This window comes from Astyanax mexicanus, chromosome 3, assembly GCF_023375975.1.
Source record: "Astyanax mexicanus isolate ESR-SI-001 chromosome 3, AstMex3_surface, whole genome shotgun sequence".
Lineage (NCBI taxonomy): Eukaryota > Metazoa > Chordata > Actinopteri > Characiformes > Acestrorhamphidae > Astyanax > Astyanax mexicanus.
Genome location: NC_064410.1, coordinates 40,881,741 through 41,136,532, shown reverse-complemented (window position 1 = coordinate 41,136,532; position 254,792 = coordinate 40,881,741). Strand labels below are relative to the sequence as shown.

The 254,792-nt window shown below is 38.6% G+C and overlaps 1 protein-coding gene and 1 long non-coding RNA gene across 6 annotated transcripts; both read right to left on the bottom strand.

Moving 5' to 3' along the window:
- Nucleotides 1-47,757: 47,757 nt before the first annotated feature.
- Nucleotides 47,758-181,245, bottom strand: phf14 (PHD finger protein 14). 5 transcript variants are annotated; one of them, XM_022683139.2, is made up of 18 exons: nt 181,191-181,245; nt 176,981-177,097; nt 172,521-173,227; nt 168,901-169,042; nt 152,502-152,661; nt 151,640-151,751; nt 148,766-148,903; nt 140,803-140,949; nt 139,188-139,458; nt 137,553-137,659; nt 131,758-131,853; nt 121,288-121,394; nt 121,008-121,139; nt 117,221-117,383; nt 107,311-107,367; nt 107,018-107,139; nt 81,274-81,391; nt 47,758-49,800 (listed from the first exon to the last, which is right to left on the bottom strand). In XM_022683139.2, the coding sequence occupies exons 1-18, from the start codon at nt 181,228-181,230 to the stop codon at nt 49,720-49,722; spliced, it is 2,817 nt and encodes a 938-aa protein (XP_022538860.2). In that variant the 5' UTR covers nt 181,231-181,245; the 3' UTR covers nt 47,758-49,719. The 5 variants fall into 5 exon arrangements, with proteins under 5 accessions (XP_022538860.2, XP_022538862.2, XP_022538864.2 ...); XM_022683141.2 differs by having other exon boundaries at nt 117,233-117,383; XM_022683143.2 differs by lacking the exon at nt 181,191-181,245 and adding an exon at nt 180,403-180,483.
- A 12,834-nt stretch (nt 181,246-194,079) lies between these two features.
- LOC125799236 (uncharacterized) lies at nt 194,080-195,052 on the bottom strand. Its single transcript, XR_007438068.1, has 2 exons — nt 194,776-195,052; nt 194,080-194,293 (listed from the first exon to the last, which is right to left on the bottom strand). It is a non-coding gene; the product is annotated as an uncharacterized LOC125799236 (long non-coding RNA).
- Between the last annotated feature and the right edge of the window lie 59,740 nt (nt 195,053-254,792).

The following is a 254,792-nucleotide window of genomic DNA, read 5'->3' as shown; positions in this document are numbered from 1 at the left end:
CACTGCCCCCCAGTGGCTGAAGAGATGTATGACTTTAGGAATGTTTTGTCACCTGTGTACAAAATTTTGTTTTCCTTTGTTCTGCTGTATATTTAATTGTGCTACTTTTCATTTCTTTTCTTTTCTTTTTTTTTGCATGATTTTCCACCAGAAAAAAGTGAGAATACTCTGTCCTATTCTCACATGCTGCATTATGATTGTATCCGAATGTTGTACATTATCTTTCTGTCCTCTTGAATATATTGACATTTACTTTCTAATCAAAAATAAATAAACTAATAAATAATTGAATTCATGTTATGTTAATCAATCATGGCACTTTATTGAAGGTTCATGATGTCATTCCGTATTCCCCAATAACTTGGGATGCTCACTGGCCATTCCGTAATTAAACACCACTGAATGTTAAAGGCCAGCAGATCTGCTCAGGTGACTCACTGTGTAAGAAGCAGGTCTTTGTCTTAGTTCTTAGTTTAGGAGAGTCCTGTAATCTTGCAAATGAGAGTTTAATCTGTTTCAGTACTTTTTTTTCCTTTTCTTTAAATATAGCAATACTGGATTAGTGGATTAGCAACAAAAGGCAGGATGGAAAATGCTAGCTTGTTTAAAACTCACTGTTCGTCTCGTCAGCAACTGACGTGATGAGTGTAAAAACAAGCAATGACCTGTCTGCTGTACTCTCTAGGATGTCTATACAATGTTGTCAGTATATTTTACAGGCTTTGCAGACTGAATGTCATTAATACATACACACATACACTGATCAGCCATAACATTAACACCACCTTCTTGTTTGTACACTTGCTCACCATATAGGACAACTTTGAACTTCCAAGTCATGTGATGAGAACTAGTATCATGTCCCATGACTTTTACCACAGGTATGCGCATTCCCAATCCGTCTGTGCCATGATGTGTGGCATGTCAGTGTATACTTATTATAAATGTAGTTCTTCTGTTTCTCAGCATAATTTATGATCCTCCATTGACTGTGTTCTTTATATCATAATTGTCTAATGAATAACAAGTCTTCATTTTTGTTGATTTTAAGTTTCCTACATAATTTGAACACAGAAACTGTACCTTTCACTGTGTCAGTTACACTATAAATAGATTCTCCAAAATGACCTGGAAATTTCTTTTTTTTACATTGACTTCCATTGAAAGTTAAGCAGGTTTTATCTTTCTCCTGTAAAGTTACTGTTATAGAGAACTTGTTTTTTATTGTACACTGGCAATATGATCAGAACCCCACAGGAGCACCACAGAGCATGTATTATTTAAAATGGACATTGAGTGTTAAAACAAGGTGTTTCTACTTATGATTATGGCTGATCAGTGAACTTCACAACAGGGCAGTCTAATGTACTTCACACTTTTTTTTTTCTTTTAACTTTTTGGGGAACATTTTCTCAGTGCATGTTAATGTGAAATCCTACCTGTTTAGAAAAACAAACACAGGATTCAGAACAGTACTGGTCAACATTACTAGTGGCCTCATGGTGCTAAATCGTGGTCAGCCCACATGAAAGTACGGAAGTGTTGCGGAACACGTTTGCTTTCTCTGCGAGTTGTTAGTGTCTGAACGAATTGAAGAAAAAAAATATTAAAGAAGATCTTTTGTCGTTTCTGAATGTCTTTCATTATCAAGCTTCACAGTTATGAATGCATATGTTTGTGAATTCTTTGCAATGTGTAATGCTTAATCATATCTGCTTCCTTTTGATATGTTTTAGGATATTGAAAATGTGTGTTACAAATGCTCAAAAGTGAACTAATTAATAAAGAAATATCTTTCATCCTCGAGGCTTGTTCTTTCATGGTGATCTTTCAGTCTGAACTATTAATTGTATTGTTTATCCATGTGTCTGCTAGTATCTTACATGTTGGTTTTGGTTAATTTATTTGTTTTATTTCTTAGGATCAAGAATATGTAAAATAATTCATTTTTAAATGAGCATTATGTGAGAATTTATACAAATATGACTTGAGTTACTCAGTTTTTGTTCAGTTCAGTACAGTTTTTAAGGGTGGCGTTCTGCCTGTAGTTACATGATGCAGTTAGCACCATGCCGAGTCTGCAGTGGCAATGATGGATCAGCGTTTTTTTTTTTTTTTTTTTTCACAGGTAAAATAAGCATCAGAATGATTTTACAGCTGATATTTTAAACAAATGCTACATAATGCTGCTTTAAAGTTTTAGCAACCCAGCACTAGACAAGCATATGATGTTTTAGCAACCCATAACTGGACAAGCATATGAGTGTATATCAGAATTTTTAACATGCATTGTCTGTATGCTACTTTTTTCAATGCATTGTGCAGGTTATATAGTGCACGGTTTCTAATAGGGAGCTATTCTTATTCCTAATATATAAAGGGTCATGTTAAGCGTTTAAGGGTGAGTTCCTTTGTTTTGGGACTCTCTGCAGTGCTGCTGAAGAGCACTAGAGGCCCTCATCGGACCACATAATCACTGCTGACCTGACCTATTCTGTATACCTAGGGCTTAATAATTATTAAAATTTTATAGTTAAATGTGAGGTGATGAAATGTAAAACTGTTGAAAATAATTCCAGTAGCGTAACATTACAACACTGATGTTTAGTTCCTACGTGCAGACTTTCCAGGGGGGACTAATTAAGCGACACACACACCCTCAGAGCTAGACCCTCGCGCGCACAGAGGCTACAGAGAGAAAGAGAGTGTTAGCTTGCTGTTGCTAATGATACTGTTCAGAGCTGTACGGTGTGAAACAAAAGAGAGTTTTTCCTCAACCCTTTAACCCGACCAGGGGAAGAAGGAAGAAGATACGATTCAGCGTGTAATAGTGGGTGTCAGTTTAATGAATTACCTGATAGAAAGTTGGAAAAAGTCGGATTATTTTTTTACATATAGGTTGCTCAAACAGTGGGATTTGTAAAAGTTATTTCGTAAAAACAGTGGTTCAGTGCAGACCCATGACATCTTAAAGAACCACCCGAATGCTTTCATAAGGCTCTCAACAGAATTTTTTTTCTTAAGTCAGAGAACTAGAACATGTATTTCCTTGAGTAAGTGTACAGGTAAATAAATATACATATAAATATAATATAAATAACCTCTGAGAATAAGTCACGTATTCATGCACACTATTTTACGCACGCTATGCGCTTTTACGCACGGAATGCGCTTTTACGCACGGCGCACGTTTTTACGCACGCTATGCGCTTTTACGCACTGCACGCGTTTTTACGCACGGAATGCGCTTTTTGACGCATGCACATTTTTTGTATGTATTTAAATATTTAACTGCTTTTTAAACCACATTAAATAACTGTCTGTTCTTTTTAATTGTACACAGTCGGGTGTTTTAACTTTTCTGAATCACTGTGAAATAGGATGAAAGTTCCATGCTTACTATGTTTTCTTACATGAGAGAAAGTTGCATTTAAATAAGATACATACGTTGTATATATACAAACTTTATCAATATTATACTATTTTACAGTGCCTCTCAAGTTAAAACACACAACTATGTACAATTAAACAGAACAGACAGTTTGTAGTGTGATTTAAAAAAGGTATGGCTTTCCTGTTTCTTCTCTAATAACATAGAGCAACAACACAACTTCTGATCTGTATAATAGGAAGTGATTCACAGTGTGGTAAACTAACTAGCTAGTTGGTAACTAGTTCAGCTGCTGTTACTTTATTTAAGTTTGAATCTTGTTTGGGTTTTGTGAGTCTTGCACGGTCTCGTCGTATTCACCTCTGTCTGAAATGGAAAAATCACTCAAGCAAACTTCACACAAAACTTGACCAGACTTAGCTTGCACTGGTTTTAGCCAGGGGTAGATAGTTTCCAGTCTTCGTTGTAGCTACATGTCGTTTTTTTGCTGTACAGGTCCTGCTTTCCTCCATATCTCGTGCTGCATGTCGGTGCTGTTCTGACCTGATTTGCATTGGTTTGTGTTGGTGGGCGCGGCCCTAACCTGCGTCCACGTTTCTGTTTGATTGACATGATCAAACAGCTCGCCCTGCCCTCTGATGACAGCCCTCACTGCTTTCCCCACACATCCATTTAATAAACACCAGATAATAAAACACGCAAAGCTGGAGTCTGACTGTCAATAACAATGCAACCCTACACGGCGCTCGTTTTTACGCACGCTATGCTCAGATCTGGAGATGCTTACATTACTTATGTAGAGGGAGTGTACAACCCCCAGGTTTTTACAGTATAACCAGCTGTAAGTAGTTATAAGTAGTTGCTAGGAAATACACTCTAACTTTGAGGGTTACAGAAGTAAGAATCTATTTTAATAATAACCTGATATAGAAGTAGTAAAACTGGTTTAGACAAAATGTATCTTCTCTGTTTTAATTAATAACAAAGCAGCAGCCTTAAGCAATGATTATTCAAGGGTTCGTTGGTAAAAAAAAAAATATATATATATATTTGATCTGAGAAGAAGTTAAGTGTTTCTTTATAGCCTTTGGGATTTTAGCCTGAGCTCTAATGCAACGCGTGTGTTTTTATGCACACTATGTGCTTTAACGCACGGCGGGCGCTTTTATGCACGGCGCGCGTTTTTACGCACGGAATGCGCTTTTACGCACGGCACGCGCTTTTATGCACGGTACGCGTTTTTACGCACAAAACACGCATTTACGCACGGAATGCGCTTTTCCGCACGGCTTTTACAGATCTGGGGAGGCTTACATAACTTACATAGAGGGAGAGTACAACAACCCTCCCATGTTTTTCAGTATAACCAGCTGTAAGTCATTTCCCTCTTTGGAAAAGTGGCCCTTAATGGGTGCAGTAGAGAAGATTTAACAGTTTTTAAGGAAAATGTGCAGCAGTGTAGTGTGAAAGAGAAGTGATTTGTATATGTAGTCAAAAGGACACTTGGAGATGCCCAAAGGTACACTTGAAGATCTCCAAAAGGACACTTAGAGATGCCAAAAAGGACAATTGGAGATTTCCAAAAGAACAATTGGACATAACCAAATAGACACTTCGAGATGCCCAAAAGGACACTTAAAGATGCCCAAAATGACACTTGGAGATCTCCAAAAGGACACTTGGAGATGCCAAAAAGGACACTTAGAGATGCCCAAAAGGACACTTGGAAATCTCCAAAAGGACACTTGGAGATGCCCAAAAAGGACACTTGGAGATGCCAAAAATGACACTTAGAGATGCCCAAAATGACACCTGGAGATCTCCAAACGGACACTTGAAGATGCCCAAAATGACACTTGGAGATCTCCAAAAGGACACTTGGAGATGCCCAAAAGGACACTTGAAGATGCAAAAAAGGACACTTGGAGATGCCCAAAATGACACCTGGAGATCTCCAAACGGACACTTGAAGATGCCCAAAATGACACTTGGAGATCTCCAAAAGGACACTTGGAGATGCCCAAAAGGACACTTGAAGATGCAAAAAAGGACACTTGGAGATGCCCAAAATGACACCTGGAGATCTCCAAACGGACACTTGAAGATGCCCAAAATGACACTTGGAGATCTCCAAAAGGACACTTGGAGATGCCCAAAAGGACACTTGAAGATGCCAAAAAGGACACTTGGAGATGTTCAAAAGGGCACTTGGATATGCCCAAAAGGACACTTGGAGATCTCCAAAAGGACATTTGAAGATGCCCAAAATGACACTTGGAAATCTCCAAAAGGACACTTGGAGATCTCCAAACGGACACTTTGAGATGCCCAAAATGACACCTGGATATCTCCAAAATGACACTTGGAGATCTCCAAAAGGACATTTGAAGATGCCCAAAAGGACACTTGGAGATGCCCAAAATCACACCTGGAGATCTCCAAAAGGATACTTGGAGATGCCCAAAAGAACACTTGGAGATGCCCAAAATGATACTTGGAGATGCCCAAAATGATACTTGGAGATGCCCAAAATGACACTTGGAAATCTCCAAAAGGACACTTGGAGATCTCCAAACGGACACTTTGAGATGCCCAAAATGACACTTTGAGATCTCCAAAAGGACACTTGGAGATCTCCAAACGGACACTTTAAGATGCCCAAAAGGACACCTGAAGATCTCCAAAAGGACACTTGGAGATGCCCAAAATGACACCTGGAGATCTCCAAAAGGACACTTGGAGATGCCAAAAAAGACACTTAGAGATGCCCAAAATGACACCTGGAGATGCCAAAAGGACACTTGGAAATCTCCAAAAGGACACTTGGAGATGCCCAAAAATGACACTTGGAGATGCCCAAAAGGACACTTTGAGATGCCCAAAATGACACCTGGAGATCTCCAAAAGGACACTTGGAGATGCCCAAAAGGACACTTGGAGATGCCCAAAACGGCACTTGGAAATGCCCAAAAGGACACTTTGAGATCTCCAAACGGACACTTTGAGATGCCCAAAATGACACCTGGATATCTCCAAAATGACACTTGGAGATCTCCAAAAGGACATTTGAAGATGCCCAAAAGGACACTTGGAGATCTCCAAAAGGACACTTGGAGATGCCTAAAATGATACCTGGAGATCTCCAAAAGGACACTTGGAGATGCCAAAAATTACACCTGGAGATCTCCAAAAGCACACTTGGAGATGCCCAAAAGGACACTTGAAGATGCCAAAAAGGACACTTGGAGATGCCCAAAATGACACCTGGAGATCTCCAAACGGACACTTGAAGATGCCCAAAATGACACTTGGAGATCTCCAAAAGGACACTTGGAGATGCCCAAAAGGACACTTGAAGATGCCAAAAAGGACACTTGGAGATGCCCAAAATGACACCTGGAGATCTCCAAACGGACACTTGAAGATGCCCAAAATGACACTTGGAGATCTCCAAAAGGACACTTGGAGATGCCCAAAAGGACACTTGAAGATGCCAAAATGACACTTGGAGATCTCCAAAAGGACACTTGGAGATGCCCAAAAGGACACTTGAAGATGCCAAAAAGGACACTTGGAGATGTGCAAAAGGACACTTGGAGATGCCCAAAATGACACCTGGAGATCTCCAAAAGAACACTTGGGGATGCCAAAAAGAACACTTGGAGATGCCAAAAAGAACACTTGGAGATGCCAAAAAGAACACTTGGAAATTGGAGATCTCCAATAATAAGTAGTTATAAGTAGTTGCTAGGAAATACACTCTAACTTTGAGGGTTACAGAAGTAAGAATCTATTTTAATAATAACCTGATATAGAAGTAGTTTTAATTAATAACAAAGCAGCAGCCTTAAGCAATGATTATTCAAGTTCGTTAGTAAAAAAAAAAAAAAAAGATCTGAGAAGAAGTTAAGTGTTTCTTTATAGCCTTTGGAATTTTAGCCTGAGCTCTAATGCAACGCGTGTGTTTTTATGCACACTATGTCCTTTGGAGATCTCCAAAAGGACAATTGGAGATCTTCAATTGGAAACGCCTAAAAGGACACTTGGACATCACCAAATGGACACTTGGAGATGCCCAAAAGGACACACTTGGAGATGCCAAAAAGGACACTTGAAGATCTCCAATAGGACAGCTGCAGCATTTTCACAATGCTGCCAGGTGTAGGGCATTTCCAACACGCTTTTATTGAAGTCAAGAGTACAGTCATTCCAGTGCCATTGTCTGTCTGAAACCCTCAACTAAAACTAACCAAAAAAAGGGTGGTTGAAAAGCTGTACTGCTCAGACACTGATAACCTTCCACATGCTGCCACTCTCTGCCTGCCATGAAAATAATCAAAATAATTCAAGGATTCAAGGAGATTTTATTGTCATTCACATCACATGTGGTACATGAGGTGGAACGAAATTGTGATCTCACGATCCAGTTTTACACCCAAAGAGCTGTTATTAATAGATATATAGATAAAAAAAAGAATACAATAAAAGAAATAGAATATACAAAATAGATAGATAAATATCCCAAAGAATAAAAAAAATAAATAGAGAGTAGAAAGGTTCAGCAACATGAAGTCCAGAGTGCAAGTGTGCTATAGCAGCATGATAATGTGAATTAGAGCAGTGGAGATAAAGTGTCTCAGTGCAAGTAAAGTGACCATGTTGGTAAACAGTAAACAGTAATTTGTCCTTGGTGTCAGTGCAGTGTGTTTGTTAAGTGGACTTTAAGAGTCTTACAGCTTCCGGAATGAAGCTGTTTCTGAGTCTTGTTGTTTTGCACTTAATGCTCCGCAGCCTCCGGCCTGAGGGGAGTGGGACAAAAAGTGCGTGTGCTGGATGGGTGGGATCCTTCCTGATGCAGGTGGCCCTTTTCCTGCACCTGGAGGTGTAAATGTCCGTGGTGCTGGGGAAGCTAACTCCAACAATCCTCTGTGCAGCCTTCACCACCCTCTGCAGTGCTTTCCTGTCTGCAGCAGAGCAGCTTCCATGCCACACATTGATGCTGGAGCACACGACGCTCTCCACCACACATCTGTAGAAGGGGGTGAGGACTGCGCTCCCAAGTCCAGCTCGTCTCAGCCTCCTGAGGAAGTAGAGCCGTTGATGTGCCTTCCTGACCAGAGTGGAAGTGTTGTTGCTCCAGGTGAGGTTGCTGGTCAGGTGCACACCCAAGTACCTGTAGCTGTCAACCACTTCCACCGCAGATCCTCCAATGTGCAGGGGGAGGTGGGCATGCTTGCCCCTTCTGAAGTCCACAATCATCTCCTTTGTCTTTTTTACATTGATGCAGAGGTTGTTTTCTCTGCACCAATCCTCCAGGTGTTCCACCTCCTGCCTGTAGCTGGACTCATCTCTGTTCGTGATGCATCCAACCACTGCCGTGTCGTCCGCAAACTTCACAATATGACAGCCTGGATGGAGAGGTGAGCAGTCATATGTGAGCAGTGTGAACAGGAGGGGGCTCAGCACACAGCCCTGAGGGGAGCCAGTGCTGAGGATTATGGAGGGGGAGGAGATGTTGTGAATCCTCACAGACTGCGGCCTGTTGGTCAGGAAGTCTAGGACCCAGTTGCACAGGGAAGAGCTCAGTCCAAGTGAGGAGAGTTTGGTTATCAGTGTCTGAGGAATCATAGTGTTGAAAGCAGATGTGTCCACAAAGAGCATCCGAACGTAGGAATCCTTCTGTTCCAGGTGGGTGAGGGCAGTGTGGACCACGGAGGAAATGGCATCCTCTGTGGATCGGTTCTTCCTGTATGCATACTGGTGTGGATCCACAGTGATGTTGATGGTGGCTTTGATGTGGGTCTGAACCAGTCTTTCAAAGCACTTTGTGACTATCGGAGTGAGGGCTACTGGCCGGTAGTCATTCAGACCTGTCACTGTGGAGCTCTTGGGGACCGGGATGATGGTGGCGGTCTTCAGGCAAGTGGGGACAGCTGCCTGGATGAGGGACGCGTTGAAAATGTCGGCCAGGACGTCCGAGAGCTGGTCTGCGCAGTCTTTTAGCACCGGGGGTGCTTTCCGGGGGTTAATCCTCCTCAGCATCCTCCTTACTTCTGCTGGTGTCACGCTGAGGGGCTCCTCTCCTAGTGAGTGTGGGAGTCTGGTGCTGGGGGGTGTGTCAGGGTTCTCAAAGCGGGCGTAGAACGTGTTGAGAGCCTCAGGCAGGGATGGGTCTTTGGAGCTTTGTGCAACGTTAGATTTGTAATCCATAACATACTAACTCAACTTTAAACTAGTATATCAAATTAATCACAAAATGATACTTAGAGATCCACAAAAGGACACCTATAGATTCCACAGTGTATAGTGATATTGCACGTGGGCTAAGGGTACATAAATAAATAGCCAATAAATGGTAATATATTGCACACAGTGATGGTGACAGTCAACAGCCTATGCTATACATATAGTATACACAAAACACAGTTACATTTACGTATTTATAAAGTCATAGATGTTATTTGTTTTATAATCTATAGAATTTATTAATTAGTTTAATTGGCCGCGCTCTCTGACAACGTAGGATGACTCCACCCCTCCCTCTCTCTCTCTGCTCAGTGTTACTAGACACCACAAGTATGTATTGCTGCAGACTGGAGCACCTCCAAAAAAAAAATAAAAAACTGGCCTACATTTGGGCAGTTTCTGTTTACAATTGTATGAATTTGATTGTTTTAATACAAATACCAAGCAAATTTATATATATATTTATTACAGCTTGGCAAATCACAATTATGGCAGTTGAGGTTTGTACAAGTAGTTTAATGGTCTAAGATATATTTTCTCCAGGCTGCAGCTATACCCTTCTCAGACACCACGGATAACAGCACACTTGGAGTTAGTTAGATAAACTAGTTAGTTTTTCGTGCTGAAGTCAGTGGAGCTGTAGCTGCATGTCGGCGCCAGTTTAAAAGCTGTGTTGCTTCGGTTCGAAGAGGAGAGACAGACTGTAAACAGCCCGGCACAGTAGTGGTGTGAGTACTTCTCTCCGTCTGCACATTCACACGCTCACCTGCTGCCTAGGTGTGTGTTACTTTTTGTGGTAAAACGAAGCTGGCAGTTGTGCTTTATTTTGTGTTAAATTTAATGATGAATGGACCAGTACAAATGTTCCAGAATTTCCTGGAATAAAATACTGGACTGTTAAAATGAAGTTGCGTTGTAGAGACGTGAGGTTTTTGTTTGGTGGGTGCTATAGCTAACAGTGAAGCTAACTAACAGCTAGCTAGTGCGTGAGGAAACTAATGACCCCCTTCCTCAAAAATAGGCTTTAAAACCACCTGTAACACTGGCCACACGTTGTTTATGCTCTTCATAATCTTGACTAGTGAGTCTACTTTGTCACTTTAAAACTAAACCTTAGCAAGTAAAATGATTTCATATCAAGGCAATAAATCTTATTTGTTTTCTGATATTATTTTTTGTTGTACTCAGCTGTAAATGTAAGACTAGTTTGTTAATTTTAGGAATAATGATCTAAATCAGTCTTAATTAGCATTTTCACATTATTTTTCCCCTTTATGGCATAGATTTTATATTTTTAAAGAAAGTTCTGTATTTGTACCCCGCTTTTTGGGGTGTAATATCAGTCATTTGTGTAGGTCAGTCACACAGTTTGAGAACTACTGCTTTTACTGTGTTTTCTACCATGCATGATGTTAGGACAACAAATTATTATTTTTTTGGTATAATATATAATGTGTGTTGTATAATATTTTTCTAAGTGCCACATTGCTTTGGTTTCTGGAAGGATTGTTCCACCTGGAAATCAAATGTCAACATTTTTTTGCTTAATATAAGCACGTCTTAATTTACACGTATTATGTTTAGTTTTTGCCAATGGATTTTTGGAAGCGCGGTGTTAAACATACACTAAACACTTGGATACACTTGGATAAACTGCTTTTATAGACATTTAGTTTTTTTCACACTGAATAAAAAAAAAATAAAAAACTGGCCTACATTTGGGCAGTTTCTGTTTACAATTGTATGAATTTGATTGTTTTAATACAAATACCAAGCAAATTTATATATATATTTATTACAGCTTGGCAAATCACAATTATGGCAGTTGAGGTTTGTACAAGTAGTTTAATGGTCTAAGATATATTTTCTCCTAAACATGTATTAAGTAAGATGCAGTTTAACTTTATTGTCATTATTCTGCTTCAGGTTTTCACAGTACAGTGAAACAAAGTAAGGCTAGATTTTAAATTGTAGTACATATGCAGTCCAGTGATATAATTTGGCGATTGTGTTTAAGTGGTAATATGAGTTCAGTGTGGTGAGGTATAGTGTTTGGAGAAAGACAAGGTTGTGGTTGTTGTAACCAGCATCATATCATATAAACACATAATAAGAGAGAATGCATCCATCCATTTTCCTGCCCTCTTTCAGATGTATGACTTTATTCTTTTTTCTTAAGTCTGTAAACCCTATACTCATAACATATTCAGACCAAAACGTATCAGACAATATATATATATATATATATATATATATATATATATATATATATATATAGAGGTGTGCCAAAAAATCGATTCACATAAGAATCTTGATTCTCATTTACTACGATTCAGAATCGATTTAAAATGTCCCAAAATCGATTCTGAGGGGCGGGTTTTGGACTGATTTTGGGCTGGGTATTTTTGTTGGACCTGGCAACCCGCTTGTCCCTTCAAACCGAGGTCTTCCAGACCCACACAGAGCGTAGTAGGTGTTTGAGAATCACCGGTAAGATGGCAGAACAAGCACTATATTACCTTAGATTAACGTGTAGTTTTAATGTTTTATGGCAGAATGCTTCATAACAAGCATAAAAAAGATCGCTAGTAGTTAGTTTCAGTAACTGTTAGCTAGCTAACAAGCTAACTTTCCAGTTCCACCTTAAATAACGCTACAGGTGGCTGCGGGCTGCAGCATTTAAGGCGGAACGGAAAAATAACAATAAGCTAATCAGAGCTCATTTCAGCTCCTCATCACAGAGGAATTAAGGAATGGACAATATGAATTAATTTCTCCACCTCCTGCCCCCTTTCTGAAGAAATACAACGACCTTAAATTAACTAGTTAATCAGCAGCTGCTCCTGAACTTTAGCGCTCCACTGCTATCATCACATCAGCCCAGCAGCGTCACCTACACACCACCGCTAGTAGCCTGGTAATAAAGCAGTGTTATTTATTATTTATTTATTGTTCATTAACGTCATTGTGATATCCCAGTGATTCCTCTGTCACTGAGGACCCACATTCCTGCACATTTTATTGTTTTTGTAACACATTACCTGCTCCAGGACCAGTGTATATTATGGAGGGTTTTTTTTTCAATAAGATTCATAAGCCAGAAGCAGAAATTTTTATAATTCAAATCGTTTTGAATCAAAAATCGATTTTGAATCGAATCGTGGCCCCCAAAATCGGAATCGAATCGAATCGTGAGATAGTAATCGATTCCCACCCCTATATATATATATATATATATATATATATATATATATATATATATATATATATATTTTTTTTTTTTTTAAAGATGTTTGTTTAAAATATGTCATTTTAAAACACAATGGCATGGTAAACTAGTCTAATTTGGAGTTTACACCAGCATTGGACACACATGTGGTTGTTATGGTTTTGAATTTCGGTAAGATTTGGAAAGCAGTCAATGTATTGTACTGTAACTTGTCCACAAGATGGCAGTCTGGCTCCAGCAGCAACATCATGGAAATAATGTTTATTAATGTGTGAGAGTGTGTGTTTTTTACCTTCCTTTTCTTTGTTTAAGCGCATTAACGGAACAAAAGAAGAACATGGCTTTACATATGCTCGTACTTTCTACTGTAAATGGCAGAAACCTTTGGATTGCATTAATGAATATTATAATTTTGTCCAAACAGAGTGGAGACATGGAATTATTCGCTCAGATTGAAAGGAATAATGTTCACTAAACATGGTACATGTAAACACTGAAATAATGCTGTATTGATTTAAAAAGTTTGTACTGACTGGAATATTAAATGGGGATAAATGCTGAAGGCACAAAGGCTCACATTTCTCCATTTTGTTGCTGGGTGTTTTTGAAAAGATACTCAATTTGGCTCTGTTTCAATTCAGGCTAATCGGCTTTGAGGAAAAATACATTCCTCTAATCTGAACCTCCCTGCAGTTCTCACTGAAGTGCAGACAAAAAGGTAAAACTGTCTTTTAAAAATCACATCAGGAGGCAGAAAGCTGCATGTAATCCTGTGTGTTGTGTCCCTCTTACGCGTGTTGGTATTGTCCTATTCAATGCCAATTTCCAAGCATATTAATCCTCTTAAGGAACAAGTTGCTTTGCTGATCCCTTGTACCACTATTAGGCTGCTTCAGGAGCAGCACAATGAGTGATGATGGTGCTAATTTAGGTGTTTGTTCTCATCATATTCCTGCCTCATTGTGGAAGAAAGCTCAGATTTTTTATGGGTACAAATAAGCTGCGTTCCAAAGCCCAGGCTGCAGCCGAGGAAGGCAGGGTCCTCAGTAAGACTGCCAATCTCAGTAGCAAATTAGTTACACAGATGGAACAGTTTTACAAGACTTTGTGGTGATGTTTTTAATGGGCGAATGTCATGTGGCGACATTGTGTCTGTATGTGCACAGTGTATTGTGGGTAACCAAGGGTCATGAGGGATATATCAGTTGCAACCTTGAAATTATTGTTGGATGTATAGGAAGGTTATTTAAATTTGAAACTGCCTTCTATGAAATAGCAACCAAGAAATGCAACCTACCTCAGACATGAGTGGTCAGTGGTTCTTTGGAGCGTAACTTTGCTTAGTAATTTTAGAGGAAATCTTTAGGATGATACTTAAAGGTCTCATTCCATCGTTGTTTTTTTTTTTCTCATTCATTTTAAAATGTCTAGTTGTGGTCTCTAGAATAAATGAATGCCATGTTTTTTGTAAAAAAGAAGTGCTCCGTTGATCTGGTATAACGCTGTTTTAGTCCAGTGGTGGAGTGGGTGGGGGAATGATAGGATTTTGGCCCTTGCTAATGCATATTCACACATGCAAATATATTGTCTCTGGTTGGCTAACAACACTGTGACATCAGGTGGCACGGACAAGATGGACAACAGTTATAAAGTAAAAAAAAATACATTTTTACACTAATAACAGCTATGTCATATGTTACATTACAACATGTACAATGCCCTGCTAAGTGCAGTTTAGCCACTGACCTAGATCCTTCAGAGATCCTATGTAAACCTAGTTGCTTACACACAGAGGTGGGTAGTCCAGAAAGTAAAAATCCACCCCAGCAGAACCAACCAGGCAGTTGGAACATAACCTCTGGGGAATTTTTACTTTTAACTAGTGTAAACAAAACTGTTCTAAAAAAAATACACCCACCTATCTCATTTGTACTTTGCTGGTGGTGTTCCTTAGACAAATTCTAACCATATGTTTATTAGCTTTGAGTTACTGGGCAAAGCATACAGCAGTGATGTGTTATTTGCACAAATAACACAGGAATGAACTGCCATGCTGTTTCTAGTGCCGTTAGCGCTTATCTGATGGGACGTGCCTGGCTGCCTTGCCTCAGCTCTGCCTGTGGGTGGCCGCGAGCCAGAGTGGGTGAGGCCTTGAATACTAATTCACAAGTTGACATAGAGATGGTGCTTTTCCTGATCGACTCGTTTTTCTGAATGTTTTATTTTACCACCTACTGCAGACAATAGAGGTTGAGGAAGAGTTTCATGTGCAGCATGCATATACAACTCAGAGAGACCTATTGTGTTTCACAAAGAGGTTCTAAACCTAATCTCTGCTCATTGTATCTGTGTCCGGTCGACTGTCAGAAAGAATACGGTACTTTTGATGTAGTTCAAAAAGAGGCTGAAACACGCGATTCAAAACACTAAACCACTATTGTAAATGTTATATCAGTGTATTTTAAGTGAGATGGGTGTCTTCTGTTTTCTGTGGAGTTTTAGGTGATGTTTCATGTCAATACTAGCGTCATAGCAAGCCTTTGCAAGGCCGTCAATTCCTGAAGTTGATACTGTTTAATAATAAGCGTCTTGCTCAGGATACTCTAGCCGTTTTGAGTGGGCATCTCTGACAGATTCAGTTTGAGCCTATCTGCGCCTCTCACCGTCCCACGGGCCTGTTGTCACGCCTGGCCACACTGATGTCCCGTCAGCGTCTCACGGACGTGGATCAGCCTCCCGGCTCCTGCGGGACGGCCCATTGTTCCACCCTCTTTTCAGGCGGCTGCCTTGAATGGTACAATGATCAAGCAAAATAATCAACTGGCCTTTGTTTCAGGCAGCCTCTTCAATGGGAGAAAATAAACTTATGGTAATGAAGGCTTATCGTGGACAGTTCAGATGTGAGTGTGATGGGCTGTGCCTGCCAGTCAGCCTGCGGCACCCAGCAGCAGATTCACCCCTTACAGTCAGGTGCCAGTTGTCTGAGCTCCAGCAGATCCTAATGCTCAGGGCTTTACCCCCACCACCACCAGCACCACCACCATCTCCCAGCCCACTGCTTAAGAGAGGGGGAACATTTGCTCAGCGTTGCAGAGCTGTTGCTGTAACGTTAGCTGAGGGTGGAGAGGAAGTGAGAGAGAGGGCGCCATTGTCTCCATTTTGTGAGAAAGTGTTTCATGCGCTGAATGGCTGTGATGGCTTTCATTGTGCTGCTTTTATCAGCCCGCCAGCCGAGACGCTCGACGAGGAGAGTGTGTACCGGCCTCTGACTGCCTCCACATGTGTGATGAATCAGTTCAGCTGTGGCAGTTCTGCCAGCAAATACAGTTAGCCTTTTAAAATGACAGGCTGTGATTTAAGCCACTCAGGACATTTTAAGACATTTTGAAGGCAAGGATAATAATAATATTACTAATAATAATTATTACTACTGCTTCTGCTGCTGCTGCTAGTAATCATAACAGTAAATGCTACTTATAATAACAGAACTACACTGTAATCGTAAATCATAACACCTAAAATATATATTAAAAACAAATTGACTTAAGAAAAAAATAATTTATAGTAGTTATTGCAAAAAAAAAAAAAAAAAACACAGTATAAATTGAACATCTGGAAGTCTTTATTTTTCTATTAAACTGTGTATAAATAATTAATTTGTTTTCTCTATTTTTCACGTGCTGCCATACTGCTAGAGGCGCTACCGAGCACTGCATAGCAAAAGCACTGCCAAAGAAACATATTGGTATAGTTCGCCTGCTAACGCACAGGAGTGACGGTAGCTCAGCTCTGTGGATTCAAATGCTTGTCTCGCTCTGTCCTACCAGAAGAAATATTGTGATATGAGAACAGCACTTTATCTGAGGAGCTCCTGCTGCTGTTCCTCACTGTATAAGTGTATGAGTGTTTTTGTCCCAGTAAAATAGAAAAAACAACAGCAAACGACCAAAGCTTTCAAAATTAAAGCTTTTCTTATTCAGAAAAAGAGTGAATGGAATTAAATTATACAGTAGTTCCACATCTCAAAAAATAGTTCCTCTCATCCCCCAGATGAGCCCAGAATCTGTCCTGGGTACAGAATCATTTATTCAGCACAAATGATAAAACTCCTTAAAATATTGGATATGAGGTGCTAAAAAACTTCAAGAGCAGTAACTATACCCCTGTTTAAATATATGTATACTGTAGTTTAAAGAATGGTTTTAATGCACACTGAAGTAATTTAATTTTTTAACTGGAGAGCAAGGGAATTTTGACTGATTTTAATACTGTTGTGCTTCTAATGGCTTGCATAATAGCATATTGTGATTTGATATTAAACATGTGAACATGTGAGAAATATATCATTGAATATTTACATTTTAACTATTTTAGATCCATTTCTAGTGTTTATGGAACTATTTTAAATATTTAGTTTTGTAAAGGAAGTTGTGTTAAAGTTGTTGTGTATCTATTTTTAAGGTCTATTGTTTACATTCTTTAGCTGTTTTTTGCTGATAATGAAGTCTGATTCCTTCATATATTGTGTAATATTTTATGGAACCCAATACTATTCAAAACCTTTTATTTAATGCCTGTTTGATATTATATGTACTCCTAACAGTAGAGTAAGTCACAAACCTATATTAAAGTCATGCAAATAAATAATAAACTAATAAAAATACACTGATCTGCCTTAAAACCATCAGAAGAACCTTGAAAAATATTGTGATATACATTTTTGGTCATACCACACAGCACTAAGACAGGCATGAGATGATCTTCTTATAAACTTATTTTTTAATAACTACATTTTGTAAGATGCATAAAATTGTCTGTCATAGACCCTGATTACACCTGATCACTTCATATGAATGAACTTTTTCTGGAACTCTGGATCACATTTTAAACAGTGTATAACACTTCTGTTTGTAGAAGGCCTTTGGTTACTATTGAGATGTAATCATAATCTATATGTAAATAAATAATGAAGACACAATTCAGGATTACCAGTATTGACACAAGGCTTTAAAGAGGCTGCAGTTGGCAGTCCTAGTGGACCAATAAATGTCTTTTTTTTCTTATATCTCGTATTTCATTATATGCTATTTCAGTCACCATTGATTTCATGAATATGTTTTAAATATTTCTTAAATCTGGCATTTTTTCTATACATTTTAAATCACTGTGTCTATGCACTTACTAAATTCAATAAAGTGCAAAACATTACAGACAAGATGGACTATAACCTCTTGCAGACCAATTATTAATTTTACTTTAATTACTTTAATCTGAACATGGGTCCCTAAACCTTTGCATATAACTCTATACCGATATACAAAATAAAAAATAAAGAGACCACTTCAGTTTCTGAATCAGTTATAACAATATTGTCATTTAGAGCATTTTATACAGAGCTTTAGGACCTTAAATAACGCAAAGAAAACAAGTTCATATTCATAAAGTTTTAAGTGTTCAGAAATCAATATTTGGTGAAATAGCCCTGGTTTTATAGTCACAGTTTTTATGCATCTTTGCATGTTCTCCTCCACCAGTTTTACACACTGCTTTTGGATAACTTTATTCCACTCCTGGGGCAAAAAATGGTTGATGGTTTGTGATTATCCATCTTCCTCTTGATTATATTCCAGAGGTTTTTTAATTTGGTAAAATCAAAGAAACTCATATTTTTTAGGGGTCTCTTTATTTCAGAGCTGTATGTTGATATATCCAAATATTGCAATACTCCATTTTGCCACTAGATAGCAGTGTTGTGCTCTGTGGTTAGATCCCACTGTTTTTATTGGACAAAGAGTAAACTTTTTTCTTTTATTCAGATTTTTATAAATGTACGGTAATAGTGTGTTTTTCTAATATGTAATGTATTCTAGCAATATATCGCCTTGCTTACTGTATCGCAATAGGTTGTGATGTACTGAACTGTAACACCTGCATACCTCGGATACATATCATATTGTCATGTTGTTGCCAATACACAGCCACAGTGTATATATACATACATAAAAAGAGGATTAAGAGTCTTACTTTACTAATATTTACCCTATTATTGCTCCTAAAATATGGTTATAGGTTTGTCTGCATTGTTTAATAAGTGTTAGAGTAGGCCATAGCCATTTTTAAGATGCTAAGAATACAAATATATATATTTTGTATTTATGAATAGATGAATACCAAAAGTCTTTATCAAATCATAGTGATCCTGTTGCGTTTATTTAATATATGCATCCAGGAATAATCTGTATTATCTGGATTAGGGTCTAATACATAAAGTCTAAAGCTTAATGCAGGATTATGCTTCAATACTGAATGTACTGTGTGTGTGTCTGTCTGTGTTTGTGTGTGTGTGTGTATGTGTGTGTGTTGTAGGTATGGTAGGTATGCTATTTCTCTCTAAATTCCATTAGTGGCTGTTTTTTTTAGGTGTAGTAAGCCTTGATACACAGCTCTCCACTATCTGCTGCTACACCCCAAGTGCGCTAATGTGCTGTCCAGGTTCGTGTTTAAGCAGCTGCACTCTGGCTGACCTTTGTGAACGTGAAATAGAGAAAGAGGTTCTGAACCTGAAAGAGGAGCTCATTTAAATGAGCTGGCACAAGTGGAGATTACGCTGCTGGGTGTGTGTCCAACACGCTCTCTCTCCCAGCCGCAGAGCGGGAATCGGCCGAAGATAAAGATGAGAAAACTCAGGGAAATTACAGCGCACCTTCAGCGCTATCACCAAAGGCAGGCCTGCTCAGGTGAGAGATAGATGTGTGGCTAGGCAGAGAGAGAGAAAGAGAGAGCGAGAGGACCACAGTCAGTCAGCCACTCTCAGCCGTATCTGTCTGAAGCAGCATACAATAGTTAAACACAAGCCTTTAAACGATGGCTCTTACATCCCGGCCTTGTACATTCTGACAGGCCAGAGATATGGACTGCAGGTCTACAGCGTGTATCTGTGGATTGTATCTCTGGATTCATAACAAACTCAATTATTCTGAACATGTATAAAGCATGTCCATTACATACAGGTATTGTATGTAGTGTTTATATGTTACAGAAAAAAAAAAAAAAAACCTTCATTATAGTCAAATGTACGGATCAGCCAATCCAGTGTCTTGCTGGTTTTCCATTGAAATAGTCTTTTCTCTTTAAAGCACCACTTAAAGATAGGGCTTTTAAAGGCTATTTAGAGCCTTTAGGCTCTGTAAGATGTCCACAGCCCGTGCTCTAATAGCACTGGTGCTTTAGAAGCGATGGTTACAGGGCTGACACATAAACTAATAGGCCTCAGCATTTATTAGGACACACACACACACACGTGACATAAATGCTTTATGCAAGACTAAATACAGTTCGTCTGATATTCAAATCGCTCTTGTCAAATCTAAAAATATCATTAAACGTAACTTACTGAAATGGCACACATGCACATTGATATATTTATGCACGTCACCGCTATCACCAACTGGTACTGGCCGATGACGGCAGCTCTAAGAGCACGCATACAGGTAAAAAGCATGAAATCTGATCTCACAAATCTGTTCACGTTCATATCCATGAATCAGATATGTATACAGTGTAGAACTACATTTGAAAGTGACTTAAATATTTTAAAAGACTGGATTTGACATGTTCACAAAGACTAAAAAAAAAAACAGATTTTAGTCACTTCAGCCTTGTAATGTTAACAGACATCTCAAGTTGCAAAAATTAATTTCCCCCAATCCCCTGCCAAAAAAACAACACATTAATATTAATATAATAACATTAACTTACCTCAACATACCTTTTGCAATCATTTAGTCCCCTGTGGGCAATGCTAAAATCACTATTACAAACTGTACAGAGAGCAAGACTATGATTGTTTTTCACTTTTACCAGACATGGATATACTTTAGAGTAGTCCGAGGTGAAATGAGTTTTGATGGGAGCCATGATGCTCCTGAACGCATCATGGCTCCCATCAAAACTCATTTCACAATGGGATACACTGGGTCCACATCATTACATGAACATCAAATAATAAATAAAAAATTTAATCAAGCTACTTTGAATGATTTCTATTGTTCCTGTGTGTGACCGTGACAATATACATATCTTATAAGATCATATTTTGTATTGCAAAATTCTAGTATCTCTATACTTGCTGCTTTTCACTTTTTCACTTAATATGAATCATTTGGCAGTTGTGGTCAAGTTTTATGATGAAATGTCACTGGGAATTGTCTATAATGATTATAAATGAGATTTTTATATTTAATGGCTTTCTAGAATCAAATTACTATAGAATTTCATTTTACATTGTAAATGAATTTTTAAATCAACCTTACATGCAACTTTTATGTTAAACACAATTTTAACAAACTTGTATTTTAGTTGTATTTTAGTTAATAAAAAGTGTAAAATATGAAAATCTTAACAGGATTCTGACAGAAGCAAATGTGTCTCTACTGAGATTCTCTCTGGCAGCTTCTAAATGTAAAGATTTACAATCTCCATTATCCACATTAAAACAGTAATACAATTAATGTAATTCTGAAATGAAAATTAAATTAAAAACTCTCTAAAAACATAATTTTTGTGATAAAGTTTTATTCAATTATACAATCTGTGGGGGTTTCAGTGGTTGTTTTGTATATAAACCTTATGAAGCACCTTATGAACATTTGATATTTTTATCAGACTGCATTTGTCCCTAAGTTTGCATTTGTCCCTAAGTTAACATGACTTGACTTTCTTTCGATAATTTATAATTCTGGCATTTCCTTTGCCTTGTTATTTTAATCATAATTTTTTACAATTAATTAAATTTCAGTCTGTATATAAAAGCTTGTCCAGCCTGGCAGGGCTGGCAGGCAAGGGCAGGTAACTTGGCTCAACATTGTTAGAAAACCCATCTTCTGACTCTCAGCAGCTGCACCTGGATCAGTGGAGAGCTGCTCAATGGCTGCTGTCACATTCCTACTAATTCCGTGATGAATCGGAGCAATTGTGGCTTTTACGGCCATTGGAATGAGCTCTGCGCTGAGGTCGGACGGGAGGGGGCCGCCGACCGCTCATAAACAAGACTCCCAGTGACAGATCGGCCAATTCACCCAAACGCAGCAGCACCATTACCGCCTCTTGTAAAACCACAGATGACCTTTAAATATGTGGCATGCTGGAGATATGGCTGCCATCTGCAGAAAAGTATTATAAATTCAGCAGGTCTCTTTAAAGAGGACTGCTTTATCTTTAACTGCACTGATTCAAGAACTTCACTTGCTTAGAGGACAATGGTGTAACTGTGGAGGATGCTTGTTTTTCTTTTTTTTTTTTTTTATAAACACTGACACACATTATTAGACATTGTCGTACTTTCCATGTGCTCAATTACTTTCTAAATATGACCCAATACCACCTTTATTTTCCAATACTAGTACGGATATCGAAACCATAAGGGTTGGACAATACCCATAATATAGGTGTATGTAAAAATAAGTGTGAAAAAATGAGTTTATTTGATTTTGGACAATGTAAATCCAAGATCTGTCACGTTTTGTCTGTTCAACTTTAATCTGTTTAATTAGTTTAAATACATTAGGCGTGGGTGATATGGAAATAATATCACAATATACATTTTTTTTTTTTGCCGATAAAACAAAACATTGAATAAAAAAACCCCAAAAAATTTGGAATACACTACTGCCATAAAATTAATATTACATTTACTGCATGTGTCGATATTATTGCATATGATATGATATGGCACATCCCTAACTCTGATTTTCACCTCTAGTCTCTAGTAGATATTTAATGAAAGATGAGAACTGTGTGAATTTTCCTTTTTCTACAAACAGTAAGAAAAAAAAAAGTTGTACCCCAATAGCCCATATAACATAACACTATGAATAATTTTTTTTTCTTACTTTTTTCTTTATATTTTTGCGATATTATTGTGTACAATATGATATGGTGCATCCCTAATATACATCCATACCTGCATTTATGGCCTTCCAAAAAAAAAAACAATTTAGGGGTAGTATTGAATTATTTAATAATTAATGATAAGTATAAAACTATATTAAAAAAAAAAGTTGACATCAAAAAAAATATTTTTATCATGATTTGGTACAAAAGCAGTCTCCATTAAATTATATAAGGAAAGTAAAGTAACATTTCAGCACCTTTGCATTATGTTAAAGGGGTCTTCTACTTATGACAGACTGCACAAACTAGCAAACATTGCAAGCTTGCTACCAAAGCAAAGGCACTAAAGGTTACCTTTTCTGTAGTTTGGTTAGGCTGTTCCCCACTCTTGACAGACAAATGAATCATGTGGTTTCGGGCATGTTTCCGCATCTTGTTATAGTTTATTGTGCATCTTTTGAGTACCATTTTTGGATTGTTTCTCCACTTTTCATTTATTACTAAATTGATGGTTTTTTTTCCTTTATTCTTAGTTTTTGTAATAATTGTGTTTTATGCTGGGAAAGGCAGCATGTCCGTGATTGGCTAACGACCAAGGAGTGTGGCTATTGCAGACCAATGCACAACTAAATATTTGAATACTTTTAGGTTCTATTGTCTCAGTACTCCCTATGGCCAGTCCATACCTGCCTGTAAATATTGGAGCATTGCTGTGAGAATTTGATTGCATTTAGTGATGAGCATTACCAGCATGTCCACCTGAACATTATGCCCACCTCCCTGACTCAAAACCGAAGTATTGATTGGAGCACCATCATTCCAGATAACCCAGTTCCACTGCTCCACCCCTGATTTTCTGCTGTTGTCAATCCAACACTACTCCCCGTTGATGATAAATAAGCCATTTCTATTGTAGCTGTCAGTTCCACACCTTTATGATCTTTAAAAGCAGCTGATATTTATAATGCATCAGTTCTAAAGAAAGAACTGCAGCCCCCCACTGCCATCTCAGTATGAGTGTGAACACAGTGAAATGAGACCAGCTTTAGAATCCCCCCCCCCTCACTACCACATTTCTGTCCTCTGATAACGCTTCAGCCGATCCCATAAAGTCAAACACAAAGAGACACAGAAGCAGCACCTCTGTCTCCCCACATCAGCAAACTGGCAAATCACACTGACAGAGCCGTGAATGAGCACGGTGAGCCAATTACAGCCGGCGAGGCTGCAGAGCCACCCGAGACAGGGGAACCGGGCGAAAAAAACTTATGGCAGCTCCCTTCGTAACTCTCTCACTTTCCCTTTCGCTCTGTTTCAGGCGCGTGCACGCAGCCGGTTCATTTAGGATAACAATGTTAGCCCTGTGGGCTGTGTGAAGTGTTTATGTGGAGGAGGGTGCACTTATAGCAGCCTCAATTTCCCAGTGACTGTATCACCAGGACAAATAGTGACACTTCAGTGGAATTTGGGGAAAGGGGACGCATTTTCGTCTCCTGAATCGAATAACAGAGATGAGGTGGGATTTCCTGCTCTCTTCCTCGGCGCGACACAGAGAACCAGAGTTCAGTTCAGTCCCAAAGTGAAATTTTATGGAAATCCAAGCGCTGTTGTGGAACTTACGACGGCAGGATTTATAGAAAGTACAGTTATAGTGTGACTGTACCATAGCGAGGCTGTGGATGCAACTGGATTTAAACCCAAAACTTCATTAAAAAAAAGGATCAGAGAATTTTAGCACTGGCACATTCGTCTGGCTTTTAGAGACACGGCTTTAAACCGCAACACCGAAAGTAAACTCAGACAGCGCCAAAAGTCATTACATTTGTGCAGACATTTAAAAGAAAAGGAGGAAAGGGGTACATTTAGTGCCCTTGCTGTAATCATCATTCATTTTTGCTTTGATTTTACAGAGCTGATTTGGCAGATCTTAATGTCTAAAAAAATAGTTGCATATCATCACTCTCTATACCAGGGGTGTCCAAACTTTTTTTGTTGGGGGCCAGAAAGAGAAATATATTTGAAGTCACGGGCTACAGACTCTATTTTATATATACAGACTCCACTTTAAATAATACATTTTCCAGATTACTTTCATTTACACACCATTTTACTTGACTTACTATCTTTATCTTTATCTTTGACAGTGTTGTGTAAACTGATATTTTTCAAATTGATGTTTCATTACATGATGTCTCTTAATATTAAACTCCTTAATTACGGCAACTTTTAGACTCTTTGGCCCGTTTTTCTGCACTACAACTGCGCACCCTCTCTGCTTTTAGACTCTTTGGCCCGTTTTTCTGCACTAAAACTGCACACCCTCTCCGCTTTTAGACCATTATAAAAACCTGCTTAACAACGGGCCAAATTTCATTCTATTTCTTAAATACCTCGCGAGCCGTTCCAATAAAGGAAACAGGCTGCAAATGGCCTGCGGGCCGTAGTTTGGACACCCCTGCTCAATACAGTATGTACTGTATATCAGTATGCATAATTTATAAATGATAACGAGCTCAAAATTAGCCCAATGAAGTTTCAAAGTACATCATACAAACATGCCCGGGCTGTGAGTGAGCTACCCTGTCATGTGGGAGACTGGTGTTCAAATTAAGGTCTGGGTGACTATACTGCACTACACCAATGTCTTAAATACTGAATGTAGCATAGATTAGGCCAAAATATGTCTATTATCTGGGCTCTCTGTTTTATTAGAGCTTACCTGATCTGGTAAGCATATGGATCCATAAGCTATTCAGATCGCCCAGTTTATTTACTGAGGCTATGAGTTACAGATCAGAATGAAGGAAAGTAGACAGGAAAGTTTCAGTTTGATGCACAAGTTGATGCAAAGTTTCTGATGCACAAGTGAGTGTGTTTATATGGTGAAGATGTATGTTGTGTATGGACTAACTAACATGTTTTCTATCAATCCAAAAATGGGATCTACACAGTTTTTGATTCAGACAAATATGTAGTATATCTTTGTTTGTATTTGCTTTAAACACGTCTGTTTATTAATATGAATAGCATGTTTATAATTACATCTGCACTAAGTGAATTCTGATAATTTTCTCTGAATTAGCTACTTTAGTGTTCTAGCCTCTGTACTCCTCTCTTGAGTGGATGTGTCTCAATACGAGGGTCTTCATCTGCAGTCACTTGGACAATTGAATGGAATAAAATGTAACTAAAATGAATTTGCTAATCTTTTGCCAACTTCAATTGTATTTAACATTTTTACTAATACACACACATGATTTGAGGAAAGGTGTGAGGGCTGAATTTGTGGTGACACTAAGCAGAATCTGTGTTGTCAGGGTGTTGGATACTGCATGACTGGTTTGGCATTAACACCGGATATTTCATTAAGGCTGTGATAAAGAGCTGAGCAGCTCCTATTTCAGTATGACACAAATAATATAATGTGAAGAGATGAACAGTCCTACCTTAATTTTATTTTCATTAAATGTATTTGATCTGCAGTTTCTGCAGACTTTTCTAAGAACCTAACAAACAGAAATATTAAGATGATGCTGCATTTCATGAAACAGTACAATATCAACATTCAACACCAAAAAAACTAACTATACTATATGTACTAATGTATTTGGACACCTGTCATTTGTTCTTTCTTTTTAAGTTAAGTGTATTACAATTATTTTGTCCAAATAAAAATTAAGACATAACAACATTACCAACAAATTTACTCCCCAAAAATCCCCAACACATCCAATAACTCCCCAACACATCCAAAAACTCCCCAACTCATCCCTAAACACCTCAACTCTTCCCAAAACTCCCCAACACATCCCAAACTCCCCAACTCATCCCAAAACTCCCTAACTCATTCCAGAACTCCCCAACGCATTCCAGAACTCCCCAACGCATTCCAGAACTCCCCAACGCATTCCAGAACTCCCCAACGCATTCCAGAACTCCCGAACTCATTCCAGAACTCCCGAACTCATCCCAAAACCCCCCAACTCATCCCAAAACTCCCCAACTCATTCAAAAACTCCCCAACTCATTCCAAAAAGTCCCCAACTCATCCCAAACCTCCCCAACTCACCCCTAACCTCCCTAACACATCCAAAACTCCCTATCTCATCCCAAAACACCCCAACTCATCCCTAAACTCCCCAAACTCCCCAACACATCCCCAAACTCCCCAACTCATTCCAGAACTCCCCAACTCATCCCAAAACTCCCCAACTCATTCCAAACCTCCCCAACTCATTCCAAACCTCCCCAACTCATCCCAAACCTCCCCAACTCATCCCAAACCTCCCCAACTCATCCTAAAACTCCCCAACTCATCGCAGAACTCCCCAACTCATCTCAAAAATCCCCAACTTATTCCAAACCCCCCAACTAATCACAAACTTTCCGAATTCATTCCAAATACCAAAACTCCCCAACTCATCCCAAAAGTATTGAATGCAGCACCATAATTCCAGAAAACAGGGTTTCACTTCTCCACAGCACAATGCTGGGGACTTTGTCTCTCTAGCCCAGGTCTTGAATTGGGTTTATGTTCATTCGCTCAAGAGAGTCCCATTCCGTTGGGAATACGTCTTTACATGTGCTAGACAAGCTGTGTATACTTGCACATCGGTGTCAGCACACACACATACAATCTTCATAATTCATCCCAAAACTCCCAAACCTCCCCAACTCATCCCAAACCTCCCCAACTCATCCCAAACCTCCCCAACTCACCCCTAACCTCCCTAACACATCCAAAACTCCCTATCTCATCCCAAAACACCCCAACTCATCCCTAAACTCCCCAACTCATCCCAAACCTCCCCAACTCACCCCTAACCTCCCTAACACATCCAAAACTCCCTATCTCATTCCAAACCTCCCCAACTCATTCCAAACCTCCCCAACTCATTCCAAACCTCCCCAACTCATCCCAAACCTCCCCAACTCATCTCAAAAATCCCCAACTTATTCCAACCCCCCCAACTAATCACAAACTTTCCGAATTCATTCCAAATACCCAAACTCCCCAACTCATCCCAAAAGTATTGAATGCAGCACCATAATTCCAGAAAACAGGGTTTCACTTCTCCACAGCTCAATGCTGGGGACTTTGTCTCTCTAGCCCAGGTCTTGAATTGGGTTTATGTTCATTCGCTCAAGAGAGTCCCATTCCGTTGGGAATACGTCTTTACATGTGCTAGACAAGCTGTGTATACTTGCACATCGGTGTCAGCACACACACATACAATCTTCATAATTCATCCCAAAACTACCAAACTCCCCAACTCATCCCAAAACTACCAAACTCCACAACTCATCCTAAAACTCTCCAACAAATCCAAAACTCCCCAACTCTTCCCCAAACTTCCCAACTCATCCCAAAACTCCCCGACTAATCCCAAACTTTCCAAATTCATTCCAAATGCCCAAACTCCCCAACACATCCCAAAAGTATTGGATGCAGCACCGTAATTTCAGAAAACAGCAACCACGTAAAAAACTTCATGAAAATAAAAGCACTGACAATAGAATAGGACTCAGCCTAAAGTCACAATGGTGGCTGTGGAGCATTAGAACTACTCCTGGAGTAGACCTGGATCTGGACCTTCATCCAGAACCCTTGGGTTTGAGTTATCCCAAAGATTTGTAACCTGATTTAAACTAAGAATCTCTGTATTAATACCCTTGAGTTCAGATGAACTGTAGTCAAGCAGGTTTCTGTGAACATGTAAAAAACATTATTACTTGAACAAATAATGATTTAGGCAGAAATCAAAGGAAATCTCAGAATAAGAAAAGAAACAGCTGTGTGCAGAAAAGTACGAAGTAGCTGGATAATGCAGCTTCTCACCAGGTCACTGTGGGTGAACTAATTGAACTGCAGTATAAATCTACAGCTCATTCATAGCTCAACAGGAGCCATTTTGTAACACTGCAGGTATAAGGCAAAATGTTCATGCTTGAAAGTTGAAAAACAGACCATCAGCTGACTGCCACTGATAAAGCTGACCATATAATAAAGAATACAGCATAGTTTTTTTTAGTTACAGTGACTTTCTAATCTTTTTTATTGTTTTGCAAATATAATTTAATTTTTAATGGTACTGAATATATTATTCATGATAAAAAAGGAGTAATTAATTAGTCTTTAATTTGTGTGAAGGTATACATTTGTACAATGTTCTGTAGGGGTTATTTCAAGGCACTCCAAATAATCTGTGTGTATAGTAGAGCTAGAATGCCATTTATAATTGTATTTATCTATCCATAATTTAAGCAGCAGGTGAAAGTCTTTCAAATCCAATCTTTTCTTTATATATAATAAAATGTCTCATTATTTAGTTTAGGGACTTAAGGATGATCTCTGATCACATTTCAGGTCAAACACATACCGCTCATACCGCTCATACCGCGACAGACCCTGGATGTTGGATTTGTTGCTGATAACAGTCTGGATGGTCTCCTTTATTTTTAGTTCAGAGTACAGGACATGTGCAATGCGCCAATGGTGCAATAGTCCATACGAGATGCCTCTAAGCCCAGAGGTGTCAACGTTACTTCTGAACATGTTTCACACCACAATAGAGATTATTTTTGGCATTATCAGCCCTAAATTGCCATCTCAACTTGTGCAAGGATAAAACTTTTTTTTTTTTTTTTTTTTTTTGATTTCTTAGGAAATCTGCCACTGATGAACAGCCAATGAACCACCACTTTGTGATTGGCTAGTAAGTGCAGTAAGGCTGCTCCTGATGAAGAAACGTCTACTTTTATAAAACACAAACTTGACGCCATTGACTGATCAAATGAATGGTCTGATATTTACTAACTGGCAGTGAAATGGATTTGGATTTTGTCCACTTTGTGAGGCTATTTCTGAGACTCTGGGCAACAAGGGCCCCCTTCCCCTCAGGAGTCAATCAGAGGCTCTATTTTTAGTGGAATCTACACAGCAGTGTACTAAGCGGCAGATGGTAGTTGGAAGGGAGCAGGGTGCAATTCACAGTAAACAGATTCTTTATCCTTGGCAGGTCATGGGGAGCACTAGAACGCAATGGCCATTTAATAATGGAACACCCCAGCCAGTGTAGTTTGTAGAAGCTTGGGAAAAGGAGGCAATTTGCAGATACACATTTATAAATACACAGATTTGTACACTTCATGGCAAAAAGTTCAGTATATGTTTGTGAAGGATTTTTAAGGTAAAGTTTAGTTATCTGTGAAGAATGTAATTCACACAAAAAAATTGAACTTCTTCTATTTAACCCTGTCAGATCTGGCATTGGGAATGTACAGCCAGTACACTTGATAAGAAGGCTGCAGGAAGTCAAACCATGTGGAAATTAAAGAATGTACCTGTTGTAATTGATGCATACATTCTATACGTCACTTTTCCTAGCATGTCATATTAAATCATTATAATGTGGTGATGAAGGGACCAATAGAAATGGTCCAAAATGAAACATCTTCATATTATTCTACTGTAAATGTAGAACTAATAGCTGTAGAAAACAAGGATAGCACAGCATCTTGCAAAAGTGAACATGCTGTTTTGCCGACTGGTTATGTCACGAATGACCCAGGCAGGGAGACGAGGAGGCGGACACAGGTGCAGGTAGGGTGAAATCAATAAATAATAATTTAATAAATAAATAACAAGTAACAAAGAAACAAGAAACAAGTAAACACTTAAATACTGAACAGGGAGATAAATACAAGGAACAAGGGAGTGAACCAAATAAATGAAACTAGATAAACAAATAACCAATAACCAAAACAAACCAGTAAGACTAGAGAACATAAACTAAGCAAAACAAGGAGTACTAATGATAAACAAACAGGGAGTAAATAAACAAAGAAACAAACGAGGTAAGAACACAAAGAAACTAGAAACTACCAAGAATAACCAAGAAGATAAACAAAACTAAACAGGGCAGGGATATACATATACAAGGGAAAACAAACAAGAAGCTAAACTAGACAGGGAAAACTAAACTAGACAAGGATAAATAAACTAAGCAGGGAACTAAAGGGAACAAGAAACAAGAAGATGAAAACAAGGAACTAGGGCTAGGGCTAAGGCTTGAAATAACAAAGAGACACGGAGAGACAAACAACAGGGGTTAGTGCAAAGACCGACAGAGACAAAGTGGTAGACCAGGGCTATTATAGCAACACAAACACACTAGGATTGGAAACACCTGGGGAAGGGGCGGAGCTACAAATGAGACACAGGTGGAAAAGTACTGAGACGGAAGACACAGGGGAGCACAGGTCACGTGGGGAATGCACACAAAGACACGAGACAGGGCCAAGACATGACAGAAGCCTCCCCCTAAACGCGCAGCTCCCGAGGCGCGGAAAAACGAACCCCGGGGGCTGGCGGCAGGGAGAGGCCAGGGAAAACAGGAGTCGAGACCGGGGACTGAAACGGAGACAGGACAGAGGACAGAGACTGGACGGGAGACTGAACGGGAGACGGAGACTGGACGGGGAACTGGACAGGAGACGGAGACTGGACGGGGAACTGGACAGGAGACGGAGACTGGATGGGGAACGGAGACTGGACAGGGAACTGGACGGTGGACGGAGACTGGACAGAACACTGGACAGGGGACGGAGATTGAACAGGAGACTGGACGGGACTGGACATGGGAACAGGGACGAGGACATTAACAGGGACAGAAACGAACACTGTAACTGGGACGGGAACAGAGACAGAGACAGACACGGGTACAGGGACGTAAACAGAGACAGGGACCAAGACAGGGAGAGACATGGGGACCAGAAACACAGGTGGGTGCCCAGGACTGGCAAATGTCTGAGGGGAAGTCCAAGGAGCCAGCCTGGGCACAGTACTGGGGACAAAGTCAGGGGACCTCGGTGCCTGCCTGGGTACATGGGACCTGGGGCCAAACAAAGTTCTGGGAGCAGGAACCGGTGGGGTAGTGACTCTGGCAGCGGGAGCTGGTGCTGGCGGCGCGGCGACACTGGCAGCGGGAGCTGGTGCTGGCGGCGCGACGACTCTGGCAGCGGGAGCTGGTGCTGGCGGCGCGGCGACTCTGGCAGCGGGAGCTGGTGCTGGCGGCGCGGCGACTCTGGCAGCGGGAGCTGGTGCTGGCGGCGCGGCGACTCTGGCAGCGGGAGCTGGTGCTGGCGGCACGGCGACTCTGGCAGCGGGAGCTGGCACGGAGACTTGGGCAGCTGGCTCTGGCACGGAGACTTGGGCAGCTGGCTCTGGCACGGAGACTTGAACTGCTGGAGCAGACACTGAGACTAGAACAGCTGGAGCAGACTTGAAGGCTTGAACAGCTGGAGCAGACTTGAAGGCTTGAACAGCTGGAGCAGACTTGAAGGCTTGAACAGCTGGAGCAGACTTGAAGGCTTGAACAGCTGGAGCAGACTTGAAGGCTTGAACAGCTGGAGCAGACTTGAAGGCTTGAACAGCTGGAGCAGACTTGAAGGCTTGAGCATTTTCAGCAGACACGGAGGCTTGAGCATTTTCAGCAGACACGGAGGCTTCAGCAGCTTCAGCAGACACGGAGGCTTGAACAGCTTCAGCAGACACGGAGGCTTGAGCAGCTTCAGCAGAGACGGAGGCTTGAGCAGCTTCAGCAGAGACGGAGGCTTGAGCAGCTTCTGCAGAGACGGAGGCTGGAGCAGCTTCTGCAGAGACGGAGGCTGGAGCAGCTTCTGCAGACACGGCAGGAATCCGTGGGCGTGGCTCAGCAGCCGAAGACACCTCGGAGATGGGCGTGGCCGCCGAGAGAATTTCGGAGCTGGGTGTGTGCAGATCCAGCGGAGCAGCAGCAGGGCTTGAGACTGCGGTAGAAACGAAAACCCGGACTGGATCTGCAGCCTCGCCGGTAAAGTCCACTGCAAGCAGCGCGGGGCAGCCGGTAGAAACCGGAGCGGAAAAAGTCTCCATAACAGTCCCAGTGCACGGCTGGGTTGCCGCGGAGATAGTCCTAGAGAGAGGCTGGATCGCAGCGGCGGAATCCAGCTCTGCAGCCGCCATGAAAACCAGCTCCTCAGCCTGAGGTGCTGGCGCTGCAGCTGTGGGGCTTGAGAGTGCGGTTGCCGCAAAATCCCGGACTGGATTCGTACTCTCTCCGGCTGAGTCAAGCGCGGGGAAAGTCTCTGCTCGCGGCTGGCTCGCTGGGTAGGAGGTCCTGTAGCGCGGCTCGGCTGCTACCGCAGAAATCACGGGGCACGGTTCGGCAGCTACCGCGAGGAACACGGGGCGAGGTTCGGCTGCTACCGCGGGGATCTCGGGGCGCGGTTTCACAGCCGTCACAGAAGTCACGGAGCGTGGCTTAGCCGCTGAAGACGCTAGCTTGAGAGGCGCCGGGGATGCTAGCGCCTTAGCCACTGGAGAAGCTAGCTCTGGAAGCGCCAGTGAGGACAGAGTCTTGGCCGCGGGAGGAGCTAGCTTTGGAGGCGCTGGGGAAGCTAACGCCTTAGCCACCGGGGAAGCTAGCTCTGGAACCGCCGGTGAGGAGCGCACCTTGGCTGCAGGGGAACAGACGGGAGTCGGGACGGCCTCTGGAGCTGTGCGGCCGAGAGCCGGGTAGAGCACCGCCCCTGGGGGAAACGGTAACGGAGCACGGACTGGTGCAGGGTAGAGCTCCTCTTCGTCCTCGGAGCTACTGGGAGCGCACCCGAGAAAGTCCCACGGATCCCGCTCCTTTAGCCTCGGGTACACGGAGGCACCGAGGCTAACCGCACCAGCCCTTAGCGCCCCCCCAAGAAAATCCTCCCCGGAAAAGGGGTCTTCTTCCGGCTGGCGGGACCCCTTAGAACGCCTACCCCGAGGCCTGCGGCGTCCTTGAGGCCTCGAGGTGTCCTGCGCCGGGGTCCCGCAAGGAGCACGGCGAATCGCCATTCTGGTGCCAGTCCACGCAGAACCTGCTGTGTCCATGTTGTGGTCGGTCTTTCTGTCACGAATGACCCAGGCAGGGAGACGAGGAGGCGGACACAGGTGCAGGTAGGGTGAAATCAATAAATAATAATTTAATAAATAAATAACAAGTAACAAAGAAACAAGAAACAAGTAAACACTTAAATACTGAACAGGGAGATAAATACAAGGAACAAGGGAGTGAACCAAATAAATGAAACTAGATAAACAAATAACCAATAACCAAAACAAACCAGTAAGACTAGAGAACATAAACTAAGCAAAACAAGGAGTACTAATGATAAACAAACAGGGAGTAAATAAACAAAGAAACAAACGAGGTAAGAACACAAAGAAACTAGAAACTACCAAGAATAACCAAGAAGATAAACAAAACTAAACAGGGCAGGGATATACATATACAAGGGAAAACAAACAAGAAGCTAAACTAGACAGGGAAAACTAAACTAGACAAGGATAAATAAACTAAGCAGGGAACTAAAGGGAACAAGAAACAAGAAGATGAAAACAAGGAACTAGGGCTAGGGCTAAGGCTTGAAATAACAAAGAGACACGGAGAGACAAACAACAGGGGTTAGTGCAAAGACCGACAGAGACAAAGTGGTAGACCAGGGCTATTATAGCAACACAAACACACTAGGATTGGAAACACCTGGGGAAGGGGCGGAGCTACAAATGAGACACAGGTGGAAAAGTACTGAGACGGAAGACACAGGGGAGCACAGGTCACGTGGGGAATGCACACAAAGACACGAGACAGGGCCAAGACATGACAGGTTATTAGGGGTGGGCGATATGGCTCTAAAATAATATCACGATATTTCAGGGTATTTTTGTGATAACGATATACTTGGCAATATAAGAAAACTAAAATAATTCATTCATTTCAGGAGTATAGTATAATAGTATAACAGTATAATCATAATGTGGCAAAATAAAATATATAGCATAAAATAATATAATTCAGTAAATAATATTGCAGAATATTTAGTGCATGCATATAAACTGTAAACTAAAACAATTATACAATAAATAAACCTAAAGCCTCACGGTAAATAATAGACTACTTTTAAGACAGAACAGCCCTATTATCACGATTTGGATTTTTAATATCACAATATTTCTGTGTCATGATATATTGTATACGATATAATATTCCCCACCCCTACTGGTTATAGCATGGTGTAGTTCTGCACATCCCCATGGTTTACTGACAAAATATTCAATTTTCCATCTTATTTCTGTCACATTTGCTTTTCCATCTCAGGGCCTATTTCCTAATAGTATATAGTATATATAATTGTCCTCCAGACATATTGTAAGAAAGGAAGGTTAACACTTAATGAATAATATGATTAACAGCCTTGGTTGGAACAGAGATGTTCTGTTCATTACATGGAGTAGCTGAGTTTTACATAAACTACACTTTTATTTTTAACACATACACTTTTTGCACAAACATATATTTTTGTATCCAGTGGAAAAAAAGTTGCTTTATATTTTTATACAGTGGCTTGCAAAAGTATTCATACCCCTTAAACGTTTTTTTTTCACATTTTGTCACCTTCCAACCACGAAATGTATTTATGTATTTTATGTATTTATTGAGATTTTAAGAGATAAACCAACACAAAATAGCACATAACTGTGAAGTGAAATGAAAATGATACATTGTTTTTTTCAAAACTTTTATTAAAAAAAATAAATGAAAAGTACTCTGAACCCCCTAAATAAAATCCAGTGCACTCAATTGGCTTCAGAAGTCGCTGAATAAGTGAACAGAGTGCAGCTGTGTGTAATTTAAGAAGGTTGTAAGAAAATTGATCCAGGATCAGTTAAGGGTTATTGAATTCTATTAGACAGCTTATGAAAGGTGACCTTAGACTTAGTACTTTTACTCCGAGATGCTTGATAAATTAGGGCCCTTTGCTTCTAGTGATTCTTCTTTTGCATCCGTCAAAAAACCACTTTAACCTTTTAACTGTTAGTCACTTTTATTCACTGTACCTCTTGGAAGAAGGTGTTGATTATAACCCAACCTGAGTTTGCCATCTTTAACAATCAGCAGAGATATGTTAATTATTTTACAATTTACTAGCGATCAATATGCTTTTCAGTAGTTTGGCCTTTTAGTTCTCATCCATAAATTACGCCACACAATTTAAATGTTTTTTTTAAAGTTTATTGGTAAAAATGTACAATTTATTTTTATTATTGCCTTAAATACCAAAAAATGTAAACTTTAAAAACATTTTTTTTCCCTTTGATATGGATGAAAAGGGGTTAAGACACATATTTAAAAGTGCTCACCAATGAATCTTGAAACAACGCATAAACATCACCTGAACTGAAGTTCTGTACATAAATGCTTACAGAAAAGAACAACTAGATAAGAAATAATTTCTTTATGTCTGAGTGAAATAAAGCAAGAGAGAGAGAGGAACAGAGGGGGGCATTATAGAGAGATGGAGGAATGGGTAGGAATTAAGCCGTGCTGGAAGTGCAGCACGATGCAAAACACATTAAACTCTGGCATTTGCAACTCATTGGGAACACAGAATGATGGCATCTCTGCACAAAGTAAGTGCCTCTTAGCCTAAACTTAAGCAGCAGCAAAGGGCAGCTTAATGAACCCTGGTGATATTTGTGTCAGTCTGCTGGTGAGATGGTATTTCTGAAATCTCGTATCACATGGTATTTGCAGTTCAAACTGTAAAGATGAAGATTTAACTGTGAAAATGCATTAGAATTCCAGCCATAGGCTGCTAGTGCAGAGGTTGTGTGTATGGCATTATACACTTTTTGTTTTTGCGTGCAGTATTTTCTTACATTAATAAAATATTGTTAAGATTTAGCATAAAGTTCACATTAAAATATTTAATATGATTAGAATGGCATCTGTGAAGGGGTGGGATGAATTAGACAGCAAGTAAACTGTCAGTTCCTGGTGCTGGAAGCAGAAAAACTGGGCAAACATGAATCTGAGTAAATGGGAGAACGACAACTAAAGGTCTTGTCAGGCAAAGTGAAGAAAGTCACCATTTTTACATTTTTTTTTTTATATATATTTATTATTAATATATATTTTTTGGTATTAATTGTGTACACACCAACAAGAACTGTCAGATTTGCATCATATTAAAAAGTGAATAACAGAACAAATATAACTTAAAGAGCTCTGTACACAGTTGTAGAACATAAACACTTACTAAAAAATAACTAACAAAAATATTTTTTTATTAATAAAAAATCCACAAATCAAAAAGGGAGCAAGTACGTTAAATATGATTATTTCTAATACTATTGTCTTAAAATAAATAGACCCTGCAAACATATAAAAAAGTACTGCAACACCTGCTCATTCATTGCTTCTTCCAAAATCAAGGGCATCTCCCGATACGATACGATCATAATATATTTCCCATAATAAAGATAATATGATATATCACAATAATGTGATTCTTTGTTACTCTATATGTAACAAGACAATTTTCTACAAAACTCCCCTTCACAGCATCTGTGTTTACTGTAGAGGATAAAATACTCCTAAATGATCAAATACCAGGAATTACAGATTTATTGGTGTCAGCTTCACAAAAAGATTTCTTCACAGCAGGTTAACCCTATTCTTCTGATTAGAGTAATGAAGCAGTAATTTAGTCTAAGTCTAATTAGGTTTAGAGCTATATTTCAAAATATGTATCAATATATTTGTCACCATGTATCAGTAATGTATTGAAAAGGAAAACAATGCAATATATTGCGATATTGCTATTTTGTCCCACACCTTGCATCAAGAGTTTATCTTGTTTTTGTTGAAGTTACTGTTTAGTCTGTCCAGAAAAGACTTCCTACTAATTTTTTGGAGCACTGCTGTGAGGATTTGATTGTATTTGATGACAAAAAAACTAGAGAGGCCAGGATGTTGGATGATCACTCCACAGCATAATGCTGGGAGGATTTACGCTGCTCTAGGCCACACCTCATTATCATCTGCTACAGAGGGCCCTGAGTTATTAACAGTGCAGCAGTTAATGCATTGAACAATGAATGCATTGAACATTTGGACATATTGAGTTGTTATATATAGTTAAGTGCATCAGAATGATTATTTTTTTAGTTTTACACCTGTAAATGATCTAGTACATTTGTTGATCAGCCAACCAAAGAAGGTTGTGTCTAACATTACTATGGGATTAAAGGCACATTTAGATAACCATGAAATAGAACAGAAGTAATGCATGGTTTTCAAAAATGTAATCAAATAAAACTCTGAAACTTGACATGCAAAAATGTTCATCCCTTTTATTAATACTTGATAGAGCCACATTTTGCTTCAATTACAGCTGCAAGTCTTTCAAGTTTGTTTTTTTTTTTTACTAGCTTTGTGCCTCTAGAGACTGAGGTTTTTGCCCATTCTTCTTTGTAAAATAGCAAAAGCTTAGCCAAGTTGGAAGGAGAGCAGTTTTCATGTCTTGCCACAGAAGCTCAATGGAATTCTGGTCAAGACTTTGACTGGGCTATATCCTAACACATGAATAATGAATATTCACATAACATATAAACCATTCCACTGTAGCTCTGGCTGTATGTTTAGGGTCATTGTTTTGCTGGAAGGTCAATTCCCTTCCCAGTCTCAAGTCTTTTGCAGACTCCAACAGGTTTTCTTCCAGGATTGACCTGTTTTAAATTCATCCATTTTTCCATCTCTTCCCATTAACTCTGACCAGCTTCCTTGTCCCTGCTCAAGAAAAGCATCCCACAGCATGATGCTGCCACCACCATGTTTTACTTTGGGGATGGTGTGTTCAAGAGGGACGATCAGTCTTACTTTTCGATCACACATTGCGCTTTGCAATTTAGGCCAAAATAGAAATTTGGTTTCATCTGACCATAGCACTTTCTCCCAAATGCTTGGTGTGTCCCCTACATGGCTTGTTGCATTGTTCTTTTAACAATGGTTTTCTTCTTGTCACTTTTCCGTAGTCCCAAGTCCGGATTTGTGGAGTGCATGACTAGTAGTTGTCCTGTGGACATATTTTTCCACCTGAGCTGTGGACTAAATTTCAATCAAATACATTTAAATCTCTATCAGGACAGGATTAGTTTTTTAGGGGGACATATGTTAAAAATATTTCACACTTTTTTTTTTTTTCTCTCTGTCACATGACATCACTTTGTCACGTGAGGAATTGGGAATTGGTTCAGTAGAATCAATCAGTGGTTTGTGGAAACGTGCCCAAAGTGTAGTTATAGTGCATGGCAGTGTACAAATAGCTATTTTATTAAGCGTGATGTGACGAAACTCAGAGATTTGCACCTGGACAGGACTAAAATTCCGGAGGACCACGGAGTTCAGCGAGAAACTGTAGGTAATTCAGCCTGTAATTTTCTCAATGGATGTCTGATAAAAACACATACATGGTCATTCTAGACAGGAATAAAATCAGAGAGGAGCCCCCCATAAAAGAGAAAATTGTAAAGTGACAAAATGTAAAAAAAAAAAAAAAAAAAAAGGGGGTAGTTTTGCAAGCCACTGTATCACTACTTCAGTGACTATATACTTTCATTGATTGTTAGCAACATTAGCATTATTGGCTGAACTCTTCCTTCAAACTGTTAGTGTGAAATTCACAGCTCACAGATACCTCTGTGTATCCCAAGCAAGAGTATTTCATCTATTCTACTGAAGCCTTCAGGGCTTTTCATTCTGTGATGCAGGATTACGCAGCAGTTTCTATTTTGTTTAAAAAGGCAGTAATGATTTGTCAGTGATGTTGTCTTTTCCCATAAATTCCTTAAGCTGACTTCAACAGTAATGCATTTGAAATCAGTCATCTCCGGGGGGCTGCTCAGCGCTCTCCTGAGCCAGAACGACTTCTAGGAGGCTGTGTTGTGTCCATCTGAATTACACCGTCCATAAAATTGTAATAGGGAGACAATCAGTAGCTTATATCAGTAAGGCCTTGCAGGCTATTTACCTTTTTATGTGGGTGTAAATTTTACAGGTTCCAAAGACAGTGAAAACCAAGCTACTTTATAGTAAAGACTGCAGAGGAAATAGAGAGTGCTTCAGGGTCTTATACAAATGGAGAGAGAGAGAGAAGAGAAGAGCGGGATAAAGAGAAAAAAAAGAGAGAGAGAGAGAGAAGAAAGTGAAAAAAGAAAAAAAAAAATAGATAAAGGAAGAAAGGTGACAGGGAGAGAGAAGGGGGGGGGGACTGAGAAGGGCAATGGAGGTGAAAGAGTGCAAACACCAGGTTCCCAGTGTTTAATCCACTTACGGCATGAGTGCTTTGGGACAAACATGACCAACAAATTAGAGAAGAAACCAGAAGGTTGCTGTTTCAGTCCGCTGTTTAAGTCTGCTGTTTAAGTCACAATTATTTTTGTCATGCTCTCTATTTGTTGTTCCTATTGCTGAGGGTTATGATCCAGTGCATGTTTTATTGCATCTTGGCAGCTAAACATTTAGGGTCCTAGACTGTTAATTTCTTTAAAATATGTTGTTCATTTGTTAGTATTTTACTCACTTTACTCACTGGTTGGTAAAAGGGGAGGTTACTGATGGGGTGACAGCCCACCACTCCAGTCCAGTGGGTGTTAGTTGTATACCCTATGCAGTACTGGATGTGTTAAACTGTTTTAAAGGGGCACTAAACTCCCTAATTTTGTCTGAATCCACCCTCAGCTCAAATAAAAAAATGCTAAATAATGGGAGGGGTAGTTTGGGAGGGGCACTGGGTGATGTATGGGTTTAGAGTCAGGGCAGGAGGGAAAGCTGATTGTGCTGAGCAGAGGGGTGGTATTATTGATTGTCTGATCTGCATATTGTGATCATCACATTTTAGCTATTAATGGAAAAAAATATGGTTTATGGTTTGTTGGCTCTTTAAGTATTGACAGAGATTTTCAGAAGTCACATAAGACTAAGATCAAGTCAGCTATGCCTTTTTAGGCTAATGTTTTTGGCCAGCTGGGTGGCTTAAAGGCTTAGCATTGGGTTCTTGGGTTCAAGTTCCTGTAATAACTGATTTATTGTTTCTTTTAAAATCAAGGGCTTTAAAAAAGACTGTGCACACTTTCCTGCGTTTGTTAGAGTAAATGTTAGAGTAACTCTCCTGTCCTGGTATAGTGTTCCTTTAGGATTTTTGGAGTCTTCCCAGCCAACATATTCAAGTGGGGCTTATGACTGGACCATAAGCTAGTTGGGTTCCAGGTTGGAAAGGCTTTTTCTTTTCTTTTTTTTGGTTTTAGGGCTGCAACTAATGACTATTGTAGTAGTTATCTATTCTGTTTATTATTTTTCGATAAGTCACAATTATTTTTGTCATGCTCTCTATTTGTTATTCCTATTGCTGAGGGTTATGATCCAGTGCATGTTTTATTGCATCTTGGCAGCTAAACATTTAGGGTCCTAGACTGTTCATTTCTTTAAAATATGTTGTTCATTTGTTAGTATTTTACTCACTTTATTATTAATATACAGCTCTGGAAAAAAATGGGCGACAACTACAATTTCTGAATCAGTTTCTCTGATTTTGCTATCTATAGGTATATGTTTAAGTAAAATGAACATTGTTGTTTTTATTCTTTAAACTACAGACAAAATTTCACCCAAATTCCAAATAAAAATATTGTAATTTAGAGCATTTATTTGCAGAAAATGATAACTGGCTGACATAACAGAAAGAATGCAAAGAAAACAAGTTCATATTCATAAAGTTTTAAGAGTTCAGAAAATAATATTTGGTGGAAAAACCCTGGTTTTTAATCACAGTTTTCATGCATTTTAGCATGTTCTCCTTCACCAGTCTTACACACTGCTTTTGGATAACTTTATGCAAGTCATTCAAAAAGTATGCAAAAATTCAAGCAGTTCAGTTTGGTTTGATGGCTTGTGATCATTCATCTTCCTCTTGATTATATTCCAGAGGTTTTCAATTTGGTAAAATCAAAGACACTCATCATTTTTAAGCGTTCTCATTTTTTTCCAGAGCTGTATATTTTAACATGGTTGATAAAAGGCCTTCAGTGCAAATCGTTCAAAAGGTAAATGTACTATGTTGTAAATGTCTGTGGCAACATTAGATATTAGACTAATTTAAACCTCTCAAGGGTGGATTTTTAGACAAACTTTGGACTGGGTATTTTACTAGACCTGGCAACCCTATGGTGGAGCTGCTGCTTATAATAAACTTGCTCTCTTCTTTTCTCTGTTGCTCTAAAGACAGCAGAAGCCACTGAATATGGGATTTAAACTCAGAGAAAGTTTAAATGTATGGTGAGCTGATGTACAGTGAGTATGGCTGTTGTTCATTATCTGGTGTGTTTTAGACATTTTTAGAGACACTGAGAGCGAGCTGCGTGTGTGCTCCCCATCATTTCTCCACAGCACCTCGTGTAGTGTTCTCCGTCACAATGTTCATCTTTGTGGATTATGTCGACAAATCTTTAAAAGCTTAGTTTGCACACATATTGTTGCCTAGTTGGGCTTCTCAAATGAGCCCAATACGTTTTTAAGTGCCAGTTTTTATAATTATTTAAATTCTGGATCTGGTTTCTCCCACATGTTCTCTCACATGTTGTTGTGGTATCACTATACAGGCTTTAGACTGTTCTGTATATGTGTGACCTATAGGACAGTCAAAAAAAAGGGGGCTGTGTCCCAAATCAACATAACTTTCCTGAAATAAAAAATGGAAAGATGCTGATTGTTGTCATATTATTTTTTTTAATCATTAGGGAGAAGTTTCATGTCAACTCTCAAGTCAACTCCAGCGCCCATCTCTGTGTATTTAACAAGCAAAACACATTTTTAAATGATACTGATATTTGTAATTAAAATAATAATAATGTATTATTCGAAGTAGTGTACTTTTTCGTGAGCTGCTCTTGGTTAAAAGGCGATACTCTTCTACAGCCAGAGAGTATTAAATATCTCACACTGTCAGCTTTGGCACAGAACCTATAAAACGTCCTCATCTTTTATATTCCGAAATGCAAGTCATTAGCACGTCCAACTCCAAAGTGTCAGGGACCCTTTTAGGACCCCTACTCTTAATGAGTGTGTGCGGTGAGGTGTTGAGAGGCAGAGATTAGCACCCTGTGAACACTGCCTCCGAACAGAGTACACTCTGAGTGCATTAAGGACTGGAAAATGACTGTCACAACACAGCAGAGCTGGAAAAGGTCATCCAAGTAGCTCTCAGGAACTGAAGAGATGTTATTTTAAGCATTATTCACAGCAATTAAAACCGAGAAAGAGAGAGAGAGAGAAAGAGAGAAAGAGAGAAAGAGAGAAAGAGAGAGAGAGAGAGAGAGAGAGAGAGAGAGAGAGAGAGAGAGAGAGAGAGAGAGAGAAAAAGAGAAAAAGAGAACACAGTATCAGTTCCAATTGAAATGTCACTTTATCTCCTAAGTGAATCCTCACTGTTTTACTGGTTCTGTCATCTCAGACATGGAGGAACGTTAGTCACTGATGGAAGAGAAACAACATGGCCCAGACAGGAGCTCTCAGAGTAAAGATCAGTCTATATGTATCGGGATAAGATTAGTCTAAGTAAAAGGCTCCTAAGCACAAAATACATTATTAGTTTTGTAGTTGCTTTTTTTTTGTTCTTTGATTTTTTAAACTTTCAGTTTAACTTTTCAAGAAAGTTCCTTTAACCTAAAAGAAAGATTTATGCTTTAAACGCTGTGAAATTCCTTACAGCACTTTCATTTTAAGTCATGAAGATCGTAAGAGACACATAGTGAACATCCTGAGGGCATCACAGGACAGTGTGAGAATGTGTGATCATGTGATCTTACTAACATAATGTGGAAGTGCTGGGTTAGTGCCGGAGATAAAACTTGCTCTTTTAACCCTCCTTTTATGTTCATTCGTCAGGAACAGCAATGGTGTTCTGGAGGTAATTTAAACCGGTGGATGTTTAACCATCCAGAAGATGTCTAAAACCCCCAAAAAAATCCTTACAAACAGACTAAATATTTTTTACTAACTCTGTTACTAATTATTCTATCATTATTTAGTGCAATGGTGTTCTTACCTCTAACAGGTAATGCTTCAATTAGAATAATTTACTCATTTTTCATTAAAAATACATGTTAAAACTTTTTATTACTTTTAAAAGACCAACATATAAAACAATAGTTATATATATATATATATATATATATATATATATATATATATATATAATTTTATTTCTTATTTTTCCCCATTTTCTCCCAATTTAGATATCAAATTGTCCCACCCCTTTTGTGACCCTTGGAGGATGCGGACGAGCACACGCCTCCTCCGACACGTGTGAAGTCAGTCACCCCTTTTTTCGAGCTGCTGCTGATTAATCATTGCCTGAGCAGCCAGTATGCTCGGAGGAAAGCACAGCAGCTAGGTTCCGATTCATCCGCTCAGACGCCTCGTGCCGCCCAGTGCCACCTTAAGTGTGATGGGGATACCCACCCCAGAGGGAGCAGAGCCAATTTTGCTCCCTCTAAGCACCGGCAGCTGATGGCAAAGCTGCATGAGCGGGGGTTCGAACCTGCGACCTCCCGCTCATAGTGGCAGCGCATTAGACTGCTGGACCACTCGGCTGAACCATTTTCATATTTAATGTTGAATAAACTAATTAAGGCAAGCAGAAGAAGTTTTATACTGTATACTATACTATGTTTTATACTATACTATTTTTCCTAGATCTTCAAACTTTAAAACAGGTCAAATTGGAACCCGGAACATAACAGGAAGGTTAAAAGTGTATTTTGATTCTTAAGATCTGATCTAAACAGTTTAACAATTCATCAACATGTTTTAATTTTATGTTCAAAACTGTTCCAAATGTGCTTTAGCATACCTCAAGCGACTCTGTTTGTGCACAGAAAAGGCTTCTTCTACATTACCCTCCCATACAGCCTCTACTTCTGCAAAGTGCGCTGAATAGCTGAACGATGCACAGGGACACCATCTGCAGCAAGATGATGTTTTAGGTCTTGGGAGCTGGTCTGTGACTGATCTCACCAGACTTCTCCTCTGATTATCTGAGATTAAACTGACAGCTGAAATCTCTTGAGATAGCTTTTTCTATCCTTTTTGTAACAGGTAGAGAAACTGGTGAACTGGTAGATGTACAGGCTGCATGAATGATCTCCTCTTTCTAGCATTTTTACACTGCTGTTATTTTAACTGACGAAAGTAACACAGTGTGGACATAACAGTGCAGGGAAGTGCTTGTCTTCACCTTTTATCCCAAACTTTCCATTACATAATCTAAAGCTTAAAGTTCAGGCAGGTCTGTGGTAATCTACAACAATTTACAGCTCAGAATCCCAGAAGTCCTGAAAGAAGACAAAAACAGAAAAACAATACATAGAAAAAAGTAGACAGGTTTTAAATGAAGTTTCAAAATGTTAAATATTAAAAACATTTTTCTATGTTTTGTGATTAATACTTTAAAACTACAAATGTAAAAGAACCATGCCTTAACAACCAACTTGCAGCTACAGACATTTATTTGAGTGATGTCATAAAAAGATTGTAATAAAGTTGACATTATGAACCTTAATATAGTAGCAAAGCATTCATTTCAATGTAAAGGTGTAGTGGTCTAGAAACCTGTATGTTGGCACTACACTTTGGAAATGTCGACCCCATAGACATTTAGTTGTGCAGTCTCTAAGAATCAGAACGGGAAGAAGAGAGCATGGCTTAAGAGAAGAGCTTTGAATTGTAGCTAAAGTGATCTGGACTATGCTGGCTAACGCAGTCATGCTACATGTGCTAATGGGAACTACAATCTGTCCCAATGGAGGAGCAGACGTGTCATATCTAATTACTACCTCAGCAGGGACGAGAATGTAAAAAATATGCGTCAGAAATTTAAAGTTAGACTCTATATTGACTCAGTTTAGCTCAGTTTACGAATGTGATTGTACATTGAGCAGTTTGTTTAATTAAAAACAAGTAACTGTAAACGTTACTCATGGCCGTTCCTAGCAGCTAGCTAGCGTTAGCTATTTAGCTGTTTATTTTCAGTCTTCACAAACTTTGCTTAACACCAGTGAGGGCAGGTCATAACTGAGATCAAGATCAGGCTGCAGATCTAGATATCTTATATTATCTAGTATATTATTGGGATCTGTAAAGTTGTATCTCTAACTCTAGGGTGTGTATTTTCAGAGCAGTGGCCTTTTTCCAGTATAACAGACTTGGCTTCGGCTAACACAGCTAGTGATAGATAAAGTTATCCAGTTAACTGCAGAAAAAGTTATATAAAAAAGGTTCAGTGTCCTCAGCTTGGCAACCCGAGTGAGCTTCATGTCTGTGGAGGAGTGGGTGGGGGAGACAACTCTCTCCAGTAAAAAAGCTACAGCAGTCCAAATTTTTTACTCATTTTGCTCTCATTTCCTACTGTTTTTTCTTTTAAAGAAGTCAATGCCAAAGTAATCTTTCTTCTAGGCCAAAGCTTTTTCAAATCTACGGTAAAAAAAAACATCTTGCAGCATACGTGTATGTTATATTTTCAGATTTAAAGAGCTATTAGATGCAGTAAACTCCTCAGATGTTTAGAACCCATCACATCTGTGAACAATTCTGACCTGACAAGCTTCTCCCAGTGACTTTGTCTCTTAATGACTAAATTATACAGACGTTGTTCTGAAATCTTGGCCCTTCCAAGGAAATCAGTACATCATTTCCTCTTCACTGTGTTGTCCAGAGTCTTTTAAAGACTTTTAATGGGAGTGTGTGTTCCTCAGACAGCTGGTTGTTGAGCACAGCTCTGTTCTCAGAGTATGGGGGTTATCATTAAGGCCTGTTTGGTATGCAGGGGGTGTGCGACAGAGGGTGGAGGGGGCTTGGTGCATCTGACCGAGCGGGCCACTCCAACATTAGCGCGCCCGCCGCTGTTATTACAGCCCTAATGACATCCTCCTCACACGGCATGCTGGGAGCCGGGCTGCAGGGGGCCCGTCTCCAACGGCTGCAGGAGCCGACGATGCCTCATCAAAGCGCATCAATCGCCAACGCCGCATCCTTCCCACTCTGGAAAAAAAAAAGAAAGAAGAGACAGAGCCCTCCAGATAATGTCTTTCATGGTTCAGTGGCCTTACAGGGATTCCCTCCTGCATGGCCTTGAAATGGGCAAATTAATAGTTGCTTTGAAACAAATTGGAATTACACCCCTCAATGCATTAATGTCAGAAGCTCAGCCACCTCCCTGACAGAGGCGGAGGCAGAGGGAGGGGGCAGTAGAGAGATAAAGATCCACCAGCTTCATGCTCATCATTCCTGTCTGATCCTCGTATCTCCAAAATACACTGACATGCTGAAAGTAACCAGATAGCAGTCTGTACCTATAGGGGGATTGCTTGGGAATGCCTACACCTGTATATGTTGTGAGGTGTTATCTTATAAGTAAGGTGCTCATGAACACTTTTTTTTTTTTGCTGCGTTCTCTCCACTGGTTTTCTGTTGCCGCCAGCATCAGATTAAAAACCCTGACGTTGGCCTACAAAGCTGAAAACAGACCAGCTCCTTCCTACTTGATGGCAATGATGGTCGAAGCCAGATCTGTACCAAGAGCTCTTAGAGCTTCCAGTACGGCTCGACTCAAAACAACATCCCTCAAAACCAACAGAAAACATAAATCCAGACTCTTCTCTGTGCTGGAGGACTGTACCTGGTGGAGGAACGAACTTCCACTGGGTGTCAGAACAGCAAAAAAGTCACTCACGGTTTTAGAGCTGTAAAATTCACTATGGGGGAAGGCAGGTAGGCATTCTCTGCTGCAGTGCTGCTAGCCAATCAGATGCAATATGCATGTATGAATATTCATGAACAAGAGCCTAAATCCTGTCTTTCTTCGAAGATCAGTCATTCAGTGATCTAAAGAAGGGCTAAATAGAAACACCTGAATACTGTTTTTTTTCCCACAAAAAACGGCTTACATTGCATTCATTCATACTAGAGACCACAACTAGACATTTTAAAATGAATTAAAAAACAATGAAATGAGACATTTACTGCTATTTTCAGTTGTAGAGCATTTTTTTTTTAGATCAATAGATTAAACATAACTGGACAAAATCTTTCACAAGGAATGTTTATTAAGAATTCCACATTTACAAATTACCTAAATACAGACTCTTGTGTAAACTCGTGTGGCAGGCAGTGTTCCAAAATTCTGCAACACAGTGAGATGAAGGCAAAGATGTCCATACACGACTACCTTTCAACCACCTGCAAAATATGATCTGTATACGTCCACGGAAAATGCTGTAGAAAATGCAAAAATAGTGTTTGCTATGGTAATCTGAGTGTTATATTATTTATTAATTACTCTCAGGAGGTTCGGCCAAATCGTTTCAGCCCAGATAAATGCTTTTTAGAATCCACTGAAATGTACATAGATGCCTCGCTCTGTGTGGTGTGCACATGCAGATGGGCAAAAAAGAAGAAAAACAAAATGATATATATAAAAAAAAAGTTAAACAAACAATGCAAAACAGAGCTTTACTTGAGAGTAATCAATATATAGCCATAGTAAATCTCTCTCTCTCTCTGTACAGAAAGAAACGTCTGAAAGATACTGCTGTAGAAATACTGGTGACGCAACGTAAGTATGATAATATATCACACAGGATATTCACATTCAGGCTGGGAGGACTATGGGACGTTTAGTGTATGAAAATAACCTGAAGAAAAGGGCTTCACTGGACCGGACTAGACTGGACTCACAGCACAGTGTAAGGTAGACAGGTCTCGTGTGTGTAGAGCAGGTATTATTCCAGGATGTCGAGGAAGGAAAAGGTCGTTGTACTTCCAGCCGTCGCTGACGACACCAGTCTGGAGCCACTTTCCCTTCAGACTGATCTTTATAATTCATGACTCATCTCACACAGGTTCACAGATGATAACTGTAATAAATGGCATTGACTAAAAAAAAAGTATGCCAGTGCAATCACCTTTACTGTTTCAGTCTTACCTTGAGGTTTAGTGTGTGAGGTACATTACAATAACTGAGTGTATATGGTCACTTGCGAAAATTTGAACACCCCTGTTTAAATTACTTGTAAATGATTTATAAACCTAAGTTTAAAAAAATCATTTTTGTGCATTTGTTACTACTCCTGTTTGTATTTATTTGCTGAATTTAGCATATGAAAAAAAGCCATACATAAAAAATACTGTCTTGAAAAAAAAAAAAAGAATTCTTGAATTTTTTGTAATTTTTCACTTTATAAAGTGAGTCTGGCAGTTTTTTTTTATATTGTTACACAAAGTCCTTAAAATGGCCCAATAGAACTGCTACAAAATTACTTGATTTAAATGACTAAAATCATTTTACACTGACCATTTAAACTTTTCTTTTTTCTGCTCTAGTAAAGTTATTATTTTAAAGATATGAGTTTTTTTCTAGTCAGTGATGAGACCCGGTCTGTTTTTTTTCCCCCCAACATATCTTTGTGGCACAAACCCTTGTATCACCATGTTTGTCTTTTCACTTTTTGACATAATTTGAATCAAACAATCTAAAATTTGTTCTTTACAGTGTCATAATGAACGCTCAATTGAAAAGCTCAAAACATATTTGAAATAAACTCCTTCTACAATGAGTTCCACTAAAAATATTTTTTTTGTATGCTAAAAAAATGAACAAAAATGTGCTAAATTCAGCAAATAATCAACTTAAACAATTATTTAAATGTGCTTACAAATACATGAATAATATAGTAATAGTTTGACCAGGCATGCCCAAACATTTGCATCAGACTGAACTGAATCTGCTACACATACAAGAACAGAATCACTTAAAAAAAGAAACATATAAAACATGACCAAACAATATCTTGTGGCTGAACAATTAAATTTCTCTGACAAAGCAGTTAAACGTCTCTGGCAATGAATCAACGAGGGGCAAAGAAAAAAAAGAGTGGCACTGCTGGTTGAATACATAACACTGGGAAAGTCTGAACTCTGTGATTCAGGAGAAATTGGAGGTGACAGCACTGACAGTGTGACCTGAACACTGATGTTGAGAGTGAGGTAATTCAGTGTGGAAACTCCTGCTCCTGCACTCCTGTCTCCTCCTTCACAGACTCCTCTTCCACCTCGCGTGCCTCTTCTTCCTCCTGAAACAGAGAAGGAGAGAAATTTAGAGGAAAAAAAGGAGCAAAATAACTTCCTTGTAGTTCATTGTAAAGAGTCTGAATGCAGAAACATTCTAAGGCTCAATTTTTACGCCTTTATGTCCATTACAAACTATGTAACCATTACTGCCCACATGCTTCTATGCTTCCTTTACATAGAAAAAAAAAAAAAATTGCCAATTGTTTCTTTTTCTAGATTTTTTTTTATTTTTGTCTTGTCCTTATGGTTGTGTTTTACTTAGAATATTAGCTACATGTTAAGATATTTTGGAAAAGGCTGAGCAAACTGGATACACAGGCCAGACACACGATGCTGTGTAAATCTCAGGGACCAACTTTTTAATAGATTTCCTGTCAAAATGACCAATATGTGCATGTTTCAGTAATTATTTTAGGATCAGGATAGAAGTTATAATAAAATAAACTTATAGCACCTTAATCTAATGCATTGTTCCATTTACCTCCGAAATCAGATATGGAGCTAACAATTCTCATACATTCAGGTTGTTTGCATTCTAGTTAAATATTCAGATAATTGTACATTAATTTAACACATTAATTTAACACAGTTTGCTAAACAGACTTTAGACAGAGTTTAACACAACTGCTTATGTTCCACTTTTCCATTTTGGAGGAAATGATAGTTTTGCACATTCAAACTCGATGAAAGCATGTTAGAAATTGGGCATTGCTGTGGGTATGACTAATTTAATGACCCAAAGATTGATAGAAGTGATGATAAACTGTATAAAACTACAGATTTAACTACTGTTGCTGTGTGGAGCAGCCATTTTGGACTCTAGGACACTTGTGAGGCTCTACTGACTTTTGGTACACATAAATTCCAGGATCCCATTTAAATGTAACAGCAAAATATAAGATGTTTGTGTCCACCCTTTTATAATTTATATCTAGGCATGCACATTGATATCTGGAATACAGCGGTAATGGTCAATACCTTTTATTTATTTGTTTTTTAAATATCAGCATTGGAATTTTTTTCAAACCGATATTTGCAGATTTATTTATTGTATGCCATTAGAGGACCAAGCAACACTTTTTTTTTTTTTTTTTTTTTAAGTTTTAGTTTTACCTAGTTTAGTTTTACTTAGTGCCGAGTCTCTCTGTAAGTTGTAAATGTGTTTATCGGCATTGGCAGATATATTCATATGTAATATCAGATATTGGCATCTGCCCTGAATTCCCACATCAGTGTATCACTAATTATAACACATTCCATTCTTTTCAGGAGAGTTATGAAAAACTCAGCCATGAGAGAGCATTTCCTCTTATTTTTTTATCTTTTCACTGCCCAAGTCATCTGAAACACATTTAATTATGAGGTCTGGACCTCATATGAAGCTGGAGGGTGGTCAGTTCAATGTTCTGAGAATACCAGCAGCTTCTTCTTTGATTTGATCATATGTTTTCCTTTTTTGTCTATTTCCTTTTTCTCAGTAGGAGCTTCTTGATCAGCTCCACATCCTTTCAGACCCACAGAGTTAGCACAGTCATCTACTCATAATGGAAGCATGGACAGAAATGCGTGTGGATGTTTTCTGATGTGAGAAATGAAGTGAGAGTGGAGCGTGAGTTTCTCTTTTCTCTATAAGGTGCTATATATGTGGTAAAGGGGCGAGTTTGTGGTAGACCAGTTGTTAGACTCTTATTTTGTATGCATGTTTTAATTGTTTATTTATACATTTAATTACCATATTTTTTCAGACTATAAGACGCACCTAAAAATCCTTTATTTTTTCAATGTTTTTTTAATAGAGAGTTATAAGGAAGTTTCAGTGAAGTTTCTTCAGCGCTAAGGCTGAGTGCAGCAGAATTAGCATTAGCCACTAATCGCAGGGCTAACTCTTTAGCCGTTCAGAGGTGAGTATTTCAGACTGTAGTCTGTGTGTTTACCATGTTAAAACAAGCTACGTTAGACAAATCGCTAGCTGATAGTGCCCTGGGTTACCGGCATTTACTCGCGCTAACTGGGGCTGGCTAGCACTGCTAACTGGGGCTGGCTAGCACTGCTAACTGGGGCTGGCTAGCACTGCTAACTGGGGCTGGTTAGCACTGCTAACTGGGGCTGGCTAGCACTTGCTCACCTTTGGACAAAATACTGGAATTCTAAGCTTACTGAAAATTAAAGGAACCGCTTTACTATACGTTTTTACAAGATAAATCTGTGGATTAATAGACAGCATTCATTTATTTAGTTATTTATGTTTAAGAATTTAAGTTTTGGTCACCTGCCCAGTGGTGAGACCTGCTGAATTAAAAGGTGACACCCTTGTTCACTTTAATAGGCATTCTTATTAGTGTATGAATACAGACCAGAAAATAGACATTCATTAATACATGGTTATTGCACCATTTTATAAATCAAATTTAATGCTTTTTAAGAACTTTTTAGAACTTTAATAAATATAATTTAAGACCCAAAAATGTAGTCATAATTCTTTTAATTCTGTCCTCGGTAACATTAGTTAACTTTCTGTTAACGTTAGTATGCTAGCTAAAGTATGTGAGCTATCTTGATGCTAATGTTAGCTAGCATTCTGCTAACCTTAGTTCTATCCTTGTAACATTAGCCATCTCGCTTTAGCTAGCTAAATTTAGTATGTTGGCTAGCTCGCCGCTAAACTTAGCATGTTAGCTAGCTTGCCGCTAAAGTTAATTTGTTAGCTAACTCCCATTAATGTCAGCTAGCTCTCCATTAATCTTAGTTGTCTCCCCGGATTAGACGTTTACGATAGGCCACACAAATTAAAACAATTTCAGACCTTAATTACTCAGATTTTAACTTAAGACATTTCAAGACTTTTTAAGGACCCGCAGGAACCCTGTAATAGTGCGCCCTTTGGTTGTAAATTAAATATATGAAGAATGGTCTCCGACAAATGCACAAACTAGATTTTTTTTTCTGTATTATCATACATTATTGTGTAAATGTTAATCAGGGTTCTGCTCTGAATACAGGTAATTCAGAGCTAGTATGTACAAAATGTTCAAGCAGAAACAACAAAGAGGTAGCAGCATGCCGGAGTCACTTAAAGCTCCCGCAGATTTAGAGAAGGACACAAATAGAAAACGATGGCCATCTCAGCAGTTAAATGAGTCTGACAGATGCAATTATCCCCCTTCCTGAGGTTAATACACACATCTACACCCAGCCATGTGTGATTACCTATTCCTAACCACACACTGCCCTCACACCACCCCAGATCCACACACACACCCACCTCAATCTCAGCCTCAGGAAACCTCAGCCCCTCTTATGATTCTGTGGATCACACTCCACATTGCCAGCTGTCACAGACCTTGATTTATTTACCTTAATAGGTTTAAAGCATGTGGATGTACTATTCTCTGTGACTGATGTCACTCACTCTCGTTCACACACACACACACACACATGCGCGCACACACCTCGTTAGGAGTTGCGTTAACATTGCTCTCACAAAATCTTCAATGCTAAAAGGTTCAAGAAGTATTCTAGAGTAAATAACGAAACAAAAGTCAAAAACAATGAATAAAAGAAGAACAATATAGTATGTAATGTAAATAGTGACAACATTCTAGAGCACAAATGAAGAAAATATTTTAGAATAATATGAATAGAACACAGTGTTAATGGACAGTAGAACAGTGTCAACAGACAGTACATTCTAGAAAGGTGACAATTGGGGAAAGAACATTCTAAAACTGTTTTTATAAGCTAAGAACATTTTAGAAGTGTCTGCAGGCTGAACATTCTAGAATTGGGATTTGGGGGGATTCTAGAATAGTGTATAAATATGTATTTTTATAAGCTTAGTACATTTTACAACATTGTGTATGAGTGAAGGACATTTTAGAACAGTTTTATGAGCTAAGGATATTTTAAAACTGCGCATGAACGCTAAACATTCTACAATTAGAGAGGGGGGGAGGGGGGTTTAGGACCGCTTTTATGAGCTAAGTGCATTTTAGAACAGTTTTTTTGAAGACTGAACATTTCTAGAACAGTGTGAATAGGGGGGTTATTCTAGAACAGTTTTATGAGGTAAGGATATTTTAGAACACTGTATGAAAGCTGAACATTCTAGAACAGTGTGAATTAGATGGGGGCATTCTATGACAGTTTTTACGAACTAGTGCATTTTAGAGTCAGTATGTATGAGTAAAGGACATTCAGGATGTAAGAAGGCTGAACATTCTAGAACTGTCTGAATTGGGGGGATTCTAGGAGAGTTTTATGAGCTAAGGACATTTTAGAATAGTGTGTATGAAAGCTGAACATTCTAGAACAGTGTGAATTAGAGGGGGGCATTCTAGGACAGCTGTTATGAACTACTAATACATTTTAGAACTGTGTTTTAGGACTGAACATTCTAGAACAGTGTGAATTTGGGGGGATTCTATAACAGTTTCTATGAGCTAAGGGCATTTTAGAATAGTGTTCATGAAGGCTGAACATTCTAAGACTGTGAATTGGGGGGGGGTTCTAGGACAGTTTTATGAGCTGAGGACATTTTAGAATAGTGTTCATCAAGGCTGATTTTAGGGCATACTAGGACAACTTTTGTGATCTATGTACATTTTAGATCAGAGTAAAAGTGCAGGACATTCTAGAACAGTGTGCATGAGAGAATGTCTTCCTAGAACAATGTTAATAGGGTATGACATTCTAGAATGGTGTGAATGAAGGCTGTAAGAGAACAGGGCATTCCAAAAGTGTGTATGAGGGCCATACATTCTAGAACAGTGTGTGCAAGGGCAGAACATGCTAGAACAGAGAAAATTAATTAAGAATAGACATGGAAGAAGATTATGAAGGAATGTGACATTTGAGAAATTAGTGAATGGAAGGCTATTCTAAATACAGTTATGTATTTTTAATGTTCTAATTAAGTAAATTAGTATTTTGATTCCTCTTTAGTGTCTTCTTGCCACTGTTGCCATTGGTTTGCCAGTGTAAATCTGCATTGTGACCAAATTTGTTATTAATATAAATAAATTAAATTGAAATAAATGTTGAAACTGAATTTGACCAGTTGTTTAAACTCCCAACAGTCACACACATGTATGACACAGCAACCAAATATTGAGGTGTGTTTTCAATCTGAATTTGTGGTTTTGAGGTAAGAGCTGTATAATGTAATTTTTTCCCAAAATGTGAACTACAGTAGTTCCTATAATCTGCAGAGGCAGCTTTTGCTGCATCCAGCAGCGCCTCAGTCTGGACTCTCTTTGTCCGGAGGGAACTTTTGATGTACAGTCTAGTCCTTATGAAAAATGTGGTACTTTTTCCTGAACTCTGGATACTTTGTTGCCGCTGGCCCTTGGGGGGATATAAATCTCAAAGAGGGGCGACACCTCATGAACCCCGGCGCTGGATCTGCCGGTGCCATCCACCAAATCTCTCTGACAAGCCTGCCAATTTTCCAATTACTTGTGGTGCCATACGTTATCACCAGGCCAGTCAGCGCTTAAATGAAAAACAAGATGGTGGGGTGGGGCCGCCGCATGCTAAGTGCCTTAGTTAGGCTAACTGCCCCACTTTTTTCCCCTTTGACACTTTTTTTTTTGGCTTTGATTTATAGCGTGTCCCTGGGGAAGGGATGACACCGGTGCTCCTGGACACTCAGGGACTGATTTGTGGGTCCTGCTGTGCACCCCCTCCTCTGCCTCCATCACCCACCCTACCCAAGTTTCCTCCGGGGGACAGCAGAGGACTCGTTTCGGCTCATGAGTTACAGCTGAGACTCAGTTGCTGTTGGCAGCGTTTACGCACTAGCCAGAAATCCCATTCAATGCAGCAAAGCTGTGCAGGAGTGAGGGGGAGTGAAACGGCAGTGAAGAGAGTGAGAGAAAACAGTGTTTAAGCTTCAGCTCCTTCTGTATTTTGGTTAGTTTGACTATAAGAACAGATGCATGAAGACAAATAAAACTAAAAAATGTGGGTGCGTAAGAAAAAAAAAAACATCTTGGTTCATCAGTTCAGCAATCACTGGTTACTGTATAGAAACATGGCACAGTTCTACCCTTCCAAAGATAAAAATAAATATACAGCTCTGGAAAAAATTAAGAGACCACTTCAGTTTTTGAATAAGTTTCTATTTATTTTGCTATTTATAGGTAAATGATTGAGTAAAATGAACATTGCTGTTTTATTCTATAAACTACGGAAACATTTCCCCCAAATTCCAAATAAAAATAGTCATTTAGAGCATTTATTTGCAGAAAATGAGAGGCTGAAAGTTTTCATGCATCTTGGCATGTTCTTCTCCACCAGTCTTACACACTGCTTTTGCATAACTTTGTCACTCCTGGTGCACAAATTTCATGGTTGTGATCATCCATCTTCCCTTTTGATTATATTCTAGAGGTTTTCAATTTGCTAAAATCAAAGAAATATCTAATTTTTAAGTGGTCTTTTATTTTTTCCAGATCTGTATAGAGTACATATTACAGAACAGTTTCAAATAGAGCCAGGTCCATAAACATTTTGACAGTGAAATTAGATCCATAAACCACCTCAATGGATCTGAAATATGCCAATCTAGACGTGAGTGATGTGTAAACTGTTATCACAGGGGACAGACTGGGAACGCTGCACCTGTATACTGGAAGACAGGTTGAACACTGGTCACTGTATTCATGGCAAGGCAATAGGAAATATCAAGTGTAAGTAAGGCCTGATAGTGGGTACCAGATGGATGGGACATTCCATTTCCACAGTGGCCTTTTACCAGTCCTCAATCCAGAGTATACTTCATGTACTGTTAAAATACCATAGAAGACATTACCACCCACAGTAGACAGTGCAGTGGGTGGTAATGATTGTGACCAACAGCGTCTGGCTACAATTTTCTATGAACAACAGACAATTGACTCTGACAGAAATCATTTCTAAGTTTTGCCATACATTTACTGCAGTCCTCATTGTTTGTTTTTTGTGGCTAATACTGTTATTCTTCCCCACAGAAGAACCACTTACCAGTGGTTTACGTCTCAAGGTTACCTTGCTGCATTTTAATTCACAAAGTCATCTCTCTTTTTTTTTTTTTTATCAACCAAGTAAATAATTCTATATTTTAACTTGTTGCTAAGCTTAACAGTGCATTCTTTCTTTTAAGTTAAAAAAGGAAGCAAACTCCTATTTAGATTTCTTTAATAAGTTTAATTTATCGCATAATGATGGCCTCCTTCTCTTGCATCATCACTTTGAACCTGCTTATTAAAAGTTCATTTGAACAGCCACCGAATGCAAAATAATCTTCTTAATTTATCATGAAATAATGAAGAAATTAGACACTCCTGCCTATGAAACTGCTTATCAGAAAACCGTCCAATTTTCTTTTAATTCTGTGAAAATGGAGGAACTTAAAATATCTGTAATTATTAATTAATTATTGCAACATTTCCGTGAAACGCCACAAATTAAAGCTGAAAATCTACACTTCAGTTATGCACTGATCTTTAAATTACGAATCCACAGGGATAGTGTACAAACACGCAGTTACTCTCCAAGTACTAACAGAGCTGATGTTCCTTTAATTAAAAACGTAACCTAAACTAAATCTACAAACTTTCTCTAACTTTACTACACAAGATGATGGGCAATTCTGCACAAAATGGTCCAGTTTAGCTGGAAAAGCAGAATATTTAGTGAAAGTATTTCATCATTCTATACCTTCACTTTAAAATCTCTTTTCATAGAAATTGAGCATACTCTTTTTTTTTTTTTTTTCTTCTTCTTTTTTTGCTGACAGGGTGACATTTTCTCCGCTGCGCAGAGCCAGCTCGAGGACACTGGCCCTCTGCGGGCCCCATCCAGCTGACAGGCAGCGGCTTTGTGGGATATCTCCATCCCTCTCCTGTGGGAAAGAGCAGAGGACTGACTGCATCCTGCCACTCACATACTACACACACACCGTGCACACAGCAGCCAGCCCTGTGGCAACTGCTTACACATGTATGATAATGAAATGCCACATTTTTTATTCTAATTGCTTCTTAGAGGAGAGGGTGAGAATGAAGTGTGAGTGTGAATGTGTATGAATAAAGGGTGAGAGAAAGAGAGGAATTGAGAGAGGGTGTTAGTGAGTGAAAGAGTGAGAGGAAGAGTGTGTGAGTGAAGGAAAGAGAGAAATTGAGAGTATGTGTTTGTGTGTGGGGGGGAGAGTGAGTAAGAGGAAGAGAGAAATTGAAAGAGAATGAGTTAGTGAGAGGAAGAGAGGAATTGAGAGAGAGTGTGTGAGTAAGTAAGTGAGAAAAAGAAAGGAAGTGTGTGAGAGGGAGAGAGAGTGAGAGTCAGTGTGAGAGAGAAATAGAGGAATTGAGAGAGAGAGAGAGTGAGTTTCGGAATAAGTGAGTAAGAGAGAATGAGAGGAAGAGTGTGTGAGTGAGAGAAAGAAAGAGAGGAATTGAGAGTGAATAAGTAAGTGTTCTCTTTAAACTGAGTTTAACAGCACCTCTTGCTGCCAAATATGTGGGAACATGCCACCGCCTGCAGGACAGTGAGTAACTCTCCATTAAACCACAATTCATTATTATACTTGTCTATTCTAACTACTCTAATTATGCTAACTATTATTATTGTAATTAGCATTGTTATTATTACTATTGTTACTATTATTGTCATTACTACTATTGTTATTATTATTGTTATTATTGTCATTGATTCTTTTTAGTGATGTTTCTGTTAATATTTTCAGTTTTTGACATTTGTATGCTTTGGCAACATTGTTTTGAAAAACAGTAATGCCAATAAAGCCAAGTTAAATTAAAATTGAATTGAATAAGTGAGAGAGAGAGAGAGAGAGAGAGAGAGAGAGAGAGAGAGAGAGAGAGAGAGAATGAGTGAGAGTGTGTGTGTAAATGAGTGAGTGAAAGAGAGAGTGTGGGAGTGAGAAAGAGAGGAATTGGGAGGGAGAGAGAAAGAGAGAGTTAGAGAATGAGTAAGAGTGTGTGTAAAAGAGTAAGAGAGGAAGAATGTGTGAGTAAGAGAAAGAGAGCAATTGAGAGAGAGAGAGAGTGAGGGACAATTAGAGGAAGAGTGTGAGTGAGAGAAAGAGGAATTGGGAATGAGTCAGAGTGTAAATGAGTGAGTGAAAGAGAGTGTGGGAGTGAGAGAAAGAGAGGGATTGAAAGAGAGTGAAAGTGTGTAAGTGAGGGAGAGAGTAATTGGAAAAGAGAATAAGAGAGAGAAAATACAAAGTGAAAAACGAATGAAAGGACAGGGAAAAGAAAGAAATAAATGAAAGAAGGACAAAATGAAGGAAGAACAAAGAAAGAAGAAAAGAAAATAATAATAAAAAGAAAAAAAAATAGGGTAGAAATGTATGTGACAGTGTTTGTGTGTGTGTGTGTGTGTGTGTGTGTGTGTGTGTGTATAATATTTGAGCTGGTGTGGAGCGTGTAGACTGAACCCTAGGTGGCAACAAAGCCTTGTGCTCTGTTAATGTTCACGAGGCAGAGAGGCAGAGACCCCTGCAGCCTGACGGAGCAGCAGCCCCTGCTTCTACTGCCATCCATCCACCCACACACACACACACACACACACACACACACACACACACACACACACACACACACACACACACACACACACACACACACACACACACGCAGTCAACTTCATAAAGTGGGATTAAAATAAAGCTGGGTAAAAAGAATTAAAATTTACAACGCTGCTTTTGCTTTAATAAGCTTTAGCATCCTTTATCGAGCTGCCACACTCCTCAAAGAATTAACAGGCTAATTAGTATGACTTATTTCCTTATCGTGTTTTCTGCTTTCATTGTATTTACTTGTGTGTGTGTGTGTGTATGCAGTGTAGGGAAAGTGTATTTTATATACTGGGGGAGGGGGGGGGGAGCAGCTTTATTGCCTCCTCCTGTTTGATAGGTGCTGCTGTGTGTGTGTAAGCCTGGCTGCGCCGCACAAGACAGATTGATGTCCTACAACGATGATGAAAACACACAGCGTGTAAGAGAGCAGGAATAACATCCGGAGAAATGAAGCAGAGTGGCGCAAGGCAACGGCCGCTTTTGGAGAAGAGCTACTGCACATGGACTGAGAGAGAGGGAGAGGAAAGGAGAGAGAGAAAACTGGAGGACTATGTAAGACGATATGATAACATCTGTATTGTAAGTAATGCACATTTGAGTTCATCCAAAATGCAGCTCCTTTAAAAGCCAACCTGCCTGCAGAAAAAAAAGGCTCCAGCTTTGGTCAAAAAACTCACCCACAGTCCTCAACCAGTCTAATTAAAATGCCAAAAAATAAAAAATCACAGACAAGCCCCTTTTTTTTTAACTGCCGCTAATGCAACATAACTGGACAGCAAAACACGCTCGGAGGAGAGCACTAACCACCAGATCAGGTACATCAGCTAACAGACACCCATGCAAGTTTGAATACTGGAAAAGTGAAAGATTTTGTTCAGGGTAAACCTGGACTTTTTTAAAATGTGAATTTCTGCCATTCCTGTCTGTTCATCATTTAATCTGAGTGGTGCCAAAATGGTGAATTTGTCACTGTCAGTATTTTAAAACACATACAGTGAGTCCAATAAGTATTTGATCCCTTGCTGATTTTCTTTGTTTGCCCACTAATAAAGACACTATCCTTCTGCACTTTTAATGGTAGATATATTCTAACATGGAGAGACAGAATATCAAGACAAAAATCCAGAATATAATTTTAAAGAATATATTTTAATTAATTTGTATTTCAATGAGGAAAATAAGTATTTGATCCCTCTTGCCAAACACACTCAATACTTAGTGGCAAAGCCTTTGTTTGCAAGCACAGCGGTGAGACGTTTGTTGTAGTTAGCCACAAGTTTAGCACACACACCAGGGGGAATTTTGGCCCACTCTTCTTTGCAGATCCTCTCTAAATCATGAAGGTTGGTGGGCTGTCGCTTGGCAACTCTGACCTTCAGCTCCCTCCATAGATTTTCGATCGGATTGAGGTCTGGCGACTGGCTGGGCCACTCCATGACCTTAATGTGATTTTTCTTGAGCCAATCCTTTGTTGCCTTTGCTGTATGTTTAGGGTCGTTATCATGTTGGAAGACCCAACCACGGCCCATTTTCAGATCCCTGGCAGAGGGGAGGAGGTTGTCCCTCAGGATTGTGTGGTACATGGCTCCATCCATCTTCCCAGTGATGCGGTGAAGTAGCCCTGTACCCTTGGCAGAGAAACACCCCCAAAACATTATGCTTCCACCTCCATGCTTGACGGTGGGCACAGTGTTCTTGGGGTCATAGGCAGCATTTTTCTTCCTCCACACATGGCGGGTGGAGTTGAGGCCAAAAAGTTCAATTTTGGTCTCGTCTGACCACAAAACCTTCTCCCAATAACTTGGTTCATCTTTCAAATGATCATTGGCATACTTGAGGCGCGCCTCCACATGTGCTCTCTTCAGCAGGGGTACCTTTCGGGCACTGCAGGATGTGAATCCATTGTTGCGCAAAGTGTTGCCAATTGTTTCCTTGCAAACTGTGGTCCCAGCTGCCTTCAGGTCATTTGCTAACTCCTGCCGAGTGGTTGCAGGACGATTTCTGACCGTTCTCAGCATCATTGCCACCCCACGAGGCGAAATCTTCTCTGGAGCACCGGGCCGAGGTCTGTTGATTGTCATGTTATACTCTTTAAACTTTCTGATAATTGCACCAATAGTTGTTACTTTCACATCCAACACCTTACTAATCTTTTTGTAGCCCATTCCAGCTTTGTGAAGGTCAACAATTCTGACTCTGAGGTCCTGTGACAGCTCTTTGGTTTTACCCATGTTGGAGACTTGAAATCTGTGTGATCTGTCTGATTCTGTGGACAGGTGTTTTTCACACAAGTGATTAGTGAGAACAGGTGGCTTCAGGTCAGGTAACAAGTTGATTGCGAGTGTCTAACTGGTCTGTAAAAGCCAGAACTGCTAATGAATACTAAGGGATCAAATACTTATTTCACTTCATGAAATACAAATCAATTAATATATATTCCTTAGATTTATTTTCTGGATTTTCTTTTTAATATTCTGTCTCTCCATGTAAGAATACATCTACCATTAAAAGTATAGAATGATCATGTCTTTATTAGTGGGCCAACGAAGAAAATCAGCAAGGGATCAAATACTTCTTGGACTCACTGTATAGACAGGCAAACATTCAAGACTGAGCTTGAGTAGCATTGTGCTTTCGTTGTATATGATGCCGGGTTTCTTAAATACATTCTCATTTCACAGCATTATTGCATTTACTCAGATTTTAATAACTGGAGAGTAACAAGTAGTTGATCACATGATTATCTTTTTTAAGACTTTTTTTTGTTGTTTACTGAAGAAGCACAATAATCATCAATAAATGCATGGAAATCATTTCAGCAGACATCCTAATCTTATTTACTTAATTTCTTAACCTAATCTTAAACCTTCTCCTAATTCTAACGCTGTTTAGAATGAATGTCCTCAGACAGTTTATTAGTAATTCTTGAACAGATGTAGATAATCGACAGGGGTCTAAAGTGGCCTACATAAATAAAATGAATTCACTTATAAACTTGTGCTTTAGTATATGTATCAGCCTCAATTATACATGATGTTCACGGAAAAAAATATGTATATATTAGCTTGGTATCTGTGCTTTTTTTTCCCATTTATGTGGAAGCATTGCGCACATGCTTCTGTGCACTTCATATCATCATCATCCATATATGCATCAAGCTGCACTTTTGCCCTATCACTCCCCTTTAGGATAAAGGACTAAGCTCTGAGTGCAGACGTCTCCGCATGCTAAGTGGAAGACCTGTATGTGTGGAGTGCATGCACCTGAGGAAATCTAGTTCATTCATGTGGTTCAGACTAAATAAAAGAGAATAAACACAGTGTAGCTGTAAATGTTTAGCCAGCTAAAAGTGTGTGCGTGTGTGTATATGTGTGTTTCAGTGATTTAAAGCTGTTGTCAGAGTGGCGGATATGACACTAGTGCGTTTAATCATAAACACTCGGTTCATTAGGCGGCTGAGGCTGCGTTACGCGCTACATTGAACCACCTCTGGCCTCGTCATCCCTTTCTTTCCTTTTCTCTCCCTCGTAGGCCCAGCCGAAGCTAGTCACCAGAAAGCACAATTAAACTTCATGACTGTGCATATTTGCGCTTCCCATTTCCCGTTTATTACAAAGGGCATTCATTAATCTGCCTTTTTCTCCAAGAACGCATTTCCATTTTAGTGAGGCGTGACAGATACTGAGGTGAACTTACGAGAAGATGGCTAATTAAATCAGCTGTAAAATGCACAAGCCAGGCTTTTTTCCCTTTCTTTTTTAGCCAACATCTGATAAGACCTAATGCTTGGAGGGAAATATACGGTGAGGAAAAGTACTTTCTCTCCATTTCCAATTTCAGTTATTTAGACCATAATATTAAATCACAAATAAATGCGAGTGCTCAAAGTCCGTGGGTAAATTGGCTGCCTCATCGCCGCGCGCTCGCTCTTAGTCAGTGAACAGATAGCGAACTAAAAGCTAAACAACAGCGCCCATAAAAGCAGAGACATTAAACACCGCACTAATAAAGTGGCTACTACAAGATGGATTCGCAGGTGAAAACAGATGAGGCGCATCGGCGCCGCTGTGTAGTGAGTAATGGCGGGGGCGCATAATGAACCCCCAAGGCACAGTGGCAAGCACTGGTTAAGCCTAGCGGGGAGCACAAGAAAAGACTGCAAGCGTTCAGCAGAAACTTGTAGGCGGACTGGTGGTAGAGGTCTGCACTCCTGCTGGAGTCCCGCAGTATCCATCAGAATATCTTGCGGCACAAGACAGAATTTAATTGTTATTGGCGGAAGCGGGAGTTTAATCAATCCAGGCGATGCGGGAGCAGGACCACATATACATGTAGAAAATATCCGCAAATTAATAAATAGTCTGGGAAGTGACAATAACCACGCAATGATTTCAATGCGTAAAGAACAGAAGGAAAACCACTAATCAATCAGTAAATTATTCATAATAATAATGCACATGTTCATTCATTTAAATGAATTTAATTTTATATATTTCTTTTATTCCTGAATCAATAACTTAATCCAGTGTACAGGCATAAATCCACCTCTACTACAAGATTCAACACAAGCAACAAAAAAAGCAACACTTTTTAATCTACACATTTTCATAACTTTTTCATGACTTTTCTATGCCTTCACAGCAAATTTTCATGACACAGCTTTTTGTCTGTGGCTGTGTTTACATGCACATGCCCAGCCACCTGGAGGCCATGCAGTTACCTCATGTTTCTGCTCCCCCTCCCTCTTGCATTCCCACACCCCCCTCGATATATCGTGCAGCCCTAGTAATGGGTATTATCACCATTATACAATAGAAGAAGAAAAAGAAATGGTGATGTTCTGCAATTTGACTCCCCTTTGCATACAATAAATTTCCTGCAGCAGTATGAATGCAAAAGCTTACGCTAATGACTCCAGTATCTACTGTAACTGTAGATTCACCCTATTTAGAGGCAAAAATAAAAGGAATCGGAGGGTTAATCTGTTATGCTTATGTTATATCTTGCTGCATGGTGCGTGTGCAAGGGCAGTTAAATTCACATATGTGATCTTGACAGGACATAGCAAAACTAAGCTAAGCTTGAGTAAAAATGCCCTCAGTAACAAAGACCAAATTAAAAAACCCAGACCAGCCAAAAAACTCCAGATATTTGAGGCTGAAGTTAAAAACTTTTACTAACCCAAATCCAACCAAACTGGTTAAACTTGAATCCCAGAAACCCAGGCCAACTCAGAATCTAGAAACCATGGCTACCTTAGGCAAACCATTCAGAATTAACCAAATTTGAACCCATTAACCCAAGCTAACCCCAGAATCCATGTGTAGCCCTTCTGTATTCAACAGAAACCAGCCCCCTGACCCTCATTAGTGAGACCCATAAGAGATCCCCTCCCCCACAGATGTAATAAACGGAATCTGTTGTGTCTATATATGGATGTGTGTATGCAAATAAGATCTCTTAGTATGCATACATCTCTTTGTAAGTGGCTGTGATGCATTAATCATACATTTCACATCACTTCATAGTTGTCACAATCTGTCCAAAAAGTTATGATACAAAAATACAGCATTTCCACTTCCCTTTCCCTTTCGGTCAAACATTAACCTGCATCCAGCAGAATTCTTTGATCTAGAACGAAACTCTACAGAATAAATGCGTCATACTGAAACAGAAAATTAGAGCTCTCCACAGAATCATCTCAATTAGCTGGCAGTGCTGTCTGAGCGCTACGGATCCCCGCCATGTTCAATGTCACCTTTAAGGAGTGTGATAAGGTAACTCCAATTTCTTTATTAATAATGCATGCAGTACGGGGACTCGCCTCTTCCCTGCAGTCCCACTGTCATCAGTGGAGCTAATAGAACTGGAGCTCCAAACCCGTTTTTACTGGAGGATTCGATACTGTTTAGCTGAATTAAAAAAATATATATTTTGCAGTTTGCATTATAGAGGATGAGTGGTCACTTGACAATGTTGAAACTTAGTGAGGAGAAAGTTTGAGTTATTGCCTTTATCCTGAAGAAAACATCTGTATGGTTATTCTCCTATTCATTTACATATTTTATGTATATTTTCTTATAGTTTTGATACGCCAAAAAACATAGGAAAGCCATATGTAAATTGAACAGTTTAAGCCGGGCATATTCTCAATTGTGTTCCATTTTGTACCTTTAAAAATGGAAAAAAAATCCCATAAAAAACAAGAATGTGACAGATTCAGTACCCTGAGATCTGGTAATGAAGTCATGATAAGTTGATTGAAGAGCACAATGAATAGATAGGTTAGGGAAACAGACTGCAAAATTATTCTGTAGAAATATGATGAATATTATGAAGATATCTTCAGCCACAGCTGGAATTTATGCATTTTCACAGAATTAAGTTTGCAATCTGTTTCCTTATCTTATTTATTTTTTCGTTTTCAAAGTTTCCAGTGCCTCAATTTAAATGCCAGAGCCCTCAGAATTCTACCAATGAAGTGTGGAGCTGTGTTGAGCTTGTTACTGCTGTATAAAATAGTACTCTATACTATCGCTAGCATTGTAAGCCTTTTGTAAGCATTGGAAAGGTGGGGTGAAGATTTACCAAGATTTATTCACTACACCCCAAGTCCACTTTACACCAAAGTTCTCCTTTAAAACCTTAAACCTTAAGTTATCCCATTCTTTACAACACAAACTGAGCTAGGGCTTGGCCATTCTGAACTATTATATTCTTCACAAACAGGGCAAACCCATCCAGACCAGTCACCCTTTTGTTTCTAAAATGATACACTTCACCTTTAGGCCCCTACTGTGAGTGTGCGAAAAGGCTCCCAGCAGGTCAGCCCAGAGCTCTGGAGGACTGTAGGTCGTATGAAGGAACACTGCAGCACAGAGGTGAGCGTAAACTTGAATGTGAACTTTTCACCGGCTCGCTCGCGCCTCTCTGAAGCCTTTAACCTGGCTATGACGGATCTCCTTTTGGTGTACGGCCGTATGTAAGAGTCCCCCCGTTCCAGGCTTATTAAAACCCACTCAGGGCTGAGTAATGGTGCAGAGGCAGCAGCGGGGATGGCCACCGCCATCACCCCGTGCCTGTTTACTCCACAAATTGGCCCCTGAGAGGGGAGGAGGCGTCCGGCTAGCCTAGTTAAAGTGATGGAGGTGACTTCGCCACATTGATTTTCCCTCCGTCTTCTCGCTCGCTCCATCTGGCCTGCTGGCGAGCAGGGAACACCGGGGCTGCTCCCCCACAGGCCGGTCCCCAAAGGTCCCCGCTGCCCCTCTAAATCACACACTAACCTTTTGTTAACACTGTGGTCGCGAGTACAAAGCACAAAGAACACAGACCCACGTCTATCAGGCCACCGAGATGGCCCTTAGAGCCTCTGCAGCAGGCCATATTCACTTGACCTTCAAAGCTGTGAACTACAGCATTCCAGGTGAAGAATGGAGGACAACTGAGCCAGCTTTCAAGACATATGGAAGTAAAGGATGTTACAGAGTGTAGAACAAGTAATAACCTTTGGTCCGTACCTTACGACTTTATCAGTTTGGTCCAAAACAAAACAGCAGATGTTATACACCACAGTGCAGACCAAAGGATCAAAGTCTGGTTCAACTAAATCACAGCTCTGTTCGTTTGCATTCTGAAAGCACTTTTAAATGGGTTGGACTTCACTGGAAATCACTGGAAGTGTGAGGAAGTCTTCTATCACACATTAAACAATAGAAGGCTATCTTATATTGAACTGTTTTTGGGACAGTTCATGTTATTCCTGTATCTACTGTAACTGTAGATTCACCTTTATTTATAAACAAAAACATAAATAAATCTGAAGATAACTATTACACTCAATCTGTAGTATGACATGCATAAGCTCGAAGGGAGTTGATATTTGGTGGGGAGACAGAATTCAGCAAAACACATGGAGTGTCAACTTGCCAAATTAAAAACATGCAGCTGTCCATTGCATACCCTTCTACAAACCAATCTGTGCCAAGTACAGGGAGATTAACGAATTTGGGCTTTATTGTAATGAAAAAAAAAAAGAAAAAAAAAACTGACACTATGATAACTGGTTGTTCTGCAATAACCTGTATGTTATGATTTTTAAAAAATTCTGTGTTTTTCTATCAGATCTCAGGATATTAATATTCTATTAATAGCCTCTATGTGTCCAAAACTGGAGTTAAATAAATTATACTGGGCAGATATAGTGTGATTATAGAGGATGTGGTACATAAAAAGTTGCAGCATGACATCGGGCTGGAATTGTGAAAGAGTGTCTCAGGGAGCATAAGCTTCTCATTTTCATACATGGATTGTTCACCACAGAGTCCAGACCTTAACCTCATTGAGAATTTTTAGGATGTGCTGGATGGAGAAGACTTTGTGCAGTGGTCAGACTCTACCATCATCAATGCTGCTGCAAGATCTTGGTGAAAAATGTATGCAACACTGGATAGAATATAAATCTTGTGACATTGCAGAAGCTTATCGAAACAATGCCACAGTGAATGCGTGACACAATCAAAGGCGATCCAATGGTACTACAATATATTAGTGTGTGTGACCTTTTTTTTTTTTTTGATGGTAACTTTTTTTCTTGGACAGGCAGTGGAGAAAAAAAAAGTGCATCATATGCATTAAAATGAAAATTGACATTCTATTTCCATAAAAAAGGCGAAGACAAGTTGGAAAGAAAGAGCAAAGCTTGAGATCAAAAATATTATTATAAAATGCAAAGAAGATGTGACCCTCAACAACCAATGAGACCAACAAACCCATCTCCATCAGATAAGCAGAACTTAAAGCTTTCATCTTCGACATTTTTGAGGAGAAAATCAAACACCACTCTCCACAAGCATTTCTGCCCATGAGAAGATGACTCAATCCTGTGGGTTTGAAAGGCTATGAATCTGATCAACAAGCTCTTACTGAGATGAGGACACTTTATTTGATCAAATCCAATAACGAAGCTGCTGGTGTTCTCAGAGTCTCCTTCCAGTTGCTATTTCCTGCCTGAAGCACCATTGGTTTGTTTGTTTTCTCCATCCAGCTGTGTTTCCATATATTCATCACTATACACTGACATACCAAATGTCATGGGACAGGAACTAGTGTTGTATATCTCATGAATTTTGCTATGTACCATGGAAGCTAAAGAACGTTGCTTTGATCTGTTTTGTCACATATGTGTGACGCCTCCAGCATTAAACATGAAGATCTCTGCCAGAGTCACTTGGCCGTTTGCACGGACAGTTCCAGACAGATGCTGCCAGCCGTGATCATTAACACCTAGTGTGTGATGCACATGTAACCCTGTGGATCAAGAAATGTTAAATGCCTGCACAACTTCAGAAAAGGAATTTTTCAACCATCTGGTCTCCACTATCAATTCACCAATCTACCCCTTGCCAAGAGAATGCTAGCTAGTGATCCAACATCCCACACAAGACTACACCTCACAACTTATACAGGTGTGGGCCTTCCCAAGCTGTCCAACTAAGGTAACACCAACTAAGGTTACCACCAGTTTACCGAATGCTTTCCTACAGAATGATATTTGGCACTGTATTCCTCCCAGATTCCAGACCTCAACATCATTGAATATGTTTTGGATAACTTGAAATGGTATCAATCAGAAAACGCAGCTGGCTTAAAAAAAAAAAAAAAAAAACTGAAAAGAATGAAATCTGTTGAAATGCTAAATAGTGTTTTTCTAAACACTAAAACACTGGATATAATATTTAGCTATTGCAGCTTCTGAGTAATTTCCTCGTATTCTTTCAGCTTTTTTCTCCCCTGACGCCGAAGAAAGAACAACTCGTACTTAATGACTTAATGTACTTTTGACTGGAAGTGAAATAAATGAAGTGTGGCATTTGACTTTTGCTCAGTACTGTATATCAAAAAGCTATTTCTGTTTTTTTTTTTTTTTTAGCTTCAATACAGACTGTTCAGTCAAAAGTGAACTTTTTTTTTTCTCTCGACCCTATCAGAATGCTGAGCAAATGCCATCCCATCTGATGAGTAATGATCTCGATTTTCTCTTTCAATTTCCTCTCCGTAGTAAAGCAGCCAGAGTGAGACACTTAATTAAGTTAATTAGGCTAACTTAATTAGGCTGTTTTGCGGGTCAGTGTGCGACTGCTCTGATTGATGACGGCGCTTGTAAAGGTAATCGTCTTCAGAATTGGGCTTAACATCAAACAGCACATTAACTGCTGGCCCATAAATAATGACACAGCACTTAACGGAGTGTCCGTAGGACTTGTAAAAGCCCGACACGGTTAACGACCAAGTCAACAGGCCAATACATTTGACCAGTTAAAATGGGAAGGCTCAAGGTCAGGAAGTAGCTCCGTAAAGACAAACTGAGCTGCGCGTTGGGGTCGGCCTGTGGGGAACTCAGTAACGAGCGGCCCTGTCACACTGAAGCGCGATCACTGCGGCCGCAGACAGACCGTCAGACGTGCGACTGGAGCGCGAGTTGCGGCTGAACTCTTCCCACGCGCGCGCCGTGCTCTGGGCATTTCCGCTCGCGTGCGCGAGACCGCAGTTCAGTCAACAGTAGAGGTGGGCGATACCGGGAATTTTGGTATCGATCCGATACCAAGTAAACGCAGGGCCAGTATTGCCGATATCGATACTGATACCGATACTTTTTAATATTTAAGCTTTATAGATCCAAATGATCCAAAAACCTAGGATATAATTTCACCAAACATTGTAAGTGATAACAAAATACTTTAGTATCACAATCAACATTTTTTGTTTAGAAACAATGGAACAGTAACAAAACAAAGTTTAAATATAAAGTTAAAAAATATTAAAACATAAAATAAAAATTCTCCCCTCACTAGACATCTTTTCTAGTTCTTTGTTTCTTTGTTTCTTTTTTTAATAGAATTGTCATTTGGAAAAACAATAAAAAATAAGGAATTGTCTTCCTTTCAGTGCAATTCAAATGCAAGTTTTTCTTAAATAAACAGAGTGTAAAAATATATCACTCAACACAAATCTCCTGAGGTAGAGGCGTGTCGACTCGAGGAGAGCGCTGAGTGGGCGGGGCCAGGCTGAGCCTACCTGCGTGGCGGTTTGGCTGGCTTTGCTGAGCCATGTGACGCATGTGCAACAACAAGAGACCAGAGAGTAGACTGTGGTGAATCCTCGTGCGCAGCAGTCAGTGCGTGCGGCAGAGAAAAAAGCTTGAATATCGATATTTTTACACGAGTATTGCTCAATACCAATACCAGCGTTGGTATCGATATTATCGATATTTGGATCGATCCGCCCACCTCTAGTCAACAGCACGGATGCGGACGGAATGCTTCATCATGAGGCTGAGAGCGGAGCCGACAAGAGGGTGTAAATAAGCCTCAAACAAGCCCCTCTCCGCCACCTAACGGAGCTCTCGAATTAAAGGCCATCCGTATATTACAGCAGAACTGTCATTTTATTACCCGAATCAATTGGAAGAGGCCCTGGGGTGACAGCGCCGGGATGTGGCCTTCGTGGCTGGGGGTTTATCTAACGCGTGCAGGCAGGGGGAATACGCAGCCAGCGTAATGAACTCAACTCCAGCTAATAAAGTCTTTACTGCCAGGGCACATGTAGACAGACGCAGCACACTGACCCCATCACGGCCTGCGCACGCCTCCGCCGTCGTAAACCAAACAAAATATCGTTCCTGAAAGTCTCTGTTTTTATTCTTATATATATATATATATATTTAAGATAAGCAGGCTTAATTAAGTGATTTAAAGATATAGTGTGCATGCACTGAGAAACAAATTTAAACATCATTTCCCCTCTTCCCCTTTTTTTTAGTATTAATCAAGACGCTCAGAGGCAGAAACTCATTTGCAGTGACCTTTAAAAAGGTGTTAAAAGTGGTTAAAAAAATAAAATAAAAAAATCACTGAAAGACAGGCGACCAAGTGGCAAGTCAGTGAGACAAATCAGATCACACACTGTACATCACCGATTTCTCATCTTATCTTGTCTTGTCGTGTCTGTTCGACGACCCTGTATATTAAGCTCTGGGGAAAAAAAAATTAAGAGACCACTTTAGTTTCTGAATCAGTTTCTCTGATTTAAAGTATAATGATGTTTGAGTAAAATGAACATTGTTGTTTTATTCTATAAACTATGAACAAAATCCTCCCAAATTCCAAATAAAAATATTGTTATTTAGAGCATTTATGTACAGAAAATAAGAAATAGCTGAAATTACAAAAAAGATGCAGAGCTTTCAGACCTCAAATAATGCAAAGGTTCATAATCATAAAGTTTAAAGAGTTCTGAAGTCAATTTTTGGTGGAATAACCCTGGTTTTTAATCACTTAACCACTCAAAAAAATGAAATGATAAGTATCTTTGATGTTACCAAATTGAAAACCTCTAGAATAAAATCAAGAGGAAGATGGATGATGGATGAGCCATCAAACCAAATTGAACAGATTTTTTGCAGCAGGAGTTGCATAAAGTTATCCAAAAGCAGTGTGCAAGACTGGTGGAGAACATGCTAAGAAACGCAAGAAAACTGTAAATAAAAAACAGGGTTATTCCACCAAATATTGATTTCTGAACTTAATTCTCAGTTCTAAAAACTTTATAAATATGAATTTGTTTGCTTTGCAATGTTTGAAGTCTTGAAAGCTTTGCATCTTTTTGTTATTTCAGCCGTTTCTCATTTTCTGCCAATAAACGACAATACTCTAAATGACAATATTTTTATTTGGAATTTGTGATGGCAAATCCATAGTCATGTACTGATGAAAAAAACGGATATAATTCATACAAATCATTTAAATTCGGACTATTTGTTGTCTTCTGTACTCTATCTGCTCCCTGCTCCTTTTTTCTGCCCTCCTTAATTTCCTCCTTTGTGCAAGTTCTCCTCAGCGAGGGAAGCTATAGCTTGTTTGTGGCTAAAACAAAGGATTCTAGGATACACCTAGACTTTATAAACGAGGAGTAAATGAGAATGTAACGTGTCATTCCCCAGCCTTTCAGCTCTACTCTGTAATATATATTTTTTAATATATATTAGTCAGTGAGCTGATGAGAGTATAAGCTTCTCTCGTTTGAGAGAATGAGTCGGCTCCAGGATCATTTATTTGTTCTGCAGCCATGCAGACGGAGTTCTGCTGCTTAACGGAACTCACCTCTGATTGGTCAACCTGATTTTAACACAAATGACGCAGCAGAAGATTCTGAACAGAACAGGTTGTGTAAAAGGCATTATTATACAGTAACAGTCTTTAATTTATGTCTTTATTTAACTTATTTTAAATGTAAGTTAGTATTAAATACAAGAAAACACATATGTACATATAAGGAATTATGCAGTAGGGCTACAACGATTAGTCGATATAATCGACAATGTCGATTATAAAAATTAGTCGACTCCAAATGTTTATCGTCGACTATTCGTTCATTTGTAGCACTACACAAAGCATAGGGGACACTTACACATTTTACACTCAGCTCAGCCTACATCTCAAAACATGCCCGAACACAACAGTTTACATATTCCACACTAAATATCAGGACGTTCCACGCATTTTTGCAGTTTTAAATCCCATATTTAGCATTTTCTATCTTTTTGAAGCGATAAAGAAAGCAAGAAACAGGAGCCATAACCACAGCAAGCAGAGCTGTAGGGCATGGCGAATTAATCGCTGACTAATCGATTAATCGGAGGAAAAAACAAATAGCCAGATTAGTCGATTACCAAAATAATTATTAGTTGCAGGCCTATTATGTAGTATATAAAAACGTGTTTGTTCTCCACAATCCCCTGATCTAAACCCTGAGATGTCTAATTTGGAATGAATTACAGTGTAAATGAAAAACAGCAACTCCAGGAATTCCTTCAAGACGCTGAGAAAACTATTCCAGTTGACTCTTCTTCAGTGATGGTATAGTTACTTTGAAAAAGTAATCCGATTACTGATTACTCCTTTAAAAAGTAACTTAGTTACTTTAGGGATTACTTGATTTTAAAAGTAACTAAGTTACTTTATTAGTTACTTTCAGCAGCTGCAGACACCACCTCCCGCCGCGGCGCCGCCTTAACATCAAAACTATAACCAGTTTTGCCAATACTCCCTTTATTGGAAAATGCATTTTTAACAGCAACAATGTATCTCTATTAAGTCGAACTATTTCCTAAATAAGTTTTTTTTTAATAAAAATAAAACAATTAACTTAACATAAATATATTTTTTTATAAAAAATAAAATATGGTCTTTCTTGATTTCACTTAACATAAATACTTGTTTTTATAAAAAATATATAAAATAAAGTCTTTCTTGACCTGATATATTTAACACTGTAAAACTGAACATTGAACCTGTTGTTCTCTGCAGGGCAGCAAGGAGTGGTTTTATAAAACAGAACCGTGTATATGGTCTAGACCAGGGATCACACATTTGCAGACTGCGGTCCGGGTCCGGACCCAGACGTTGTCCAATACGGACCCATACCGGACCCAACTACTGAGAAGGATTTAATTCTGACAGTGTTCATTTAAAGCACCGGAACTTTTCTTGTCTTTACGGTATGTGCGCTCTGCGCCACAGTGAACTTCCAATCACGTGTGGTGTAAAATCTTTAAATGCTCTCCTCTGCCAATCAAATTTGTGGCAGACCGCTGCCCTGGCTAGTGAATTGGGACGCGGCCGCAAAAAAAACCCCCTTTAATAAAGAGATAGGGCGCCGAGAACTGGCGAAAAACGAAAACGGGCGGAAACTAAAGACACGCCGAGCGCGAGAGAGAGAGACAGGGGAGAAAGCGAGACGCGTGTGATTGGGGAAGAGCGGAGGGGGAATGGGTAAGGGAGCGGTGTGTGTGTGTGTGTGTGTGTGTGTGTGTGGAGGAGATGAGGTGGAGAAAGAGAGAGAGAGAGTAACGCACAGTGACTTAAATAAGTAACTTTAATCTGATTACTGGATTGGAAATAGTAACGCGTTAGATTACTCGTTACTGAAAAAAAGGGTCAGATTAGAGAGTTACTAAGTAACGCGTTACTGACATCACTGCTCTTCTCCCTCATGAAGACACTGAGATTTAAATACCAAAAGTGTGCAGATCTGTCCTTGAAGCTAAATGTGGTACTTCTAAAAATCTAAAAGTATAAAACACATTCTGGATTGTTTAAAGTATAATTCTGCATGTGTTTCTGTATAACTTTAATATAGTCTTCAAATCAAATTTAAATGTACAAAATCTTAAAATGAAAGAAAACACCTTGAATGAGAAGAGGTGTGTCTAAACTTTTGACTGGTACACGGATGCGGCGTGAAAGGGCCTTATCCAGTCAAACCTGCCCAAAATAAGAGAAGTACATAGTTTAATTTATGCCTTTTAGTACTTCTGTGTAGCACACAACTAGGAGACACTAAGTCTGAATCTGACAGTGGCTCTGTACACCTTCTAAACGTCACAATGAATGGAAAGCTAGTAATGATATAAAACGACTAAAATACAATTTTAGGGAAATACAAGCCTTAGATTCAACAGTAACACTATTTTACATCTACTTAATTCTATATATTTCAATTCAAACATTTCAACTCAAAAATCCTCTGCAGCCCCTTTTCTAATTTGTAAGAGTGCACAGTGACCAGTCAATGAAGCATGCGTGTGCCTTCGCCCCTGTGCTTTGATTGAGAGGCAGGCACAGTGTGAGAAGATGGCGTCGCAGTGCGCGAGCCCCTCTCTCATTCCTCTAAACGCTTCCCCCCTCTCATCTACAAGTCAAGGCTGGAAGGGATAACAAATCGCCTCTTCAGTTCCACATTTCACCACTGCTGCTTCTTCATTCGCCACAGCCAGAGAGCAACACATCTCTGTAATGTTGAGCCCCTCCGCACCCCCACCCTCTTCATCTGGAGGAGAAGGTGAATCACGCTAAAGCTGGCTGCATTTTAAGATGGCATTTAAAAAAAAAAACCCATCTGGACCAATCGCGGGCAAAATGGTTAACAGCGTAGCATTTGCAATACATTACAGAACTTAAAGTGCTCAAGCACAGAGCATGAGAGTGCTTTCTCTTTCTCAGTTCGGAAAAAATCGACAGATTCCACAGAAGACCTGTAGTCACGATCCATCACATTTAAAGCCTGAAAATATAACAATAATAATAATCATAATCATAATAATAAAGCACTGAACTAACACTGTTTTTGACATCAAGAAACATTGAAAGAATTCTCAAATGACAATTTATGACCCTTGTTTTCTTACTGTACAGTTCTTTATACTTTACAATTCAAAACCACCAGTAAATCTACAGGGATCTTTCGCATTTCAGGCCATTTTATTTTCACACCTACAGTTCATTTTCTCTGTTCTGAATCAGTTAATAAGTTTGTAAACTTTACAAAAAGTAGGTTACCCCTTGATTTGGTTTCACACAGGAGAAAAACATGTATCAAAATGCGTCACAGCATTTTCTCTGCAGAACATGATTGGTCGAACCTGTAGGATTGGGGCCAAAGCAACAAAGTAAATACAGAAAGAAGGTCCTGTGTTCTGGATGAATACAGAATATTTTTGTGCAAATTAGCTGTTTAACTCAGATGTGCAGAGTATACCTGATAGTTGTATCAGATTGTGGTCAGCCATAAATAAACAGCGTTTGTTTGGGATTAGGCTCAGACCGCTTCCACAAGATCGAGTACATTTACTGTTAATTTCAGAAAAAAAAAAAAAATCTCAGGAAAAATCTTAGGGAAAAAAATCTCAAGAAAAAAATCTCAGGAAAATAATCTCAGGAAAAAAATCTCGGGAAAAAAATCTCGGGAAAAAAATCTCGGGAAAAAATCTCAGGAAAAGTCTTAGGAAAATATTAGCGAAAATCTTATTATTTTTTTTTTTTAAAGTTATAGATTTGTCCATATTATAAATATGTACATATTTATATTTAAAGTGTTTATCTTTAATTATCATTAATAGTTTGTGTAATCAAAATGTTCACTTATTACAAATCACGGTTCAATAAAAAAAAAAAAAAAAAAAGGACCTCAGTTTGGTCTAAATTTTTCCTCTTTGCTCCCTCTATCATCACTTCAGGTGAAACTGACTGGACCAGTATGTGGGTAATATGTCTATTACACTCATTAGCACAAAAGGCTTTGTGCTTGAAAACGGGACAATTTGAACTGCAACATAATAAGAGGGTTAATTGTCTATATCCAAAAAAAAAAAAAAAAAAAAAAAAAAACTGAGCCCCACCACTTGATAGCAGACAAACAATGTCATTTAGCAAAATAATAAAAAAGGTAAATTTTGGTTTGTTTTAAAACCTCTTCTTGTGAAATGAATGAAATAAAGCAGAATCGCTGATGTCTGAGGTAAAAGAGTGACGGGATGCTCCTCTGGCTAATCTTTCCTTGATGTCTCCTCCACTCCCACTGAAATGTATGTGTTTGGTGAATCAAGGGGGTGTTTCAGGGCATCAGACAGTGTGCTGGAGAGGAGGAGCAGGAAAAGAGAGGAGAACTAGGATGGAAGTATTTCTACAGAGCCAGGAGGGATAGCACGCAGCAGTACCCATTAAAACTGAATAGAGAGGGCCCGTTAATGAGAGTGTGTATGTGGGCAGCAGAAAGCGAGAAAAGAGAGAGAGAGAGAGAGAAAGAGAGAGAGAGAGGGGGGGGGGGTTGTAGCATGGTTTTGCGGGCTGTGTGTAAGTGTGTGATTAAACAGGATTGTGCTGGTCTTTCAGGGTCTCTGGGGGAGTGGCTGGTCCCTCTGCAGTCTGCTAGCACGACGCGTTTAAAAAGCAAAGGCTTGTTTAATCCCCGTGGCCCTGCATGCCTCCCACTGTCTAAAGCTCCTTTCTCTGCGTCCACCTATTGCTTTTGTTCAGAGCTGCTTAGCCCTCACACTGTAGCAGCAGGTCACCAATCTGAGGCTTTCTTCTACGCCTTTGACTTACAACAGCCCTATTTACAAGCCACAAGCCACGCACATGAAAGGGGTCTACTGACTCGTACAGACTCATAATTCTTTATCATACCAATTTATAATAAAAGCAACAAGGCTTTTTGTAATAGAAAGGAGCAATACGAATGAAAGGTGCTGATAACACTTAATAATAATAGTAATAATAATAGATTCATATAGTTATAAATAGCTTGTTGACTATTATTGAGCAGTATGTTAATAATAATATAAATGCTACAGATGTACTGATTAATCTTCTATATGATATATATATATATATATATATATATATATATATATATATATATATATATATATATATATATATATATATATATATATACACACACAGCTCTGAGAGACCACTTAAAAATGATGAGTTTCTTTGATCTCACCAAGTTGAAAACCTCTGGAATATAATCAAGAGGAAGATGGATGATCACAAGCCATCAAACCAAGCTGAACTGCTTGAATTGTTGAACCAGGAGTGGCATAAAGTTATCCAAAAGCAGTGTGTAAGACTGGTGGAGGAGAGCATGCTAAGTGATAAAAATCGGGGCTATTACACCAAATACTGATTTCTAAACTCTTACAACTTCTTTCTTTCTCATTTTCTGCAAATACATGCTCTAAATGACAATATATTAATTTTAAATTTGGGAGAAATGATGTCCGTAGTTTATAGAATAAAACAACAATGTTCATTTTACTCAAACATATACCTATAAATAGCTAAATCAGAGAAACTGATTCAGAAACTGAAGTCAGGTCAGGACACAACAGTAAAGGTTGACTCCATGATTGTCTGAGCATTTTTAGGACTGTATAAACCCAGGAATGTGTATGCAGTGATTAGGAAAGATAATTATAAAAGACTGATGTGGATCTGTCCAGGCTGACGCCAGTTATCTTCACTAAGAGAAATGTCTGTTTTCTGCAAATGTCTGTATCATCATCCCTCCGAGTTAACCTTTTAATTTTAGTGCTGAACAGTCATTTCCACCGAGCAGACGGCCCACCATGCTTTTTACATTCCACTTTCTCTTTGGCAACATCAATTAACCCCCATTTTCCAGGCAGATAGAGCCTGGCAGGCTGGACTGCCCTTTTAAAGATAAATTGAAAAGCGGATACATTTATTAACTTAATTAGGTTTGGAAGCAGAAGCACACTGCCTTTGATTATAGTGTAATTCAATAAGAGAGAAAAAAATAACATTATTTAAATGCGGGTGGGCAAAGCATCGGTGACTGGACATACAAAAAATGTATTAAAATGAATAGGGAAGGAAAGGTCTGAGTGAGCAGAGAGCTTCACCTCCAGATTTGAGGAAAACAGCCCTTTGCCAGGCGCTCCTCGGCCAGCTGTTCTGAGACGAGCTCCAAGCGGCGGTGGCGTGGTAAAGCAGATAGGGGGAATTAAAGGCAGCGGCTGATTTCCCTTGTCCTCGCCGCCATCTGAACGGACTTAAAACTTCAAACATCAGGCACTCGGCTTTGATCCGTAATTAAGAGCTCCAAGGAGGCGAGACGCTCAGCGTGAGCGGGGCTCCGTCTCGAGACGGGCAGGGGTTTGTCCCCGCTGTAGAGAAATAACGCTGGGTGCAGCTTAAGCACAAGAGGACTTTTTCTCTTCTTAATAGTAAAACAGTGTACAAATAGCTGAAACTCCTACACTAAAACCAACACCACACTTGCTTTGCGGTGCTCATAAAAAAAAAAAAGATGCTTCTTTTAATTTACCTTAAGCACATTTCATTTTTCTTTTTGTTTTTATGCCTCTGCAAGCTACTCATCAGCTCATAATTAAAAAGAAAGAACTGGATTTGGTCTGAGTGTATCCCTTTATGTAAGCATTTTTAAGACTGGGTATTATATTGATTATCTTAATTAGAAAATTATATTCCTCCATGCTCGGCTGATTTTGCAGCCTGCTCATTAAAAACTGGCAGCAGCGGTGATCAGATTAGAGGCCTTCTTTGGTATGGCTTTGTTAGGAACAGGTAAAGAGACTGGGGCTTAAAACTGCTTATCCATCCGAATCTAAGTTCAAGAGATTCTTCAACGGTGTTGAACTGAACAGATGAGATGTTCAACTAATCAAAAGTCCTTTAACCCCATCCAATCTCAAACCAAAGTTCCCGAATTTAAGAAACGTTGTTCTGTCTGTAAGCTGTGTTTAATTTTGTCAGTATTTGAGCACATTTTCTGGAAGCTTATAGAGCTCTAAAAAAAAGAGAGACCACTTTAAAATGATGAGTTTCTTTGATTTTACCAAAATTAAAAATCTCCGGAATATAATCAAGAGGAAGATGGATGATCACAAGCCATCAAACCAAGCTGAACTGCTTGAATTTGTGCACCAGGAGTGAGTAGCATAAAGTTATCCAAAAGCAGTGTGTAAGACTGGTGGAGGAGAACATACCAATATGCATGAAAACTATGATTAAAAACCCTGACCCTACCTGGCATAAAGCGTATTATGAAAGTGGCAATGGAGTCTCAAACTAACTACTTGCTAACTTAACTAGCACCCGAGAACCTAATCATCCTGCCAGTACAGCTCTGCCTGAGACGGAAAATCGACCTCCAGCTGCTAAAAAAAACATGTACAGTACATTCAACCAAGAGCTATTATCATCACCACAACTGACTGAAACAGTGAATATCACAGTGTTGCTAAATAAAGAGCAACTGAAGCACCTTAATAAACTAAACAACTGGACATGCTAGACATGCCTAGAAGTGTCTTATGTTATTTTTTTTTGTTTGTATGCCATCAATTAATATTCAAGATAAAAAAGCAAAGAAGAACTTCAGGTTTTTTGTCCATAACATTAACTGTGTAATATATTACAATCTATAAGCTGGTTTGTTTAAAATGGCCAAAGTTTCTTTTTTTTCACCATTTTCTTCCAATTTACACAGCCAATTACCCAACCCACTTATTAGGACTCCCCCTATTACTAGTGATGCCCCAACACCTGGAAGGTAAAGACTAGCACATGCCTCCTCCGATACATGCGAAGTCAGCCACCACCTCTTTTCAAACTGCCCCCAGCATCACAGGACGCTTGAAGGAAAGCGCAGAGACTCGGTTCCAATAAATCAGCTCACAGACGTCTGTGCTGATCGACATCACTCTTTGGAATGATGTGGAGAGAGAGTGCCATCTACCCACCCAAAAAGAGCGAGGCCAATTGTGCTCTCTCGCGGCTCCGGTAGCCGAGTGCAAGCTAAATAAACAGGATTCGAACCAGCGATCTGGTGGCATGTTTCTAAAATTGAAATCAAGTTACAGTATGAGACCATATAACTATATGAACACCCTACCACTGCTGGACTGCAGCTTCTTGCAGTTAATGCATGAAATTTCATCTGAGTTAATCACTAATGTAAGGTAATGGCCTTGAGCTTTACAAATAGTTACGGTTCGAAGAATATTGGATAGTAATCCAAAGAGGCATGGGGAAAAAATGAGACGATTAATATGAATCATGAGGACGTTTTCAGCAAATTATCCAAGGCCTAATTATTCTAGCTTATATCTGATATACAGATTCTTTAGTGGACTCCTGATGCCCACTCTCAGCTCTGTTATAGCATGTCATACATTTCTTATGTTTGTCAGTTTCAGAGGCTTTTTTCTTAGTTAGAGTGTGATTGAAGCAAAAAAAAAAAAAAAAAACACTTTCTTAATTATTTATGTTATTATAACAAGATCTTTTCCCAAGTCATTTTAGACTGTTTCCTGTGGTTCATTCATCACACACAGCTCCTGTTCATACAGCAAATAGAGCAGCTAGTGCTTTCAACTGGTGTAGCAGCAGGGAGTTATGAGGCTTTGATGTGACAGGGACAAAATGTAGCTGGTAATATAATGTCATGTGATCGGGGCTGAAGCAGGTCCGGGAGGAAGCGCCTCCACCGCAGCCTCGGCGGCGCTCACCTTTGATGAGGAGGTGTCACACTCCTGACAGATCCAGCCGTAGCCTGTCTGCTTGGGCGACTTCTTCAGGGGAGGGTCCAAGCAGCCGAAGTGGTAACACAGCCGACACTCGTCACACCTGTGAGACGAGTAAAAGCGAAATTACCAGAGGGAATACAGCTCAATGCGGGGGAGCAGCACGTACACACACACACACTCCCATACACACACGCGCTCACACTCTCTACATGCATCCTGCCAAGAAACTGGCCTGGCCCTCATCAGGCAGATTTGATAGATGGTGACAGAGTCGTTTCCTGTCAGGTAACAGATGCTTAATAGATTCAAAACACATTGGCTCACCACCTCTCACATGGCCTTGTACAGCCATCATAAAGCATGCTGGCTTGATTGGCCTAGCTGAAATGGGTTTCAGAGCGTCTTGCCAATAAATCTTTATAGTTTTCTTTTTTTTTTCTCTTTCAGATCCAAGGAGTCAAAAAACAAAAAAAATGGAAAACTCCCCACTTATAGGTCCAACCACCATACCTTCTGGACTGGTCTGAAAGCCTAAACATAAATTGGCCTTTCCTCTAAATAATTATTATTTTCTACTGCTTTGTGCAAAATTATAAACAAATGGAGCAAGCCTGAACAGTATCTGAAAGTTGTTTCCAGGTTTTTATTGTGTGGCTCATTTCTGGTAATATCAGAGCTCTAAGTATCTAAAACTATACTAGCTATGACTGTTCCAAATGAATAACTAAGCCAATAATCTAAATATTTCTAAAGAAATAGCCAAGAAGTCTCAAAACTCTTAAACAAGGTACAAACTGTACTTTCTTGGGAAACCTTCAAACATTCAATGGTAATTTTTGCATTTTTTAAATGAACCTAGTTTTTTTTTTTTTATTACTTTTTTTTTAAAAATAATACAGGGGAAAGTTGACACCATTATGCATTGAATACTTCCACAGAGTTACACATAGAGCCCAGTTATTCCCTTCACCCATACTTTTGCAGTATAAGGTGCACTTAAAATCTTTTACATTTTTTTTTTTATCTGGTGCGCCTTATGTATGAATTTTACCAGTCAGATTGTAAGGTGAAGTAAAGCCACTCCCCTGAAGTCCAGATTTAAAAGAGTTTCAGTAAAGTTTTAGCAGTATTAGCATTAGCATTAGCCGCTAACTGCAGCTCTAGCTCTTTCGCCATTTAGATGTGAGTATATCAGACTGAAGTATCCATGTTTACCATGTTAAAACAAGCTATGTGGGACAAACTGCTAGCTGATAGCGCCCTGGCTTACCGGAACACTCAGGATTCCTTAGTCTAGTGCCGTCGGGTGGCATTTACTACTGCTAACTGTTATTTGCGCTGTTGAAAATATTGGAAATCTAAGCTTGTTGCTGTAAGAAAATGGAAGTGCTTTACTCACACAAATAAACAGTTTTCAGAAGGGGGAATCTGTGTAGATTAACATCCAGCACTCATTTGACTTCGTTTTTTGTTTACTTAGGTGCTTTCCTCAGCTTTCCCATTAGAAGGGCAACATGGTGACACCTTTGTTCCTTACTATTGTTGTTTAAAATACTTATCCAGCAAAATTATTATCCAGTGCGCCTTATGTATGAAAATAGACCAACAATTGATGTTTATTGAAAGTGTGCCTTACAGTCCAAAATATACAGTAATAAACTTTAAAAGTCACATGAAAAGTGATGTTTTTTTTCTGAAATGGGGTGATGTGGGTGTCATTCAGTTATGATGTCATACATGGCTTAGATTTGTCTCTGGCTTACAGAGGATTCCTCTAAATACTATAATTATTCAAGTCAACCCTATAATTAATGATTTCCTCTGAGTGAAATCTGACAGAGAGCAAAAGACAAAACTATGGAACGACATTTTAAACAAAACTGACAACTGAGAAGCTTTAGGCACAAAACTGAAAGAAGTGAAACCTCCATTTATCATCCCCAGGCTGTTACTGGAGAGTGCCTGGATGCCCTTCAGGCCAGCTTCCACACTCTCCCCTCTCCTTCCTGTCCATAATTAACTAATTATGTTGTAATCAATAGTGAAGATTCAGATGTGGCAATGTAAATCAGATAAAGTAGATAAGGGCTGAGGAGGTCAATAGGCCCTCTCCCCATTCATCTCCATGCAGAGTGCCACTGGGCCCTTATCAGCGAGTATGCAGGAGGAAGGGAGAGAGGGGAAAGACAGAGAAAAGGACTCCATCTTTCTTTGGCAGGTAGAAGAGGGAACTTGTCAATTAGCATGCCTCCAGAGGTGGGGTCAGGAATGGTGGGGCTAAAGGCAGCGTCGCATGACGCCAAAGCCCTTTTCAAAAACTGGCCCACATGAGATCCCAAAATGCTAATTAAAGGACAGCTCTGAAAAAAAAATAAGAGACCACTTAAAAATTATGAGTTTCTTTAATTTTACCTCATTGAAAACCTCTGGAATATAATCAAGAGGAAGATGTATGATCACAAGCCATCAAACCAAGCTGAACTGACTGAATTTTTGCACCAGGAGTGGCATAAAGTTATCCAAAAGCAGTGTGTAAGACTGGTGGAGGAGATCAAATTACAGACTGTCACTTTAAGCACTTAAAATCCAATGAAGAGAAACCACACTCTTTTAGGGGGAATGTACAAATTCCACATGTAATGTGACCAATAGCCTATTCTGATACTCTGCATTTGATTGGACTCTCTCAGAGTCTCGTTTCTGTCTCAAAATAGTGTGTTTAAATGGTACCAGTGACTGACCAGTTGAAACTTTTTTTTTTAACCCCTGAAAGTAAAGCTAGTCAACGTCAGCAATCATTGTGATCAACATGCTGAAGTCTGCAGTCTACTATTATCCTTTTTCTCCTTGTTCTGCATCACTCTGAACTGTGTTAAATACATATTTGCCATCTAAGAGCACAATGCTCAAGTGTAGCTGCACTATTACACACTATTACTATTATTATCCTCACAGTTCTAGATCAGTCTGAAATGATGGGATATGAACTTCCTATATTGTACTTTAAGATCAAATGCTCAAGTCTTACTCTTACTGTAGACTTAGGATTACAGGGAATATTACCATTAATGCCATTGTCATGAAATGCTATCTGGGTAGTTGAAGCATTACAGTAGCAACACTTAAAATGTCTGTTGATGGCTCTTAAGTATATTTGACGTCTTTTTGGCTGTTTTTTAAAATCCTGTAAAACCTTAAACCAGGGTATTTAATTTAGATTTTAATTTATATAGGTGGACCACTTTTATAACTTTAGCGTCTGCACAGTAGCTGCTATTATGTGTAGTCAAACGTTAAATAAATGTCAAAGAAAATGATTGGTTTCCAATAAAAAGAATATTTGGCAGATGTGGTGTACAGAGATCGAAAGCAATAACCCATTAATCTGTGGTAATAATTTATCTAATTACTTATTTCAGCAGTTACATGATCATTAGGAACTTTATGTTCTGTAGTAACTCATAACATGACCAGAATGTATCATCAGATATTAAGGAAACATGCTGAGTTTAAGTAATAGTAGCCATTGACAGTAGAGCTTCAGACTGTATTTTCTTAGTAGAATTCTGTGGTACGTCACGGAAATATGTGTGGTATGTAGCCTCTGTATATGCCCACTGCCATTAACCAGTCACATTTTCACAGGGTTGCCAGGTATAGACATCAGCATGCAAACAGTGTGATGCAGCCATAGAAACAGGCTACGGAACGGGTAATCACTGAGCTTCGGTAATGTTACTCTAACCATAGCTGGGTAATTTGTCACCACCACTAGCATAGTAGAGAAGGGTATATATAAATAGTATTTTTTATATGTTTGAGTAAAATTTACATTGTTGTTTTATTCTATAAACTATGGATATCCCAAATTCCATATATATATATATATATATATATATATATATATATATATATATATATATATATATATATATATATATATATATATATATATATATATACACACATATTTTTTGCAGAAAATGAGAAATGGCTAAAATAGTTAAAAAGATGCAGAGCTTTCAGACCTCAAATAATGCAAAGAAAACAAGTTCTTATTATAAAGTTTCAGAGTTCAGAAATGAATATTTGGTGGAATAACCTTGGTTTTTAATCACAGTTTTCATGCTTCTTGGCATGTTCTCCTCCACCAGTCTTACACACTGCTTTTTGATAACTTTCTTTCACTCCTGGTGCAATTTTTTTTTCCAGAGCTGTATATATATATATATATATATATATATATATATATATATAGGCCTGGACAATAATTCGATATCGGTATTTATCGCGATAAGAAATGTTTCAATAAAGGTGATATCATTTTTGTGGTATATCGATATGTATTATTTACAGAATCTGTCACGGACATGCGTTTTACTGGCGTCAGCTCGCCGCACAGCTGAACACAATCAGCTTCCGTAGCTGGACTATCTCTGTGCGTGATGACGTAATCACATAGGCACGTAGCCAGATAGGCTAGGCTAGGCTAGATTTGGCTAGGCTAGGCTAGGCTCGGGTCCGCTACGCATCTAAAATGCCTCGCGCTGGAGCCAAACGGAGCCGGGACGAGCGGATCCAAGGTTAAGGTATGCTCGGTTTGCATCTGAAATGTTCCGCGCTGGAGTGGAACGGAACGGAACGGAGCCTAGCCTAGCCTCGGGTCCGCCCACGGGTCCGCTCGGTCCGCCTCTGGTTCGCTCGGTCCGCCCACGGGTCCGCTCGGTCAGCGGTCAGTTGCGGGTCCTCTTTGTCAGCCGCGGGTCCTCTTGGCTCCCAGCGCGGGACATTTTTGATGCAAAATGAATGCCCCTGCCGCTTCCACAAGTGATTAATTGAAGTATGGAGGTCTAATTCAGTGGTGAGGATTTGGTTCGACTCTCGAAGGTCTGCTAAACTTCCGTTTGCTGCTAATTGTGCCGACCAGCAGCGGTAACGTTAAAACATCTAATCTGTTCCACCACCTCAATCAGTTCCACTACATACAATATTTTCCTTATACTGGCTGAAGCACTTTTATAGCTTATGTTGTAAGTTATTTAAGTTATTTAAAGTTTATGAATCCTTTAGGTTTGTTTATTTGACGGGGATATCATGTTCCTTTTATGTTGTATGTTAAAGAGTTGTATTTTGGCTGAAGCACTTTTGTAGCTTATATTGTAACTAAGTTATTTATAGTTGATAAAGCCTATAGGTTTGTTTATTTGACGGGGAAATCTTGTTGCTTTTATGTATATAAAGGCTTCTTGTGTTCTTTATCCTAGTTGGAACACTTTTGTTTTGATCTGTTAAATTTGTTTACAAAAGACTAAGAAGCTCTGCTTCTATCCTAATTTTAAGTTATTTTTTATTGGTAATAGTTATATTGGCTTATGTTTGACAGGGATGTCGTTTTTATTTTGCTATATGCAAATAAAATTGAGCATTGATTTATCTTGACTATTGTTTATTTCTTAAGTATTATAATGTTTTCGTGAAAGGAGGTTAAAAAGACTTAAATTAAGTAGACAGTAGTAGGTACTAGGGGTGTGCCATATCATATATCACGATATTATACTCTGAAATATTGTGCCACATCACTCATCCCTAATTATCACATCAGGGTACTAATTTTTTTGCTGTTTTAAGCAAAAGAAAAACTCACACATTTCTAATTTCCTATTAAATATCTACTAGAGACAGATTATATCTGTAAAGTGTCATTTATTTTACTTTAATACTGGATATATGGAGATATTTGGAGTGCATTATTATTATTAGTATCATGTAATTCTCAAATATTGACTTCTGTTATAAATCTGCTAAAATTATTGTTTTTTTTAAATATCTTAAAGGTGTGCAATATCATATCGTATACAATAATAAAAAAGTTTTTTGTTTTTTTGTCATATCGCCAAGAGTATCGTTATCGCGATAATACCATGAAATATTGTGATATTATTTTAGGGCCATATCGCCCACCCCTAGTAGGTACGTATTTCCATTGCAGGGATTCTTAGCAGTTTTCTGAGGCCTTCTAAGTATTTATATCGATATCGGAATTATATCGTATCGACCAAAATTAAGGAATATATCGTGATATGAATTTTGGCCATATCGTCCAGCACTATATATATATATATATATATTAAATATATTATTTTTAAATAATTATTAAATGTATATATATATATATATATATATATATATATATATATATATATATATATATATATATATATATATATATATATATATATTAAAGAGATACTCCAATTTTAAACACCCACTTATAAACACCCACTTAAAATATCTTTACAATATTTTTATATTGGTGCGCAACCAAACCAATAAAGTCAAACCAATTTAAAAAGCTATAGATTTAATTCTCACCAACACAACGGTCAGACTCTACTGGCTAGATGTCCCTCAAACTGTGAAAAACAGATACTGGAGCTCAACCCTCTCAGTCAGGAGTTCTCCATCTGTGAATTCTCCCTGGAAGCAGATCCCATTCCAATCAATTCCACAGTGCAAAACCATGATGACTGGGATCGAAACTACATCCGCGGGAAAGGCAGCGGCACAAAAGACACAAGCTGGTGATGGCAGCATGTCAAATGGCAATCAGAGCGCATTGCTGCCCTGGATATTTGAACAACATATCTAGTGAACAGTGGCAGATTATCTACACTCAGAGCAATTACAAATCACACACAAATCCAACATTTCACAACAGATTTTCACAAACAATACAGGCTGCAATGAGTCGAGATGTGCTTTAAGAGCAAGCTGCTCATAGTGTGTATCTACCAACCAATCAGGCGAGCTCCTTAAAACCACAGAGAGCAAATCAACATTTCTTTAAGGTAGGGGTGTAGAATATGAACCCAAAAAATGTGATGTGACCTCTGTCTCACTCTGCCTCCAGCTTAGTGATGTCACGTGATCACATTCTGCAGTGTAAAGAAGAGCTCCCTCTGTTGCTGCACATGGGTAATGCAATTTGATTTGGCTGTTATTTATGATGTTATTGCAGCTCAAACAATGTGTTTATCATAAAAACTAATATGGTAACAATGGAAATATGACTCATCTTTCATAATTTCATATTTTATTGGACTGAAAAAGAGAACTTTCACCTGGGATAACTTAGCTAGGTTTCTGTGCAGGGTAAGCTGTTATAATGACAGAGAATGATGGATTATAAATTGTAGCTGTTGTGTAAAACTCTTAAAGTCTTCATTTTCAATGTACTGTCAATGTAAAAAAATATTTTATTTTTATTTATTTGAGAGAATTTCTATTCTAATGTATATAGCAGATTCAATGGATGCCAAAAAGTAAAAAATGGCAAAATCAAAGGTTTTTATCCAACAGCAACAAACAACATTTTATCTACTGTACATAAAATTTAAATAGAATGATACAAATTGTGTCATTGGTTTCTTTGGAAAAATAAGTTTTGGAAAGAAGTTAAAAACATTTCAGTACATGGAAACTGTAGTTTAAATTGGTACAAAAAAAAGGGATTCTACCAGAAAATTGCAAGAAACATTGTGATGGACAAGATAGTCAAAAGCATTTTTAACTTTTAAAAAACACAACATTTAATCTTGCATCAGCTTGTGCTTTTGTACTTCTTTAAATATCTTTATCTACTTTAAAGTAGGGGTGAGCAATATGGCCCTAAAATACTTTGACGATATTTCATGGTATTTTCGTGATAACGATACTTTTGGCGATATGACAAAACAATGAATATATATATATATATATATATATATATATATATATATATATATATATATATATATAATCATTATTAATATTCCAAGACTGATTGTTACAGAACGCATTGAAAACCTGACATTTTTCCATCTGACTCAATGCACATTGTCACAACACTCAACAGACATAAATGTAATAAATTACTGTTTCTATTACTACTATTCTAAAACACAAAGGGGCAATTTCCCAGACAGGGATTAATCCTAGTCTGAGGTTTTTCCTTGAAATGAAAATATAGCCTATGACTAGGCTTAGTCCCTGTCTATGAAACTGACTCACAATAAAAGTCTCAAGATCGCAAACATCAACCAGCCCAAAGACCAGCCAGATCATCTCAAACATTTCTATTAAATGTCATCTGACATGCAGGTGCAGCAATAACACTGACAACTCACTTCCATTCTTGCTTAACTCAACTAATGTTCCATCAGCCCAAGTTCAGCTGAACCTCTCCTCGCGTAAAATATCAAGTATTTTAATCTCCCCTGCCTCAAAACACCTCATCTCTTTTCATTTATTTCTGCAGCTCATCTTAATGGCACATGCTGCTTGTGTCCTGGTACGCCGAGCTTCTCTCACTATCTAATCCACATATTTATTGTGACAGAGCAATGAGGAAACGGGTTGCCCTCAGCGACAGACTGTCAACTCGAAGCTGCTTCCATTACATGATCTCCCTCTGAAGAGAGGAGCAGGGGGAGCAGGGGGAGAAGAGGAAAGAGAGAGAAAGCAAGCTTTGCTCACACCCTACTGCAGAGCTCGATAAACGCTGCCTGTCACTCGGCGGAGGATCAGTTAATGAGCGTTAATGCGCTCTCAGATTAGATTATTCTACATAAAAAAAGAACTGTAACTAAATATATGAATATGCTAACATGGATACATTGTGAATTCACAGTAGGATAGCTTGTTTTACAGTTCTGGAAAAAAAAATTAAGAGACCACTTTAGTTTCTGAATCAGTTTTTCTGATTGTGAGATTGTATTTATAGGTATATGTTTGAGTAAAATGAATGTTGTTGTTTTATTCTATAAACTACAGACATTTCTCCCAAACTCCAAATAAAAATATTGTAATTATAGCATTTATTTGCAGAAAATGAAAAATGGCTGAAATAACAACAAAAAAAAAGGTGCAGAGGTTTCAGACCTCAAATAATGCAAAGAAAACAAGTTCATATTCATAAAGTTTTAAGAGTTCGGAAATCAATATTTGGTGGAAAAACCCAGGTTTTTAATCACAGTTTTCATGTATCTTGGCATAGTTTCCTCCACCAGTCTTACACACTGCTTTTGGAGAACTTTATGCCACTCCTGCTGCAGAAATTCAGGCAGTTCAGCTTGGTTTGATGGCTTGTGATCATCCATTTTCCTTTTGATTATATTCCAGAGGCTCTCAATTTGGTAAAGTGAAAGTAAATGGAAGGGGAAAATAAGTGTTTTAGGTTCAGATTTAAAATACCTTAACACTACAATTGCTAAAGTTTAAAGCAATATTTAAGATCAGCCAATCAGAGGGATCATAAACTGCTGCACCATACAATGTAGACCAGATCATTTGAGCACAGTGTGGGCAAATATGAAAACAAAGGTATATGGTAGGCTATAGTCTGATAATTATGTTTCAGCAGTGGGGTGACTGAATTGGGCTATTTTACCTTGCAGAACTTTGATAAACATATTAAGAAGAGGATGAATTTTTCTGTCCTCTTTAAAATGCAAAGAATAAAGTCAAATTTAATGTTTTTAAGACCTTTTTTTTTAGGCCGCAATGAATATAATTTAAGACCCAAAAATGTAGTAATATCTTCTTTGGTAGAAAATAATTGGTTGTATTGGAAATCAAAACATAACGCAGCTAACTCGCCGCTAACTTTACTATGTTATCTAGCTCGCCGCTAATGTTAGCTAGCTTACTGCTTACCTTAGTTCTCTCTCTGATAACGTAGCTAACTCGTCGCTAATGCTACTATGTTAGCTAGCTTTGCGCTAAGCTTAGTTCTCTACCCAGTAATGTATCAAGCTAACTCACCACTAACGTTACTATGTTATCTAGCTCGCGGCTAATGTTAGCTAGCTTTTCTCCCTGGTACCTTAGCTAACTTGCTGCTAACATTACTATGTTAGCTTGCACTCCACAAACCTTAGTTCTCTCTCCAGTAATGAAGCTAGATGACTCGCTGTTAATGTTAGTATGTTAGCTAGCTTACCGTTAATGTTAGCCAGCTCTCCATAAATCTTAGTTCTCTTTCCTGTAACTCACCACTAAAGTTAGCATGTGTTTTCCCACTGGCATTAAACACACCGTCTGATAATTCAATACCTACAGCAAATTTACAGGAAATGTAAGACAATTTAAGATCATAATTAACCCAATTTTAATTTAATTTAAGACCTACACAATGTTTGTGCTATAATGTGAGATATTGGTGCTGATGTACTGAAGTCGATGAGTATCTTACATTACAGCACAAATCGTAAGTGTATTAATTCTTAAATGTATCAGAGCTGTAATTAACATTCTAATCAGCAAATGACATCAGTATAAGGAATGTGCAAGAAAGAAAGAGTTTAGCATCAATCGAAAGATCGAATATCTTGTGAGCTAATTCCACGTGTAAGCTAATGCAAACAGCTGCAAACAAACACACACACACACACACACACACACACACACACACACACACACACACACACACACACACACACACTTACTTACAAACAAATACCTCACATACACACACATTCGGAGGGCGAGCAGCATATCTGCCCAGGAAAGGGGAATTTAAATCACCCTCCCGGCTGCCCTGTGAAAAGAAGACAAATGATCAGCAGTGTTTGTGTGCTGTGCTAATGAGCGCACGGCTATTGTTGCACACAGCCGCCGATTGATTTCATATGAATCCTCCACTCCAGCAAATAAAGAAGGAGCTAGAGACTCCGGCGCAGTCTGCAGGAGAAAGTTTAAGGCCGGCGTCAGCCACGGGAGGCATCCGTTTTACTACGCAATGATTAACCGTTTTACTTCTTTAATTGCTTTGCCTTAATGAACCTTTTGTAATGTTTGTTGTGTATCATGGTTTAACATCTTTGAATTAAAACACTGCTCAGTGATGCAGGCCTGGGAAAGCGCAGGGCAGATGATTATGGTTAATTGGAATTTAGAATGACAAGACATGAGCGCTGCAATAGCTTAACCTTTCCGTTTGACGCATTCTTTCCCTCCTTTCAACCTGCAGGTGTATACCATATAAGACTAAATTTGTTTCCCTAATTATAAATTATATAGCACAACAATTTTCTGTTTTTAATGCCACCCAATGGTCCCTTTAACAGAGAGAAAGATAACTGCTGCATCCAATTAAAACTGAGTGAGACGCTTTTAAAAGTACAAACATTAAAAGGGACACTCTGGACAAAACTAAAAATGCACCCACTGTTTTGTCTGGAGTAAGCACACACGTTTGTTTGGGGTCTTTGTATACATACAGCTCTGAAAAAAAGAAAGAAAAGAGAACCCACATAAAAATGATGAATTTCTTTAATTTTACCAAATTGAAAACCTCTGGAATATAATCAAGAGGAAGATGGATGATCACAAGCCATCGAACCAAGCTGAACTGCTTACATTTTTGCACCAGGAGTGGAATAAAGTTATCCAAAAGCAGTGTGCAAGAGGAGGAGAACATGTTGGAGGAGAACATGCTGGAGGAGAACATGCCAATATGCATGAAAAATGTGATAAAAAAAACAAGGGTTATTTCACCAAATAGTTTTTTTTTTATTTTGCTATCTATAGGTATGTGTTTGAGTAAAATTAACATTGATGTTGAAGAATAATCTAATAATCATCTAATAATCTACTTCATCCATGAGATTCTGTTTACAGGCACTGAAACCTAAGTAGCTACATCTTTACCATACCATACATAAGTTCTCTCCGGAGTAAAGTTACACAAAGCCCGTGATGTCCTCTTTGGGTCACCCAGGAATGAGCCCATAGTCGTTTTTCCCTCTTTTTTAGTTTTTCTGAGCAAAAGTGCTACCATCGTACCCATGATTGTCAGATCCTACGCTTCTCCTCCGGAATGACCTACGAACTCACGCAAGGACGTAGACGATGATTGGTCGGTGACTAAGGTATAGTGCTGTCAGATCTCCTAGTACGACATGAAACAAAGATAACTGCTTAAGCTGACATAGTGACATCGTGAGGGCCAAAAATGTTGTGTAGTCTGAGCTTGGCATAAGGCATCACTTGATCCAGAACGATCTCTAGAAAAGCAGTATCTGCATTAACCCCTGCATTAAGGCCTGTCCGGATTCTAGGCCACTGTGTGAATCATACGCGCTGATACTTGCTCTGGAAAGCCCAGGGTGAGACGAGATGTGTCAGTCTAATCCCTCCGTAGTATCTGTCATACGCAGGCGCCGGCCTCTATCTGTTCTGAAGACTGCCCTTACAGACCCAGCCCCGACAAGGTCCTTGATGCTATCAAAGCAATTTAGGCTCGTTTTAATCATTGGGAAAATTGAGCTGCTCCCTTTTCTCTCCTTCCCCTCTCCAGTCTCAGCCAGAATCCAATCACTCATAAGAGAGCCTATTGATTGAGCTAATCTTATTGGGATGTGAGGTGAGGGGAAAACACGATTGATTGCTTTTGTCTGCGACACATGTTGCTCTCGGCTGGCAAGGCATATCCCCTTTCATCTACTGTTTAATCTCCAGGAGAGTTCTTAGAGACCCCCCGCCACGCTCCCCTCCGCAACCCAACCCAGCCCAGCCCGCGGAGAGCCCGGAACACCGCAGAACACCCGGGGCTCCTGCACTGACAAGTCATGATGGCTCAATTTAAATGAAAGGACATTTTAGCGAGATATCATACAATTCCAGATCACGGCTGGATAAAAGTGAAGAGGATAGGTTTAAGTAAGTGGGCATTTGGACGGCGTGAGCAGAGTTATTGGGTGGTCATTGGTAATTCAATCACGTCTTCCTTTCTTAAAAGGAGCATCCGGACAATCTCCAGCATCAGGCTGATTCCTGGAATATTCAAGACTGCAGGGATACTTAGAAGGGACAGGAAAGGGCACAGCCAGCTCAGGCGCCCACCATTAATGTGAACATCAAATTTTTATTCAGAGACGGCGTACTACAGCCTCCACTTACGGCCACTTAGTTATAATGAATTGTAAGACATTTATTCCTACAGACAGAGAGACAGAGCGAGAGAGACAGACACAGGAAGAGATAGATGTAGATGGACAAAAACTTCTGTATATATATATATATATATATATATCATAAAAACTATAAAAAAATAAAATAAAATAAAAAGAATATTAACGAAAGAATACCAAATAATAATACGACTAAATGCCTTACGATTATTAACACGTCAACAGAACCGTGTGAGAAGAGCAGGGAAAATAGAGTAAAAATAGAGTTAACTAGGCTCTGGATCTGGATCTGCATGTGCAGGTGTTAAAGACCCTGTGTTTACTCACTGAAAACATTAACCAGCTTTTTTTCTGGGGCTGGAGAAGCAAAAATTACCTTTACTGCCAACAGCATTCAAGCAATGCAAGCATTAGCACTGCTGGCATGACTAGTTAGACAGACGGACAAACAAAGGAATGGTCAAAAAAAAAAAAAAACAGGCAAGAAATAGTCAAGCTTTGGATGCCTACTAAGTATCTCTGGCTTGTTGAGGAACTGTGTAAAGCAGTACCGCATTTTTTGCACTATAAGGCACATCGGATTAAAAGGCACACTTTCAACAAATGTCTATTTTCTGGTCTATTTTTATACATAAGGTGCACTGAATTATAAGGCGCATTTTAAGAGACACTATAAAGAACTTATAATTCAGCATTCCTTTAAGTGGCCATCCATGTCTTCATGATTCACTGAGATATAAATATGAAATGACATGGAGGCTAAACAACCTCAAGTCATTTCTCAACACAAGAAAGCAGTGATTTATGCTAATCTTCTAACAATGGAAAAGACCCTTCTCCATCATTAGGTAAACAATTTGGATGCTTTAGACAACTAGATCTGTGACTGCTTGGGAGCGTGAAATGAACTAATCTCATGGGGAAAGCAGAGTACGTTTTTTTTTTAAGACCACTAACAGGATACCCCTCTTGAGAGTACATCACTCAGCCCAATAACAGTGAGTATTAGGACACAGGATAACACATTTAAGTACGACTGCATGTACAGCAGCAACAGTCAGAGAGCTAAAGGAAATGCATCCGAAAGGTGCAGTTTTTAGACTAAGTTGTTTCATGTTGACAGATGCTTGTACTCGGAAATCAACAGCATTTTAAATGTGTGACTCCAAAAAGCAAAAAGTAAAGCACATTTTATTTTATTACAGAAGCCCTGCATGATGATGCATCACCAAGTTTGCCTGGAAAGATTAATGTGGCATTCAGTCCAGCCCTCGATCATTACTGATCGATAATTGATATTGTCCTCTTAAACACTAATTAGCCCATCTGTACACATGAGGATAGAGTAAAACAAGAGGCATTGTGGATGTTGCACTATAGTTCCTAAAGGTTTTCTCACCTTGTCCAACGGTACAGGAGAATATTCTGTGCTGTACCATGGCAAGGTGAGTGAGTACAAAGTACAAAATGCAAAGCTGCCAACAACTGTGACATTTTTGTTTGAGAATAAAATGTTGAATTATTCATTTCTGCTTTATTTATATGTATATACAGACCTTTGAATGATTTCACCTCAGTGAAAGGTTCCATTTAGTTGGTATTTAAAGTTTAATGCGTTAAACAACAAAGACAGTTTATCAATTTCTCTTTCTTTTTAACTAAGAATGCCATGAATTATAGAGAGCATGATTGATCCATCAACAGATTGTTAGATAGACAGCTCAGGAGAAACCTGCACAATGTGTAACATGTTACTTGAGGACATGTAGCACTAAGGCAACACAGCAAGCATCTGTTGGGTCGGGGGGTAATGGTGGGGAAGCATATTTCTGATAAGGCCCAGCTAAAAGAAAAAAAAAAAGAAAAACACCCCTTTAACACCAAAATAAAGACAGGATTATCCCAGCAATGTTTGAACACAGTAATTAAATGTTCCTTGTTTGGGGATTAATCTGCACGCCAATTCTGATTGGCCCTTTGTGGATTAATTTACAGTGAGTGAGAGCAATTTCCAGACTGACCTTAAATAATGTTCAGATGGAGGGCAAAAGTCTCTCGAACCGCGGCGGCCAGTGGCAGAGCTTAATTTAAACAGCCATTTAGTCAATAGTGCCAAGAGTTTTGGAGCAGCTACACTTCTGTAGCTTTAAAACAGAGATTACTTTCCCGGGAAGTGAGTTCCTCTGAGCGCCGTTATAATAAGAGAGAACAGCTCACTCTACAGGACCCCCTGTAGATCCTTAAAGCCCTGTAAGTCATGCCTAAGTGAGGTGGTGTCTGCGTTTACCGCCGGTAAAGGCCTCACAAGTACCCAGTTGACAATGTGATGCACAGGAAAACAGAGGACTCTTTGGACTGGGCAATTTAAACTCCATATGAAGCAGGATGTGGTGCTGCTTCTGATTCATTCCTCCCATAAGGATCATTAAATGTGACCGAAGTAGTAATGCTGTACCAAACCCTGTTGCTGATTTGTGTTAAATATCTCCTCATATCTCTTTTATCCCTGTTATAGGGTAGCATCCAGCAAGCCATGCCATTTAAAAGACACTTTGAACCAGTTGGCAGGATATTGCAGTTGCTGTGGTCTTCAGGCCTTCCCATTTCTCTCACATGCAACAGACAGCAGCAAGGAAAACCAACTGTTTATTCATGCATCCATCCATCCATCCATCCATCCGTCTGTCTATTCAACAACTTCTTGGTCAGGGTTGCAGTAGGACAACTTGGAATCATTGGAAGCATGGAAGAAATAGCCCTACTGGGAAGGAGCACCTATAAGCCTTGCAGTTTAAAAAGATGCTTTGAAAGCCGTTGTGGTCTTCAGGTCTTTCCATTTTTCTCGCATGCAACAAACATCAACTAGGAAAACCAACTGTATGGTTGTCTTGGTGTCTACCCCAAATCACTGGGTGCAAGGTAGGAATACCCCCTGGACATTTAAAGGGTGTTTTGACCCAGTCATCAAGATATTGCAATTTTGCTCCTTGCCTGCTTGCTGTAGTCTTCAGGCATGCCCATTCTTCCACATTCAACACAAATCAACCAAAAACCAAAATTAACCAAAACCAAATCAAACAAATCAACCAAAAATCAAAATCAACCAAATACCAAATCGACCAAATCAACCAAAAACCAAATCAAACAAATCAACCAAAAATCAAAATCAACCAAATACCAAATCGACCAAATCAACCAAAAACCAAATCAAACAAATCAACTAAACCAAAATCAACCAAATACCAAATCGACCAAATTAACCAAAAACCAAATTAATCAAAACCCAAATCAACCAAAAACCAAAATCAACCGAAAACCAAATCGACCAAACTAACCAAAAACCAAATTAACCAAAACCCAAATAAACCAAAAAACAAATTAACCAAAACCCAAATAAACCAAATCAACCAAAAACCAAAATCAACCAAAAAACAAATCAACCAAACTAACCAAAAAACAAATTAACCAAAAACCAAATCTCTTCCAGGTCAGGGTCACAGTAGGTCCAAAATCTACTCCAAGAGTTCCTCTGAAACAGTGTTGGCATAGTCAATTCACCTACCATAGGGGAATCCACATTACGTGGAGCATACCAACATTTTGGGGATAAATGGGGGGACCCTTCAAAATGAACACACAGAGACCCTGACTGTCAGTTAGCATCTATGTATAACATTATACTTGCTTTCCAGACCTTGCTGTCACAATATAACCATAGTCATTTGTGCCATCTTCATAACTATCTTCATAAAATAATATAGCCATCAAACATGTCTACCTCTAGGCCTCTACCTTACTGATCACAGACTACAGATTCTTCTAACACTAAAGGTATTGATGAAGGAAAGGCAAATTCATCCACTCTTTAGTACTTGGCCCACTGCCTTCGCCAAAATGGCTGAAACAAATACAGCAAATTTATCACATGGGCTAGCGCAATTACCTGGGGAGAGGCCACGTGAGACGAATCAATAGACACAAAGCGCTTGCCCATTGACCGCAGGCTGTGACAAAGTGCACCCGTGGCTTTTTGTGAATCCCCACTATACAAGGAGTGGATTATTGGCCTCTGCGCACCTCGCTTTTTTGATTTACTGTTGGGATGGGAACAGTATTATTACCGAGCTATTGTTTGACAAGGAGGACCAGTGAAGGCCAAGCGAGCAGCTGGAGATAGAGAGAGAGAGAGAGCCAAGCCCATAGTAATCCCCTTTCATTAGTTCATTACCAAAGTGCTCACTCAATCACTTGCTTAAAGTCAGTGCAGGCGGGAAAATGCCACAGGAAAGTTTCAAAAGTGCAGGGAAAAAAGAAAGTGTGCTGTGCATTTCCTTATATATTCAGCAGGGGGCCACAATGAGTTGAGCTCAGTCACTACTGCTGGGCTCTCTGCATTCTTACACATCACAGTACTGGAACAAGCATTCTAAGGGCAGCTGCTGGTTAGAGTTAGAATATCTAAATCTAGTAATGTCTAATAGAAATTTTAATAGAAATATATGCTAGTGTGTGTGAACACATTCATATACATGTATTAATTCTATATAACAGATTGTTTTATAATATAGACAATTACAAAGTCTGAAATGCAGAAGACACACATACAGCTCTGAAGAAATTAATAGACCACTTTTTAGCTTCTGATTTAAATCAGACTCTATTTATAGGTAGATGTTTGAGTAAAATGAATATTGTTGTTTTATTCTCTAAACCATGAACGATATTTCTCCCAAATTCCAAATAGAAATGTTGTCATTTAGAGCATTTATTTGCAGAAAATGAGAAATGGCTGAAATAACAAAAAAGATGCAGAGCTTTCAGACCTCAAATAATGCAAAGAAAAAAAGTTCTCCTCCACCAGTCTTACACACTGCTTTTGGATAGCAGAGGTTTTTAATTTGTTAAAATCAAAGAAACTCATAGTTTTTAATGGTCTCTTATTTCTTTCCAGAGCTGTATATGCAGTGAATGTCCAAATGTTTATGGACACCCCTTCTAATAAATGCTCATTCATCAACTGTACTACTGCTACTGCTGACCCAGAGACACAAACACACATGCGCACACAGACTTGTGTAGTCCCTTTACAGAAGTACTGCCATTACAATAGGAGCTCCCTATAGCAGATATATAAATAGACATCACCCTACTGCCAGAATGTCTAATGCCAGACATGGGATAAATTGTATTAAGCCCCCTACCATTGAGCTGTGGAGCAGTGGAACAGTGTTCTCTGGGATGATGGTGCACCATTCTAGAACTTTAGGGATGAGTTGGGAGATGAGTAGGGGGTAATGTAATTATCCAATACACTGACTGACACTGACCATAATGATGCTCTTTATGTTTCAATCAGATCCTCACAGCAATGCTTAATAATCTAGAAAGCCTCCTTTGGATGTTACAGCCTACAGTATAGTCTCTAGAGTATATACACAGCCTCGCCTGCCCAAAAAGGTCACCACCTGGACTTAAGTAAATAGTTAAGAGCCTCTCGTTAGATAATTACTGCATGGATAACTACTTTTCAGCTGGCAACAAGTTACTTAACCCTAACCGATGCAGGGAGTAGCTTCTTATTTGTTAAACATATTGTGGTTATGGAAAAGATATAAAATTATAGACATGCATCAAGCACAGAAAGCCTACTAAACTAAAGACTACTAAACTAAAAATAGCTGTTTTGCACATAGACACAACTCAAGGTTGTGTAAAAAGCTGTGTAGCCTTAAGAAAACCACTTATCATTTAGGCTAACTGGCAAAAAGCTTGGACTCTTGAGCAATGGAAGAAGGTTATGTGGTCTGATGAGTCCTGAGATTCACCCTGTTTCAGATTAATGGAGCTTAAGTAGCTTAAGTGATGCATGCCTACTGTCTACCGTACAAGCCTGTGGGAGCAAAGCCATGATCCGGGGTTGCTGCAGTTGGTCTGCAGGTTTAGGTTCAGCAACAGTATGTATGTGCTGAAAGAATGAGGTCAGCTGACTACCTGAATATACTGAATATAGACCAGGTTATTCCATCAATGGAGTTTTTTCTTCCTTGATGGACACGGCCATATTCCAAGATGACAATGCCAGGATTCACCAGGCTGTAATTGTAAAAGCGTGCATGAGACCTCCACAGAGTCCAGACCTTAACCCCATTGAGAATCTTTGGGATGTGCTGGAGAAGACTTTGCAAAGTAGTCTAAATCTCCTATTATCAATCTCTCAAGATCCTGTGGAAAAATGGATGCAACTCTGGGCAAAAATAAATGGTGTGACATTGAAGAAGCTTGTGGAAACAAAGCCACAGCAAAGCTAAAGGTGTGCGTGGCCTTTTATATATGCGGTACTGTACAAATGTTTCAGTACAAACTGACAACCATAAGCTCATGTAAAATAACTGTTTCTGTGATAAAAGACTTTGTTACAACTGCGCACATAATATTGCCAAAACACTGAACTCCTGAACAGACAGAAAGAGAGTATCCGTAGCAAACTGGGTGGAAAAGAATGGCCATTTCAGCAGAGGGCCCACGCTGATGTGGACCCTGCGAAACAGATGCAGTCTACGGCCCCCTTCCCTCACCCTTCTGCTAATTAGGAAATCCTGGACCTCTGGGCTGTCATCTACTCTGCGTACAGAGGGAGTGCGTGAACTGGAGGCATGAGAAGAGGGGGAGAAATTGCATCCAGAGCAGATAAACACACATACACACACACACTCACATACTCAAATATATTTACACACACACATACATACAACACACACTGCAGTCAGCTCGGCGGGATAAAAGACAGGGAGAAGTTGCGGTGTAATAGATTTTTAGCTGCTTGGCCACCCTTCCCACACGGTGCAGCTCCAGTGCTTGCGTTTTCTCTTTTAATGGTGGTGGGGAGCAAAAAAAAAAGGAGAAGAAGAAAAGGAAGAAGTCAGCAAAAACAAAATGCCGCCATTAAATCATCTGCCTGGATCCTGTGTCAGGGCTGTAATAGGAAAGGAGCCCATCATAGAAAAGGTTACTGCTATTTCAGAATACCCCCATCCTCCCCCCAACACAGACACCCACGCGCGGACGCACACACTGTCTTCACCAGAAACATGGCAGGACCGGCCGTGTATGCTTTGTGTACACTCACAGCAGACCCCCAGTCTGAGAACGTGGGATTGGGGTATTTAGGTCTTGGCATCGGCGTGCAGATTGGATCTGTCTGGGCTGCAGAACGCTCGGTCTTGGTGGGTCTTGGTGGGTCTTCTCTCTCTCCTCGCCGGAGTTCGAGCGGCTTGTTGCTGCTGCTGTTGTTATATAAGCACAAATGCTATTCGGCTGCTGCCAGCCACACTAGGCTTTTTGTTATGCGGTTAACCAGATTTCCCCATGAAAGCCTCTCCTCGCTCGCTCACTCATTCTCTCTCTCTCTCTGGAGTTGTAAGCTTGGCACTGAGAAGCAGGCAAGGATGAAGGGAAGGGGAGGACACATACAGGAACAGGGAGACATGATTGTCTGTGTCTGTGTGAAAAAAGAAAAAAAATGCAATAAAAAGAGAGAGAATAGGACAGAAAGACACAGAGAGAGAAGAAAGAGCAGGAAAGACAAACACAGGGCAAAATAAGGGAACAAGACTAAAGAACAATTACTAAAAGGAGCAGAGAAAGATAAAAAAAGAATTAAAAAACAAATCACTACAAGAAGAAAAAAATGACAATGTACATAGTACAATGAAAAAAATGGCAATAAAAAATGAGTGGGAAAAGGGATAAAAGAAAAAGAGGAGAGAAGGGATAAAGATAGAAAAAAAATTGAGGAGGAGTAAGAGGGAGGATAGAGAAAGTGAGAGAGAGAAGAAGGTAAGAAAAGAAGGGAGAGTACAAGAGAAAAGAAGATTGAGAAAGATAGGAGAGATTGAGAGAAAAAAAGAAAAGAGTGAAAGTGAAAAAGGGAGAGGGAAGGTGAAGAAAGAAAGAGAAAAGAAAAGAGGGGAAATAAGAGAAAAAGGGAAGAAAAGGGATAGAAAATCGAAGATAGAAATATAGAGAGTGTAAGAGAGGGCAATCATGAGAGAAAGAAAGCAAGACCAGAGAAGGTGAAGCAATAAAGAAGGAATAAAGAAAGGGATAGAGAACAGTAAGAGGGAGAATAAAGGAGAAAGAAAGGATGAGTGATAAGGGAGGGAGAGAAAGAAGGGAGAAAAAGAAGACTAGTACAGAAGAGAAAAGAAAGACAGAGGGGAGAGATTGAGGAAAAAAAAAGGAAAAGTGTTAGAAATAAGGAAGTGAATTAGAGAGGGAGAGGGAAAAATGAGAGTGAAAGAGAAGGAAGAGAGAAAAGAGAAGGGAAAGATAAGAGAAAAATGGAGAAAGGGGATAAAAATAAGGAAAAAAAGGGAAAAATAGAAGAGAGAGTAAGAGACAGAGCGGTTATGAGAGAAGAAAAGCAAGACAAGAGAAGGTGAGGGAATAAAAAAGTTCTAATGGGGAGGGAGAGAGAGAGTAAGAGAGGAGAGAAAGTAAGGTTGAGAAGAAGAGAAAGGGAAACAAAGAAAGGGAGATATAACAAAAAAGGCAAAAAACTGAAAATGAAGAAGAAAAAAGATTGCTCAGACAAAGAATTGAGAGACCAGAAGAGAGGAGTAAGAGGAAGAGAAGAGATAGAGAGAGGAAAAAAAGTGAAGGGAGTTAAATAAGGGAGAGTGCAAGAGAAATAAATTGTATTGAGACAGAAAGAAAAGGGAGAGAAAGAGGGGGGAGACTGAGAGAAAGAAGGAAAAGAGTGAAAAGTGATTTATAGAGGGAGAGGGAAAAGTGAAAGTGAAGGAGTAGAAAGAGAAAAAAGAATGCAGGAAGATAAGAGAAAAGATAAAGACAGAGTGAGAGAATGAGAAGCATCAACAGAGAGAAAAACTACAGCATCAGAAAAAGGAGAAATAAAGAGAAGAAGGAGAAAACTGAGCAGGAAAGAGAGAGGAAAAAGGAACAAAGTGTGAGTGAGAGAGGCATAAATGAAGAGAGAAGGAGCAATAGAGAAAAAGAATGAGAAAGAAAGGAGAAAGAGAAAGGAGAGAAAGAAGAGTGTGTGTGAGAGACTGAACAGGTAAAATAAACTGATCAATCTGTGTGTGTGTCTCCACCTCTCTCATTTACTTTTTCTGTTTCTCTCATTTACTTCGTACCTTTCGAGTCCAAGCTAGCAGTGCAGGGCCTGCTGGACACCCACACACACACACCAGCCCTGAAATAAATCAGCCACGACAAGGGGGCGTTGGACACAAACACACACACATACACAGACAGACACACACACACTACTACTACAAGCAAACACTCTGTGCTATTAATTAGCTCAACTGAGACTCATTTATCACAGCAGCAATAAGGTGAAAAAGTCAAGAGTTTATTAAAGCTTGCACAATGCAGAGGCCACAGCTCTGAGACCACACACATTCACACACACACACTCGCACACACACACACACACATACATATGTGTGTTTACACACGGAAACAGTACGTTTACTCACACACTGCACATGCACTCACTCACAAACAAATGCAACCTACTACTTCAGTATTTCAGTCCATCTAAGACTTGAACACATGTTCAAACTGGAGACAAAGGCATTTACAGAAATAAATACGCAAATAAATTACAGTTTTTATAAAAAAAAAATGGAGTGCAAATGGATCTTTCTTCAGATAAAAAAAATAAATAATAAAAAATAAAATAAATGAACCCTAAGTGGCGTTATGGTCCATGATTAGGCACATGAAATACAGTGGCAGCTGCTGCATACCCTGCTCGACAAACATCACCAGACTAATGGACTAATATCCGCACCCTCGCTGCATACGCGATAAGCAGAAGCTGCGTGTGCACATTCCAGTGCACCCCACTAAACACTACTACGCTCACGCTTAAGGAGCATGCATGTCTGTGGCTGGCCGATACAGATACAGGGGTGGCACGGGTGGGCTGGGGGCCTTTAGCTGAGGATGAAGATGCTGAATATGCTGGAGGTGCTGAAGGTTAAAGGGCATTAAAATCCCTAGCTAGGAAACGCTATGTACAGCTCTAGAAAAAAAAAAACTAAGAGACCACTTTTGAAAACGAAAAATTGAAGATGAAGATGGATGATCACAAGCCATCAAACCAAGCTGAACCAACTGCTTGAAATTTTTGCACCAGCAGTGGCATAAAGTTATGCAAAAGCAGTGTGTAAAACTGGTGGAGGAGAACATGCCAAGACATATCAAAACTGTGATTAAAAACCAGGGTTATTCCACCAAATATTAATTTCTGAACTCTTACAACTTTATGAATATGAACTTGTTTTATTTGCATTATTTGAGATCTGAAAGCTCTGAATCTTTTTTTGTTATTTCAGCCATTTCTCATTTTCTGCAAATAAATGCTCTAAATGACAATATTTTTATTTTAAATTTGAGAGAAATGTTGTCTGTAGTTTATAGAATAAAACGACAATGTTCATTTAACTCAAACATATACCTATAAATAGCTAAATCAGAGAAACTGATTCAGAAACTGAAGTGGTCTCTTAATTTTTATTTTTTTTTTTCTGAGAGAGGGTGTGGGTGAGGCTGATTTCCCACAAGCGTGCACAAAGTCAGCCCCAGGACCCGCCCCCCAATGGCAAACATTTCAGGGCACCATATGACACCTGTCAGCCATTCTGATAGGACACAAAGCAGCTAAGCTGTCAAAGGCGCAAAGCACCAGGGGGTGGGTGGACTGTTTTGAGGGCATGTCAGAAATCTGCTTCAGTAAGACACGGAATGGGATGAGTGTTCAAATGGCACAAGAATAAAATAAATAAACAGGTATAGAAGTTTTTTTTTTTTTTAACTGCACTGCTTTCTACACAGTTTCACCCTTTCTAACTATTGGTCATAGATATGAGACTACTATTGTTAATTGTCGCTGTCGTCAAAAAAACGTTGTATCTCTTAACTAGCAATTTTACAGGAAGGAAAAATCCTTCATTTTCATTGAAAGTCAAAGGAAAGGAAAAATCAATTTGTTTTGGCCCAATCAATCAGAAATTTTGGACGAGATCTGCAAAAAATAGAGATACAAGGTTCTTTGCTTGACATCGACTATTTTTTTTCCCCTTATCATAGAGTTACAGTGGATGCACCAACACAAGCAAACACACTACACTGAGGAACTATTGATCCAGGGTGGTTGGGGGTTTTGATCTCTACCTACATTCTACTACAACTAATTTCACACTGCACAAGCAGAGGACAGCAGGGTCCAGTTCTAAAGCATTCGTAATGCGCTTTCACAGAGGACACACTCAGCATTCAGGCCAAAAAACTAATAAATAATCACTCTGACCGCTCAATAAAACTGATTGGGTCTCGTGATTAGCAGTTAGCCGGAACTGCATGGAGTCGAGTGGCATCATAGGCTACAGGGCAATGCAGGGCCCATCTGAAAGAGACAGGGAGAGGGGTGTGTGGGTGAGGAGTGAAGGAGGCAGAATCCTGACCCTTGGGTCAAGCGACCAAGCAGGACAAAGCAGGACGAAGCAGGACAACGGCAGGAGTGACGGCTTTGGGAGAAAAACGTTCGAATAGTCCCAGGTTTAAGACAGTCAGTCAGTCCAATTTAAAGAGTCCAACTTAAAGCCGTCCCTCCGTCCACAACGGCTACCCTAAGTGTCCTCGAGATCAAATCCGCTTACAGTCCGCTTCAAATAGTGTCCACAGTCCTTTCGATTCGAACGCAAGCGTTTAAATCCAAGAGCGCAACTTTTGGAGGAAGGGAGAAAATGTTTACGTTCGTTCGCTACGTTCGTAATCCAGATCGGTCTGCGTCGCATTTCGCAGTGGACCAAAAGCGTAAAGAAAGCAAGTCCATGGCGCCGTCCGGTTTGAGCAGGAGACGGTCGAAGGTGACGGTCAGAGGTGGCCATCTGCGACTCCTGCCCGACCCCAACGACGCCTCTTGGAACGATTTAATCTGCCTCTCTCTCTCTCTCCCTTCTCTCTGTCCCTCTCTCATCTGTGGCGTTTTTAGGGGAGGGGTGGGTAGGTGGGTGGGTGGGATAGGTGGGTGCCCGGCTCTCACAACCTGTTTAACGCAAAGATAGAGCAGTCAGTCAGGGCAGCACACCTCACGCCACAGCTGAGGCTCAAACACAGCTCAGCTCAGCTCAGCTCCCTCCAGTCTGCTGAGATCAACACATCAGCAGCCTGTTGACAGCAGAGTAGAAAAAAAGGTATAATATATATATATATATAAAAAAATAAATAAAAAAAATCACTTCATGCCCTCCACAGTTATTCGCAATTATTCCCAATTAATCGCAAACATTGTACAAATCGTCAGGTCTCAGGTGAGTAAAGAGACCTACAGCAACCTTACACATGAAGGATCTACATGAAAGGAAGAGAAAAGATAAGATAATTCAATAGGACTCAATGGAATTCCATTCAGTCTTTGGGGGAGGAGCTAAAAAAAGCTAAAAGAAGACTGGAGCTCATCCAGCTCATTACAGGTAAACAGAATGAAATGAGCAAATACGTGCAGCAGCTCAATAGAGCAGGCCTACGGAAGCTGCCCTCTGCCCCCCTCTGCAGATGTGGGGCAGCATTCACATAATGAAGACTGAACTTTAATCATGGGCAGAATATGACCCTAGTGTCTCTCCCTCTCTCTCTCTCTTTTCTTTTCAGATTCTCTCTCTTCCTAAACACACACACACACACACACACACACACAACCAAACAAACCCCACTGGAGCTCTACACGCATGCTCACCCACCTAACTAGGTTCTCATTGTCGCCGGGGCCTTTGCAGGTGGTGCATTCCGTCCTGGTGTCATCAGCTTTGGGCTTTTTCTGCAGTGCAGACTGCCGCTGTCTCCGCTCCCGCGGCGCTGGTTCCTATGGAAACACAAGCCATTAGAGCTGACTGTGTGCGAATCTGTGCGGTTGGAAAAAGCTGAAGCTGCTGTGCAAACATTCCCTCACCTTTCTCTTTGCAATATTAGAGACAGATGAGAGAGACAGATAGCATTAACAAAGGGCAGAGAATGGAGAAGTGCGAGAGCTCACCTCTATCTTCTCCTCCTCGCAGATAGACACTCTCTTCCTCTTCTGGCCTCGGGTTCTCTGTTACGAGAAAATAAGAGAAAATGTTCAGAGGAAAGCAGAAAAGGACTGGTGGCAAGTTAAACAACAGCTTGACCAACCTTTCCCTTATAATTCATTTACTTTGGTATGTATGACCTTTTATTTTATTATTATTATTATTATTTTTTTTTTTTTTACCAAGATTCTGATATTTTCCAATGTCTTTGTATTTTGGGATTTGTTTAATTTATATATTATTTAGTTACAAGACCCAGACCCAATTCTGAAAAATGCTAAATTTTAAATGTAATCAGTAAAATTAGGAGCGCATTCATGATTTTTTTTTCTTAATATGATAAAGATGACATGACTTTAAAGATTAAAAGATTTTCTAGAAATGGTGTTAGAACTACTTATTTATAGCTTAATACATTTCATTAAAGTATTTTATTTTTTTATTTTTTTGGTGGGAACAGACCTGTAGAAGCAAAAATACACTTGTAGAAGGAGCTAGTCACACATTCACACACAATAAGCGTTTGCTCCATTGCTACAGGAGACAGTAAAGCTGTACAACAGGATAGCAATGGTCCAACATGCTATGTGAATACAATTTACTAATATACAATATTTATATAAATACATTTTGAGATGACCATGATGTCTAGAAGAGTGAAAGCCTACAAGACAATGCTCCAAGTTACTTAAACCTCGATTATCCCTTTCAGACAGCTTCCTCTTGCATCCACAGTTAATCCTGTTGGATGTGGTTCGTCCTTCTTGGTGATATGCTGACATTACCTTGGATACCGTGGCTCTTGATATATCACAAAGACTTGCTGTCTTGGTCACAGATGCGCCAGCAAGACGTGCACCAACAATTTGTCCTCTTTTGAACTCTGGTATGTCACCTGTAATGTTGTGTGCATTGCAATATTTTGAGCAAAAATGTGCTCTTAACCTTACTGTGCTAATTGAAGCTTCACACTCTGCTCTTACTGGTGCAATGTGCAAATAATGAAGATTGGCCTCCAGGCTGCTCCAATTTAGCCATAAAACCTCCCTGTAGCAGTGTTATTGAAAATCCCATTTTTTGGGCCAAATGGAATATTTGTGGGTTACTGATGAATAGTTTGAGAGCCATTGCCTTATTTATTATTTTTTTATTTTAACAATTTCCAATTCCCAAATTAGTCTAAATTACAAAAGTCATCACCCCCCCGCATAATGCTACCAGTGCTGGGCAAGCAAAGCACATGCTCTGAACGAGGCATATAGTTCAGCATCTGCTGCTAACACTGCACAGCTGAATACACTTGAAGGGGAACTTTAACCAGTAATTATGTTACTTTAGTTAACACAAGCCCGTGTTGGCTAGCACCATGTAGAATAATGAGGGGGTGGAATCCTACCCAGCCTCCACCTAAAGCCAGGCCAATGATGCTGTATTGTACTTCCAGTCACAGATGGCTGGGGACTGAATTCACAAGCTCCTGATGATGGGTCAGCACTTAGACAGCTGTGCCACTTGGGAATCACTACAGAAGCTTTTAATGTTTTGGGGAAACCTACAAGACATAGGTATCATTTAGATCTTACATTATGTTCATTTCCGGAGGTGGTCCGAGACGGATTTGAGCCATGTTAAAGTACAGCAAACATCCTTACAGTCCCAAATTAACCTTCAGTAACACTTTTCCTATGAGGAGATCTCTCGGGCTTTGAGTAAAGCCTGTCCCTGGCTGTAATTACTTAAGTAAACATATTCATTTGGAGAAGTCATTTGTGTTTTTGTTGTTTAATTAACCTTAGTCCCCGACGGAAATAGTCCTGGTCAGTTTATCCACTTAGCTTGCTGACAAGGGGGACTGGACATGCATTTATTTATTTATTTTTAAATAAATTTATATATATATATATATATATATATATATATATATATATAAAAAAAAATAAAAAAAGAATTCCAATATTTCTCCCCAATTTACACGGCCAATTACCCAACCCACTTATTAGTACTCCCCCTATCACCAGTGATGCCTCCTCTGACACATGTGGAGTCTAAATGTGGAAATGGGACTTGAAAAGTGGCATTGGGCAGGGTTGGAGGGTACATCTCATACAGACTGTGACGTACTGCAAAAAAAAAAAAAAAAAAAAAAAAAAAAAAAAAAAAAAAAAAAATTATATATATATATATATATATATATATATATATATATATATATATATATATATATATATATATATACTGGCTGAAGCTCTGTGGACAAGAGCTGACAGTTTTCACAACCTCCAATATAAAGGATGCAGAAAAGCATGTGGGTGGTAACAACATTTTAAAAGAAGTATTCATTTTGCACAACACTGTGCTTGGGAAGTAGAGATGGCATTCATTTTAAAATAAATATTTTTTATGGAATTACTGGGGTTTTTTTTTTCGCACTAAAGGGGCACTTAAAACCCTTACATGTTTTTAAAAATCGTCAGTGAGTCTTATCTGGTGCGCCTTGTGTATAAATTTTAGCAGTTCGGTTGTAAGTAGCAGTAAAGCCACTCTGCTGAAGTGCAGCGTTTTACAGGAGTTTCAGTAAAGTTTCCCCAGCACAGAGGCTGGAGCAGTATTAGCATTAGCCACTAATAGCAGTGAGTGAGTATATCAAACTGTAGCCTGAATTTACCGTGTTAAAACAAGCTACGTGAGACAAACCGCTAGCTAACAGCGCCGAGCATTTACTAGCAATAAGCGCTGCAAATAGAGGCTAGCGCTGTTGCTAACCACACTAAAATACTGGAAATCTAAGCTTACTGTAAGTAAATAGAAGTGTCTTAATCACCGAAATAAAAAAAAAGAAATAGTTTTCAGGAGAAAAATCTGTGTAGGTTAACAGCCAGCTATCATTTGACTTAAAGTTAAGAAATAAAGTTTTGTTTACTTAGGCAACCCCAGCAGGAAACATGGTAATGCCCTTGTTCCTTAATATAGTTGCTTAAAATTCTGCTTATAATCCGGTGCGCCTCATGTATGAAATTAGACCACAAACAATAGACATTCACTGATTGTGAGCCCTATAATACAATGAATAAACAACTAAATACTTATTTCATTTTACTACTATTTTTTGTTCACTATTCTCGTTTATCATTATTTTTTTTTTTTCTAATTCATAGCACACAGAAGATTTGGAAAGCACATTTTACACAAACAATTCACTCTCTTACTGCCTGTTGTGGAAATAAGGTCGACGTTTATTTGTGCACTACTTCCCACCAAGTGTTCAGGACTCAGAGAAATGAATAAATAAGCATAAATAAATAAATAAATGCTCAGCACTGCGCTCCAGGGCCGAGCTCGTGTTAAGAGCGGATAGAGATGGCGGCCAATTGCAAGCGGTGCAGATGTCAAACAGTGGTGTTCCTCTCTAATCCACATCTCTTGTTGAGTCCAGCTCACCCTGTGTCAAATTAAGAGGGAATCAATCCCTTTGTCTGAGGGCCAGTAAACAGGCCAACGCTGCCGTCCAGCCAGACAACAGGCCGCTCGGCATCTGGGTCACCCCGCCTCGCTAAACTGGATCACTGTGATTTCATTGTGACCAAAAGCACAAACTGAGGAGATCCAGGTTCAAGCTCATAGCTTCACCTGCCTCACTCACGCCTTTTACAGGCCTTCGCCTCTCCTCTTCTCCTCTCTTCTCCACCATTTCAGGTGCTTCCATCTCCTGTCACCACTGGTCACCTCATGCTGTTCATCTACATAACAGCTAATATGAAATAAGAAAAGAAAAGAAAAAAAAAATCAAGCAGTTTCCCAAATCAAATCAAACATCTCCATCTTAATGGGAACGGGCGTGTGACGGCGCCGAGCTGGGCCTTTTTAAAAGGGGAAGAAAAATCGACAACATATTTAAACAGATTGTGAAAACAATTCCATCTGTCGCCTTTGGCTTGCCACCACACGGCAGATGGAACACTTATCATTATAAATGCTAACTGCTTCCACGCTGCCAGTTGGCTCTTAAACCCCTCTGCCACTTCTCCCTTGATGGCAGCACCAAACAAAGGCACTCGTTTATTTCATTATTCCTCCATTACGGCAGACTCGATTAAGGTAATCTATTAAAGGCCAGGCAAAGATCAGCGGAGAGCCGCAGCAGAGAGCTCCACTCCCACCCTTAAAAGCAACAGTCGAGGTGGTGCAGCCAGGTAGGGGGTTGGCTGACGCAAACGAAATCGCAGCCCCGCTCGCCGGAGGAAATTAAGTGGAAGGCATTCGAGACGACTTGGCTAAAATCAATCTTTTAATTAAGTACATCACTGCATCTTTAACAAGCCCTGAATCAATTCTCACAGGACTAGAAAAATTAGCCGAGCATACAGAAGCCCGGCGGAGAGCGCTGCTATGTGCTGCTACCTCCCCAAAGACTAATAGCATATGTTCCTCCAAGATGATGTGAAATAATAATTATAGCGGGGTGCTGGTCATCCTCTACACCCTGTAATTATAGAAAATAAATCATCCTCCATATATGTATATAGAATAGAACTCTCTTAAGTAGATAAACATGATCCTACTGGACCATGCCTAATGCCAGGAGTTGGGGAGCAGGTGGGCCGATGATCAGCCTAAATATTGATACAGCTAAAGGCCGTGTTATACTTTTGCATGTGTTTATGCAGGTGCCAAACAGGAGTGCACATATGGAGCATGAACTTTTGCAATGCTACACACTAGGGCTGCAACGATGAATAGGTGTAACAGACAATGTAGACTATCAAAAATTGTCGACGCATTGTTACTATGTGATGTAGCGAGAGAGAGAGAGTGTACACAAGAGAAAAAAAGAGCAAGAGAGAAAGACACACATAGTGAGAGAGTGTCAAATCCTGAGCATCCTGATTCGCCTCTCCTCATGCTAAGTTGACCAATGAGGTTTCAGTGTGGCTAAGTGTACTTTGTACTCTGTCCACTCAATTACAAGTATTTCATGTAGAGGTGTCCCTTAATAATCTTGATTTTGGCTTTGTTGAAGTCACTAGTGCATTCTTTCTTGTACCAAAAACTACAAAAATATTTGTCAAGAAATAATGAGGCAACATACCACACTTTGCCAAAGATGGCTGGTAAAGCATGGAAAATTAGTTCATGTATTAAAAAAAAATAAAAAAAATAAAATAAAATACAGTACAGAATTCCTAACAGATAATTTATGTTAAACCCTTGGAAGGGAAGTTAGAAATCTACAATTATGACACCTAAATTACAGTTTCCTTAAGGTGGTGGTATACATGGAGCAAAATTCCAAATGTGTCACTATCCAAACACGTATGAACCTGACAGACAGACAGAAATAAATAAATAAATAAATAAATATTCACTGCCAACCAATGAAGTCATAAAGCTCCTGTTTTTTTTTCTATCCAAAAGAAATGGCATTTTTACTAAAATTACGACACAAAACACCTGCGCCCCAACCCTTAAAATACCATTAAGAGGAAGATAGCTTTCCCAACCAAAGAAATGCCATTATGAAATATCACTGTGACATTTCTGCCTTCATTTGATCAGGCCTTTAAGAAGGCAGGCTTTGAGTGAGCGGGGCACAGGGCACAACACTCTGTAAAATATCCTCCACGTGCCGGACGCACTCAGTGCCACCGGCTCCAGAGTAGCTGACCGGCGGGGGGTCGATTAGCTGCCTGTGATAAATGGGAAAGTGGCTGTACGAGGGCTCTCGCTGCTGCGGCGTCCTGTTAGAGGCATTAAAAATGCAAAGCAGGGCTCCTTTCAGCGCCTGCCACACTGTGGCATGCATCTGAAGATAAATGCGGCATTAAAGCACCTAACAGAGAGAGAGAGAGGGAAAGAGTGAGAGAGAGAGAGAGAGAGAGAGAGAGTAGATTGAAGATATACATCAAAAGAAAATGAGTGTTGGGCAGAAAGTGTAAGCGTGTGTAAAAGGAGTGAATAAAACTGCAATGGAGAGAAGAGGAAGAGGGATGAAATACAAATGTGGGCAGAAAAAGCAAGAGAGCTAAACAGAAAGGGAGGAAAAAGAGAGAACAGTGGTGAAAAACAAAGTGAGAACTACAAAGTAAGAATTCCAGAATGAAATAACAAAAATGAGCAAATGATGAGTAAAAATTAAAATTAACAAACAAGACAGCAAAATGAAAAAGCGAGACAAAAAGAAGATGAAGAAGAAGAGTGAGACAAGACAGACATGAAGGGACAAGACAGACAAAAGAAAGTGAAGGCAAGATAGAAAGAGTGAAATAAGTGTGTAAAATGAGACTAAGACCTATACAAACAGAACAGAAAAAGCAAAGAACAATGTGAGTGAGACAGATTAAGAGAGAAAAACAGAAACAGTGAGAGAATTAACAGTTGGAAAAAAAAGAAAGAAAGCTTGAGAGAACAAGAGACTGAAAGTGAGCAAAAGATCAAGCAATGGCAAACAGAGAGAAAATAGCACAAAAAAGTTACAAAAAAGAAAGCAAAAAAGACAGACAAAGAAAGAAAGTGAGAGAGAAAAAGAGAGAACATCTGAAACATCTGAGAGTGAGAAAGTCCAGGAAAAAAAAGAGTGCAAAGTAAGAGCCCCCTAAAAAAAAAAAAAGAGCAAAGCAGAAATAGAAATGAAGGAAAGAGACAGAGAAAGAAGAAAAAGGAGGAACACACAAAGAAAGACAAAGAAAAAGTGCAAGCTTGAGAGGGAAAAATGAAGAAAGGATTACCAAGAGAAATAGACAGCAATAAAAAGAGGGAGGGACAAAAATTAGAATAAGGACTGACTGACAGGAAAAATAAAAAAAAATGAGAAAATGACAAAAGCTCAAGTAGTGCAAGCAAGACAGAAGAAAGAATGCAGACATAAAAGAGAGAGTGCCAAACTGAATGACTGAATGCACAAAAAGAAAGAAAACGATTAGAAATTAGAGTAAGAGCAAATTTAAAATATTAAGTAAGAGACAAAACATGAATAAGAATAAAAAAATGTAATACTGGTAGAGAGAGAGAGAAAAAGAGAGAGAAAATCAAGTGAAAGAGTGCAGGACTGAGTCAGAAGTCCTCAGTTCACCTCTGGCTAGATGTCTCTCAGACACAGAACAGCACAGTGTATCTACCAGACACCTGCATTCACTAATCAGCAGCAGAAAAAAATATAGACTTCTGTATATTAATCTGGTCTTATTCTGCGTGTTTTCAGACTAAAATGAGCAGCATATTCTACAGTCATCAGTGAGGGCACGAGGCACAGATAGCCTGCACATCCCTGCTCTCTTCTCCTGCTGGAAAAAAAGGATGCTGCATTATTGACAGAGCTTAAAAAACAAAACGGATGAAAAAGACAAAACACAGAAGGCCCGAAGAGCTCATCTTTCCAGCGATAGGGATCTTTTGTCTTCCTTGAGGGAGCAGGGCTGCCGGAGTGCTATCTCAGGATCAGAGTGTGGTGGACAGTGATAAGTGAAAGCCATGGAGAGCTTGACAGACGAGCCCTATCTGCTGCCTGAGAATGGCTCGGAGAACACACACACAGACAGACACAGACACACACACACACACACGCGCGCACACATACACATACACATACACACACACACACACACACACACACACACACACAGACACACGCACACATGGCAAGCAGGCCTGCAATAGTTGGTGCACCACCCTTCAAATTTCTGTTAAAACTCAGGTGTTATTAATTGTGTACTGAAATAAAAAATCCCTTATATTAGAAATAGTATCAACATTTAGGGAACAAAAATTTGCATTATGAAGTGTTACCCTCAGGGAACAGCTTGTGAATGTATAAGTTGTGAGGTGTTATCTTGAGTGAGTGAGGATAAACACTGGCCAGCATGTCATGGCAAGGTGATGTGAATTATCTGAATTGGAGGAAGGATTAAAACTTTTTTTTAAAGATGTGCAGCCATTACTCAAATACAAATATGGCATTACCACTCACTAATGATTAACCAATATATCGGCCGGCCGATTAATCAGGCCGATTTTTGACATTTTTTAGATAATCGGCATCGAACAATCTAGGAGTACAAAAGGGCAATATTCACAGAAAGCACACAGGCAATGCTGTATCCAGCTCGGTTATACTGGCTGTTAGAGCGCCCCCTGTGTCCATTTTGTGCTGAATTCAGCAACCCCAGCCAGGAAAAGCACCCCCTCTCGGGAGCATGTTTCTAAATAAAGTTATTAAGAAGACGATGCATATGCGCTGCTGAGGGGTGGGTTGTGCTTTTCATGGTGGTGGTGCAGATTTCGACACTACTATGGTGCCGAATTCGGCACCCCACCAGGAAAAGCACCCCCTCTCAGGAGTAACTGCAGGTGACATGATTATTTTCCATTATTTCTTATGAGTCAGTGCAGCTTAGAACATTATCTTGGGTATTTCCATTTTCTAAGTAAAGTTAAAGCCAAGAAGACGTGCATGCGCACTCCCGAGAGGGGGTGCTTTCACTGACAGGGGTGCAGAATTTGGCACAACACATGCATGATTAACATGTGTTAACATGAATAACTATCCAACAGTTTAGGAAAACAAATTTTATTGGCTTTTAGATTCTGCATTACTGCGTTTCTCTTCACATCTTTCTCTATGTTTTAAACATTTCAGATGGCTGAACAGAAATCTAACTTCTGCGTGCTACTGTCTCAAGTAGCAAGTTCAGTGGTTTTGTGTAGTATTATTAGTATTATTATTATTATTGTATTTTATTAGTTAAAAAAAAAAAATATATCGGCTTTACACATCGACTAGTGCTGTCAAAATATTGCCATCGGCCATCTAAAACACAAGAATGTCCATATAAACAGACAAACAACTCTACATTCAATGCAATATGGCCCCAAACACATCCTGCAGCTGGCAAAAGTCATGGGACATGATATTAGTTTCAAGATGACAAACCTGTCAGTGTATACAGACACAGACACAGACAGACACAGACAGACAGGCAACCATAATCACCACATAGTGGCTAGTGGGGATAAAGTTATTGCACACAGCCACTTGATCTGTCAATAGAAAGTTAAATATTAGGCTTAAATAAAAAAAAGGCAGGGGTTTTGGGAAGGTCTGTCAAAATGTCTTTGCGTAAAGCAATACATTTTTACCTATTTATAATACAAATGCAATAAAAGTACCTTTCCTAAACTCTTTTTAAACAAAGTCAACATAACGGGTCATTCACTAAAATAATGGGCTTTCCTAGCTAGTAAAGCACAACTGGGCAGCACAAATGACTGAGGTCTAGCCCATATATTGCACAGTAATTTGGGCCTAGCTTTGAATAGGAAAGCACTCCTCTTTCAGCAGCACACTCACTCACTCACTCACTCTTCAGATTACTACTGCTGAACAGGTGCCACACTTTCAGGGTGCTTTCAATCAAGCTTCTTAAACAATGAAGGGCTTAGCGTTTTATCTTTACGACTTGCTTTATGAAAGCTTTCAGAGAGGAATTTGCAGGAATGCACTCTCTCAATCCACACGCAGTCGTGACCTTGAGAGGGTTAGAGTAATCTGACTGGAGTGCGGGTCAATTATCTCAGAAGCAAGGGGCAAGTAAGCAATTAGAAATCAATTAACAGCATGTTTCTCCTCAGGCGATGCACCGAGTATCGCTAGGTGTAAATGAATTAAGAAGAAAAGCTCAAAGGTGCACTCTGGAGCAGCGACACAGCTGATGAAAATATATATTCTCTTCCGCAACTTGTTCCGAGGTTCAAGCTGAGAGTAAAAAACACTTTAAAGTCCATAAAGGCAGGACAGCAGGGTACCTTCAAGTGCTTGTTATTTGTGATTTAGAAAAACACACACGCCTCATATAACCAGTGTCTAGAACCGAAGCTCATACACACCGTTCCTCTTACTTGAGGCTTTTTAGGCTCTGGCGACATCTCCTGAGGGATGAATTTGATTGGCCCCTTGATCTGCCTTCTGGACCTCTTGGTGCCATCTGGAAGTGTCTCCATGGCGATGTCCGCCTCGTCGCTGCTGGCCTGGTCGCACTCGGAGCATTGCCTGAAAAGGGCAGCGGACAGAGAACCAGGAGTCACTCGCTTCTGTTCAGTGTTATTGATTTTACAAGCTTAAAAAAAAAAAAGTCAGGATGACGAGAAGGCTTTTAAGGTCTGTGTCATTTCATGTCCTTTCATCAAAGACAAATCTGAAGAAAAAAAAAAAAAAAAAAAACTGACATCTAGTTAGGTACAACAAAAACAACTACACAAACATACAGCTCTGGAACAAATTAAGAGACCACTTCAGTTTCTGAATCAGTTTTTCTGATGATTTTGCTATTTATAGGTATATGTTTAAGTAAAATGAATTTCTCCCAAATTCCAAATAAAAATATTGTCATTTAAAGCATTTATTTGCAGAAAATGAGAAATGGTCAAAATAATGAAAAAAGGTACAGCGCCTTCAAACCTCAAATAATGTAAAAAAAAAAAAAAAAAAAAAAAAAAAAAAAAAACAAGTTCATATTCATAAAGTTTTAAGAGTTCAGAAATCTTTAATATTTGGTGGAATAACCATGCGTTTTTTTTTTTTATCACAGTTTTCATGCATCTTGACATGTTCTCTTCTCCACCAGTCTTACACACTGCTTTTGGGCAACTTTATGCCACGTCTGGTGCAAAAAATCAAGCAGTTCAGCTTGGTTTGATGGCTTGTGATCATCCATCTTCCTCTTGATTATATTGCAGAGTTTTTTAATTAGATAAAATCAAAGAAACTCATCATTTTTAAGTGGTCTCTTATTTTATTCCAGAGCTGTACGTACAAAAACAGTCAACTGCTTTGAAAATAATCAGATTCTTCTGATCATAAATGACATTGATGTAGAATGCTGTTACAGTAGTTTGTGTAAAAAGACGGACCCTCGAAATAAATGCAGACATATTTGCTTTGGAAGCTTTGAAAATTTCCATAACCATAATAAAGACAAAGTTGACTCACTATTAAACAACTGGAACACCTACATATGCTTTCATAGCATTCTATTTTAAATCCACATGCATAGGCACTACAGCTCTTTTTTTATTGTTATTTTACACTTCATTTTAAAATATCTAGTTGTGATCTCTAGTATGAATGAATGCCATGTGAGCCATGTGTTTTTCTGTGAGAAAAAAAAAAAAAAAAAAGTGCTCTGGTGATCCAGTAAAACGCTGCTTTAGTCTAATGTAGGAATGGGATGGGGGAAATTATAGGATTTCAGCTCTTGCTCATGAATTTTCATATATGCAAAAACATTGCTTCTAATTGGCTAACAGCACTGCGACACCAGGAGAAGGCAAGACGTACAACAGTTAAAAAAGTTTTAAAATAAAGACGTTTTTACACTAATAACAGTCTTTGCAATGTCATGTGTCATATTTACAACATGTGTGGTTCAGCCACTGACCTTACTGAGGAGAAAAATTAAGAGGAATATATATATATACACAGATCCTATATTTGTCCATTTTACTTGCTTAAACTTGCCTAATATATTCCACTCTCTGATAGGTGCCGTGGTAGATAAGAAAATCTGATGTTTCTCTCTTATTTTGTCAGTGGTACTAATGTTATGGCTGATCAGTGTTTATATATAAGAAGAAAGAGAGGGAGAAAGCGAGAGAAAATGTAAAAAACACAGGGAGAGAAACCTGATTCCGAGCATGTGGGTGCCGGTAATTAGACATGACTTAGCCCCCTCATAATTTTATTTTACAAATGCATTCTAATTTACATCTGGCGGTGCAGAACGGCTTCCCGCTTTCTTATTCAAGGATTAAATGAATTACGCGTATCAGCCGCAAAAGCATTGGCCTCATTCACACAAATAAACAAAACACACAAGCCTGCCCAAAACACACACACACTCACACACAGAGACAGAGAGAGAGACACACACACACACGCGATTCATTTACTGACTAACCTTACTCTCACCTTAGCAACAAATCCTTAGAAACCAGCCTCAGCCTAAAGACTAAAACAGCAAAATCATTCTGAAAACCCAGACATGACGAGCCATCAGTCTGACCACATCTGCATTCAATTAGCTTATCTAATAAATGCTAATAAAGGGCATCTGAGAGTGGAGTGCAGCACTTTTGTTCTCATTGAGAGAACTGTATACACGTGATGCCAATGAAGAAACAAAAACAAAAAAAAAAAAAAAAAAAAACACCAGCCCTGAATTTCAATTTCTACTAATTTCCACACATAATCATTATCTTAACCTGTCTATCCTGACTGTCGGTCTGTCTCTCTATCAGTCAGCTCACCATTAGAGTTGTAGTGATAACCGGTTTCACAAAATTCCTTGATATGACAATGCATGTTATTATATTGTGCAAGAGCTGGCCAATATATCGTAAATATTGATATAATCGAAACGCTTTTATAAAAGATATGAAAAATGTCAATATTGTAATATATTATTGTATGTAAACTACCATCTGTGTGATTTATTTCCTACCAGAGTCCAGAGTTCCGCACCAAGGTTTGTGTCTTTGTTACACTGAATAAATATATTTGGTCTGGTCAGTTTTGGGTTCACACTGCAGTTTAGTTACTGAGCAGACTAAAGAACTTTTCTATATTCTGTCACCATCAGATATGTGGGCTCTGTGTCTCTATACTTCATGTTAATTGATTTGTAGAATGTTGACTATGAGTTTGGCGAGTTGCTTTGCCAGGTGTTGTGTCAAATTCTAGCTCTGTCAGAATCTGACTACCATTCGTAGATATGTGCACCTTGCAGCAGAATGAGTGTGAAAGATTCTTCTCAGATTTATTTTATTTCTGTTTATTAATTAGGGTTAATCTACTGTTACTAGGGCCGCACGATTTTTCGTTTTTTTTTTTTTGGAAATTGAGCTGCGTTTTGAATTAGGCAATAGCGTGCAAGTTTTTTTTGTTTGTTTTTTTTTTTGTTCCTCGAAATGTCAAAATAAAACTGACAACTGCATTTATTTTGAAAACCGTGGGAATATTTTATTTGAAAAGACGTTTATAATTATATGTGATAGATATGTTAACTATTGGCTATTGGCTAATTCAAATCGCAGCTCCTGCGATTGAAAAATCGAGTACCTTCAAATCGTGAATTCAATTAAAAAACAATTAATCATCCAGCCCTAGCTGGGACCAAACTGAAAACTCCGGACCAAACAAGGCAGGTGTGAAAACAACCTTATAATTCCAATTATGGGCAAAGTTTTCCAGAGAAACACTGCAATTAAAGGAGAAGACAGCTAGCTTAATTTAATCATCTCACGCAACAAAAGCATGTTAAATACAACTAAGAGTGCAACTGTCTTGTGTATATTATTAAGATATATGTTAATTATATACAGGCAGAAATTTAACATTTAATATGTATAGAATGGTGTATTTGCTTATCATAGCTGTTAGCATCATGACTAACCTGCTATTCTAGGTTTCATAATGGAGGATTAGAGATACTTATAGAAATTATTCTGATATCAAAGCAAGACAACAAGACCTACTCTTGAAGAAACCAGTAAAATTCACTCAATATGATTAATTGTAACCCATAGCAGCTAGTATATAGGGGAACTGTATAATACATTATACTGTGACAATGCAATATTTTCTGAGACTGTTCTCATACAAAGAAACCATGCTCACCAGTAGCTGTTCTTTGTCTTCTTGGGCATTCTGGTAAGAGGAGGGTCCAGACAGCCCAGGTGGTAGTGCAGCTTGCAGGTGTCACACAGAAGAAGCAGATGCTGGTCTTGGTTCTTCTTGCAGATCCCACAGCTGCAAACAGCAGTATTCTATTAGTTAATGTTCAGAGTTCAAATCAGCGTACTGTACATTCTGCTGGAATTCCAGCATGCTACATGTATATGTGTATCTGGTTTAGCTGCTACTGCTAAATAAACTCAGAGCTTGGCCAGAGCCTGACCTGTACAGCACTGCAGGGAGGCTGGAGGATTTCCCAGGGCTTCCGCCTTCTTTCTTACTCGGCTTTCTCTCTTTGGGGGCTTTCAAAATGGCTGGTCCATTCAGTTTCTGTGAAAACACAATGAAAACACTTTCTGAAGCAAAAGCAGGAAAGTACATTTCTGTTAAACCAAAAAAAGAATGAAATGATATTTTGTGGAAATGGTACAAAAGTTCTAGAAATGTGCAATGATTTCAGCAGTCATGTAGCTTTTTGGAATTGGCAGAAAATGTATTTACTGAACTCCACCAGAAATTTCATTCATTCTGGCTCATTTTTAAAGTTATATTCTTCTGTAAATATATTTTCTGTCCCTAAAAAGGAAGAATGTAGACAATGTTTATTAATTTCATGAATACTTACTTAAGAGCATAGGCAAATTAACATGAAAATATTAAACACGGTCATCAGCATAGAATTACACCTTTAATGTCAAATTTTACATAAACTAGCCTCAGGCTGGGTATCGTTTTAAAATTTTCGACACCGACATGGTACCTTGAATATGATACCAATACCCAAAAAACATTTTTTTCAATGCTTTTTTATTTTAAATTGCAACCAAAAAATACAAAAAGCGATAATTATACTCACACAAAACCTATTTATTTAACAGTCAACATGAGTATTCTTATCTGAGCACGTGTTTGTGGAACTGTATTCAGAACCAAAACAACAGCATTAATTTAACTGATTAAACTATGAATATTTTCCCTAAGCACATTACTGGATAAATCAGTTCTTAAGAGATATTTCAAAAAAATATAAGCATAATTACATTCGTGTCAATCACTTAAAAATGAATTGATTAATTGATAATTGTCCCCTTATAACTGCACGAGAGACGCCATGAGTGAGAGAGAGTGAGTGAGCGAGTGAGCGAGAGAGAGATGTTTTTTACCGCACTGCACGTGCTTTTGGCGCAGTTACCGCAGTTATGTGCGTTTCATGCATATTATTGAAAACAGGCATTGATTTTTGTTCATTTATTTATTTATTTTTTTAGACCTTTCGGTACTCTGTATCCAGTGGATGCAGGCATTTTTAAATGGACCAAGTCAGCTAATAAATCCTACTTCAGTTCTGATCCTTAGTTGCCGAGTGCCCATTGGCATCTTCAAGGCTCCTTTCCCAGACATGATTCTGCTAGAAACTGCCAGAGTTCATAACTCCCTTGTACTCTGTGTATCTTACCTCCCAAAAAAATACCATAGGCTGGTTTAATATGTGGCCCAAGAACATTATTTTAACTAATATGTGTACAAACAACAGTGAAGTTGGCTTCTATCAACTAGTATCAACTTTTCACTTTCAGAAAAATGTCAGTCAGTTCTTAAAACTGACGTTTCTTAAATTCTGTTGGAAATTTCCTCCAGAGAGAGGCAGTAACGAACAGGAAGCTCTGTATAGAGAGAGAGTTGGAGTGGAAGAGCAGATCAGGGAACAGACCTGCCTGATTTTCTCTCGGAATCTCTGCTGCATCGCGGCTGTCCGGGTTAATTAGAAAAATTATCTCATAGGGTCCGGCGCTACAGCAACACAGCCTGCTTCTCTCCAGAGTGGCTCTAATCTGAGTGAGCTCAGTTCAGTGTGGCCACGCCGCCACCGGCTCTCGGTGGCTCGTGCATGACCACAGGGCTGAGAGCAGGCCAGAGAGAGCAGCCAAAAGAAACGTCCCGCACTTCAAGCTCAGTCCTCTGAGCCGCTGTGGAGATACAGCCCATCTCTCTTCACTCGCTATTTAAGCAAGATTAAAGTCAAGAAATCAGCAGCAGAGAAAAAGAAAAAAGTTGGGTGTTTTGGACGCACACACAAGCACCAGGCGGAGGGCCATCTGGCGGCTGTGCTGTGGGAGCTAGATGGGTTTTGCTACCTTATGCGCATTTTGGAGGTCGCCGTGGCCTCCAGGGAAGAGTCACATGACTGGCACATGACGGATTTATCTCCCACCATTTGGGAGAGTCCACAGTGACGCTGCGGATTCAGCACAGGACTTTCAGCATTTAGGTTTTCCTCCCTCACACCGTGAAGCTCAAACAGCACGCATTAAAATACTGAAACACAGTGCTGGGCGATATGGCCTTAGAAAAATATCATGATTAATTTGTATATATTTTTTTATCTGCTCTAGATGCTCAGTTTGCCTCTGTAATCTTTAGTTTGTGAACAAGTTTACTTGAGGTGGTTGCAAACATGTTTGGGGACCATCCTGGATAGCATACTGTTGATATACTGACAATTAGCACTGTGTACTGTTAAGAATCAAATGTAATCAAATCAAATTTAGTTATATAACACTTTTCAACTGATGAATTAGACAATATGATACGTACCACCACACGGGTGTTGCAATTTGACTTGTTGCAATTTATTGCAATATTCTAAGCAAAGGGGTAACTGTTTAATTGTTTGAATGAAATTAAGAATAAACAGCCACAGTATTATAAACATTCAATGATATTTATAAAACCTGAATAAAACAGAGGTTTACTTTTCTTTTTACGCATTTACTACAGACAGATCCAACAACATAGGACAATATTGCTATCTAGCGGGTGGGGTTATAACACAACAGACAACTGACTGTATCTTTACATGTAAACTAGTAATTAAAAATCAATAGTGTTTTTTTTTGAAAATCAATACAGTACTGATACATATATGTGTGAAAGAGAGAAACAGAAAAGTAAAGAGAAAAAGAGACTGAGAAGTAGAAAGAAGGAGAAGTAGAGAGAAAGAGAAATAGAGAAATAGGGAGAAACAGAGCGAGAAATAGAGAAAAGAAGAATTATGGAGAGAGAGAGAGAAATAGAAAAGTAAAGAGAAAGAGTGAGGGAGCAATAGAGAGAAGGAGAGGTAGAGAGAGAAATAGAGAAGGAGAGAAAGAAAGAGCAAGATGTACAGAAAAAGAGAAATAGAGAATTGGAGAGAAGAGAGTGAAATAGTGAAGTAGAGATAAAAGAGCAAGGAGTAGATAAAAAGAAAAATAGAGAAGTAGAAGTACAGAGAGAGAGAAATAGAAAAGTAAAGAGAAAGAGAGAGCAAGAAGTAGAGAGAAGTAGAGAGAGAGAGAAATAAAAAAAAGTAAAGAGAAAGAGAGAGCAAGAAGTAGAGAGGAATAGTGTAAAATAGAGAATCTGAGAGAAAGAGAGAGCAAGAAAAAGAAAAGTAGAGAGAAAAAGAGAGTGAGAAGTAGAGAAAGAAAGAGCAAGATGTAGAGAAAAAGAGAAATGGAAAGAGAGAGAGCAAGAAATAGAAAAGTAAAGAGAAAGAGAGAGTGAGAAGTAGAGAGAAGGAGAAGTAGAGAGAGAGAAATAGAAACGTAAAGAGAAAAAGAGAGCAAGAAGTAGAGAGGAAAAGTGTAAAACAGAGAATCTGAGAGAAAGAGAGCAAGAAAAAGAAAAGTAGAGAGAAAAGGAGAGTGAGAAGTAGAGAAAGAAAGAGGAAGTAGTAGAGAGAATCAGAGAGAAGGAGAAAGCAAGAAAAAGAAAAGTAGAGAGAAAGAGAGAGCAAGAAATTCCAAGTAGTTGCTAAGGCACTGACAGGCAATTTAATAACCCTTAGTGCTTTATTGTGTTTTAATCCTCGATGATTGCATAAAGTATAAAGTGCGTAATGCCTGGAGTTTCGTGAATGTACTTTGGAATCATTAAACCAGCTCAATCACTTGATAAGATTACATAGATAAAAAGGTTTTGGTAAATTTACCAGTCCTACCTAAGAATCAATGCTGGAGATAAAAATAAAAAAAACAGCTTGAGCGTCTTACTTTTACTAACTCAGCACTCCTGCATTCTGTAAATAAGGTCAGATTGAAAAAACACACATTCACACACTGTACTATGATGCTCTTAGGATGTTCTATTGGTGTCACATACAAAGCGCTAGAATGAACTTTCCACATCTTTAACTCTTTTAATTTTACATATGCCACTATGGGTTTTTTAGGGTTAAGAAAAGTTAATATGTACTGTGTATGTGGCCAAAGTTACGTAATTACAGACGCATGACAATGTGTCTAAGCCATGTGACACACTGATGAGCCTCAATCACTTCTTGGCTCCACATTCACACTACTGGCTTTTGTAGTGTGTTAAAAGAAGAACATGCCACTGCCTTGGTGACTCAATGGTGACGAGGCTGACTATGTGCTATTAGTGAGTTTCCGCTGTTTTTATTTATTCATTTATTAATATGTATTGCACATTAGATATCTCCTCTGCTGTCATGTCTTTGTAATGTGTGGTTTTGCATAGTCTTGTTGAAAACTGCATGGATGTCCCTGTAGAAGAAGTGGTCCTGAAGGCAGCATATGGTGCTCTTAATATTGATGCTATAAGAAATGGTTCTCTACGCATACTAACAGAAGATAGCTCAATAAAAAATAATTTAATGCAGAAATAATGTAAAACAACAACAACAAAAAAAAGAAGTATTTACGAGTGTTAAAAGCTTGTGTTTTATCCACAGAAGTTATGAACTAGCCTTCACACTTGGAAAGCATTTCACTTCTGCTCCACCAAACTTCTCCTTCATAAGTTGTTTCTTTGGAAAACTCCGACTCACTCTGGCCGCAATGAGTGATGTGGCCCTCTCTTGAGGACATCAATAATTTGGGGGTAATGTACAGTCGCCGGTGACTGATCGGGAATGAAAACGTAGCAGATAGATGACACAAAGGCACGAGCCACTTTGACTGATGTTGCTACTTAAACAGCGCACGTTTTCTAATTATGTGATTTATGGCCATCATTGCGGATTCACTGGCGCTCTTCCTCCAGACCTCCGCCTGCTGCCTTCCGTGCCCTTACTCCATTATTACACCATTTATCTGACCTGCTGAGAAATGTTCCAATTATTTTAATTAACCAGTCTTTTATTCACTTATCCATTTCTTCCATGTAATGGAACTGCGCAAGTGGCTGGATTTTAAATCGGGCTTTGCTATATCAACTCCAAGCAATCTGTAAAATGGGGTAATCAACACAGCACACACTTTTTTATATATGGTGCTATATACAGGAAAGTATGGGGAACATTTTAGACGTTTCTGAGATGTAGAGTTTATGCAAGACCTGCTCAAAAATGCCTTTAAAAAATAATATTGTGTTGTTTAGGTGCCTAAATCATGTGTACTACTAACATACAGTACCAGTCAAAATGTGGACACACCTTCTCATTCAACTTGTATATTTATTTATTATTATTATTTTTTATTATTTACTTAAGCCTCTTAAAAAAAATCAGATTTTGGTAAAGCAGTTGTAGAAATACTTTATGTAAGGTTCCCTTTGCAGTAATTTTATGAGACGATGAGTGTAATCAGCAAGCATCACTACACAGCTCTGGCAAAACTTAAGAGACCACTTCAGTTTCTGAATCAGTTTCTCTGATTTTGTTATTTATAGGTATAGGTTTGAGTAAAATGAACATTGTTGTTTTATTCTATAAACTACAGACAACACTTCTACCAAATTCTAAATAAAATATTGTCATTTAGAGCATTTATTTGCAGAAAATGAGAAATGTCTGAAATAACAAAAAAGATGCAGAGCTTTCAGACCTCAAATAATACAAAGAAAACAAGTTCATATTCATTCAGAAATCAATATTTGGTGGAATAACCCTTGTTTTCAATCACAGTTTTCATGCATCTTGGCATGTTTTCCTCCACCAGTCTTACACACTGCTTTTGGATAACTTTATTCCACTCCTGGTGCAAAAATTCAAGCAGTTCAGCTTGGTTTGATGGCTTGTGATCATTCATCTTCCTTTTGATTATATTTCTCAAAGGTTTTCAATTTCATCCAAGGTATGTGTATATGTATTTAACCATCATGGTACAAGTATCACTTGTACAACTCTGTGCAACTGCATGGATAATACATGGTGTAAGGTTAAATATGGTTTACAAACATGTGTGCCATAGGGGAATGCTTTCACACCAGAAAACAGATGGACACAAACCTGCATTTTTTTATACTCCCTCAGCCTCCAGTGCGTAAGCACCCAAATTGTCACAATTTGTTGGATTTGCATGGTATTTAGGGAACTGTGGTGAGTTTTGGGGTATTGCAACAGTAACTGTAGTCTTGTTTGTCCCCACCTCACCCCTCTTCTTTCTTTCTCTCTCTCTCCACTTCCATAATGTGTATACAGACACTCATATGCTAGTTTTTTTTTTTTAAATCTCTCTTCATTCTTTCTCTCTCACTGTTTGAATTTAAAACAATTGAAAATCCAAGTGAATTTAACTGAAATTTTGGCTTTTTCTGGCGTCTTATTTAAGGTCACAAAATCAAGGTGTAATTCATGAAGGATGTGTCTGTCTTTTTGGTGTGTGCATTTTGTATTATGCGTGTGTGTGTATATTTGTGTGTGGTAACATATTGAACATGCTAAACTTTACACTGTATTGCTTAATTAGCACACTATAGGCTGTATTAACTACCTCAAAGTACTTTTATACTTTACTATACTATACTATAACTTACTGTGTGATCAAATAAAAAGAGGGAGAAACATGGTTTATTCATATTTTTTTATTTTTTCGTTTTTTCTTCCTCTAATAGAGCCATTTTTTGTACCGAATTTTTAATGCAAACAAAAGTTCAATTAATATGTTACTCGAGTGCACCCAGTTCTTCAGTTGGTTTGATTTCCAGCTCTGATTTGTTATAAACTCATATTCATAATAGCTTCAAAGATGTCCAGTCTGCATCCCAACATCCTAACACTCCCTTCAAGGCATCATTTCAGCTCCTGCACTGCCGTGTACATCATAGTGATTAACAAGGTGACAGAACACAGACAACTGGTGATACTTCCTCACTGACATCTCATCTCCCTGATGTGTCCGTGCGTGTGTGTGTGTGTGTGAGCGTGCAGTGAGGCCTCACAGCTTGCCTGAAAGTAAATTCTCATTCAGCCTCTGTGCTCGTCACTTATTTGCACCTCTACACAGGTGGACTTAAGGTAACGTTGCACCACTGAATGAGTTTGGGAACTGCAACATCTTGGACCGCAAAAGCCGAGCGGATATTAAAGACAGCCGAGAAGATCATCTACACCACGCAGTGCATCCGCAAAGTATTGTGGACGACCCCACCCATCCCTCACACTGACTCTTCTCTCTGATACCATCTGGCAGAAGATACAAAAGCATCCGAGCCTCCACTACCAGACTCTGCAACAGCTTCTTCCACCAGGCAGTCAGCATTTTAACTGTCTTGGGAAGCTCACCTACTGTCCCGCGGAGCTTTTTAATTGTCCCGCGGAGCATTTTAACTGTCTCATGGAGTTCATCTACTTTCCTGCGGCGCTCAGCTAGTTCCGCAGGACAGTAGCTGAGCTCCAAAGGACAGTTAAAAAGCGCCGCGGTACAGTATTGAGTGCTAAATTTTCATTTACTTACAGTACAGGCCAAAAGTTTGGACACATCTTCTCATTCAATGCATTTTCTTTATTTTCATGACTATTTACATCGTAGATTCTCACTGAAGGCATCAAAACTATGAATGAACACGTGGAGTTTTATGTACTTAACAAAAAATGACCTGGCCTCCACAGTCACCGGAGCTGAACCCAATCCAGACGATTTGGGGTGAGCTGGAACGCAGAGTGAAGGCAAAGGGGCCAACAAGTGCTGAACATCTCTGGGAACTCCTTCAAGACTGTTGGAAAACCATTTCAGGTGACTCTACCTCTTGAAGCTCATTGAGAGAATGATGCCAAGAGTGTGCAAAGCAGTCATCAGAGCAAAGGGTTGCTATTTTGAAGAAACTATAATATATATATATATATATATATATATATATATATATATACATATATATATATATATATATATATATATATATGTATATATATATATATATATTCTTTTTTTTTTTTTCACCTTTTTTTTGTTAAGTTCATAACTCCACATGTGTTCATTCATAGTTTTGATGCCTTCAGTGAGAATCTACAATGTAAATAGTCATGAAAATAAAGAAAACGCATTGAAAAAGAGAAGATGTGTCCAAACTTTTGGCCTTTATACAGTTATATAATGTTCTAATGTTCATTTATTAACTTCTGACTAAATAATTGTAACAAAAAAAATTGAAAACTCCCTTATTCTCTCACTTACGAGTAAAAAGAAAGCTTTAAGTGTGATTAAAAAAGTGACTTGATTTATATTATGATACATATCGATATCGACCGATATGGAAAACTATACCATGATATGATTTTTCCCATATCGCCCAGACCTAACTGAGGGTTTGTCTGAAAAAACATATACTCTACCATGGCCAGCCACATTTTACAAAACACATCCATGATTGAAAATGTGTGGGATGCGATAAGATCCTTCTTGGTGCAGCTATTCCTGCAACCATTTCTTTGATAATGAATGTATGTCCATGTGTTGTTGGCAGCTCCCAGCAGCCCACTGAGTCTTGCACGTGACTCTAAATGCCATTGTTGTATAGCGCTGCTATTTAAACATAAAGAGATTGCTCAAACCTGTGCATTTCTCACTCATTAACTGACTGTCACCCATGGAGACGCACCTTGGCCATGCGGTTGCCATAGTGAGCTGCAGAGGAGGTCAGGGGCTTTTAGTTGCCAAGTCTGGTCTGAGTGCACGGCCAATGACAGGTCAATCAGTTACCACAAATGAAAGAATTTCACAAACAGCCCGGCCATTACGGCCGGGAGAATTACCCGACGCTAGCAACCCCGTGGGGTGCTGCCCACAATCTAGATTTCCCTCAATCACAACTCATTCCCATTGTGCACGCAGGCCAATCCGGGGAGTGGAATTCTCCCTTTAAAGCATGCTGAGAACTCAAACAAGAAACGACCAGGGATCTGTTAACAATGCTCTGAAAGCACACTGCCTGATCAGAATTCAGTTCAGAGGAAAAAGAGAAAGTCTTCTGCTGGAAAAATATCCTGTAAAAAGAACGCTATTGAAAGCAGCATTTGATTACAGTCTCTGTGCCACTACACTAGAGAGCATTTAGTGCAAGAGGCCTCAAACACTTATTTCACTAGTCCTGCTCATCTAAGCCACTTTACACAAATACAATAGAATAGAATAGAATAGAACAGAACAGGCAGCGTTGTGCATGAATGTTTTCACATATTTTTGACTCAACTTACAAATAACGAACATGTGAACGCTGTTCACTGTAGCACGGCTAAACGCACAGCAAAGCCAGAGCTGATTTAAAAAGAGCCTACCCACTTCCTATATCCACTGTTGTATCAGAAACTGACCAAATGCAAAATGCAAACCACTAGAGGGAGCCTGAGAGTGGGGAAAAAGGAATAGGAATAAATGGAGCTAAATTTTCAAAAGTTGAATGATGTATTTTGCAAAAAAACTAAACAAAAAAACTAAGAAAACTTACCCATATATTTAAAATGTTCTACAGTAAAAAGGTTAAGGCAGTAAAAGTGCTAGCATTTTAGTTTATGATGGTGGTTCTACATTGTATATTAATATTAAAGACGTTAATAATAAAGGGGGACATATGGAATTACAGCTCTGGACAAAATTAAGAGACCACTAGGTATTAGCATGTTCTCCTCCACCAGTCTTACACACTACTTTTGGATAACTTTATGCCTTTACTCCTGGAGCAAAAATTCAAGCAGTTCAGCTTGGTTTGATGGCTTGTGATCATCCATCTTCCTCTAGATTATATTCCAGAGGTTTTTTAATTTGGTAAAATCAAAGAAACTCATCATTTTTAAGTGATCTCTTATTTTTTTTCCAGAGCTGTATATAGTAAACAAAAGTGTTTGGCCCTAAAACAAAATCCTGGAAAAAAGCTGGAGCTTTACAGCGTGAAGGAAAAGCAAAAACCCCTGAGAAAATTGGGGTGCTGAGAAAATTAACTTCCAGGTGACTCCCCCTTATGAAGACACTGAGATTAAAATACCAAATCGGTGCAAAATCGGTCATCGGGCTCAGTATGGCTTATAAGAAGAATCTAAAATGTAAAACATATTTTTTGTTTACAAAGTATATTTTTATTGTCTTCAATATTAAATTTACAATGGACTTCATGAAAGGAAGAAAACACTTTTACTGTGAAGCTTTTCTCAGAGTCTTGTGTATTTTCTGTGCAGTGTCTAATTTATTTTTACTGTCAAATGCAATTCAGTCCATTCAAGTCATTTTCAATTTCAGCCTCTGTCTGAAAAAAATAAGCTACTGCAAATGGAGGATTTGTGGGAGGTCTGCACTGTGATCCTGACGATGCAGTAAAATAAGGAGCAGAGATGGAGTAGTGCGTAGAGATGTGTATACATGTGGGTGTGAGCAGGAGGAGGTATAAATGGATTGACAGAGCGTGTGGGGAGTAAAGATGGATAGTGCAACAGGGAGAGCAGGGTGAAAGGTGAAGAGAAAGGCAGGAAGAAGGAAAGCCGTACCTGTCCAAGGATGCCCCCCATCACGCTCCACATGGCCTGGCCCTCCGTCCTCAGCAGCCCATTGACATTCTGCAGGTCCTCCAGAGACTCGCACAGCTGTAGCAGATAAAACAGCAGCACAGCAGCAGATAAGATAAGACAAGGACAAGCTGGGCAGTTCTGTCCATTAACACACACACACACACACACACACACACACACACACACACACACACACACACACACACACAAACATGCATATAAATGTACCACTATAAAAGACAAATGCACCTGAGCAAGAAGACCATAACTCAAATTTACACACACTAAAAACAAGGATAATCAATCAAATCAGCATCACTACTGTCAACAGTTCTGATTTTAATATTACTGATTATATCAAGTGTAAATTTATGGGGTAAAAATTTAAAAACTCTAATGGCTCTAAAATCATAATCCAAACACACGTAAAAGTAATATCTGAAGGTTCCGAGTGGTCCAAGCTACATGAACGGTTCGAATCCCGTTCATGTAGCTTGCCATCAGCTAACAGAGCCCTGAGAGAGCACAACTGGCCTTGCTCTCTCTGGCTCTGGGTCTGTTTTTTAAATTCCCAGTGATGTTAGGCATTAGACGTTTTAATGGCCTTATTAGCTTGAGTTCAGCAGTGCATTACTTGCTGTGGTAGAATTAAGAGCTGTCAAAATCTCTCAAAGGGGCCAATTTCCTAAAAAAAAAAAAAATCTTAGAAACACAGTGGTGTTTTTATTAAGTAGTTGATCAGTGAATATACTAGTTTTTTTTTTTTTGCTCATATCTGGGATGCTGTAAACTTGCAGTTTCTTAGCCCTGAGGATAACTCCTGCTCTTCCTTTCCTGGGGCGGTCCTGATGAGAGCCAGTTTCATCATAACGTGTTCGATGGTCTTTGCTACTGCACTTGAGGATACTTTTAAAGTTCTTTCATTTTCATTCAGTATTTTTTTTTCTTTACTTACTTGAGCAGCAACTTTGAACTGCTACTGTACGTAAACAAGCTTGATAATAACTGGAATGTTTTATCCCATATGTGTTAGGCAATTCAGGCTGGAACATAGGGGTCAGTCTGAATAAATGGGTGTATAAGTATATTATGTATTTGAATGCTACTAATTAGATTATAATAAGGCTTAAATAATCAGTAAACATAAAAACATAACTGTTATATAAATGTCTGCTACAATCATGAACACGCCAGCTAGTGTAAAGGCAAATAATATAAAATTGCAATGTATAATTGCTAACTAAGTTAAGTAAAGCTAAGCTAAGTAAACAAAACTGTAGTAAAAAAAAAGTGTGAGTTTTTTTTAATGAGCACTGGATGTTAATCTACACAGATTTCTCTCCTAAAAATTGTTTATTTGGATAAGTAAAGCGCTTCTGTTTATTTACAGTAAGATAAGTTCTTGAATTTCTCCAGCAATAAGGCTGGAGCATTAGCATTAGCAGCTAACTGCTAGCTTTTAATGCTGCTCCAGCAGTGCTGGCTGGGATTAGGAGCAGGCTACAGGCCGATAATACTCACCTCTGAACGGAGAAATAGCGGTTAGCAGCTAATGCTAATGCTACTCCGGTGCTGGAGAACTAAACTGAGACTCCTGTATAACGCTGTACTTCAGCGGAGTGTCTTTCTTTACTGGTCCTCACAACCTGACTCGTAAAATTCATACACAAGGCGCACTGAGGATTCTTGGGAAAATTAAATAATTTTAAGTGTGCCTTATAGTGCAAAAAATATGGTAAAAAAAAAAACTCCTTTATACAAACCTTTAATTAGATCAGTCTTATTTTAAAGTGGTACTGAAAAGCTTTAGTAATTCACAAACACATTTGTGTTAGAATATTCAGTGCATAATCATAAAACATGCAGCTACAGCTTCCTCAGTCGAACAATGAATAGACTAGAGTCTAAAGGATAAACAACAAAAAAAAAGAAAACAAAAAAGCATGAGATCCCTCAAGTCCCCTTCTGCCCCCTTCTCTTAAAACAAAGAGATACAGAGCTGGAGCAAACAAAGAAGAAGTAAACAGCAGTGGCATTCTACTTCCGCAGTATACATCCTTCACACAAGCACGTGCACACACACACACACACACACACACACACAGCCACAGTCAGACACACATCGAGAGCTCCCAGTGCTCTGGCATTTGAGTGTGCGAAGGCCACTCGGAGCTCCAGACAGTAGATAAGCGTGAGGCAGGCGCGTGATAGAGAGCATGATGAGAGGGAACAGTGGAGAGGTGAAGTTATTATGGGAGTGTGAATCTAAACTACAGAGTGCTACCTCTTATCTCTGCTGTGTGTGAAGATGAGACTATGCGAAGAGTCGCTAACGCTAACATTTAAAAATCAGCTCACAGCTGACGAGAGTCTCCTCTCTCACACACGGCCAGCTCAGTGCTTACAGCTCGGCTGGGTCAAACGCCTGCGATATTCTGCTGCCATTTGGAGAAATGGATATTATTAACTTAAAGCCTAAAATCACTTCTGTCTAGACGAGGGATTTTGAAGAGACACATGCTGGAGACGACGGCTAAGCGGTCAAATTAAGGCCTGAGTTGTATCAGTTGACTGTTATAATAGGTTGATATTAAGGTTTTAGGTATGTATAGGAATTGGCAACATTTATGTAATTAAGCAGTGATTTAATAAACTATATTAAAATCCCCCTTTTTTTTTCTTGTTCTTTGTGAAATACAGTAGGTCTCTCTGAGTTGTATATGATGCTGCACACAACTCTTCCTCATTCTCTATTGTCTGCAGTAGGTGGTAAAAAAAAATGTTCAGAAAATCGAGTCGATCGGGAAAAGCACCATGTCTGCGTCAACTCGTGAATAAGTATTCATGGCCTCGTCTTCTTTGTCGCACGATCACCCACAGGCAGAGTTAAAGCCACTTAGCCAGGAGCTAACAGCGCTAGGAACAGCAGGGCAAGTTTGTTCCTGTGTTATTTGTGCAAATAACAGATCAGTGTTATTCAGAGCTAAGGAACAAATGGTTAGAATTTGTCTATGGAACACCACCAGCGAAGTACAACTGAGATAGGAAGGTGTATGTTTAAAACAGTTCTGTTTACACTAGTTAAAAGTAAAAATCCACTCCGGGTAAACCTGTGTAAACACACAGAGGTGGGTAGTCCAGGTCCAGAAAGTAAAAATCCACAGAGCCGCCCAGGCAGTTGAAACAAACTCCAGGGTGGATTTTTTACTTTCTGGACCTGAACTACCCACCTCTGTGTGTTTACACAGGTTTACATAGGATCTCCGGTGGATTTTGCATTTTACAGAGACTATTAGAGGCGATATGTTTGCATGTATGAATATTCATGAGCAAGAGCCGAAATCCCCCTCAGCATGTAGCTATAGAGCAGTGGAGTGGTCTGGAAAGATGTTGCTCTATCCAGTACTTCTTTTAATGCTCTTTTAAATTATTCTAGGAGTTTAACATTGTGACAGACTGCATTGGTTGCCTGTTTTGAGACTTAAAGTTGCGTTAAAAAGGTTAACAGTGCCAAAAAATGCATTTTACATGCTTCCTAATATGACAATGATTGATGTAAAAGCATACGCAAATAAAGTTTGATATTTCTATTTAAAACCCTGGTGTTATATGTCGTTATTGGGCGGTTTGCATCATTTGAGATGACCAGTGCTTGCCTAACACAGCTTCTGAAACAACATAGGCTATCTGTAAAGGATTTTGCCAAATTGAAAACCTCTGGAATATAATCAAGAGGAAGTTGAATGATCACAAGCCATCCTGACTGAACCGCTTGATTTTTGCACCAGACAGACACCAAGTTATCAAAAGCAGTGTGTACAACTGGTGGAGGAGAACATGCCAAGATGCATAAAAAACTGTGATTAAAAATCAGGGTTATTCCACCAAATATTGATGATTTCTGAACTCTTAAAACTTTATGAATATGAATGTTTAGTTTTTTTTCCTTTGCATTATAAAAAAAAAATAAAACAACAGTGTTCATTTTACTCAAACATACATATGTATAAATATCAAATTTAGAGAATCTAATTCAGAAACTGAAGTGTTCTCTTATTTTTTTTTTCCAGAGCTGTGTAATAATGAATATAGTCCCCCATCAGCACATCACTGCCAGACTGATATTTGCGTAGTGAGATTGTCCTGATGATTCAGACTATTGTCCTCCATGTTTGACACTTATCTCTGCTTTATGTGCACAGGAACAGTCACACTGCCTCCGAAAGCCATTTGTCACCGTCTTCTTCCGAGGCCGAGGTCGTCTTAAAGCAATTCGAGCAGTGCAATTAGCAACACACACTCCATTAATAATGCTTAATATGTGTCGCGCAGAAAGACTGAACGCAACATTAACTCCCTTCACTTCCACTCCTCTCCCTTATTCCCTTCATCACTGGGCCTCACGGAGCGCTGCTGCTACTGCCTACGTGTTGCCAGAGATCACATGCTCAGGGACAATGGAGGAACAAAGGGTGGAGGGGGCGGACTCGCTTGTATAAAAGACTTCTGATGCTAATATGTCCTTTCCGTGCTATTTTTCTCCTCAGCGGCATATTTAGATAAATAAATGGGTCGGAACTTGTGTTACTAAAGACCCTCAGAGAAAGAGAAAGCAGAGAAGAACTTAAGGGTCAGCTTTCTCTGAAGGAATAAGTTTTGAAGAAAGAAAAAGTGCTTAATCCTGACCTGAGTGATTAATGCACTTCATTCAAGTTCTTTCCATAAACCACAGAACAATTGAGATATAAAACACTTCCTATGAACCCTGTATTCATAATGCCTTATAAATGCATTTATAATATATCATATGACATGTATAATACCTTATAATGACTGTAATAAGCCTGTATAATTGCTCATTAGTACTTACAGCGACATTCATAACACATTATAAACTACAAGTATAAGGGTTTATAAAGAAACGGCGTATAATGCCTTATAATATCTGTTCATAAAAACATTGTGCAATGTAGTGTTGTAATGCACTATAACACAGATTTAGTGTACTTTGGTATAATGCATTAGTGTTTTCATATGCTTTTTTCAAACTTGAATAAAATGTTATTATGCCTCACTGTAATGTCTTATAGAGCATTATAAGTGCTCTTTATTGGCTCTAAGTGAAACGTGTTTTTAAACAAGTAAATGTTATTATGCCTCACTGTAATGTCTTATAGAGCATTATAAGTGCTCTTTATTGGCTCTAAGTGAAACGTGTTTTTAAACAAGTAAATGTTATTATGCCTCACTGTAGGCATTTGAAAACACACTTCGCTTAAAGCCAAGCCAGTAAAGAGCACTCATAATGCTCTATAAGACATTACAGTGAGGCATAATAAAATTTACTTCACGTTTAAAAAGCATATTAAAACTCACTTCACTTAAAGTCAGTAATGACTGTATATAAGGCTTTATAATGTGTTACACATTTTTATAAAAGCTTAATTTGAAAAAAAAAGCTGCATATTATAATACATTATACCAAAATATACCAAATCTGTGTAATAGTGCATTACAACACTACATTGTACAATGTTCTTATGAACAGATATTCATTATAACGGCATTATACGCCGTTTTTTTATAAACCCTTATACTTGTAGCTTATAATGTGTTATAAATGTCGCTGTAAGTACTTATGAGCAATTATACACGCTTATTACAGTAATTATAAGGTATTATGCATGTCATATAAAGCATTACGAATGCATTTATAATGCATTATAAACACAGGGTTCATAGGAAGTGTTACCAACATTTCTTATCCTCCAAACCTTATTGTACTCCACGTGCAGCTTCTCCTGTTCACTCTCCAGCTTGTCTTTCAGGTTCTTCTGCTCCGAGATGTTGTCCTGGATCTGGATCATCCTCATGTTCCGCTCTGAATACCAATGGACACATACAGATCAATATAAAGATGCTTATCTAGTTACAGAGGAAAAAAGGCACATCAGAGACAGAGAAAGAAAGAGAGAGAGAGAGAAAAAGGGAGAGCAAGAGAGAAAGCTGATGGAGGATAGGCCTCCTACTGGAGCCTAATGGAGTGTGCGCCCAAGGTTACCCCACACATCTGCTCTTAGCATCACTCATTTGGAGGGCAAGAGCCTCTCTGCAAGGCTACCTACCGAGTGGAATGCATGTCTGGCACCGATTCTCTGATTCTGCCTGCTGTTTTGCAGTAAGAGATGAGTGTTAGCGGAGAGTAAGCAGCAGATGTTGCGGGCGCAAGCTTTTCTGGATTCAAATAAGCGACGCAACAATGGTGGTTAAGAAAATGTTGAATTTCTACACAGCCGTCTGCAAGCATCATCAGCATCCATGTGCTTTAATGAGGAGATATTCCTTCCTACAACTGATGTCGTTAAGAAGCTAATAAGATCATTTCATTTCTCGACTACCAATCAAAGCTCATGGCATTTCAGAGAGGCATTGTATCAGCATTTACCAGTAATTACAGCTTCAATATATCACAATATAAGACGCACTATTAATGAACATCTACTTTCCGGTCTATTTTCATACATAAGGCATAATGGATTATAAGGCGCATTTTAAGAGACACTATAAGGAACACTACTAATTCAGCAGGTCTCACCACTAGGTGGTAGTGGCTAGGGGTTAGCGAACTAAGTTAAGTAAAGGTAAGCTAATTAAACAAAACTGTGTTAAAAAAAAAAAAAAAAAATTAAATAAAAAAAAAAACAATATTTTAAAGTCAAACAAGCTCTGGATGTTAATTTGGATTTTTTTTCTCCTGAAAACTGTTTATTTGGGTGAGTAAAGCGTTTTAGTGTATTTACAGTATGTTTAGATTACCAAGGTTCTCCAGCACTAAGGCTGGAGCATTAGCATTAGCAGCTAACCGCTCCAGTAATGCTAGCAGGGGTTAGAAGCAGGCTACAGGCCAATAATAATCCCAGCTGAACTGGGAATAGCGAGAACGGTTAGTGGGTAATGCTAATGCTGCTTCAGCAGTGCTAGCCGGGGTTAGGAGCAGGCTACAGGCCGATAATACTCCCCTCTGAACTGGAAAATAGCGAGCGCAGTTTGCGGGTAATGCTAATACTTCCCCAGTCTCGGTGCTGGAGAACTAAACTAAAACTCCTGAATAACAATGCAATTTGATGAAGTGGCTTCACCACTTCTCCTCACTACCTGATTGGTAAAATTTATCCATTAAAGGATTTCAAGTGCGCTTTATAGTGCGAAAAATATGGTATGCCTTTATCATAAGTGTTCCCCACTGTTTGTACATTACCAACCTGGTGCTTATCCGATCTACAAAAAAGCCATAACACTCTCAGTTCTTAAAACAAAACTCATTTTAAAATATACATATAGTTGTCAGATGAAGCTTAATCTGAAGCAGGTCTTAATGGTTAAGGATTAATGCAGAATGTCCCACATACCCAGGTAGTAGTTAACGAAGTCTGCAGTGAGGGCGGGCTGCTTGTGTTTGCGGCGGCCGTCTATACTGGCGCTCGTGTCAGACGTGTCCACAGGGAAGATGTCCGTGCTGATGCCCATGAGCTCCGCCTTGCGCATCAGCTTCCGAATGGCAGAGGCACTGGAGGTGAGGGGGCGGGGCAACTTCTCACGAGGAACCCACGCCTGTGGCCGAGTGTTCCGCGAGAGCTCCGCCTTCGTCCGGTACTGCTGCAACCGCGTAGTGATTCTAGCCTGTAGGTATGAAGCAAATACATGAATTAAAAACTAAATAATTAAACAAACAAATAAAAACCACAGTCATGCATCATTACAAAACACTGAGAATTTAGAATTCCTATGTACGCATTGCTATTTGCTTTTTAAATGGAGTGAATAGTTTTGATTAAAAGAAATGGTGCATAATTATAGCATGTTACATGTAATTAACTTGTAATAACACATGCAACGTACTACACATCTAACAAAACAGAGAAATCATGAGTAGCTACAGTACACATAATAGAGGTGCAAAAAATGCCCAAATGCAGTTTTACATGTCCATTTACAACCTTGTTGTTTTGTACTGTACATGATAACTGGTGGTTAGCTGGTATAGGTCACTGCAACCTTTTACCATGCTGGGTAGCATATCACAGCTTATCCTTGTGTGTAGCACTGCAACAAGAACAATTATTTATTTATTTATTTAATTATTCCTGAGCTGATATTGTTCTAGTGCTATTCTCTCCTGAGTCCTCTCTGTACAGTGACCAGTTAGCTAACTTTAGCATCTGCTCAAGCCTGCCCAGATACTCAGTAACTTCACTACTTGGCTTTGCTCTGCCCTTTTCTGAAGGGTACAGATCCCTACTACTATTAACTTTTAACTGGATTTAATTGTGAAAAGGCCTTTTTTTAATTGGTTGGATAAATATTGGTAGCACATTTTACAGTTTTGTTTACAATTTATTTATTTTTTTTTCCTTTTGAAAGAGGAGACAGCTGTTTAGATGAGTAATTTCCATGTAAAACTTTCATTATACCACCTTAATATCGTATTTTTCAAACGGCTATTTTTCAAGGCTCACTGGATAATAAGGCACATTGTAAGCTACAACAATAAAGAACAAGGGTGTCGCCATGTTTCCCTTCTAATGGGGAAGTGCCTAGGTAAACAAAACTGTAATTCTTGAAAGAAAAAATATATATTTTAAAGTCAAACCAGTGCTGGATGTTCATCTACACAGATTTCTGTTTATTTGGGTAAATAAATTGCTTTCATTTACTTACAATAAGCTTAGATTTCCAATATATTTAACAGCTCGGTAAGCAAAAGAGTTGTCTGCGGTTAGCAGTACTTAACGCTAGTAAAGTGTTCCGGTAACTCAGGGCGCTATCAGCTTTTTGGGAAAATTTGATCATTTTAAGTGCACCTTATAGTGTGAAAAATACAGTGTATTTAAAAAAAATAATGGATAATTGTACCTGTGAATAAATTATGAGATTGAGAAAGAGATTGGTGGTAAAATGACTGCAATGATTCAGTACTAAGAAACAGTAGATGGTTTAGAAGTACTTTACAGTCTCAGTTCAAACCTGGGCTTCTGGAGTTAGCTGCCTTTCTCTCTCATGCAGGGACACTTTGCAGTAAGACTGCAGGGCCAGGTAGTTCTTCCTCTTCCACTTTCTGTCAAAGCGATCAGCGTGCTGCTTGCAGTAGGCGAAGAACGGATCGGCTATGTCCTAAAACAGGAACACAAGTTGGAGATGTCAGAGATGGAGTGCAGAAACTTACATTATAGGGAATAGTGCAGACCTTGCTTTGCAATTGAACCACTTTTATGTTGAGTAAAGGTCCCTTTATGGTTATTAGGCCAAACTAGGCAAGTTTTTTAAATAATAATAAAAATAAATAAATAAATAAAAATAAATAAATGTATGTATGTTTGAGACATATGATTTGTATATTTGCTTTCATGTGCCAGCTGTTCATCATTTGCTAGATAATTAATAAGCATGAATGGACTATTTTATTAATACACAATGAAATTGCAAGCACTTTGTCCTGGTTAAACTACATGTTATTGTGAAAAGAATATTAAGTGCTTAAGTGTTTAAAAGGCATAAATACATAAAATTCAAGATTAAATATAATTTTTTTCTGCAGCTTTTGAGTCAAAAAGGAAAAGGAACACCATACCAATTTGGGCTTAAGAATTCTCATCTCTCATAACTTTCCCCAAGCTCTCAAGCTATGGTTTGTTCAAAATCATCTTAAGGAACATACGAATGATGCAAATTTTGAAGCATTATAAACGTAAAAAGCCATGGACATTATGGAAGAAGCACTGAGTAGCACTCTAAAAATTAGCATAATTAATGCCCACAAAGCAAAAAAAAAAATAAAAAGAATATGGCAAAATGTATTCAGGTAGTCATAACCACATTTTCGTAATTTAATTATAAAATGGCAGCTAGCAGGAATGATGGAGGTCAAGTTAAGGTCTGGAAAAGCAAGATATTTTCTGAGAGAACTGCTTGTAGGACTGCTAGAAAGACACACAAACTCTTTTTATTTTCAACTATATATATATATATATCTGTGATGGTGAAAAACCTGCAAAAATATGACCACTATAGAAATGTCATCCAAAGAAAATCCTTTCTGTGTCTCACTAAAACCTCAATAAGTTAAGTTTTAGATTCAGTTTAAACAATTAAGTTTTTGATACAGAGAGCAAACGTAAGTTACAAGAACATGTAAAAAAATATACAAAATGTACATGATGAAGCAATTATGCTTGGGACTTTTATTCTAAACAGGCACTAGGGACAGACGATATGGCCCTAAAATAATATCACGATATTTCACAATGACAACACAACATGACAAAACACTGAATTAAAATATTTTTTTTAAGAATACTCTACTGCATAATAATAATACTGCACTCCATATATCTCCATATATCCAGGACTGAGGTAAAATATATTATCCTGGACAAATATAATCTCTAATATAGTCTCTAGTAGATATATAATGGAAAACTAGAACATTGTAGATTTTTCTTTTGCTTTAAACAGCAAAAAGTAGTACCCTGATGTGATAATTATGGGTGGGTGACATGGCATCATATATCAGGGTATATCATCATTTACGATATTCTAAAAAGTTGGCAATATTATTCCATAAGATACAATATGGAAAACCCCTACTAAGCACTGAATAAAATATGAATGTCAGAGTTTATAACGCCTAACATGACATCTGTTTACAGATGAAGTCAAACCCCTAAACCAAAAGAGCCTATCAGTTTGCCGGTTCTCTCAGAATTGAAGAAGGGTTGATGTGCTAGTAAAACCCTTCCTTAAAGTTTGTAGCCAGCATATACAAGCACTATGAACTAATATTTTGAAACAGCAAATTTGCCTTCAGTTTAGAGTATTTTGGTCTCTCTTCATTCGTAGAGATCAGAGCCTGATCTAGTAAGACTGGAAATGACTGCTTGCCAGAGTTATATAGGTGGTCAATGAGTGAACAGAGTTTCTTTAAAGATATTAACAGCATTATTTAGTGGATGCATACAGGAAAAACGATGCATGCAGTCTTATTCTTATATTACTATTAGAGGAGTCCATGAGCAGGGGTGCCAAAAAAAATGTGCATGTCACTGTATGCAACTTGATGGACTAATCAGTTTGCAAGTCCATTCCCCTGTATTTACAAAATATTCCATAAAATTAAGCAATTAAACCTGTACAATCTAAGTAAATGCTAAATTAGTCTTTAGCAAGCTTAGACTCTAAATTACACACCCAGGCTGAGGTGAAGGGCACAGAAAAGCATGTAAAGCAGCTTTGTGGATTTAAAAGTCCAATCTCCTCGCTGTGAAATATTACGTATCCTCTCACATTTCTAGATGTTGTTCCAACATCACCATTTCTCCAGATTTCATTCTGTGTCCTCCGATCCTGGAAGGCGTGATAATACTAATGTATGGTTTCATTATTGGTGCAGATAGGCGTATCTGCTCGGAGGCAGGCTCACCTATTTTGGTGGTTGTTGGTAATGACGCTCGGAGCTGCAGCCCGGAGTCTGTGTGAGCGCAGATAACTGTGACAAATATGCCACAACAACAGGTCGGTAAATTTCCGCACGTTTTAAAGGCTGAGCGCTTTTTTTTTTTCTTTTTTTTTACTGAGAACGCAGACTCTGGAGCTGATAGAAGTGACTTCTGGGAAGTGAAAGCAGTTACGGCTCTGTTTTTCTCAGAAACAGAGTTGGAGCGAGGTACAGCTTTAGAAGAGAATGAACCTATAAGAGCCGCTTCATATCTCAGCCTTTAGACAGCAGACATTTTCTCCTCTGCAGCCCTGAATTCAACAGACACATGCACAAACACACACACACACACACACACACACAGACCTACACCTCCCCCCTCCGCTGTTGAGTCTGCTGGAAGCGCTACCGTTTCCCCGCTCCCTGTGCCTGCGGAATCGTTTAGGCTTAAGGTGTCTCGCTGGATGCTATCAGCGAGCTTACCTGTTGATACGAGGCCCTTTGCACAGTTGACTGGATTAAGTGGATTGTGGCGAGTAGGCACTTTTCCCGAGCGTTTATCAGCACAGAACGTCACCTTTACACCACAGGCCTCTCCGATATGAAGCTACATTTTCAACCATCAACCTGATGGGCTGTGACTACAGTCCATCACACCCAGACCTAACCAACATTCAACCACATTCATATCATTTCCCAATTCATTAGCAATCAAAAGTCAAAGATTGATATCTAAAAACATATCTAAATACAACATTCACAAACTATACTATACATCCGATAAATGGACTTCCTCAAACAAGCCAATCAAACCTTAATTTAGATTCTGTAACTTCATTTTCAATCTCAGTACAAATCCCAGAAAATCTCCAGTAATACAAGCAATTTTACTAAAAACTTATAATTCTACAAATCTAATCATTAATATCAGTGTAGACACATTAAAATGAGTTTTGTACACACCTCTTTCAACTCAATGCTTTTTCTTTCTTTATACATTTTTTTTCCATTGGAAGACATCCAAGCTATAAAGGAACACTTGTAATTAGTGTGTAAACTAAACGTGTTAAATCAGAATATGTAATATAGTTGGTGTTGAACAATTGTTGTTGCTTTTCCAAAATCACCATCTCAGTTGATCAGGTTTAGGTCAGAGGATTGTGGAGGACAAACACTTTCACTTGTTTACTACATAAATCCATATATGCTTCTTCCATATATAACTTATTTGTTTTAATATTAAACTACAATATATAAAATACATTAAATAAAGTAAAGAAACAGAATGAATGAGAAAATGTGTTCAAACTTTTGACGGGCACTGCATAGGTAATTCATTTATTTATTTTTTTACTTACAAATAAAATGTATAGGATCTTAATATCTGCATTTTATATTATTTATGCTAAGAGTACTGATTATAATGCTCTTAGTAAGAAAGTAAATATACTACTTATTTGCTTAAAAAGGGCTTGCATTATATGTTTCTTATGTAAAAGATGTAATAAATAAATAAATAAATAAATAAGCAAATATGCAAATATGTAATAAATAAATAAATAAGCCTAAAATATATTTACAAAACAAAGGTCACGCTGCACTGTGTTCATTTCTAAACCTACAGAAATATTGTAATATATGGTATATTTCTCAATAATTGTTATATGGCTACAGTTAGTTCCATTAATCCCTTTTTAAAAAGTCTGCATATGTCATTTGTATTCATCATGTTTATTTTGGAATATTTTAATAATAATAAAAATATATACAGCTCTGGAAAAAAATAAGAGAGCACTTCAATTTATGAATCAGTTTCTCTGATTTTGCTATTTATAGGTTTATGTTTGAGTAAAATGAACATTGTTGTTTTATTGTATAAACTACAGACAACATTTATCCCAAATTCCAAATAAAAATATTGTCATTTAGATCATTTATTTCTAGAAAATGAGAAATATGGCTAAATGGCTAAAATAACAACAAAAAGATGCAGAGCTTTCAGACCTTAAATAATGCAAAGAAAACAAGTTAATATTCATAAAGTTTTAAAAGTTCAGAAATTAATATTTGGTGGAATAACCCTGGTTTTAATCTCAGTTTTCATGCATCTTGGCATGTTCTCCTCCACCAGTCTTACACACTGCTTTTGGATAGATTCATGCCACTCCTGGTGCAAAAATTCAAGCAGTGCAGCTTGGTTTGATGGCTTGTGATCATCCATCTTCCTCTTGATTATATTCCAGAGGTTTCCATTTAGTAAAATAAAAAAAATTAAAAATTATTTACTACAGTCTTGTAAGCAAATAATTAATATTGCTTGGCCATGTCCTGGTGTGAAGGTAAAAGTTGAAAGACAAGCACACACAGGCAGAAAACTAAACTTTCCACACAGCCCTTTTCTAAATCAGTGAATGTATTAATGCACAGCTATGTGCTCGTCCTGCTTCAGCACACTTGACCGAATTCACCTATTAATTATCAGTTTAATAAGAAAATCAGCAAAACTGTGCCCCAACTTTTGCACTGAAGGGTGATAGATACAGTGTAAAACAGAGGAACACAGGCTCGCTGTAGTGCAGGAACAAGGGAAAGCAGCGGAGACACCTCTGAATTACTAACAGCAGTGTTTGCTGCAGCTGCATTTGGTGACATATTTGATCATCATTACGGTGCGTCTTTAATTTGGCAATATCAGGCCCACTTTTGGTGATGGCTGTTGGCAGGCGTAAATCTTAATGCCTCCTGTATCCCTGTGCTGGTGTGTGATTTATCCCAGCATGCCTGAGTGCCTGGGTGGCAGCAGCAGAGCGTGAACACGCCTGCATGAGGAGAGCCTCTGAAATGATGAAGGACTCAGAGCAGCTTAGGGCTGCTTTATTACACTGTGCACGCGCACACACACACGCACACACACCCACACACACACACAGGGTGGACAGCAAACACTGCTCCCACACATGGACTTTATGAGAGGAGGAGGATATAGCTCCATGATGGATCAAAAGAAAAAAATTGTGATAGATAAGATCAAAAAAAGCCAGACGAGGACATCATCGACAAGATAAGGAAATTTCCACTTTAGGGCTTTCCGGACACCAATTTTAAATTCCATCTTACAAACTTGTCAGTCCTAAACTTACCATGGCTGTTCTCATAATCTGACATGACCCTTCTTGTGTTCAAGAATCTGCTGTCTGCCTATTTGGACTGTATTAATAATACATTATATATTCCTTATTTGTTTTTTTAATGAAGGCAGCTAGGACTGGAGGATTATTTAAAAATATATTTTTAAATTAAGATTAAAATCTCGAATCAAATTGATCTTGTTTATTTCTAGTAAATAAATATTTTTCAATTATTTGTAATATTATTTATCCTACTGTGTATGTTTATGTACTGTGACAGTCTGTAACATGAAGGTGCAAAACACAGACACAGTGCAAATTGAGCAGCTTGAACAAAAAAAAAAAAAACAGTATCTTTTGTACAATTAAAAAAATGTTTCCTCATAATCGAGATTGAGAGATTCAAGTTGCATAGTTTAGTGGAAAACATGAGCTGTCTAATGATGTTACATTGGCAGACGTTTGAAAAGTTAAAGTTGGTGAGCTTCACGTGACTTAAATGAAGCTTGATGAATCTAGTGGTGAGAGTGTTGTGATAGAGAAGTGAATTAATAATACATTATATATTCCTTATTTGTTTTTTTAATGAAGGCAGCTGTGGAGCTAGGACTGGAGGATTATTAAAAAATATATTTTTAAATTAAGATTAAATTCTCGAATCAAATTGATCTTGTTTATTTCTAGTAAATAAATAGTTGATGTGAACTGGCAATTACTGAAATTGGTGAAAAAAAAGACAATGCTGCATATACCCATCAATGTAAACTGCTTTAAAAAAAAAGTGACACAAAAATATTATTAATGCAAACGATATGAAAAAGTCCTAAGAAATTGTTCCAAATAAAATATAATTTTATAAAATTCTGACATGCATCAATTTAGTAAAAAGCAGAACACAATGGAAAAACTGATTATTTTTTAAACCGAATTTTCAGCTTATAGCACTAACACTAAACAATACATTTTTTGTTTCCTTTCAAGTTTCTTATTGGGTCTCGATGGGTCTAAAGTGAACAGCATTACATTACATTACATTAGTGTGAGTTGTGGGCATCTACTACAGTTATGTGAAAAACGGACAAATTTTCAAGTATATCAACCTCAGAAGCACAGTCCCTACTCTTCAACTTTTAATGTGGAACAGAATCAAATTCACTAATGCAAACAAACTGACCATGTCAAAATAAAAGTCACTGATACAAAGAAGCAGTACCACAAGATACTTTTCGAACTATTTTTTTTTTTGAAAGTGTAAAATACTTTTAAACATAGCAGAAACACAAATTAATTTTTAATTAAAAGCTTAAATTATCAGTTTCCTGTGTTTTTTTTTTAATAATAAGGAAAATAAATACTTAATTGTTTTAGATTTTATTGCTGCTACTTTGTGGATTGTTGGTTTTAAACTGTGACAGGACATTTTCTGGGACATTTAGTTAAAAGAGTATTTTAAATAATAAGCAAATTAAAGACTTCTTTGTCTTTACTGTTATTAGCAAACATATAAAACAACCTAAAGACAAATTTAAAAGCTGATAATTACATAAGTGCAATAAACCAAATGATCAATTATTTATTTTAATAGTTGATAGATTAGGGGGCTCCAGGTGATCCAGAGGACTAAGGTGCTGCCACCATGATAAGGAGATCGCTGGTTTGAATCCTGGTTATGCAGCTTGCCATCGGCTGCCGGATGAGTAGATGGTGCTCTCTTCCCACATCACTCCTAGGGTGATGTTGATCACCACGAGGCGTCTGTGAGCTGTGATGCTACTCGGCAATGCTACATCTACAGCAGTTCAAAAAGAGGCGGTGATTGACTGACTTCACATGTGTCGGAGGAGTCACAGAAGAAGCTGCTGAGCCATTTGGAGATGTTGTGAGCCAAATTCAGCAAAACTATAATGAAGAAGGGTGTCTAACTGTCTACTACTGTGAAGAGCTTGTGGCGTAGTGGATGATTAGTGTATGTGTGAAGGGAAGCTTAGGTATTTGCTTAGGTGCTTTGTGTCAAATGTTGATGGTCAGATCATGAACGACCACAGCAGCTGAGCTGTTAGGTGGAGGAGGTTACTAGGGTTGTGTATGTAATAGAGAATAAGTGGGAAAGCAGAATATATAGGAGAAAGGAATGGAACCTATGTGTAACCCCAGATGTTAGGTGCAGATTTTTATTTATTTTTTTCATCTTCCTGTATTATGTTATTTTTCTGCAGCCCTCTAGGACCTCTGTGTGTTATATCATCATTGACTTTAGAACCACTTTCGATATAATACCCTAATACTAAGATTTACCTACTATTTGTTGCATTTCACAGTGTAGAATATCCACAGCATAGTTAAATGGCCCGAGACCATGTCACCTCACCTCTTCTGCAGCAGCCTCAGACAGAAGCCCCTCCCGCTGAGCACACGTCACATGGAAATAGGAGCGGCACATGCCTGCGTCGCAGCTGATGCACACCCCCGTCCGGGCGAACCGGGCGTCCTCACACAGACTGCACTCCTGCACAACACAACGCTCCATTAGGCCCATTCTTACACATCAGACCATGAATCCTCATGACTAGCAGCCTAGAGAGAGTTAGTGTTACATTACTACATTTAGAGACACTTCAACCTTCACTAATCTAAAGACTGTTGTTTTCAGACACTTCCCAGTGATACACTCAAAGTCCATTATGTTAATAGCATCAGATTAGGTCTAATTGAGAAGAAGTTAATCAAGGAAGTGTGCATGATGACTGTGTATTACAGGTTCAACCTGAAAATGCTTAGAACATCGTTTTAAATGTTCGCATTTTTATTGCATAACTCTCCATTACAGATAAGGTGTCCAACCAGGCTCTAAAAGCCTATTTGACCTTGTCAGCACCTAACGAAGGAGGAGGTCATCATTTCAGAAACCTGAAAATATGTCCATTACAGGAGCTCCAAATTAAAATAATAATAGTCTTTTCAGGAGCAATTTCCTTTCAAATGTAAAGAACAAACCATTAAAAGGAGACTTTGAAGTGCTTTTAAAAGTAATTTGCCTTCACTGTATGAGGGCCCTCTTCTGGCTTACTGACCCTAAAACTTACTTTCAGGTAAAGTAAATGTCAGGATGTCTCTACTGAAAGCAGGAAGCATCAGAGAGGTGGCAGTCAGGAATGGCACAATTATGAAACCTTTATAGGTTGATCAACTTTCGGATTAAGGGCACTTTTCATGTACACACTTCTGTTCTTCGTGGGTCTCGACCCCTTCTAGAAGTGGAAACACATGAATGCCACCCAGAATACCAGCTATTGTGACGTCACAGAGAAAAAAAAAGACATCAGTAATGAAAACGGCAGTTAAACTAAAGTGGAAATATGAGGAAATATCTCCTACAGGATTCTTGCAACTATAGAACAGAACCGGAAACATTAGTTTAGTGTACATTCTCCCTGAGCACTTTATCACTGATTCATGTTTATGATTTATGGTGCTACTGATTTATGTTATCATTAAGAGATGGAAGGATGAAACAGAACAGTATTAGTCACACACTTGGACACACTTTCTAATTTAATGTTTTTCTTTGTTCCTACATTGTACATGAATAATGAAGTTGCTCAAACTATAAAGGAACACATAAAGTAGCAACATAAACGTGTTAAACAAACCAAAATACCTATTTGGGGTGCTGTTACCAGGCAGTTTCTTGCTCCTTCTTTTCTGGGGCGGTCCTGATGAGTGCCAGTTTCATCATAACTTTATGTTTTTTTGCGATTGCACTTGAGGATTCTTTCAAAGTTCTTAAAATTTTCATACTGAATGACCTTCATTTCATGTTTTTTTTTTCTTTACTTAAGTTGACGAGTTTTTGCCATAATATGGATTAGACAATTACTCAGATAGAGCTATTCACTTTATAACAACTCTACCTCTTCACAACTTTACAAGTGATGCTCTCAAACACATTAAGAGGACAAGAAATTCAGCACAGCTGTTAACTGAAAACCATTGCAGGTGACTCTACCTCTTAAAGCTGATTGAGAAAATCCAGCCAAGATGAAGAATTTAAAACATAAAACATATTTGGCTTGTTTACTAATTGTCTTTGTTGTTTATTAAATATTTCCATGTTTTTTTTTTATGTATAGTTTGAATGGCTTTAGTATTAATCTACAATGCTGAATTTTTTTATAATAAAAAAACACAGAATTTGTAAGGTTTGTCCAAACTTTTGACTGGTAGCAGATTTTTCACTGAAATATAAAACTGGCTGATAATGTAGCCGTTTTATTCGCACGGCCATTAAAGCTAGTATCGATTTCCATATTCTATTTCCAGTGCTTTTTTTTTTTTTTTTACTTTATAAGTCAATCGTGCATTTTGTTGCTGTACAAATGCAAATGTTTTACTGCATTTTGGTACTTTTTTGTCTACTACATCCTTTAAAACCGGCAGCTGTCCTTTAAACTGTGTGATACTTTTCTGACAAATAAACAATAAAAAAGTTTGAATAAAACTCTCTTTACATTGATTCACTAAAGATCTTTCGTCCCCATGTTGGTATTTTAGAGATATGTTTTTCTTTGGCCAGCGACAATTTTTGTAGAATTTGTAAAACTAATAAGCTTTGGGGGGCAGCAAATTAAAGACTTTAATAAAAAAAATATATATAAATACCTAGTGGATTCCCCATTACATTTTATCTTAAAAAGACAAAAAAATGTACAAACAATTACAGAATCCCTCCATGGTGATGAGTAACCATGTTTGCATTTTTTGGGTCAATAAATAACACATTTGCTGTTCTAAAACTGAGGATATCTCCTACTAACGTGGTGGACGTCCACCTACCAAACATTAAAGTTCTCACTGCTTAAAAAAAAAAAAAAAAAAAAAAAAATCATTATTAGCCACCTTAAACTAACATAACATAATTTAAGGGTGGTTGCTATAGACAGTGATTCTGTATAAGATTCTGTATAAGATATAGTGATTCTATATCTCTTTCGGTTCCATAAAGAAACCTTGTTTTCAATCTACAATCTGCAAGAGTACACAACTTTGACCAGAATTGTTAGTCATTATTTACAAGTCAATGTTGCCTAGATGGACAGTGCTTAAAAACAAAAAAGTCAACCTGTAAAACTGCGGCGTTAAAGACAATACAGTAAAAAAATTGTGCTGGTGCACCTAAGAAAAAAAGTGAAGCACACCGGTGCAACCAGTGAAAAAGTTAGTCTAGAGTATTGCCTATACTTACTTTAGCCCCGTACTTTGTGTAGTTCATCTCTGTGAGAGTTACTGGCCGCAGTTTGTCGATGTCTCCAAACGCTACCCCAGGAACATACAGTGCACACACAACATGCACCCACCTTTAAAGAGGAAACAAAGCCAGGAGATTAGTGAACAGCACAATAGCAATACCTATGCATTAGTCTGTTAAATTTTCAATACATTAAAGAACACCTGTACAACTTATGCATTCAGTACTGCCGAAAAACCAAAGCTGAAACTAAACTGCAGCCCTGTAAAGCCAGGCTGCAGTGAGGAATCCTACACTTCACTAAGTTATGCTCAGTCACCACTTTCAGCAGCAGGAAATCCTCACTTGATGGCTCAAATAGGCTCTAACTTGACCGTTTCTTGTCACGAAATTTCAAATGCAGACTTGGGGGATGGGAATCCAAAGTCCAATATAAAGATATCCATCTCTGGCGAGCATGCGCTCCACACTTTAATTTGCTGTGTTTTTCATGCTCTACTGAAGTAGCAAATTCGGGTGCAGGCAAGCTGAGGAGCACTATAAGCGATAACGTGGCTTGAGTCTCCACGCTCCACACAATTCTCCCCCACCCCAGCCCACCCCGACCCCTCCTCCGTCTCTCTCAGGCCCGACTCGCTCGCTCTCTTGCTCCTGCCATTATCCCTCCCTCACCTTCGATCTCCCTTTTTCTTAGAGAATTCTCAACCTCCACTTATCAGTGATGATGAATAATAAACTGAGCGGCTGCAGAGCCGAACAAAATCCTCAAAGTTAAAGTAAAAATAAAACATAATTCCTGACAAACGTAAGACGATAGCCAGAGCCGAACATATTATTAAAGACACTGGAAAAAGCGTACCTTCCGGCATCCGTCTCTTTGAAGATTCCGTCCTGATTGGGGCAGAGTTCACAGCTGGGTGTGACCCCGTTCTTACAGGCATCACAGAACCACGGCTCAGTGGAGTTCTCTGATGCTGAACTCATGATTGAGTCACTCTCCCCATCAACTCCATAGCAACCTAGAGGGAAGAAAGGTCATAATTACAACAACTGTACTGTATTGTTTCACATTTATCTAAAGACTTTGACGTAAAGTTCATCTGGCAGTTGGTCTTTACATTACGCCCAAGGTTCATGATGATGGGACCAAGAAAATAGAATAAAATAAGACTTAGATAAAAAACAATTGTAAATAATTAAAATCTATATGTTGACTTTCATTAAAAGTGTTCATTTATCCTGTAAAGTTTTCCATTTTTAAGAAATGAGGTTTTGCCAGCCCTATTCAGAAGGAATTAAATTTGCAACCTACAGTATATGAATTTGCTCCCATCCAAATCAGTCATGTCCATGTTTTTTTGACTAATTCACAGTGTACCACTTAAATGTCATAGAAGGAATTACCACCCCAGTGGACAGACCAGTGGCACAAATCATGATCAGTGGTGTCAGTCCAGAATTGTCAATGGAAACAGATAAGCAACTCTGGCAGAAATCACACTTATTTAACTAATGCTAACCAAGTACATAGGATTTATCTTTGGCCAATTATGAAGCCTTTGGCTACCAGGTTCCCACAGATCCTAGCAACTTAACGGGTAAACATTTTATATTGCAGCAGCCCAAACTGTTTAAACACACCGTTGAAGCATCAATATGAAGCATTACAGCATTCCTTGGGCCTACCCAGCTTTTTAATTCAAATACACATGTTCATTGGACACAGTTATCAGCATGAAAAGTGAAAATGAGTTTACTGAAGTTTTCTCCAGGGTATGTTAGGAAAAAAACAGTAATAACAGATAGCAAATTCCTCCCAAATATAATTACAAGAACGTTGCATCACTCTGAGTCCTGCAACACTGCAGAGAGGAGAAAAATGTCAGAACAATAAAAGCCAGCAGCACTGCCTCACCCTCGTCTACCTCCACATTTCCCACCAATCAGATGTACACTTTGTGCTTTCGTCTATAGCCACGGGGCTAACGAGGCCATTTGATCAACTAGTAGCATCACGCAGGCGAGAGACTGCGAGCAGCAAGGCTGTGAAAGCCTTCTAAAATGTTGTCTTCTTAATTTTCCAGGGCTGCGAAAACAATTATTGTGCTGATCGGGTTACCATGGCACCTATTAAACTCGGCAAACGTGCTCCACGCCACCAATGAGGACAGCAATCAGCTCCTTCCCGCCATTGCAGAGATAACATTCTCCCTCCTAATTCAACAAAGCAGCCTCCAGGCAGCAAAGGGCGTGGGGGAAAGACCGGCAAATAAACTTTGAGTTCCGAACGCTTATCGGAGCAAGTTTACGGAGTACTGCAGACTCGCTGAATTTAGAGAAAAGAACTGTTTTATGTGCTCCACAGTTTCCACCAAGTACACTGAAACATCCTGAAACTGTTAAAAACCCAAGAAAGATGTTTTTATTAGAGGTATAAGAAATTATTAGTAATGTAACACACTGCAAGTTTTGCAATACTGTAGCAATTTTCATAGAGACAGTATTGAGTTTTAATTATTAGTTTAAATATAAGGATTGGTGTCAGATATTTAGTGCTTAATAGTTCTGTGTTTAAACCCTGAAGAATATATATCAGTGCTGTATTCAGTCTCCAGATTCCAATGTTATAACTGCATAAAATAAAATTTATATTATTCAGATTTTAGAAATATAAACGAGTATAATTTTATTAGTGGTGTCAATTGATGAAAAAAAAAACATAAAAATTGTGATTAATTTGCTTTAAGACTTCCTTAAGGCTTTTAATAAAGGGCATTTAAATGTGAATGAAAGAATCAGTGTTAGAAACATTTAGATTTGTATTATTGGTGCAAATCACTTAAAAAATTGTATTAATCACAACAATGTTCTGTGAGTAAATTGTGGATAAAAAAAAATGCTGGTACTGGACTGTTGTTTTGAGAATGGGACAAAAATAATGGTGTAGTGTGATTTATACTGGAAGGATAGACACATTATTGTATGTATTTTTATATCTCAGGGTAGTTTTGATGCTCTTTAAACTAGAATATTGTAATGTACTGAGTTTAACAGAGTTTTAATGGAGAAAATAAACCCGGGTGTAGCTCCATATTCCACACCTTTTAACAGATTAAAAAGAGGAAAGGTGCCATCCACTGTGTGTGTTTGTGTGTGCATGACCACGTGAGTTTGTAAAACAGAGAGAGAGGGAGAAAGAAGAGAGAGAGAGAAAGAAAGAAAAGATGAACTCTAGGTAAAATAAAAGGTAATCTACCTTCCGAATTCAACATTAAGTGTTGCTGTGTTATATCGTTAAATAACCGCTAATGCTTTAACAGGCTCTGTCAATTGTGTCTCGTATTTTGTGTAAAACAATTAACGCACTAAAGTTTCCTGGTTAACTGCATGTATTGTCACATGTATTGTGAATGCAGTTATTTTATATTATGAGTTCTATTTATTTTATTAAAACTATCACAATTTATTGCTTTGCTTACAATATCTCAATACATTGCAATATATTGACTTGTAAGCATTGTAATAATGCAAAGAAAACAAGTTCATATTCATTAGGTTTTAGGAATTCAGAAATCAATATTTGGTGCAATAACCCTGTTTTTTAATCACAGTTTTCATGCATCTTGGCATGTTCTCCTCCACCAGTCTTACCCACTGCTTTTGGATAACCTTTTGACACTCCTGGTGTAAAAATTGAAGTAGTTCAGTTTAGTTTGATGGCTTGTGATCATCCATCTTCCTCTTGATTATATTCCAGAGGTTTTCAATTTGGTAAAACCAAAGAAACTAATCGTTTTTAAGTAGGCTCTTATTTATTTTTTTGTATATGAAAAATAGCTGCATTATTATTTTTTTTCATGTAAATTGTGGTTGTGATGCACAGATATTTAGAGTTTACTGAGTTTGTAACATCTGTAATGGAAATACCAGCTCATATATGGACATAAGCTTGAGCTACGTCTGATGGTGGGGCTTCTCTGTGTGTCTCGTCTTCCCTCCACAGCATTTTCCGGTAGTGACGGGGCGACTGCATGTTGTTGTGAAAGGGCAGGTACACACCCACCCCTCCAATCTTAGCTAAAAAGAGAGGGTGGAGCCATACTACCATTGTGATGGCTCACAGTTATGGTGACACAAACCTGCTCCACTTTCAGGCCCACACACTCTACCTCATTAAGGACTCAGAGTGGTCCACAGACTACTAAGACATTGCCACTATGATCCGTTTAAATCCCAGGTCATGCTGTTTGTCATCAGCAGCCGAAGTCTGAGAGAGCACAATTGGCCTTACTCTCTCTAGGTAAAATAGGAGGGTGCGATTATCAAATTTGGGATTTGGGAAAATTAGAAGTAAATAATATATTTTAAATACAAAGAAACACAAGAAAAGCCTATTTTCTCTTTGTTCATCTCAACAGTTTCGTTACACAAGCCTACGAATCTTTCCTCAGTACATGTGAAGGGTGCACAAGCCTCTTCCCAGCACGTGTGAGGTAAACAAGAGACTGTTCGGCGGGTTTTGACCCTGCGGTGAGACGGGGGGAACGAGAAAGCATCCTCAGGGGGTTCACGCGGCTCAGCCTGACATTTATTTCCTTACAGAAAGGTATTACCGAAGCACTGCTGGCAACAGTTAGGCGCTTAGCACTGATTGGGCTTTGAACCATGGCGCTGGTGCTCCCGATGATCAGCGTGGCAGTTCAACCGACTTACTGCTGAACCATCGAGCAAATCTGCGATGTTCCTTTTGAACTGCGATACAAAGCTGGAACCGCTAAGCCACAGGGTACTGGCTAATAGCGGCTAAGCTAGAAAAAAAAGTGATGACTGCGGGATAGCTTCATAATCCCCGAAGTGAAGATTATCCTTGTCAGAAATGACGAGCCTGGCAGTTAAAGAGGGGCCGGGGGAGGGTGTTGACAAAATCAAGAGGAGCACTTTTAAGGGTATCAAGATTTAACGGGAAAAGGTTCAGAGTGGGTTGATGGAGCTCACACATTAGGTCGGTGTGTGCTTGGGTGTGACAGCACGCGATAATGGGAAAGCAAGGGGGACCAGGTAGTGACACTGCAGCGGTTTTCCAAAAGACATTATCAAAAGCTTGTAGTCTGAGCATTACATCTATCATACTCTCTATTTTGCAGCGCTGGGCAGCGAGGAACCCATGTGGCCTAAACAGTGGTTTAAGAAGCCCATGGTAAAAACTGACCACTCTGCTGTAAATGGGCTTGTTAAGCTTTTGTTGTTGGGTCAGCAAAAGTGCTGTTGTTGAATAATGAATCATTAACCGGGTATTCATTGGGTTTCATTGTGGGAAGGTTTAATACTGTACAATGTCAGTGCTTTGCTTTTATTTTTAAACGTTATTTACTTTTTTTTTTTATATAAAGAGATGCCTTAACATGAGCATGCTCCCAAGGAATGTGACTGTATTGGACCCAGTTTCCCTAAAAGCATCTTAGTACAAAGATTAGCACGATGGACATCACATTTAACACTCTACTCTCTACTAGTTATGAAGAAGTCTGGGCCATACTACAAGATTTTAGCCTTTTAACATTGATTTTGCCCTTCCGATAAATTTTCCAATTAGAAAGTTGGTAGGTGAATCAGAAGACGTGTGAGCTTCATTCAAATGAGCTCCCCCAAGCTAATCTGTGGTGCTAAGATATTTAGTTTTTAGCCATGAGTGACTTGGACTCAAGTTAATATGTGAAATTTCAATATTTAAGAGAAACTATCATAACTACAAGAAAATTTTACATGTGAACTATTGATTAAAAATAACTACTGCATATTTGAATCAATATAGTATTGTAAAACAAAATATCACAATACAATACAATATCGATATTTCTAACACCCCTATTTAACACTGAAGTAGCTTAAATGCATATAGAATGATGCCTGAGTTTAACACCAATATTTTGTCCATAGTTCATGCATATTTATTTTTCGGTGTTTAAGCCATAAATGCACAGGTAAGTTCAGCTAGGCACACAGTTTCCATATTGATTCATGAAATATTTGGGGTGTGGGAGTCCATTGCATTCAAACTAGTTTTTAGAAAATGTGCACGAATAGGAATGAAAAGAACTGAGATTATAGGCAATGATTACAATGCTTTGTTATTAAGTAATTCTTTTATGTAACAAACACTAAATGTACACAGGCTGGATAATTTGGGGGCGGGGATTAGAGAAAAGGTTTAGGAAAGCATTCATTTGCCGAAAAATCTAATTTAAAATTGTCCGAAAATAGTCCGCAGACATGTTTTATGTCTTATGACAACACTATATTTCTTCTGAAAGAAAATTACAACAACTCAGACTGAACCTCACCTAAACGAATTAACTCAAGACGTAAAGCCCCATTCTTACAGATCTAGATCTTCTCAAATCATGCAAAATTAAAGCAACAGCTCATTAAAAGGGCGCTGTTGTACTCATCATTCTGACAGCTTTCAGCCTAGATTAACCTGAGAGCGCCTGTTGGAGAGCTGTAGCATAACTGGCAAAGTCTGCAGACTGCAGAGCAGGACCACGGAGCTGAACAACAGAATGAAGTCAGGGGCGAGGGCTTGCATGAGTACAGCCAATTAGAACTGATAGACCTGCTGCCTTCCAACACAGACGTGGTGGGGGGAGCTAGTGGGGGGCGGCTGGAGGGAAAAAAGGGAGAAAGAAATTAGATGAAGTAAGGAGAGAGAACACAATTGGTAGCTGCCTTTGTTTGAATCAGCGGCACTGAATCAAAGCTCAAAAATAAGACAAAGAGGAGATCTTTCTTAAAGCCAGCGCGCTCCCTTTCTCAAAACAATGCGATAATTTCCATAACCAGCAATCCATGGAGAAAATCATTTCTTCATTATGGGGAAAGGAAAAAAAAAAAAGATAGGCCTCACAAAAACAACACACACACACACACACGCATAAAATCCAAGTCTCCATCACGGAAGATAACATTTCAATTTTACACATTTTATTTTCTGATATACTAAAACACACACACACACACACACACACACACATTACAATTTTATGCCATTTTAGCAGTAAACTCAACTTAGTTCAGTTAAAAGTTGTATTATACCACAGTTAGTTTCGACCCTGCAATGTGATTGGCTGAGAGGTGTTCTGTGAGTGCCATTATCAGCTTGTAATGCACTATAACCGAATCGTCATCATAAAACAAAGTAAATGTGTCATTACAAACTAGATTTGTTATAGGACAGGAACAGATTGACCAAAATCTCTCTTCATATCAGATTAGAATTATTAACAAAAGGAACATATTTGGACGTATTTGGATTTTGACAGTGATTTGTCTAGTCAATAATGCAATTTAGTCATGGACATTCCTGTTGAAATTAAAAAGTGTGTTTCAGCCTGATGAACTGCCCGTTATACTACACATCCACATTAAAGACCAGAGTAAAGTACCATCCAATGCAAGAAAGGATTAATTGGAATGGTGGTGTGCTGAGAAATGGCCGCACTTCAGAAGAATGGACAAATGACAGATATAGACATATTTCCATATAAATATCTTCGGAGGCATTGAGCGCTGATTTATTGTGCCTCAGTTCAGACTAATGGCAGAAGAGAAGGAGCTGAGGGAACGTGCAGCATGAGGGTTGAGAGATCAGAGAGAATGGAAAGGAATCATGTTTTTAACCTTGAGCTAGACACTTAACATGAATTAATTCAGTAATTATCCAGCTGTGTAACAGGATAATGCAGGGTATAAAGTGAGGCAGGTGCAGAGAAACGGATACAGGCACATGTTAAGCCCGTTTTGAAACACTGCCCAATTCTGCCCTCCAACATGACCAGGAAAGTTACTGCATGATCTGACTGACCACAATCTGATTAACTCGTGTCACATATATAAATCACACGTCTACAGTAAATATTTTTTTTCAATTAATGTGTAGTTGTTTTTATTGATGTTAATCAGTTCATTGCAAGTCCTGTTATACGTTTGTCTGTAATCAACTGTAAATGAGTAGTGTGTAAAATGTCTTATTTTAAAAAAGAAAGCTGATTGCTTTTGTAAAATATGATCAGTCTTATTACACAAGGCAAGTAATCAATAGAAATCCATAACCAACAATTTTACATTACCAACATCATTGATTCAAAGCAGCATTATGTGAGATTTAGTCATGTTTAATTGATACAGTTGGTCCTTTAGAGTAGGATAATTCCACATTTTTACAACACTGCTGTAAATACAAAACACACTTGGCCACCACTGTAAACAATACATAGCGTATTTTATCATACATAATCATACACATAGCGTATTTTATCATACATAAGGCACACCAGATTATGAGGCACATTTAAGGCAACAATAACAGGAACAAGGAACAATGTTGCTATGTTTCCCTTTTAATGGGAAAGCTGGGCAAAGAGCCCAAGTAAACAAAACTGTAATTCTTAAAAATTATTTCAAAGTGAGATGAGTGCTGGATGTTAATCTACACAGATTTATCTCGAAAAAAAAACCCAGTTTATTTGGGTGAGTAAAGCACTTCCGTTTACTTACAGTAAGCTTAGATTTCCAATATTTTCAACAGCGTGGTTAGCAGTAGTGCTAATGCCGATAGCGCTACACTGAGGAACCCTGAGTGTTCCGGTAAGCCAGGGCGCTATCAGCTAGCCATTCGTTCCAAGTAGCTTGTTTTAACACGGTAAACACACAGGTTACAGTCCAATATACTCATCTTCGAACGCCGAAAGCACTAGCACTGCGGTTAGCGGCTAAAGCTAATACTGCTCCAGCCTCGGTGCTGGAGAAACTTCACTGAAACTCCTGTATAACGCTGTACTTTAGCGAAGTGGCTTTACTGCTCCTTACAACCTGACTGGTAAAATTCATACATGATGATTTCTGGGAAAAACAAATTAGTGTGAAAAACACAGAAGTATAAACATTGCATTGTGCTTTGTTGTATGTCTCTTGTGATGGTGCAATGCTAGTTGCACAAAAGAAATTGTAAACTTTAGTTTGGTCATTGCTGTTTCTTTGAAAAGAAAGACATATAAATATATTTAGGCTATTTAATGTATGCAACAGCGAAAGAATGGCAAAAAAATTCAGTGCATCACTAGTTCTTATGTTACTGTGTAAACTTTTCTACTTTTCTAATATTTGTAGAGTAATTTCATTTGTTTTTTTTATACTCTTTAGGTACCAACAACACAGTACTATCAAGCAAGGAGTGTCTTTTTTTAGGCCATCCATTAAAAATAATGACGGACATTAATATTCTTTTAGTGATTGTAAAATCAGGCTATTTCTAAGAGATATAAAAAGTTAGAATATGTTAATTAAAAAGTCTCTTTGGACAAAATTTGTTATGAAATCCACATTCGGCCGAGTAACCAACCTAAATTAATTATGCACGTTTTGGGGAAATAATTAACTTTACGGTCCAGAACTCATTAAGGTCTCCCTGAAATCAATACCAGCAGCATGTTAATTGGTGTTCCAATGAGTCCAAGGACATTATGGACAATGTGATGCCTTTTATTGGGGTGCGGTTTTAATAGCCTCACTCCAGCTTTCTTTGTTTTTTATATAACTGCAAAAAAAAGACAAACAAATATCTATTTGGAGGGAGACTAAAAGAGTCATAATTAGCTTGAGTGGGCCAGATTACCTTTGTAGTCCAGACCACATAAATCACAGTTTGTGTCTAGATGCTAATCAAAAGCATTGTGTGAAGTGTGTGTGTGTTTGTTTCTGGGCCCACGGGGCAGTAGTCCTCCTCTGCCCTCTGCACATTGATGGGCCTTCTGCTCTGCTCTCTCACAGGCTTTTCTCTCAGGCTGCTGGAGAGGCTGTCTATAAGCGAAAGCCCCCAGAGACTGTAAAGCTTTGCAATCAAGCAGGGTGACACTTGCATGCACCTAAAGATGCAGCCAATCAATGCTTGCCTATTATCCCCTCTGCCACTCTTTATTTCACTCTCTCGCTTTTTGTCTCCATCCCAGGAGCAGTTCCAAACCACTGCGGTGCATTTCTTTAAGTTGCCATATAAAGCAAGGCATGTTTTGCAAAATAAGGCATAAAGGTTACTACTAACCTATGATTTGCTTTGCGCATCTTTCAAGAGACAGGCACATACATAAAAACAGGCGTAAAAAGGTGACGATACAATCCCCTGTACTGATTTCTTAGGTTTCAGTGTTTTTTTTTTTTATTTTATTTAGTTTTTTTTGTGAGAGACTAAAATACAGTAGCCATCACCTTGGGAATACTTAATTTTCTATTAGGTTCAACTGACATTGTTTGATATATTTATTGAAAAACAAAAAATACTAAATTCTATATACAGCTCTGAAAAAAATTAAGAAAAAACTTCAGCTTCTGAAACAGATTATCTGATTTAGCTATTTATAGGTATATGTTTCAGTAAAATTAACATTGTTATTTTTTTCTATAAACTACAGACAACATTTCTCCCAAATTCCAAATAAAATATTGTCATTTAGAGCATTTATTTGAAGAAAATGAGAAATGGCTCAAATAACAAAAAAGATGAAGAGCTTTCAGACCTCAAATAATGCAAAGAAAACAAGTTCATATTCAAAAAGTTTTAAGAGTTAAGAAATCAATATTTGGTGGAACAACCCTGTTTTTTAATCACAGTTTTCATGCACCTTGGCATGTTCTCCTCCACCAGTCTTACACACTGCTTTTGGATAACTTTATGCCACTCCTGGTGCAAAAATTCAAGCAGTTCAGCTTGGTTTGATGGCTTGTGATCATCTATCTTCCTCTTGATTATATTCCAGAGGTTTTCAACTTGGTAAAATCAAAGAAACTCATCATTTTTAAGTGGTCCCTTATTTTTTTGTTTGTTTGTTTTTTACTAAATATAACTGGATTGATGTTTTGAGATCCCACTTTCATTATGCATAGACGACAGCAGGAAAAACCTCCCCCATCATGTGAATGAAGTGAATGAACCCCTATGATTGCCATGATAACTAGAGTTAGAAACATGCAATAAAGCCTTTGCACAGCAGTACAATGGAACTCAAACTCAGCATTTAACCCATTAATGGGAACACACACGCAAACACAAAACGGGAAGAAAGAAAGAAAAAGAAAGAAAGAAAAAAGAACACAAACAAAAAATGGTAAGGGGTGCCCAGGGAGCAATTGGTGGTTACGTGACTAGCACAAGGCCATTAACTGTAAATGTTAAGAGGGGTGAAGACACACTGTTCTTTCACCGACCCACCTCTACCTCCTGCCATTCCTCGATTACCCCCTCTCACCACCTGCCAGTCCAGGGGATAAAACTGATGACCTTCTGGATCCAATCCAGTTTATCTTCTCTCACATTTAAATCATGGGCACATCTACACATTAGTATAGTGACTATCTAGAAATTGTAGATATAGATGACCTCCTGCCAGCCCAAGGGATCAACATGGTGCGTTCCATTTCGAATCAAAGGTCATAGTTTCCTTAGTTCTAAGTAGGATATTTAGGACAAGTCAGAATTCCTACTCACCAACCCCTGAGACCAAAATCAAATATGGTTTCCCTGCACATCAACAGTAGTAAAAACCTTACTTTTACCTATTTGTGTAATTAAATCAGGTGTACAAACAGTACTGTCTACTATCTGTTTTTCTATCTGTTTCCATGGTGTTTGAATGCAAACTATAACAAAATGCTTTGTTATCAACTTGTATCGCTAGCCATGCTAACAATGATAGCTGGTATCTGAAGGTTTAACTGGAATAAAGACTGTCCAACTCCTGTGTAACGCCATTCCCACCTCCCACATCCAAACGTAAATGGAACAAAGCCTTAAGCCCACTTCTTTAACCTCTCTTTAAAAACTGCATATCAACAGATCCATTGGTTAATCCCCTGCTACAGAAAAAAAGGTCATAATTCTCTCGCCCAAGTCTGGCTAATTGATTCATACTGTATCAGCACCATCAGAACACCAGGCACCCAATCTATGGCAAGTTAACTTAAAGGGTCACCTTTCCAGACCAGTGCACAGGGCTCAGGTGAGTGTGCATGACTCAGATGCAGCTGTGTAGGACCCCCCACACCCCCACCTAACCCTTCCAAACACTGCTCCAGGCAGAGACTGGTGGCATCATGGCACAGCTGGCACAGGAGGGTGGCAGGCAGTTGGCATGGGGAAAGGGTTTCTGGGGCAAAAACAGCTGTGCTCCTAGTCGAGACGGCTGGCAACCACCTCCACACACAACCCACAGGGTATACAAGATAGAGAGCAGGAAGAGAGGAGGGTAGAAGGGCCTGTTATCTTTTATTCATCTGCCTATAGTTATTGGTTACAGTATATTTACTTCTGTTCTCTTATTTTCTCTCTTGTCTCCAGTCCAGCTGCTTTGTCATTCATTTGCATTAAAACTAGAAAAAAGTCCTAAATATATATACATATATATATAAAAACTACCACACTGAACCCAATCCGTCCAGACAGCAAAACAAAAAAACGATGTAGAGTATTAAAAATTAAGAATGTATTGATTTTATTGTTAATAATGGGAATTAAAACAGGAAACACATCCTGCCTGGAATGCTACACTAGACAACACATAAACGACTGATGTGTTCTAAAAAAAGGCACGTGTGGGCATTAGTAAATCAGGCCCCAAGAAGCAGCAGATATTCAAATAAACGTTTGCAATCTCCTGATCAGAGTAAGTGGCAAATGTACGCTGGCTGCTTCATCATGGAAGAGGGAAACTAGACGGTGGAGTATCAGAGAAGTAGATAAGAACTGGCCTTGAGTGCTACTTCTTCCAACTGACATCCCTTAAGCCCCGCACTGTACGCCACTCAGCCTCCCTGCGGCCTCTTCTCATGGAGATTAACCAGCTCTTACAGCCCAGAAAAAGAGAGAGAGAGTGCAAGAGAGTGAGAGCATGAGAGAGCATGAGAGAGAGCAAGAGAGTGAGAGAGAGAGCAAAGAGAGTGAGAGCATGAGAGAGAGCAAGAGAGTGAGAGCAAGAGAGTGAGAGAGAGCAAGAGAGTGAGAGAGAGCAAAGAGAGTGAGAGCATGAGAGAGAGCAAGAGAGTGAGAGCAAGAGAGTGAGAGAAATCAACAGTGAGAGAGCAAGAGAGTGAGAGAAATCAACAGTGAGAGAGCAAGAGAGTGAGAGAGAGCAAGAGAGTGAGAGAGAGCAAAGAGAGTGAGAGCATGAGAGAGAGCAAGAGAGTGAGAGCAAGAGAGTGAGAGAAATCAACAGTGAGAGAGCAAGAGAGTGAGAGAAATCAACAGTGAGAGAGCAAGAGAGTGAGAGAAAGCAAGAGAGTGAGAGAGAGCAAAGAGAGAAATCAACAGTGAGAGAGAGCAAAGAGAGTGAGAGAGAGCAAAGAGAGTGAGAGAGCAAAGAGAGAGAGAGAGAGCAAGAGAGTGAGAGGGAGCAAATAGAGAGATAGAGAGCAAAGAGAGTGAGAGAGAGAGCAAGAGAGTGAGAGGGAGCAAATAGAGAGATAGAGAGCAAAGAGAGTGAGAGAGAGAGCAAGAGAGTGAGAGGGAGCAGATAGAGAGATAGAGAGCAAAGAGAGTGAGAGAGAGAGCAAGAGAGTGAGAGGGAGCAAATAGAGAGATAGAGAGCAAAGAGAGTGAGAGAGAGAGCAAGAGAGTGAGAGAGAGCAAGAGAGTGAGAGAGAGCAAGAGAGTGAGAAAGAGCAAGAGGAAAAGAGATAATGAAAACAAAAAGGGCACAAAGCAACAAAATGAAAGAAATAGAGAAAAGAATAAAAAGAAAATTAATTACAGAAGAAATACAGGAAATAACAAAAAAAGAAACTATAAAGAAGAAAACAAAACCAAAAGCAAAGAAATATATGAGAGAGAATAAAAAAAGCAATGCAAGTGAGAATATAAAATGGGAAAGGGAAAAAACAGAAGGAGCAAGAGGAAGCAAGTGCGAAAAACAGAATGCAAACAATACAGAACAAAAAAGTAAAAGGATGAACAAGAACTTGGAAAAAAATATATAAGCGAAAACAAGAAAGAACAGAGAGAGAGAAGCAAAGTAAGTGACACAGTTGGACAGACAGCAAGAAACAGACTGCATGAGAGGCAGAGAGAGTATGAGACAGTGAGACATATAGAATGAGAGAAAAAGAGAGAGATATAGCATGACAGAGAGAGAGATAGTTCTCTCAGCACAATTTATTTAACTTGCTGTAAGAGAGGCACAGACATCAAAAGTGTGTGTGTGTCACACATATAGAGGAAGGCAGAAAGAAAGTCAGGGAGCCAGAGCCACTCCATGTGTGTGTGTATGAATTAGAGTGTGTGTTGCTCCAAGGGCTGACTCTGCAACACTGCATTTGGCACATCAAAGGACCCTGACTGTTCCAAGGTCACCCCCTGATTCACTGCTACCAGGTTATGAAATAGCCTGTTTCAGTAAGCTGACTCTAAAGGGGAGGTGTGTGGTGTGTGTGTGTGTGTGTGTGTGTGTGTGTGCTCCAGGGCCATGGTCCATCTCCGTCATCACACTGCACCCTACTCCATCTCCTTGCATCACCCAGTCAGGATGGCAGAGAAAGAAGCAACTGTGAAGCACTCTAATACACCTAACCCCAGGTAACCCCCTCCATTCACAATACAGCTACATGCCCTACCACACACACTCATACACTCACTGATTGCTGGTGCACATCCACCCAGGGGTCTAACACAGACACATCCTAGGGTTTTTTAAGGTGAAAGGATTAAAGGTAGAAATCAGAAGGTAAAAAAGGATAATAATTCACATTTTCTGTGTGTTTTCTATGTGATCAATTAAGAAATTAACTCACAGCTGCATGTTCTACACAAACATGTCTGCTATAGGACTGGTTAACATACTGTCCATATTTCAAAGGTGAATCCAGTGAGTTTCACTAAGGACATTTAGGTTCTCTCTTTTTTTAAAGGTTCTTTAAAGCAGTTAAAACAGTTCCTTGTAGTGGGTGCAGTGGTCTCACAAAAAAACCTGTAAATTATGCATATTATTTTTTATGCAAATATGAATATTATTTAACATGATTTTAGCCACTGTGAGAAAAAACAACAGCAGCCATTTAAAGCATATCTATCACTGAGCTACTTTTAGCCTAGTACTCAGATAACTGCATTATGCAACTATGGTGAACCAGACAGAACATGGTATTACTCTACTGCATTAGATCAAATGGTTCTTTCACTATCAGTGATTGGTCTATATTTCTCAGCTTGCCCAGAAATGCATGCGTACAGATGTCCATTATCCTTGATAAACTAAAACAAAATTAAAGAAGTTACTACTGTGCAACTGCTTAATTCATTCAGCTGGAATCACAATATTTAAAAATTGCAATTTGCTTTAGATATAATTTATTTTTAAAAAGGCTTCAAACTACATACAGATTGCATAAAATCATCACAGTTGCAACTAAGGCAATAATCACTGTTTTTTGTTTTTTTGCTTGTACAGTAACTACAGAACCTACATAATGACCATTATCTAACTGAATAAAGGATGCTTTAATAAATACGTTCATTCATTTTGTTTTACTGGCATAAGTTTCATTAGTGCTCCCTTCTATTTTGCAAATTCTTAAAAAAAAAAAAAGAGATCATGTTGTGGTACATGCCGAGTGTCATGACGCTAGTTTTATTTTTTATTTTTTCAACATCAGCCCTACTTACAGCCCACCATCACTTCTGTCACGTTTCTGCAGAACAGATTGTATCCACTGATGTACTAATTTTCAAGCATTAATCACTTAATTACACAAAAAAGCTCCTGCTAATTGGCTCCAGATGAGAGCAGCCTTTTTTAGACTTATTGCTGGGAGTTTAGTTCTCCGTGTGCCCGGTTCCTAGAATCAGCAAGGCATCAGCAAATAAATAAGTGGGTAATAAATAAATAAAGAAATAAATAAATGACAAATGAGTAATTGGAAATTAGCGGTGTCACATTGATCCAGCAGGGCATGGCTAGCGCTAACTAGGCCTGTCTGAAAGAGAAGGCGGAGGCTAAAAGACGATTTAAAGAGTAATTGATTTTGTTTCCAACGAGTCACAGACACAATGAGCTAATAATGCAGGATGATGAAGCCTACTCTCTTGCACTGTTCATTCATTCCTCCCTCTCTCTCTCTCTCTCTCTTTTTCTTTCTCTCCCTCAATTCAATTTGCTTTATTGACATGACAAATTTGCATGTGAATTGTCAAACCTCTGCAAAGATCGAGCATACATGTATATTTTTACAAAATTGTTTTTTTTTTGTTTTTTTTTTTGTTAAAGGAGAAGTCTGGTGTGAAATTGATTTGGGTGTGATCTCCTCTGTTATGCCGGCTGAAACTTCAGTCCGAGCACAGCACACATCCCGGCAACGCCTTTTTTCATTTTTCAACATGTACTTCCGTCAACATTACATGCCCCTTACTGTACTGATCATGCCTTTAATTTAAGATGGCGGCGCCCGGAGATTTAGGTCATGCTATGGGTTGTAAACAGTGTTTTTTAATAAACTTATTGTGCACTTTCAAAGTTCTTAATGCCTCTTTGTTAATGTCAGGGCTCTCCGGATTCTACCAATGAGGTGTGGAGCTACTTTGAGCCTGGATAACGGTGTAAAAAGCGATTTATCTGCAGGAGCAAAATATGCCCCATTAAAACCCATTCTATCCTGTTTGGACAAACTGCAGGAGGTGGGATATTCAACAAAGGTTTGTATACTTTAGCATGTTTTACTACACCCAAAGTCCATTTCACACACAGTCCAGTTCTCCTATAACTCTCCTTTAATTCTTTAAATTCTAATGTTCCCGACTTGTTATCCCCTCCTAAATTTCCTCCCCTTTTCATTGCACTGTGAGAGAACATTGGACATTTTTTCCACATTTAAACAATGACTGGGTCTAAGTTTGCATCATAAAAATTGAGCACTACACTGTGGGATAAAAATGACCAGTTCACATTGGAACCAACTTAAAAACAAGTTAGTAACACTAATTAATATGCAATTAGGATGCACCTTTTGTAATTAGATTCTCCAAATCTCTACACAGCAGACAAATTGGGTCTCCAAAATATTCTAATTAAAATGAAATAAACATTAGATTTTGTGAATGTGAGAGAAGCCGATGGTACAGACATTTTTAATGATTATTATGCTCCAAGACCTGGTTTTCTGAACTTTGTTAAAGCATTTCATATATAGGTATGAATCGAGGCTATCTACACAGTGTGTGAATTTACCTTCATGCACAGTCACACCACAGTTGTCACACTGGATGATCTCGTCGGCATCCTCGCTGTTGTCTCCCAGACACACGCAGCAGATCAGGATGTGCTCCATCCTCTGAGCGCTCCATGGCTGAGTTCTCTCCAGCAGAGAGTCCTTTGTAAAGAATCACAAAACATAGAATAACTTTTTAACACTGATCTAGAACCAGCCATCCACTCTCAAACCGATGGCTCAAATACGAGCAGCGAAACTGATCTCAGATTAGGCTAAATGGACAGATTTCACCCAAAGCCAACAAAGCCACTTACAATCCCTCACCTCAGAGATTGCTAGATTAGCCCATCTTACACACTGACTCCAAGTTTCCAGATAAGTCGATTATCAGGAGAACCTAATAGTCTTTTGAAAAGTTCAATCCGATGGTAGAAAAGCCAGTGATGGCATTATCTGGCTGATCTGCTCAGCGCTCTTATGTGCAATCGGTCGGACACACTGCAAATTATACCCGTGACCTTTAAATCCCAGATCAACTTTGTTTTTTTGTCATTTTATACAATCAGAACTTTCAGACTGCAACCAGCTCCCATTTCAGTTGCCTGTAGTGACTGGACACGTCCCAAACAAACACACTGTTTTTAGCCTGAAAGTTTGGAAGAGCAAGTCCAAATAGGCATGGTTTCAAAGTTGCATTCCACACAGCGTTAGTGTGGGTAACATTTTGATTTTAAGCTGAATATACAAGGAGATTCCATTAAACACAGTAATAAAAAAAGGCACACTTTTATTTATGCTTAATTTCTGTCTATTTTTATGAATTTAAAAGGTTGTAGTTCTGCTGGTTCAAATCCCAATCATGTATCTTGCCATCAGCTGCCACAGCCCTAGGAGAGCATAATTGGCCTTACTCTCTCTGGATGGGTAAAGGGTGCTCTCTCCCCACATCACTCCAAAGGGTGATGTCGATCAGCACAAGGTATCTGTGAGCTGATGTATCAGAACCGAGTCACTGTGCTTTGTTCTGAGCATGCTGTGATGCTACTCAGCAATGCTGCATCAGCAGCAGTTCAAACTGGACAGGATCTAGGACAGTCACTGGACAGAATCTAGTTTGTGTCCCATGACTTTTGCCATGTGCACAAGTGCAGTGTGCCAAGTTAAAGCACACTGCACTGATCTGTAGGATATGCATGTGTGGTGGACCGAGAAAAGTTAAACATCCACACAACTTTGTAAATGGAATAGCCAGTGTTCAACCTCACTCACAAATTAACATCTCGCAACTTATACAGGTGTGGTCCAATTACTTTGACAACATGATCTGAAATGTAATTTAAACCACCAATCAAGTGTTTAGACCAGTGGGTTTTTAAGTCCAGGCTTGTGAACTCACTGAACTGCCCAGTTTCAGGTTTTCAGGTTTCAGGCTTAATAGTAGATATAGTTGGATCACATATCCTGAGGCATGAAATCGATTAAACTCTAAACATCTAAACCACTCTAACAGATTTTGGGATAATCCTTATCTTATTGATTTACCGAAGCTGATGACACTTTTCACGGGGCATTGCAGAACAGTATGATATTGCATGTCATGCTTGGCTACGGTTAATAATCCGCATTTTAAAACTATCAATAATAGTCTGTTTGAATGCCTGTGTCCACAACCAGTTTTGCAACACCCATGAAAGAAGGAAATAATCCCTGCTAAAAAAAAAAAATACATAAAAAAACATAGAAAAATGCTTAACAGCTTAGCACACATTAATTAACTAGACTCTGAATCTTTATGTATAGCTGCTTTAATATCATTCTAACCAAGATAAAAAGGCTAATTGTAATATGCTAAAGGAATAACAGAAAACGTACCATTTCTGTTCAGAATAAACCTAAATGAAAAAAGGTCATGTCAACAGAAGAGGATTAGGCATCTTATTATGATAATTGAACAGTCCTATCCTGTCAGGGAAAGATGCTTGGTTCAACTTACTAAATAACAAACTTGCATCCCAGCTAATTTATGTTAATTTAAATGATTGTCAATTCTCATGGGCGACTGCTAGAAAAAGACTATAAAGATATATTTTTACATTTTTATTTTGCCCTTATTTAACCAGGCACGTCATTAGGAACATACGCTTATTTACAGTAACAACCTGGCAAATCCCAAAAAATACCATAAATATTAGTGATTTCATGTTAAACATATTATGGCCTATTAAGGTGCTAGTGCTGGGCGGTATGAGCAAAATTTGCATGACAGTTTTTTTAAAAAATGATGGTGGATTCATTGTGTATTACAGTATTTTACGGTAACAACTGTTTTTTTCTGCTATGCTACAGTATGGCAGATCATGAAAGATGCATAGTTAAATTAACATTAAAACCGGTATTCCGGATAAATACCAAACACTTCTATTAGATGCTTTAACGAAACATTATGAATGTGAATTTTTAATCTGTTTTTGTAAGCATGTCATTCACTATACGCTTATGCAAAAAGGAAGCTGATTTAAAAAACAGAAACTTATATAATTTTATTTTCCTGTGTTAATCAGTTCACACATTGCACATGTTTAAACTACTTTTTGTTACTTTTTGTAAAGGCTACATGCTGCGTCTGTTTATAGGAGCTCTCAATGGCAGCATAAATGGACGCAAAAAAATGAAGAAGTAGGTATAAAATTCCATTTTCTTAAAAACATACAAAATAAGAGTTTCCCACTTCTAAAAAATTACTGGGCCAATGCTATGGAGCTGCCTTAGTTATTATTAAATGATTGCTAGTTGGTCACTACGATGCTGCTAGTTGGTTCTTATGGTGTTGCTAAATGGTTGCCCGGGTGGTTACTGAGGTGTTGCTAGGTGGCTACTAGATGATTCCTTTGGTGTTGTCCAGGTGTTGCTTAGCGATTGCTTTGGTGTTTGTGATCCGGTTATTTTTATAATAAGTCACTTGGTTGCTACTGTATTGCTAAGTTTTTGCTATATGGTTTCTTTAGTGTGGCTAGTGGTTGATATGGTATGCTAATTGATTGCTGTGGTGTTGCTAACATGTTTTCCCAGGTGTTAAGTGGTTGCTAGATGGGGTTGCATCTTTAACTTTTTTTTTTTGATCTTCAAACTTAAAGTATTTTCTTTCAATATGAAACTTCTGCTTGTCTTAATTAGTTTAATCAACATATAATATGAAAATAGTTCATCTCAAATATTTGCAACCACCCCCGGCAAAAACTTTTCAATGTTATGAAAAAAGTGTTTTATATGTTGGTCTTTTAAAAGTAATAAAGAAGGTTAAAAAAAAAAGGTTGAACATGTATTTTTTTTATGAAAAACGAGTGAATTCCCCTAATTGAACCATTACCTTTAAGGTAAGGAACATTATTGCGCTAAATATTAATTATATTGATAATAATTAGCAATGGAGTTAGTAATGAAATATTCACACTGCTTGTTAGGTTTTTTTTTAGATATCTTTTGGATAATTAAACATGCAACGGGTCAATATGACCCAGGAACACCACTGCTGGTTTAGACAAACGAACATAATAGGAGGCTAGCTGATACCTGACTGGTTAATACATGCCTGGATCTACCCCAATATTGATCAACTGTTATGTAGTCGTTCACTCACCTCATTTCCCTTTCCATGTGACGTGCTGTGGCTGTCATTGGTCTCCTCCTCATCGAAAGCTCCTGAGCTTTTGTTTGATTTGCTCTTCTTCGACTTCTTCACCACCGCTTCGCCATCACTACTGCTGTCATTATCATCATCATCGTCCCCGTCTTCATTATCATCGTCATCATCATCGTCGTCGTCGTCATCATCAATGTCATCATCATCATCACTCCCCCCATCCTCCTCTCCATCGCTCCCTCCTCCTTTATCTTTCCCAGCAGCCTTGCTTTTCTTCTTTTCTGCCGAGGGCCTCCAGTCGTTGTCGTCCTCACTGTCGTAATCGTCCATCGCGTTCAACTCGTGCTCCATGGTGGTGAAGTCCAGCATGGGTCGGTTCCGTCGAAGGTTCCACTTCTTGGGCTCTGCGGGATTTTCTTCAGCCGTGCCGCTGCCGTTGGGTTCCGGGTCTGGGGGTTTCTCACTTTTCCTGCGGCTTCTGGAGGTCCCTCCTGTTTCTTTACTGCTGGTCTCCTCTGAGGAAGGCTGCTCCTTGGTTTTCTCCTCTTCCTGGACATCTTCGTTAATTTCTTTGGTCTCGTCATCATCAACACCCTCCTCATCTGCGGAGCCGATGGCGTCCGAGTCGCTGTCAGTGCCTGCAGCGCTGTCTTTAGAGCCATCATCATCATCATCATCACTGCCATTTCCCGTGCCCTCTGACCCTAACACACACAGAGGAACAGAGAAGTTTAAAACCTACCACACACAGCCTTTTTTTATATGCAACATATCAGATTTACATGGGGAGGAAGGAGGGTTTATCTAGTATATGTGTCTCTCTGTTTTTTTTTTTTGGTTCTGAACAAAATCTGCCATATTAGTAATTTTCTTTACAGATGTTCCAGTGAGCAAAGTGGGTTGCACCTACTTTTTAGTGAACTACAGTAATAAGTATAGGTCTTATTAACCATATGCAAATGTCATGGTTGCGAATATTCTATTTTATCCTGCAAAATGTTTTGTTGGACATTTGGAGACAATGTTACTTAAATTTTCTGCAGCTCAGAGCAAGTATGTAGCATTCTCAAATTAAAACAAGAAAAACGAGCTGAAAAAATAAAAAAATTAAAATCTCCCTAAAATAAACCACATTGCACCATACGTGGCTTTTTTAAAAATTAGTATAAATGTTTTAAGGTTTCCATAAATACCTTGAGTAATTTAACCAACTGCAGCTAATAAATCCGGTGTTTGGGACCAGTTTGGCTTCGGCGCTGAGCATAATAAACAAAATACAAAGACAGCCAGCAGACAAAGCACAGTATGCGAGCATTTCTTTGCATATTACAGCACTTTATTTAATTTGGCCTGTTTGTGACTAATGGTAGGAATAAGTGTTCCTTTTTTTCTAATAAATTTTGTGATTTAGTTCTTCTGTGCCTTTTTTCTATTTATTATTGGCTCTGCAAGTGTGAGTAGGAGCACCTTGTTGATTTGAAATAGAAAGAGCTAAAAAACATACTGCATGTTGGAGCTAGATAATAATATTTTTTTTTCAAACCAAACAGATACTATGGCCCAAGAACCACAATATGAACCAAACCGTGGCCACACTGTACCGTTGCATCCCTACTAAACACATTAAATTTGATATTTATACCATTTCAACCAGCTGAAGTTAAATTATTGCATTTAATGCTTTTTGCCTGTTAATCACAAATCAGTCAGAAACATTACAGTTCTCATGTAGACTACAAATCTTACAGTATCTTCCAACATTGAAAAGAAATCCTATCCAAACAGTACTTTACATGAGACTTACTTTAACACTGGAACTGTTCGGAAAACATAAAATCATTTTAAACTATACAATTATGAGTTGTTTAGAAAAATCTGCCCATTTATAGAACCGCAATTGTTGAAACTCTATGTGAGGCTATGCTTTGATTAAGTTAATAAATCAGGTTGTAACCAGTAAAAATACAAAAGTAAACTATGCTAATCATGCTGTTTCATTTTATACTCACAAGTTTTAACAAATCTATCTAGAACAGCTATGGTTTGTAGCAGTGGAGTCATTAAAGTTAAGCAGAGGAGCAAAATTAGGGATTAGCATGCTAGCTAAGTGAGCATACCTACGCATATTTACATTCACAATTTAATTCTCCCTATGCAACATGGCTGGGTTTATACTTCTTTGGTCATGTGTCCGTGACTTTGCCTCACTCTGCAGTTTAAACCACAAAGGTGGGAAGGTGTGGGTGGGAACATAAGGTTCAGAGGACCAATCACGACTGTTTCTGTCTGTGCCGTGTAGTTATTTTGTGTGGCATGTATTTCAGGAGAAGCTACGATGTAGTCTATGAAGTAGGAGACACTGCTATAAATTCTGCTATGGTGTAGGTTCGACACAGAAGTATAAATTGGCCTTAATTTACTTTTTAGTGTAAATCTTACTATTATCTATCCTGTTTTTTTAAGAACTTGCAGACCATGTTACTCTTACTTCCTCCAAGCTGAGAAATTAGTTAAGAAAGTAGCATGCTGGTTTTCTCAGGTAGCACAAAAGTGAAATTATGAAAGTACGGTAAAGTTAGTCTCTTGACTAATTGTCAATCAATATAAGCTAAAGAAAATGTTCATATTTTACAGTTCATATGTGAAAAGTTTCATTTTCAAAGCATCTTATGTGAAAGTCAAGTTTTTAATGTATATCATGTGATAAAAAAAAAAAAAAACTGTTTACACGCTGACAACTGCCCCAAGTTATTAGATGTTGGTCATTCCAAACCATCAGAGCAAGTACATATAACACAAATCTCAGAGCCACAGGGCTCAGAGTGTGTTAGAATCTCATTATCAGCCGACTGCCTTTCCACACCTATCTGGACACAGTCCTGATGAGTTAACTTAGTGTCTGCCTCTCATCCACCACAGGCAAACGGAGCAATATTCAAACACTGCTGCCCAATGCAACAGCTGCCCCGGAAAAAGTCTGGTTTATTGACAAGGGCCAGACGCTGTCACACATGGTGATGAAAACTTCATCTCCACCTCAGCAGGAATTTATATTCGTCTACTAACAAAAACATCCTGCAGGCTGGTCCAGCAAGCTACTGCATTAACTGGTCAGATAAAAAAAAAAAAAAAAAACACCACCATACGTCTTTAACATCAATCCTACAGGAGATCTGCTATAAATAAGAGGATTAACACAAACCAGGAGGGATTACGGCCTGTTTGTTTTGATCATTAGCTTAATTTCATGAGCTATAAGTTAAATTTGCAGGGTTCGAGATAATATAAAGGGTTCCCATTCAACCGTTTAATGCTTTAGCAACTCGCTTATGGTGGGGACGTGGGTGATAAGGTTTAATAAACAGCCCAAAAAATTGTTTATAATGTAATTGTAATGCTGGGGAAAAAAATGGAAAAAAACATGTAACATCTACGATACAACAAATTTGCCTTGTACTGTGCTCCAGATGTGGTTAATATGACAATATGTCAGGTGTTAAATGTGTCTTACGAAACTTTTGCACAGTTAACCCGAACAATTGTTTGATCGTTATGGTGGCAAACAGTCATAAACACCTATCTCTGTGTATCTGCTGACTTTAACTAATTCAATTAATCATGTGGTCCACCAAGCCTTGTGTTCCCACTCACACATTCCCGCCTTTGGGTACAGGTCTGTACAGAACCCATAAGGAGGATTGTGGTTTAATACAGAACCCACTGGGGGAGATTCTGACAACAGTTCTAAGGTCTCAGGAGATTATGCAGAAGAGAAATACTTGGGTTTATGCTAAATGAAACCCAACAAAAAAAGTGAAAGCCATTCAGCTGTAGAGGACAGGATGCCTCCAAAATCTGGGTTAAGAAACACTGGTGTAGAAGTTTGGACAAGAGCTGTCTTTCACATCATAGTTTAACTTAGAACCAGCTTCTTCCCCCAAGCCGTAAGACAGTGTTCTCTCCATCCCACCACAGGCCAACTAACCCATCCTAAATATTAATTCAATAAGACAATAAGACTTACTCTGCACTTTGTTTATACTTATACTGCACCTACTAAACTGTTCCATATGCACCAATAAATAGTAATATAACATCTGTATATTCATAGTTATAAATTATGTGTGTACATTTAACAATGCAATACTGTATGCTTATGATGTAAGTTAATTTGTATAGCTTAAGTTAAGTGTATATTTTTATTTTATGTTGAATATATTGTGTTTTTTCTGCATACTAAGTGGGATCATGCACCCAAGTTTTTTCCACTTACCTATACATCTGTGCTTTTGTGATGAGACAATAAATCTGATATGATTTTGATTTGATTTATTGGCCAAATGTCTGTACAAATAAAAAGTGTCATTGTCCCTTTTCTTTCAATTCTCGACTCTGGGTATACTCTGGGTAACTCAGGCATGAGGTGTTTATTAACTTAGATAAATTCTACAGATTACCTGAGGCGTCAGCATCTCCCACTTCAAAATCACTGTCGTCCGAGCTGTCATAGTCCAGAACATCTAGGAGAGAGGCAGCCAGGGGCTTCACCTGCCTGCGTTTGGAGGTTCGATCCACTGCAGGAACGGAGCAGAGTTACTTAGTTTAGCAAATCAAGTTATCAACACAAGCACTGCAAATACATTAGCATCCTCATCACAGTGTGGAGCAGCTTCAGGTTGTGTGTATTCAATACACAGCTTTGTGCCAGTAAGCTAACTACATAATATGGTTCTATGTATCAAAATCATATTGGTATCTGCATATAACTGCAAATCACAAATGCAGAGAAGGGCAGGAGGTTTAGGATATAAAAAGCATAAGCATCAACATCTACAGATGTTGAGTATGTGCATGGAAAACAAAAAATAACTGGACTGGCATAGGTACCTTTAAATTAGTGAATATGGATTTTTTTTTTTTGCACTTTATGTGTAGCGTTGCACTAATGTAGGGTTTCTGTGACAAGAGCACTTTGTTTTCTAGCTGTTTATGAGCATGAAATACTTAATATCTGAACTGGCACAGAATTCCTATATTAGTGTAACCCTACACCTAACCAGCTAGAACACAAACCAACAATGTTCCACACACTACTAGATACTAAACTCTTCTTTGATTATGGCTGAATTTTAAATAATCCCTACTAGGGGTGGGCAATATGGCTCTAAAATAATATCACGATATTTCATGGTATTTTCAGGATAACGATACTTTTGGCGATATGACAAAATACTGAATTCGAAAAATTATTTTGAATTTTATTATTGCATGCAATATGATATGGCTAACTAAGATATTAAAAAAAAGAATTTTATCAGATTTCTAACAGAAGTCAATGATCCTATGATACTAATAATGCCTTTCAAATATCTCCATATATCCAGGATTAAAGTAAAATAAATGATACTGGACAGATATAATCTGTCTCTAGTAGATATATAATGGGAAATGAGAACAGTGTGAATTGTTCTTTTGCTAAAAACAGTAAAAAAGTAGAACTCTGATGTGATAATTAGGGGTGGGTGATATGGCATGATATTTCAGGGCATAATATCGTTCACGATATTCAAAGTTTTGGCGACATTATCACGTACGATACAATATGGCACACCCCTAATCCTTACTACCTTCATAGTGCCCTACATGTCTTCATTTAATGTTCAAATTTTAAGGCACTATTGAGCAATGTAAAATGAACATACAAAATAGATGATTTAAGAGGCGAATTAAATGTTAACAAAGGTACAAGAAGAGCTGAACAATATATCAACATTTTATTGTGATACATTTTCGTATCGTATTGACAATAAGCATATCGATAATATTATCAGTACTTAAAGAACACTTACCCAACTGTAGATTTTATGACAGTGTAAAAAATCTGATTTAATTGAATGAAGTGCAGCAAAAAATAATAAAAAATCACCTAGCACAGCAGTTCTATGTATGAAAGAGTATTTTAATAGCATCAAATGCCTATGTTGATGCATTTGCCTGCAAGTGAACATATGATAAATACTGTGTATTGTAAAAATGTCTTTCAATATTATGATATACTATACCCATATACCATATCACCCAGCTCTATTAGTGTGTGATTATGTACACCAAGGCTGGTGCTTTTGTACTGTTTGTATTAATATTAGAATTGTATTGTATCGATCAAAATTTAGAAATATATTGTGATACAGCTTTTTTTCTTTTTTCATACTGTTCAGCTCTAGGTTCACGAGTGACAATATAAGAGCTAATAAGAGTACAAGAGTAGCAAGGGACACATTCTATCATAAGTAGTACAGACCTTAACAGCATAAATTGCTAAAAGTATTTTTGAGCAAAATAGTCTTTAAAAAAACAAAAAAAACTAATTTCTCTATGAATATTATACAGCTATAAAGAGACCAATACAGTTTCTGAATCAGTTTCTCTGATTTTGCTATGCATAGGTATATGTTTAGATAAAATGAACATTGCTGTTTTATTTTAGAAACTACGGACAACATTTCTCCCAAATTCCAAATAAAAATAGTCATTTAGAGCATTTATTTGCAGAAAATAAGAAATGGCTGAAATAACAAAAGATGCAGAGCTTTCAGACCTCAAAAAATACAAAGAAAACACATTTATATTCCTAAAGTTTTTCAAGTTGGTAAAATCAAAGAAACTCATCATTTTAAGTGGTCTCTTATTTTTTCCAGAGCTGTATAGGTGTATACAGAGCTTTGCTAAATATAACATTAAATTCGTAATAAAGTCATTTTCTTCTGAAATGCAAAGACCCAAACAAATTTACAAGTAACATAACAGCAGGGTTAAATTTAGCCAATTTATAGTTACGCAGACAACTAATTATAGCTATAAATTATAATTTCATCATCACGACTTTATTTGGAAAAAATACATTTTTTTTAAGCATCCAAACTTCGGTCCAGTCTTTGTTTACAAATGTGATATCCCAAAAGCTAATACAAGCTGGAACAGACATTTGAGACCTAACTTGTAATAAAGGATACATTTTATATTGGTATTTTGAAAACCCTTCTTATAAAAGGAAACTGCTTAATAAATAACAAAAGCAAAGTCTAAAGAAGGCAGGAACCTTTCAATGGCTAGCTAGGTTAGCTAACGTTCCCTAACACAAACAGTGCACTAGTTAATTAGCTAAGCTAGCTTACTAGGTAACTTACCTTTTTAAACGGGCTAGCTAGCAAGCTTGTCAGATTGACTGTCGCTTGGGAATCATATATGTATACGATAATCGATTAAATAGCTAATGAAAATAACCAGAATATTAGGACCATCAGACACCAAGACTCATATTTATGACGTTTAAAACCAAGCTTTTTTTGTACTGGCTAGCTTAGCCACTCAAGCCCTAGCTAAGCTAACCTTATATCAGCCAGTGTAAATGTATATAGGTTCGCTAACCTAGCTAGCTAACTAAAAGCTCTCCAGTGATGAAGAATTAAGTAGTAAAATAAACAATAATCGTAGAGGAAAGACGAGACGATTGCGCAGGGTTAAACTGCAGTTAACGCAATTTTACTAACTAGTAATCTTCATGCAAACACATTGTAACAGTTACAACTCACTCATTCAAAGCTGCCCAGCTATCTAAGTTAGCCTGCTAACTAGCTAACCCTGGCTAGCAATAGCATCAATCAACCCTGGGAAAAAAACACACAGAATCACAAAGAAAATCCGGTTAAAGTGCAGCACACTTAAATATCAGCTCAGTAACCCATATATGACATTTTCTGCTGCAGAACATTAATCACAATGTAGCACATCACCTACTTTTCTAGGCTTCGGTCTCAGATAGCTAGCCCGCTCAGCGGTACAATGGGCTGCTCTCGGACTCTGTGTACTACGTACTCACTGTGTGCTGACGTAGAGCGCAGAAATCGTGCTTAGAACTGCGTAGCAACCCCCCATCCACAGATCTCAGCTTTCAATACCATAGCAACGCAGCGCTGACTACCAGCAGCCCTTATACTGTAGGGCACTAAGCACAGGCAGCGTCTTCGGTCGTGTTCCAATATGCTGCCTGGTGTGCTTTAACTTTTTTTTTTTTTTTAATCCTTTGAACCCCAGCCTATTTTGGTGTATTTTTTCTCCGTTTTTGTCCGTTTTCCTTTCACTTGTTATAGCATAGTTATGTTAGGAGCCACATGCTATTATTTTTATTTATGCCAGAAGACACTGAACTGCTCAAAAATATCATTATTCAGATGTAAATGTTTCCAGAATTTGTAAATCTTCATGGAATTGATCATCTTTTGATCAAAATTATACCCAGCGCCTGTTTTTTTTTCCACTTATTTATGAATGTACATCAATGTAATCAATTCACACAAGAGTTTTCTTGTCAGTAATATGTAATAATATGAGTGTATATTAGTTGAAATTATAAAGATTTTGATGATACTTCATTACATGGCTTATAACTGTGACAGAATAACGTTACATGAGCATCACCAGGTTTTATGGATTCATTTTTCTTGATATTCCCACCTCTGAGATGCATATTGCTAAAACCATCTGGACACTACTGGGTTTATTCAAATATTATTTGATTTCATACCTCATAAAAATATTTTAGAAGCACTAAAAGTACATATTATTGGCTAAAAAACGTTTTTAGCGGTTATAATTTAATTATCTTACTTTTATTCTTTTGATGAATCAGCGCCAGCAATAACGTCATGAGATTTACCTCAGACCCCGGAGTGAACGTAAACACGCTGATTATTTAAGACAAAAAATGGCGTTATAATAAAAGAATAAAGCATGGAAATATGAAGGTAAGCCATATTCTTTAGGTGGATTTCACAAAATATTTCTCAAAAACATTTACGTTCAGTGTGAGGTCAGTGCTATTTTTACACAAAACACGGGTTCCCTGTTTGTCACAATGTATGAATCATGCTGGTTCGTTGACGCATTTCTGAGTAATTAAGCTGTATAAACAATGCACGAGTTTTTAAACAATTTGCGTCAATGGGGTTATAAGGATTAAAGCAGAGGAGAGGGAATTACAAAGTTGTCAAAAGTGTTCACACTAATTACTTGGGTAGAATTTTAGATAATAGGGTTTTAAATACTTCTGTAGAAGTTGAAGTATTGGCTCAAGCACAAGTACTGTATGAGGAAAAAATTTCATTACCCAGCTGGCACACAGCCGACCTTCAACGTCGAAATGTGTTTGAAATATGACTAAAGTAATGTCTGTTGTTGTTTCAACGTTGAAATGTTGATTCAATGTTTATTCAACGTTGAAATGCCAGCTGGCTAGGGACAAAAACTTAAAAAGTAAAAAGTGAAAATGAAAGTAAAATGTTTTCTGAAAAGTAGTTACTCTGCTTCTGTAAGTTTCTTACTGTCAGTGTTTTACTAGTACTTTTACTAGTATTTCAGTATCTTGAAAAAATTGAATTTGTTGTTAGCTAGCAACTGCATTATTGGAGACACCGCAGTGACGCTGTTAATCATTACATTGGTTTATAAAATGATTTCCTCAGTTAGTGGAACATTTTTTTGTTAGTATTTTGTTAATATCAAGTACACTTTAGTTTTTTTTAACCAAAACATTTTTTTTTTTCAAATCCAACTTTTGTGCTGCTATTCCTGTAACACTGACACTTGTTTTACAGCTTGATAAGAATGACCAGCAAGATACCCAGCTTGCTAGTTAAAGCAGCATCATGTGATATATGTTATTTTTATGCTCATGGGCTAACCCTACAGATGAAAAGGGGAATTTGCACCTCTCATAAATCACAGGTTTTCGTGCATTTTTGGAGTTCTGATAGGTACAGAAAGTTGAATAAGCATGACAACAGAGGCAGTAGAGTAATAATACAGAAACATACAAATATGAATCTTTATGGCCCACAGGTTGCACAAGTGTTGTCGTTCCTACTTTTCCAAAGTTATATTGTGCCAAGCCTGGAGTAGCAACATGATGAAATATGTACACTATTCTCCCTATTACAGGTCAGTTGATCATTACAGTGATTGTATACAGTTATTTAAAAAAAGAACGTCATAAGCACATATTAAACATAGTGTAAATGAACTGAAAATGGGTGAATCATTCTTCTGACAGCATACTTCAAAAATTCTGCCAGCTCTGATACGGAGTTTGCTCTGAGGACTGCTTCAGTGGACCTAACGTTTCTGTTTGGTTTGATTTCTGCTTTATTTATGCCCTCATTCTTAGTGTTGACATTCAGAGTATAACACCATGGCTACCGGCCTCCCTCGTGTGCACAGCCAGCTCAAAAGCTCATAGTACAGAAGATTCAGAGTCAACAGGGTCATGTAGCATGCCTTATCTTTCACTATCTCCACACCACAATTTCAGTCAGAGTCAGATGCAGTGGAATATTCATTCCGATCCCGTCGTACACTGCAAATGTAAACTATTGATCTTCATTATTCCATTGTTTTAGAAAAGGTCATTTTTGCCTCGAGGCCGAGGTAAGTAACCGAGCTTAAAGACAACATTAGACCGTGTGTTAGGTGGCTACCTTGCCCTCATTTACATACCATGACATTTTCGACAGATTGTTTAATAGAGGAAAATTCAAGCTAAATATCATTTTGTTCAAAGGCGAACATGTTTATTGTGAAATAAACTGTAAACTAACAGGTTGACATGCAGGGAAATACGCATGTGTAACACAGAATGGCAAGAACATTTAGTGTGACTGGGGAAATTACTGTTTTGGCTTGTTTTCAGAGCAAGGTTTGTTTCTATTGTCCTCCCTTGACTTTGCAAGTTTAGCAAAACAGGAGACGATTAAAATAAATGAGCCTAGATTGATCCTGATACACGGCAGGGAAAGACTGATGGGGGAGGCGAGCGAAAGGGATGATTACGACTGTCCTTGCCCGATGACAAATGGCACTGCATTGTGCTGGAAAGCAACCGTTTTTTATCTCTTGGCATCAAAACACTTTTGGGATATCATCATAGCCATCAACGTCATCATCACTGTCACCTCTCTTTTATTGCCTGTATTTGCTGTTGTACATTATGTTGATGTTGCCTAAATATGAAATCAGTCTAGTCTCACATTATACAAGGTCAGTGTGGATAAATAACTTACTGAAGGAATCATTTTTGTTGTTAAATGATACATTTATTAATATCCTAATATTTTATGATTAATTATATAGTTTTTTTTGTGAAAATATGGCAACCAACAGTCAACATTACAGCCGTTAACAGTTATTGTGTTTTTGCCTGTACAATCCCTCATATTAGGGGTCATAAATCTCAACAATAACAGGCCAGTGTGACTACAGGCTTTTCAATGTTTTTAAGTAGGGACCTTTAGTTTCCTTGCTATGTTTTTATGTTGTGTTAGGTTTTTTATTATTTTGCTTTTTTATGTGGTTTTGCCATAATTGTCTTTTCTTACACACAACACGTGCAGTAGTTACCAGTGTGCCCCAAAACAGTCCCTTGCAAACCAACTGTCAATTAGTCTTATGTAGTTTCCACCAACCTTAGTAACATCAAATGTGTATTTGTTAGTTTCCTAATTCTCTGTGACATAAACACCCAAGTGGGGTGGCAGATGCTTTAGTTATCACAAAGCATTGATATTAAGTCAAAAAACAGTAGTAAGCATAATTAAGAATTAGCTGTCATTAAAATCATTACTTACAGAAAGGGAAAATGATGCTCTGGAAAGGGGAGACTATTCCTTTAGAGTACACATAAAAAGGGTTAAATTCTCCAAACAAGCCAGTTAAGCCTTCAACAAAATAACAGTACAAAAGTGATAATAAAATAACAGTCACATTTTATTTCCAATAAGTTAATTTCAATGGAGAACTGTCAGTCTAGGAAAAGGGTATTTACTACACAGACTAGATTTCATATTTCTTTTAGATTAATCTTAAGTAACATAATTAAACCTAGTCTATTCAGTAGGAAAAACACTACACATACCAGTTGATTTATTGTATTTCCTACATGTAGATTAATGTTAAAGAACTAAATGTTAAACAGTTGAGGGATGCATATGGAATTATGTAGTAAACAACTACAACTGGTTAGCCTCCACAATTCCCTGATCTAAACCCAACAGAGAAGCTGGAGTGAAACTGGAGCTTCACAGCGTGAAACTATTGTTCAGCACATCCAGGAACTCCTTTAAGATGCATAAAAAACTATTCCAGGTGACACTCCCTCATGAAGACACTGAGATATAAATACTAAGAGTCTGCAGATCTTCCATCAAAGTGAAATGTGGTACTTAGAAGAATCTAAAGTACAGAGTATTCTGGTTTGTTTAACACTTTTAGTTTACAAAATAATTCCACACACGTTCCTGTATAACTTTTAATGTTTTCAAAAATCATAAAAAGAAAGAAAACACAAAAGAAATGTGGTATCAGAAGATGATAATGATGATCAGATTCTATAGACGATATATTGTTTTAAAATAAAAGCTATAAATGGTGTTATTGGCTTTTTAATGTAATTTTATCCCACTGATATAATGATAATACAGTAGCACAATAATGATTTTACTCATCACTGTTACAAAACAGTGAACTTAGACATTGGAATTGGAATATTATTTAATAAAATATCTTTCAAAAATAATACATAGATAAAGTAATACCACTTTTTAAATGAAAATAAAGTTGGCATCTTGCCTCATTCACATTATTAGATTATTTTAGCTTAATAAACATAACGGATAATATCATGGTCAGCAGAATGATTGAAGTCATGTCCATATATTGTAGGATAGGTTGATTAGATTAGATTTTTTCTGACAGGCCTACCCATATGTTAATGCTGCTGTAGGACATTTGTTTGGCTAGTCACCGAGTGTGGAAACTATCAATAGACTAACTGGTAGGTTTCTGTTAGCTCTTTAAATTGAAAATGATGCCAACTGTACAGCTCAAGGTTGTCAAATAAATGTTAATTTAATATTAAATATACAGTGTATTACCAGCAAATTCTCTCCAAAATCTCTCAGTACAGTTGTAACTATTCTGTACAATAGATGCATTTAAGCTATGGCTGCCATTAATGTAAATCCCATATTGATGCCTGTGAAAACAAATGTATGTACTTTATAACGATTTTGCATATTGCTGGGCTAGGATTAAGCTAAGGACCTAATGCTCTAATAGTCTATAGCCATCGGACATTTTATCATCCCTTCTATCTGACAAGAAACTCATCTTTTTTATATAGCAAGGCCCCCCAGCAGCCAGTCCACGTTTTTGTTCAGTTCTTATTTCAAACACACCTGGTCTAGGTAATCAGGACTCCAGAGCCCAGGATAAACTGAGCATTTGTTACGCTGTACATCAACAAGGTAAGACTCAGTGCAGCAAAGTATCTCTGTCTGTGCCCAGAATACAGCCCTGTAGGCAGAGAGGGAACCAGAGCCGTGTTTGATTTAAGAGTAACGAGAAATCTAGGCTGCTTCAGGCCTTGCTGCTGCTGGAGCAGCACTGCATAGAGATGTTGAAAAACTGTCCCACCACTGAGATCTGTCAGCTTGATGAGCCAGAAGACAGAACCAATTACATTAAGAACAAGAATAACACACGGTTTAGGAAATAAAAACATTACTATAAAGATGCGCTCTACCACGGCAGCTTTAAAAAGCTCATTTGAGTAGGAATAATTGCATAGGGCATTATTTATGAATTCTAGAGTGGCATGTAACAGAATGCTTGCATTGATCTACAACCCCCCCCCCCCCCCCCGCCACATCCCCACCACCACCTTAACATTTTGCATTTAAATTGAAATATTTATCCATTCATATGGTGTAAATCATACGACACCATGTTGGGCATCGTTTATCTTCACTGCGGTTCCATTGCGTTCCTGCAAGGTTTTCTGGCTAAAGTGCAAGGTTGAAATTGAGTGAATGTGATAACAAACGCAACGCTTCTGAGCGTGAAGATGCTATCTCTGCGTCTTCCCCCAACGGGTCACAGAAAATTAATTGCCATTTTAGATATGATTATTTTCATATTGGGTCAGAATAAATCTGAACCTTTCAGACCTGTGGTGATATCACTGTGGGCATAACACGGCGAAATCTCTAGCTTGAGCTTCAACAATCAGATTGGAAGCTGAAGAACTGATAATGGTCTACAGGTCATGTATAATGACACACAGTATAGTATGTCATATATTATATAGATGTCTTACAATGCTCAGAGCAATTGTCGAAGCCCTAGATCATTGTATCTTCAATGATATGTCATGTATTATTCACTGTTTTTAATTTTTACTCAAAGAGAGGCCATTCTTTAAGCATTGAGCGTCAACTCCAATGGCTAGTTTCTTCAACCAGAACTAAGATCAAGCTAATAGTCCTGGACTAAGGATTACTGTTACTGTACTGTAAGGTTTACTCAATGGAGAATCTCAAATTTCGATTTCAGAATGGTGTGTTGTTGGGGTTTAACAATATGTGTATTCGTGCCATACCAAAATAGAGGGGTCCCAGATAATATAAGATACACACCATGGCCTCTTTTCCACTACAGGGCCGAACAGTTAAGAGCACAGAGAGCATCTGGTCTGGTGGCTTTTCCACGCTGGCACATTTTGACATGAAATACCTACAAACCGAACTTGGGCCCTGTAGACAGTGTGCTAATGTCAGTTTAGCAATGCCGAATGAGGCTGGTATTGATGTGGGATAAAGCCGGTAGCAGTTGCTAACGTTGCTGTAGGGATGTGGGACAAGGACTGTAGCCAGCATGCTAATGCTAGTGTAGTAATATGGGATATGAAGAGCCCAGTGAAAGAGGCCCATGCTACCAATAGGAGTCCTTAGATAAGACTCATACCACCACATTTGCCTACCTCTGTCAAATGATTCAGATCAGTAAGTTGCTTTGAGTAAGAGCATTAGCCAAAGGGCTTAATTATAAACATAAATGATTCCCATCTATTGGAATCGAAATTGAATCCAACAGAATTCAAAAGCCCCGACACATACCATATATAACATATCCACAAACACTCATATAGCGAGGCACGTGCAGTCAGAGACCGAACAATCCAAGTCTAAAACATTCCTCCGGACTGGGTGGCCGTGCTCGTTTTCTCAAGGTTAATAGTGTAGGTCTCTCTGCCCATCGTCTGCAGCTGCTGCGTGGAGATGAAAGCACGGCCGCGGCTCCAAGGAGCACGTTTAGGTCTGAGGCCTGCAGCTACTTCTCTTCCACACACGCACATTCTCATCCCACCGCCTGACATTTCCATGTGAGGAGATATTCAGCTTTAATCATCCGCTTCTCTTGCCTATTTCAGCCAGCCATTCTTTGAATTAGATACACTGTGTTGCCTCTTTGAAGTTCAATTTATATTTCATTTTTTTGTATGTCTCCTCATTGACCATTTACTTAAAAAATACAATATGCAAAAAAGGGCTAAAAAAGTTCTCCCATAGAGATTGTGATTGGGTTTTGAGGATTCACGTTTGAAGTAGCAGTGGTTATGGAACTCTTCTTTTTCTTCTGTTCTTCTTTGACCAGTAGGACAACACAAGCACACCATGTGAAAGCTGACCAACTTGAACAGGATCAGACAAATCACTATTGATCTGACTTAAGGTCAAGCAAATTAAAGAAACTGGGCTTGACCTTAAGAAATTGGACTTGGGTTTGAGTAAATCTGATAAATGATTTGGCTTAACATTGACCTGGTATTCATGCTTTATCAATAGACTGGAGGTGTTTTCTGGATTTTTGGACTATTCAGTTTGGTCCAAACTTAAAAAGCAGGTGTGAAATATTTGGTCTGACCAAAAGAGGTGGTCTCAGTCAAGATCAATTGAACCATACTATGGTTCCTTTGCAGTGTGAAAACACTTTTCCAGATAGGTCAAACATTTAGGCTGCAATAAATGGGCACAAAGCTTATGCTTGCAATTTCCATATTAACTGTAATCGTAGATTGTTGCTTATTTCTTAACAGTAATAAAAGGAACCTAAGGGTGAATCAATTATGGGGACTCAAAACTTGTTTGAGGCTTAAAGATTAATACTTGAGGCTTGATTGTGACTTGCACTTATGACTTTGCACGTTTTTAACCCCTAAAATCGGGATCAAAGTCCAAACGGAGGTGTGTGTGGTTGTCACATTGAATACATTTGGTCCACTTAGAATTGGCTTCACACTGCAGTTTAGTGAGTTGTCCTGACCTTAATGGGCTGCATTTCTCTCTATATTTGAGGCTGATTGGTTTGAAGAAGTTGGACATCTGGACTATGTGTTTTAAATTTGGTGAGTTACTTTTCCTAGGTACTAAACCTGACTTCATTCAGATACAAGTGTTATGACGGTCAATGAGCATAACATGATACCCTCAAATTTCTACAGCTACAGTAGACACAGGAACGGCAAGGAACATTTCGGCTTGACTTGCACAAATGGGAAGAGAATTTCGGCACAACATTGGTTCTTTTTCTTCTTCTATTGTTCTATTGTTCCTGTAATTGGTCTGAAAGTGTGAAATATCCAAAAAAGAGTTTACACAAAACAAACGATCTAAACCATCGTTTTCTTAATTCAGAACAAGACTACCTTTTTTTGGTCAGATCAAGGAGCAGTTTCTGGTCCTTTGCACATGTATTTTGATTTGAACCAAACTGAACCAAAGTCCAAGTTTAAACCAAACAAGTTATGCATGAAAACCTCCTGCTATTAGAGTTTTCACACTGGATCATTGCACCTGTTCTCCTGCCATGCAAACCACTGACAAGATGCCATGAGGATATTCCCCTTGGGCCAGTGTAACACCAGCATGCCTCCCAGGTAGCCTTTCAACTCTGCTACTTTGTATGCTTTGATGTTTCAATCATGTTCAACCAACACGACCAAGAGGATCCTGGAAGGGGGAAAAAGGTGGGGATAGCATATGTCTGACAACTTCCAATTTCTTTTAAAAACGCAAGGCTATTTATAAAAGTTCTGGCTGCTCTCCTTGGTGCAGGAGACGGAGCTTCTATTTCCCTGATGGATCGGCTGTCATATTCCGACAGTGCAGTGCTTCTTTTAGTTTATAGACGTCTCCACGCTCCTGACGCCAGAGTGCGCACCCTCGTTTTTCTCTCTTATCGCTCAGCTGCTGCTCCCTGCTTCCAGACATAAACACAAACAGTCGACTAGAGAGGAATAGCATAACATTACGGCCCAGCTTTTTAACTTTCCCTTTTAACTCGCCTCTGCCAGGTTACGACAGGCGTGAGTGTTTACGTGCAAGAGTGTGCGTGCAAGATGGACTGTCAGCCCCTACGTGAGAATTAATATGTGTCCTTTATGTTGGACTAAGTGATGCATTGATTCTTCATGTCCACCGTCGGTAAGGTGTTAAAGTTTATCAGTCGAAATGTAGTAGCTTTCTGAAGGAGTTTGTGTATGTGTGTGAGTGAGTGTGTGTGTGTGTTTGTGTGTATATGTGTGTGTGTGTGTGTGTGTAAGACGGTGTGAGACCTAGTGGACATTGTCTTCCTGGTAAATCTGGTCCCTCCTGCAGGCCTGAATGTGAGTGTGGGCTTATCAGCTCTGTCCAGAGTCTCCCCCACTCCCAGCCACCTCCATCGCCGCAGAGCAAAATAAATTGCACCCATGCAGTTAATAAGAATAAGAAATACACAGAGAGAGAGGGGAAGGAGCGAGAGAAAGAGAGAGAGAGAGAGAGAGAGAGGGAGAGAGAGAGGAATAAAACTCCACACCAAAACATCTGAGGAAAACTTCAATGTTAACAAGCAACCAGGAGTCTAGCAGACAAAACAACAAGCGTCTAGAGTCTCCTAGACAAAACATCTGGCTGTGCCTCCTTCTGGCTTTCTCTCTTCACGATGAACAATGTGATGGAAGGTCTTTTCTTCACAGCTTTCCGCGATGAACCCAGCCCCCCGTCCGCCACCTACCAAAGCAAACATTTATTTCTGTCACATTACGCTGGAAGTGTCATGGGTGTATATTGAATTCCCCGCGCCAGCGTGACTGTGTCTATGGCAGGTAATTACATATTGAATGTTCCTTTTGTTCAATCGCTTCCTGGAGGGGGAAATCCATCTCCAGCGCAGTGAGATTGTGTCAAAGAATTTCGTGTTTTCTTTAGCCTCAGACATAACAAATTGCATCAGTATCAACATGGCTGCAGCCGCACGGGCTATCAGAGTCGTGGAAAATTAAAGGAACTGTGCAATGTCGCACAGTAAACTAGTGCAAACTGGTTTCTCTTCGCTTATCGTCAGTGTTGGACACGTTATATAATACATGTTTGAATTAAGTACACTGCCCTTAGATGGAATAAATCATATGCTGCCTTTAAAGTGTAGATCTTGGTTTTAGAAGTAAGGGGACACACATTTCTGCTTACTTATATCAGCTAAATCATTGTGTTTTAGTTAAATTAAATTGGACTCTGGTTAGTTCTTACCCTTGGTGTGATTTGTTTGGGCAGGTTTTGTTTGATCCAACTATCAGGTGCACTCTAAGTTTGAGCTAACAGCTCCAGTGCCTTGAATCCCAGAAAACTAAGATATTTTGCTAACAATAGACAGATGCACTTTTTGAAAAACTTATTTTTAGGGGCTCCGAGTGGTCCAGCAGGCTAAGCGCTGCCACTATGATCAGAAGATTGCTGGTTCGAATCCTGTTCATGTAGCTTTCCATCAGCTACCGGAGCCCCGAGAGAGCACAATTGGCCTTGCTCTCTCTGGGTGGGTAGATGGCGCACTTTCCCATCATCAGTCTAAAGGTCAGCACGAGGCGTCTCTGAGCTTATGTATCAGATCCGAGTCGCTGCGCTTTTCTCTGGGTGCGCTGTGATGCTACTCGGCAATACTACATCAGATGTAGTTTGAAAAAAGAGGCGGTAGCTGACTTCACATGTATTGGAGGAGGCATGTGCTAGTCTTCACGCTCCTGGTGTTGGGGTATTACTAGTAAAAGGGGGATTTCTAATGAGAGAGCTGGGTTTTTGTCTGTATAAAAACTTATTTTAAACCAATTTTGAACATTGACAATTCCAATATCAATCCTGAATTGATATTGATATTAAAGGAGAAATTGACTGTGAAATGGACTTTGGGTGTAGTAAAAATATGTAACAAGTATGAAATAAAAAACAAGTGGAAAAATCCTCAAATGAACAAAACACCCAAATTTAAATATCAATAAACCCAAAATGTTTTTGAATGAATGATGACATATTGTTTTAAGCCACAAATCATATAACTTATCAAATGGCATGGATGGCCAGTGACTGGAAATAACTGGTCCTATAGATGGTCTGATCATGCAACGACGCAAACTTTCAAAGGTTGCAATAGAGATTCTAAAATGCTGAAACCTAAACATGTTTGAAAAATGGTTCTGCAGTGCTCCCTTAAAACGTTGTGGTGTGTTTGTGGCCCCAGATGTATGGTGAAATATTGTTTAGCAGAAATTTCAGTCCAAGACAGCCATGAAAAAAGATTGCAAACAGTTGCCATTTCGCTTGTTCTGGTGCTCCTGCTAATCTTCGTAACCTATGCATGTTAAGTTTGGATTGAAACACTACTTATTTCACATTTTATTTAAACATTTGTCAACTATTTGAATAAATACCCAACAGTAGCCAGGCGTTGATGTTTTGTCACAAGTGTACATTGTCACAAGTATTAAAAACAGCATGCTCATCCTGAATTTGGTATGTGATAGCTTTATATAGCTTTATATTTTTTTTATTAGTGGGCTGTGTGTATATAATTTTAGGCGTATATGATTTGACAAGTCAGGAATCTCACATAACGCCGTTGAGCCTTTTGACATGGCTTCATTTCACATCTCTGCCTTGGTTCACAAGTATATTTCATGTTCCAATCTTTCATTTTCTCTCAGCATTGTTGGGTTAAATACAGTTAAATTCTAGGGCACCTTTAAATGATAGCCTGTGTACTGTACATCCGTGTGCTTAAAAACTGTCTCTGAGAACAGGCTGTTCTCTTTTTCAGTATTGTTCCAGTGCTGCTGATACAGCAAAGCTATAGCACACTTCAGTACTATCCACTCTTCAGTTCTGAAGCGTTTTCTGTCAAAAAATAGCATTTCCAGTTACCATCACTACCAACCAAGCAAGACTAAACATCCCTCCTGAAGTCATATGACTGAGTAGCTATGGGTGAGTGTGTGTGAACACGTGTGTGTGTGTGTGTAGAGGGGGGGGTTATTGTTCTCAGCAGTAGGACACTCTGCCTGAGTCTGTGGGATTAGGCTTGCTAATGCTGCCGTTTGGCTGCGTGTACGTGTGACAGCCTAGCAGGCACAAGCTGAATCAGCCCCATACAAGAGCATGCAGTCTGTCTGTGCAGCAGGAGAGTTTAAACCCTGCATGTTGGCGCATGTGTGTGCGAATTTATTACATGCTACAAAACATCTGCGTCTGCCCATTCTTTCAGTGTCTGCAGCGTGTGCCCTGCCAAACGCCAGTCTTTATCATGGTCCTTCTCTACACAATGCATTCACAGTATATATTGGAATTTACTTTGGCTAAAAAGTATGGTTTCTTTATGAAAGGTCTGCATTCTAGCCAGAACAACGAGGAGAATCCCATTTCTATTCAATTTTACACAAATGTAATTTGTAGGCCATAGACGTGGCCTTCGCCATCAAACGTTCAGGTGCCGTGATTTCCTCCCACGCCCGCAGATCCTGCTTAACTCAATCCCATGATGTTAAAGTTTATATTCATTTGCGGTTTATGTTAGTGTGTGTATTGCTATATAGTAAGTGAATCAGACCCAGCAGTGCTGCTGGAGTTCTTAAACGCCTTAGTGTCACTGCTAGACTGAGAATAGTACATGGCAATAACCACTAGGGGTTTGCCATATCATATCGTATGCGATAATATCGCCAACATTTTTAAACATCGTGAACGATATTATACCCTGATCGTGGTATATCACCCAACCCTAATTATCACATCAGGGTACTACTTTTTTGCAAAAGAAAAATTTCCACATTTCTCATTTCCTATTAAATATCTACTAGAGACAGATTATAGCTGCGGTCCGATCTGAAGGGAGCTGCCTAGGTAGTCATTGCCTTCAAAGGCAGCATTTTCACCCATAAGGGATCTTATAAGGCAGCGCGTTCGGGACACGCTCTGGAGTCAGCATACGTCATCACGTCTAGCGCGCTGTGCTCGTGAGCTGTTTATAAATAACGAAAGTTAATGATCACTTACATCGGGATAAATCTCAATGCAGCGGCAGCTATTTCTCTTTTACTCATCCAAATATTACAGATATTTAAATATTCATGATTTACTTTAATTATACACTTTTCCTCACTTCATTCTCAGAGTATGATCAGTTTTATTTATGTATTTAATTTATTTTTGATTAGATGCTTCGTAGAAATGCATGAGTAATGAAACCATAATATAATAAATATTTTGTATGCTTACGTTTTCACACAATAGTACATTCATACAGAGTCAGCTAATTTATCTTTACCTTTTAGTTGCATAAAACACAAACATAACATGATTCATAAACTTTAATTTTTTTTATTTACCCATACCCACTAGTTGAGATGTGATACTACAATAAGCATAGTGACAATAAACACACAGCAAGCAAAAATAATAATGTTAAGAGAGAAAACTTTATTACATTCAAAGAAAAAAAAAACTATTCATAAAGGGAGCTAACGCTGCCTCCAGCCGGTCTGACCAGAGTTCACCTTCCCCGGCCCACGTTCATCCCTGTGGAAAAAATAAATCTGAATTAGTAACAGCGGTTTATGGAGAACACGCTCATAATTCCACTATTTACACAGTAAATCACTCAGTTACAGGTAAATCTAGTTATTCCCTCTAACAATTAAACTATTTAAGCGTTAAATCACTGAGTTACAGGTAAGTCTACAGTTATTCCCTCTAACAATTAAACTATTTACACAGTAAATCACTTTTAAAACTTTTTATACTGGACGGCCAGGGTATCTTTGTTTCCTAGCGGGGGTTTCCTCAGCGCTGCAGCCGCGTTTGGTAGTCTGTAAGTCGGCTAGATGCGTGTTAGCTTACCCGGTAAATTAGCGCGATAAGCTAACGGTAGCTTCCGCCGGTCAGGTCTTACATTAAATAAAGTACAGGCGAAAAAAACAATGGAAAACAACTTAAAACAAATATGCTAGTTTGATAAACCCACGCAGCGGTGAGTGGAAATACAGGAGGAAATTACTTACATTTGTACAGAAATTCCCTCGCAGTGCCGGCTCCGTCCGCCATGTTTTTAAATCTGAGAGCTGGAACTCTGAGCTGGTGAAATGCATCATGGGATTGCCTTCGCCGTGAAGGATACATCTCACGCTGCCTTCAGAATCGGGGTAAAATAAGGCAGCTGCCCAGGTAGGCAGCACATGCTACCTTCCGTATGGGACAGACCTTTTCTCGGGAGCGCGCCTATGCTGCCTGGAAATGCTGCCTAGTTGGGCAGCTCCCTTCAGATTGGACCGCAGCTATAATCTGTCTAGTATCATTATTTTACTTTAATATATGGAGATATCTGGAGTGCAGTTATTATTATTATTATTAGTAGTATCATTACATTCTGAATCACTGACTTCTGTTACAAATCTGCTTAAATTCTGGAATTTAGAGGTTGGAGGTGTGCAATATCATATCGTATACAATAATAAAATGTAAGTTTTGTTTTGTTGCAGTTGTGTATTTTTTATTTTTTTGTCATATCGCCAAGAGTATCGTTATAGCGATAATACCATGAAATATCGTGATATAATTTTAGGGCCATATCGATGAGAGCCAGTTTGACCTCTACTGACCACTGACAAATGACTAAAGGATGGTGTTTTACAGCAGCATTTGTCTCTGGAGCAACTCGGTAGGAATGTTTAAAGAAGTGGCCAGTGAGTGGATGCATTGTTTAAAACCTCCAGCAGCACTGCTGCTGTGTCTAATCCACTCATACCAGTGCAACACACACTAACAGCTAGCAGTGGGGACTAGCAGTGTCACTGCAGTGGTAAAAATGATCCATTACCCAAATATAACTCTCTGCTCTCTGGTGGTCTTTTGAGGTCCTAATAATCTTTATTTAAACATTTGGCTTTAAAAAAAATGACCAAAGGAACTAAGAGTAATCAGATTAAATTCTTTTTAAGTTGTATAATAGTATCCCATTAGATTTTGTTCTTAATGGTTTAAGAGCATCAGTTGTGTCATGAAGATTGGTATACAGAAGAGTTGGTATTAGAGCTGGGCGATAAATCGAGTAATTAAAATTTACAGTTAAAGACGATGTGTTTTTATAAAAATCTTTTTTTTCTGAGTTTTAATTTCCACAACCGACTAAACGTTGCTGCCTCCTGTTGTTCAGAGTGAGCATAGCCCCTCCCTGCCATGCGCACTGTTCACAATTCGTTTTTTTTTTTTTTTTTTTTGCTTGTTTCTGGTTGCATTTAACCACAAAGGAAAAATTTAAGTGAGAACTAAATAAATAAAAACTTGTTTTTAACTATTTGTTTATCATCTGTAGATTTTTAGTAGGGGATAAAAATATATTAAAAGATTTTTTTTTGGTCCATATTGCCCAGCTCTAGTTGGTATACAGAGAATAGCTCTATTTGAGTAATGTTCTAATCAACTAAGTAAAGAAAAAAATATCTTTAAGAAACGAAGGTCAGTCAATCCGAACTTGCCGAAGTGCTGTAGCAAAGATCATCAAAATCGTTATGATGAAACTGGCTCTCATCAGGACCATCCCAGGAAAGGAAGACCAAGAGTTACCTCAGTTGCACAGGAAAAATTGATTTCCAGTTACCAGCCTCAGAAACCGCAAGTAAACAGCACCCCAGATAGGAGCTACCTAATTGCTTCACAAAGTATTTTGGTTTGATTAACACTTTTAAATTTACTACATGATTCCTTATGTGTCCCTTCATAGTCTGGATGATTTCCGTATTCATTTACAATATAGAAGAAAAATACAATTTTAGAAAGGAACACATACAGCTGCTGTTCTAGCGCTGTCTCACCACATCTGATTGTATTCCAGCTGGAACTTTGCAAAGCTTGTGGAGAACCTTGCGAAACAATTCCATTTTGCTCGATTTCTCACAAATGCAATTTTCAGCAGCACACATTTACTGACGATGAAGAGCAACATGAGAGCGGGAGCGATTTCATCCCACGTCTGCAGATCCCTTTTTCCACTGAAGTCGAGGGACGTATGATGTAAAATGTTCATATTCATTTCCTCCTGATTATGTCAAGCCGATGGCAGTGATTACCCCCTACCAGCACACAAAGACACACACACTCATACTCACGCACACACACACACACTCACGGGGGCTTGTGGTTGCAATGAACATCATAAACAATTTACACGTCATTAGCTTTGTTTTGATCATATTTGTTTGACAAAGTGTCTAGCTGTGTGGCAGGCAGGCCCGTTATTTGCCACATCGAGGGGAAGCGCAGAGGGAAAACATTCTGCTGGGTTGTGGAGTGTTTGCCTGCGTGATTAATTGGCATTCATCTGTCGGCTGAAGATGTAGACGAGCTCTTCTCCGCCTGTGCTCCTTATTTCTGGGTGTGCCGCAGACAGCATGGGTGGGTTAGTAGGGTGGGTTTGTGTGTTGTCTGTGCTACATGCATGTTTTGCAGTGTTTTCAGCTCCGTGCTTCCGATACGTAACTGTGTGCACTTTCTTTAATGGTTCATTAGAGCGTCTTTAGTGCTTCATTAGTCTCTACGGCTTTGATGGTTAGCGGGTTAATTAACAGACTTTGGTTTAACTGTTTAGGGGACTGCAAATGAACAACACGCAAAAATAATAGAAGGTGAGTTTAAAGTGGTAGTATATGGAAAACTGCAGCATTTACATTCCCTGCAGATGGCACTGTATACACAATATGGACAAAAGTATCGGGACACCTGCTCATTCATTTCATTACATTACATTACATTACATTATATTTGGCAGACGCTTTTGTCCAAAGTGACTTACAATAATGACGTCCATATAGTAATAGAAGACATAGAAGTTCAAGGTAAAAAAAAACAAAACAAAAAAAAGAACATTTATTTTAAGGCCTAAAGGAGGCCAAAGCGAAAAAGTGGGATAGAGGATGAAAGGAGGGCAAGAAGAAAATTTGACTAGAAGTTAGTTAGAGGTGTTAGGAGAGTAAGAGCTCTTTAAAGAGCTCAGTCTTCAGGAGTTTTTTAAAGATAGCGAGAGATTCTCCTGCTCTGGTAGGTGAAGGTAGTTTGTTCCACCATCATTTATTTCATTCATTCATTGTTCCTTCCAAAATTAAGAGTCTTAAAAAGGGTTTATACTGCATTTGTTGGAGCAACGGTATCTACTCTCCAGGAAAGACTTTCTACTACATTATGGAACGTCATTGCTCTGTGAATTTGATTGAATTCAGTAACAAGTGCATTAGTCCGGTCAGGATGCTGAATGATCAACATCCCACCTCAACCGCAAATCATCCTAAAAGTACTGGATGGAGAGTCATCATTCCAAACTCAACCCATAGTTTACCCATGTGTTAATTGATTTGCACATGCACTGGCATGCAAAAACTCATGGAATAGAGCAGGGGTTCTTAACCTTTTTAACCTTTTAAAATTTTGCCCCCCCCCCCCCCATTGGCTGCACAAATAAAATGGTTGGGATGGTTTGGCCTGCATTGAGGCACAAATATTTTCTATGCATGGCATTGTAGGGCTCAGGAACAGGCGCAACTCGTCTTTCACGTTAAGACGGGCTCTGTATTTGTTTTTAAGATCGTGGAGAAAATCATAATTCACAGAGAAATGTTGATCCAAAGGGGAGGATTTTTTTCAGTGCCATTGAACTTAGTGCTGGGAACTCTCTTAACAGAAAAATCCAGAAATCAGGCAGAAAGCGTTCTTCGCCACAGATCCCATACTGCAGTCGTGCATCCTCTCCTTCGCTTCTCTGTGTAAATTTATATTTCAAGTACTTTTCATCATAATTTTCTGGAAGCTCGACCTTCTAAAAAAACGCTCCATTTTAATCCAGCCTGGACTTGCAGAGTCGCGGTGCTCATGTATGAACCTGAATCGAGATTGAGATCGAGGCGAATGAGTCAGTTTGAATCAGCAAAAAGATACTTTATAAAAAGCGACCGGTTTTAAAGCATGTGGTTCTCTGAATTAAGCCTGAGAATGAGTCGGTTTGATTTAGTAAAAAATCTGACCCAAATCTGATTTGCCTCAAGTTTAACTAAGAAAACGTGACCCCCCTGGAAGTATGTCACGACCCTCTGGGGGGTACCGACCCCCAGGTTAAGAACCTCCGGAATAGAGCATAGGAATGGTACCTAAGCTGAACATAAAGTGTTATGTCAGGAGATGGCTTGAGTAAAATTGAACATTTAAAAAAAAAAAACTACGGACAATATTTCTCCAAAATTTCAAATAAAATATTGTCATTTAGAGCATTTATTATTAGCAGAAAATGAGAAATAGTTAAAAGAACAAAAAGAGATGCAGAGCTTCAGACCTCAAATAATGCAAAACAAAACAAGTTCATATTCATAAAGTTTTAAGAGTTCAGAAATCAATATTTGGTGTTTTCATGCATCTTGGCATGTTCTCCTCCACCAGTCTTACACACTGCTTTTGGTTAAATTTATGCCACTCCTGGTGCTAAAATTCAAGCAGTTCAGCTTGGTTTGATGGCTTGTGATCATCCATCTTCCTCTTGATTATATTTCAGAGGTTTTCAATTTGGTAAAATCAAAGAAATTCATCATTTTTTAAGTGGTTGCTTTTTTTTCTTTTCTTCAGAGCTGTATATACAATATGCTATATCCAGTTCATATAAACTGTATTGAAAGAACTGTCCATCTATTCAAAACGTTACTGGAACCAAAAATAACTGTATTGCCAAGGAACATTTTCATTTCTGAATCTAATCAGCAACATTTCAGAATGGTAGCAAATGTTTGCTTTTGTGTACGTTTGTGTTTGTGTCAAACAGTCCACACAATACAGCTTCAAGGTAATGAGGACGTTTTATCTAAGACCACTGGCAAACCCATTTGCTGGTGGCCCCCCAGAAACGCAGATATTGATGTTTAAACCTTCTTGGAGCTTCCGCGCTGGCACCACCGCTGGCATCTCCAGCTGAGCGCTACCTCAATCAGATAGCTGGCAGAGGACTTTAAGCTGCACATTGTCAGAGTACATAAGCGGGTTTAGTCTCATTGTGTTGTGTTTGTGTGATGACAGCAGGGCCAACTGTTCCCAGGCTGTGGATGCTCAGGCTGGCGCCTGCACAAAGCTAGCCGAGGATGAAAGCTGGAGGAGCCGTGCTGGACCTGATCCTCTAGCTGAACCGTTCGCACTCCAGCCACACGCATTCACTCTGCAAAGCTACGCTAGGCTGCGCAGGAGCTTTAAGCAAAAGTCAGCTACATCTTTATGTACTTATGGGAACTTCTATGGGAAAGAATTTCAGAGGCCCAGATGTGGAAAAAGGATGGTGAACAGTTAAACTGTATGTGAACATAAATGCACCACATATCACATATTACTTACAGACAAAACAGTACAATATACACAACTTTTTCCTTTGTACTTTTTTTTTGTTTGTTTGTTTGATTTTTTTTTTTTACACCAGCAGTTATTTTCTCTGTTCTGAATCAGTTAACGTGTATTTTTGGTTTCACTTAAGGAAAACCAAGTTTTGTTGCAAGTCTAACAAAATGCAACACAACAAACCACTTGAGCATTTTATTCTCTCCACTTACTGGTCAGACTTGAGCAGGAGAAAGAAAGTAAATACAGGAAGAATATATCTCAGCACATATCTCAGTGCAATTTAGCATGGAGCAGTGGCAAAGATCGCATTTGTTAAAAGCTGTAGTAATTATCTGGATAATAAATCAGGTTAAACTGCACCTGAACAGCCTTTAGCTCAAATATGAGGAGTAGATTTGATCGTTGTGTTGGATCAACATCAAATCATATTTTCACCACAAACTTGACATAAAAAAAAATCATATTTTATCTGCTTAGCTTCATACCATTTATTAATAAACATACATCCATTCCTGCAATTCAGGTAAATCATTTACCTCTACTGAATAATGCAAACTGTCTCACAACACAGGACAGAGACATTTTGCCACTTGTGATACCAAGCATTAGCGTGATATGTCCATTTATTTTTCGTATCAAAATTCTCTACACATTCTTTATTTAGGACAGGTCCAGGCTCCAGGCAAGCCTATTTAGTACACATACTATCTTCCTTCATAGCCATGCCTTTGTAGTTTGTGCAGCATTTGGAAAATATGTTGTGTTAAAGGCAGTATAAATTACTCAAAGATTTCAATGTAAATGAAATGTACTGGCACAACCCAATCCCATGACAGACCCTGGGTTCTTATGTTTGTTCAAATGGTCCTTTTCATCTGGAATACTGATCCGGAGTACTGATTGTTCTGACCACAATACTGTACATGTTTCCACTGTGTGTGATTGCCCTTCCCAGATTCCTCCAAACCTAGAGAACATAATTAGCTCAAAATAAAGCATCCACTGCTAACCACTGACACCTGTGGTAGTAAGAGGGAACACTCTGGACATCATAAATTGTCTGGCATCACAAAATTTATTCCACTCACAGACAAAAGAAGACAAGAAATAACAAACTTGCTTGTCAGCTTTATTGTAAAAAAGATTTGACTACTTTCTGCTATTTCTGTTGCATTTAAAAGAATTTGAAAAACAAACAAACATCAATTTGTGACCTCGTCTTAGTTTCAGCTTTGGAAATTATAAATAGTAGACTTTTTTTTAAACAACTATGTATACAACATATTTTTTACACTACAAGGCGCACAGGATTATAACAGGCATTATTTTAAGTCAAACAACCAATGGATGTTACTTTACACAGATTTCTCTCCAGAAAAAGTGCTTCCATTTATCTACAGTAATTTAACTTAGGCTAGCTCGACAGAGCTACATTGAGGAACCCTGAGAGTTCTGGTATCCCAGGGCATTATCAGCTAGCGGTTCATCCCATGTGGCTTGTTTTAACACTGTAAATGGGTAGGCTGCTGTTCGATATACTCACCTGTGAACAGCAAAAGAGCTAACTAGTGCTTAGCGTGAATAGCAGCTAATGCTAATGCTGCTCCAGCAGTGCTAGCCAGGGTTAGGAGCAGGCAAGAGGCTGATAATACTCACCTCTGCATGACTAATGAGCTAGTGCTTAGCATGGTTAGCAGCTAATGCTAATACTGCTCCTGTTTCAAGTCTCGGTGCTGAAGAACTAAGCTATAATGCTGCACTTCAGTGGAGTAGCTTTACTGCTACTTTACAACCTGACTGGCAAAAATCATACATAAGGTGCACTAGATTATATAGTGAACTGATCATTATTTTTTTTTAAGCGTCCCTTATAGTGCAAAAATAAACATTTATAAACACTAATAAACATTACTATTCATTCAAACCCTAATGCAAACCAACCAGGACCCTCATATATTACACAAATATAGGTACCACTTTAAAATAAGACTACCTTTTATAAAGGGTTTATAAATGGTTTAGTTTATTAATGGTTACTAATTAGGTTGTAAATGCCTTAAAAATCATTAATAATCAGTTATAACACATAGGTAGAAATGTACGTAGACCTGTTGTTTGCCAAATAGTGAACCCACAGCCACATAACTGATTATTCATGATTTTTAAGACATTTACAACCTAATTAGTAACCATTAATAAACTAATTGTAAACCATTTATAAACTCTTTATGAAGGTAGTCTTATTTTAAAGTGGTACCCAAATAGAAAACTGATCAGGTCCCTGAGATCCTCATCATTGAAATAATATTTTCACAATATCCGGTTCTATTAAATTAACACGTAAAGGTCTTCATGTAATTAGACCTATGATAGCGCGGGCCATACCGTACATGGAGAGACGAGAGATGTGGAATGAATTCCAAAGTAAAGCCGCTATCAGCCTGCTATTAGCCGCCTCTCCAGATCAGGGTTCAAGCCTCTGTGGCCTCGAGGGTGCAGCTCTAAACGCTGGCCTGCACACGCTGCCTGCGCGTAAATTAACAAGGCAGGAGACTCGGGCAGCGTTTATGATGGCCAGCACCACCCCTGTGCAGAGAGAAACATGTGTGGGGAAAATCCTCAGAGGGCATTTGAGCACTTTCCTGTGATTTATCTCCTGCTGCCTCCTCCCACCTCCACCACCACCTCCACCACCACCATCACCATCACCCCCTTCAGCCCCCTCTCTTCCTCCCTCCCTCCCTCTCGCCCTGCACAACTTGCCTCTGAATGCCTGCAGGTGGAGAAGAGATTTCCACTGAGCGCTTGTATTTGAATAATTCCTTCCCCTAAAAAAGTCGCAGATATATTAAACTAAAATCAGCAGAGATCAGAGAAAAGGGATTATGGCTGAGTAGTAATCATAGTGACTTTCTCTGGCTGCTGCTGCGCCGGCTGCTGCTTTTCGCCCATGTGCCGTGCGTGAACTGAATCACACCTGCCCTCATGCATAGGCTCGCATACGCCGCATGTGGCTCGTGTGAAAAATGACTCGTAGCCATTTTGTCGAGGATGTAAGAAGTCATGTCCATTTTAATCACACGGACGATATTTCTGACATGTGCAAGATGGTTGTATTTAATATTTAATATTGTTGTTAAAAAAAACGTTTAATGCATAGTTTCTACATTAAGCAGTTTTTGGTTTTGAAACTGGCTTTTTCAATTTATATTAACTATAGAAGTTATAGAGAAGAAACCAAGAGATAAACTCTATAATATTACAGCCTTTTATTTATCTGGCTGGGCTGTTGTTCTTTAGCCCTTTTTGCTACTCTTTGAGTTTTGTGATATTGTTGAATTGATTGTGTTTTCTCCCTCCACTGACTTCTAAAAGAAAAAATAGCATCACTATCATTGCTGCTCTGGACCTGGCATGCTGCTAACCTGTAATATTACTCTCTCGTATCAGTCCAAATAATACCTTTACATTTAGATAAATATAAATCTGATCACTTACAACTAATAGTGTGAACAGTCATTTTAACAGATTTGATTCCGGAAACAAATCTGATTTGCTTGCCATCTGAATATAGTCTTTGATACCTATCTTGTCTCTCACCTAAAGACCTGCTGGATGGGTCCATGTGTTGTTAAACTTCATGAGAAGCTAAAGGGTATTCCTCTGTAGCGGCCGATTGCTCTATAAGTGAAACACCTGTTCAGCTCTTTCATCAAAATCTCACTCTTTGAAAGAGATGCTCCTAACTAAACAAATTTTAATAGCACTCACATTCTGATGTTAAAGCCAATTTCATATGTGACTGTAAACTGTATACACATCTGATCAGATATGAAGCCTTTTGATCATAATGAATAAGTCAAAGTCAATTTTCTGCATTTTTATCACACCTTACTCTGTGCAAGCCTTCATCATCTAGTTTTGGCGGAACCTCTGATTTTAGAAACTGAGACTACAGATCTCTTTTACCGTGATGTCAGTCAAACACTTGCAAACAAGTGGTTTATAGTGAGACCAGAGCCAATTTCTGAACATGAGCAGAGCCTAACAGGACAACAGCAGCAGCAGAAGCTGTTTAATAATTGCAGCTCTGGCCACCCTGGCCCAGAAAAGAGCCGAGCCAGTGCATGCGGAGCAGCGCGTCTCTTTTGAGGAAGGATAATGGATGCACTCAATCACAGGCCTGTCAAAAGAGCAGCTCTCCCAGGACAATAGTATGTTTGATTTCATAAACCATGGCTCTGATTGCATGAGGGAAATATTGTTTGCCGTGTTTAAGAGGGAAGTAGAAAAAAACATAATGAGTACTTTACAATCTCCTGCACTGCTCCCAATTAATTTGTTTTGATTCTTGTTGTATTCCCCAGGGTCTGCGGCTCATTAGCGATGATTAATCGGGGAGTGCTGGTGCAAGGGGACTCCATTTCGTCGGGCTCCATTTTGAGTTGGCCCGTAATCCAGACTACATAGAACTCAAGATGTTTTCTAAAGAGCAAAGAAAACCCTCAAAGTCAGACGTATCAGGATGGACAAGTGTGCTTAAATGTAGCATATTGTAGCACTGACTGTGAAGTGTACATTTTTTAAAGCAACAGTTTGGTATTTCTTGCTCCTGGGCTCCTCCTACTGTTGGTAAGTGCACCTCAAGCTTTAAGCAGTCCGTGAAGTCAATACACTTTTTGAACATACATATCTGGACACCAATATTACAGGATTTTAAGCAAATATGATTTAAATATGGGTTGTGCAGCATTACACAGTTCTTGCAAGTCTCGACCTGACTAGCTTCACTAAAGATATATTGTGCAGTTAGCAGCATGCTGAGTAATGAACAGCAACAACAGAGCATTGCAATGATTTTGAAGCTTCTATTTTAAGGTGAAAATGTTGCTTAATGTTGTGTTAAAGTGCCTGTATCATAGAAAAAAAGGCTGTATTTTGTTGTACAGCACAATCATGTGACATAATTTTAAATAATTGATATAACAGGAGTTTCATTTATTCTGTTTTATTTACCTGACAACATTACCTGACAACCCAACAATAAAGGTGCTAAAAGGCCTTCAATCGTTGGTTTCCATATTAAAGATTGAAAAAGATCGAAATTGGGTCCGACATTCAGTCAGACGTTCTTAGCCATCTTGGCAGTAAATTGTCAAATTGTAAATTGTCGTAAGTCTATATCTATTATAATCTTTTTTTTTTTTTTTTAATCACCTTCAAATTTAGTTTCAAGCTGTTACCTAAACAATCTCAAAACACACTTATAATAGAAGCCAATGGGCAGCAGATCCTATTGTTTATTATAGTGTGTATTGAGTTATTGGATTTTCAGTTCTTTAGGGAAGAGCGTCTCAGTCATTGTGTTAAATGACTGGCTAAAAACACTGCCACCTTCCCTTAAAGAACCATCCATTATTCTTTAGGCAACCAGGTGGTTTGTTTACTCCAAGAACTCCAAGAAAGCTTTTTTTTAACCCAAAACAACCCACGGTGACATACAGAATGTGTCAAACATCATTTAAAAGCTGTGTAAAGTAACTTACAGCACTGTTCTTTACTTTAACTTATGCACTTTCCAAGTCACATACACTGAACATCCTGAGAACATCTCAGGACAGTGTGTGAATGTGTGTTTTAGTTCATCTGACTTTATTAACAAAATATGGGAGTGCTGGGTTAGTGCTGGAGACGAAACAAGTTCATATAAATTCTATAATGAAATGTTTTACATTCCATTGAACAAGTTTTGAAACGATTTCTAGAACAATATTTTGAAATACAAAAGTTTGAAATCTAAAAGTTATAAATGTGTTGTTTCTTTTGTGTTACATCAGGATTTTAACCCTAATCTAGTAACAGATGTTCACTTTATTTAACAGATTAAATTTTACACTTTGTATCAATATTCTAAACTGGGTCTGGGCTCCTATGGGTTAACTTTATTTTATAAAAAAAAAAAAAAAAAAAAAAAAGGAAAAACAGTCATTATTAAGCTTAGTTTTCCAAACAGTTCGGATTAAGTTGACATCTCCTGCATCCATCTCTCTCTTTCTGTCTGTCAATTTCTCACCCTTGTCTCTCTCTTTCTCTCTATCTCTCTCTCTCTCTCTCTCTGCTCATCCTCGCCAGAAGAGGAAGCTATGGCGGCAAATGAGGAGGAAGTTATCACAAAATTGCAATATCTACAAAGCTCTCTCTGCTTACGACAGATTTGAACTCTTTAATCGCAAACATGTGCCCCCCTCCTACCTCCCACCCCCCTCCAAAACCCGCCTCAGCTCTATGAAGCAAGGCAGCCGCTGCTTACTACCAAGCATGGCACACGGAGAGAGAGAGAGAGAGAGAGAGAGAGAGAGGGAAAAAGAGAGAGAAAGGGAAAGAGGAAGGGAAGGCAGCCGAGAAAGAGAGACGGGAGGGAGAGAAACGGAGAGAAGAGGCGATTTTATTTGTTCTTTGGAGCAAACATGTGCATGGCTTTATGATGGGGAGTTAAACCGGGGAGGTTAATTGAAAAAACGAGATAAACAGAGCCCCCTGAAATGGTGAGGATGAGATTGTGCCTGGCAGCTCCTGCAGCCCATCACCAATTTGCCACTGAAGCTGCTCCAGACTGTGCTACCCAGATAAAAAAAAAAAAACATAACCCAGTTAATTGTCTTGCAGTTTCTTCCACTTAATTTCAGTTCAATTAAAAAAGGGAAGGAACTGTCTTTGGCAGTCATTAGTATGCATGCACCTCTATAGAAAGTGGCTTAAGCAGTGGGGAGCTTTAGTAGATCAGGGAGCACCCGAAGAATGCCTCATCCTCTTGCATTTTGCGGCTTTTGTTTCTCAGATTATTTCATTTCTGTTGTATCCAGTAATTGGCTGGAAGATCTTTTTCACTCAAATGAAAGTTTGGAATGCTCTGTCACTTTTCTTTGACAATATAATCAAGAAACCCAGAGGAACAAAAATGAGCTAAACAGCTACCTTCTGTGTTTATATAAAAACAAATGCAATGGGGATTTTACTTGCAGTCTGCTGATTTCAACCAGTTTAGTTTAGTGATTTCAACCAATTTTGGGAAGAAAAAGACTAATTTAGATTATTTAAATCATATTAGAGGTAAATGAGTATAGAAGGATATTGGTATATATTAATTGTATATTTTGTAATCCCATTTGGATAGGACTTATATGACAATATGACAACCCTTAAGATGTTGCAATACAGCTCCCCTCTGTTTGCCCCCAGCATTCTGAAATACAGTGTTTTTAGCCAATGCTAATGCTATCACTGTTTTTACACCATTGACAAGCTGTAAGTAGCTCCACACTTTGCATTGGTAGAATTTTGAGGAACCTAACCTTTAAAATGAGTCACTGAGAATGAAAAAAAGTACTTTTTATATACACATTCGGGTAGTTCTCTGGGAAATGAAGACTTTAAGAACTGTGAAAAGATGTGTGAGTGTGAAGAACCTTTTACATATCTAAAGGACCTTTAGTTGATGTATTGGTTATTTCCCAAATCATCCTCTTCTACTCAGTATGGGTGCACTGAATATTTGGCTAAATATTCTAAAATATTCAGCCAGAGTGTTTTTGGTGTTTATTCAAATAATATAAAAAAATAGCACTCACAAATAAAATAAAATAAAATAAAGCATTTACCATCACTTGCCACTCTTGTAATCAATTTGCTGGGTTTTTCCTCACGAGTCTTTCATTTTTCAGCTGAAAGATATAAGCAGCAAAGGACTAGAATAGTAATGTTTGCTAAGCTAACTTAGCTTTAGCATCTGTTTGTTTATCAAGAGAGTGACTGCCTTTCTCTATGTAAAATCCCTGGTTAACTAGCTATATGAGACTTGAGTAGGAGCACTCCTGAGTTAAATGTATGGCTAGAATTACACTGCTGAGGTATATTTATGGATAGTATGGCACTGCTAAGGTAGTTAATAAATTATTCAGGTAGCTACCTAGCTAAATGTGTGACTAGAATAGCACTGCTGTAGGATATTGACTGCTGGGATATTAAAACCTGTGTTCAAGTGTTGAAATTGTAGTTCTGTAATTGCTTTGTGTGTTGTTTTGTGTCTGTCTTTACAGTGACTAGACAAGCTTTGCATGTGCATTTGCACATCTTTATCAGCGTATCAGCAATGGATGCAACAAAAAGTAGCTGAATGCATTCAGTAGATGGGGTGTCCACATTTAGACACATACAGTATTGTGCAAATGTTTTAAGCACCAGTGGGAATTTCAGTATGGAATAAGTTTAATAGAGTTATTTCTAGTTCCTATCATATCAACACCAATTTTGGCAATTTGGTAAATCAGGTGAGCTGCTGATGGAACTGAACATATTCACATGCTGGTTGAGGGCATGCAGGATAAATCTGGAACTACACTTTGTTCTTCAGCTTGGCTCACAGGATATAACATACTTAGTTCAAAATGAGAATTCCTAGTTATGTTTCACTGTATATATGTTTAATTGCATCTGTTCAAATCATATGTGGTTTTTCAGGTAAAAACAATACTCATATTGCTGAGATAAATGGATTTGTGTAATTTGCTTTGGTGCCTAAAATTTTTGCACAGTACTGAATGAGACACATAGTGTACAGTATATGCTTCAATCTTTTATCCTGCCTCTTTTAATTTCTTAAGGACAGTAAAAGAAGAGTTTAAGCTTAATGAAGAGAAATAGCAGACATGGAACAGCGTTCAGGGGCTGCTGTGGGGCAGCACCACTTCATAGTTCATTTAATGGGTAATAATGTACACTTCCAGAACAGTCTACACTGATGCATTCCCCCAGTTCATCTGCAACTGCGGAAGGCAGAAGTTCACACGTTTTTTTTTCTCCCCTGGTATTTTATAGGGGATTTTAAACTAATTAGCATCCATCCATCATACTGTTTGGATGAATGCTCCACGGGCTTGGTGAGGGAGATGACCTAAATGCCATGACTGTTGCATGAATTTCAATTAGTTCAATCAACCACGGTTTTCATATTGCTGTCAATAATATGTATACTTACATGCTTATCTGTGTTTACCATGCTGTTTGTGATTCTCTTTGCGATACCCAGAGGAGCAGCCGGGAGTCTATCCTAGTGGCAGAAAGTGAAGCGTCAGCAGATTTGGGTTGTGCTTATCCTGCACAGTGTCACACCATCTGAATGCGGTCAGTACTGAACCAAATATTGCCACTTCACACATCAGCAATCCACTGGGTCAGCTCGTTTTCTGAATCGTTACAACCTGAAAGCAATAACTCGGCTGTGCGGTGACTGATATCATTACGCTGTGTGGAAATCATCTTCCTGAATCTACTCATAAGGTCATTCGGAGCACTGTGGTCACTCGCATCAGCATCTGACCCATTCCACAAACAATAGACTATGGAAGAGTGTGCTCCGGTTGGGTTACGGTCTTAAAGATCAGGTCTCAGGAACGGATTTTAGAGTAATGGCACATTTGCTTACCTAAAAAAATTAACTTTCAATAGATGCTTCTGGATAGATTTTAGCATCTCTGTATAATGTAAAAAGCTACTATAGGGAATAAAGGGCTTGATTGTATTAAAATACTGTAAAACAGTTTAATATACCATGGAAACATTGTTACAGTTTTAAAACGTTAACATCAAGTCTGCATATTTCAATTTACTATTTTGTGATTCCACAGGAAACTTAATTTCTATATACGTTACCTTCTTATTTAGCCTATTGTAGATTAGCTCCACCTAAATAAGTGTTTCAGTTTCAGTTTGTCATGGTGAGGCAGATTTCAGACACACGCAGATGCAAGTAAGAGATTTTATTATAAAAAAAGAGTATTACACAAGAGTAGTTAGGATATGCAGGGTCAGTACCGGTAAACAGGAGCCAACAGGAAATAACATATCAAAAGTGAGTAACAGTCCAGGTTTCAAAAGCAGGCAATCAGTTACGAAAGGCAGGCAAAAAAGCAGAGTCCAAGTACATGGAAAAATGGTCAGAAACGAGAGCAGGCAATAACAGATAATTCATGCTTTATAATGCAGGAAGAACCGAACAATACTCAATACAACGAGTGTGTGTGCTGAATGGTCTTAAGTACTGTGACAGTCACAGGTGAATTCAATATTCTGGTGATTTACTTCCTGGAGTGGTAACTGCTGCCAGTGTTTTACAAGAATAATTTATATTTATATATAATTACAATATTATAATATTTTTTTCTAAAAAAAACTCTAAAAGCTGAAACTCTTTTAATGTGTTTACAGTAAATTGATATATTTATTATACACTAATATACAGTAACCTTTCTGGTACCACTTTAAAATAAGACTACCTTTATAAAGGCTTTATAAATGGTTTACAACTAGTTTATTAATGGTTACTAATTAGGTTGTAAATGCCTTAAAAATCATTAATAATCAGTTATAACACATATGTAGAAAGGGCAACAATATAGATGGCTGTGGGTTCACTATTTGACAAACAACAGGTCATTGTTGCCCTTTCTACGTATGTGTTATAACTGATATATAAATGATTTTATGATGAACTAATGAACTTAATTAGTAATCATTAATAAACTAATTGTAAACCATTTATAAATCCTTTATAAAGGTAGTCTTATTTTAATGTGGTACCATCTTTCTTTACAATAGTTAATTAATTTTATAATGCTTTATTGGCAACTTTTTGACGTCAACTTCAAGACATCTTGTACAAAGTACAGATTATATTTTACTTATTTTAGTTAAAGAATTGACATTAACCTAAAACGAGCATAAATTTGGTTCTGCATAAAGGGGTTAAATGCATCCTTCTAATTCTAAACATTTCTCCTTCTGTGTCGTAAAGAATCCATCACTGGGGCCTCCACATCGGAAATCTTAACCCTTTTTCAAAGCCTTGTAACTCCAGGTTTGAGTCATGTACAATCTAACAATAAGATGCAAACAATGGTGCAGACCCTATAAATTCACTTTTACAATTCAACTTTAAAAAAGGATTTCTGAGCTGTGCCATCACGCAGACATTAATAAAAAAAATTGTGAAACATCAAATTATTAAATCAATTGTTATAAGGTTCTTTACACTTCTTTTTGGAACCAAAAGTGGTTCCTCCATGCCATTTCCCAAAGATCATGTGGCTATTTTTGTAATTTTGTAAGATTGTAATGTACGGAAAGGGTTGAATTTAATTAGGACTGTTTTGGTACATAAACCCACACTGTAAGTACTGTAAGTGTGTGTCAAGGGAAAAAGTTCAATAAAAGAAAAGAAAAAAAAAGACATGAATATATTATAGCCTTTTTTTACAGCCATTAATTTAATTAAATACCATTCAGGAACCTTTATTTTTATGATTGCTCTTCATCACAGATAATACCAAAAGCCGGAGTATTTTTTTTTTGTACCCAGGAAATGTGCATTGCAAAAAATAGCAGGATTTTAAAAGTTCAACCTAGCTAAGTACAGTAAAACTCTTGACAGTAAGTGCTTGGGTGCCAAAGGCTACATCGCTTCCCTCGCCGTCCCCAGCTCGATTTGAAAGGACACGTCATCCTCCTCTCCCGCTCCGGCGGAAAGCGTTTCGAACTTCAGAGGAAGTTGCAGTGCAGACTGAGGAGAAGCTTTAGCATTCCAAAGCTCCTCCACTAAAAAAGAAAAATAAAATCTTAATTTGAGATTTTGCGGTGCCACTTTGAAGCCTCGTGCCTCACGGACACTGAAGTGTGATTAGCTTGTTTCGGGCTTATGGCGGGCGTCCCACAGAGATATACATACATAAAGCTGAGGCCCATTAGAGGCGGCCCTGCACAAGGCTGCTGCTGCTGCTGCTGCTACTGCTGCTGCTTGGTGATTAATGCCCGGCACTTTCCCCTCCATACCTGTCAGGGGCATTACCGTTACGGATGGGGACAGGTGAAGCCAGAGGTTATCAGTCTGCAGGTGGGGGCCGTGCTGAAGGATGTCAGGGCTGGGGAGGGAGGATGACCCTGAACTCCTTAAACATGGCATCCAAACGACATGCTGTTGTACACAGATATATGAGGGAAGGAGAATTACTTCACCATGCTTTTATAATAAAGCTATAGGGACGTGTTTGAAGGTGTTGTGCTGCTAATGTACTCATAGATCTTTCTAATGGAAGGGATTTTTTGATTATCTCACACACCCATGGTTAAAGAAATACTTGCATAGGTAGTTGCACACAGAAGTCACTGTCAGTTTTATTGCGTGACACATACAGAAGCATGCAGTTGTAGAAACATTTTTTGTTTCAGATTCTGCATTAAGGGAAAATTATTGTACAGTATTTTTTGCACTATAAAGCATACCGGATTATAAGATGCACTATTAAAAAACATCTATTTTCTGGTCTATTTTCGTACATAATTCGCACCGGATAGTAAGGTGCAGGAATAGAGGTCTCGCCATGTTATTATTCTTAATTTAGCAGACCTGTAAAGCTAAGCTAAGTTAAGTAAACAAAACTGTAATTCTTAAAAAAAAATAAAAAAAAAACATTTCAGACAAGTTAGACAAGTGAAACGAGCGCTGGATATTAATCTATACAGATTTCTGCACAGATTTCCTTGCAAACTCTTTATTTGGGTGAAAAAAAGTGCTTCCGTTTACTTACAGTACGCTTAGATTTACAGATTTTCACAAAAGCTAGCTGTTAGCAGCTAATGCCACCCAACAGACCTACACTGAGGAACACTGTTCCGGTAACCCAGGGTGATATTAGTTAGCAGTTTTTCCAACGTAGCCAGCAAAAGAACTAGTGCTCAGCGCTGTTAGCGGCTAATGCTAATGCTGCTCCAGCATTGCTAGCATTGTTAGCAGCAGGCTACAGGTCGATAATACTCACCTCTATTTTTTTCCTTTTCACCTCTATCACAGTCTATGTTTATCTGTACTATAACCACACTCTGTAACATGTACATCTACACCCTGGGACTCTATTGACATTTTACTATACATCCTGAACATTTGCACTTCTGGGCACCATTGACTCTTAATGGTACATCCTGTACTTCCACATTTCTGGACACTACTCACACCTAACTTGAGTGCTATCTCCTATACTTAATTTATTCTGTATTACTGCATTACCTCATACCTCGTATCTATCTATCTATCTATCTATCTATCTATCTATCTATCTATCTATCTATCTATCTATCTATCTATCTATCTGTCTATCTATCTACATTCAGTTAATTTTTAAGTGTAAATAAGTGAAGAAAATATCTGGAAACTCATTACTTTTGCACTACTTTTTTATTTTTGATATTGTACAGGCTGAGACACATCAACATCATCATTAGACTCCGCCCTTTAATTGTATTAAACAAGGAACAGCACCCACTTTCTCAGAAGAATCTTAATATTACAAACATCTTAGCATGGTATGATGTTCACTCAATCATATAAAAATCGTCTTTGTGCTAAGCAGCTTTTAGGAAACCCATCCCATCATCAGGGTTAAAAACAATGGCCAAAACATTAGGCAGAATATATATATATTTTGTATCCCATGGCTCACAAATTCGTTTAGCTGTTTTTTACTTGTATAACTAAAACATTATTGCTTTGTCGTGGCTGGTGTTTTTGTCCTGTATGTGCTTGCTAGGTTATGTGCATATGTGGCAGAATAATACTTCAAAAGCTTTGATCCAGCCAATCACATTTCAGGTTTGGAACTAACTGAGAAGCAATGAACAGTAGTTATGCTTTAGAATGTGCAGAACTGTGTTCTTCTGACAGGATATAACTGAACTTTTCACTTTAAAAAATCAACTACACGTGTAATTTAACATTGGGTGCCCAAATTTGTGCAAAAGACTTTACTTATTCAAAACGCATTACAATGTATTTTCCGTTATTTTAAAAAGGAGACCTGATTTTCAAAAGGCATAAAATTTTAAATGACACGTCTAATGTTTAGGCAAACTCACTTACATTATTTCTATCAGCTTTAAAATGACAAAAAAGGAAATGAAACCAAACCAAGAGCTTGGGCACCCTGCAGTTATCCTCTGGGGGGTATCACAGTATTTAAATGCAGCCAGAACATTTTATCAGCCAGATATAGGTAAAAAGCTGGTGATTGGTTGAGATATGAGTGATGTGCATTTGAGTCTCTTGGTAGAACTTTCACTAAAGATTTCTCTTATTGTTTAGAGGGATTTTCATGCGTTCTTTTTTAGAAAAGGCTTTTAGGTCTGTGAAACTTTTGGTTTGTCCTGCAGGCCCTTTTCTTTGGAGGTCTATCCACACATTTCTAATAATTCTTAGATCAGAGGTATGTTTACAATCATTAGAAGCCATTTTCAATAAAACATGATGTAGAAGCTGTGCTACTGTCATGTTCTTCCCTGTTACAGGGTATCAGATATTGCTTCCTAAATTTGCTGTTATTACATTAAACCATTTCATTCTTAGTAAAATTTTCCCTGTGCGACTGGCTACAACACAACCCAAAGCATGTTTAATACATTTCTATGCTTACCAGTTGGAGAAGTGTTCTTTCCATGAAAGTGTACATCGTTTTTCTTCTAACTTACTTTTGCAAACAACCATTGCTCTGCACTAATGCAGAATTCAACCTCTTTTAACCCATCCATAGCAGTGAATACATACAAACACTAATGAATAGGGACTGTGGGTCAAACACGAGCAAAGAGGACTCTGCTAGTCGGGCCCCTGGCACTATTTACTTCTAACCTCATGTCCTTCTTCCCCTTCTTCACTCCTTTAGGCCCTATATAAAGAAGTTTTTACCTTTACCTTCTATTACTTCACTATTGTAAGTCGCTTTGAACAAAAGCGTCTGACAAATGTAGTGTTATGTAATGTAATGTAGTCATTATACATTATAGCTGTGAATATCCAAGGAGTAAAAAAATCCTGTTCCTTCAGTGTCTACAGTGCCAACCTGTATCTCAACCCGTTGCCAACCCAATAGGCCATGCTTACTCCACCGTACTGATAACTCTTCCATGATGATTATATTGTTGGTGCTTTTCTACTGCATGATATCTACACTAATTAACTCTTACTGACTCTGCTTTTTTGATTTTCCATGAAGTAGATTCAGTACTTGGTACCCCTTACCTTGTACATGCTTAGCACCTTCTCGCTCATTTATCCAAGCAAGCTAAGTAGGGTTTAAATTGGGATGTGTAAACCTTGCAGAATACTGATATGCTAGAAAAAATCATTAATCTACTCTAAAATTATGATATTGTGCTCTGTACTTTACGCAGAGACAATGTTCTCTTGGTTAACAGCCACAGGGCCTGGTCACACATATGGCAGCTGGGTAAACTTTGAACAATAATTCCTGTGATTGATCGAGATCATAGGCCACAGGCAAATGAACCCACAAAAAAATATGCTCATATCTCATAAATTCATGAAGACTCGCTCAGCTTTGTGCAACACTCACAATTTTTTTATCGCCCTAAAAAAGCCGGTACTATTTTGGGGAATGCAATGCAATGCTGAGGCATGGAGGCAGGACTGGCTGTCCAGAACAGTCACAGATAATGTTACACTGTTTTAATGTGCTGGGAACTTTTTCCTTTCTTATGAAGAAAGCTCCACTGTTATTATAGTATGTATAAACAACTACAGACATACTTATATTTTGTATACAAATAAATATAAACACATTTTTTGTTTATATATATTTTAAAATATAAAACAGAGCTCCCCCTAATGCCAACTTGTGGTACTGCACAGTGTAGTGAGACCAGATACTGGCGACAGCACTGCGGTGGAGATAGTAAGCAAGGGGAAGAGGCGCAGACTGTTTATTTGCGAATAAACAGAACTAACACACATCTTAAAGGACACACACAATCCCATAAACGTCTACAGTATACATTGTCATTCACATATAAGGGCTTAGTAGTGGGCTTGTTTATTTATTCTGTCAAACACGGCTCTGAGAGCTCTCCTCAGCCTGGTGCTACCCCTACTGCCTCCTCTGAGAGAGAGAGAGAGAGAGAGAGAGAGAGAGAGAAAGAGGGAAAGAGAGAGAGAGAATCAAACGCTCTCTGAATTGGGCCCAAATATCCAAGGTTAATTTTGTGAGAAAGCTGCAGTGCCCAGATAAGACCATCCCTGCAAATGAGTTCTGCCTGCTTGGATTACAGCTAAATTTATGCAGCTTTCCTTATCCTTTCACAAGCTCCTCTGAAGTGGCATAATTAACTTGCGCACATAAAATGTGCACATTTTCTGCTTGGTGGTAACCATTCCTCATTTTGGTGCTTTGATTTTTTTGACCCTGTTCAAAAAAAAAAAAAAAAAAAGGTTCTTTTTATTTGCCTTTTCACACAAGTTTAAAGATTTAACAGACAGATGCGGCACAGCTGATCGTTTGAAACATCTGCATTGCTGTTTTGTTTGTAAGCGTCATTACAGGCACATTTTCATGAATGGCGCAGAGTTGGAAAGGGGCTGTACCACCTGGAACTCTGACAGAATAAACCCTGTTGTCTTTGTCCTTTTCACTCTCTCTCCATTACTCTCTCTCTCTTTCTCTCTCTCTCTCACTCTCTCTCTTTTTCTCTCTCTCAAATACATACATATATGCTACACCAGATTCAATCCAGGCTTACTCTTATCCTTCACAACCAGCCTTTAAGTTCTTTATATTTTAATTGAAATAATTTTTTTCTTAGAAATGTCCCTAATAAAGCTGTTCAGAGTCTCAGTAATCCACCAATTGTTTACCCCAGTGTAACTCTACTAAAGCATGAGTAGACTGATAACTCATTAAGCTGATGAGCTATTTAACTCAATGTTACTAAACTCTAATATAGCATGAATCTACTAATAAATCAGTGCGCTGATCAGTTATTTACCTCAATGTTACTAAACTCTAATAAAGCACGCGTACACTGATAAAATCACTGTGCTAATATCAGTTATTTATCTCAATGTTACTAAACTCTAATAAAGTATGAATACACTGATAAATCACTGTGCTACTATCCGTTATTTAGCTCAGTGTTACTTTGAACTTTATTGAAGCACGAGTAAACTGATAAATCAGTGTACTAATATCAGTTATTTACCTAAGTGTTACTCTGAGCTCTACTAAATCATGAGTAGACTGATAAATCACTCTGCTGCTGATCAGTTATTTACCTCAGTGTTACTGAACTTTACTAAAGCATGAGTAGACTGATGAAGTATACTCATGACTGATAAGTAGACTGACACTTTATTTGGATGTACACTTCAAATAAAGTGTAAAACAGCTAAATTCAGTATTGAGCCCTATCTGGACAGGATTCGTTTCTCAGGGGGTCCTGGGGTGATTTTATTTTTTATTTTCAACCGGAACGACCATGTACTGTACTGTACGTCCTCTGAGAAAATCACAGGCTGAATTACCTACAGTTTTTTGCTGAACTCCTGTGGTCCTCCAGTAATTTTATTCCTGTCTGGACTTACATCTCTTAGTTTTGTCTCCTCACATTTAATAATATAGCTATTTTTCCACTGCCACGCACTGTACTTACAATTCGGGTGCACGTTTCCACTGAGATCCACGTAAAAACACAACAGCGAGTGGAAATGGAGGAGCTACTGAACTCGGTCATGTGACCGAGAAAGCCCAAAAAAAACTCACTGGTCCTCCTGTTTTTTTCAATTGCAGTCGGGATGCAAGAGTTTTATTACTGAGTAGAAGTGTGAAATATTTTTCACAAAGTCCCCCTGAAAAACGGATCCCACCCGGATAGGGCTTAAGTATTCAGGAACAGCCTATTCTGATACTGCTACATCAATGATTTGTTGTTGTTACTGTTACTACTTTACTGAGAGTTTAATCATTTTAATCATTTCATTCATTTTAAAAGGTCCACTCTTACTGTATCATACACATCACATACATTGCAGTTTTAAATTAATAGGAAGGTAAATAAAATCTATTAATCTTTCTTTCACTGAAATTTCTAATAAAAGCTCCTATTTTTTCTAATAAATGCTCCCAAAACGGCAAAATACATAAACAGTGAACAATGGAACAATGCAGTCTGTGATGGCATTGATTTAAGAGTCATGCAGGTTATCCGGCACAGTGTGTTAAACGCACAGTATAATGCTGATCTTCAAAGTGAATGTCTAAATACCGTAAGCCTCTCTTGAGGATGTGACGATGTGCTTAGCAGTTACACTCTTTTCCCAATTTATCACACTCTGGGCTGACTCTGTTTATCTGGCCTCGTTCCAAATGCCCCACAGAGAACGCTACTAGTTTTCTCTCCTTTTCTATTCCCGTTTTTCCTCCCTGCACTCACTCACCCACCCCTCTCTCCGCAGCTCCCACTCACTTACACACAGACACAGACACAGGCCAGTAACTTTCAATTCAATTCGCTGAAAAGGACCTGCGAAAACTCTTTGCACTCTTAATTCTTTCTTTTCCCGTGTCTTTCCTCTACCTGCCTCCCTGCTTTGTGCTCCATCTGTTCTCCTCAGGGCTCTCAGTGTTCCCCCACACATACTGATGGCAGAAATATCCAGTTATATCAGCTAAAAAAGCTGCAGGAATGGAACTAAAAAATGCTCCGTTCATGTAAGATTTTCACATTTTACATCATCTTAAAAGACACAGGCTGAATTGAATGTTTTTGTTTGTACCTTTTCTAACAGCTCTCCTGTTCCTGTGTTTCTTTGTCGGGTATTGTGCTTCAGTTTTATTGTTCCGGCTGTGGTTCTGGTTCCTTTATGTTTTTACAAGTTCTTTTGTCTTTTTTTAGGTTAGTAGTGATTAAACTGGAAAAAGTGCCTCCCCTAACAATAATCATAAGTGAATAATCATATCTCTTTCAGGGTCTTATTTTAGTGTTCTCTACTCCTAGGACCTGGCGTCCACATGTGTGGACATCACATTTCAGGTTGTCTAGACCACAACACTAAATGTTGCTCTACAAGGGCCTGGTGTCCTGGTGTATGAGGCCATTATACTGTCACCTAGAGGTGGCGGAAGAAGAGTTCAACACGTTACAGTTTTGATTTTGTTCACAAAATTTAAATGAACAGTAAATACAGTAAATGTTTATGTGCTTTAATTAGTTATGACTTTGTGTGCACTTTAAATGAGCCATATTGCTCAAAAAAGAAACAATTGTGTGCAAAAAAAAAATGCTGTGTTCAGGCACAAAATAAATGTTTTGCACATCATTATTAATTGCGGACTTTATTGTGTTGTATTGAAATATAAAACTAAAGTCCTCATATGTGGACATAATTTTTTTTAGAAACTACATCATGTAAAAAGATAATTCTTTGTTTTTTGCACTAATAAGGTGCCAATTAGCCCAAATAGCAAAGAGAAATATAAAATGTATGCCATGCAAGTGTCACATCCTGGTCTCGTCTCGTGTCTCTGTGTGTCTTCCCCACGTGACCTGTGCTCCCCTGTGTCTCCCGTCTCAGTACTTTTCCACCTGTTTCTCATTTGTTGCTCCGCCCCTTCCCCAGGTGTTTCTAATTATAGTGTTTCCTGTTTCTTTAAATAGCCCTCCTCTGCCACTTTGTCTCCGTCGGTCTTTTCACCTTCCTCTGTTGTCTGTCTCTCCGCGTTTCTGTGTTGCTATAGCCCTAGTTCAGTGTTTATTCATAGTTTGTTTCCCTTGCTCCCTATTCTGTGTTTTTCTGTTTATTTCTAGTTTCCTGTTTTTTTATCCATTGTTTCATTCGTCGCTCCCTAGTTCCCTGCTTAGTGTTTTGCTTCTTGTTGTTTTTGCTGTGTAAATATATTCCCTGTATATATCCCTGCCTTATTTATTTTAGTACTTATTCTGTTCCTCGTTAATTTTCTTATATATATATTCCTTGTTTATTTTTGTTATTATTATTATTATCTCTTGTTGACTTAGTTTATGTTCTCTAGTTTCACTGGGTTGTTTTGGTTTTTGGTTATTTGTTTATCTTTGTTGAGTGTTTACTTGTTTCTTGTTTCATTGTTTATTTGTTATTTATTTAATAAATTATTTATATCGCTCCTACCTGCACTTTTGTCCGCCTCCTCGTCTACCTGCCTGGGTATCCGTGACAGCAAGAGAATATATAAGCCGTAATTTGTGCACCATGCAGCATAATTTAGGGTATTTCAGTGTGTCTTTTTTATCGTAATAACGGGAAAATTACGCCTTACACAGCTCTAAACATGCAGTGATTGTTCTAATTAATCATGGATGGTTTTTTGGGTGTAACGTGCAATAAACCAAGCAGCATATCACTTGCAATTCCCTGTAAGAGCAAGGTGCACTCTTACTTTGGCGCATTGCTATTTCAGGGCAGCAGCTACTTGGATGTATCCTGCGTTTCCAAGCAGATCAAACTGACCTGCTTATTCACGCTTGTTCATTCTGTTTATTGTTGATGCAAATGTTTCCATAGCTAACAACAGGCATGTGCAATGGGTTTGTGCACTGCTTTGTGTCCATGTGTGTGTAACAAGTGGTGTTGTACACAAGTTGAGGATGTGTCTGTTGACAATTTACAGCCAAGACAGCAATCAACGTCTGTCGATTGATGTCTGCCGAGGTTGTATTCAGTCAGTGGTTCACCTGTGTTTTTAGTTGGCAAGATAGCAATATTCTATTAATTTGCCTTGAACACACTTCATTTCTAGACCACCACACCCATCAGCGTAGATATATTCACAAGCACCTTTGCATATTACACACTAAGTTTGTAAGATAATCTTAATAATGGTTTGAGAGATGTTTACACACAAAATATTAACAAAGATATGAGTACTATCCTCTTTTAAATAAGCGCACAGTTATGCAGTATTGCACAGATCATGAACTGTGAGTCGCTTCATGCATACACCAAAGTTACATAGTGCAGTTCTTGGCAATTCTTTCTATTACATAAAACATCACATTATTTTTAATAATTAACTTAAGACTACAGACTAAATAATGTTGCTTTAATTCCACTATAGTGATGCTAATTTCTTGTTTTGTCTTAAATTCAATTTATATGGTGTAATTTTCATAATTAAGGAAGCACATTAGCGACTCAAATACAAATAAGAAAACAAAAACACATAAAGCATGTAATACATATTATACCACAGTTGGTTCCGACCTTGCAATGTGCAATGTGGCTGTTTTATGAGTGCCATTATCAGCCGGTAATGCACTGTAACCAAAGCTCTCCATGTATTACTCCGCCACATACAGGTTACCTAGCAATGATGCAGCGCTTACAAACCGACCAGCACAGCTACAAATGGAACTATTTGAACTGGCGGAGGGTTAATAACCAAACAGATTGTATTTTCTGCTGTGCCAATATTACACGTTATAGCACACCCTCTCGTCTATTATTGCTTAAGTATAGTAGACCTTGGGAAAAAATCAAATAAAAAACAAAAAACAATGCAAAATATGGACCCTTAAACAAAAGATCGTTACAATTGATATAGTCCAGAGTCTTGTGTGGTATAATGAGATGTGAATTGAATTTGCGCAGCAAATCTGGACCAATCTGAGCTTCTCCTCATAGAAAATCCCTCCACTGTTTATCTTGATAGTAAACCGGCATGAATCTTAATTTAATAAGCAAAAACTAATTAGATGATTTTGAGAGAACGCTAATTCCATTCAAAGTGCGGAGAAAGATAAATTGGTTCCGCTTTATGAAGCTGCATTTGATTTTTTTCTTCAAAAGCGTTTGAGGAAACGGGGCCTTGAAACGTTGAAAGCTGTGGAGATCATCATTGTTTGTCAGTGAAGCAAACATCATTATCCACGGATGTGTTCCGCTGAGATTCCCCAGTGTGCTGTGCTTCTTTTACAAGCTGAGATGATCATATGACACCTGGACTTGGTACTGATGTGCTAGAAGTACTGAATGAGTGTCACTTTAGAAGAAAGGTTAGCTTAACAAGATGTTTGGGTCAAGTGAGTGTAAGAAGTAAGTCATTGGTGTAAGTAGTAGGAATATGGACTACATCGACAGACATTTGTCATAGAAATAAACTGTCATTTCATTTTTTTTTAATTTCATGCAGAACTCTTGTTATTTCCATTACTATCAAAACTCAACATATTTTAAACGTTACAGACTGAAGTCAGACGCACATGCTTAAAGTGAGATAAGGCTTCAAGGGACAAAAACCTTAGATACAATAAACCTAAACATCAGAGACAAATCGCTAGACAAAAGAGTAAACGTGGAGGAAATTGAATAGCACAGTGCAAACAAAGCAGTAAGGGTGAGACAAAAACATAGTCAAAACGGGTTAAAAAACAGGTCAAACAGAGAAATATAAACAGAAATAGAATGCTCAGTATGTCACTGGATAGGAGTAGTAATACTTCACAAAAAAACATACAAAAAAGACAGGCTTTTATACACACAATGATAATTACAGCTTAATACAATACTAGAATTCCGGGGATGATGAGTGTAAGAACGCGAGCTAATTGTTTGAGTCCAGACACGTGAAAGACAGATGCATGCTGGGGGTTGGAGTCCTGAGGCGTAGATTGTTCATTGACCGGAACTGAGGAGTCCGGGTTTTGGACTACACAGTCTGTATTAGGCGTGACACATATTGTAAAGTAGGGTTGTACAATCTAGACAAAAACATGAATATCCTGATATTGATGTGACTATATTTATAATTTGAAGATGAAAGATTTTGGCCAGGCTGCGCTATTTTTCCCCAGGCTAAAAAAGCACTGTGGAGCCCTACCTCACTTCGCCTCCAGCTTTGATAGGTCATGGGATCACAGTCTGCAACCAAGTGCTCCCTATGTTACTGTGTGCGGGTACTGCAGTTTCACTTTGCTGTTATCCACAGTGTTATTACAGCTTTTTATGTGTTTATCATAAAAGTATTGATTGATACATCCTTCATGTATTTAGTGTAGAAGGTCAGTTAAGCAGCCTTCAAGAGATCAGAAAATACAACCAAATAAAATGAGGTTTCTTAAGATGACTCAGCATGAGAGTTGCATTATTGGGCCTTTAAATCAGAGAGAAAATTACAGAACACAGTCTGTGCAGTCAGACACATCATGTCACAGAGAAGAAAGATCCCTGATGACCTCACAGAAAGGTTGTGTTTGCCCGCCAGTCTCAAAAAGGTTGCAAAGCTTTTTCTTTAGGGTTTCACCAAACTGCAATCAGAGTCATTCTCTCTAAAAGAAAAGTATAAAATCCTCCACAAAGTCAAAGAACAACCCAAAAACAACATCTTAACCCTCCTGCAGGTCAAATTGACCCGTTTCAAAAGTTTAACCGAGCAGAGCTAATAAAGGCAGAGCGCAAAACTGTAGACTTTTAAAATTATTTTTTACTAATGTATTGATTTTTCTAATAATTAACAGCAGTCATCAATTAGCATGGGTAAACCATGAACTGTAAGGGTCCAACATTGTCAGAACAAAAATATTAATTATACTAATTTAACTAAAGGTAATGTTTATAAAGAAGGAAAAAATAAAAAATAAGAGACCACTTAAAAATGATGAGTTTCTGTGATTTTATCAAATTGAAAACCACTGCAATGTAATCAAGAGGAAGATGAATGATCACAAGCCATCAAACCAAGCTGAACTGCTTGAATTTTTGCACCAGGAGTGGCATAAAGTTATCCAAAAGCAAGTGTGTAAGACTAGAGGAAGAGAACATGCCAGGATTCATGAAAACTGTGAGGGTTATTCCATCAAATCTCTCAAAACTCTTAAAACTGAATGAATCTGAACTTGTTTTCTTTGCATTATTTGAGCTCTGAAAGCTCTGCTTCTTTTTTTTCAGTCATTCTCATTTTCTGCAAATAAATGCTCTAAATGACAATATTTTTGTATTTTGATAGAAATGTTTCTAGAATAAAACAACTTAATGTTAATTTTACTCAAACATATACCTATACATAGCAAAATTAGAGAATATATATATGTATATATATATAGTGTCGTGGTCATATCTTTTAATCTCGAAGGCGCATAGCTGGTGTGCTGAAAGTACATTTTGCTGCTGTACGTCTGAACTCGGTGCACCATTTCCATTGTCTGAACATTGCCTTAGGTGGAACAGTGGGGATTCTCCATTTTAAATAGAGCAGATTAAATGCCATCAATTATACTGGATATCACACTGCTTTCTCTAGCCATTTTAACACGGCTGCCACAAAGCTCAGAGGGAAGACGCCGCAGCGTGAAGCGCCTGGTACACTTCAAACCTTTAACCAGCAGAAAATGTTAGCGAGAGAATTCACTTTTCCTGAAGAGGTGCAGTGAGGGGCTCATGCATTGAGGAAGCCCACCGCTGTGCTCTCTGAGGGGAAAGAGACATGGCAGGAACAGAGAGCAGGGTAATATTCAAGATATGGAGATGAGTCTGTGGTAGAGAAGGAATTAATTTCTGATATCAAATTTGACTCCGGCATAACATTTCCAGCCTTGATGAGATGAAGAAGGCTGATGGAATCAGCTTGAGTTGGACACAAAGCACAGACACTGAGTTTTTTTTTTTTAACATTCTTTTGCCCTCAGCAAAGTCAATCTGAGATCTCTTGTTCTATTACTCTGTGGTGAGCAGTCAAAATGAACTGGGAAACTCGAAAGCATCGTCGTCTGAACCGTAGGTTGGTATTTTTTGGAGAAATCTCCATCATGACGGTTTTAATTCTTGAATGTGCAATCACTGCTATTCTCCATCGACCAGCTTCAGGGCTTACAATTCATTCTGACTGAAGGACTCAAAAGAAAAGGAAAAAAAAAGGTCCAGAGAAATTTGAACCTTGATCCTCTGAATACTTTTACAGTACAGAGAAATAATCAACAAGCCGAACCACGACGAGCGAATCACGCAACGTAGGTTACAGAGGTTGCTTCTGCCGTCATAAACTTTCCACCCTGCCCTAAGCTATGATTATTTTTGTAATCCTACATTGTCTATGATCCGGATTACTATGATTTCTTCCTAGTTTTCATCTGTATCATATCCTTTTTGTCTCAGCTCAGACAAAACAACTGCAGATTGCATTCACACTATCCAGGTCAGAAATAATCAAGCGTTGCAGAAAGAGCCACCATGTTGAATATGACGTCTTCCAGCCCGAGAGTCGAAAGCCAAGACTTTTTGTCTTCTGTTTGACCTCTGCCTTGTTGTTTTCATATGCAGCAAATGTAATTTTCCTTGTTTTCCACTGATGCGTTCCTAATAACCAAATATATTAAAACAGGAACATGTTTACCTTTCAGAATCTTTGCTAAGAACATTATCAACAGACGAACGCTGCATGAATTTGGTGCACTTTTAAATGCTGTTGACATCCGTAAGCTCCTTAAGCAAAGCAGCGGCGGGATTTGCGGCGTATTGATTATAGCGCTTGATTGAAAAAAGTCTCCTATTTTAGTTGAATGCTGTAGTAAATTGTAGTGAAATCCCTCTCTCACTACCCCCTTTCTCTCCTCTACACCCCTCACCATCACACGCACACTCGGTCCCTAGCTTTTGTTAGCGCTGACTAAAATCACCGCACTGATTGCAAGGACAATTGATGTGTTTGATTGGTTGGGCCATGTGATTAAGACACTTCATTAATTTAACTTCAATGGGCAATCAACAGGAGATAGCAGGAGATGAGGGTGGAATCACACTGGTCTGCTTACATTCAATCAAAAACGTCTTCAGTGTCTTAGAAAAGAACTTTTCCATGACCTGAAAAAAAAGCAGACAATGCCTTCAAGCTCGCATGATAACAAAGAGGAATATGAGCCTAATGTTAATTATAGAGAATATTTAGTGTTGCATTTAGACAAAAACAAGTCACATAAATCTGGCTGTTCTTTGTAACGGTTCAAAAATGCATGTTACAGTGGGAAAGGAAAGTATATTCAGGCCCCTTTAAATTTTTCACTCTTTGTTTCATTGCAGCCATTTCATTTATATCTCATTAATGTCCACTCAGCACCCCAGATTGATAGAAAAAAAAACAGAAATGTAGAAATGTAGTGGTGTTGGTTTACAAAATACAAACAACTTATACTAGGTATATCATGCACTTGAAGAAGAAGAATTGAGAAAACAGTGTGGCTACAGCTACTATTCATTATGCTTTTTTCTGATATGGATCATTCAGGTTTTAATGCATGAGAACTCATGCTGAAACAGTAATGCAGAAATGCTGAAAGATTTCCATTCATCCTTGTATGTCCCAGGTAGTCATTGCAATCACTGTCCCAGGTTATCATTGTCAGCAATATGAGTTGAGAACAATCCATTATTCAGTATTTCAGTATTCAGACAGACCACAGAAGGAAGTTGGATAGCACTTTGTGTATGACTGATTTATTGATATGCAAAATAATAGAAGTGCTAATAAACTGTATAATACCAATGTAAAGTAAGATATACAAAACATGTAAGAGAATAATATTTATTTATTTTTTTTTTTTCCTTCTAAAAATAATCAAAATTGGCTGTGTATCGAGAAGCACAGAATGACGGTGAATCAGATAATTATCATCTGACAACTTTCCCACATTTTGGCAGCTTCTTCAGTGCTCTTTAAATACCAAATTGCAAATACCAGTAGGGAAAAGATGGGAAAGTGCTGTGCTGGAGACGGCCTCATCCAGGACTTCTCTGTTTGGCATTTCTCTGTTGTCATCATTCAGATTCCCTTTGGGGCTTATCTATCACCCCCTATCAGCACTTCTCTCCCACTAGCCACAAAATACAGCAACAGCTTGTAGGTAATTGATCAGACAAGCCAACTGTAAAATATTCATTTTCTACTTCAACAACCAAATAAATCTCCAGGGACGGCTCGGAGGACTGTGTGGGGATATTGCTTATGCATAGCCAGGTTAGCGCAGCCCCCATTGTAAAGAAGCAGATAAGAGGGGGGCCCTGCGTCAGGGTGGGCAGCGGTCGATGGTCAGCCAAGCAGGACCCTCCCAACCCCCTCCCACCAACACCATCATCCCCTCCTAAAACCCAATACCCCCCCCCCCCCCCCCCCATCACTCTGGCTCTGTTCTCCAGGCCTGCACTGCACCCGCACTCCAACATGCTCCACATCATCTCCCACGGCTGGACAGCTTCAGAACCAAAACAGGATGCAGCAGGCGTCGGCAGATAGTGTCACACACACGCCGTGCTGAAGTCAGGAGGCGGCAGTGGAATGGATTATTCTGTCTGTGTACCGATAAATCTGGAAGTGATACATTGTTTAATACAGAAAGTGTGAAATTGCCACAAACACACCAACATACAGTATATAATAAAAATACTGATAATAGTATACTGCAGTTAATAATTTATAATGATGATGGCATCTCAAAATTAGGATGGTATTTTTTAAATTAAGACAAGTATGATTTCTGTGTTCTGTGAGTCTATTCAGTAAATGACCAAATAAGGTAAGACTGTGTGAATTCAGAGATTGGTGATGTTACACACTAAATGCAGGTATGAAACAAAAGAGCCTGAAGTAGCTGCAAGTTTAACAAACTGATTTGGTCATTTCTGATAAATAATAGCACTGTCTGAAACAAATTTCCAGTATAAGGGTATTTTTTCTTTTCAAGTTTTTAATCTTGGCTTCACTTCAGTATTAAAAGGTTTTCTTCTACAGTAAGGGTTAGGCTGAGGGTTAGGTTTTGAGTTAAGGGTTAGGTTAAGATGTATTAAATTAGGTTTAGGTTAAGGTATCAATTGAGTTAACAGTATAGATTGAGTTACGTTTGAGGTGTAAAATGTTCATTTTTGGTTTAGGTTGAGGTGTAGAAGGTTATATTTAGGTTTGGGTTTAGGGGTAGGTAAATTTTAGGTTAAGGCTGAGGTGTAGGTTAAGTTTTAGGTTGACATACAGGCTAAGTTAAGGTTGAAATGTTGGTTAAGTTTAGGTTTAGACTGAGGTGTAAGTAAACTTTAGGTTAAGGTGTAGGTAAACTATAGGTTTAGGCTGACTGGTAGGATGAGTTTAGGTTAAGGCTGAGGTGTAGGTTATGTTTAGGTTGAGTTACAGGCTAAGTTAAGGTTGAAGTGTTGGTTAAGTTTAGGTTTAGACTGAGGTGTAAATTAACTTTAGGTTAAGGTGTAGATAAACTATAGGTTCAGGCTGACTGGTAGGATGAGTTGAGGTTGAGATGTAGGTTAGATTGAGGTGTAGGTAAGTTTAGGGGGTAAGGTTGAGGTGTAAATTAGCTTAAAGTTACGTTCAGGTGTAGGTAAAGTTTAGGATTAGGTTGAAGTGTAGTTTAAGGTTAGGTTGAGGTGTTGGTTAAGAATAGTGTTGTTTTAGGTGTAGTTGAGTTTAGGGGGATAGGTTGAGGTTTAAATTAGCTTAAAGTTATGTTTAGGTGTAGGTTAAGTTTAGAGTTAGGTTGAGGTGTTGGTTAAGAATATTGTTGTTTTAGGTGTAGGTAAGTTTAGGGGTTAGGTTTAGGTGTAAATTAGCTTAAAGTTATGTTTAGGTGTAGGTTAAGTTTAGGATTAGGTTAAAGTGTAGTTTAGGGTTAGGTTGAGGTGTTGGTTAAAATAGGGTTGTTTTTTTAGATGTAGGTAAGTTAAGGGGGTTAGGTTGAGGTGTGGGTTATCTTAAAGTTAGGTTTAGGTGTAGGTTGAGTTTAGGATTAGGTTGAGGTGTTGGTTAAGAATAGGGTTGTTTTTAAGTGTAGGTTAAGTTTAGGTTGAGGAATAATTTAGGTTTATTGTTACATCAAGGTGTAGGTTAAGGATAAGTTTAGGGACTTGTGAGTTGTAGGTTAACCCAGGAACGGTTAACCTTGATTTTCATTGTGTTGCTGCTGTCTGAGTTGCATAGGATTGTGGGTAGCCTCAGAGCTCTCATTGATGTCATTAATGGTATGATTGATTTTCTCCTCCCATCTATGGTTTGTTTAAAAGGCATGCGTTATGGTGATTTTTTATCTGATGTTAAAAATCAGGTATATTTCTTTATATTCTGTCATCAAGCAGTTTTTTTTCTTAATATTTTGCTTCAGTCATTAGGAAAGTCTGGCTGATGTTTGAGCTGGTCTCTGTAGTTGGTAACTGCCCTGTAAAGCATGTCAGAACATTTTTCTACAGGTTTCCAAACAGCTACAGGTTAGTGAACGGCACACTGCAGCGGGCCGTCACTCAGAGCAGAGAAACGGTGTTCCTGCACTTCACCGTTCACTGCGTCATACACACTACCACTACAGTAGCCTGGAACAGCTATTAAACTCTCCACTATGCTGCGCTGTTCTGGACCTTGAGTCCGTCCTTCACCTTCCTCTCATAAAAAATATTTTATAGATGACCCTCCTGTTACAAGTGTGCCGATTACTCCTCCTCAGACACTTCCAGCTGCAGCCAGGTGTATTTTTCATACACGATGTGACAGAGGACAGAGAGGAATTAGGGTATTGATTCTATATATCAATTACACTATATTCACTGCTGGCATTTCAATAAGCCTTGGATATAAATCACACACGTTGCTGGGCCAACTTAGATGTTAGTGTGTGTGTGTGGTAGTCTCTTCCACTGTCTCTCTTGAAGTGCTTGGGCGCACATTTCACAGGAGGCAAAGTGTGGAGAGAGGCATCTTGCAACACTACATCACTGTGTTTGTAATTAAGCAGTTAGAAATCAAAGCAATATGCGGAATGATTAATATTTAATAGCGGGGACTTTTTATAGCCTGGTTAATTGAATACCTTATCTATACTATGCAGATGCTTCATAAATATAAAATATTAAATATCACCGATAGCCGCTCTTGAGAACCTCACTGAAGCATTCAGAAGTATAATTAAGTTTAGGAGGGAATAAAACAGCTATTTTTTCCCTTTTTCAGCTTGCTTTTCCCCCCTGTGTTTCTTCCTCTTTCTCTTTTTTTTACAGCTTTATCTCAAATGAGGCTCTGTCAACAAAATAATAAATGCTCCCTCTGACTCAGGAGCAAGCGAAGGGTATGCATTTAAAGCAACCTCAATCCCTGCTGCATTCTGCTTCAATCATTTTATTCCTTTATTTATTTATTTATTTATTTATTTCTCTCTCTCTGACTTGATCAGTTGTGCATTAGAAATATCCACGCTGGTCGGCGGCAGTGGAATGGGTTGATTAAACTTCGGATAATCTCGGGGCTCATCCTTTCAATACTCTAATACTTACGATGTAATCCTCTTGTACTCTGGTCCGCTGCGACCGCTGGACTGACTGTACTGGATTACAGCCATGATTGTTTTTTTTGTTTTGTTTTGTTTTTCAAAAACAATTGATTTGCATTGTTCACTGTATTTGCTTTATAGAAGTCTTATTTGTATTTCACATATAATAACATATTAATGCCAACCATAATTCTAATGTCATCTCAGAATCTAAACCTCATCTTAACATTTAGATGCATGGATCTAAAGTTATTGCAATAGTGATTATTTTGCAATATCTTTTTTAATATCATATGTTTCTCATTATTCTAATTAAATATATTTTTGTGTGTGTGTGTTATTAATAGGTATAGAGTGAGTTAATGGGTTACTATCACATGTCGACATGATAGCCTAGCTGACAATATAGTATTCATTTGTCAGCTGACACTGCTAGCTATCTAGCATTACTGTATGTTTTGAAGTAAATTGTGTGGAGTGACAAAAACCACAACCGAGCAACATGAAAGAAGCAGAAAAAAAGAAACTGTTGTAGATATATAGCTCTGGGAAAAATAAGAGATCACTATAGTTTCTGAATCAGTTTCTCTGATTTTGCTATTTGTATTTATATGTTTGAGTAAAATGAATATTGTTTTACTCCAAATATTATAATTTAAAGCAAAGAAAATGAGAAATGGCTCAAATAACAAAAAAGATGCAGAGCTTTCAGACCTCAAATAATGCAACGCAAACAAGTTCATATTCATTAAGTTTTAAGAGTTTAGAAATCAATGTTTGGTGGAATAACTCTGTTTTTTAATAACAGTTTTCATGCATCTTGGCATGTTCTCCTCCACCAGTCTTACACACTGCTTTTTGATAACTTTATGCCTTTACTCCTGGCGCACAAAATTCAAGCAGTTTAGCTTGGTTTTATGGCTTGTGATCATCCATCTTCCTATTGATTATATAACAAAGGTTTTCAATTTGGTAAAATTAAAGAAACTCATCATTTTTAAGTGGTCTCTGTAAAAAGATAGATACGTTTTAATCATAAAAAAACTTTTAGAAAAATATTTAGACAATCAAACAATTGGTTTTGGGCTCTGCGTATCATCATACTGGATTTGTTATGAAACAAATAACATGCAATTGAAATGTAGACCTTAAGGTTTAATTCAAACGATTAAACAGAACAAAGATTTTAAATCCTATGTATGTAGAGTCTATATCATGAAGATATTTAAATATTTATGGACCTGTAATACAAATATATTATATTGTTTTGTATGTATAAATATGCTTTGCTAAAATGCATACATTCTAAAAAGAGTCCCTTTTGTGTTTAGTCCAAACACTCATCTATGTAAGGGTCAACTTTAACCCAAGATCTACTGTAACTCTAAGCCTTTCCTGTAACGCTAAAGAAAAATCAAAGTCTAACCTTAACCCTTAAGTCAAACCAAAGAATACGTTTAAACATATCCTTAATCCTAATCCTAAATCTAAATCCCAAACCCAAACTAAACATATTCTTATTTTCCTAACAGATCTAAGAAGATAATCTAAAACCTAAACTTAACCATACTTTTAACTTTACTTCAGAAATGAATTATCACCTTAACCTCAACAAACACTGTTGAGTTTCTCCAGATACAGAACAGAAAAGATGTCGCTCAAGGTTTTTAAATGATGCCACAGAAGATCCACCAATACATAAACCAATAGCAGAGCAAAGGTGGACTCATGTCTCCTCTACTCTCTTCAGATATACCATGACATTCACGTTGCTATGAGATTATTGATGGTCACTTGCTGAACCAATGTTTTTTTTTTTTTTATCTGCAGTTTATTACACTGTATGTGCAGCTTTGGAAACATGCTTGTTGGTTTGTGAATCAGTCATATAGTGTTACTTCATGGTGACCTTTCTCTGAAAGAAGATTTGAGCCTGTCGTGGAACACGAATGATGTACTGATTCTATTACTGCTCAGGATTATTAGGATTTATTGAGCAACACTAGAAATGGAGCTGGTGCAGCTACTCCATATATCTGAAACCCAATTGGAAAAGGTACAGGAATGCATTACCGTTTTTTTTAGTTTGCATCTATATACATGTAGCACTCTCTGTGTAAGTGTATGACTGTGCCCAGATATGGTCTGGCACTTTGTTCTGTGTAAAATGCTATAGTGCCCGATGCAATCCTCCAGATAGACGGTTGTTTCCGGTTGAGAGTACGCTGTATGCTATTGGCTGCTGCTTCTCACCGGTGTGACCGCTATATGTAAGTGTAACTTCATTCATTCATTTATTTACTCATTTATTCATTTTTTCATTTATTTATTCATAAGTGTGTTTAAATTTGGGGGAGTAAATAAAATGAGTGAAGTCTTTTATTATGTAATAGTTGTGGGGTTGGCCCATTGGCCCATTTTACAACTTTGTTTTCATTTTGCTGAATTTTATTTTGAAGAAACAACAGTGTTTTATGTTCATGGTTTGTTTCTTCTATGTACCAAACTCTTCATCGTAGGACACCTAGAACTTCACATGAGCTTCCCTAGAGCCATTTAGGAACATTTATATAGTTTAAAGTCTATTCTGAAGTTAAGTAAACGAGAGAAAATGACATTTATACATTTACAGACAGCGAGACACAGACTTACTGAAGGATTTCTGGGCAGACAGCCATTTTGCCTCAGCTTGAGGAAATCCCCTTCTCCATGGCCTCCAGTGAGCTGCACAGTTAGTCGAGAGACGGCGCCCCCTGTAGGTTTGAGGAGGAGGTCCTCCCACTCGTCCTAATCTCAAAGGAGCGCAGAGACTGCCCTGAGGAAGGCCTGACCGCTCCACGGCTCGGGCCTCAGCGCCGCAGCGCTGGGATTTCCACTGATAGAGCGGGAGCACAGAGGATCAAAGGCAGGCAGCCTGCAGGGCTCTGATTATGTATGCCAGAGTTAGAAAAACTGCCTCACTTTACAGAGGCCATACTGGATAAAGTACTTCATCAAACCAACCTCAGACAGCACAACAGCGCTTAAGAATAGAGCACTAAAACCTCTGTGTGATAATTCCTTATGTTTAGCTGTGCAATATACAGTATGTTGTGTATAACATGCAAAATACATTATTTAGATTGCAGTATTTTAATGTATCCTTTAATTCTATTACTATTAATGTAGTAATGTGAAGTGTTTTGCTCAACACACTTATATAAGTACATACAGGTGTTGGATAATGAAACTGAAACACCTGTCATTTTAGTGTGGGAGGTTTCATGGCTAAATTGGAGCAGCCTGGTGGTTAATCTTCATGAATTACACATTGCACCAGTAAGAGCAGAGTGTGAAGGTTCAATTAGCAGGGTAAGAGCACAGTTTTGCTCAAAATATTGCAATGCACACAACATTATGGGTGACATACCAGAGTTCAAAAGAGGACAAATTGTTGGTGCATGTCTTGCTGGCGCATCTGTGACCAAGACAGCAAGTCTTTGTGATGCATCAAGAGCCACGGTATCCAGGGTAATGTCAGCATACCATCAAGAAGGACCAATCACATCCAACAGGATTAACTGTGGATGCAAGAGGAAGCTGTCTGAAAGAGATGTTTGGATGCTAACCCGGATTGCAGCCAAAAAACATAAACCTCGGCTGCCCAAATCACGGCAGAAATCAATGTGCACCTCAACTCTCCTGTTTCCACCAGAACTGTCCGTTGGGACAATAAATTATTGTGGTCCAAAATCAGGTGTTTCAGTTTCATTGTCCAACCCCTGTAGGTCTTTTATATAATATACTGATAGTTATGTAGTCAAGACCAAGACCACGTTTTTTTTTATCATATTAAAACTAACAATAAGAAAATTAAAATAAACTCTTTCTCTCGTTCATTCATTATAATTAATTATACACAGTTTGGTTTAATAAATCTTTTTCATCAATTCTTTTATGAAATTTAACATTTAATAAAAAATAAAACAAAAGTTCAGTTTCTTATTAACGTTACCACAGACAGAAGCACTGGACTCCACATCAGATTCCCCTTCAATATTTTCCGCCTTATTTGTTTATTTTTTTAAACTGGATTGCATATTGTTACTGTCCAATTAAAAACCTTTACAGTGCCAGTCAAAAGTTTGGGCACATCTTCTTATTTTATGTTTTTTTTTTTCTTATTTATTTATTTTCCATTTTGTAGATTGATGTAATATCTATTATGTAAATATTAAATACATAAAAAAAACAATTAGGGGAGACATATCGAATTATATAGTAAACAAAAAAAGACTTTGGTAGCAACTATTGTTTAGAACCTCCAGGAACTCCTTCAAGATGCTAAGAAAACTATTTCAAATGACTCTACCTAGTTAAGCCTTTGAAAAAACACCAAGAGTGTGCACATCCTAGAAGCTAAATGTAGCTACTAAAATCTAAAAATAACACTTTTCTGATTTCACAAAAACACGCCCATGATTAATTAAGAAAATTAGTACATGCCTTTTGCATTGTTGCATGGTTTGCATGGTTGGTGGCTTGTCTATAGATTGAATTAAAAGGGGTGTGGCCAAATTTTTTGACTAGTAGTGTTTCTCCAAAATGGCAACTTTAAAATGCCAACATTTTAATTTTAAAAAGAAGTCAATGTGAAATATTTTTCCAAGGCATTTTCTATTGGTCTATTAATCACATTGTGACACAATGTAAAGAACAGCTTCTGTGTTCAATGAGAGATACGTTAAACTAAAAATCAAAAGCAAAATAGAGATACATTTTTGATACAGCATTGATATACTGCTATGTACAATGAAAACACTTAGGGCATGTTCACACCTGTTTTTCTTAGTCTGGTTAAATCAGATTCTGGTTTGTTTTCACCCCTGTTGCACTTTGATTGGGCAGGTGCAAATACAGTAACTTGGAGCGTTTTTTATGGAGAGAACAGTATCTGACAGAGCTAACCTGTGTTCTACAGGTGCAGTTTAACTTAGGTGTATTGGCTATACAATAACTGCAGCTATGAGTGCTGTCTCTGCCATTAAATTGCACAGACACATTCAGTCCACATTTAGTCCAGAACACAGAACCTTCTTCCTGTATTTACTTTCCTGCTCTTGTGTTGAGCACTTTCAGATTTTTTATTACTTTAAAAAGAAACCAAACCAAAGAAAAATGATCCACATTTGCAAACTCGTGAACTAATTTGGATTTGGACCAGAACAAACTCTTAGGTGGGAAAATGTCCGAGTTTAAAGACCCCTGGAACCTGGACTGTGTCTCATCTTTAAGAAGATGAGCATGTAAGCATGTGCAGGGCTGTGGTGTAGAGCTGTTTTGCAGTAGAGCTATCATCTTCCCTATTAGTTTCTGGCATTATTTGCATAAAGGGCATGTCCCCCACCACTAACTAACCATCAGTTACACACTAGGGCTACCTTTCTTTCAGTAATCAGTTGCATTTTATACAGTGTTAGACTGTCTTGCTACAGTGGTGCCATTGCTGGCTAAAAACTACTGGATAAAGAAACTCTGAGCTGGATTACTTTTCCAATGTAGATGGTAGACAATCTGGATAACAGATCGTTTCTTTCTTTGTTTATAAACAAATACTCAAGATAGCCTAACCTTAATATACAATAGTTAATCATATTTAGGGGATAATAAAAATGGAAGCTTCTCATTAAAAACTACATACTGATGGTGATTTATTGGGGCACACCCTTTATGCAAATAAATGATGCCAGGAACCAATAGTTATATTAACTTTGGACATATAGGTTACCAACACTTTTTATGCTATTGCGCTATTTAAAATCAGTGCAACGCAGTAAAAAAACTGCGTTATAAGTACACTTAAATAGAAGATATTAGGTAAACGTAAACAGTTCCAAAACATAAATACAAAGGGAAACTGGACTGTGTGCCAAATTCAAGTGATTTCACATTCATTTATACTATCAAACCTCTTTTTTTGAACTTATCTTTATTGATGCACACCTTACTTTCTGTTTTCCATCAGTCAGCATTAAGTGTTGCATTCAGTCAGCTATTGATGTGTTTTAAGTGCTTATTAATGTTTAAGTTTTAAAATATTTACAACCTATTAAACACTCATTCACACACTCCTTTATACACTATTTATAAACCCTTTATGAAGGAGCCTTATTTTAAAGTAAAGAAAGTATTTTAGACATATTTTACCACAGTCCAAATTTTAGTTCTCAAATCCACTTGTGTGTGAAACCAGATATTATTGTATGATTGAGTCATTCGGGAATCATTGCTATTGCTCCATTTATCGTGACTTCTGGTGTATTTTTTTCCCTTTATCAGTGTCAGTCAATAAAGAATAAGTGACAAGCTTTGAGAAGCTGAGTGACGTTAAGTTGAAGTAGGCACAGTGTGTGCTGACTGCAGTGTGTGCAGCACCTACCAATCAAAAACTCCTCCTGCGGCTCGTGATTGACTATAAATACCTGCAGCACCCAGTTCAGTTGAACACCAGATGTGGTAAGGTGTCCCACCCCTCAGGCTGAGTCCTGTCACTCACGCTGGCGCGAACTTCCCCCAACAGGCCCGCAGGCCGGCACCGCAGCCGCCACCGCCGCGTGATGTCACAAATTAACCTGGAATTAAATCTGCCACCCCCACATTGACGGCCAGGCAATACTGTCAGTGACACTGTGTTTTTCTCCATTGCCCCCCAACATCCCAACCCCCCCTCCCTTCTTAACCGAAGGGGCAGAAAATGAGAGGCAAGGAGAGGGGGAGAAAAAGAGAGAGAGAGAGAGAGAGAGAGAAAGAAATGTAATTAACCTCCTCTGCAGGGAGAATTCTATTACAAGCACCTATTCTGCCATGCAAAGTGTGACGCGGGAAGATGTCACAGGCCGTCAAGCAGAAAGCCAGGGCCCGTCTGCATTTTAAACCAAACTTCCAATTTTCTCCCTCTATCTTTCTTCATCCTCACTGAAGCTGGAAATTGATCGCGGCAAACTTCTTCTGCGCCGCGGCGAGGAGGACGGGGACACCGGAAAAAAAAAAAAAAAGACGAAGAAGAAGCAGAAGAAGAAAAAAAAAACGCTAGAGCGCATATCACAGGCTTCATGAAGTATTTGCTGGATGTAAATGAGCTGTACGTTTTTGCTTATGCTGGAGGGGTTGCAGGGGAGGGGAGATTATGTGTGTGTGAGAGAGTGCGTGAGTGTGTAAAAAAAAAAAGGAAAAGAGAAGAAGTTGTTTGTTCTTTACTGAACTGGAAGCTGTCGCGCTCCGGAGTGACATTCAACCACGAAACGAGCGATAAAAAAACCCTTCTTGTGAAAATGTCACTGAGTCCTCCCTCCCCCCCCCGGTAATCAATTTAGGCGCATTTCTCACTCATTACATGACAGGATGAAAAATTGTGCTCCATCCTTTGGCCGTTAAAAGGAAGGCTGCTGCTCCGTGAAAAGGCCGGCAGATGCAGCTCTTTCAGACGCTTCCTTGCTTCCTTTTAGAGGCCTCACAGTGAGCGAGAGAGAGAGAGAGAGAAAGAGAGAGATACAGAGAGAGGGAGAGCTGTGCAAAAAAAGCAGCCTAAAATGGCAGGGGTTAATAAAGCCCATTTTGTAGTTGGAAATAACACAAGAGTTAGAGGGGAAATTACAGAGGGGGCGTCAATATCCTCCGAAGTAAATTACACAGCACCCGCTTCCTCTCACACTGCTGGCCCACCCCACAGCGCTGTGAGCGACAGCGTGCTGCCCCAGTGCCTTGTGGGAAGCCGCTCTGGTACCATCTCCGCGGGGATGAAAGCACAGTGAAGAAGGGAAGGACAGTTCAGGGCTTTATGGGTAAGAGTCACAAACACTAGGCAACTAGAGTATTGCTTGAAAGTTTGTAAATAGTTCATAATAATGACCTTAAACATTATCAGAATCCTAAAAAAATAGATAAAGAGATGATACAAATATTACATATTTGGGAATAAAAAAAGAATATTACCCTTTGCTTTCAGTATCTTCTACTATTTTTTTATCTCCTCCATTTGTGCTCTGCTTTGAGTTCTTCTGTGTCTCCGCTCCCGTCTAGTGCCTTCACCTGGGTTTAATCTGTAGCTCCGCCCCCTCGTTTCCTTTCCCAGGTGTTCTATGTTTCCTTTCCTGCCTTGTGTATGTATTTATAGCCCTGTATTTCCTGTTTCCTTTGCCGCTTGTACGTGTTCACTTCAGTTCAGGTTGTGTATGTTTCTTATATGTACCCAGAGTTCCAGTTTTGGTTTAGTGGCCCACTGGTTGAGAAACCCTGCCTTAGGGTGGTTGTTTGGTCTGGACTTTCAGACTTTTCAGTTTGACTCCTGATCTACTGAACCATTATTATATTTAAATGAATAAAGTTATTAACAGAAATGTTAATGATGACTGATTGAAAAAACTAAGTGAGATAAGCATATAGTAAGATCTGAGGTTTAACAATATAAACAAATGTGGAATCACTGTTTGGTACTTGACAGGCCACTGTTTCCATTTCTATTTATGTGTTGTATCTTCTTATTAATGGTTTATAACCTAATTAATAAAATTAATAAACTTATTTATAAAGCCTTTATAAAGGAGCCTTATTTTAAGGTGGTATCAAATATCTCTGATCTGCACACTCTTGGTATTTTAATCACAGTGTCTTCATGAGGAAGAGTCATCTAGAATAGTTTTCTCAGCATCTTGAAGGAGTTCCTGGAGGTGCTGAACAATAATTCTGCTTTTCTTCTTGCTGTAATGCTCCAACTCACCCATCTCAGATGGGTTTAGATCAGAGGATTGTGGAGACCAAACACTTTTTTGTTTACTATGTGATTCTGTATGTGTTCCTTAATTATTTTCACGTCTTTAATATTAATCTATAATGTAAAAAAAAGAAAGAAATTTAAGGTGGTATCAAATATCTCAATAATTAATACTGGGTTTGTATAAAATGGTTACTATCTCTACAGATCTCATTTCTTATAATGATATTAAACAGAGCACTGATTTCAGTTTACTGCCGGATTGGAATCTGTGTGCGTGGTTCTGTGTTTGTGTGTGTGTGTGTGTGTATAAATTACAGAAAAAAGTGTTTTGGGTGGGTAGCATCTGCATGCCTCGCCTGCTTCTATTTACGCAGTTATGAGAGCGGATGTGAATATAAAGCGCATTAGACTGGCCTGCAACTAGGAAATATACTAGGTGTCAGCCTGCATTCCATTTGAGTCTTCACTGATTGGTTCCTACGTTTCATTATGCTAAAAGAGGCTTTTTGCGGAGAAAGAAGAAGCGTTTTAGTGAGGGGACAGGCAGGAAAAGCATCATGGGCCCAGTGGACCATGGCCACTCAAAACACAAAGTGCCCGATGCCAACGGCTTGTTGTGTGCATCTTTTTAAAAAGCTCTGAAAGGGTCCGTCAGTGTGATACACACCAGCAAACAGCATCAAACCAACAGCTGCACCACCAAGCTCAGGAAGGAGGGGGGTGTGGGGGGCTGCCCGCCTTTGCCAAGCTCGGAAATGATCATTGCACGTATTCAGATCATTTTGTCACTCAGTCTCTGCAACTTAGCACATGGTCTCTCTCTGAATTAACACAAACAGTTTGTGAGGAATGAGAGCAGAACAGTATATAGATTTCTGGGACTTTGATCTTCCTAACCTGCTGATTTCTGAAGCTTACAGACAGCCGATCCCTCTATACAGTTAACAACACACATAAGTACTATTGAGACAGGAATACTTTTACATGGGATGTGGAGTAATGTCATTTTAACACAGATCATCTGGGAGATGGGAGTAGCTACTTGATTTATGCACTGCTTTCCCTTCCAAGAAAACATGACGGTAACCAATCTTATAAACCACTTAAAGAATTAATGACATTTTTATTAAAAAAATTAGCAGCTACAGCAGGGGTGTCCAAACTTTTTTTGTTGGGGGCCAGAAGGAGAAATATATTTGAAGTCACGGGCCACACTCTGTAATAAAACAAATAATGAAATATACCAATTTAAATAATACATTTCCTGATTATTTCATTTACACACCATTTTACTTGACTTACTATCTTTATCTTTGACAGTGTTGTGTAAACTAAGATTTTTCAAATTGATGTTTAATTTCATGATGTCTCTTAATATTAAACTCCTTAATTACGGCAACTTTTAGACTCTTTGGTACGTTTTTCTGCGCTAGAAATGCGCACCCTCTCAACTTTTAGACTCTTTGGTCCGTTTTTCTGCGCTAGAAATGAGCACTCTTTCTGCTTTTAGACTCTTTGGCCGTTTTTCTGCGCTTGAAATGCGCACCCTCTCCGCTTTTAGACTCTTTGCCCCATTTTTCTGCGCTTGAAATGCGCACCCTCTCCGCTTTTACACTCTTTGCCCCATTTTTCTGTGCTAGAAATGCGCACTCTCTCTGCTTTTAGACTTTTTGCCCCGTTTTTCTGCGCTAGAAATGCGCACACTCTCCGCTTTTAGACTTTTTGTTCCGTTTTTCTGCGCTACAAATGCGCACCCTCTCCGCTTTTAGACTTTTTGGTCAGTTTTTCTGCACTAGAAATGCGCACCCTCTCCGCTTTTAGACTATTTTGGCCCGTTTTTCTGCGCTAGAAATGCGCACCCTCTCCGCTTCTCTTTGGCCCGTTTCTGACACCCAGCATTCAAACTTTGAATCTCACATTTTAAAAACCTGTTTAACAGCGGGCCAACTTTCATTCTATTTCTAAAATACCTCTTTTTTCTTTAAAAAAATCAAGAAAACACATAAAAAGAGGCGTGTTTTAAACTTTTGACGGTTGCTGTAGCTCAGGGGTGTCCAAACTACGGCCTGCGGGCCATTTGCGCCGTAGTTTGGACACCCAGTAACCGAGCTACAGTAACCGTCAAAAGTTTAAAACACGCCTCTTTTTATGTGTTTTCTTGATTTTTTTTACCTTGTACATTTAATATGGAAGACATTAAAAATACTGTAATGCAATCTGTAACAGTGACTACATCGCCATTAGTTACACTGGTAATATATGATTATTAATGTGCAATTATACAGTAATTACACACACTCACTATATAGTGGCATTTTTTGCTCCTTTTTTGCCAATTCAGTTAAAAAAAAAAAAACTCACAACCACATTGTTACTCCTGGTTTTCCTGCAAAGTCAGGACATTTGTTGTCCTGAAAGTGCATTGAAAAAAAAAAAATCCACCCACTCGCATGAACACATGAATGTGAATGCTCATACACACATACACATTCACATTAACACACAATGGTGCCAGAACAGCAAAGCGGATTCCTTCCTCCTGCAGTTTGCCTGCCATTTCCAGCCTAGGTTTGTGTGTGTGTGTGTGTGTGTGTGTGTGTGTGTGAAGGGAGGGCAAGGGAATTGCAAATGCATCCAATTTTCCCCTCACCATTGCTGACATTTCCTATCTGTGCTTTCGGAAGGTCATAATTTGAAAGAAATCTGTCAATATGCTAAATGTGCTGCTCCATTTCTCATGTTGCGCGATAAGCTCATCCCACCTCTTTCTTTCACCGGGGTATTCCCACAATGCAATCAGCAGCAGATGTTGAGAACGCTGTCAAATAAGAGAGACCATCGGGCACAAATCCAACAATATATGCTGTCTTTACACTAGCCAAACCAAAAACTGGGTGCTGGGTGTGAGAGGGGTAAATCATCTGTTGAACAATATTGTTTCTATAAGTGAAGCTTTCTCTGGGTTAGAGGTGTCATGTGTTTCCTTTCTGCAACAAGATCTGATCAAATATGTTCACATACAGCTCTGGAAAAAATAAGACCACTTAAAAATGATGAGTTTCTTTGATTTTATCAAATTGAAAACCTCTGGAATATAATCAAGAGGAAGATGGATGATCACAAGCCATCAAACCAAGCTGAACTGCTTGAATTTTTGCACCAGGAGTGGCATAAAGTTATCCAAAAGCAGTGTGTAAGACTGGTGGGGGAGAACATGCCAAGAACGTGCCAAGATGCATTGATGCTTGTTTTCTTTTCATTATATCTCTATGTCTGAAAGTCCTGAGTCTTTTTTTGTTATTTCAGCCATTTCTCATTTTCTGCAAATAAATGCTCTAAATGACAATATTTTTTTTTTGGAATTTGGGAGAAATGTTGTCCGAAGTTTATAGACTAAAACAATAAGGTTCATGTATGTCTTAAAGCACCCCAATATATTTGTAATAGTTGCATTGCAACATATTTTTACTTATGTTGCACATATACAGTTTTTACTTACACATGTTATGATTAAGAAAGTGCTCCCATCCAGAGGTAGTGGTGTTTTGCCATATACATGCAACCTAGCCTGCCATGTATTTAAAGAAGAATTGAGAAAACAGTGTTGCTATAGCTATATTCATCTTGCTTTTCTCTGTTATGGAGCTTTTAAAAAAAGAAATAATGGATGGGGGCTCAAACAGAAATGGTAAGAATTTTACTTTATACTACAATTATGTTTACAGTTAGGGATAGGTTAAGTTTTGGTTAAGGTTAGGGATATGTTAAGTATTAAGTTAAATTTAGTTAACTTTAGTTAGACATGGGTGAGGTGTAGGTTAAGTTTAGGTTTGGGTGTAGCAGGTTATATTTAGGTTGAGATATTTGCAAGTTTAAATTTAGTTTAAGGTGTTTGGTAAGTTTAGGTTTGGGTTGAAATTAGTATAAAGCATGATTTGGCAGCAGGCACTGAGATTTCAGTTTGTAGAGTAAGGTGCAAGGCACCAAAAAAAAAAAGACTGAGAGCTTTCTAGAGAGTAGTTGTCAATGCAAACAACAGTGAAACACAACAATTACACATTATTTGAATAACAGTATGATTAATTAGTTAGTTTCCTGATAGCTCAACTACTACTTTGTAACTTCATATAATTCAGATGATCTGTTTCAGTCATCACTGTAAATCACTACATTTGTAAAGAAATAATCAGTAAATAGTAAATCTAAACGCGATTGTGTGAAATGGCTACCTGAGTCACTGAACACTGGATTGAGTTTTCTGCCCCATCTTCTCCTCCCCAGATTCCAAGCTAACAAGGGTTGCCAGATGGACACACAGTGACAAGTGACTATAAGTCTTAAGTGACTTAAGTGACTTTATAGCTGATAAGTGAATATATATATATATATATATATATATATATACATTTCATTGTCCAAAATGTCTGTCTTTACTATGCTAGTGGCGGTGGTAGACTTCCCAGCTATGCTTAGCAACCTTACTGAGACTCAGTGATTAATTGTTCAGCAGGAAAATTGCCAGCTCACCTGTTTCCATGGCTGCAGCACACTGTGTGCTGTTGAGTTCTTTTCCTGGCAACTGGGGGTGTGGAAATGGGAAACTTAACATGGTTTCTTAATATCGGATGACACAAACGTATCATGTTATGAGTTACTACAGAAAACATATCATCCTTAATGGTGCTTTAAGTGGAGCACCACCTTCTTTCAAAATAGCAGCATAAGATTTTAAAAATTCTGGAGAAAAAAAAGAAAAATATATGCCAATATAGCACAGTAAAAACTGAACAGCTAAAAAAGTGTCACGCCGCCTCAGTCTCCTTCTACACTGTCGGACTCCATTTCCCAGAATATCTCTGATAATGACGTCAGCAGCACCCGTTCGTCTTCACCCAATCGCATTACACTCCGACGCTCTGATTCTCCCGTGTTCTGAGTTAGTTCCGGTTCATCTCTATCTGGCTCCGGTATTTAAGGCAGCAGTTTGTAAACAAACACCGCAAGGTATTGCTAACTTATGTTACATACTAAGCGTTTTCCTGTACATTGTTTTTGCTTTCTCGTTACAACCCTGTTTTTGGATTATCGGTTTCTGTCTTTTGTTTTGCCCTTTCTGGATTTGATGTATGGTTGGACTGCTTCTCGGTTACGAACTCGGACTGTATTTTTGACTACGTTTTCTGTCATCTGTGAGATCACTGTTTGCCTGGCTATTCTGTTAGCAGTGTCTGTTAGCCATCCTTCTAATAAACCTGTCTGTATTTTTAACTCGGCTCGTGTCACTCCTCACTACCTGGCGTCACAAAAAGACTATAATAATGAGCTATTTAGTTTTTTAAAAATGTATGAAGATGAGCAAGACTACACATCATATTAATACCAGCTATTAAAAGAGCTAGACCAGTGGTGGCTTCACCTTTTTAGAGTTTTTGTTCTGTCCATGATTTTTCTCTACAGTCATTGGGTGGTCCTTTGACAATGATATATGGGGAAAAGGGGGAGTGGTCATAAATAGTGCAGAGGGGCTATAGCCAGTAACTGTAAACAAATCTATAACGGGTACTTTTATAGGGACAATGGGTGTAGGTATGGGGTACCTGATACCTAATACCTAATAAACTGTAGTGCATTTCATGACCTAGTACGTATGTAGGTAGTGCACTATATAGGGAGTAGGGTGCCATTTGAGATTCAGAGAGAGAGAGAGAGAGAGAGAGAGAGAGAAAGAGAGAGGGAGAGAAAGAGAGAGAGAGGGAGAGCTAGAGCTAAGCAGTACATTCGCCTGGGTCTTGGTGCACGGGGCTGATAAGGAATGTGCCGAGTCAAGCCGGTGATAAACAAAAGCAGGAGTTTTTCCCTGTGGGACTGCTCCTCTCCCCCAGTACCTAATCCAATCTCTCTCTCTCTGTCTATGTGTGTGTGTGTGTGTGTTTGTATGTGCCACCATAATCTCAGCCCAACTCCAACACACCCAGCACACCAAACACGCGGTGATAAACCACATTTTCCTGAGCTGACCGCTGAAATTAGTCATTGTGAGAGCACCCCAATGACGGCCACGGTAAATTAGAAATACTGTTATCCTTTGTGTGTACAGTGGTGAGAGTAGCACGGTTTAAGGCTATACAATATGGGAAACATGGCTTAGGGTGATAAAATTAGCTTTATCAGACTGCCACAATGATTACCATAGGATTAAAACAAACACGGACACACACACACGCACACAAACAGAACACACACACATACACAATCACGCAGACCAGCAGGAAACCGTGTCCTCTACAGCAGCATTTCTGACAGTTAACCTGCTCTACAGCTGCTCATTTTCTCTCATTATAACTTACTGTGTTTGCAATCCCCATCAAAATATCCTTGTAATGACCACAGCAGCGCTATCGATCGCAGGAGAATATTATGCAAGCCCCCGCGATCGATAGTGAATTATTTGAAGCGAGGCCATTAGCTTATTCATGCTGGATATGTTGAATTTATTGGATATGTAATTGCAGAGCGTGAGGTAAATGTCACATCTGCTTTCTGTAAGATGAGATAATCTTTTATCAATGCCTTTTCAGGCAATACAGAGCGTGCAACCTCGAGAATTAAAAACCCAATCAATATCCACTTATCTGTACCGATTACGCTTGTGTATCTCGAAGATATATAAGTACAGTCTCTAAAAACATCAAAACTGAGCTGTCAGCAAATTTAGGACGTACAGGATACATTTTAAAGGACAGTGTGGAAGGCAGCGTTGTTGATCGGATTTACAGTAGCATGATGAAGTCTACATGCAAAGATTTGAAGGCTTGTTAACTGAGAATAATGAAAAAAACCCAGCAACTTCAGATTTCCCTATGAACGCATGAGATTAATGTTCTGCCAACTAAAGTATATTTGGTCAGCAGTCATCTCAAATTGAGCTAGTTAGTTAATGGTGTAAAAAAAATAGCAATTCCTTTACATGGGCAAAGTATTACTTTATCACTGGCATGTTGGCCTGTTTGGAGCATTTGCTAAAAGCACTGTATTCCAAAATGCTGGGGGAAAATAAAGGTGAGCTACTACCGAACAAAAGTTTGTACTCAATATTATGTTAGCTATACCTGTAGCTAAGTGTATTTCCAGACATGTACTGTATAAAGTACTAGAGATACTCTATCAAAAATGCTCTATCAAAAAAGTGACTTGAGTAGAAGTTGAAATGTTCTTTTAGCTCCACACTTAAGTAGAAGCACTAAAGAAAAAAAAATCTGTTTTGGAAAATTAAGTGTAATGGGATGGAGTGCTACAGACTAGTAGATCTCCAGCCCAGAGGGTTGTTGAACCCAATTGCAGAACAGTTCAATTCAAAGCAGGTAAACCCAAAAAGAAAGAAAAAATAAATAAACACATCGCTCCGCCCGCAGGATTTATAAGATCTTCTTATAAGAAGATAGGGAGCCCAAGAACTGGCAGAAAAACAAGAACGGGTGGAAACTAAAGTTGCGTTGAGCATGACAGAGAGACAGGGGAAGAATATAAACTAAAGCTCACCAGAGAAGCATTATATTTACTTATTTTATTCATTATCATTCAAAACATCATTATTGTTCAAACAACCACACCAGCCAGATGTTTCACATCTATTGCCGACCCCTGTACTAAAGTATTCAACATTTTCTGTACATAAGTATTGCAAGTAATTTATTGCAAAATGTCCTACTCAAGTACTAAAAATTAATACAGTATTGTGTTATTATGTAATGTAATTACTACAGAAAGCAGTGAAAAGAGTGAAAAGCAGAACCGGAGAAGTGCGTTCTTCTTATACTGTAAGATCAGGTTGATCTCTTGATTCTCTCAATGATGAGCAGCTTCATTAAATTGACAGTGACACTGCAGAGCATCTACCGCTCTGGCTTTAGTGATAATATGGGTTTGGAATGATTCATAACATTTTTAGGATCGTAACGAGTAATGATGCAGCACATACAAAAAAAATCTGACTAAAAGTATTTCATTTATGGAAAACATGCAGTGAAGTAAAAATGGAAGTAGTAGAAAAACTGATACTCCAGTAGAAACAGATACAGCATTTTAGTACTTAAGTGAAATAGTTCTACTTTGTTACTATACATCTCTGTCAATTTCACACTGGATTTCTTGTTTTAAAGACAAAGGCCTGTTTTCTTTTTTTGTAGCTCTTCTCTTTGCTTTTGAGTGTTATTTGTTTCTCCTCTCCCTAAGAAAAATGGGACAACTCTTCAAACACACACACACCAAGTTTAGCTGGCATTTCCAATATGCTGTCCTCAGCTACTAGTGGTGAACTGTGTGCTATGCTGCCAGTCTGTTGTGATAGCAGAGGAGCGGTTAAATTCAGCAGCCTCACTGCTGGACTTTAATTATGTTCAGAGCATTGTATCTTTTTAAAAGGGGTAGCTAGCTTTAAGTCAGAATTTGGTGATGCAGAAGCCTCAAATGCCCAAATGTAACTGTGGCATCATTTAAGGTGGAATAGGTAATGTAGGTAGCTGGATAGCTGGCAACCGAGACAAACTAACTGCTAACTGCAATAATATTTTCTTTGGAAAAAACCATACGAGAGTGAGAGCAGGCAAAAAGGGTCATATACAGGATATCCAAAATAGGTAAAAGGGCTAGGCAAAAAGAGAAGTCTAATAACAGATATAAGGTTCGGAAATGATAAACAATAATAACAAGGGCTAAGCGAAAGTGTAGTCAAAAATAAAAGCTTTGTCAGAAACAAAAGAGCAAATAAACAAAAGAAACATGAGGTAGACCTGCTTAGAACTAGATGCAATACTAGGCAACAAGGATAAGAAACAGGGGGTATTTATACTAACAGGACCAGATGTCTGTAATTAGAAGCTCAGCGAGTTAGAATGTTGATGAGTCACGTGATCAGCAAAGTCCGGAAGTCGAGTGCTGGTGCATGTTGGGAGTTGGAGTCTTTAGTGTATGCAACAGAGTTCCAGGCAGGCAGACTGACACCGTCAGGACTGACATGATCATAAACCAAGAATACCCTACTCTAACTTAATGTAAATGGCATTTTTCACTAAATCAGTGCCATATCTGTCCTCAAAAAATTACACATATAAATGTGCACAAGTATAACGTTAAAATACATTTTATTATTAAGCATAATGTCTTGTACCCAGAACTAATTGCAAAAGTAAGACATGTAATTTTAAAAAATCATAAAAACTACTTAAAACACTGAAAAATAGCATTTGTTACCTGTTCCATTTATGCTTTAAATATTTTTCATATATTTTTTCATATTTTTTCGATATATCTTTTTCATATTTTTTTTTTTATCTTATTGTAACTATGACTGTGGAGGTCAATCTCACTGCTCATTCCTGTTACCTAAATTAATTTTTAAATCTTATTTGTTTATTTTTAAAATACAAGTTTTGGCAAAATCACTAGAATGTGCTCAGTGTCCTCATGCTATTAGCACAGACACCATTTAGCTATTTTTTCATGTTTTTGCTAAAAATTCATTCTGTGTGTAACCTAGGTGTGCTAGTGGAAGGGGATTCTAGTCTAAGAAAAGGAGTTAGGTCTAAAGTTCTGGCTCGCCACCCTTTCTAAAACAAGGGAATTATATTCTTTCAACTCAATTATTTTTGTGAATCTGTAAAATTTCTCCCAGTACTACTTATATTTACCTAGGCTAGGCTCGCAAAATAGACATGTTACTTTAATAAATTGCACCCCATCAACAAGAAAATGACAGAATTGAATAACTGGTACAAAAAATGGTTTGTGTTTAAAGTATACTGAGTCTTGGTTTTCGTTTTTTCTTAAAACGGATAAATAAGATTCACCCTTTCGGAAGTAGATTCACATTGAAATGCTTTATGGTCTACATTAAACAAAACTAATTTATAACCACCAAGTTCCAAAATGTATACATTTACAGTAATTTACCTTATACAATGAAGAGCTGGTACCAGGAAATAAAATAAAATAATATAAAATAATGGGGAGATCTCCAATAAAAAATAAAAGAATGGATCGAAAACAAAAATTGTCCTGTTCCGCTTTTTGTTTGTTTGTCCCTTGTCCTTGTACCTACTGAGTGCACTCAAGTCCTACCACCTATTGAGGATAAGTGTCCATGGAAATTATGAGCCAATTTGGAAGAAGCAGGTCTCCATCCAGAAAGTGTGCACAGGGCTGGTTCTCCAGTTGAAAAGAGTCTTCAAAAAACCAGTCTGCACAAATGTGAATCAAATTTACATTACATGTTACTATCAAATTTTACAGAAATTACTTTATTAAATTTACTTTTGCTCTACAGCATACTGGGTTTCTTTTTTTCCTTTTTTCATACAACACATTTATGCTCCCTCAGTAATTGAACTTTTAACAAAAAAATAAAAATAAATAAAATATATATTTTTTCCACCATATCAAAATACCAACTCGTTGAACAGTGAACAAAATTACAACTTTCTGGAACATACATACGTACATACATATATATATTTTAACTCCTTTCACTGGAAGAGAGAAAATAGAGCTACATTTCACTGCGCAGTCAAGCACACAGACCGCATGGCCCCCATGGTTAGCAATTGCCAGCATAATGATTAGCCCTATACAGTTCAGTACCATGCTTTAGTTTAACTGAACTATTTTCACACCAATGTCAACTATCATTATCAAAAAGGTTTTATAACCGTATCCTGACTGGTTTTAAGTGCTAGTTAGATCAAAACAACTAAATAATCAATATTTGTGCTACAACTCCAGGAGGGGAACTCACCAGGATTTGCTAGCTCAGATACAGGGTATTTTTCCTCTCTTGTACTCCATTGCTTGTCTCAGAAGATGGAAATAATTTGCTTGCTCATATTTAAAGGAAAAAATAGCTCACTAGCCTATATTTAGAAGACAAAAGTGCATTTTACCAAAAATTTGTATAAAAAACTCCAAGTTGTCCTCACTGCAGTGTGTCACCCACTGAGTGTCAAAAAAATACAGGAAAGTAGTCTACAGCTTCATCTAAGGTGGAAAGACCACAGCAAAATCACAATAAGCTTCTAAATAGTTAGTGAGCCTCATTTGATAAGTGAGATGCAGGCAAACTGCAGCAGCACAGCAGAATCTGATTAACAGTCGTTTTTTTTTCCTCTGCCTTAAAGGGGCAGGCACCCAGTTAAACAGCATCTAACAACTGTGATGTTTTCAGATTAAAGGTTTGCTCTCTAGGCATTCCCTTTGTATTTGATTTTACATATTGCTGATTTCAACTGCTATCCTCCTCTGTAATTATTATTTTATCTCAAATAATTACATAGGTTACACTCTCCCCCTCTAAATCGCATGAGGCCCTGCATGCGTCCGGCATTCAGAAAAACTGTCTGAGACTGTGGACCGTACCTGGACATCTCTAAAATTGTCTAAGAAGGATGCTAGAGCTAATATGAGGGGTTTTCCAAGTTCCTCATAAGTAAATATGGCAGGGCGACGCTTTTCTCTAGTGGAACACCTGAGCTCTCTTTGCCCTTCTGCACAGGCTCTCTCTGTCTCTGTGCACATGCTCTCCTGAGTAGGTGGAATTGTAGACTGAAAATCAATTTCTTCAGAATCTCCAGGAATGTCTATCACGACAAAATCATGGCACTGCTCAGAGGCAGCCTCTTCATCATGTGTTTGATGCTCAGGAATCTGTTTGGTAACTTCCAATGTGGAGGCAGTTGTGTCACAAGGTGAAGGAATTGCTTCTGGTTGAGAGGGAACAGTAGGCACACCTAACTCGGTGTTAACTGTTTCAGTGTCTGGATGTGTTGACTGATATTTAGGTGCAGTGATGGGGTCCTTGTCCTCAAGGGTTCTAATGACATAAACATCATCATCACTTGAGAGTCCTTCCGAATCAAAAATTTCTTCATTTGGCTCTCGGTCCTTCCTTTCCCTCAGTTTCCTTGGTGGGATGGAGTCACATTTTATTGGCAACACATCTTCTATAGGGAGGAATCCACAGGGTAAAAGTAGATCACGATGGAGCGTACGTTTAGGCCCCTCTCCTCTCTCTGGCATAAGAACATAAACCGGGCTATTTTCAATCCTCTTCACTACTGTGTGGACAGTATGTTCCCAACGGTCTGCAAGTTTATGCTTTCCCTGGATGTTGACGTTCTTGACCAGGACCCTGTCTCCTGGGATAAGCTCAGCAGCCTTTACTTTAGCATCAAACCTTGTTTTATTCTTTTCTCCCATCTTGCGAGAATTCTCAGATGCCAAAGTGTAACTCTCTTGAAGGCGCTGTCGTAACTGCTCCACATATTCTGAATGGCTCCGCCTCCCCTTTGCCACAGGACTGGTCCCAAGAATGAGGTCTACAGGCAGTGTGGGTTGTCGACCAAACATCAACTCATATGGCGAGAATCCGGTGGTGTCATTCCTTGTACAGTTGTACGCATGTACAAGAGGCTTGACAAAGTCTCGCCAATGGTACTTGTCTTTCTCCTCTAGGGTTCCAAGCATACCCAAGAGGGTTCTGTTGAATCTTTCAACAGGGTTTCCCCGAGGGTGATAGGGGGTGGTTCTTACTTTTCGTGCTCCAATCAAAGAACACAGCTCTTTAATGGTTTGAGATTCAAAATCTCTCCCCTGATCGCTATGAAACCGGCTAGGGAACCCATAGTGTACAATGAAATTTTCCCATAGAGCTTTGGCTATTGTTTTGGCTTTTTGGTCTCTTGTTGGTAGTGCCATGGCAAATTTAGTGAAGTGATCGGTAAGGACAAGGATGTTGCGTGTGTCCTTGCTGTCTGGCTCCAGTGAAAGAAAATCCATACATACTAACTCCAGTGGGTAAGTTGTGAGTATGTTTTCCATCGGGGCAGCCCTTTGAGCATTGGTTTTTCTCCTGAAACACCTCTCACAAGTACGACATTTTTCTTCAATATCTTGTGCCATCCTTGGCCAATAGAACCTTGCTCTGGCAAGATGGAGTGCACGGTCCAATCCAAGATGGCCTATGTCATCATGTACCCCACGCAACGCAGTTTCTCTGTACTGTGGGGGTAGTACTAGCTGGTAGTTTATTTCTCCATCATCCATTCGTCTTCTATATAGTACTCCATCCCTGAGCTCAAGTTTGTTCCACTCTCTCATTAACAGTCTAACTTCAGGAAATCCATGTCCTACAGAACTCATGTTAGGTCTCTGGCCATTTCCCAGACAGTTGATGATTTCCTTAATGGAAGGGTCCTCTCGCTGTGCTCTGTACCAATCCTTGTGTGACATGCCTGGTATTGTCTCTTGCCCCGAGTACACAAAACTGTGAGGAATTGATGATGCATCAACTGCCAGACATTCTGCAAGAACTGGGAATTCCGACCCACCACAAAATTCACTTGAAGTGGAACCAACAGAATGGAGCTCACACAAAGCAGAGAACACAGTATTCTGAATTTCTTCCTGTGGTCTGTTGAGTATGTGTCTTTTAAAGTTCTCAATTCTCTCTTTCTCTTGCAGGAAGGCTTTGTCTTCGTGAGGCAGGTGGTGAGGGCGTCGGGACAGTCCATCAGCATCTTTGTTAGTGCTTCCGGCTCTGTATTTGATGTTGAAGCGATAAGCTGACAAGGCTGCTAACCAGCGATGCCCAGCTGCATCAAGCTTGGCTGAAGTCAGGACATATGTTAAAGGATTATTGTCAGTCAGGACAGTAAAGTCAGATCCATATAAATAATCACTGAACTTTTCACAAACTGCCCACTTTAAAGCTAAGTACTCTAGTTTATGAGCAGGGTAATTTTGTTCACTCTTTGACAATCCCCGGCTGGCATACGCTATCACCCGCAGCTTTCCTTCTTGTTCCTGATATAACGCTGCACCAAGGCCACTTTGGGAAGCATCAGTGTGTAAGATATATGAGAGCTTTGGGTTTGCAAAGGCGAGCACAGGTGCAGAGGTCAACCTTTCTATGATGGTCTTAAAGGCGGCCTCACATTCAGGACTCCATTCATCCTGGAAGGGAGAATCAGCATTTACAGGACTCTGAATGCGCTCTCTCTTGTACATCTTTCCCCTCTTCCGGGGTGGCCAATACCCTGAGGTCAGGTGATTGAGAGGCTTTACAATCCTGGAATATCCATCAATAAAACGGCGATAGTATCCAGCAAAGCCAAGAAAACATTTCAGTTGCTTACGAGTGGATGGCCGGGGCCAGCTTTTCAATGCAGATATTTTTTCTGGGTCTGTGTGTACTCCATCTGCATCTACAACATGGCCCAGGTATTTCACAGATGACTTGAAAAAGTGGCATTTGTCAGGGGACAACTTTAAGCCAAAATCTTTAAGACGGTTGAGTACTTTCATTATCCTGGCTTCATGTTCCTCAAGTGTTGTGGAGAAGACAATGAGGTCATCTAAGAACACAAGCACTTCATTCAGATGGAGGTCTCCAACACACTTCTCCATCAAGCGTTGGAAGGTGCTGGGAGCATTTGTGACCCCTTGTGGTAACCTATTAAATTCCCAGAAACCAAGAGGACAAATGAACGCAGTCTTGTGTTTGTCTTCTTCAGCAACTTCCACCTGGTAGTAGCCAGATTTGAGGTCCATCACAGAAAACCATTTAGCACCACTAAGGGCAGAAAAGGTCTCTTCTATGTTCGGCAGAGCATAGGCATCCTTTATGGTGCGCAGGTTCAATTTCCGATAATCAACGCAGAGTCTAATTTTCCCATTCTTCTTTTTGACTACCACTATTGGGGATGCATATGGGCTTTCAGACTCCTGTATAATGCCTGCATCTAAAAGTTCTCTCAGATGTTTCCTTAATGCTTCCCTGTCATCTGGATGGATTGGTCTGGATCTTTCTTTGAATGGTGTGTCATCTTGCAATCTGATATGATGTTTCACTGCAGTGGTATGACCATAGGACAGTTCATCAACAGCAAACACTTCTGGTATGGACCTGAGTCTGTCTGTTATACGTTCTTTCCACTCCTCAGATATTGGTGAGTCATCAAGGTTGAAGCTTAGTTCAGTATTTTGAGGTGTGGGGATTCTAGAGGACAGCTCTCTTTCCAATGGTATAACACTATGCGCAGCTAAAAGCTCTGCTATGACACATTTAGGATGAAGCGTGATGTCACGGTCAGACACATTTCTTAGAAGGACGGGAACCTTACACGATGCTTTGTATGGAACATCTATCAGGGCACTTTCAAGGAACATTCCACCAGGCAGAGGTGATGTTTCAGGTGCCTCAAGAATGAAAGGATGGTGTGGAATGCTTCTCTTTACTCGTACATTGCCAAATACACAAACTCTCTGTTGAGCTGGGACAGTAACAGGAGACTTGCCATGCAGTCTTACAGTTGATGTTTGACTTTCCCTTTTATTAACAAGTGCAACATGTTGAAACAGCATTGCAATGTCACTAGGAGTGTCAGCTCTCCTCAAGAATGCAGGCCCTTTCCTTGCAACTCCATGCTGATAGAGCCGGTCCAGAATGTTTGTACCAATTAGTAGTGGAGTCTGACTGTTAAAATGACAGTCAGGAACTACCAACACTAGGGAAGTGAGTGTTTCTTCTGTTCCAGTGATAGATCTTGGGAAAGAGATCAGGACTTGAATATAGCCAAGGTAGGGAACGTGCTGACCTCCTGCACCTTCAACTTCAAACAATGAATTAATTGGCTGAATTGGGAGGAAAGACAATTGGGAAGAATAAAATGTTTCAGAGAGAGTTGTGACCTGTGA

Coding starts and splice junctions, on each gene's coding strand:
- phf14 (XM_022683139.2), bottom strand. CDS start 181,230: ATGACGTTATTGCTGGCGCTGATTCATCAAAAGAATAAAA. Junction 107,140..107,310: donor GCGAGGAGGAGAAGATAGAG/GTGAGCTCTCGC, acceptor GTGTTTCCATAG/GAACCAGCGCCGCGGGAGCG. Junction 49,801..81,273: donor GTGACACCTCCTCATCAAAG/GTGAGCGCCGCC, acceptor TCTCTGTTTCAG/GAGGAAGAAGAGGCACGCGA.